The sequence below is a fragment of the Lithobates pipiens genome, unplaced genomic scaffold (assembly GCF_037356315.1).
Source record: "Lithobates pipiens isolate NorthernLeopardFrog02 unplaced genomic scaffold, aLitPip1_a1.2 Scaffold_19, whole genome shotgun sequence".
Classification (NCBI taxonomy): Eukaryota; Metazoa; Chordata; class Amphibia; order Anura; family Ranidae; genus Lithobates; species Lithobates pipiens.
Window position 1 is genome coordinate 356,985,912 of NW_027507764.1, and position 222,430 is coordinate 357,208,341.

The 222,430-nt window shown below is 43.2% G+C and overlaps 1 protein-coding gene across 1 annotated transcript; it reads right to left on the reverse strand.

The window, feature by feature from the left end:
* Positions 1-47,778: 47,778 nt before the first annotated feature.
* Positions 47,779-174,281, reverse strand: GFOD1 (Gfo/Idh/MocA-like oxidoreductase domain containing 1). Its single transcript, XM_077492215.1, has 2 exons — positions 173,553-174,281; positions 47,779-51,937 (listed from the first exon to the last, which is right to left on the reverse strand). The coding sequence occupies exons 1-2, from the start codon at positions 173,803-173,805 to the stop codon at positions 51,018-51,020; spliced, it is 1,173 nt and encodes a 390-aa protein (XP_077348341.1). The 5' UTR covers positions 173,806-174,281; the 3' UTR covers positions 47,779-51,017.
* Between the last annotated feature and the right edge of the window lie 48,149 nt (positions 174,282-222,430).

Below are 222,430 nucleotides of genomic sequence, written 5' to 3' on the forward strand. Positions count from 1 at the left end.
GTAATTGGCAAAGCCCAGGAAACGCTGCAGAGGACGTAAACCCACAGGTCGAGGCCACTGTAGGACTGCCGAAAGTTTCTCTGGGTCCATTGAAAAACCAGCAGTGGAAATGACATAGCCCAGGAATGTAACCTGTTCACAATGGAACTCGCACTTCTCCAGTTTACAATAGAGATTGTTCTCTCCTAGTTTCTGAACTACACGACAGACATCTGTGTGGTTGCTCTCTAGGGACTTGTAAAATATGAGTATATCATCGAGATAGACCACCACACACAACTGCAACAAATCTCGGAGGACATAGTTAATAAATTCCTGGAAAACTGCCGGGGCATTACAAAGGCCTTTGGTTGTCGGGGTCTTCGGACGGGGGGCTTATCGGAATCCAGGAGCCCCCTTTAATAAGGGGGCCCCCAGATACCGGCCCCCCACCCTATGTGAATGAGTATGGGGTACAATGTACCCCTACCCATTCACCTGGTGGAAAAAATGTAAATAAAACACAACACAAGGTTTCTTCTTCCGTCTTGGGGGGTCTTCTCGCCGGACTCCTCCGCTATCTTCTGCTCTTTTGCTAGCTCTTTTACTACCGGAGGAGCCCGGCTTTCTTCTTCGTCGCCGTCCGGGGTCTTCTTCTGACTTCGGGGGTCTTGTCCCCCTCTTCAGTTCTTCTTGCCGGGCCTCCGCTTTCTTCCTATAGCTCTTTTACTAGCGGTGGCCCGGTCTTCTGTCCCCGCGCCTCTTCTTCCGACTTCGGCGGTCTTGTCCCCCTCTTCGGTTCTTCTTTCCGGGCCTCTGCTCCTTCTTCCAGCTCTTTTACTTGCGGTGGCCCTGTCTTCTGTCGCCGCTGCCTTCTCTTCTTCTTCCTCTTCTTCCTTGACATGTTGACTTGACGCTGTCTCTGGCCGTAATGGCAGGGAAGCGTTGTGCGGCGACTTATATAGGGACAATGGGTGGGGTCACAGTCCCAGCATCCTCTAGTTCCCGGCTACCTGGAGCCGCCTTCAAAATGAATGGACTTTCCTCCGTGTGTGGGCAACTCCGTTCATTTCAAAAGTACGGCGGACTCCCTCCATAGTCCGGCGGACCTAATCCACCAGAAAAGTCTGGTTGTGTGTGGGCAGGTCCACTCGTTCGGAATGTCCGGCGGACTTTCCGCCAGTTTGTCCGCCAGACTAAGTCCGCTGCATAGTCTGATCGTGTGTACATGCAATTATTGACCTTGCGCTCCTCCACCTTCCGTTTGAGGATGCCCCACAGTTGCTCAATGGGATTTAGGTCTGAAAACATGTTTGGCCAGTTCATCACCTTCATCTCAGCTTCATTAGCAAGGCAGTGGTCATCTTGGAGGTGTGTTTGGGGTTGTTATTATGTTGGAATACTGCCCTCCGCTACAATCTCCGAAGGGAGGGGATCATGCTCTGCTTCAGTATGTCACCGTACATGTTGGCATTCATGGTTCCCTCAATGAACTGTAGCTCCCCAGTGCCGGCAGCACTCACGGAGCCCCAGACCATGACACTCCCACCACCATGCTCGACTGTAGGCAAGACTTGTCTTTGTACTTCTCACCTGGTTGCTGCCACACACACTTGACATCATCTAAACCAAATACGTTTATCTTGGTCTCATCAGACCACAGGATATGGTTCCAGTAATCCATGTCCTTAGTCTTCTTGTCTCCAGCTATTTGCGGGCTTTCTTGTGCATCATCTTAAGAAGTGGCTTCCTTCTGGAACGACAGCCATGCAGACCAATTTGATATAGTGTGTGGTGTATGATCTGAGCACTGACAGGCTGATCCCTCACCCCTTCAACCTCTGCAGCAATGCTGGCAGCACTCATACCTCTATTTCCCAAAGACAACCTCTGGATATGACACTGGGCACGTGCATCCAACTTCTTTGGTTGACCATAGCGAGTTCTGAGTGGATCATGTCCCCTTAAACTGCTGTATGGTCTTGGAAACAGTGCTGCAGTTTAGTTTCAGGGTCTTGTCAATATTCTTATAGCCTAGGCTATCTTTATGTAGAGCAACAATTCTTTTTTTCAGATCCTAAGAGAGTTCTTTGCCATGATGTGCCATGTTGAACTTCCAGTGACCAGTATGAGAGAGCGATCACACCAAATTTAACGCACCTGCTCCCCATTCACATCTGGGACCTTGTAACACGAATTAGTCACATGACACCGTGCAAGGAAAATTGCCAATCGGGCCCAATTTGGACATTTTCACTTAGTGGTGTACTCACTTTTGTTGCCAGCAGTTTAGACATTAATGGCTGTGCGTTGAGTTATTTTGAGGGGACAGCAAATTGACACTGTTATACAAGCTGTACACTCACTACTTTACATTGTAGCAAAGTGTCATTTCTTCAGTGTTGTCACTTGAAGAGATATAATAAAATATTTACAAAAAATGTGAGGGGTGTACTCACTTTTGTGAGATACACTATATATATATATATATATATATATATATATATATATATATATATATATATTGAGATTTTCCTTCATTTCCTGTCCCATAGCCAAAACAGGAAGTAAGAGGAAATCCCTCCAAAGTAAGGGAATTCCTGGTTGTCACCAGGGTCACCAGAAATAGTGTTTCCATTGGAATATATCCTAGTTATAATTATTCTTATGATAAACCTAATTTGGAATTTTTCTTTCACTTTCGCTTTTGGTAATAATGGACACCAGGGCAAATAGAGAGGGTGAATGGCCCTAACGGGGACACGGACAACAATGATGATCCAATAGGTGTTCGACTTTATCCAAAACTAAAAATAATGTTTTACCTTTAGTTACACTCTAATACTATGTTACCACATGGTATGCTACCTTGGTCTTTTGTGATATTTTGAGTTGGCATAGTTAACATAGTATTCTAATGGTAAAACCAAAAAGAACAGAATTAAATATGATAATATAAACATCTTTTAAATGGCATCATTAAATGGCACTGCGCTTTTTATGTGACTGAAAAAAACTGAAAATCTAGTCTGCTTACACTAGAGGGAGCTTATTTTCATACTTATATACTGTAAGAGCTAGATGAATACACATGTTAGAAATGCAGCAGAATCAAGGTCCTTTAATGCTCTGGGGACAAGCTCAAAGTGTGTAAACTTAATTCCCAAAATTTTACTAATTAATTAGTTGAGTAAAATTTAAAGTAATAAAGTAAAGTAAGCAATCACTAAAATCTTGTATATACTTGTATATGCCTTTTGCTAAAAAGGAAGTATGGCCTAAAGTGGTTGTAAACCCTTTTTAAAAAATCCTGAAAAAAAATAATCCTGCAAGACAAAGACATAATGAGCTAGTATGCATAGCATACTAGCTTATTATGAATAACTTACCTGAGAACGAAGCCCCCGAAGCGGTCCTCCGTCTTCCTCTTTGCCGCTGCCATGGATCCCGGAGCGACTTACAGATCTCGCGGCTCCAGCGAATCACTGTGATTCGCCATAGCCGCGATGACGTCACTGGGGCATATCGCCGCGATCTGCGGCCTGCCCCAGTGCGCCTGCGCGCCGCTGTCTTCGGGCAAATATCTCCTAAACCGTATAGGTTTAGGAGATATTTCTTGGACCTACAGGTAAGCCTTAATCTAGGCTTACCTGTAGGTCAAAGTTGGTTGTAAGGGTTTACAACCACTTTAACTACTGATTGAAAAGGGAGGAAGGACTCCTGACACATTCCGCAATAGCTTCTATTCAACGGTGGCATATGGGACTGTAGTAATTTCCATTGGCTGACCTTGGACTTAAAAGTAATTGTAAAGGCGTATTTTTTTTTTTTTTTGTTTTTTTTTAATAATGAACATGTTATACTTACCTGCTCTGTGCAATGGTTTTGCACAGAGCAACCCCCATCCTCCTTTTCCCCCCAAGTCCCCTGCCAGCACTCCTGACTCCTCCCCTCTACTGAGTGCCCTCATAGCAACCCGCTTGCTATGGGGGCCCTTGTGTGTGCTTGCTCCCAAGCTACCTCTGTGAGTCCATAAGACACACAAAGCACAGCTCGGCCCCACAGCCACTCCCTCCTCACTGGCCGTGATTGAAAGCAGCCAATGAAGAGGGAGAGAGCTGACAGAGCCTCTGCTCTAGTACACATCGGTGGATCGAGATTGGGCTCAAGTAAGTACAGGGGGGATGCACACGGAAGGTTTTTTACCTTAATGCAGAGAATGCATTTAATGATGTGGCTGTGCAGGTGGAGCTATGTATAATCATGCAAAATTCAAATAATTACAAAATGCTGCAGGCAGAGGGACCTGTGATTCAGGTAAGCAGCAAGGCGCTTTGGGTTTTGGGGATGTTGTATGTGATTAATTTTCTTGTTACACCCTAAATATGTGTATAAAATGAAACATGGTCTAAAAAGTGGATTTAGCCTTTAACACATAACTGTGCTTAAGGCTGGGTTCACACCTATGCAAATTGGATGCGGCTTTCCCTGAATCCAATTTGCATAGCAGGAGATTGTGACTGGCTCTCTATGGAGCCATGTATAAATGTGCTCCTCGGCAAAACATATATAAAAAATGGGAAAAAACCTCTACAGAAAAAACGAAAAATGAAAACATACAAATAATTTGGTGATTCTAGTAGAGGAGATATCTATACCGCAGAGCTGCTCCCCTGATTGCACAAAGTGAACAATATGTATATAGTTTAATAGAGGGCGCTAAATGTGGAATTGTAAATGGTGTAGTGGGCCCCTGTGGATCAAAGTAGCAATTACATATACAAGTAAATATATTCACATATTTAAAATGTAAATAACAATAGTGCTGATAAACACTGAAATAATAAACACTGAAGAAAAAATGAAAGTGAGTGATAGTATAGTCCCAATGAGTAATGAATCAAATAGTCATGTGAACACTGAGATCTTCTTGTGAATAAAATCGAACTTCTTTATATTCAGTGAAAAGATCCTTCACCAGAAGAGGAAATCATCACCCCACAGTGGCAGAACAATTGCTCTGCTTACCAGATGTAATGGACTTCTTTAGTTGAAAAGAAAGTCATGAAAGCTTGTGCAGGATTTTACCTGCTTGCATAAGGAAACTGTATCTTAGCAGAAAAACCTCTATCCCGCATGGTTAGGCAAGGGACATGGAAGATACAATATAAACTTCCATAGTGCAATACTGTTTATTAAAACAATTTAAAAACATAAGCAATGAGCCAAATGGCCTCTTATTTATTATTCCACATTTAGCGCCCTCTATTTAACTATATCTCTATGGAGCCGGTTTACACATCTCTGCAGCGGCTCCGGTGCACATTGCACAGGAGCCCTGTGCGTCTTTTGGTTTGTTTGCATAGGATAGTCCAGTTGGAATATGCTATGCGTCAATCACTTTGCTGCAAGTTTTAAAAAAATACTACTTGTAGGAACAGGAACAGAAGGCCTAACTTTCAGTTACAGTGTCCATTTTAGACAGATACTTAGATGCCTCTGTTCTGTATCACTTTTCACTTTCAAATTTCTCATCCATCAAAGTCACTTGCTTGCTATTCTGCTTCTCCACTTATCCTTCTAGTAATGTCTGGTCAGAAGTTATTTTTCTAGAGGAGATGAGGGAGTGAAAAAGAAAACTCATCTTAATATGTGATCTATACTGTATGTAGCAGTGCTGGTATGTGGAATGACCCTCAATGCGGTACAGCAGACTTACATCTCCAAATGCCCCAGTACTTAGTCCCCTGGGTGAATCCACTTTAAAGGCAACCCTTACGGTATGGTAAGGTGAGTAAGTTGGACACCAGTCACTTTAGTCTTGTTTATTGCTGGTACAGGATACTGAAATTCACAGGAGCGAGTCTGGCCTACACAGGTTGCAGAGTGAATTTCAATGCCCAAATCCCAATAGTGTAGCTTTCTCTGAGTTCTTGTAGTCTTGGTCCTTTAAGAGTAGCCTACAGCTGACTATACATTAGTTGATTCTGGAATGAAAATTCAGACAAAAATTCATATGAACATTTTTACAAAAGTTCTAAGTACATTCAACTGCTTGATGAATGTCATTCGAAAGTAGTTAAAAAAAAATTTTTTTTGTATTTACCATTCGCTTTTGGTGTAAATGAACTTTACCAAATGAAAATCACATTCTTTGTTAGATATTTGTTCAGCTGAGAATCATTTTCCCTCCTGCTCCTTCAGATCTATGCATCACTGTGAATGTTGTTTTGAGGGGGTGTTCGTGAGCAGTGATCCAAGATGCATATACCTAGAATAATAAGTGAAGCGCTCTGTAATTAAATCCTAAAATATACAATCTAAACAAAAGCAATCTGTATCTTAAAAATGTAATTTGTACAAAAAATGTGCAATATAACAAAAACATCAGAAAGCAAATAAACAATGTGAATCAGTATAATATAGCAGATATACTTCTTGAAATATATATCCCAAAGGAAAATTGTGCAAATTGTCCAAAAGGATAACAGTCCCATACACCAGTGAATCTTCATGTGACAACAATCTTTAGAAAGTGCAACAAATTTCTTCCATGCATAAGGAATTTACACTTTATCTCCCAATGAAAGTAGCACTGGTGTGCCCAACACCAAAGCTCCTCTCTGGGTGTCCTCTCACCTGGTTTGATAGACCCCTCTAACAACAGGAGGTCAAACTTGCTTATTAATATAAAAAAGTATCACAGCTTGAATTCAGGTTCATTGTTCATACTGGTCATCAGTTTCTCCAATATAGATGTCATAACAAAGAAAGGCAAGATAGGGCAGACTGCAAACCACTATTTTATTAAAAAAAAAAAACTTGTGGAAATACACCCATATGGCAGAAAGGGTAAAAGGGCTTTTCCACTATACAAAAAAGCCTCAGCAATATGGTGTCCTAGCTCCATCCTAGGTAATGACATCGCAGCCAACCTGATGCGCATTGCCCAATCAGCTTACTCAAAGGCTCTGAGTGGGGGTTGGTAACCTGTCCAATGCAGGTCTTTAATAATTTGTCTGACACTAAGTGCAAGAGCTAAGGAAGGCAAGGAATCGAGCGCTAAAACCAGGAAGAATATATCATGGCACAACAGAGCAGTAGGGGCTCCTGGTAATAGAACTAACTTCTCCATTAACCTAAACCAGGGACTGCACCCTGGTTGTCTAAATGACAGGCAGGATGAAAAAAGAAAAAAATTCAGAGGAGGAGCAAGCGAATAGTGCCTACAGAAGCCATAAAATTCCAAAACGTGATGAAGGAAGGTTTTAGCAATGTACCTTAATGTAGAGTAAGAGAGGGTAATGGGAAAAAAAACCCCCCCAGAAGGCAGATAGGCTCTACTGTAAAGGAGTATGGAGAAAATAAACTTTCAAGCAACAGATGCAAGAGACTGGTACAGAAGGCCGATGACCCAGGTCTCCAAGACTTTTTCTGGTTATTCAGGAGTTTAGAAAAAAACTGAAAATTCATCATTTTGATTGTCAAGGTGAAGGAAAAATTATAATCTGGTTACTAAAATAAGGTTCACGTGAATGTGTGAACAGGGAGAAGTTAACCCACTACACCTACCTCGTAACAAGGAGAGAAGCTTTTCCACAACAGAACGAATCATTGGCCTGGCAGGTAAGGCCTGACTATAGGGAGATCAAGGGTTAGGTCTGAGGAGACCTTCTGTGAGCCCACATATTGAAATAGTGTTGCAGCAAAACAACCTATGCTTGATGGTATGTGCAACATACATAGAAAACAAGGGTTTTCTATGTAGGAGGAAAAACCCTTGAACTCCTTTCTGGTACTAATATTTTTGTTCAAGTTTTGAGAAAATAACAATGAAGTATCCAATCCGCCCTCTCTTGAACTCCTTTTAATAAGGAAGAAGTCGAATACCCATTGTGCCTATAAGGTCAAATGGGGTTAGGGAAATGTTTTCTTACCTAGCAGTGAGTATAAATAATGCAGCGTACACATGTTGAAGGCACGCGGCCTGGTACGGCTCGAGGGGGGGGGGGCGCTCGCTCGTCCCCACCCCCTTTCCTGACCGGCCGGGCTGCGTGCCTGGATAAGGGTCTGATATGGACCTTAGGGGGAACCCCACGCCATTTTTTTTGGCGCAGGGCTTCCCCTTTAAGTCCATACCAGGTGACGGGGCTTGCGACGTGCCAATCTCGCCGACATTGACTTCCTTCGCTAGTCTTGTCTACTTGGAGCCGCGTTCAAAATGAACAGACTTTTCTCCGTGTGTGGGCAAGTCCGTTCATTTTAAAAGTCCAGCGATAGTCCGGCGGATTGTCCGCCAGAAAAGTCTGGTCGTGTGTGGGCAGGTCCGCTCGTTCGGAAAGTCCGGTGGACCTCCGCTGCAAAGTAGTCCACCAGATAGTCCGATCGTGTGTACATGGCATAAGAGAGATAAGAAAGAGAGAGAGCAAAGGGTACAACAATGGGATTTCATTGTGCATCTTCTCAAGAAAACAGAATTAAAACATTTGTTACCCCAACTCTTGATATGTGCCTGCTGTACCCTGTATTTCTATGAGAAAGTATCCGTTCTCTTTGTATTGGTTTCTTTTATGTGAAATCCCTGATGATCGTGCTAGTCCCCATACTTTATATTATAAAAACTGACCACACTACGCAGGAAAGCACACCATGGTCAGTTCTCTAGCTATGCTGGGAACTCACTGTGCTCTCCTCCAATGATCAGACTTGTCCTGACACATGTGCTGCACATTCACTGGCACGCTCAGTGTGCTGCTGCTTCTCCTCCCCCAGCTCTTATGCAGCTGAGAACAGAGAATATGTGATCACTTATAAATAAGGGAAAAGGGTATTTATAATTTTTTTTTAAATCTATACAAAAGTGTTTTATCTTTCATTTCTGTTTTAAACTGAATGGGTTGTTTTTATAAGGTGATCGTATACAATCAGGAAGAAAGGCATTTTGGTAGCTCTATGTGTTTAAGGGGGTAAGGTTTGCCATGACTAGGAGGACCCACAGTCGATGATGCCTAAGGAGGGGTGGCTAATGAATCTTTCTGTGCATCATTCTCATACCAGACCAATTTCCAAGGCTATGAGCTATAAAATTGTGTGCATATGCACAGAAAGTAAAGACATTCTGGAGATCTGACGGATACTACTCTCCACAGCGTCTATACAGAGTAGTAGAGCTGAGGGCAATAAATGCATGTTTGAAGAAAAATGAGGATTATCTATAAAATAGATGTTTAGTATGGATTTCTTCAGCCCATTTAGCCATAGCTAAATAGCTAAGATTGCTATAGTTGGCTTTAGGGTAGGGGCTGCCAGTGCAAAGGAGGTTTTCAGTAGTGTCTCCAAGCACCTTTCTACTGAATCTTTAAAGGAGGGGATACCTTGAAAAGAAATGGTAAATTGATGGTTCAGTGTAAGAATGGCCAAGTCCACAGCTCATACAGCCCATCTTTGAACTAAATTCTGTTCCCGGTGGATATCCAGGTTCCGTAGGATACAAAGCTTCAATGATATCAGGAGGGAAAAATAACCTCTCTGAGTTTGGCCAACTATAGTACAAGGCCCAACTTGCCTGATCCAGAATAAGAAGAGCTCCAGAATGAGGGAACCATTTGAGAGAAACTTTGAGTTTCCTCAGGACCTGTGGTGGGTCCCTATTGTCTTTGTCTTAAGTTGCCTCTCCCAAACTCCTGCAATCTTCCATTGCGAGATGAGGATTTTCACCTGAAGGGTACTCATTGAAGAGACATGGATTAGGAGGGCTCAGCATGTCCTGCATAAAGGAATCTTGGCAAACTAGGCAAACTATTGAGTTATATTGGCTATGTCTTTTTTTTTTAGGAATCCAGCAATAGGCAGTATTTCAAACAATAAGCTTGAAAATGGTGGCCAGAAGTGTTCGGCTAGGAGTCTTTCAAGTACTACATCAGAACCTGGAAAGTGAGGTAAAAAAAAAAGCGCCAATCTGAATAGGTAAACTCTATAGCATTTCCTAAAGTGAGACAATAAAATTAGATAGCTTATCAGATGTTGATAGTAGTGCCAGTCCAAAGAGGTAAAGATTTTTGTTGAAATAAGCAAGAAAATCTTCTCCAATAGAGAAGTCGTCCAAAAGAACACAAGAAAAAACTAGAGGCTCATGAAGTGGGCGATATTTTTTTGGATACATTAGGGGATCGACCCATTGATGCTTTTACCAATGCCTAATTAATTATCTGTTGGTAGCAAAATATAACCCATGAATTGATTTCTGTCTTGTACTAGTAGGATAACGATATAGTAATTTTTTGTTTTGAGGTTTAAATACGCTTTAAACTGGCCATACACAGAGCAAATTTTGTGTGGTACACAATGAACTGGCCAATATTTCATCTGTGGGTGTCCCTGTGAGCATTCCTTGATCTGAAAGTCAAAGGAACCAGGTGGAAAAATGTTGGCCAATTAATGGCTTTATTTGATCAGATGCAGGCACTGTTCAGACATTATGACAGCTGTGGGTCAGAGTACAACAGCCAGCAGCAAGAGATTCATGCATCCATGCTGTTTAGCATGGATGAGCGAATTGATCGTTTTCCCCTGTTCAGCTGGGGGGGTTGAACATGAGAAATCTGAGTGTAGCTTCAATCTTTTTGTTATTTCCAGCAGCAGTAGCCTCTACCCAGCTATCCCTGGACACTCTTCAGCACAGAAGATTTTGTTTAGCATGCTCCCTCCACGCAGACATCTTCATGCACATTCATCATCTGGACAAACCCTCCATGAAGGCAACTGTAATCCACAGAGCTTTTTTTTTAACAAGGAAATCCACAGAGCTTTAAATCTGGCTTCTGTGGCAGATCACAGAGGAGAAAAAAAAAACACTCTGGAAAGTTGCTTCAAACATTTATCACCTTCCCCCAGCTTACACTACTTAACAAACACACCACTGAATGGCAGCCAAAACAGCAGATGTGCATTATGTGCAGTTGGTCTCTTTAACCAATGCCACCAGATTGGAAGATTTAGAGGATCGGCTATGCTGGAAAATTAAGTGCGAGCAGTCGGCATAACTGAATAGACTGAGTGGAAGAATCCAATCTCCTTCATTGAATCCCGGCTATTTCCCACTTTTGGGAGAGACACCTTTTCACAGATGTTTGCTGTGAAACTAGTTCATCGGATTCCTTTGAGGTCACCTCCATTGCATGTTCCTCCATGGCCTTTCCTGATTTGTCTCCTCAATTGCAAAGCTAGAGATGCTATCCTGACTAAAGCTAAAATCATTGCGAATCTCTCTGTGGAAAATTATCATATTTTCCTGTCCCCAGACTTCTGAGCTATGAACTGGCTTGATCGGGAGGAGCACAACCTGGCAAATCATCCAGCAGCCTAGCTTACCAGACACTCCTACTCTAAGGTGCCTCTTAAGAATTCCCTCCACATGGCGGATGGCTACAAGTCGCTACACTTTTTCCACATAGAGTGTTTGTTTCTACTGCTATTATATTCCACCTGAATAGAGGTTAGTGTGCCTAAGGGGTTACACATCCCCCCCCCCCCCCCACCAGCATGGTCCTGCGTGTAACCATGTTTTGTGATGTTTTCCTACAGCTTCCTGCCACCTGAGCTCAGTTGGTACTGTTTACCTGGGTAGCTGTATTTAGGTATGTTGTTGTTTATGTTTTGGGGGGACATTTCTATATACACTGTTGTATGGTTACAAGTATGGACTCAAGAATGTTGCTTTATGATGGCCCTAGGCAATATTTGGCCCCAAACGGTTACATCTTTCTTTATCTTCTTGATCTATATGCCACCCTTACCTACTATGGTCCCCCTACTACCGGAATCTACTAAGTACTTTACCACTATAATGATTGTTATATGCTTACACTATATGGTGAATGTACTATTTAAGAGCATATTATTGCTCTCCAGGAACATTTAAGGCCTAGATAATATGATTAAATGAGGGGCAGTCTTTTCCCTTTTTAACAGGCTAAAGCTATCCCTAGATAGTTCGCAAGAAATGCATCTTAAACCTGATTCCGTCCATCACCTCCACTTCTCTATGGGCATAAGTGTCCTTATTTCTCGCACTATATCTTTTGTTTGCATACAGGAGCAGATTGACGAGGGGGGGCGATATGTGTATTTATTGTCTTAGTTTGATGATTTTCTTTGTAGATTTGCTGCTATGCACAGTATAACCTGCTACCCTTCTCCACTGAGGCTTTAAAAAGATTGACACAATTTATGGCCCCCTTATCCAGACATTCCCCTCCCGGTGTTGGGAGATTTCAATAATTGCTTAGACCCCTTACTAGACAAACTATCTATTACAAATAGAGGTGCGACTCCCTATCTTCTCACCAAACAGCTTTTGCTAATTTCTTAACTAAATTAGGCCTCAAAGATGTTTTGTGGGAGAAATGTGGACAAGAACTGTTTTTCTTGCCATTCAGCCCCACATAGGGGGTTGTCACTTATTGACCTGGTGCTGGGTAATTCGGCCATGCTGCCCTATGCTGCTGAGTCTGGCTATGAACCTAGACCACTGTCAAATCCTTCACCATTTTGGGTGCGTTTGTCTATCTCTGGCTTGTCTAGGCATCCCCTTTGGAGGGTCAACCCCTCTTTGGCTGACTCTGTTCTTGGAACAGGACCTGTTTCTGGTGGAACTGTTGCATCTTTCTCATGCAGAATGTGGGCACAGTCTTAGAAGCAGTAGTATGTTATTCCCTAAAAGCTTATTTACGAGGCTTCATTATTAGAGAAATCTCAGCAACCAATCGTAGATCTAGAGAGTGGGAGAATTCAGTTAGAACAGAAACAGAACAATGGGAGGCTAGTTTGGTTGCGGATCCTAATCCTACCACCCAAAAATGCTGGTTGGAAGCTCAAACAATGTATAACTCAGTAGTTATGAATTCATCTGAAAAGAAACAGTACTTTTTGCAACAGAGATACTATGAGGAGGGTGAGAATTCTGGGCACCTTTTAGCCTTGGTTGCCAGGGCTTAGCAGACATTATCCTGTATAAACACTATTTGCACTGCTACCGGTGATAAACAAACCTCCCATGCAGACATACTATGTTCTTTTTATCAGTTTTATACAGATTTATCTTCATCTAAAATAAAATTTTATGTTGCTGAGTTGGTGCACTTTCTGGAGGGGTGTCCTTTTCCTACGATCTCTGAGGCTGAGGTAACCAAGCTGAACCCTCCTATTACACTATAGGAGATTACAGAGGCCTTTTCTGGGGCTCCTAACAATAAATCTCCGGGGTCAGATGGTCTCCCTTCTGAGGTATAAGGTAGATATCGATAGGTATGCCTACCGTCCTTACTGCGTGCTTTTCATGAGGTGGGGGATACCGGGGAACTGCGTCCAACCATGAACCTTGATCTGGAAAAAGCACCAGGCTAGGATATGGCTCTCAACCTTGAAGTACAGCAAAGATAGGGGGGTCTGGTAGTCCCACATTCTAGAATATATTTTTTGTCAGCTCAATTTTAACAACTAGCCAGCTGGGGACTGCTGAAAAAATTAGACCCAGTAGTAAGAATAGTAACTTCAACCAACCCTGCACAGACGGAGCTCTCCCACCTAGAGTTGTCTCTCCCCATGCCCCCCCCCCCCATTTCCCTACTGTTGACTTGTTTTGGAGACTATGGAGTACTCTATAATCTTTCATACACATAACTGAATATATGGATACTACTCCTTTATGAGACAACCCTAACTACTCTGAACTAGCTAAATTGGAGGGGTTCCATGACTGGAGGAGAAAGGGAGTTCATATTATTGCTCAGTTAGATTTGGGCTCGACTTTTAAATCCTTTGACCAGCTGCAGTCTGAATTTCTCTTTTCTCATAGGCAGTTTTAGCAATGCAGCTCCAACACGCCATACAGATGCAAACGTAAAAGTAGAGTTCTGTGGGTAGACGATGTAGGGGAGGTGAGTGGTGAACTGTGGCACATGGCTTTGGAGTCAATACCCCTAATCTCTCACTAGGCCTCGCATAAGCTTTTGCAATTATTTTTACTAGGTTTACAAGATCCCTGATAGACTGTTTCAGTGGGGTAAGAGGGGCACAACCATTTGCTATACACAGAAGTGTCCAGGTGACTTTATCTACATGTCATGGCCTTGTCCAAAGCTTTCTAGATATTGGACGGAGGTTTTACAAACTATTTTGTTAGTTGCCTAATAAGATATTTCCCAGATCCACTGATATGCCTTTTGGGGGCATTAGGCCGCGTACACACGCGGGGACTGTTCGCTCAACTTTGTCCGTCAAACAGTTTCGGCAAACAGTCCGCTCAAAATTAGCATGGACGGACATGGCCACACACGACGAACGAACAGTTTGCTGAAACCGTGCGCGATGACGTGAACGGCACGTACGACGGGACGAAAAATACGACGTCCTATACACTGCATTATAACTTTCGGCGTGTAAATCCTTTCTGAGCATGCGCGGAACTTAGTTTGACGAACAAGCCTACACACGGGCGGACTGTTCGCTCAAACAAGGTTTCAGCGGACAGTTTTACGGAATTTCCGAAAAACCTTGTTCGTCAAACTGTCCGCTGAAACTGTCCGCTGAAAGCCCACACACGAGCGGACTGTCCGCCCAAACACTGTTCAGCGGACAAAGTTGGGCGAACAGTCCGCGCGTGTGTACGCGGCCTTAGATGTCAAGCTGTATCAATCAGGGGTTTACATTATGGCTTTGAGGCTCCTATATTTAGCTATAAAGCTGATAACTAGGTACTGGTTACTTACTCATTTGCCCATCGCAAATTTCCTGGGATTGACCTCACCACAGCTGGTCATCTGGTCATCTGGTCATGGATAGGTTGTTACAAATGTGATTTCAATTTGACACCTATTGGACACATGATCTCTTATGTTATCATTTTACGTATATATGGAACAACTGTACTATACACTTACAACGGTTGTTGTTGCTCTGCATTTGAAAGTCTGCCTACAGTTTGGTATTTGTAAAATTACATTTTCTGAATTTGTAATGAGATGTTTTATACACTCCTGTCATCCGCTTTATGGCCTGATTGTAAGCTATGAGGTCTGTGATTTGGAATTCATTTTGGGACAAAGTTGTGGAGAAATTTAAAGCAGGGTTAGGTTATAAAAAAATATTCCAAGCTTTGAACGTCTCATGGAGCACCGTTCAATCCATCATCCAAAAATGGAAAGAGTATGGCACAGCTGCAAACCTACAAAGACAGAGCCTTCCACCTAAACTGACAGGCCAGACAGGGAGAGCATTAATCAGAGAAGCAGCCAAGAGGCCTATGGTTACTCTGGAGGATCTGCAGAGATCCACAGCTCAGGTGGGAGAATCTTTCTACAGGACAATTTTTGGTGGTGCACTAGACATATCTGGCTTTATTGAAGAGTGGCAAGAAGAAAGTCGTTGTTGAAAAAACACCATAAGGAGTCCTGTTTGCAGTTTGGGAGAAGCAATGTGGGGGACACAGCAAACATGTGGAAGAAGGTGCTCTGGTCAGATAAGAACAAAATTTAACTTTTTGGTCTAAAAGAAAATTCACACAAAATGCACATCATCCTGAACACACCATCCTCACCGTGAAACATTATGGTGGCAGCATCATGTTGTGGTGATGCGTTTCTTTAGCATGGACAGGGAAGCTGGTGAGAGTTGATGGGAAGATGGATGGGGCCAAATACAGGACAATCTTAGAAGAAAACCTGTAATGCCGTGTACACACAATCGGATTTTCCGATGGGAAATGTGTGATGACAGGCTTTAGATTTCCCACGGACAAACGTCTGTTGTCGGATTTTCTGAGCGTGTGTACACAAGTCCGTCGGACAAAAGTCCTAAGTAAAACAATGCATGCTCAGAAGCAAGGATGAGCCAGAAGCAGTCGGTCTTGTAAACTAGCGGTCGTAATACAGAATTAACATTCGGGACGTGGCAAATTATGAAATCTCGAAATGCAGGGCACATTCTCTTCTTCTTTAATGGGATAATAATGAAGCTGCTTTGCTGGTGATACTGATGGAGTTATTGACAACTAATTTTCAAAGGCTTTATTTTTCTAGTGAAATCAAGAATAATATTATTATGCTTGTTTATTTTTTTTTATTTTTTTGGTGCAAGTTACCACAACGCCATTATCCAATAGTTTTTAACCACTTCAATACAGGGTACTTTCGCCCCCTTCCTTCCCAGCCCAATTTTCAGCTTTCATCGCTCTAGCGCTTTCAGTGACAATTGCGCAGTCATGCTACACTGTACCCAAATGAAATTTTTATCATTTTGTTCGCACAAATAGAGCTTTATTTTGGTGGTATTTATTCATGACTCCGTTTTTTATTTTTTGCGATATAAGCGCAAAAAAGCGGAAATTTGGAAAAAAAAACAATATTTTATTTTTTCTATTTTAAAAGAAATCCAATAAAATCTAATTTTGTCATAAATTTAAGCCAAAATGTATTCTGCTACATGTTTTTGGTAAAAAAAATTCCGTTAAGTGTATAATAATTGGTTTGTGTGATCACGGACATATGTACGCAAATGATCATGTACATATATGTGCAGGTGATCACATACATATGTGTGCAGATAATCATTGGGACATGTGATTTTAGAGGGACATATGTGGGGGACATGTTTTTATTATTAGGGACATGTGTTTTTATTAATTGGGGACATGTATGTTTTGGGGACATGTGTGGGGACATTGTGTTTATACTGTGTGGTGTGTTTACTGTGTGGTTATTTGTGTACACTAGACTGGTGATCAGTGAGTAAAAAGCTGTAAAAAACAGCTCATACTCACTGATCATCAGCCGGCTGCAGCGATCTGCTCTCCTCTCCTCAGCGATGACTTCTGTGTGAGGAGAGGAGGAGCCAATTGCCTAGCAACTGGCTGTTTGTTTACATCACATGACGGCCTTGATTGGACACGGCCGTCATGTGATCAGGAGGGCCAATCACAGAGCCCTCCTGCCGATCTGAGATGCGCCGTGTCCGGGTGACACGGGCGCATCGGGATCGCGCCGCTGTGCGGGCACGCGCGCGCGCGATCCCGCTCCTTCTGATGGACGTTCCTGAACGTCCTATCAGGAGTAGACGGCTCCCACCCGGCCGTATATGTGCATTGGCCGGGTGAGAAGTGGTTAAGATCAAAGATACAACTATGTTGGTGTCCCTTGTTAATTATACATTGTATTTTTTTAAATGTAACTGCCTACTCCCAAATAGTGATGGACGAACGTTTCGCCCGGCGGTCGTTTCGCGGCGAATTTCCGACATTCGCGGTCCGCACGTTCGAACGCCTTTTTCCGTCGTTCGCCGCGGCGGACTTACGTGTTTAATGTATACAAGAACTTTAACCTTTGGTGACACGTTTATCATGTGATACAGGACAGCCAATTGAGACATGACAGCACATGGACACTTGGACATTCCCCCTAACCTATAAATACACCCGATCCGGTGGCCATTTTACATTCTTTCTTCTGTTACGATAGGGACAGGTTCCTGTGTGGAGTAGGGAGAGATAAACCACTAGCTATTTGGTACACAAAAGTTCTTTTCAGGACTGGTATAGGTGTTAGGTGTTGATAGGTTTGCTGTGCTGCTGATTCTTGCAGCAGCCTGAGTGTCTTTTGTTAGTTTAGAGAAAGGGAAAGGACGGTGTATGCTACAGGGACAGCCAGATTAGTCTTTCATCATCATCATCATCATCATCATCATTAGCTGTTACTATCAAGGTCCACAAAAGAGCTGTTCCAGTAACCACTAATCGTTCTCTTTTTTTGCCAATTTGTATAGGGACAGGAAGGAAGCAGTGTTGTCAGGCAGTGAGGGTAATTTTAAAGACTTGCTGTTATTATTAGTTCCACAAAGGTTCTTTTCAGGACTGGTATCAGTGGTACAGTAATAGGCTTGTACATGTATAATATTCTTTCTTCCAAATATAGAAAGGATATTATACTTGACTGCTGCCCTTCTGCTGCAGTCTGCTAAACATTCACAACTCACTTGTTCCACAAAAGTTCTTATAAGGACTGGTAACTTGGTATAGGGTGCTACGGTACATAGGCTTGAGTGCGGTACAGTCTGCTGTTCTGTAAGGACCGCTATCGGTCCACAATAGATAGGGTTGACGTGCACCACTGCTGACCGCTGCCCTATACTGCAGCAGTCCTTCAGCGGTATAGGGACTGACGTACAGTCTGCTAATCACTAACACACAACCTGCTTGTTCCACAAAAGTTCTTATAAGGACTGGTAACTTGGTATAGGGTGCTACGGTACATAGGCTTGAGTGCGGTACAGTCTGCTGTTCTGTAAGGACCGCTATCGGTCCACAATAGATAGGGTTGACGTGCACCACTGCTGACCGCTGCCCTATACTGCAGCAGTCCTTCAGCGGTATAGGGACTGACGTACAGTCTGCTAATCACTAACACACAACCTGCTTGTTCCACAAAAGTTCTTATAAGGACTGGTAACTTGGTATAGGGTGCTACGGTACATAGGCTTGAGTGCGGTACAGTCTGCTGTTCTGTAAGGACCGCTATCGGTCCACAATAGATAGGGTTGACGTGCACCACTGCTGACCGCTGCCCTATACTGCAGCAGTCCTTCAGCGGTATAGGGACTGACGTACAGTCTGCTAAACACTAATGCCCCGTACACACGAGCGGACTTTTCGACATCCAAACTCCGACGGACTGAGTCCGGCGGACTATCCGATCGTGTGTGGGCTGCAACGGACTTTAGCAAAGCTAAAGTCTGACGGACTTTAGAAATGAAGCATGCTTTAAATTTTCCCGACGGAACTCCGCCGGACCCGGTCCCCTTTGAAAAATCCGCTCGTGTGTGTGCTACTCCGACGGACTAAAACCGACGCTAGGGCAGCTATTGGCTACTGTCTAGGAACTTCCTACGTCGAATCCAGTCGTACGTCATCACGTTCGACTCCGTCGGAGTTTGGTGTGATGGTGTGTGGTCAAGTCCGTTCGGTCGAAAAGTCCGCCAGAACTCCGTCGGAACTCCGGCGGAACTCCGGCGGAACTCCTTTGGAGGTCTGTCAGACTTAATCCCTCTCGTGTGTACGGGGCATAATACACAACCTGCTTGGTCCACAAAAGTTCTTATAAGGACTGGTAACTTGGTATAGGGTGCTACGGTACATAGGCTTGAGTGCGGTACAGTCTGCTGTTCTGTAAGGACCGCTATCGGTCCACAATAGATAGGGTTGACGTGCACCACTGCTGACCGCTGCCCTATACTGCAGCAGTCCTTCAGCGGTATAGGGACTGACGTACAGTCTGCTAAACACTAATACACAACCTGCTTGGTCCACAAAAGTTCTTATAAGGACTGGTAACTTGGTATAGGGTGCTACGGTACATAGGCTTGAGTGCGGTACAGTCTGCTGTTCTGTAAGGACCGCTATCGGTCCACAATAGATAGGGTTGACGTGCACCACTGCTGACCGCTGCCCTATACTGCAGCAGTCCTTCAGCGGTATAGGGACTGACGTACAGTCTGCTAAACACTAATACACAACCTGCTTGGTCCACAAAAGTTCTTATAAGGACTGGTAACTTGGTATAGGGTGCTACGGTACATAGGCTTGAGTGCGGTACAGTCTGCTGTTCTGTAAGGACCGCTATAGGTCCACAATAGATAGGGTTGACGTGCACCACTGCTGACCGCTGCCCTATACTGCAGCAGTCCTTCAGCGGTATAGGGACTGACGTACAGTCTGCTCACTTCCTTGACCCAAAAAAGCACACCGTACTATATGCCCCTACCCTCCTCTTTGAAGAGGTTGAGCGGTGTCATATTTCTACTGGGGCTGCTTATGATATCCCTGTGCTGTGCTGACTTCCTCCTGGGGGTTCTTATTATGAAGGGATCACACTATCCCTGTGCTGTGCTGACTTCCTCCTGGGGGTTCTTATTATGAGGGGATCACACCATCCCTGTGCTGTGCTGACTTCCTCCTGGGGCTGCTTACGGTGCTGCTGTCAGTGCTGTATGTCACGGTGCTGCTGTCAGCGCTGTATGTCACGGTGCTGCTGTCAGCGCTGTATGTCACGGTGCTGCTGTCAGCGCTGTATGTCACGGTGCTGCTGTCAGCGCTGTATGTCACGGTGCTGCTGTCAGCGCTGTATGTCACGGTGCTGCTGTCAGCGCTGTATGTCACGGTGCTGCTGTCAGCGCTGTATGTCACGGTGCTGCTGTCAGTGCTCTGTATTACGGTGCTGCTGTCAGATGCCTCTATCACGGTGCATGTGTCATTCCGGTATGTCACGCTGCTGGTGATCATCTCCTGCACCCTCTTCTTTGCCTACCCTGGTCCCTGACCTTCCCTCTCCTCCATTGCCTTCATTAGCTCCATAGTCCTGAATTGTTAGAACAATTTCCCAAATAAAATAAAAATGCTTGTAGTTATCGATCCCAAATTCACCTCATACATGTATTATGTCATTGTCCAGATGGTGGGACTACGTTTTACCCCCTAATAATTACCACGTGGCCGCAAATTCGACATGAAGGTTTGCAAAGTTCGCCTCCCATTGAAGTCAATGGGGCCCGCGGCGAACGTTCGGTTTCGCGAACGTTTGGGTCCGTTCGCATTTCGCTTTCGCGAAACGTCCCGTCGGAAGTTCGTCCATCACTACTCCCAAACTGTCATTTGAAGTAAAAGACATAGCCAGGTATTATTCTCCACTTTTTTTATTGTGCATTAAAAAAAAGAAAACAAATAAAATTAGGCATGCTATCTGCCAAAAGAACGTAACCAAAAAGTGCATTCTATGAATTCAAAAATATAGAAAATATACCAAATCAAATCATTATTCGACCAAAAAATAAAATAAAAGCCTCATGCATGTGTCCAGCTTCTTAAGATAGGGGGTCAACAATGCCAAGAGTGGGTGAAAGCAGGGGTCTGTCATCCAGAGATAATTCCAAAAATCATCTGGATTATTCTCCTGGAGCTCCTGCAGCAAAGGCATATGACATAATTGGTCACGATTAATAAATCAACCAATTTTTGGTCCAAGAAATCCTCCTCCTCCTGTTCCTCGACTGGACTTGGGCCAAATCAATAACTCCAAGGCCAATAATAAATAACACGTTAGTCTCCTCCTCCAAAGAAGAATGTGCAAATATTTTACTCTCTACTAGTGCAAAGCTGGTAGAGACATATCCAAAAGTCTTGCAGCTGTAATTGCAGTATCCCCAGTGAACACCTTGTGGTAGCCAGATTAACGTGAGGTCCATTGTTAGACAATTCTTATACAACCAGTAGCACCTGGTATTTTATAAAGATCCAACCGAGAAGACCCAGATGTTGCCAACATCCCCATTTGAACAATATTATATATGAAGTACCCCCCAATGAAATACTAAGGGACTTTAAAGGCAACTGATCAGCAGATTTTTTGAAAAAAATATATACATATTGTATTAATATAAAATATGTGGTGCATACAACTCCATCAATAATTGCATAAAAGACAAGAACAGAATCATATATCACATATAATTGCAGATCCTTCAATGTTAAGCCCGACACGTTTCTGGACCTATGTAGAGTCCTTTCTTCAGGGGCATTTTATGCGAAGTAGTGCTGCTATATTGATATTCTATAATGAGACAAAGTCACATATCAGAATCAACATCGGGGTCAGAGAAATGAGCATCGTTGAAGTCAAGAAAAAACAAACATACCAGTCAACTAGAAAATATGCAACAAGGACTGCCACCTAGTGTGTGGCCGATAATGGAAGCGAGCTTGACTGCTGCAGAGAGGTCTGAGTGAGTACAGGGCCTGAAAAGATAGTCGTACTCATTGGAAAAATAAGGGAACATCTGAAAAAACAATAGATGGAAATACCGCTCTTGAACCCAGTGCTACTGTGTGATGATGGTGTCGACCAGTGCCCGAAGGGTGAACAAAAGACCCTAACAGAAACAAATATGTTTCATATATACAATGCTTATAAATATACAGCCGTATAAGTAACATAGGCAGCATTAACATAAAGAGAACATTTGGAACTAGATATTTGAAATGGGAGTCAAAGTCGCCATGCATATTTAGTTAAAGGTCATAGTTAATTAATTTAGATGGTATGTATAATGATCAAAAGACATAAATACTAGATATTTGAAATGGAAGTCAGAGACACCATGCATATTTAGTTCAAAGTCATAGTGAATTTAGATAATACATATAATGATCAAAAGACATAAATCGGATATAAGTTCCCCTCAAAATATCCAGGCAAAGCCCTTTGTATAACGGGCAATTTGCTTAGGATGCAGCAATGCATCCAAGGCCTATAGAGAACATATGCAAAGTGTAGCCATACTGACCTTGAGTGGGCCTTACAAAACGGGCAATCCAGTCCAGAACAGAGCACTGTATGCGGTGCAACGAAGGTGGTAGCGAGTGAGAGGAAGACAGCTTCCTCCTTAAGTGGCCGCAGAGGTGACGCCCATGCATGGGCAGGCACTAAGCAGCTCTTGTCGTGTGCAGCATCAATAGCCAGAGGTATTGGATTAGCAAATGGAGAGTACAGTGAAGAAAAACATGGGCGGGAATTGTCACCACTGCAAAATACACTGAGATCCCAGTGGCTCAAAGATGTCACCGAGCAGAGGAGTGGCATCAGCCGCAAGGAAGGCTCCAATCATGTTCACAACATAGGTGGCCTCCTCCCATGTATATAATAATGCATATTACGCACTAGGAAAGGGAGTGGCTAGGGGGCGACGGAGGAAACCTCCAATACAGCCCCCACCACACAGGAAAAAGGGAGGCGAGCAGTGGCGGCGTCACACATAGGCAGTGCACGTCACATAAAGGTTAGCACCATGGCCCAACCCCCTCACATAGGCATACACACTAGTAATGCACAGGAGGGGGAGGGACAGGGAGTTGCTGGGGGGGCAGACAAGATTAGATCATAACAATGCAGAGACGCCAACAGACCTGACACTAAGGAGCAGCGGAGAAGAAAACAACAGACAGGAGCAAGAAGGGGCACATGAAAAAGGGTCTTAGATGTTACATGGAAACAAAAGAAAACTGAGAGGCATACAAGCATGACTCAGAAAAAAGGCATAACAATACAGGTATAAACATCAGTATACAAAATACACAAAGAAATACATTTTGCAAGCTGTTACAACACACAAAATATACATAGATAGTTTGCATTATATCCAGAGGGCACCCCCTTAGTTTAAAGATCCTTCTCGTATACCCCTGATTCAAACCTTTTCAAGAAGGGTCTATAACTTAGTTGGGTATTGAGGCCAGGGGGGGAGGTGGCATTGAGTTCCATAATCCATCAGGCTTCACGCTGTAGGAGCAGTTTGTTCCGATCTCCTCCTCTTGAATTTTGATGGATACGATCTAATATTAAAAAATGGAAACTAGGGAATATGCCAGCATGGTGGCGGCAAACATGTCTCCCCAGAGGGAGTTCTGGGTTTGCCATCAACATGCTGATAACATGCTGCCTAGCACGTTTGCGAAATTCCAGTTTAGTTTTGCCGATGTAAAAACCGCCACACTAGCAAGTGAGTAGATAAACCAACCCCCCCCCCCCCCCCCCGGAAGTTTTTTGCCAATTCTAAGACTGCTGGAGTGGTTTATCTACTAACTTGCCAGTCTGGGGGAGACATGTTTGCTGTCTCCATGCTGGCATATGCCCTAGTTTCCCTTTTATAATATTAGATTGTATCCATCAAAATTCAAGATAAGGAGATTGGAACAAACTCCTCCTACAGCGTGAAACCTGATGGATTATGGAACTTAATGCCACCTCCCCCCTGGCCTCAATACCCAACTACTGTAAGTTATAGACCCTTCTTGAAAGGGTTTGAATCAGGGGTATGCGAAAGGGATCTTTAACCACTTACTGGGCACTTAAACCCCCCTCCTGTCCAGACCCATTTTCAGCTTTCAGTGCTGTCGCACTTTGAATGAAAATTGCGCGGTCATAAAACACTGTACCCACATGAAATTTTTATCATTTTTTCCCCACAAATAGAGCTTTCTCTTGGTGCTATTTGATCACCTCTGCAATTTTTACTTTTTGTTAAAAAAAATTGAAAATGAACAAATAAAAAAAAAATATATATTTTTTTTATATTTTGTTATAAAATTGTGTAAACAGGTAATTTTTCTCCTTCATTGATGTACGCATAGTTGGCAGTGAGGGGCACTGATGGGTGGCAGTGATGGGCACTGATTGCTTTCACTGACAGGCAGCACTGCTAGGTGGCACTGATTGGCACCACTGGTGGGCATTGATAGGTGGCACTTGTGGGCATTGATAGGTGGCACTCACGAGCATTGATAGGTGGCACTGGTGGGCACTGGCAGGTGACAATAATAGGTGGCACTGGCAGGGGGTATTGTTGACACAGAGGATGCATCTTTAACTCCTTCCTCTTTGGGACTGATATCCCTTTAACATAAGCTGGTGATCGGCTTTTTTTTTCTCCTCACACTGACAGCAAAAAAAACGATTACCGAGCTTTTGTTTACATCATGCGATCAGCTGTAATTGGCTGACAACTAATCACATGATAAGGGGCCGGGATCGGCCCCTTAATAGGATCGGTGATCACAGTGCGCTCCTCGCGCGCCCTGCAGGGCGCGTGCGGGGCACGTGCACAGGAGAGGACATCCTATGACGGCCTCCCGGAAATTGAGGTCCGCGCTGTAGTTGTCATTCGGCTATGACTCGGACCTCAACTGGTTAAACTAAGGGGGTGCCCTGTGGGTATAATGGGAACTATCGATGTATATTTTGTGTGTTGTAACAGCTTGCAAAATGTATTTCTTTGTGTATTTTGTACACTGATGTTTATACCTGTATTGTCATGCTTGTATGCCTCTCAGTTTTCTTACTTTTGTTTCCATGTATACATCTGAGACCCTTTTTCAACTTTTTCATTTGCCCTATGGTAGTCCTATAATCCCTTGAAGTCAAGATTAACAATGTCCAGTCACATGCTTTCCCCCCTCCCCTTCTTGCTCCTGTCTGTTGTTTTTTTCTCCACTGCTGCTTAGTGTCAGATCTATTGGAGTTTCTGTGTTGTTATGATCTAATCTTGTCTGCCCCCCCCAGCAACTCCCTGTCACTCCCCCTCCTGTGAATTACTAGTGTGTATGCCTATGTGAGGGGGTTGGGCCATAGTGCTAAATTTATGTGACGTGCACTGCTTATGTGTGACGCCGCCACTGCCTGCCTCTCTTTTTCCTGTGTGGAGGGGGCTGTATTGGAGGTTTCCTCCGTCGCCCCCTGGGCCCTCCCTTTCCTAGTGCATAATATGCATTATTAAATACATGGGAGGAGGCTACCTATATTGCGAATGTGATTGGAGCCACCCTCACAGCTGATGTCGCCCCTCTGCTAAGTGATGTCTTTGAGCCACTGGGAATCTCAGTGTATTTTGCGGCGGTGACAATCCCCACCCATGTTTTTCTGCACCATACTCTCCATTTGCTAATCCGATAGCTCTGGCTATTGACGCGTCACACGACGCGCGCTGCTTAGTGCACATGCGCGGGCATCACCTCTGTGGCCATTTAAGGAGGAAGCTGTCTACCTCTCACTCGCTACTACCTTCACTGCACCGCATATGGTGCTCTGTTCCGGAATGCATTTCCCGTTTTGTAAGGCCCACCCAAGGTCAGTATGGCTACACTTTGCATATGTTCCCTATAGGCCTTGGATGCATTGCTGATTCCTAAGCAAATTGGCTGTTATACATAGGGCTTTGCCTGGATATTTTGAGGGGAACGTATATCCCATTTATGTCTTTTGATCATTATACGTATTATCTAAATTCACTATGACTTTGAACTAAATATGCATGGCGCCTCTGACTTCCATTTCAAATATCTAGTATTTATCTCTTTTGATCATTATACATACCATCTAAATTCATTAAAGTGGTTGTAAACCCTTACAAACCACTTTGACCTACAGGTAAGCCTAGATTAAGGCTTACCTGTAGGTCCAAGAAATATCTCCTAAACCTATATGGTTTAGGAGATATTTGCCCGAAAACGGGCACCGCAGGCGCACTGAGCGCGGCATTTCCAAGAATAGAGCTGCCGCGCGTGTCGACTCCCGTGCGCATGCGCGGGAGTGACGTCATCGCGGCTTCGCCGAATGACAGCGGCGGAGCTGCGAGACCCCACCAACAAGATGGATGCGGCGGACTACAGGGGACAGCCGCGACTTAGCTGGCTCCTGTGTCAGGTAAGTGACACATAATGGTATGCGATGCATAGTAGTCCATTATGCTTTACCTTTGCAGGGAATGAAAGAGGAAGTAAACTCATCAGGGTTTACTTCCTCTTTAACTATGACTTTGAACTAAATATGCATGGCTCCTTTGACTTCCATTTCAAATATCTAGTACCAAATGTTCTCTCTGTTAATGCTGCCTATGTTCCTTATACGGCTGTATATTTATAAGCATTGTATTTATGAAACATATTTGCTCTCTCTTAGGGGCTTTTGTTCACCCTTCGGGCACTGGTTGACATCATCATCACACAGTAGTACTGTTTGGGTCCTTGCTGTGGGTACAATAGCGGTATATCCGTCTATTGTTTTTTCAGATGTTCCCTTATTTTTCCAATGAGTACATATATCTTTTCAGGCCCTGTACTCACTCAAACCTCTCTGCAGTAGTCAAACTCGCTTCCATTATTGGCCACACACTAGGTGGCAGTCCTTGTTGCATATTTTCTACTTGACTGGTATGTTTGTTTTTACTTGACTTCAACGATGCTCATTTCTCTGACCCCGATGTTGATTCTGATGTGTGACTTTGTCTCATTATAGAATATCAACATAGCAGCACTACCTTGCATGAAATGCCCCCGAAGAAAGGACTCTACATAGGTCCAGAAACCCATCTGGCTTAATACTGAAGGATCTGCATTTATATGTGATATATGATTCTGTTCTTGTCTTTTATGCAATTATTGATGGTGTTGTATGCACCACATATTTTATATTCATAAATTTCTATATTTTTTTCTAAAAATCTGCTGATCAGTTGCCTTTAAAGTCCCTTAGTATTTCCTTGAGGGGTACTTCATATATTATAGTAGCACATGGTAGGCCCGGGAGAGGAGGCCCTCAGGCCTGAGCATAAGCCCAGCACCTCAAACCCAGGTAACAACTTCCAAGCAGTATTTATCTGAGATTATTGAAGGTCTGCACATTAGGGTACCTATCATGCATGAGTGCGCTCTTCGATGCCTGGGACCAGGCAGGGGGCCGCGTTCATGTGAGGATCATACATTTTGGTGCTTCCCGGCTTAGAGGTAAGCTTCACACAGTGTACAGTAATTCATTACACAGAGTTCCCTCTCTACATGTGCTGTCCCATGTTGATACACACTTTTCCCCCTGCCACCTCACTCTCAGTGACAGAATTGGGCACTGCCGTGCAACTCGTTCACTCCTGTACCATGTGGCCAGGCTATGGGTCTAAATAATGTGGGTTCAGCCCTGGATGCTTTGGGAAATGACTGCTGGGGAGGGAGCCAGATCACCACCTCCCTTTTTACTGGAGGACCTATCAACTACACCAGGTACCATGCTTCATCAGGTACTACGCAATCTACCTTGCACTAGTTCTTGGTTACCCATAGCAAATGCATTTCTCCTCCTCGTCAGACTTATGTCACGTACACACGACCAGACTTTTTTGACGGACTAGGTCCGACGATCTTTCCAACGGACTTTCAGCGGAGGTCCGACAAACTTTCTGAACTAACGGACTTGGCCACACACGAACGGACTAAGTCTGTTCAAAAGTCTGTTCGTTTTGAACGTGATGACGTAAGACGGGACTAAACAAGGACGTTTAATAGCCAGTAGCCAATAGCTGTCCTTGCGTTTTATTTGGTCCATCGGACTAGCATACAGACGAACTGGTTTTTCGACCAGACTCGAGTCCGTCAGAAAGATTTGAAACATGTTTTATTTCTAGGTCCGTCTGACTTTTGGGGAAAAAAAGTCCGCTGGAGCCCACACACGATCGAATTGTCCGACGGATTCCGGTCCGCCAGACCTAGTATGCCAGAAAGTCCGATCTTGTGTACATGGCATTAGTAGACCTTTTGTAGTGGCTTTGCTCCCATACATATGTTGTCAGGAAGATCCTGCCAGAAACAGGTGTCCTGAGCGTGCTGTTGCGCGATCGTGTGCGCGCACGGGAGTGCGAGTGCGCGGATGGCCATTAATACCAGGCTATTTAAACCAGACTTTCACACTGAGACTTTGCTGTCTGCTCTACAGCGTTACGTGTGTCTTGATTTCTAAAAACCTGTTCCAGTACTTTACCTGGCTTGCTTCCGACCATCCCTGTCATCCGCCTGCACCCTACCCCGGCTTGTCTGACTTCTCTTCTGCCTGCTCCTTCAGTACCTTACCGTCTGCCTGATTCCTGACCCGGCTTGTTTGACCCTCCAGTTCCAGTATCCTGATTCCAGCCTGCTGTCCAGCTCCAGTCTGAGGTCCAGTTCTAGTGTCCTGGTTCCAGCTTCCAGCCTGCTGTCCAGCTCCAGTCTGTGGTCCAGTACCAGTGTCCTGGTTCCTGCTTCCAGCCTGCTGTCCAGCTCCAGTTTGTGGTCCAGTTCCAGTGTCCTGGTTCCAGTTTCCAGCCTGCTGTCTAGTTCCTGTCGGAGATCCTTTCATACAGTGTTTACTGAACTCCAGACCAACCTCCTGCTGTTGATCCTGCCAGGCACTTGTGCCACTCTTGATTCTTGTCCCTCCTGTTCATCCTACCAGGGGCCTCAAGTCGGAGCCACAAGAGAGGCCACCCCCTGCAGTTTGGACTCGTCTAATAGGATGTTGATGCAACTTTACTTGAACATTTTGAGGCACAGTCCAATATGAACAATTCAATGCAATATTCCCTAACTAACCTATCTAGGCTGCCTAGGCATACCGTCCCCTGATGAACTGCTGGGTGCTGCAGTCCCCCCCTTTGGTGCTCCACAGCAATCACAGCATCTTCATGAGCAGGCCGAAGCTCCGGAACCTAGCCTTCCCCCTTTTTTATATCACAGGGCAGATAGGCTGGATCCCAATAAGCCCAGGAACACAGGTGCAGAGCATTAACCCCTTCCCTAGCCTGGGCCAGCCAACTGCCTAAGTAACATACTGTAGGCAGACTGCTTACAGGCGTAGATTTTTTTGGCACGCTTGGATTTTATATAGAATATTCAATAAAGAGACCCTGTTGTCAACTAGAAAAATTGCAGGTAAAAGCACAGGAAAATCTAGCATATTAAACGGTTAGTTGCAGCATTCCTTCTTTCCATAAATGTTTTTATTCACTCCTAATGTGCCTCTGAACATACTGAAATTTGACTACATCAGAAAAGTCCCTAGCACAGCCCTCTTCTCTTTGCATTTTATTTTATGTAGCATTCAAGGAAGAATAGTATACAATATCAGGTGGCAACGCTGAGGCTGTTGACTTCATATCCAAGATAGTGGTACCCTGCATTAGACTTTTTTGATGTCTATACAAGAATGTTTTTTACAGGTAAGCAATAGATATAAAATATGGTGAATTCACATATAATCCAGGTTTTGTTGCTGAAATTAATGATCCGGGGGCATAGTCTCCTTAATTTCATGGTGCACTTGTTTTGTGCATGCAATGTTTTAAGCAAACTGTCTTTGCATACTGATTCTCAGGACAAAGTGTTTTCAATTATTTATATTAATACTTTGTAAAAGCATTGCCCGGATAGATCTTGCCAAGTTAAACATATCCAAGTAACTCTGCCACCCAATATAATCTGTTCAGCTCTTTCTTTTAGTGTCTGGGGTTGGACTCTGTTTTCTCCTTACATGGAAAAGTAATTGTAAAATAATATAATTTATTGAAAAAACCCTGCTTGGAAGTCCTGCTTATAACCCACAATGTAGGATGCCTCTAATACCATGTTGAGTTGCATCTACATTAGGCAAATCAGCTCCTAGTGATACAATAACCTTACGGTGGGTGTTTAGATGGCAGCAAACAGCTACATGGTGGAGGTTACAAGTGGGTAACTTTGGGTGTATTCATTTTTTTATCCCCTACCCGGACTATGGGGTACAGAAGAGGTTGATAAGGTAAGCTATATATGCAACTGAGTGTGCCTTCAAATTTTAACTCCAGCCTGAAACATCATAACAGCATAACTTCATCTTTTCCATTAAAACCAAAAAAATTGGGCTAACTTTACTGATTCGTTTTTTTTATTCATTGAAGTGTATTTTTTCCCAAAAAAATGCTTTTGAAAGACCGCTGGGCAAATACAGTTTGACATAAAATATTGCAGCAATTGACATTTTATTCCCTAGGGTCTCTGCTAAAATATATATAATGTTTGGGGGTTCCAAGTAATTGTCTAGCAAAAAATATTGATATTAACTTAAGAAACAAGTGTCAGAAAAAGATTTAGACTTTAAGTGGTTAAACTCCCAGCATTTACACGTTGTTAAAATGTGGGAGACTGCCTGGATTTTTTCTTTACACACTGAAGTTTAGCCCTTTGATCTAAGAAGATAGAGTTAGTTACAATGTTTCATGTTAAAAACTTGGCAGACTGCCTGGATGCTTTCTTTTGACAGCTGAGTGAACATATAAGTCTCTCCACTTGTTATATGAAAGAATCGGCAAACTCTGCAATAGAGATCGTCAGGGGGTTTAATCGAGATCACAATTTTTTAACGATTAATTGTGCAACTCTAAGTATAATGTATACTGTACATATCCCTTTCACAGGGTAGTTAGAATAGAGGATAAAATTGAGGTGGGAGCCTCATCTCCTGAATTGCCTGGGCTCCAACAGCAATGGACCCGGGATGTTCTGGAGCTAGACTCCGAGGACTGGAAAGATATGTGGGACTTTCCCTTTAAAATACTTGTCTCCTTAAGAGACTGCTTCATTCAGTAAAAAATTCTTCATAGGGCCTACCTCACTTCCGCCCCGGTGCACAAGATGAGGTCCTCTCTTTCCCCAGAGTGCTGTGACCACACCCCCGGGGATCACATCCACGTTTTCTGGTCCTGGCCTTTTGGTCCCAGATCCTTATTGTGGTGAATGAACTCTTACATATCTCTGTTGCTCTGTCCCCCAAAATATGCCTGCTTGGGTTGGTGGAGGAACTGGTGCCCCGGGTGGCGGAGAGGACCTTGTTGGGTCTCTTACTATTCTATGCCAGTAAATACATCGTCCTATGCTGGAAGCGACAGCCCTCCCCCTCTATTGAGTTATGGAAAACACTTGTCAATAATGTGATCTCCTTATATAAAGATATCTATATACATAGAGGCTGTCCAAAAAAACATGACAGAGTGCGGACTAAGTGGTTGGCAGGATCTTCTACGGCTGCAGCTAATTAGGATACTTTTCTAGTAGGCAATGGCCCCACCCGAAGATCCGAAGGGGTAGCTCCTTATAGTGGTTAGTTATATGTGTGATGTTTCTTTGTCGGTTTATTCTTGGAGCAAGTGTCAGGTCAGCTCTCTGACAAAGATGTCTTATGATATTGGTAGAATGTTTAAAATTCCCCTGTATCAAACTTATTCTTGGTGACCTCTGCGTGGGTACCTTATAAGATATTGAGCCAAGTGTTGGCTGTGCTGCTGTACGATTGTATTGTATGTGTTTGTTTCATAATAAAAAAAAATTGGAGTGGGAGCAGGTTCACGGGCCTGCCTGATTGTGTACAAATTGAAAGTGTTCAGGTTTGACCTCACATTATATGGTTTTGGTAAATCTAAAGGAAAATTGTACAAGATAATTGTATAATGTATGGCCAACCTTGCAGACAGGATCACTAGCTGAAATAAAAAAAGCCTACAAACTAAAACGAATGCAGCCATCACATCTAAAGATTGGTATGTTACAATTTATTACATTTTTGTTTTTGGGTTTAATACCAGTTTAAATGAAGCCATTGCTTTACCCTACATGGAAAGGGAAGCAGAAAGCCTGACGAATTGATTCAATAATACAAAACTTTACAAAAGCGTTGCTGAGGCATAGCTGAGTATCTAGTATCAAATCATAGCTGGATAATGAAATTTGAATTACATTTGCAATGTTTATATGGAGACAACCAAGCTGTACAGGACAGGCTAGTTGTTACTTTTCCACAGAGGCCAAAGAGGGTGATTAGAAACTGCTATTCTTTAACCACTTGGGTACCGCGCTATTGCCGAATGACGGCATTAGCGCGGACCTAGATTGCCGGGACTACGTCTATTGACGTCGTCCCGGTTACGAGCGGCCTGCGTGCCCCCTGAGGGGCGCGCGCGACGCGCTCTGTGATCGGCGAGTCTGTGAGACTCGCCTGATCACCGATCCGTGTAAGGGGTCGATCCCGACCCCTTATCACGTGATCAGCTGTCAGCCAATGACAGCTGATCATGTGATAAAACGGAGCCGGTAATCGGCTAGTATAAAAAAAAAAGCCGATCGCCGGCGGCCGTGTTCGGGACATCAGTCCCGATCACGGCCAGCATATCCAGCGGACACCTGCCCCCTGCCAGTGCCCACCTGCCACCCGCAGTGCCATCCTTAAATAAAGTAAGTGCCCCCCTGTCAGTGCCACCCAGCAGTGCCCATAGTGCCCACAGTGCCACCCAGCAGTGCCCACAGTGCCACCCAGCAGTGCCCACAGTGCCACCCACAGTGCCACCCACAGTGCCACCCAAAATCTGCCTCAAAGGTGCTGCACCCCAGTGCCGCCCATCAGTGCCCAGCAGTGCCGCCCATCAGTGCCCAGCAGTGCCGCCCATCAGTGCCCAGCAGTGCCACCTATCAGAGCCACCTATCAGTGCCCATCAGTCCCATCTATCTGTGGTACCTATCAGTGCCCATCCGTGCCACCCATCCGTGCCACTTATCCGTGCCACCCATCCGTGCCATCTTATCTGTGCCCATCTTTGCCCATCAGTGCCGCCTTATCTGTGCCCATCGGTGCCGCCTTATCTGTGCCTATTAGTGCCGCCTTAACTATGCCTATCAGTGCCCACCAGTGCAGCCTATCAGTGCCCACCAATGCAGCCCATCAGTGCCCACCAATGCAGCCCATCAGTGCCCACCAATGCAGCCTATCAGTGCCGCCTAATCAGCGCACTTCAATGAAGGAGAAAAATGACCCGTTTGCAAAATTTTATAACAAACTATTAAAACATGATTTTTTTTTTTTTTTTTTTTTGCATCTTTTTTTGTTTGTTTAGCAAAAAATAAAACTCCGAGCTGTAACTAAATACCACCAAAAGAAAGCTCTATTTGTGGGAAAAAAATGATAAAAATTTCATTTGGGTACAGTGTTGTATGACCGCGCAATTGTCACTCAAAGTGCATCAGCGCTGAAAGCTGAAAATTGGTCTGGGACTGAGGGGGGTTTAAGTGCCCAGTAAGCAAGTGGTTAAGCTTGTTCATTGGATGATTATAATGTGGGGTACACACAATAAGAAAATCAGCCAAACGATTGTCCGATTCTCTTCGTTTTTTCACAGCAAATTGGAACCGAGGTAGGAAATAATGTACGAAAATTCTTGTATGACAAAGGCTTATTTTTTTCTTGTTTCTGACCATGCGCAGTCTTTTAGATTCAGATTTTTCTCACCTGAAAATCGCCGGAAAACGGTACACATTAAACTAAAATAATTTGTTTGGTTCCCATACGATATTTCTTTTGGACATTTGTCCCTTCAAAAATTTTCATTCGGAAGGTCGGAATCGGCTGTCAAAAGTTGTGTGCACACTATCATGAAATCATATGCTCATTCCTCGGACGAAAATGTTCGCCCAATTTTCTTATAGTGTGTACAAGTATTCAAACCCCTAATTTGGTCAGAGGAGAAAACTGTGGAAAATGCATCACATAATGCGCTTTAAGGCTGGGTTCACACTTAGTGTGGATGCGGCTCATAGCAGGGGTCCGATGCACCCCTGTTCTCCGTTTTAGGGACGATTAGGCCCGAATTTTTGCCTGAATTTAGACCTGAAAATGGAGCCAAAGGCGCACAGGACCCTTGTGCAATCCGCTCTGCGTCCGCCACATAGATGTGTGAACTGGCTCCATTGGGAGTTGGGCACATTCTCCTGTCATGCAAATTAAATGCGGTGAAACCCACATCCAATTTGCATGAGTATGAACCCGGCCTAAAATGGCCTTCAGGAGTCCAGTTGTCCTTGGCTAAGAGCTTCCAAAGTTAGAACTGCAACTTCCAAATGTCTAGTGCTGAGATAGACATACCTCTATCCAGCATCTCACAATTTACCGCTGCATTGTAAATCACCCCATCCATAGTCTGGCTATTATTTAATGACAAGCCTGTTCTGTAACTTTGAGAGAGCTTATGTAACTTCTTATAGTGCATCCACATAACTTGAAAACATGGTATAAATGAAAGCTTCTCCAATATACTTGCAAATGAAATCTGGCTCACAATGACATACTGCTAGCAGTGCCATAGGATCAGATGAACCTGCGGCATACATTTAGAAACCGTCACCTTGCATGGCAATAATATCTACTAGCCATTAATGACTACTAATTGACAAATACTATTTTTATACACACAATAGTTTCAGAGCCCCAGTGGTAAAATATCTTTATTGTATTAAGCATCTTTTATTATGTTTTTACCTTTATCGTGACTCCTAATTTTAGATGTCTTTGTAAAAACATTCACAGTGGACATCTAAAGAACCTCCCTTACAAAAAATAAACAAGCAGAAGCCTTGGACTTCAACACCAGATAAGCACAGAATTTATTGTGTCCATTCAATGAATTATCAACCACGCACGTGGCATTAAACAGACACTCAAAGAACAATCATTCAGAATATACCTCTGTAAGGTCACTGACACCTTACAGCATTTTTTTGCAAGCAGAACAAAATGACATTTGGTAGATAAGTGGTGCAAATATTCTTTTTTTTTTGTTCTGAAAAGGCTTGATTGCCATCACAAAATTATATTACATTCAGTTTAACCTGTCCAAGACAGCCATTTCTTTGATAAATTTGGAGAACTTAAGTAGAATTGTCTACACGTGGAACATTTATGCCGCGTACACATGACCAGACTTTTTGCACGAGTCAGTCGGACAATTCGATCGTGTGTGGGCTTGCCAAAAATCTGGCGGACTTTAGAAATAGAACATGTTTTACATTTTCCCACCGGAACTCTGCCGGACCGAGAAATCTGTTCGTGTGTATGCTAGTCCGACAGACAAAAAAACAACGCTAGGGCAGCTATTGGCTACTGGCTATGAACTTCCTTATTCTAGTACGGTCGTACGTCATCACATTCGAATCCGTCGGACTTTGGTGTGATTGTGTGTGTCCAAGTCCGTTCAATCAGAAAGTCTGCCGGAGCTCAGCCAAAATTCCATCGTCAAGACTGTCGGACCTAGTCCGTCGAAAAGTCCGGTCGATTTTTAACAACTGAATGTATTTAAGGTTCAGTTTTGTTGAAGTTACAAAGGATACAGCTATTTTATATGACATTTTTCAGCACATCTTCTTGCAAATATTTAAAGTGGTATTTAACCCAAAACCAAAAAGTGTAAACTATTGTAGCTTACCAATACGATGTGGTGGCTGCATTTGTTTTCTTTTGAAGCTCTTTATTTTGCTCTTTTCCCTGTGTTGCCCCCGCTGGACAAAGGAGCACAGGGGCACCTTCTAAGGGTGGGGGGGGGGGGTGGAGAAGAATATTAGATGGGCTAACAGATTTAGTTACACTAACAAATTGAAGTCCAACTCTAGCTAATACTTTATAATCAGTTACAGCTAGTTTTTTTCCTTTTGGTATAAAGATTTTACATAAATAAAAAAATAAATAAAATCTGATCCCTGTAAGCACCCTGGTCAGTGTTAACTAGTTTGTCCCAACCTTCTAACTTCAAAATCTGCAGGACAGCTTGCTCTGTTGGAAAGCAACAGACTTACTTGCCAGATCACTTTGCAAGAAAATGTCTAGTCGACAACTCTGTGTCATCCAGATAAGTACGCTTTACTGGCTACAAGGTAGGTACAGAATAAAACCGCTTACATATTTTATCCGTCGTGCCTTACTATTGGGATCACATTGAGTTGCCAACTTTATTCTGCAATTTATAGTGTGGAGACACTTAAGCCTGGTCACGAGTCTTCCGAGTTCCTTGGTGAGTCATGGTTGAAAAATGCAAATTTGCTATTGTTACTGGCCAGATAAAAGTAAGTGAAATAAAGCCTAAAATAGAAAACTAGCAACCACAACTAAGGCCTTGTACACACGGTCAGAAATTCAGACGGAAAAGGTCCAATCGGATTATGTTGTCGGAAAATCCGATCGTGTGTGGGCTCTATCGGACTTTGCCGTCGGAAATTTAGATGGAAAAAAGTTTGAAAGCTGGATCTAAAATTTTGCAACAACAAAATCCGATTGGACTTTTTCGATCGTTTGTAGAGAATTCCAATAGACAAAGTGCCATGCATGCTCAGAATAAATTACGAGACGAAAGCTATTGGCTACTGGCCTCTTTATAGTCCCGTCGTACGTGTTTTACATCACCTCGTTCCGAACGATCGGATTTTCTGACAATTTTGTCCGATCGTGTGTATGCAACACAAGTTTCCGAAAAAATCAGATGGATTTTGTGGTCGGAATGTCCGACCGTGTGTACAGGGCATAAGAATTGGTAAGTTGCAATGTAATAAAAGTTTGCTTTTTAGTTTAATATTGCTTTAAAGTGGAATCCAGGCTATTCCTAATTATCCTTAAACCTGCTCTCACCCCCATTCTCACTCCTATTCTAAATACACTGTCAAAGGAAGATATATATGCTTACCTATTCTAAAGGGCACTCCAGTCCAGTCACATGATCTCTCCAGCAGGCGGCTTCAGGGGAGGAGAGATCACTGACAACGGCTAAAATGCCTGTGCGGTGACGTCACTCATACGCTTGTTACGGGGTTTCCATTATCCGCTGTCCATCCTCTCCCCTGAAGCTGCCACTGGGAGCTGATCCCGTGACCAGACTGAAGTGCCCTCAGAATAAGTATATACATCCCCCTTTCACAGGGAACAGGTTTAAAGTGGTTGTAAAGCCTCAAGTTTTTTCACCTTAATGCATAAAAACCTTCTGTGCTTCAGATCCCCCTAAACCCCCCCTTTTCTTTTCTTACCTGAGCCTGGTCTGATCCAGTAATGTGCACAACTGCAGCAGCTCCAGCCTCTATTCTTCTCCTCATTGAACAGATCCCAATCAAATCCAGTGACACGGGAGAGGGGCCCAAGTTCCACTGTCTCTGTCAATTGATGCAGCAGGGAGCAAGCACGCACAGGCTCCCCCGGGGAAAGCAGCTTTCCGTGGGGGCACCCGATGAAGAGGAGGGGTCTGTAGTGCCAACGGGGCACCCCAGAAGAAGAGGATTAGCACAGAGCAGGTAAGTATAGGCATGTTTGTTATTTTAAAAAAAAAATTGGGTTTAGTAACAATTTAAAGGGGTTGTAAACCCAGGACCCTGTAGTCACTATATCTGGTCTCCCACAGGGCACAGAACATGGAAATGTGTTAGTTTTAGTAAATATAAATGGCTAGATACCTTTTCTCATCAGCAGTTAGAGCAATCTTGTGACTTGTATCAGTGTCTGGTTAAAGCTTGTAGGAGGAGTTTTCATTTCATTCTCTCCTGACCCTCTGTCTGGACAGTGTTGAATGGCCCCGTGCTGATCACACTCACTCTCCCAAGAAAAAAAAACTCTCTAGCAATATACACACCAAACTGAGCATGTGCAGCTTGTCCCCTGTGCTCTTTTCTATCAGGAATTGGTCCGTGGAAGAAGAGGAGGATCAGAGAGACAGAATCACACATTTTTTTATACACAATGCAGATGATTAACCCCTTTGGTTCCACAGTATAACAAGCATGGAAGACCATCGGACCTAGTCTGTCAGAAAGTCCAGTTGTATGTACACGGCATTACTGTTTAGGTCCCAGAATCACAGTCGATTTTTCTTACTTTTAAAGGTTGGGAACAATAACATGGCGCAGGTCAAAAAATAAGTAACGCTTTTTAACCATCATTATTCTAGTCCAGCTACATGGCCACTAATTGCTTAAAAGATCTCCTTAATCTCTCATTCGCAGACTATATCGGATTCTCTTCCATGTGGATTTAATTCCCTAGCATAGCTATGATTATATTTTTAGTGAGTTACATAATCTAGACATTAAAAGAATCCATTCCATGCTCATGCAATTATCCTATGAACAGTTGTACACTACACAAGTCTGATAATTGGTCAGTAATGCTTGGTCTGAATCTAGGTTCTCACAACTGCTGAAAAAAATCTTTCATGTTTGGCAGTCACTAAATATGGACATATACTGTATGTCAAGAGACCACCACGCCACACAAATGAGCAAAAAATCTCCCAATGACCTCACAGTGTTTCAAAAGAGGAAAGGCATTACGTTCCACCCTAGTGCCAAGTTTCTATATGAAATTTGACAACATTTGTGTGTTTGTCACTACTACACTTGACAAACCCAGCCCTTTTCTAGATCAGAAAATCTTGACAACTCTACAAAATATAAGACTGTGGGGCGTTACGTTCAAAACACGCAGGATTGCTGATTTAGAAGATTCAGTCGATTGGAAAATGTTGATCAGCATGGTTAGTAGTTGACTGCTAAATGAAGAGAACAAAATGGGTTCTCAGTCATTTTCCCATTTTGTTTAAAGGAAGACTGATCAAAATAAACTTTTTGGTAAACTCATAAGTTTACTTTATACAAAAAAAATGTAAATTAAAATATCTCTACATAAAATAAATGCTTTTCTTAATACACATATAACAGTAGCATCCTAAATGTAATTTTAGGCACCATATTTAATAAATGTCATTCTGAGGTCCACCTGTTGTTTGAATTCTTCTTCTACAGGCTCCCCTTGCAAAGATCACTAAAAAGAGCAAACAAGTTTAAAAAGATGAGCAAATAACTGACATGTCCCAAATTAGCTGGTGTATGCTTTTTGTAAAATGTATTTCCTTTACAGCATTGGGAATTTAAATGAAGAAAAGGAATTAAGAAGGGTAGGCCTGCATTTACCATTAGGCCCTGTGGGCACATACCTACAGGCAAAGTATCATTGGCCAGACATTTTTTTTCCCCATCCGCACAATAAAAAGTAATCTCATATGATGGTATTCACAATTTTTTTAAGCCAAGTTAAGATCAGAAAAGAGGGAAATGTCCTGTTTTGAAGAGGTGACCCTAGCATAGCAATGTTATTTAGTACACAAACGTTTGTGTACCTACAGGCTCAGATGACAAAAGTCCATTCCAAAAGAAAAATCTGTTTATCACCAAGACCTTTAGCCAAATTGTTTACCAAAGTAAAAACTATATTCAGATAATCTGATATGAACAAATAAAGCATACTGTTTTCTGCTATGTGCAGCAGTGTGGAAACATTACTTAGAATGCAGTTTGATGTATAGGCAGGATGGCCATTGACAGCATTCTCAACAAGCATCACACTTCCTTCCTTTTTCTTAGTGACCCTGTTGCATAATAGCCACTTTTCACCCCTTGTAAAATCCTTCACAACTCAACCCCTTGGTGCCGAGTGTACTCATATATGCGGCCCCACTGGACTGGGCTTTTTTCCATGGAGCCGCATATTTGCGTATCATTCTTTGTGCTGGAAGTGCAATGAATGGTGTGCTCCAGCACAGAGACCGGAGTCTCGCAAAGAGCCCTGGGCCCCATACTAACAATCGGGACACTGTGATAGTCTCTGATTGGCTATTATAGTGATCAATCTCTGTGAAGACCGCCCTGTGTTTTCTCTCTCTCTGAATGGAGAAGAGAGAAACACAGTATCTGAAGAAAAAAAAGTTGTTGTGATGATATGTACGGCTTTACTACCATGTCAAAGTTGGAAAATTGTGCTTAGGCATTAAGATTTGTTTTACCCTTAGGCGCAAAGAGGTTAAGCCTTGAATAAGGACCATAGGTTGGCATTAAGTCAGACAACCATAAGACAGATTCCATTATTTGTTGAATTTACCCTTGTTTAGCATTGCAAACCCTCTTCCCATAGACCTGGGCAAGTTGGTTGCTATAAAATCCCATGAATCAAGACACCCTTTAGGATCTTAGGATGGGTATGCCACAGGAACTCTCCTACCCATCAATATGTCCCAGTGCAGCTAGTGACCAAGGGATTACTATGCTCACAGAGTCCTTAATATGCCTTGGAATTCAGTGGAAACTACAGACTTTTCACTGTTTCTTTAGCTATGTATGTAATGAGTTTAGTGCAAAATAATCTTTTAAAGTGATTGTGTTACTAAGTCAACCAAACAGAAATAAAAGCAACCTAAAAAAGAAAATTGATAATACTTCCTTCTCCAGCCAGCGGTGATTCCAATCTTTACTCTTGTAGAGAGCTACAGCCATTGCTGCTATCAAACACTTCCTGGTATATTGGATAGCATGCCTTTCCCCTGTGCCCTAGTATTAGTAATCTTCCTAATTTGATTTCAGTTTGGTTACTCTAGAAACAGGGTCTCTTTAAAGAGTCAAATGCTCACCCCATGACGGAGTAACAACCAAAATCTTAATGACATGGGACTGCACAATGTACTAGCCAAACCTGAAAAAAAATCAAAAAATTCAGTAACCCAAGTAATATGACTGCACTGGAGACCAACACTTAAGTTGATTTCTTATATTTAGACATAATGTCATCATAACTTATCTATCACCCCATTCGCCTAATATCTGATGAAAGTCATCAGTTTCAAACAATACATGAGCCAGTTGTCTACAAATAAGGTTTGAAACTGCCTGATCGCCACAGAAGCTCCTAACTTGTCAAATGTCATTCATTATAATGCAGCGCAGATAGAATCTTTTCATCGGATATTCCGATCGTGTGTGGGCCTCATCTGACTTTTTTTTTTTTTTTTAATTCTGACAGACCTAGAGATAGAACATGTTTTAAATCTTTCTGATGGAATCAATTCCTATTTTGAAAACTGCTCGTCTGTATGCTGTTCCGACGGACCAAAAACGACACATGCTCTGAAGCAAGTACGAGACGACAGCTGTTGGCTACTGGCTATTGAACTTCCTTTTTCTAGTCCCATTGTACGCGTTGTACGTCACCGCGTTCTAGACGGTCGGACTTTGGTGTGATCGTGTGTAGGCAAGATAGTTTCAGCGAAACTCTTTTGGAACTCCATTGGAAAAACCATCAGAGTTCATTCCGACGGAAAATCTGGTTGTGTGTATGCGGCATAAGACTAAACACTCAGGCCCAATACGAATTGATGTTAGCATTTAAAAATTTCTCTACCACTATCTTCAAATAAAATGGCAAGTTTGGATAAACAACCCGAGAGCCACCATTTATTTAAAGAATAGCGATATATGATACATCAAGATATTGAATTTCTTATAGACTCTTCTTTTCATTCCTAAAAATTTTAATATTTGGTGACCAGCTCCCGCCTACAGTATGATCTCATTTGGGTTGGGCGGTAGCGGGATATCAAACTCCAGTTATTGTACCCTAGAGTTATTATTACTTCTTGTTATTCATTGCCCAATTTTTGTTATTATCTGTTCTATGCAATATGATAAGCAAAACCAATTAATTGTATTAATTTATATTGGAATGTATTTTGTCAAAAATAATAAAAATGTAAAAGTTAAAAAAAAGAAATTGCCTGATCTGCTTGGTTAATCTAATTGCATTGATGTCTGTATGCCTATAAGCATTCTTTCTTTTTTCAAATGTGCCATTTACAGAAATGTTTGACACACATTTTTTACAAGCTAAAGTGTAAGCATTCCCTAGATGCGTGGTCTTCATCCATTCAGTCTCATTTTAGTATCTCGTGCTCAAACCTAATTTTTGCATTTTTCCACTCAATTAGGCTAATTACTGCAGCTAATTCCTTCTCAGAACACTTTAATCTTCCCTGTTCCTACTTTAAGAAAAAAAAAACCTTCAATGGCCTTGTGGCCATCTTGGAACACTGAGAAAGATCCAATGCAATACTTATTTCAAACAATGAAACTAATTCTATACATGCATATATTTTGCTAATTTTCTTTAAGGTTTTGTCTTTAATGTTCTTAAGAATTTTTTTGTTAGTTCTGGCTAAACAAGCTAAAGAACTAATAACTGTGACCTTAACGCTGAGCTACAGGCATATATAAAAAACAAACTGATGCAGGTAAATACTCATTAATAAATCATGATTTTTTTTTTTTTTAATAAACCAGTGTAAGAATGGACTGACTAGGAATATGCTGATAGAAGGAGATAAAGTTTGTAGGGGTATGACATAATGGGGAGTGATTTACTAAAACTTCAGCATTTAGAAGTCTGGTGCAGCTGTGCATGGTAGCCAATCACTGTCTAACTTCAGCTTATTCAATTAGGCTTTGACAATAAATCCTGGAAGCTGGCTGGTTTCTGTGCAGAGCTGCACCAGATTGTTCACACTCCAGTTTTAGTGAATCTTCAACAATCAGTCTCCCGCTGCTTCTTCATTGTCCAATCAGCAGCCTGAGGTGTAAGGAGAAGATATTACCATATTCCAAGTCTGTAGCCGTAATGCAAAAAGTGGTGTTATTCACCTGCTGTGCTGTGTTGCATGGCTGTCTAAATCTTAGCAGGAGAAAACTACAACTTATAACAACTAATACTTTGGCAGGTAAAACAGTTCTCTTATACCAGTGATGGTGAACCTTGGCACCCCAGATGTTTTGGAACTACATTTCCCATGATGCCCAACTACACTGCAGAGTGCATGAGCATCATGGGAAATGTAGTTCCAAAACATCTGGGGTGCCAAGGTTCACCATCACTGCCTTATGCAGTATTCACCCCTCACATTTTTGTAAATATCTTTTCATGTGAGAACACTGAATAATGACACTTTGCTACAATATAAAGTAGTGAGTGTACAGCTTGTATAATGTGCAAATTTGCTGTCCCCTCAAAATAACTCAACACATAGCCAGTAATGTCTAAACTGCTGGCAATAATAGGGAGTACACCCTTAAGGCTGCTTTCACACTGGGGCGGTATTCAGGCGTTACAGTGCTAAAAATAGCGCCTGTGTAACGCCTGAAAAAAAACGGCCCCTTTAACTCCAGTGTGAAAGCCGGAGGGCTTTCACACTGGAGCGATGCGCTGGCAGGACGGTGAAAAAAGTCCTGCTAGCCGCATCTTTGCAGCGGTGAAGGAGCGGTGTATTCACCGCTCCTATACATTGAAATCAATGGGACACCGCGGCAATACCGCCGGCAAAGCACCGCTGCAGCAACGCTTTGCGGGCGGGTTTAACCCCTTTTCGGCCGCTAGCGGGGGTTAAAACCACCCCGCTAGCGCCCGCACATCGCCGCTAAAACGACGGTAAAGCGCCGCTAAAAATAGCGGCGCTTTACCGCCGACGCTGCTCCCGCCCCAGTGTGAAAGCAGCCTAAGTGAAAATATCCAAATTGGTCCCAATTGGCTTTTTTCTCTTCCTGGTGCCATGTGACTCATTAGTGTTACAAGGTCTCAGGTGTGAATGGGGAGCAGGTGTGTTAAATTTGGTGTTATTGCTCTCACTCTCTCATACTGGTCACTGGAAGTTCAACATGGCACCTCATGGCAAAGAACACTCTGAGGATCTGAAAAAAATAATTGTTACTCTACATAAAGATGGTCTAGGTTATAAGAAGGTTGCCAAGACCCAGAAACTGAGCTGCAGCACGGTGGCCAAGACCATACAGTGGCTTAACAGAATAGGTTCCACTCAGAACAGGCCTTGCCATGGTCGACCAAAGAAGTTGCTCAGCGTTATATCCAGAGATTTTCTTTGGGAAATAGACGTATGGGTGCTGGCAGCATTGCTGCAGAGGTTGAAGGGGTAGGGGTCAGCCTATCAGTGCTCAAACACCCGCAAACAGTTTGTTGAAGGCAAGCAGAGTAAGGATATGGATCATGTCCTGTGGTTTGACGAGACAAACTTATTTGGTTCAGATGGTGTCAAGCGTGTGTGTCAGGAGTACAAAGACAAGTGTGTCTTGCCTACAGTTAAGCATGGTAGTGGGAGTGTCATGGTCTGGGGCTGCATGAGTGCTGCCGGCACTGGGGAGCTACAGTTCATTGAGGGAACCATGAATGCAAACATGTACTGTGACATACTGAAGCTGAGCATGATCGCCTCCCTTCGGAGACTGGGCCACAGGGCAGTATTCCAACATGATAACCACCCCAAACACACCTCCAAGGCAAACAAGTGCCTTGCTAAAGAAGCTGAGGGTAAAGGTGATGGACTGGCCAAACGTATCTCCAGATCTAAACCCTATTAAGCATCTGTGGGGAATCCTCAAATGGGAGGTGGAGGAGTGTAAGGTCTTTAACATCCACCAGGTCCGTGATGTCGTCATAGAGGAGTGGAAGAGGACTCCAGTGGCAACCTGTGAAGCTCTGGTCAACTCCATGACCAAGAGTTAAGGCAGTGCTGTAAAATAATGGTGGCCACACAAAATATTGACACTTTGGGTCCACCAGTGTACCACCACCACATGTACACTGCTGCTGCTATATGGACTTTTAGGAGCAGTTGGACATTTTTTTCAACTGCTCTGGAACTCTCCTCTATGTTATCTTATCAGTACATGTACACAGGATCAATTACAGTAGTTTCTAGGCAGTTGAGTTAAGAGGCTTTTTTTGGAACACAAAAAAATGGGTTCAGAAGCTGAGTTTAGAGGCATTTCAAGCAGCAAATGCTTCTAAACGCAGCTTAGCACGGTAACTCGCGTTTATCCGCCCTTCGTTTATATATATATATATATATATATATATATATATATATATATATATATATATTGTTTAAATTGCTTCTCACGCTAAACGTGGCATGTAAACGTGGCAAAACTGATGTTTTAAATGTGGGTTACTATCTGTCAAGTTAAATCGTTCAAGAGAGGTTGTAAAAACGTCACGTGTATACTGGAGGAGCGAAGAAACACCTTAAGCAGTGGGCAATGGCAAATTGTTTACCTACCTATGACCATCAATTCAAAGTAGCATGTCTAATGCTACTTTTACCACTAATGTCAGGGGACACCACAATTGATACTGCCTTCATTTCTTTTCTATTGTTATTATTATTCATGCAATTTTAACAAATGCAAAAGTTGTTGTATAGCAGGGATATGCAATTAGCGGACTTCCAGCTGTTGCAGAACTACAAGTCCCATGAGGCATAGCAAGACTGACAGCCACAAGCATGAAACCCAGAGGCAGAGGCATGATGGGACTTATAGTTTTGCAACAGCTGGAGGTCCGCTAATTGCATATCCCTGTTGTAAACGGGCTTGTATCCTCCAATCCGATCCACTAAAAAAAGAAAAAACAGAAGGGGATCCGTCCCCTTCTGTCTGGGCGTATCGGAGAGTAGAGCGGGCTGTGTCCCTGTCTGCTCGGCATATGCCTGTCATCTGCCCGCTCTGCTCATTGGGGCCTGCGACCAGTTACCAGGTCGCTCTTCAAAAGGTTGGGCATCCCTGTTCTAACACTCCCTTATGCCCCGTACACACGAGCGGACTTTTCGACATCCAAACTCCGACGGACTGAGTCCGGCGGACTATCCGCTCGTGTGTGGGCTGCAACGGACTTTAGCTTCGCAAAAGTCTGACGGACTTTAGAAATGAAGCATGCTTCAAATTTTCCCGACGGAACTCCGCCGGACCCGGTCCCCTTCGAAAAATTCGCTCGTGTGTGTGCTACTCCGACGGACTAAAACCGACGCTAGGGCAGCTATTGGCTACTGTCTATGAACTTCCTACGTCGAATCCAGTCGTACGTCATCACGTTCGACTCCGTCGGAGTTTGGTGTGATGGTGTGTGGTCAAGTCCGTTCGGTCGAAAAGTCCGCCAGAACTCCGGCGGAACTCCGCTAGAACTCCGTCGGAAGTCTGTCAGACTTAATCCCTCTCGTGTGTACGGGGCATTAGTCTATCCAAAACTAAAACAAATGTTTAGCTTGGGTTGAGCTTGTAATAGATCTCCCTGTGGGCAGGTCCAATCCATCAGTCTTTGAGCATCTTCAGTTCTTAACACTGAATACCATTATCAGGCCAATTCTAATAAGCTAAAGGAGAATAATGAGCACCTTAGACAGTAGGAGGTACACTTTATTGCACACAGAAATGTTCTAACTTGCAAGCAGGTCCAATCATTCTTTCTCTCTCTCAGAAGACTGAAGGATCCAAAGTGCCTCGTGCATGTACCACAGTCAATATCAAGTACGTTTTTGGTGTTGAGCAAGGCCATATAAATACAGACAAAAGTCTCCTTGTCATTAGTTCTTGAAGACAATCTGGCATCAATTGCCAACCTATATGTGTTTCATAACTTTGTCAGAGATGAGGATAAAGTTCTAGCTTTAAGAAGAGATTTTTTTTTCTTCAGGGGTCTCATATACTTTTATCAAATGACCCCACAAACAGCTGTTTATTATCTCAATGTTTGAGTTTAAATACATACAGTATGTATTAGCAGAGCTCTTCCATAAGTATCCACTTTTTTTTTTAAGGTCCGTAGCAATCCTTACTCTTTAAATGCATCGTTAGCCAAAACATTTTTAGTTTTGGATAGCATGTGGAAGGGTTTGAACCTATATCAAGGTTTTATCTCTGTGTTCTTGCTTGAATATTCACCTTCTCAATTTGTACAGGCGTCCATCCATACCAGGACAATATATAAATGGGAAATGCAAAGTTTTATAGTAGACACCAAAATAGAAAAGAGAAGAAAAGAGATCTCCCACTTCCTATTAGGTCTTTGCATTCAGAAAGTGAAGGCAAAATATCTCCAATAACACAGACAGTAAAAAAAATCTGACAGTGGTGTTATGGTTGGCCTATAGATACACTTTAATTGATGTGTTTTTAACAATATTTTTTACCTCACTTTTTACAATATTGTTTTGCAGCCAAAATTCTTAAAGCGGCGCTCCACCCAAAAGGGGAAGTTCGACTTTAAGTACTCCTCCCCTTTCCCTTGACACATTTGTACCTGTTCCCACTAGGCGATCCGAGCGGAAGTTCTCCTCTCTCCCTTCCTCCCTGCAGGTTCCAGAAGGGTGCCGGACCTTACAGCGGGTGCAGCATGACTCGTGCATGCACAATGAAGCTGCAAGCTGTCACAGCCAGATGCTCACAGTTGAAATGCCGGTGTCGGGGAGAGAAGCGATGGTTTGGGTGACCACATCGCTGGATTCTGGAACAGGTGAGTGTGTGTTTATTAAAAGTCAGCAGCGACACAATTTGTCACTGCTGACTTTTAATAAACACAAAAAGTACTCGAGCTCCTCTTTAATATATCATATACATCTTGTGCCAGTTCTGGCTGCAGTCATGGCACCTCAGTCAAATTTTGGTGATTCTAAAACCACAGTTCAGAGTGAAGAACACTTCACTGATATCAGAACCTCGATTCCATCCCATAGATGACAGCATAACACCTTTCTTTCTCACGCCTGTTTTATTTTCAGGACAAATCTCCCAATGACATGTTACTACATCAGATTACCAACTTGAGCCTCTAGATCCCTTCTCCTAGGCTTCTATGAAATTGAAAAAAAAAAGAAGGATACTGCGATCTGATTTGGAAAAAAAAAAAACAGGATACTGCGATCTGAAGGATATTTTTTGTACTTTCACATTTTATTTTTATTTTTTAATGTTTTCAACGCATATATGGATTCTTTATTCTGGTGTGTAGACTTTCAATTTAATTATTATCTTAGTTTATTGGTACACCTTCTTACCCTTCTCAAGACACACTGCTGGGTCCAGACCCATACACATCCATTCTTACTAACTCTGATGCCTCCTGCCTCAATGTCCCCTCCCTGGCCAGTAAAAATAAGACAATCTGTCCGCATCCAGGCACAGATGTGCCATAGACTTCAATTGGACATATGCCTGAGCAATATTGGTTTGGCCCATTCAGATAAATGGGGTGTTAATGCGCAGGCAATAGATTTTTATAGGCTGTGCTGCAGACAGCACCAGATGAAACAAGTATGGATCTTTGGGGGTGGAAATCCAGTTGTGTGTGTTCAGAGGAGCTTGGGGCATTTTTGTTGCATAATGAACATGTATTTGAAATAAAATCAGAAACTTTTTTTTCCCAGTAAAGTTTGTAAAAGACAAATAAATCCATTTATCTGTTCTAAGGCATGCTCTTTGCGTTGGTGTATTGCTTTTCAAAGTCATGCTGCACTGTAATTATAAAAACAAACTTATATAAGATGGGACCAACTTTGAAGATGCTGATTATTACTTCAGATTTTTCCATTTTTGTTTTTACCAAATCCTAAAAGGTTAGGTCAATAAAGTATAAACCATATGTTCTTAAGAGGGAAGATAATTATTAAAAATCTCTTTACACGAGTGTGGCTACATGGCTGGTATTTTAATATACTGGCAAATAAAAAAAGTGAATTTATGTCAATGGTACTAATAGGATGTCAATGCAACAGTAGGTCTGTCATGGTTTCTAATAAAGTTGACAGTCATTTATGGCTAAATGGTAGAGACATTAAAGAGAACCCATGCTAAGCTTTTTAAAGACAAACACAATGAGAGTATATAGCAGGCATGCTAAGGTGCCTATACTTACCACAATCACTATAATCTCATATAAGCTTTAACATATTAGGCCCCATTCACACCTGAGCATAGCGTTTTCAGGCAGAAAATCGTGTGATTTTACAGCGTTTTTTACCGCGTTTTGCCGATTTTGTGCAGGGCAAAAAGTCACCAATGTAAAAAGAAGAAAAACGCCCAAATCTGCCCGATTCAAGCGACAAAAAAGGGTCCAGAACTTGTTTGAGCTTCAGGCGTTCGACTTCAGGCGACTTGGAGTGGAGATGTGAACCAACTCCATTGAGAATAATAGATTTTTTCCCCTTCAAGCTACAAAATGCTCAGATGTGAATGGGGCCTTAGTGCACTTACAAAATGTATTTCCATAATTTTTTTAACATCCCAATTTTTTTAAAAGCAATATAAATCTTCCTATCTGAACCTTGATTGAAGATGTTTATCCGGCAGCTTCATGGTGTCATTAGTTGGCCTGTAGTAGCGTAAATCTTCACATCCCGCTGTTACAATTTTAGTTTGTGTTCAATCATAAGGCATGCAGCATAGCACTGCACACATTAATGTATGACCTCTGTCTGTAGTCCAAGAACTGACACTTCCTGTTAAGAAACAACATATCTCACAATCCTTGTCTCTATCAGTCTAGTGCTCTAACGCTAATAATTAATCTCACAGAGCCAGAGCAATTTAACAGAGAGATCACTGCTTTATAACAACATTAGCAATCTCTCATTTGTGATGCAACAAATAGGAAATGGCAAGGCTTGCACTAGACGTTAGGTGACCCGGAACAAGAGGTTGCTTGTGCCTTTGATGAATAGGGACAGGCTAGTTGAAGAAAACCATGGACATAGGGGAATCAATAAGCCATTACACCACAAACTGCAGCTACAACATTTGGGCCCATTTTTACAAGGAAAGGCAAAGAAACACAGGGAATATAACTACACTAATAGATAAAACAACAAAAAACATTTAAAAGTATACATTGCCTTTAAACTAATATCTAGCTATCCGGCCATGAAGGTCCTGATTCATGCCTTTCTAATTCTGAGGTGATGAGTTCTTACTATCGTGTTCCTCTGTTGTCACGCTGTCACATGCAACCCTGATGGAGACAATGGGGGTCATTTACGAAAGGCAAATCCACTTTGCACTGCAAGTGCATTTGAAAGTGCACTTGGAAGTGCAGTTGCTCTAAACCTAAGGGGTAGATCTGAAATGAGTGGAAGCTCTGCTGATTTTATCATCCAATCATGTGCAAGCTAAAATGCTGTTTTTTATTTTCCTTAAATGTCCTCCTCGGATCTACAGTGACTACAGTGACTTTACTTCCAAGTGCACTTTCAGTGCAAAGTAGATTATCCTTTAGTAAATTACCCCACATTGGCATTGGCCATTGTTTCACTATCAGTATGTAGATCCAGAGCAATGATGTTCTAGAATGTCCATGTAGACAGGAGATACCAAAAGGATAAAAAAATATATAAAAACATAATTTTCTAAAAACTATTTAAAAATATAATTTATGAAAAAAGAAAAAAACATATGTATGCAATGCTTTTGCAAACTGTCTTCCAGTTATGATTTACATCTACTTTAGCAGTGCCTGAATGACAAAAATGTAGTAGCATCGAACCTTAGTATACCGCCTAAACACTATCACTGATTTTTTCATTAAAATACTTAGCATGGGTGTATTTTAAGCTTTTGGCTTGAATTTTACATACACAATAACAGTAATGCATATTATATACTGCAGGTGGACATTTTCTGATGGAAGTATACATCCTAAACAGCACACTACTTACAAGGAACTTCAAGTGAGATGTATGTGCATTGTGCTTTGTAGGTATAGCAGTCCATGTGTTTAGGACATACGCATCATTCATGCTGCAAACAAGAGTCAAGAAATTCTGAATACAGAAGACAAGGGATGATTGAGCAGTTTGGAATAGACTGACATTCGAATGTTCTAAGAGAAAAACGATCTTATTAAAAATGAACACATCTGCAGTGGTGAGCCATTTCTGAAACTCAAAGGCAAATAAAGTTATGCATTTGTGGCTAAATACCCCATGGTAAAATACATTCTCATAAATGTTCACAGCTTGTCTGTGATGGAAAGTTCAGTTCCTTTCCAACTACAGCAGTTATACAGAGATGCATAAGTTATAATACGAACTTGTACCATAGGCCTGGTACATGTACGCATGTCAATCAGCAGTTATTTACAAACGGTTCCAGATTTGGTCACCTATGGCTGCTAACAGTACAAAGACATACGACTCCGGCGCATAGCTTCACTTATTAGATAGGCAGGGCTTAACTCGGGCTCCTCTGTCATTATTACTATATTTTGCCATTCACCAGTCTGGTTTGATTTTTTTATAGTGTCTACTACACACAGAGCATACAGACAGTCATCAAAAGTAGCTGCCATTGTAAGCGGCCTGCCATCCCATGTTCTTCTGTCTTCCTGGTCTTCAAATGCTTGCCGCACAGCCTGTACCATTTTAATAGTCCCTCTCAGGTAAGGAGAAGGTATGTCGCTAAAGGCCTTTTCAGGCAAGAGGGAGTTGCTGACAGGTGTAGAATCTTTTAACAGTAATTCTCTCTCCAGTGAAGTGTTCCTTTGGCCGTAGAGGTCAGTCCCCAAGACCATTAGTCTACCAGCTGATCCACCAACTATAATGTCTTGTTTAAATTCCCCAGGGACATTAAAGTTTAGCGTAACTGTACAGCAAACACCACCTTCCAGAACCATCTGAAATGTACAAAAGTCATCACTCGTTATCTGGCGTATTCCTTTTATATGGTCTGTCTGCTTCACAAATGTTTTCAGAAGCCCATGGACCTTCACTGCTTTCTGACTGGTCAGGAACGTCAGCAGATCAATTATGTAGCTACCCACAGAATGCAGTCCACCTCCACCCATGAGGTCGTCACAGCTCCAATTATACTTCTTTCCTAAGAGGCTTCCGCTGTGAACCTGTACTTCACATACTTGAAGCTCCCCCACGTATCCCTCTTGAATTAGCTGTTTCATCTTTCCAAAGGCAGGCAGAAACCGTAACACATTTCCCATGATGCTCATCAACTTCGGATAATAATGGGCCGCCGACATCATCCGGAAAGCATCAAGAGGCGTTGCTGTTCTGTCACAAATGACGTTCTTTCCGATCCCTGCAGGACATAAACAAAAATAATTAGACTAATATATTGACATGTTGTTTCCAATGTACATAAACAGCGGATAGGTGTTTAATGAATGCAACTGGTATAAACAGCTACAAAATGTTTTGAAAGGAAAAAGCAACAGGTTCACCTTAATGCCTCCCACCCCAGTAGCACACTAACCTCCCATTGCTCCCTTGCTACTCTATTCAATAAGTAAAGCAAACCATCCATGTCAGACCTTAGATTGGGCTCACTGCCCCTGTGACTGGCACAGCCCAATCATCAAGCATTGGCATTGTCACAAGAGATGAATTTGTATATAACGTGAAGGAAAATTTCTACTTTCACATCATTTGTACAACAGACAAAACACAGAATTTGCTATTTATTTACGCTAAACCTGATTATTATTATTATTATTCAGGATTTATATAGCGCCAGCAATTTACGCAGCGCTTTACAATATAAAAGGGAGACAATACAGTTACAATACAATTAAATACAAGAGGATTAAGAGGACCCTGCTCAGAAGAGCTTACAATCTAAAAGGGTGGGGCAGGTGGTACAGAAGGTTATAATTGTTGGGAATGAGTTTATGGAAGTGGTAGGAGATTAGTTTGAGACGTGATAGGCTTCCCTGAATAGATGAGTTTTCAGGGATCGTCTGAAGGTAGCAAGAGTAGGGGATAGCCGGACCGGTGGAGGTAGCGAGTTCCAGAGGATTGGAGAGGCTCTGGAGAAATCCTGGAGACGAGTGTGGGAGGAGGAGACAAGAGAGCTTGAGAGTAGGAGGTCTTGAGAAGAACGGAGGGGACGGTTTGGGTGATATTTGGAGACAAGATTGGTGATGTAGCTCGGGGCAGAGTTGTGAATGGCTTTGTATGTGGTGGTTAGTATTTTGAATTTAATTCGCTGGGTGATTGGGAGCCAGTGTAGGGATTGGAGGAGAGGGTTGGCAGACACTGAGCGGTTGGTAAGGTGGATAAGTCTGGCAGCAGCATTCATGATAGACTGAAGAGGAGATAGCCTATGGAGAGGCAGGCCAATGAGAAGGGAGTTGCAATAGTCAAGGCGAGAGATAACAAGGGAGTGAATGAGGATCTTGGTAGTTTTAATTGTTAAAAAGGGGCGAATTTTAGAGATGTTACGGAGGTGAAATCTACAAACTTTTGACAACGATTGGACTTGGGGCTGAAATGACAAGTCAGAGTCTAGGGTTACACCTAGTACCCTGGCGTGAGGGGAGGGCCTGATGGTTGCATTGTTGATTTTGATGGAAAAGTCATGGAGGGGGGCATGTGCAGGGGGGATTATTAATAGCTCAGTTTTAGAGAGGTTTAGTTTAAGGAAATGGTGTGACATCCACGCTGATATGTCAGTTAGCAGGTTAGTAATGCGAGAGTAATGCTATATTTTAATTCTGTGCAAAAAATTCGCAGAATGTAGAATATTGTAGCCATACAAGTGCACTTGCACAGTGCAAATAAAAAGTATCACATACAGAACTCAACTGTGTTGTTCCAAAATGTAGAAAAATATATATTAAATTAAGGATGAGCCCAGAGTTGGGGTTTTCTGTCCCAGGTGAAAAATACAGTATCTGATGGTTTAATGCTGGACTCGGGAGCACACCTGCAAGGTAACCCCTGGGAGAGCGCTTCTCCTAGGGGGTTATCTGATGCGGGGAGGAGCCACTAGAGCTGCTGAGGGACCCCAGTATGAAGATGATCGGGGCCACTCTGTGCAAAACGAGCTGCACAGTGGAGGTAAGTGTGACATTTTAAAAAAAAAAAAAAAAAAAAACGAGCATGGGGCAGGGTCACCATGTGATGTAATCCAGAGGCCTCACCCTTATGACGTCACTGCCCGGGGCATGATGGGTGGTGATGTCATAAATGGTGGGGCTCCGGTGACCCCATGTCAATATAAGTAGTGGCACACCGTGCACCCAGCATTCGAGCGGGAGAGAGTGTCGAGTCAACATCGGAAGAAGAACAGAGGGAGAAGATAGGGCAAAAGAGAGTGAAGACAGCAGGAGACCCGGCAGAAGACAGCAGACAGAGGGAGAACTGGAGAGAGCAGAGAAGAGCCAGAGAGGGGGGAAGAACTGGAGAGGGCTAAAAGACATCAGCGGAGAAGACCGTGAGAAGGCAGAAGTCGGAAGAGACGCAGGAGCTGCCTTAATAAATTATTTTAACACCCTGTGTAATTTGTTTTATTTTTTACACTTTTTTCAGGTGAATGGGTAGGAGTACAATATGTACCCCATACTTATTCACATAGGGTGGGGGGCCGAGATCCAGGGGCCTCCTTGTTAAAGGTGGCTTCCAGATTTCGATAAGCTCCCTGCCGGCAGACCCCAACAACCAGCGGCCAGGGTTGTTGGAAAGAGGCCCTTGTCCCCATCAACATGTCGAGGGCATGCGGCTTGGTACCGTTCAGGAGGAGGAAGGGCACTCACTCGTCCCCACCCTTTCCTGACCTGCCGGGCTGTGTGCTCGGAGAAGGGTATGGATTTTGGCGGGACCCCAACGTTGTTTTTTTGGCATGGGGGTTCCCCTGAAAATCCATACCAGCCCGAAGGGCCTGGTATGCTCTTGGAGGGGGAACCCGTACTGTTTTTTTTTTTAAATTTGATGTGGAGTTCTCCTTCAAGATCCTTAGAGAAAAAGTCGCATTCCTAAGTCGGGTCAGTTAAGACGTCGATCAGACTTTAGTGATGATCAATGGGCTGAAGTAGGATCAAAGTTAGACCAAAGTAGTGCAGGGAGTATTTTCAAAGTCGGACCGACTTGTGTCAGACTAGCTAAGACAGCTTCTGTAGGGAAACATTGATTTTCACACGTCATGTGTCATGAGCTCCCAGTGTCGGAGCGTTTGTCGTACCAGTGTGAAACCGCCCTCAGGCAAGCTGACACCTGACTATGCCAGGCAGAGAGCCTGACCCAGAGTAAGCTGTAAACGCACAATAAACTACCCCATCAATTAAAATGCACAAACCAAAACAGGGTAGCAAAAATCTGTACATAGAAGGATAGAGGATAAGAAATAGGCAGGGGTGAAATTAGACTCAAAACACCGTGCTGTACCCCTGTACTACAAGATACAGACAGACATCAATTTTAATACGTTAACAATATATCCACCAGAGCTCCGATTTGGGAGAAGAATGTGTTTTCTACCTTAGAACAATTTTAAAAATACACAGGAAAGCAACGTAAAATTGTACATAGTTTAAATCTGCACGTCTGACAGAACATTAGTCAGTGGGGACACTATGTTATAAATATTCCGCTCTCGGAGGAACAACAATTCTACAAGAAGTAATAGAGTCATTAGAGACGCTTCAAGTCTTCTGACTCCTCTGCACGGCTTGTTGATGCACACTGCTGGAAACAGCGTAATAAATATTTTGCCACTTAAAGTAGATTTAGAAGAAGATAGAGATCTCGCATCTGATTAGATACCGTACACATACAGGAGATTTGCATCTACTTCCATTATAACACTGGCTGTCTGCAATAAATACATTCATTGTACCTTGTCTCTTGTTGGAAATCTAATAGTGATTTCCATTTACCAGGAACAGAAGCTATCATTTGGATTTTCGCCTGGATTACCAACTCCTGGTGAGATCTAATACTGTGGTAGAAAGTCCACAAAATTCATTATTGGTCACCAATGGTAATAATTTTGTATTCTAAACAATAACAACAGTAGACTCTGCCAATGTTTACAAGGCGTCAGATCTCCTGAATATTTTTTTTTTTATATATATATATTTTTTTAATTATTTTGTGGTTGTTTTTTTAATCAAGATCTCCTATTTTATTTTAATTTTTTTTTGTTTTTGGTGATCTCCATAATTCTTTTTTGTGGGTTTTGTGTGTCAAGTTACCACAACAAAATGTCACTTTGTTCACTGCCTCCTTCCTTCCGCTGTCCACCCTGAGTACGGCTGGCCATAGACCGATCAAAATCTGTCCAGTTCAGCAGGGGCCGGTTTGGTCAACTTCTGCCAAAATGACAACTTTTGTCAATCAACAACTGGAGCCCATCAGCTGCCGCCACAGCCAGTGTATTCTAAGCCCTTGTACACACGGTCGGACATTCCGACAACAAAATTTTGTTCAAAACTGGTGTTGCATACACACAGTCGGACAAAGTTGTCGGAAAATCCGATCGTTCGTGATGACGTTATTTCGTTACAACGGGACTACGTTCAGGCTAGTAGCCAAAAGCTTTGGTCTAGGAATTTGATCTGAGCATGCGTGCCACTTTGTCCGATCGGAATTTTCTATAAACGATCGGACAAGGTCCGATCGGATCATGTTGTCGGAAAATGTTATAGCCCAGCTCTAAAACTTTGTCCGTTGGATATTCAGACGGAAACAGTCCGATGTAGCCCACACACGGTCGGATTATCCGACAACGCGGTCCGATCGGACATTTTCCGTCGGAATGTCCAACCGGGTGTACAAGGGCTAACAGTGGTGGATCCCACTATTAGAAAACAATGTACCCGCAAGGGGATTCCTCCATCCACTGCTGGCTGAAATAATACCCGTCTATGGCCAGCTTATGATCGAGTACTCAGAGCAAGAGAAAGCTTATCAAGATGTAGGATGTCAACACCGCCAGTGTTCGGGCCTGGCAACTGTCCTCATAACTTCCCTGGAGGTATGATTATGTCGTATTTTTTAATCTCAAAGCGGTACAATTGTTTTGCAAAGCAATTTGGTGTTTTATATTGTAGGCCTGTAATTCTTAGTAAAAACACACTTAAATTTGTCCAAACAAGAGTTAAGTAGACATCCCGGGTATGATAAAGTTTGAAGCACGAAATCATAAGTTATAATAAAGAACTATAATTATAAAAAATAATATAATAAAAATAAAATGAATTTCCTCACAATTCACTATCGCGCAATTCTGCAAGTGTTCTAATTTACTATCGCTGTTTTCTAGCTGGTCTAAAATCACTTTTGACGTAAATGGACACTTTTTGGTTGCTATGGACAATCTCAAGTTTCCAGGCAGAAAGAACAGTATATATAATATAAAACTGCATGCAGGGCACTGGACAAAAGGGATGTGAAATGATTTGATACAGTAATGTAATCTGTAAGATTATAGTGTACTGTATGTGTTATGTTTTTTGAACTTTTTGAATTTTCCCCCCAAGCATCGCAACACTTGCAGGGAACGGAGCTCGGAACACAGAGCATCAGGCAGATGATCCGGTGGAGGACACAGCCGGGGAACATTGCAGGATCCTGGTGACAAGGTATGCATGCTGTACCAGGATTCTGCAATGCAATCCAATGTGTGGCTCGGGGAGTCGGGGTTACCGCTAATGGTACTGAAATTTAACCGCGAACCACACTCTGGGATACCGGCAGAAGGGTTAAAGTGGTTGTAAAGGTTTTTTTTTATAACATGTTATACTTGTTATACTTACCACCTCTGTGCAAGGGTTTTTAACAAGGGGTTTTAACAGAGTGGCCCATATCCTCCTTTTCTGGGGTCCCCCAGCAGCGCTCCTGGCTCCTCCTTCTAATGGTGTGCCCCCACGGAGAGCTGCTTTCCATGGAGGCACTCATGGGGGGGGGGGGGCGCTGCTGTGTCCATCGACACAAACAGCAGGACTCAGCCCGGCCCCCCGGCTCCTATGTCACTGAATTTGATTGACAATCTATCCAATGAGGACCCGAGACAGCGGCTGGAGCTGCTAGGCTCATTCTCGTCACTGGAATGATCGGGTTCAGGCAAGGAAAAGGGGGGCTCTGGGGGGCTGCTGCACCACAAAAGGTTTTTCACCTTTTGACACCATGCATAGAATGGTTGGTGTCATAGATGATCACATGTGCATCACCATGGCGGCATATTTAGGAGATAGGAAATACATATGCACTTTTATTTCAAATTACCAATATACTTTATTGAATGCTGCCTGATGAGATTAAAAAATACATTTAATTGATAGATTAACTTTTGTATTTACTAAAACTTGCAACCTGTACTTTTCACTTTCCATGTATGAAATTCAGTAATAATTTGCTGAATTATTCTGAAATTCCAACTTCACATCTTCAATGAACAGGCCTAAACGTAATGGGGTTGATTTACTAAAAGCAAAATAGGCTGTTCACATTGCAAGGTAATTTACCCCACAGTTTACTGAACGTGGTGACATTTCACTTGGCAAAGAATATCCAATCATGTGCACGGAAAATAAAAAATGCACATGATTGGATGATGCAAGACAGCAGAGACTCCCTTCATTTACCTAAGCTCTGGGGGAAATTCCCTAGCAAAGTGAAAAACCTATTTGCCTTTACAAATCAACTCTAATGTTATAGAACCCTATTCTTTAGGTTTGGACATTTCGATTTCTATTTATGTCTCATTTTAGAATGTGACTCCATATCAAACAGTTCTATTTTTACACAGATTAATGTAGATAATCTTAGCAACCAACTTCCCCCAGACCTCCGCAGCCGGCAAGTGTAAAAGCGGCTTCATTATCCATTACCCAGCTCTTAGCAGCAATGTATAAACACTTCAATTACACCCAGTCAGGCTTGTGAAAAACAGAAACAGGAAACATGCTGTGCCACCCCGCTGATGTTTTTTAATGTGTAGATTCCTTTATTGTAATTTATTGTTTTATCACAACAAAATAGCTTTTTAGTTATTATATAATATCGGAAACAGAGTAGGCGAAGCCAATCTGTCAAATGTTTAACATTTAAATCAAGCACTGGTTATTTACCACATGTTCCTTGGTTTAGCTTGCAGAACACTGCTTGAAAACATATGCCCCCTCCTTTACCCTCACCAATCCCTAAACGCAATACTCTTTTGTAACCAAAAGAAATACTCGCATTGTGGAGGGGTGGAGCCAGAGCTCTGACTTGGGGCAGAAAGTCACTATTTGCATAGTGTGAAGGGGAAGTCACTTTTTCATTTCATGGACTGCAGATTTCATTAGTAGAATGTGGCATTATTTTTATTTTTTTAAGTCCCATATACATATTACTAGAACTGACCAATAGATATGACCGTATATATCGGGGATATGCAATTAGCGGACATCCAGCTGTTGCAGAACTACAAGTCCCATGAGACATAGCAAGACTCTGACACCCACAAGCAAGACACCCAGAGGCAGAGGCATGATGGGACTTGTAGTTTTGCAACAGCTGGAGGTCCGCTAATTGCATATCCCTGATATATACCATTTCTTTTAATTGCAGTAGTAAGCGTAGCCACCTCCATTGTTTATAAACTGATACTGCAGTTACTCACAGTGGAAGTTCAGAGGAGAGGAAGCAACAGGAAACGTCTTATCAACTGTAATGCAAATTACAAGCAGCTATACTGGTCTTTTATTATCAGTACCCAAAGAATTTACATGCCCATTGTCTGACTTTAACAATACTGGATGACAAGCAGGTTTTCTAAAGTAGACAATTTGGCATCACTTCTGTTCGGGAAAAACTTACCGGCAGAGGCAGAAATTTCAGCCTAATTCGGGCTGATTTACCAAAAGGTGAGAATGTTTTTTAAATTGCGTGAATATTCACTTCAAATCATTCAGTCATATGCAGATGAAATAAGTAAACAGGACTTTCATTTTCACATGATTGAATAAGGCCCCTTTCACACTCCTGCGTCTTGAAATGCACGCAATCTTACCGCGATTTCAGGGAATGCCTGTGTAAACTTGAAGTCAATGGAGCTCAACTCGCATCAAAGCCGGACCAAAGTAGTACTACTTTGAAGTCCGTGCAACTTGAAGTCACACAAATATGAATGGTTGTCATTGGAAATCATGGGGTACAACTTGTCATGCAACTTTGCAGTCCCAAGTCGCAGGATAAGTCACACAAGTGTGAAAGGGGCCTAACTGAAATTACAATTTATTATGAGAAGATCTTCAACTCGTTTGGCCCGCTTGATCATGGCCTCAAAAGGGCTATAAATTGTACATTCTGTATTTGTCAGCCAACAGCCAATCTGTACAACGCAATGGCAGGTTGGTGAAGCCGCGGCTGTACAGATATACAGAACGGCCTAGTACATTACTAAACAAACAATTATTGATAATAAACCCAATTAGTGCATACTCGCAATAGCCAAAGGCTATACATGGTGCAAATGTATTTCCTGCAACCCGTGGCTGCAGGAAAGAAGTTTGCATGATTCCCCCATCAACACAGACAGTGCTGACAGGGAAATCCCTCTTGGTGAGAAATTGTCTTCTCCCGGGGGCAGAAGCCAGTTTTTTTATCGCTAGCGTCTACAGCAGCAATAATTGCAAGAGATCTGGCAGGCTGGTTGTACCCAAGTTAAACGATCGTTCTACTTGGTACATTCAGCATGCCCATTAACGGTCCAAATCTCGGACGGTTTCTGCTGAACAGGCCAAGATTCAAATCATGTATGGCTGGTCTAAGGCAGAAAGAGCAGTAAAAGGACAATCCAAATGGCAGGGCAGTTCTGTTAAAGATGACAATCACTCGACCCTAACATCACTCAGACTTGCTAGCTGATGCGTTTCAAGGGATGTGCCCACTTCTTCAGAGCAAATCTTTAGTTTGGTAATGCACTAGGCCTTTGCATCTTTTTGTTTTTTGCTTTTGATGATAGACTCCCGGGTCTGAAGGAGGAGATATTGGCATAGCTTACCAATTGCAGATGGCACTCGACATCTGAATGGTCAAAGGAAAGGGGAAAGAGGGGGTGCCAAGCCAATATTGTAGTACGTTTATTGTTTATTGCAAACTAATATACAGTTAAAAATACACTCCAAAACGTTAGTAGAAAACTGGTACGTCATTACTGTCAAGAAAGATTGCTAGTGGGAAGTCAAATCCAGGCTGGAGCTGCTAGGGTGACAGGTCTGTTGCAAGACTCCGTGCAGAGGTATCGGCAAATCGCTGGGAAGCCGCAACAAGGGTTTCAAGCTGTCAGAGGAGTTGTTAGATACCAACGATGCAGGAGACAAAGAAGGAACGCGTTTCGAGGGCCAGGTCCCGCCTCTTTCGTCAGCCAGGCTTCAAACTAGCGGCTCAAGCCTGGATTTGACTTCCCACTGGCGATCTCCCTTGGAGCTAATGACATGCCCATTTTTTTACTGATATTTGTGAGTGTATTTTTTCTGTTTATTAGCTTTCCATACAATAAATCTGCTACACTATTGGCGGCTTGGTGTCTCTCTGTCCCCTTTCCTTCTTTTATTGCAGTGTCTGGGTTCCCAGCCTGCTCCAGGAGGCACCTTTGCTTTTACAAGAAATGTCAGCTACATACCGTTATTTATTCTAAACCTATACCTCCGAGACTATTGTTTAAGGGTATTAATTGCACACAAATTTATCTCTTAATAGTAACTGGTTTATAAGAGTTTTTTACTTGTACAGGCTGACAGTTCATTGATCAGCTATGCTTTATTTTATACACAATCCTTTCCTCATATACTCTTCAATTTGCATACGCTTACCCACGGTTGGCAGCTAGTGAAGCGCTAAAGTATTTAGTTGTGTTTTGGTTTATTGACATCTGAATGGTCACCTATTATATTATCTTGGAATCTCAGAAAATCTCTAAAATCTATACATGTAAATCCCAATGTTTACATGCATACAGAACTTACGCACTACCGCGAAAGCAGAGGCCTATGTTCGGGCCAGTGCGCAAGTCCCCACACGCATGTAAACAATGTGATTTGTGTATATACTTCTCTTCTGCCTATGCTGTATGGCCCTCTTGATGTGAACAAGAGGCCAATGTAAATCAGCTTCAATTTTCTTCTGTGCTGGTCAGACTGACATGAAGAGAAAAAAAAATCCTGCACTAAAAAAGGTAATTATACAACCACTTACACTATAGAGATCCCTACAAATTTCCAGAACATAACCAAATGTTAAAGATATAGCCTTGACCAAAATTGAATAATGCTTTTGCTACAGGTGTAGGCCACTTAAGGCTCCTTTCACATGGGCTGTCTGATCAGGTCCGTCTGTCAGTTTTTTAGACGGACCTGATCGGACCCTCCAGTCTCCCATATGGAGCAGCGGATGTCAGCTAAGACATGTGCACTGACATCCGCTGCTATCTGATCTGATCATGTCCGCAAAATCCAGATGGATGGTGGTCCTATTTTTTATCCATCTGGCAAATCGGATATAATCGGATTAAAACTGACATGCGGTCTGTTTTCACCTGATTTCTCCATAGAGGAGAGCGGGTCTATGCTCTGCCCAGTGAGCGGAAATAGACCTGTCATCCGCCTGCTCAGCGTGGATCAGTGGAGCGATCGCCCCTCTGAGCAAGCAGAGTCCATCAGGCGGAGGCTCCCGTGTGAAAGGGGTCTTAGTAGCTCATGAAGCCTGACCTGAAATCTCCCAGGAGATTGCTAGGATGTTGCTAAGAGTACCAGTTATTTATTGTTACTGTTTACTTTCACCATCACAGGAATAAGCTCTCAAATGCTGGGCTACGCATCAGAGGAGAGAAAGCACATGTGGGGAAGTTTGAATCCTCGGCAGACTTTTCAGGTCGGGTTATGTAAATGGGCTAAACCTATAGCAAAGGCATCATTAAGCTTTAGGCTAGGTTCAAACTGAAAATCGCGCAACGTTGGAGTCTGGATTTGATATGACTTTGAAGTGACTTTGATAAGACTTAGACATGCTCTGGCATTGAAGTAGTATCAAAGTCAGATCAAAATAGTGCAGGAACCTTTTCTGAAGTGACTTCAGTAGTGTCAATTGGAACAGCTCTCATAGAGATACATGGCATTTTACATATCCTGCAGCTTTGGGTCTCAAATTCGGATCCTAAATCGCAGAAGTGCGAAATGAGACGTAGTCAGAGCTGTACAGCTTGTTTTTATCTATAGATGCCCCTTATAGGCACAGGTAGTTTTTTGGTAAAGGTGAACTAACCCTTTAAAACTTTGTATCTACCTACTAATGACCAACTTCACAGTGAAACCGTTACTGATTATGAAATCCTTTTTGATTCATTTGAATGGTTATGTTTTTATTATGGTATGTTATTATTAGGGTTTCACAGATACTAGTATCGGTATAGGTGCCGATACCGAGTATTTTCACAAGTATTGGTACTTGTGCAAATGCACCGATACTTGAAACCGATACTTTCAGGCTCGGTTCTTTGAGCCATCAGTGGGTCTCCCCTGTTGACAGCTGAAGTATTAAAGAACTCTGGTAACTGGAACTGTCAAAAAAAAAAAGAGCAGCCGGCAATGTTTATTAAAGCGGAGGTCCACCCTAAAGTGGAGCTTCCGCTCATTGGAAACCCTCCCCCCCTCCGGCGCCACAATTGCCACCTTTCAGGGGGGAGGGGGGTGCAGGTACCTGTACAGTACAGGTATCTGCACCCACTTCCGGTGTAGATTCTACAGAAGGTACGCCCCTTTCCGCAGAATCTACGCCCCTTTCCGAAGGTCCCCCGCTGTCTGCTGGGAAACACACGGATCCCAGAGACAGCGGGGACCATCCTTATTGCGCAGCGCGACTCGTGCATGTGCAGTAGGGAACCGAGAAATGAAGCCGCAAGGCTCCACTTCCTGATTCCCATACCCAAGATGGCGGCGGCAGCACCCGAGAGACTTCGGGTGCCGACATAGCGGGCGTGCTGGGCGGGTAAGTGTCATTATTTTAAAAGTCAGCAGCTGCAGTATTTGTAGCTGCTGGCTTTAAAAAAAAAAAAACGGCGGACTCCTGCTTTAACAACATTGCTTAGGCCGTTAAAACACTAAAATAAAAAGAAACATTGTTTCTTTTTGAATCTTTCTGTTTCTTCATCTGCAGATCAAAGGGATAAACAAATGTTCCTCTGTTTAACCCCTATAATCCCTTAATTTACTCTAATCAGCCTTAATAAACTCCCTATTCTCCTCTATTTAATTATTTTCCTGTTTTTTTTTTTCACGTCTAATTTATAAACGATAAACAATTAAAACTTTTTTTTTGTTTGCTTTGTTAGTGAATATTTTTACACGTATATATTAACATATATTTAACATTTCACATTTAAAAAGCGCAAATTAAAAAAAAAAAACGATTTATTTCATTTGTAAATAACTTATCAATGCTTTGTACCATTGCTGACAGCTGAAGTAAAAACAAAACAGTTGCAGTAGGTATCGGTAATTGGTATCGGCGAGTACTAAAAAAAAAAAAGTATTGGTACTCGTAAAAAAAAAAAAAAATGGCATAGGTGCATCCCTAGTAATTATTGTTATGCATTGCTATTGATTTTGAATTCAATCGTTTTAAAATTTGTATTTAAATTTTAGACTTAAATAAACTTTCAAAAATTAAGCAAGTACAGCGCAGCGTGGGAATACAAATGTTTAGAACAAATCTCAAAGCTGTTGGCAGCAAAGCAGATCATGTGAATATAGTTTAATCCTTCAACGAAAGGACGCAAAGTACTTCTCTATCATAGTTAATAACTAAAATGCCTTCTAAAGACCTTCTTTCAGATCACCATTTGTTTATTCTAATATTAATACCATCCTGGGAATTTCATATATTAGCTATAAAAGCTACCCTTTCTCAATACTAAAAAGAGAGACCGGAAACATCACTGACTATGGGAACAAATCTAAGTTCAAAATGATTCTAAAAGGATAACTAGCATCAGAGGGAACATAGTGTTATTTTTGCCAAATCCCAGAGCACAATCTTGGATTTGGCGTATAAGGGGATTGTAGAAGATAGTACATCCTGGATAACTGAGATGAACTCTACCTAGTATATCTGGAGAATGCCGCAACCCCACATCATATGCAAAAGTGAACTAATCTCAATATAAAATCTCTTCTATATAAGGGCAATGTATGCCTCCCAAGATATTGTTGATATTATAGAGAGAATAATAGGTATGCATATCATTAATCAATGCAGCAAAGACGACATGGCATTTCCTACAAACATTTGCCTTTATGTTCTTTTAGACTACTAGTTAGCAAGTGTTGAGTAATGTAGATATTACGTAATTTAAAAGCATGCTCCAGTCAAAATGAAAATTAAGCACTGAGATACATGTAGGAAATACAGCCTACCGCCTCATTAATTGGACATCCTTGCAAATCGCTTTACAATATAAAGGGAGACAATACAGCAACAATGCAATTCAATACAAGAGGGTTAGGAGGGCCCTGTTCCTGGGAGCTTACAATCTAATAGGGCCTGGGAGAACAAAAGGTGGCAACTGTGAGAAATAAACTGATGGGAAAAATAGAAGATTTGGTTATTAACTGAAGGCGGGATAGGCTTCCCTGCAGAAATTAGTTTTCATGGATAGCCTAAAAGTAGAAAGAGTAGGAGATACCTGGACAGATTGGAGTATGGAGTTTCAGAGGATTGGAGAGGCTCTGGAAAAGCCCTGGAGATGAGCATGGGAGGAGGAGACAAGTATTTTGACAGCAGGGAGACATTCCTGCTGTCCAAATTCCCAGATCGAGTGGCAAAAATCCAACAGACTTCTGTACAGCCACCCTGACCTTACATGAATCAAAATTTGTCTGGTTCCTGCTGAACCAGTAGGGCAAGGTTGTACAGAAGTGTACACATGTCTCAGCTGCATATCACATTGCTGCAAAAATGATCCCCCAGTCGCAATTTGTTCTCCAAACGTGACCCATTCAAGTAACCACAGTTGTGGGGCATCTGTGCAGCCTATTCGAGGTTAAAACAGGTTTTGAGAAGGCGACACAATGGGGTTTATTTACGAAAGGCAAATCCACTTTGCACTACAAGTGAAAACTACAATGCAAAGTCAAGTGCACTTGAAATTGCACTGAAAGTACACTTGGAAGTGCAGTCGCTGTAGATCCGAGGGGGACATGCAAGGAAAATAAAAAACAGCATTTTAGCTTGCACATGGTTGGGTGATAAAATCAGCAGAGCTTCCCCTCATTTCAGATCTACCCCACAGATTTACAGCAACTGCACTTCCAAGTGCACTTTCAGTGCAATTTTAAGTGCACTTTGCACTTGCAGTTTGCACTTGTAGTGCAAAGTGGATTTGCCTTTCGTAAATAACCCCCATTGTCTCCTCACTGTAGACCACTCTTTAGAGGGCTAACGCAAATGTAAATAAACCCTAAAGCAGGATCTGGGAAATATAAATGTCAGATAAATGTCCCTGTGTTTAGAAAAGCTAAACGCAGGGGTGCCAGTGTGAATACGCCCTAAGGCTCCAGCATAAGGAATTTTCAGTTTTTTTGTTAAACCCCTTTGAGCTATCTGTAAGCCGAAAAAAAAAAAAATTCTTTACACCCCTCTGGATTTCAAGAAAGAAGTTCCACTTTTCTGGACTATGATTGTACTTTGTGACCCTCAGAAATATGCTATAAGGGTTAGAACACCCTGTCAGGTTTTTACTACTATCCACCTCACCTATCCTGTACAAATATATCAATATTAGTTAGAAACCAAATTATTTTACTTTACCATTTCAGGTTTGCTTAATGTTGTAAGCAATTCTGTGGGAGAGTTTGATGTCCAAAATAGTCTTCACTTCTTAGTGTGACATATAAACTCTGACTGCGCTGTCATAATACACTTCACACAACACTTTGTGAGTGTTATAATAAACATTCCTAGCATTTCTACTCCGCTCAGAGACATGATAAAATAGTCGCTAGCGTAGCTAAACAAATGCCGGGTCCGACAAATATACTTTACAGAAGAAGTTCTGTAGAACTTTGAACAGTCACTGTCTCTACTTCTTCCGACTATCGGTCCCATAGAGTTAATGTGATGCCATTACTAGGGGTTGGTGGAAAAAAAAAAATTATAGTCACCGAAGGAAACCACAATACCGCTGTTTCTCCTGGGCTACAGATTACAATTTTGTGTTGGCCAGTGCAGATAAAATGATGGCATTTAAAGCTAAACTCCAGCTGAATATAAAAGACCCAAACAAATGCATCTGCCATTGGCTCTTGCTGCTGTCAATTAAAGTGGAGATCCACCCACTTTTTAAAGTTTGCCTCCCCCCGCGTTCATGAGTGCATTTAAAACAACTCATCTGACCCTTTTTTTTTTATAATTTCCACCGACCAATTGGCTCCTGGGATATGAGCATCATCAATACCAGGAGTCATGGGCATCCCCTGCTGCTAGCATCGTGTTATTTTACAACTGGAAATGATGCAATGTTAGGCGGAGATAGGCACCATTTTTGATTAAGGAATTCAGTCTTTTGTTTGTATCGGTACTTGGCAGCAGCGAAGATATCGGTAGCGACTGGCGGCGGCAGCAACAGGAGCAACATCGCAAAGCAGAGATGATTTTATTGCACTGCATGAAAAAACTGAGATGGGGCATTGTGCATGCTGGGTAGCCAGCTGTACCTAATCCCCGAAGAGAGTCCCAGCGGCCTTCAGATGCCCAAGAACAGGATGGCTGCTAGCTTTATCAGGAGTTCCAAGTAAGTCCTAAGATGAGCACAAAGGCAGAAAATCTATAATATACAGCACATGCCGATTTTTAATCTACAAGTGGCAACAGTCACAGGGGGTTGTTTAACCTCCCTGGCGGTATGATTCAGTCTGGATTTAGGTGCTGAAAGCGGTACAATTATTTTGCATGGAAATTTGTCGGTTTATATTGTAGTGCTGTAATTCTTGGGAATAACTCTCTTAAATCTGTTCAAACCAGAGTCTAGCAGACATCCCGGGTATGATAAAGTTTATAATATAATAAAGAATAATAAAAATTATTCAATAATGTAATCAAATCCTAAAACACTGAAAAAGGGACACTTTTTGGTTGCTATGGACAATCTCCAAATTTCAGGCAGAAAAAACAGTATTTATAATATAAAAGTGCATGCAGGGCACTGCACAGACCACTAGGGACAAAGGGGGTGTGTATTTTTTAATACAGTACTGTAATCTGTAAGATTACAGTACTGTGTGTGTTTTTACTTTTTTGAATTTGCCGGCGTTCTCCGCTCCCGTGCGCCGTAACGTCGCAGGGAACGGAGCTTGGCGGCATTCGCCACTGTGAATCGAGCGGAGGACAACTCGATCACACAGCGCGGAGGACATCGCTGGATCCAGGGGACAAGGTAAGTAACTCTCCCTGTGTCCTCCCCTGCATCCAGCGATGCGATCCCGAGTCTGGTTTGGGGGTTACTGCTCCTGTCAGTAATATCCCAACCCGAGCCAGACTCGGGATTACCGCTAGGGGGGTTAAAAAAAAAAAACAATGGCTGGAACTTGGCTTCAAATCCTGTGAAGAGAGAGTATGGTGCAACGTGCAGTGCTGTGTTCGTGAGTAGATGCATGTAGCTTTGCTCAGGAGTGAGCCCCCATATCAAGCAGCTTGCTTTGGGGGCACACGCATAGGAGGACAAGCCGAGAGCACCTGCAAGGGACCCCAGAAGAGAATATTTGGGGCTGCTCAGCACATTACCATTGCACAGAGCCAGCAAGCATAACATTTTTATTATTTTAGTAAAAAAAAGTATGCATTTTAAAGTATAACAAAGTAAAAAACTTTGTTATTTTTTGGATATAGTGAAAAGGGATTAGGACCCCTGTTGGCATTTTATTGCAGTCTGTGTCCCCGTTAAGGGTATTCACCCCCTCTAATTGTCCTATTGATTGTTATAACTGAAAGTGTCAAAAAATCCCAAATTTGGAGTGGTCATCATAATCGTAATAGCAGGAAAACTTCCAACCAGGACACTAGTTCTGGTGACCACCAGATATTTTCCTTACTTTAGAGGGACTCCCGCTCACTTACTGTTGTGTCTATGGGACATGAAGTAAAGCAAAATCTCCCCAATGGGACACAGGTGGCAAATAAAGTGTTCTCCGCTTCCTGTCCTGGTGACAGAATTCGTAAAGATTGAGGGGAAATCTTGGGAGAAGTCTCCAGCAGGGATACCGACACCATGACACAGGTTTGATTTACTTAAACGGAAGCGTGCAAAATCTGCTGCTGCTCTCGAGAGACACCAGTGCGTTTTGAGGTTTTATTGTCAATTTTGAATTGAACAAGCTGAAGTTAGAAGCTGATTGGCTACCATGCCACAGCTGCACCAGATTTTACACTCTCCGGTTTTAGTAAGTCAACCCCAGTATCTCTATTTTAAAATGTAGAACTTCTATTCTGTTATGTTCCAATATGATCTGTCAAAATTCCAAACCTGAAAACCCAAGAAAGTATTAACTCTGTATAACGTAAAACCAATAACTTACGAATGTGGGGTTTTTCCTTTCTTAGTTTCTATGGACTAATGGTTATGAATCCATTTCCTCCTCTGCATGAATCTAAGCCAAAGTACTGTGCAAGATGGTCCACCAAAAATGTTAAGCAGATACAAATGTGACAAAAATATGTAAACATCCCCATAATGTACTGTTTTATACAAACTTGAGAACAGCTACGTACAGTAGGTTTGATTAATGTACAAGGTCTAATGTATTAGCCTAAAATAGCTTGCTGGTTTGCAGACAGAAAGCCTTGCTTGTATCACACGTTTAAGTGCGGCCTGCTTTTCAGATGATTTAGGACTCTTGTCTCTCCAGGCAGACACATATCATTAAAGAATCAAATTATCTGTAAAAGATTTTAATGGGAATGAATATATTAAAAGCAGTGTGACAACACGTAGCTGAAAGTATAATAGGCTATATTCTATCCAGCATGGCTAACAATTGTTGTTAGGGGAGAACCCCATTTTTTTATACATTTTTTGATACATCAACTGATGCAGCTTTATGGATTGATGATAAAGAAAACAATCTATGAGAACAATGATGGTTATGGAATGTGCTGGATATTTTCTTTTTTACTCATTTCTTTTTCTTGTGGGACCTGATAGTTCAGAACGTAGACAGAATGTTTTTTATGCCCCGTACACACGATAGGACTTTCCGCCAACAAAACCGTGGATTTTTGCTCGAAGGTTGCTGGCTCAAAGTTTTCTTGCATACACACAAATGTTGGCCAACAATTACGGACGTGGGAACGTGGTGACGTACGTTGAGTCGAGAAAAGGGAAGATCAATAGCCAGTGTGGCTCCTTCTGCTTGATTCCAAGCATGCGTGAACTTTTGTGCAACAGACTTGTATACACGCGTTTGGAAATTCCGACAACAAAGTTTTGTTGGCAGAAAATTTGAGAACCTGCTAATTTGTTGGCTTAAAGTCTGATACCAAATGTTCGATGGAGCATACACATGGTTGGACTTTCCACCAACAAGCTCACATCCAACATTTGTTGTCAGAAAACGGTTAACCCCCCTGACGGTTTTCCCGAGTCTGACTCGGGGTGGATTTTTCATACCAAAAGCGGTATCCCCGAGTCAGACTCGGGACTGCATCGCTGGATCCAGGAGGAGGATTACTTACCTTCTCCCTCGGATCCAGCGTCGTCTCCCCGCTGTACGAGCGAGCCGTGTCTCGCTCGATCTATCACATCGGCGATCTCCGTGCCCTGCGAGCGTTGCGACGCACGGGCACGGAGATCGGCGCCAAATTCAAAAAGTGAAATAAACAGTAAACATACAGTATAATGTAATCTTACAGATTACATTGCTGTATGTAAACATTTCACATCCCCGTTGTCCCTAGTGGTCTGCCCAGTGTCCTGCATGCAGTTTTATATAATAAAAACTGTTCTTTATGCCTGGAAACTGGAGATTGTCCATAGCAACCAAAACTGTCACTGTACATCAAAAATGATTTTAGAGCAGCTAGAAAACAGCGATAATAAATTAGAATCACTCGCAGAATTGAGGGATAGCGATTTGTGGGGAGATTCGTCATCAAATACTGAAAAGTAATGACAGTGACAATTCTGCAACTGAGCAAATTTCAGTGTTTTTGATGTGATTACATTATTGAATAATTTTTATTATTGTTATATTATTATTTGGTACAATTATTTATAATTATTTCTTATATTATAATTTATGATTTCATTTTTCAAACTTTATCATACCCGGGATGTCTGCTAGACTCTGGTTTGGACAGATTTAAGAGAGTTATTCCTAAGAATTGCAGGACTACAATATAAAACGCCAAATTTTCATGCAAAATAATGGTACCGCTTTTAGCACCTAAAATCCGAAATAATCATACCGCCAGGGAGGTTAAAGGACCGTACACACAATTGGACTTTTTGACAACAAATATGCAAATTAGCTGTTTTGGAGCAACATCCGACCGTGTGTACGCTCCATCGGACAAACTTTTTCCGGTTTTGATCTGACTTTTGTTGGCTGTGTGAATGGACAAACTTTTTGACAACAGGAGTCTGATCGTGTCTACACAAAACCATCAGACTTTTGTACAAAGTACAAACATGCATGCTCAGAACCAATGCAAAAGATCAGACAACAATACAGAAGTTGACCAAAGGTGGCGCTGGAGTAATTGAACGTCCTCTTTTGAAGTGTCGTCAGTACGTTGAAACGTCACTACTTTCGTGTTTGTTACCTAAAAAGTCAGAATACAAACTTACGGCCAACGCCCTTTGTACAAAAGTCCACGGGAAAGTTTGTACAAAGTCTGATCGTGTGTATGAGGCTTTAGGCTGATCAAGTTGCTAAGGTCTGATTCACACCTATGCAGGTTGCAGTAAGCATATTGCAGGTGCATTTTTCTTTTTTTCAAAACATGCTTTTTATCCACTGAAGTCTATAAAACAAAAGATCTGAGAAAAAGTCCCTGGCCCTTTCCATAACATGCACAGATGTGAACTACATCCATAGGAAACCATGTTAAATGGACTGTAGGGTGTTTCTGTAGAACTGAAAATGCACTGAAAAATGCACAGGTATGACCCAGGTCTAATTCAGAGTCCATTTCTATGTTCCTGAGGCAAGATTTGAATATTGTTTTTCTATCTCCTTCTGGTCCTTTTAATACCTAGCTAGAGCATCTAGCTAGGTTATCAGGGACCAGTCAAGTTTTAATCTGTGTGTGGTCATCCCTCCTTGAAAGAAATGAACTGTTTGATTGACTGCTTAATTTCATCATTGGAAATATTTACATTTTGCACTATATTCTGGTGAAATTACTTTCTAAATTTATTTCAGATAAGTAATAATTGTTTGGGATCGATTGTTTACATTCAGCCTGCCCATACATGGTTTGAATCTAGGGTGGTTCCTGCTAAACCGGCCGAGATTCAAATTGTCTATGGCCGGCTTTACTACGGGAGCTGGGATTAATAAGATATATGGTGTACAATACACTCTAAAAAAATAATCCTTTTTTTTCTAAAATGCATACAACTTTGTCCAGAATATAGTATTTATTTCTCCTAACATTACCATTAATTCAAAAGATTAAATATATAGCTGTAAGAAAAGTGGCAATAAACATACTTCTCTTTCTTGGATATTACATCACTATTGTTCAGAACTGTTCCCAGAGTCCTCCTCTATTCACAAATGATTTTTTTTGGGGGTGGAATAATTCTATGGCTTCTCCATTGGTAGTCTTGGATGCATTAAAATTACATTGCAGAGGGCCACTTCAAATTTCATTTGTCAGAGCAACCCATGAATGAATGAAAGAATGAATGGGTGAGGAATTTGATGGTAAAAGTTAATTGAGCATAACAGCTATATATTAATTAAACCTCTACTCTTTATTTGAAAAATTGGGTATTGGATCTAGGGATCTAGCAAATGGTTGAACACAGATGTACAAGTAGTGCATCTAGAAGCAACAATAGCACAGGCTCAGCAACATAAAATGAAATGGGCATACTAGTCTCTTATACCCCAGATATAGCAGATACAGTCTACTGTCTCTAGAATGGCATATTGAGGTGAAACAACTAGGTAATTATTTAGAACAGATAACATTACCAGTTTTGAAGTTGGGGGATATAGATGACTTAGAGCATGTGTCAAACACAAGGCCCGGGGGCCGAACCCAGCCCACCAGGCCATTTCATGTGGCCTTTGCACCTCCCCTGCAGCTATGGCACCTCCCTCATCTCCACCTCCACCGTATCTGAGCAGTTGGCAACAGAGAGGACGACAGAACTCCTCCTACAGATCATGCACCCCTGTGATTCCCTTGGTCTCAGCATTCAGCAGACTTTGGCAGCTTACTCCAGCCCTCCTTTCATCCTTCTCCAGACCCTGCACTTTCTGCTTCCCGGCTCCACTCTCAGATTCTTTCTAGAAAAGTGGGGTGCACTGTAATAAAAGGGAGGGTGGGGGACTCTTGACTTCTGATGGTAGGTTGCTTAGAACCAATAGCAGCCTGTCCATTAGGGGCACAGGCACTGCCTCCCCCCCATTAATGCGTCCAGCCCCCTAATTTACATTCAGGGCGCATGGATTCCAATGTTTTTTTTTAAGCATGTGATTAGAGCCAAAGGCTCTAATAGGTTTAAAAGAAAGGGTGGGCTCAGGGAGCAGAGCTGGCTGGGATAGGTAGCAGAGAGCAGCAGTGACCCCGCAGTGCCTAATGCACACCATTCTCCATGCTAGAAGCTAGATTCCCTGGGCATGGAGCTAGCAGCACACAGTAAGAGAGCCGGCAATGGGGGGAGGGGTGTGTGGGGGCAGTGGCAGACTGGAGCAGCGAGGGTAGGGGGTCCATGGTCAGGTCCGTCTGCCGCCCCCCTTGTCCGATGGAGCACCAGCCGCCACTGCTCTGGACATCTAGTCTTACAGATACAACTGGCCCTTTGAGGGCAACCAAAATGCCCATGCGGCCCACAATGAAATTGAGTTTGACACCCCGAATTAGAGTCTCCTTTTATTGTCAAAGCACTTGAATGAGCAGTGGACATGCTTCCAAATAATAATGCCCCTGGCGGGATAGTCTCCCAGGGGAGGTATATAATACTTATAAATAAATTATCTCGCCATAACTATTGGATATAAATGCATTTTTTGAGCGCAATTTATTACTAGCTCGTTTGTAAAAGGGTGGTGGTTTTGATGGTACTGAATGGTATAAATTGTGGACAGTGATGGAAAACATTAATTTTGTCCCCAAATGTATTAAATTAATTCAAACATTGTATCAGGATCCCCATGTAAGAACTAGATTACATAATTGTTAATTCAAACTACAGGAGAGTCCTGGTCAAGACATTATCTGTATTTTTGCACGTTTTCCCTGTGCTTGCGTGGGTTTCCTCCAGGAACTCGGATTTCCTCCCACACATCAAAGACATGCTGAAAATATTAAATACAGTTTATGTATGTATATGATAACATACATAAACTGTGGGCATACCTCACCCTTCCTGCTTTTGTGTTCCATGCCATACCAGCTCATCAGAGCGGCACCTGAAAGAGTAAGAGAAAGTTCTCCAAGCATTCCTCCCTGCTTTGGTCAGCCTAATGCCATGTACAAACGACCGGACTTTTCGATGTACTAGGCACGACAGTCTTCCTGATGGACTTTGGGCGGAGTTCCGGTGGACTTTCTGAATGAACGGACTTGGACACACACAATCACACCAAAGTCCGAAGGATTCGAACGTGATGACGTACGACTGAACTAGAATATAGCCAGTAGCCAATAGCTGCCCTAGTGTCGGTTTTTGTCCATCGGACTAGCATACACACGAACGGATATCTTGGTCTGGCGGAGTTCTGGAGGGAAAATTTAAAACATGTTCTATTTTTGGCAAGCAAAGGTTCGATGGAGCCCACACGCGATTTAATTGTCCGACGGACTCGTTCCGTCGGACCTTTGCTGTCAAAAAGTCTGGCTCTGTGTACACGGCATAAGAGGACAAGACATCTCTTCACTATGCACTGGTCACCAGTCTGATTAGGAAGTCTGATTTGTGATAGGTCTTCCTTCAGCAGGTTTTGCCAATAACAGACAGTCCTGCAGAGCTGCAGGAAACGTGGCTCATGGCTCTAAATAAATACAAGAATAGTGATAATGCCTGCCCACTGAACTAAAAGTTGAGTCTAGGGTAGTCTAGCTGGTGAAGTGAAATTGACACAATGGGACATAGATTAAGAAAAACAGGAGGTACCAACCATTCCTTACTCTATCCCAAGTTGTTAAATTAACTGTCCATGTAAAATTGTAACACACATTTTGGATGTGCAGGTTGGTCCAGGTTGGTGGTGGTTGGAGGTTAGTCCTTGAAAATTATTAGAAGGGTGTTCTGATTTTGGGGAATTAGCTATATTACCTAAGAGATTTGGTGTATAGAAATTCAACTACATAACACGGGGGTTATTGGTTCAATCATTTCACTGATGCACTACCTCAAGATACACCTCAAAAATGAATTAAAAAGACAAAATGTCTGGATAAACACTTGTATATAAGCATGTTACAAGTTTTGTGTTCTTTTTTATAAAAATACCATCAGTGCTGCTACACAAAACTATAAATAGTTACTTGGAAGTTAACTGCTGCTTAGGGACCTGCTAAAAAGAATCCAGTAACTGCAGTAAATTCTTCTGCATTCAATTAGTATGATCGTTTAGCAGAATCTGATGAATGAGGTTCCGTTTGTGTTCCAAGAGAGAACTTCAGCATCATAATCTCTCCAAAATGCCTGCAGGCACTCACTGCATATTTAATATGACGTCTTCTATTTACATCCTGCTTCTACCGATACGACTATTTATGAAGATGAGATTTAAGGACAATGGCTGTCTATATTTTTGTTTGAATGCACTCCTATTATTTATGAAAACATCTTATACGAATACAAAGTATTCATTGTACCCTAAGAACACAAAGCCATTTCCACAATACTCGTTCAACACCTTACTGGATCTATTGCTGTTTCACTATACAATTTTACAGCGGCTCTATCAATTTTGCTTTTGTTTATATATGCTGTGCAGTAAGAGCCATTACTCGAAAAACTGGGGTCTCCAAATTTTTGAAACAAAGGGCCAGTTTACTGCCCCTCAAAATTTGGGGGAAGGGAGTGGACTATTCAGTGGAAGCAGAAAATGGTGTCAGTGGAAGGAATATCGTGCCATCTTTGGTGTCAGTGGGAATAATAGTGCCTGATTGTTGGTATCAGTGGGAGGAATTGCCCGTTATTATTGGTGTCAGTGGGAGGAATAGTGCCCCATCATTGGTGTCAGTGGGAGGAATAGTGCCCCATCATTGGTGTCATTGGGAGGAATAGTGCCCCGATGGCCAAATAAAGGCAAGCAAAGGGCTACATCCTGTTTACGGGCTGCAGTTTGAGAAAAAGAACATGATATTTAGATATGTGTAAAGGCACGTACACTTGATAAGAAGATTGGAAGAAAAATGTAGTATTACGATCAGCCAATATTCTGATCGATAGTATAATGCTTTTGACAGCCGATTCCAACTATTTGGACCACAAAAACTGAAGGTGCAGGCTAGAAAACTTTTAGCATACATGAACACAACATCCAATTTACATTTATTTGGTACAGTTTTTGACAGAAAAATAAATTCTGTCGTGCGAGAATTTTCGTAAGTGGGGTAACCTCTTCATTTTCGATGATACTAGCATGGAACAAAAACGGGCTATCATTCATCCGATATTCTTATGGTGTATAGAAGGCTTTAGGTGAATACATTTTATAATGGTTAGCTTTTAAAACTGCCTTCATTCAAAATGATGATATAATTCAGCTACTGATGGACTCCTGTCACACTGAGGCGGTTTATAGGCATTTTAGCGGTAGAAATAGGCTCTTAATAGCACCTGAAAACCACCTCCCATTCATTTCGGTGTGTCTTTTTACACTGGAGTGGTAAGCTTACGGGACGTTAAGAAATGTCCTGCAAGCAGCATCTTTGGGACGGTTTGGGAACGCTGTATACATTGCCCCCAAAACACCCTGCCCATTGAAATGAATGGTCAGCGCTGCCAAAGCTATTCGGAAGTGCCGCAACATGGGCGTTTTTAACCCTTTCTTTGGGGTTAAAAGAGCCCCGTTAGTGGCCAAAAAGCACCGCTTAAACAGCACTAAAGTGGCACTAAAACAAACAGAGTTTTAGCGCTAATGCTCTTTTTTATTTTTAGTTTTTTTTGTTATTACATTTTGGATAGAGCAAGGAATAGTTAGAACCTCTGTCATGTTTATATTGTTGACTATTTACAGCTATCCTCTCTATATATTCCGGTAATCATTGTCACCAGGGCTGAGTGCTAGTTCACACCAGATGCAGTTCTGTTCAGTTCCGTATGCTTTTTTTCTGCACTAAAAATGCATGCACAGTGTTTTCCATGTATTTCAATGGCTCTAGTTCACACCATGCAGTCAGTTTCTGGTCAGTTTCCTGTCAGTTTCTCGTGCAGAAACTGACCGGAACTAACTGTCCTGGTGCAGAAAAAACGGAACTGCACGGAACTGCATCTGGTGTGAACTGGCCCTGAAAGTGAGGGAAAATTTTACGTTTTAATTTGACACTTAAACAGCAATAGAAGGGGAACCTTCCAATAGGAACACTTGGATTTTCATTATGCTGAAGAAATAGGCTATCATTTAAATGTCTGAGTATAAATTTTAAATATACCTTATCACTTTCTCGTTTGCCTTAAGAAAGGAAGTAAATTAACATCTTTCCAATAGGACACAGAAAAAAATAAAAATTATATACACACACATATATACATACATATTTTATATATATATATATATATATATATATATATATATATATATATATATATATATATACACACACACACACACACACACAAGTGATTAAACAGTACTGACTGGCATATTCCTGGCTTTGGATTTCTTTTTATATCCTTCTCCAGCTTTGTAAAATTTCATTATCTTGTTACACAGGTCTTTTGACTGTTCTTTTCTACCTCCTCATAGCTCAGTGTCTAGTCTGCTTAGTACATCCATTTTAGAGCTAACAAACTCATTGACTATTTATACACAGACACTAATTGTGATTTAAAAAGCCACAAATGTGGGAAATTAACCTTTAATTGCCATTTTAACCTGTGTATGCCACCTTCTGTGTCTGTACCAAAGCCAAACATTCCCGGGTATGTAAACTTTTTATCAGGGCCATTTGGGTGATTTTTGTTATCATTATGATTTAAAAAGGATTCAAAATACTATGGGCGTTATTTATGAAAGGCAAATCTACTTTGCACTGCAAGTGCACTTGAAGGTGCAGTCGCTCTAAATCTAATGCCGCGTACACACGATCGGACTTTCCGGCAGACTGGAATCCGTCAGACAATTCGATCGTGTGTGGGCTCCAGCGTCCCAAACGTCCGACGGACCTAGAAATAAAATATGTTTCAAATCTATCTGATGGACTCAGATTTTTTCCCGACTAAATATCGGGAAAATCATTAGTCTGTGTGCTAGTCCGACAGATCAAATACGACGCAAGGGCAGCTATTGGCTACTGGCTATTGAACTTCCTTGTTTAGTCCCATTTACGTCATCACATTCAAAACTAACGGACTTTCAAACAGACTTAGTCCGGTCATGTGTGGCGAAGTCAATTTGTTCAGAAAGTCCATCGGACCTCCACTGAAAGTTTGTCAGGAAGACCGTCAGACCTAGTCCATCAAAAAGTCCAGTTATGTGTATGCGCCATAAGGGGTAGATCTGAAATGAGTGGAAGTTCTGCTGATTTTAACATCCAATCATGTGCAAGCTAAAATGCTGTTTTTTTTATTTTCCTTGCATGTCCCCCTCGCATCTATAGCGACTTTACTTCCAAGTGCACGTGCAGTGCAAAGTGGATCTTCCTTTAGTAAATAACCCCCTACGTGATAATAAATGGCTTCATCTGATTGCTATCCTTAAATAAAAAACAGTTTTTTGGCATGATCAGTCATATTTTCAATATTAATGCCCCAATTTCACAACTTCTGCCAGGGTATGCAAACTTTTGAGCACGCCTGTATATATATCAGGGGTTTTACACATTCTAGATCCATCCAAAAGTAAAAAAAAAAAAGTTTTGGCTTTAGATCTACTGTAAGCTTTCAGTTATTTTCTCAGTTATGATGTATAATGCTGGTTTATACACTTGTCAATTTGGAGAATATCAGCTTAGAACCATAGCAATCTGGCACCCACTATTTCATATAGTTCCCAGTTTCTAACAAACAATATCAAAATGAATGTGAAAATCAATTAAACTCCCTGCAGTGCCAGCTGCAAGGCAATTATGAGTACATTGATATGCCCCATTTGGATTATTTAGTCACTCTGAATCTAAAGAGTAGATGGCAGCTTGCTGCGACTGAAAGGCCCAAAATCCTGCAGCAAAATTACCAGGCATGGCCAACATAATGCCCTGTACACACGGTCGGAACTTCCAACGGAAAAAGTCAGATCGGAATAGGTTGTCGGAAAATCGTGTGTGGGCTCTATCGGACTTTTTCCGTCAGAATTTCTGGCGGAAAAAGTTTGAGAGCTGAATCTAAAATTTTCCGACAACAAAATCCCATCGGACTTTTTCCAATCGTGTGTAGAGAATTCCTACGCACAAAGTGCCACACATGCTCAGAAAAAATTTGGAGATGAATGCTATTGGCTACTGGCCTCTACGTAGTTCCGCCATACATGCATGAAGTCACCTTGTTCCGAACGACAACTTTGTGCGCCGGTGTGTATGCAAGACAAGTTTCAACAAAATCCGTCTGAAAAAATCCAATGGATTTTGTGGTCGGAATGCCCGACCGTGTGTATGGGGCATAAGACTTCAATCTATGGCAAGGGAAAGTATCTCTATCTTGTTTTAAACAGATATAATTTAAACCCAGTGATCTCCCTTACAATACTCTTACAATACATCACAAAGAAACAGGCGGCCACATGTGATTTTCCTTTAGCTATTGTTAGCAATGCCAGCAAGTTATATTGTTTCATATAGGGTGCCAACATTGCTTACTAATCTCTTAAGATATTATAAAGTTTATTATCATGTTAAAATAAACATATTGAAAATATAAATGACAGACATCAAAGCTTTGAGGTATAATTAAAAAAAATATATATATAGTGTTGGCGACATGAGAACAATAACACGGAATGTTGCTCGGGTTGGTTATCAGTGGTTAGAAAACCTGTTCTGAGCTTCCTTGTACGATCTGGCCTGGTCTGGTAACAAGTCTGTGTAGAATATGAACCACATGCCGGATAATTCCAATCCACACTAAACATTCAGACTCCTGACATGTTATTAAAATAATGGCGCTGGACCACAACTTCAAGATTTAAAATCACCCAGCAGTTTTATATGCTGGACTCCTGATTTCCCTAGACTTCTCATCTGCCATTAGTTTATGCCATTAGAAAAGATACGCAAAACCTAAAACCACTCATACTGCACTCACTAAGATCCTGAGTGCACAGGCTCAAATAACAATGAAAGCCTGATCTAAATGGAGAAAGGATGAACCGCTCACAAGAAGAGTGTCTCCTGCAGCTAGCCCAAGAGAAGAATTCCTCCAGTGTACAGTCCAAGGATTGGCTTTCATCCCAGGAGACAAGCACAACCGATACAGAGTATTTGCTTAGCGTTCCCCCTATATAAATGTACACTGCCATAAATGCCATTATTAAGGTTATTCCTTCTCTTTTCCATGAACATTCCTCTCTTTTCAGTGGACTTTTTGTTTAATTTATTACTATTTTCTACAATGGGTAGTAGGCACAACTGTGATGAAGGACAACAGCAAGGAACGGAACTATGAAAGGGAGATGCAAGGAGCCAGAGGATGACTTGGACCACCATACTCCACTTATTATGGAAACAAATGTTTTGGATCAGAATCACCCCCTAAATATTGACACATGTAGACAGGACACATGCACCGTTACCAATGGAAGGATTCAAACATATGCACTAGAGCTGCACAATAAATCGTTAAAAAATCGTGATCTCGATTCGACCCCTCAACGATCTTTATTGCAGAGTTTGCCGATTCTTTCATATAACAAGTGGAGAGACTTATCTGCTCACTCAGCTGTCAAAAGAAAACATCCGGGCAGTCTGCCAAGTTTTTAACATGAAACATTGTAACTAAGCTTCCTTCTGTGAGTAAAGAAAAAATCCGGGCAGTCTGGCAAGTTTTTAACATGAAACATTGTAACTAAGCTTCCTTCTGTGAGTAAAGAAAAAATCCGGGCAGTCTGCCAAGTTTTTAACAATGTAGAATGCAGGCAGTTTAACCACTTAAAGTCTAAATCTTTTTCTGACACTTCTTTCTTAAGTTAAAATCAATATTTTTGCTAGAAAATTACTTGGAACCCCCCAAACATTATATATATTTTAGCAGAGACCCTAGGGAATAAAATGGCAATTGCTGCAATATTTTATTTTACACTGTATTTGCCCAGCGGTCTTTCAAACGCAACTTTTTGGGGAAAAAATACACTTCAATGAATGAAAAAAAAAAGAAGAAAAAAACAGTAAAGTTAGCCAAATTATTTTTGTTTTAATGTGAAAGATGATGTTACGCCGCAAGAATCGTGATCTATCTTCTATGAAAAAAAATTGTGATTCTCATTTTAGCTAGAATCGTGCAGCTCTAATATGCACAAATGAAAAGTGGACCTTGCTATAGTGCAGGGGTCTCCAAACTATGGCCCTCCAGTTGTTCAGGAACTACAATTCTCATCATGCCTAGTCATGTCTGTGAATGTCAGTTTTACAATGCCTCATTGGATGTGTAGTTCGGCAACAGCTGGAGTGTCGTAGTTTGGAGATCCCTACTATAGTGAAAAATGAAAGTCCCAGTTAGCATCCCAGGTCATACAATAGCAAGCTGATGCTATACTTTATACAGAAAGATTTAATTTTTACCCCAGCACATGCTTTCAGGCGTGGTGATTGGCATTTCGCACAAAAAAAAGGAGCAGAGGTGTTGAAGGCAGTGAGCTGGCAACTAAATGCTGATGAATACGATGATAAGGTCTGGGGATATGGGTGAGTTGCACCTAGGACTTTAACCATAATGCAGACTGCTAGGAAAACCAGTTCGCCGATCAAAATGCCATACATTGTTTCCGTGATTTGCTTTTTTTTTGTTTTTGAAAACCATAGATGGCTACATATTGATAATAATTACAGTACGTTAGAATTGGTAGCATAGGGATGAGCCACAGCACGCGCTTGTAGGGGTATTGACCCGATTGCAAGTCATGAAAAAAAGTATGTCGAAATGCAAGACTTGAGAAAGGCAGCCTGCGCCCCACCAAAATGTTGACATTAAATAAACTACGTTGCAAAATTCCTCCTGACGTAAGTCCTGTTGAGTGGACCTTCTGCCTGTTGCATACACTAATTGTAATTAGCATTTACGGAGAAATTATTGTATTTTCGCCAAAGGCAGTCAACTAGACCTCAAAAAAATGTTTGTCATTGCGAATATATACTATACCTTAGTGAATTGTGTTTAATGTGGCTTGTGTACCATTTACTTATAAATATACCAATGGTTTTACCAAAAGCAGAGTTTTGCTTTAACTTATTACATTCCTTTCAATCAGAACAGGGTCATGTAGGAAATTGGAAGAGCTGTAGACCCATTATTCTTGGGAAACAAAGGATAAAGGCACATTCTTCCTGCCTTGATTACTTTCAGGATGTTGCTTTGTTCAGTCCCAAACAAACTGTTTCCACTTTCTTCTGGTTACTTTCCATCAATTTGTTCTTATTATGCAGGGGAAATAAAATATCAGTAAAAAGCTCTCTAAAGCCGTCTAGATTATAGAACGCTAGGAACAAGTGACAGTTAAACAAATAAAAATGCCCCAGTCTCCATTAATGAATATAATCTTCAAGTCTTTCCTACCATTATGCTTGTTCTCCAGTGTAGGTCAGATGCCAAAGTCAAAAGAAGATTGCTATAAATTCACACGGCTCTAATAAACAGCATAAATTAAACAGTAAAACAGGACAGAGACTAATTAAAAAAACTACACATGAGTGCACTCTAAGAAACAACTGGCACAACATATTTACAGCAAACAGAAATAAGCGCAGCACACTAATGTGGCAAATCCTTTAGAAATATTGCTGAAATGTTCTTGATCCACCATAGTAAGGTAAGAGCAATTCAACCTTTGATATGGTTAGTACGCTACACCAGTCTTTTTTAACCTGGGTGCCTCTTGGGTTCTTCATGGGTGCCTTGGACAAAATGCCCAAAAATTGCTCCAAATTGCCCAAAAATTGTGGACAAGCTAGCGGGTGCGCCAAGTCTTCTTTTATGTTACACCAAGCCACAGGTTTAAATTGTGCAACATTACAACCTTGGCCAATAGGCAGTTCAGCCGTCAATTTCCCAACAACCATGACGTGATTGGTTGATAAGGAGGACATCGGACACCTGCACAGCATTCTTGTTTGACTCTCCTGCACCTCTCTGTCAGCACTGTTAGCTGCGTAGGGGAAGAAAACACGAGGAAGAAGAAATGCTGGAATAATAGTCAGTACCAGTGTGAAAACATTTATTTTATTAAGAATGAGGCTCTGTTCACACCTGGGTGTTTGCAATTGCGGGCAGAATCGCTGCGACTCTGCCCGCAATCCCAAAAAGCTCTGCAAAACCGACAAATCACGGGTGTGATTCCTTCGTGACTGTTGTGCGATAAACAGCGCTGTAATCATGGCAAACTGCATTGTATAAAGCTTATCGCTCAAAAGGAGCAGGAGCTTCTTTTGTTCGACAAGCTTCATGTGACACAGTTTGCCACAACTGAAGCGCGACGATCAAGGCAGAATCGCACCCACATTTAGGTACCATTGAAAATGAATGGCACCTGAACAAGTGTGGTGTAATTCGACAGTTTTACAGAGCGGGGCATAAATCATCTAAATCATGAGATCGTCCACTTAAAGGGTGCCTTGACTGGAAAAAAGGTTGAGAAACACTGCCCAACACAATATCCAACCCGTCAACTGAACCTCTTGCAAATTAGCAAACAAACCACTTATTATTTTTACTACCCAACTCTGGCGTAGGCCAAAATGACATAAGATCCTCTGCGCATGCACAGACACACTGGATCTCTGATAGTTTTTTGGCAGAGACCCCCGCGCATGTGATCGAATATCTAATATTTCCCAAATTGCCTCCCAGGATGTGTAATGTAGCCATCCCAGGAGTTGTTTGAGATGTCCTGCATGCATATACAGGGGATCTGGAGCATGCACGCACGCACGCACGCACGCACACACACACACACACACACACACACACACACACACACACACACACACACACACACACACACACCATAGGCGCCTCTGCCAGGTCTGGTAGACCTGGTAGAGATTTGTCATGTGTCTGCACATACACAGAGTCTCAATTAAAGGAGAAGTACAGCCAAAGCTCCTTAGGCTGTACTTCTCCTGTGGACTACAGGAGTGCACTTTGTTCTACACTCCGGTGACTCGTTTTCGGCAGACAGTGGGCCGAAGCCCACTGTCTGCTGAAGTCACAGAGCCGGTCCAGGCTTGGGAAAGATCGTGACCATATGGCCGGAATCTGCCCACATGCCTGGACTGGTACCTGGCTCAGCCACTGAGAACCTGAGCCGGCCGCTCCCACCCCCTCCACAGCCCAGCGCTCCAGTGATCATGGTGAGGCAGAGCAGTGAGCTGGTGACTGACAGTCACCAGCACTCAGCTCAGGGAGCTCTGAGAACCGAAGATCAGCGTTGTTTGATCACTTGGTTCTCAACCTTAGAGTCGGCGGCGAACAGATGCAGCATCGGACCAAGGCTGATTGATTCCAAAAAAATATATATCTTCCCATGCAAATCTTTTAAAGTTGACAGATAATGAAGAGGAGGAGCAAAGGGAGAGCTTCTGCTTTCAAAAATACAACATTGGGTCTCGTAAGTATTTTTTATGTTATTTTAAGATAGGGACGAGTGTTGGGGATCCTTTTTTTGGGGGGAGGGGGGTTGTTTAGGCACAGTGTAGTTCCCCTGTAACAAATATATGATATACCGGTATGTGTCCAATTCTCTTCCAACTTCTTAAAATGAATGACCTGCCTGTAAAACTCTGCCACTTTGCAGGACAGCTCAGATTCATATAAACCTTTTGTCGCACTACCCAAAGACAAATATGCAAAGGGTATCTACCACACTTTCTATGAATTCCAGCAATGGTCTTTACTCATTCAAACTCGTAGAAACGTCACTCTTTTAGTACACATTGAAAAACCAAGCTAATGTCATTGCTTGCTATGGGCAGCATCGCAATATTTGTTGCGCAAATATCTGTTTCTATAAATATGCTGCACTGTAAATAGTAGGCATATTATAGCTCAGGGAGTCTGTATTAGCATTGTGCCTTTATTTGGTCGTAAAGCTGCATAGTAAACAAATGCTCTTATTACCATTTACAATGGTAGTGTGTATTATTCCATGTATACTACAAAGCTCTCATGTTATACATCTAGGAAATGTGGGAACAAGCCTGATCTTTCACTATGCCTTTTGCACTATATTAAACAAGATTAATATAATTTGATAAATAAATGCAGGATTTAAATAAGAAATTACACAGCTGTAACTATACTACTTGTATTTGAAGTATACAATATTTTTTTTAAATGCAAACTGCACTGACAGAAAGCTTAGTCCTTATAGGACTTGCTATTCAAGAAATTCTTGTTCTACAATACTAAGGGGTACACACCCTTTTGTGTGGGGAATTGCAAAATGCAAGTTGTGATTAAAAAAAAACTGATTCTTGTCCTGTCCCTTTAATATGCTGATGGAACCATCACCGACATAGGAGTTTTTTTTTCCCCCAATTTCCCCTTATAATCCAGTATTAATAGAGAATACACCATTATTATTCATTACAGGCATACCTCACTTTTAAGTACACAATGGGGTTTATTTACTAAAGCTGGAAAGTGCAAAATGATGCTTCCTTCTTCATAGAAACCAATGAGCTTCTAACCTTGGCTTGTTCAATTAAGCTTTGGTAATAAAACCTGGAAGCGGATTGGTTTTTATGAAGAAGTGATACTGATTTTGCACTTTCCAGCTTTAGTAAATAAGCCCCATAGTGTACTTAAAAGTGGGGTATGCCTGTATAATAATCCTTTGCTGGAGCTAATATGACTACAGGATTACCTAAAACATGTGTTCACACTATTACGAAACGGGAACCAGTGCAATTCCTTTGCCGGTTTCTGCATCGCAAGCAGTTCACACAGCCCTCTGCAAACCGCTGTGGGTGTCAATACAAAGGTAATGACACCTCCATATCGATTTGCAGATTGCAGTGTGAACTGTGAATTCGGACAGGAATCAGATCGTATGGGTGTGAACACTTATGCGATCTGATTCCAGTGTGGAGGGAAAAAAAAAGGTTCCTGCACCTTTTTCGTGCAAATCCAATGCGAGTTCAGCCATACAACTGTATAGCTGAATTTGCATTTCACAGACATTGCATGTAATCTGCACAGCAATGCGGTGCAAATCACATGTGATGTCTGTGTTCACAATAGTGTGAGCCCAGGCTTAAAGTAGTACTGAACTCTCAGCTTTTGTAGCATAACATATTGAGCACAATAAAAATAAAAAAACATTCCCCAGTAAACTATTTGTTAGAATTCTTATCCCTGCTCTTGCAGGTTACAACTTTTAATGCTGCTCCGGCTTTTTCAATGCTGCTTCACTGAACTTATGGTCTTCAAAGGAAAGGAGTTAACAGTGGACAGTAGAGCATCCGGTCAGTCTGTTAGGTTGGAAAAGGGAGGAGTGAGGAGGAGGAGAGAAGAGCAGGGGGTGCCCTGACATCCAGGCTACAGGGATCCAAGTTTCTATTGATGCACACAGTATAGGAAGACACAACTCTAGTCCCTGAATGTAAAGGTGACTTTAAAGGACTCTGCAAAAGGAGCCCCCCCCCCTCCCCGAAATAGGAAAACTGCAGCAGCGGTCATGACACCAGCTTAAACTGGAACATAGGCAAGGATTAAAGGATAAGGAAGATGCATACATGTGATAAAATCATTTCCTAAAAGTGCTTAAAGTGGTTGTAAACCCTTTACAACCATTTTATACTACAGACAAGCCTATAATTAGGCTTACCTGTAGCTACACTAGATATCTCCTAAACTTGTACGGTTTAGGGGATATCCCTGTATTTGCATGTGCCGACGTCATGCACACTTAAGCAAACTGAAGCAATGGCATGTACGTGCCATTGCTTCAGTTGTACTGTGCCGTTACCGGCGGCTCCCGAGCGCATGCGTGGGAGTGACGTAATCGTGGCTCCAGCCAATCACAGTGTCAGAGCCGCGATATCCAGAAGTAACCCCCCAGGGAGATGTCGGCCGCTGGATCGGTGAACGAGAACCACTGCGGGGGCTTCGATCTCAGGTAAGTGAATCATAGTGAGCTAGTATGCTATGCCTTATGCCTTTGTCTTGCAGGATTTATTTATCTTTTTGGAATTTTTAAAAAGGATTTACAACCACTTTAAAAAGAGACTCCACATTATACAGTATTTCACGTTTGATTTATCTGACCTTTAAAACAGCTTACTTGGTCCGAGTGCTTTATTGGCTAAAGTTGATATCTAATCTTACTATGTTCTCTTGGACTTATTGATGATTATTATTTTTGATCATGTTTGCCAATAGGCTGTTTGCTAGTGCATTCTATTTTGAGTCTTTTTCTACCTTTTTAGAGTTTTAGTTTATATAATAGGCCTTGATTTTGTAGTTCATCACTTAAAGAGGGATTCCACCAAAAAAAAAAATATTAAAAGTCAGCAGCTATAAATACTACAGCTGCTGACTTTTAATAAATGGACACTCACCTGTCCCGGGTTCCAGCGATGCCGGCAGCCGAGGCTGATCGATCGCTCGGCCCTCGGCTGCTGCCGCCACCATTCTAGGTGAGGGAATCAGGAAGTGAAGCGAATCGGCTTCACTTCCCGGTTCCCTACTGCGCAAGCGCGAGCCGCGCCGCGCAATAGGAAACCTCTGCGCTGTCACTGGGACCCGTGTGTGTCCCAGCAGACAGCGCGGCAGGGCAGGAAATGGCGTAGACTCCCGTGGGAGTCTATGCCCGGAAGTGGGTGAAAATACCTGTCTTTGACAGGTATCTCCACCCCCCTCCCCCCTGAAAGGTGTCAATTGTGACACCGGAGGGGGGGAGGGATCCGATCAGCGGAGGTTCCACTTTAGGGTGGAATCCCGCTTTAAATCACTCAGATAAAAAAATTTTTAGGCCTTACGAATTTTTGGTGAATTTATTTTGGAATCCCACTGGCATGATCCTATAGGCAAAAGCTAAAAAAATAAAAATAAAAAAATAAATAAATAACAATGTCTGATTTTTTTTTAAAGTAAAATGTTCTCTTAAAAAACAAAAATATTGGGGCTTTGTTTAGAAAAGATGTAGTACATATTTTGGATATATATATATATGTCTAGATATATTTCATTTTGGTTTGCCAATTTTTTTTCGAATAGCGTTGGGTGATGCCAGTCTTGTTTGTTACCAAGCCTAGCTGGTGGGGCCAATGTTATGTTATATACTTATGGCTGATATTGTGCTAAGTCCTATGGTTAAGCATGTGTATGATAAGATACTATTTATTGTGATTTTAATGATCAGCATTGGTTTCACTAATTTTAATATTAGCATGGCCATTTCTTGCAAATAAACAAAAAAAAAAAAAAAAAAAAAAAAAGATTATTTGTGTTTGTTAAATATTTGGGTTGGTTGGGTGCCATTTACAATCCTGTGTATTATTATGGTTATAAAAACAATATCATAATTACAATGCAAGCTAAATTGCTACCTAACAATTGGTAAAGGAGGTTTTTAGCAACCCATTTAATCCACTCTCTGTATTTACTTCTGTGACTGCCTTACTGCTTAATGTGCAATAAATCTGACATAGGATCCTTTTAAAAGGTTTGGGTAAACCTGCAGATATAAATAGAGCTAGTCAAGTAACAAACTGCAGTAGGAAACTTGATTCTATTAAATTTAATCCTTAAAGCAGATCTTCACTACACTTGAGCAACACAAACCAAAAACGATATTTCATTCATTTTTAATATCCAAAGCAAACTCCCCCACCCATGCACTTTTTCATACCTTATTTTGTTGAGAAATCACATTGAAAAAAAAACAAAAACCCTAGGAATTCTGGCTAGGGTCATTTTGAGTAAAGGCAAACGATAAATGTAGCTTGTACTTCCTGGAATCCATCTGCCCTTAGCTCAAGCATGCAGGTAGGAGAGTTTGCTTAGCTGAGAAAACCCCTCCTGGACTCCTGGGATGTATGACATCCTTTGCCTAGGCAAGAAACCAGGAAGTAACTAAAATGTAAAAAAAAAAAAAAGTTTAAAGCAAGTAAATTTAATATACAGTAAAACCTTGGATTGCGAGCACAATTTGTTCCAGAAACATGCTTGTAATCCAAAGCACTTGTCTATCAAAGCGAATTTCCCCATAAGAAATGATGGAAACTCAAATTATTCGTTCTACAACTATTTATTCATAAGTCCTTCAGTTCATAGTCCATATAAAAAGATGATAGCAATGTGACCAGGTTGTGTAACTATAAAATGTCCATCTACAAATGGAAGCAAAATCCAGCAGGAGCTCCAGAGTATAAAAGAGAAGAGAGGTACGTCAAGCAATATGTTGCTAAATGTTGTCCCTTCATTATTGCATATTGCTACACTTAGAGGCGTCTCTCTTCTCTTTTACACTACAGTTGTGACATGACGCTACTTGTATATCAAGACATTGCTTGTATATCAAGTCAAAATTTATTAAAAAATGTTGCTTGTCTTGCAAAACGCTCTCAAACCAAGTTTTTACTGTACTTTTCTATCATTTTACTAATGCTAACAGCATAAGGATTAAAATAATCAATGTTGATTGGGAGAGTGGAGTTCCACTTTAATAACCACTTCAGCCCCGGAAGGTTTTACCCCCTTAATGACTGGGCCATTTTTTGCGATATGGCACTGAGTCGCTTTAACTGACAAGTGCGCTGTGACGCTGTAGCCCAACAAAACTGATGTCCTTTTTTTCACACAAATAGAGCTTTCTTTTGGTGGCATTTGATTACCTCTGCGGTTTTTATTTTTTGCACTATAAACAAAAAAAGACTGACTATTTTGGGGAAATTAAAAAAAAAGCAATATTTTTTACTTTCTGCTATAATACAAATCACCCCAAAAAATATACAAAAACAAAATGTATTCATCAGTTTAGGTTGATATATATTCTCCTACATATTTTTGGTAAAAATTAATAAATAAATCGCAGTAGGCATATATTGATTGGTTTGTGCAAAAATTATCGTGTCTACAAACTATGGGAAAGATTTATGGACTTTTTTTTTGTTTGTTTATGTTTTTACTGGTAATGGCAGTGATCTGCGATTTTTTTGCAGGACTGCGACATTGCAGCGGACAAATCTGACCCTAAAGCCTCGTATCGAATTTTCTGGGAATTGTGTGATGACAGACTGCCTAAAATCCGTTAGTCCATTAGACATTTGTTGGCCAACTTTCCACCAACAAATGTTAGATGTCAGGCTAGTAAATTTTCAGCGGACAGCGGTCTTTTGTCAGATTTCCGTATCGTATGTACACAAATCCATCACACAAAAGTCCAAAGTACAAACACGCATTCTCGGAATCAATGCTCACCAAACCAGACATTAGCAGAAGGTGCCCAAAGGGTGGCGCTCAAGTGCTGAAATTCACTACGTTCGTGTTCGTTGGCGGACAATTACGTACCGTTTGTATCCAAGACAAGTTCACAGCACACGCCCTTCAGACAAAAATCTGGCGCTTTGTCTGCGAAAATCGGATTGTGTGTACGAGGCTTAAAGTGGTTGTAAACCCTTACAACACACTTTGACCTACAGGTAAGCCTTGATTAAGGCTTACCTGTATGTCCAAGAAATATCTCCTAAACCTACACGGTTTAGGCAATATTTGCCAAAAGACGGGCACTGCTGTCTACGGCGCATGCGCCGTAGACAGCAGGCGCACTGAGCGCGGCACCGTCAACCACGAATATGACAGCGGCGGAGCAGCGAGATCCACCGAGAAGATGGCTGCGCCGGACTACAGGGGACAGCGGTGACTTCGCTGGCTCCTGTGTCAGGTAAGTGACACATAATGGACTACTATGCGATGCATAGTAGTCCATTATGCTTTACCTTTGCAGGGAATGAAAGAGGAAGTAAACTCATCAGGGTTTACTTCCTCTTTAAGTGACACTTTTTGGGGACCAGTGACATTTTTACATAGATCAGTGCTAAAATAATGCACTGATCAATGTATAAATGACACTGGTAAGGAAGGCGTTAATATTAGGGGGCGATCAAGGGGTTAACAGTGTTCCCTGGGTGTGTTCTAACTGTGTGGGGGCTAAAAATCATTTGGTAGACATTACAAATACTTTAGTGCATGAAGCAGGCTTTTTCTATGGAAAGCCAGAATGCCTACTGTACAGGATAAAATGACTTTCAAACACTTCATTTGGCAGACTATTTTATGATTTTTTTGTTTTTACGCAGGTGAACATGTGTGCAAAGGTTAGCCATTATGTTGGAAGCTCACATTGGTGAAATCTGCTTTGTCTGTTTTTTAAAGATTACTACGAGTTACAGGGCCGATTGATGACATTGCAGTGCATGCAAATACAAATATCCATATTTTATTTTGCCTTGCTTACTGTGATTTCTATCATCCAATCACGTGCAAGCAAAATGCTGTATTTTTATTTTCCTTGAGCTTTTTTCCTCTAGAGCAACTTGTAATGCACAGACTATTTGCCTAGTAAATCAACCCCTATATATTGTTGAAACAATTCAACAAAAAAAACATTTCCCTCTCAATAATACCTATACTAATCTCTGCTGCTTTGACTTTCAGCCAGTGACTGATATACTTACTCTTAGATAACGGACGCAGGTTTTAAAATAATCTTTGTTATGGAGTCGATCAACAAAACCCCCCCAAAAAAAACAGTTTTAGCTTTGCATACAATGTTGTCTTACAAAGGCTCTAATACTACAAAATATTTTCCAGTAACAGTCATACTTTTTAATAAACACCATCACTTGTAATTGATGACCTTGAAACACAATCAGGGTGCATTACCCTGATTAAAAACAATCTAAAGTGCATTGCTGGGTCTGCATTGGCAATTACACAAGTCATTTCAGGTATTTGCTCTGGATAAACTATGGGATAAAAACGCATGGCCTTCTTGCTATTTAAAATAGAAACAAGACAAAAAAAGGAAAATGTGCGATCGGATCTTGTTGTCGGAAATTCCGATCGTGTGTGGGCTCCATCAGACTTTTTCCGTCTGAATTTCTGACACACAAAGTTTGAGAGCAGGATCTAAAATTTTTCCGACAACAAAATACAATTCCGATGGACAAAGTGCCACGAATGCTCAGAATAAATTAGGAGAAGGAAGCTATTGGCTACTGGCCCATTTATACTCCCGTCGTACGTGTTCTACGTCACCGCGTTCAGAACGATCGGTTTTTCCAACAACTTTGTGTGACCGTATGCTAGACAAGTTTGGGCCAAAATCCGTCGTAAAAAATCCGACAGATTTTGTCGTTCGTGTGTACAGGGCATTATGTCACGTACACATGATCAGAATTTTGGTTGGAAAAAGCTCTGATGGTTTTCTTGTACGGAATTCCGATGGGATTTCGCTCAAGCTGTCTTGCATACACACGGTCACACCCAATTCCGACTGTCAAGAACGCGGTAACGTACAACGCATAAGACGGGACTAGAAAAAGGAAATTCAATAGCCAGCAGCCAAAAGCTTCCGTCTTGCAGTTGAATCTGAGCATGCGTGAGTTTTTGCAACCGAAAAATTGAGATCATGCTCTCAATCTTTTGCTGGTCGAAAATTCGGCCAGCAAAAGTCCGATGGTGCATACACACGATCGCATTTTCCGACCAAAAGCTCTCATCGGTCTTTTGCTGGCCAAATTTCCGATTGTGTGCACGTGGCATTAGTGTGTGTCTTCCAGTAGACAGTCTTGTACCCATCTGATAATATTAAAGCAGGGCTCCACCCAAAAGGGGAAGCTCCACCTGTTTGCCTCCCCCCTCTCTCCGCTGCCACATTTGGCACCTTTCAGGGAGGGAGCGAGTACCTGGTTCTGACAGGTACCCGCTCCCACTTCCAGCAACCTTCGCCACGGCAAACTCTACCGGAAGTTCAGCCCCCCTCCTCCTTTCCCCACTGCTGGGCCATTCACAAAGCGCAGCGCATGTGCAGTGTGGAACCATCTGTAAAGACGCAAGGCAGGCACCATCTGACAGGTACCCGGTCCCACTTCCAGCAGCCTTTGCCACACAAACTCTAAAGGAAGTTCAGCCCCCCTCCTCCTTCCCCCACCGCTAAGCCATTCACTATGTGCAGCGTATGTGCAGTGGGGAACCGTCTGTAAAGCCGCAAGGCTTGACTGCCATTTTCCCTTACCCAAGATGGCAGCGGCAGCCCCCGAGAGGCAGCTGAAGACACCGCTGGATTTGTGGACATTAAGTTTCCTAATATTAAAAGTCAGCAGCTACAGTATCTGTAGCTGCTGACTTTACATTTTTTTCTGAAGGAGCTCCTCTTTAAAGCCTTCAATCATTTTTTCACATTTCCATCAATTAAAGCCCTTGTTGTTTTAACTTTGGATAATAAAACTTTTTTTTCTGCCAGTAAATACCTTATACAGCCCACTTCCTGTTTCTTGTCTGGTAAAAAGCCTAAGCTTATGACATCATGCACAGCTCTCTCTCACTCTCATGAGAGTTTTCCAGGAAGGGAGGGGTGAGGAGTCATAAGAGGGCCAACGAGAGCTGCAGAGATGGAGGTGTGCCTCTGTGTGTCTGCGTAAATGCAGGAAGTGAACAGGCAGAAGCTTCAGCTGCCCACAGTTAAAATGGTTGCAGCCAGACTTAGTGGGAGGGAAGCTTCACAACGGCAACAATGTTTTTATTACACATTTCTTTAAGCAACAATGCTGATTTTTTTTTTTTTGTTCTCATTAACATATACAGTAAATTAAAACAGGGTCACTATTTTGATTTTCTTTCAATATTTTTAGAATGTAGCAATGCAATCAAGATTACAATCCAGTATGTCTGATACATCAAGCCAATGTACTAGATCAGAGAAATGGGTACTCCATCAGTGAAATAACGTAAAATCATTTATGACTAATGGCAATAACTGCATGCTGTCTATTACTACGTTCTTACACCTATCGCTAACACAGCAGGATCACTTATTTAGTTTCAAACTTCAAAAATTGAATTGATAAAATAACTATGTGGGTTCTGGTGGGGTCTTCAGCTTTGTTCACCTCCATTATAGCGGTGGTACACATCTCTTCCCAGCAATAGAATAAAAAGAAAATGTGTGCTTAGTGTAAAAATCCTGTCCAGAGATGCACTCACCACTATGAATACATGACGATGAACAAATTATATACACAAATAATAAGCGCGCATCCAAATAAATCACTAATAATATATAAATGTGTAAAAAAAATGTCCAGAAAATCAAATATAGAAAAAAACAGAAATTAAACGTTTTGAAACAGTGAGTCCATCAAACAAATAATTGCATGAAATATTCCAGCCTTCCATTGATGAAGTGATCACTTCTTGAAAAAAATAGATGTGAACACCTTGTGCCCTCCACCACAAATATGAGCCTCTGACTGGATTAGGTTAATCCCTGTATAACAGAGATCACTAACGGATGACGTTAACAAATGATTTCAGGTATTCAGTGATGATCCACATTAAACCGCTATCAGATCGCCAACTATTGTAACTCAAATAGCTCCCAAAGTAGTTATACCAGGCCAGATATCACCATGAACCATATTTAGAAAAAGGAACAAAGGCCGCACATAGTGTAAAATTGCTATCACTGTATTTATTTAAAATAGAGACAGGTACTTACAAATTAAAATCAAATTAGCATGCAATATAAATATCACACCAGCGAGGGCTCGGCAGGGGCGTGATGATGTCACAAATCAGGCTCCTCCCAATGTGTTTCATGTCAATTTGCGTCATCAGGGGAATGGGAGCATCGCAGGAGCATGTAGAAAATTCAGTCAGGGCTGAAGTCCCATGAAGCCTTGTGCTTCTTCTTGTATAGTGCAGTCATGCATTGGGGACCTACTCTAAGTACTCAAATACAGTGGTCATCAACCCTGTCCTCAGGGCCTACTAACAGGCCAGGTTTTATGTATTACCTTGGGGAGATGCAGACTAGATAGAATACTGCAATCACTGAGCAGCAATTGATATCAACTGTGATGTATTTCAGTTATCTTGCAAACCTGGCCTGTTAGTGGGCCCGGAGGACAGGGTTGATGACCACTGCTCTAATATGGTCTGCCTGTCAGTTTTTAGGTGGACTTGATTGGAAGTTGCATCCAGCCATCCATAGATCCAACATTGGTCTGAAAAGCTCCAGTTTGTAAATGCAGAAAAAAAGATCATCTGATCATTCGCAGATATCACAAATATGACATCTATCCTATTCTGCTTCATACAATTCAATTCAGCAAGAGATCTGTTCAGGGGTCCTCTGATGACCAGACCAGATGATACCAATGTGAAAGCGGCATAAGCCAATCAGTCTGCAAAGGAGAGTGGGCAAACCAGCAACCAAAAAGTATCTCAGGAGGCTTGTATGTTAGCAAGCAAGCAAAACATCCTGTAACACTTGGTTGCGTTCAAATGTGACCCGTGTTTACATGAACCCTCTAACTGCACAAAGCCATTTACAGTGGGCGCATAGAAATGCCTGCACATGTGGTCAGCAGGGCCGTCTTTAAGGCAGGGCAAAAGGGGCAACTGCCCTGGGCCCTGTCATTGTTTTGGGGCCCAAAGCAGCTGCCTCATACTTGCCAACTATGCCAGTTTAAATTCCCTTGTCCCTTGAAGTTTTAGTCCTGTGCTATGTCCTGATATCTGTGAAGTGCTGCTACTAATGCTGCCCAGCTCTGCCCTATTGTTGTGTACCGATGACTCCCCCGCAGACCCTGTGTTTGCATGTTAATACCCAGCATTCCTATGTAAATAGCAGCATTCATATGTAAATAGCTTCACCCGAAGGCATAGATATGTAAATAAAGGTGGCATTCATATGGATATCATGCCCCCTGCAGTGAGCAGTATTACTGTACAGTAATCTCTAGCAACCAACCAACAAGCAGAAATCATGTAGTGTAACATCTAGCAACTAATCAGCGAGCCGTAATGTGTGCTGTAACCTCTAGCAACCAGCCAGTAAGGGGTAATGATACACCGTAACCTCTGGCAACCAATTGCAATCGCTGCCTGATCTGATACAGTAAACCGATTTTAAGTCTAGCTGCTATTTATTGTATGTCTCAGAGCAGGTGGAGAGCAAAATTGTATTGGGGGAGGGCCCCCAAGAAAACGTTTGCCCAGGGTCCAATTATTATTAAAGACGGCCCTGGTGGTCAGATACCTTGTATAAAACCTTAGCAACACTAAAGATCAGAGACCTCTACAATTCAAATATGTTTACACTAGGCTACCTCCCATGCCCCTAGTGATGTGCAGCCTCATTGACCAGTAGTGAGATATGGAAAGTGGTCAGTCATGTTCATTTTAAAGGCCTGAGTTGCTTAGGTTCACAATGCAGAAGAGAAGTGAAGTGAAGCAAACGTATGTTTACTTCAAACATCCAATCCTGCAGAGAAAAGGAAAAAATTATAGCTTGTACACATGATTATATGGTTCAGGTGAGCACAGGTTCATTTCACCGCACAGGCTTCACACTAGTAATTGAGGCATAATATACAGTCCCCCCCCCCCCCCCCCAAGCTTTATTGCATTTTACAAAGCTTGAGACTAAAAAGACTTTAGATTGATCATTTTCATGTTTATCTACCAATTTCAGTCTGTCTATTGCACAAATATTTAATTGCATATATGCATTTTTCTAGTATCCCTTCATTATGCTAAAATAGGCTACTCAGCTTGAGCCGATCTGTCTCAATCACCATTATGTCCAATTGAATGTAAGACGTATATATCAGCTCAAGATCCCAAAATTACATTTTGGGATCCAAAGCAAAGGTTATCCCCCCGCCTTGTGTAAGTTAAAATTCCATCCTAAAGTGACACTGCTATGATAAAATATGGGGCTGCCATTGCTTGCGCTCCAGTTCACTGTTTCTCAACCAGTTTTTCCTGGCTCAGCATCATGACTTTCCATCCATGATGCGAAGGGAGGGGAGGGGGGTTGCCCTCAGCACTGTAACAACCAATGGCTTTGTGATGGGGGAATTAGGTGGTTGGGGGGCTCTGTGGTGGAGATTACTCAAATTGATAGGGGGCTCTCATGTGAAGGAGGCCTCTGATGTGATGAGGGAACCTCTGATGTGAAGGAGGCCTTGGATGTGAAGGGGGCCTCGGATGTGATGGAGGCCTCTGATGTGATGGGGGAACCTCTGATGTGAAAGAGGTCTCTGATGTGATGGGAGAACTTCTGATGTGAAGGAGGCCTCTGATGTGATGGGGGAACCTCTGATGTGAAGGAGGACTCTGATGTGATAGGGGAACCTCTGATGTGAAGGAGGCCTCTGATGTGAACGGGGAACCTCTGATGTGAAGGAGGCCTCTGATGTGATGGGGGAACCTCTGATGTGAAGGAGGACTCTGATGTGATAGGGGAACCTCTGATGTGAAGGAGGCCTCTGATGTGATGGGGGAACCTCTGATGTGAAGGAGGACTCTGATGTGATGGTGGAACCTCTGATGTGAAGGAGGCCTCTGATGAGATGGGGGAACCTCTGATGTGAAGGAGGCCTCTGATGTTATGGGGGAACCTCTGATGTGAAGGGGACGTCTGATGTGAATATCATTTCATCAAGGCAGTTATGTGCATTATCCCAGGCTCATGTTTCTTATTGATAAGTATTATTTTTCTTTTTTAGCATTTTAAACTGGGGTGCTCAAGATTTTGCATGCTTTTAAAAAGGTGCCACAACTGAAAAAAATTTGGGGAAATGCTCCTTCAGTTGGCCGTGTCTGGCTTAAAGTGTCACTACACCCAGGAACCTGCATTCACTATATCTGGTCTCCCACAGTACACAGAACATGGAATTATTTTTTTAGTAAATATAAACTGCTAAATACCTTTTTCTCTTCAGCAGTATATAGAAGCCTTGTAACTTCTAACTATCGGTGCCTGGCTGAGCACTGGTTAAAGCTTGTAGGAGCCCCCAACGCTCTGTTCCATCATGAGATGTATTGGAGCCCGTGGAAGAAGGGTAGGATCAGAGAAGAAAGAATCAAACGGCCTTTTTACACAATGCGCAGGATTAACCCCTTAGTTTCAATGGGGAGTCTAACAAGCATGCTTTACTGCATATACAGACTGATTGTACTGTTGTGGGCTTAGTAACACTTTAAGCTCAACGCAGTCATCAAAATTTTGCACAAATTATTTTATACAAGAATATAGGCAAAAATATACTTCGGGCCAGAATGCCTAGGCACCAGCAAACGTTCTGTAAAAAAAAAAAAAAAAAATGATTTTCTCTCTGCAATAATTTTTTTATGTCTTTGCCAGTATTAAAATAATTTTTTAATATTTCAACATAACCTTATGCAGATGATTTGTTTTCCCAAGGATCGCGCCATGTGTCACTAGGAATGTCACTGTTATGTACTATGCTGTTTACGTGTTACTTTAAAAATGGATTGCTGTATTAAAAAAAAAGGCCACCTATGAATTGTTGCTCCCTTCCCACAGTTTACAAACGAAGATCCTTTGCCAGAAAACATATTCATAGTCAAAGACTCAGACAGCATTGAAGTCAAAGCATCAGCATGACAGCGAGGGTAATGACCTTCTCATAAGAGAGGTCAGCTATGGCAACCTCCTTACCTTTCTCAAAGCAGAGTCACTTTAAAAAGGAGCTTTTCTGACATAAATAAAAATCAGCTCAGTAATCTAAAGAATTGTGACTCATTCCCACTATACATGTATGCACATGCAGTCACTGCAGCTATTAAAAAGAACAATCTTTTGGTATCTGCAATAGAAAGTAGGAGGCCAGAACAGACAGTTTGCAATGAATATTAATGTGTGACTGTGTTTTTACTCGAGTGTGAGAGCTAATGACGCAAATCCGAATATATCCGATGTCTGTCTTACCCAGAAATCACAGTAACCAAGGGACAATAAAATATGGACATGTGCGTTTAGTATAATATAAATATAAAATATATGTTATATAATACATTCCCAAGAGGTTTTATGAAATAGTCTAACATTTAAAAGAACTAAGGCTGTTAGCAGTCTTTATAGTTTACAATATGATAGAATGTCATATAGTGTATGCGCATAGAATATTTTGTTATACAGTATAGGTGTTGTAAGCATAGCATTGTAGCTTCAATGGGCTTACAAGTGTATATTACAAATAGTATTTTTCTGTACTGCAAGCTTCTAAATAACAGTACAATACACAATGTTCACACTCACCTGGGTGAAATTTTTTTTTTTTCATTTTTTGTACAGGATTGCGATGTACAATGTAAACACAAGTACACTTGACCAAGTGAAGGAACACTATAATCGCCAAAAGTAGGGATGCACCCATACCGGTATCGGTGCCCATACTTGCCATTTTCGGGGGTATCGGTACTCGAGAAAATGCACAGATACCGGAAGTGACGTCAGCTTAGGTGGAGCTCGGCAACCGGATAAGGTTGCGGCCTCTCCACATGGTGTTGAGTGCTAGTTCCCTCATGACATGTGTTTTGCTGCTGCTGCTGCTGCGTCTGCTACATGACTGCCCCACATAGCGAGCGTCCTCCTTACACCATGTCCCCTCATAAAATGTGTAATATTTTTTTTTTTTAATGGTCACATGACCAAAATCAGGTATCGTAATTGGTTTCGGCGAGTACATGATGTCAAGTATCAGTACTCGTACTCGGTGTCAAAAAAGTGGTATCAGTGCATCCCTAGACAAAAGTCATGGGACACGCACATGGACTTTAATGCACCCCAGTCTTAGTCCGTAGGGTTCAGTACTGACTTGGCCCACCCTTTGCAGCTATAACAGCTTCAACTCTTCTAGGAAGGCTGTCCACAAGGTTTAGCAGTGTGTCTATGGGAATTTTTGACCATTCTTCAGGCACTGATGTGGACAAGAAGACCTGGCTTGCAATCTCTGCTCTAATTCATCCCAAAGGTGTTCTATCAGGTTGAGGTCAGGACTCAAGGCCAGTGTTCTGTCAAAATAGCCAACTCGTCGAAATCTCAAATCACGTCACTTATGGTTACTTTAAAGCAGGGGTAGGCAACCTCAGCCCTCCAGCTTTTATGAAACTACAAGTCCCATTAGACATTACAAGACCCTGACAATCAGAGGCATGATGGGATTTGTAGTTTCACCACAGTTGGAGGGCCGAGATTGCCTACCCCTGCTCTAAAGCATCAGTAATTGGAGATTTGGATGAGTTGCTGTTTTGACACAACACCGGCAAGTGTATACACTCCACTACACAATAGTATGAGCGGACATTGTTAAGCCCCATACACACTAAACACTGCTGAGTTTTTCCTTAGGTTTTCCAAACCCATGTAGTAGAAGGGCCTGCCTGATTGCATACCAATTGAAATTCCTAAGGTTTGACCTCATATTATATGGTTTTGGTAAATCTGAAGGAGAAACTCAGCAGAAAAACTGATAGTGTGTATGGGGCTTTAGTCTACCTGATACTAACCAACAACATGGCCGCCTCAAAGGCAGCGACAACTTTTTCCTCCTTAGCCGCTCTTCTGTCAGAACAGCAAACTCCTCATGTCCCGGAGTGTATACACTTGCCGGTGTTGTGTCAAAACAGCAACTTGTTGAAATCTCCAATTACTGATGCTTTACAGCAGGGGTAGGCGACCTGGGACCCTCCAGCTATGCAAGAAATACATGTCCCATTGTGCCTCTGGGAGTAATTGTAACTGTCAACCTTGCAATTCCTCATGGGAAATATAGTTCCACAACAGCTGGAGGACCCCAGGTTGCCTACCCCTGCTTTACAACCGCAAGTGACGTGATTAGAGATCTCGACAAATTTGCTATTTTGACAAAACACTGGCCAATCAAGTTCCTCCATGCCAAACTCGCTCGTTCATGTCTTTATGGATGCCTATGATGCTACAATATAATCGTGCAGCCAAAACTATAATAACTGATCTGTTCTGCTCTATAGACTTCATGAGGAGTAGGAGATTAATATCACTCATTTATTCTTGGGCTGTTTTTTCCATTCAATTATCCCCCATAAAATTTAGCTTATAGGGCAAATTTTTTAACAGCCCCAACAGTTTCCTACAGTAGTACTTGAGACTGATTTTTGAACTGGGAGACCTTTTTCACTCTTGGAGATTAAGAAAATTGCATGTGTAGTCACAGCCTGACTCTCCTTGTAGTCTTTGAGCCCCTAACAATTGTGACACATCAACAAAAAAAAAAAAAGTGATTGCTAAATGAATGCATCCAAGATTTGGGATTTATAGGATGGGCTGTATTTTAGGTTGTTCTTCCCCTAGGCATTTTAGTTGAAAACACCCAAATAAATGGACTCCCGACAAGCAATTACCAATGTGTATCACACACCCTTTTCAATGACTTTTAAAGGGATTGTAAAGAAAGTAATTTGTTTAAGATATTTATTCCGTTTTTCTCTTCCTTTTTTCTTATTTTTTTTCACTGGGGTTGATTTACTAAGCTTAGGGATTGATTCACTTAGCTTAGTGAATGAGGTGAAGTTCTACTCACTTCCATCATCCAATCAGTTGCAAGCAAAATTACTTTTTTTTCTGTTGCTTATGATTTTGTATTTTTTGCAAAAGTGAGTTTTCATTTTCACCACGTTCACTGAGTTAAATAACAATTTCCTTGATAAGTCAAAATTCACTCTTCTAACTGAACAGTCTATTTGCCTTTAGTAAATTAACCCCAGTGATACAGATTTACGGGCTGGATCACCAGATGAAAATAGAAAAAAGAATGCCTAAAAGGGAAACTAAAGCAGTCATCACATCTAAGAATTGGTAAGCTGCAATAGTTTATTGGGTGTAATACTGCTTTAAATTGCATGTAATATTACTGCAATCGTTTTTATGCACATCTGGTGAGATCGAGCCCTAAATGAACATGCTCTCCAAAGGAATTATGACAAAAATATGGGAGCAACATTTGCTGACTTGTGGAAAGTAGGTGCTGCCTTCTTTATCTCTGCTAAGACTACTTTGTAAGTCACTGTTAGAGCATGCCCCTTCCAAATGAAGTAAGCAAAGGCCACCAACATATTTCCATCATGGTAGATTCCTATTAATATTATATAGTATAATAATCTCGGAATCATTCATCCGAGATATGATTGAAAATATATGCGGTGTCAAATGCGATTTACCAGGTACAACTCATATGCATTAAAGAGGTAGTAAACCCTGGTGGGTTTTACTTCCTCTTTATTTCCCTGCAAAGGTAAAGCATAATGGGTTACTATGTATGACATAGTGGCCCATTATGTGCCACTTACCTGAAACCGAAGCCTGCGGTGTCTCCGTTGTCCCCACTAGCAGGGAGCATCCATCTTCAGCCCTCTTCCTTCTGGGGCCACGAATTCTGGCTCTGTGACTGGCCAGAGTCGTGTGAAGTCACTCCCTCACATGAACGTGGGAGCCGCCAGTCATGGCATGACCCCTATTAGAAATAGCACGATGTGTCCTTTCTAAAGTGTGCATGCCCATAGTCATCGGCACGTGGCTTTTCCGTAAATATCTCCTAAATCGCAGAGGTTTTAGTAGATATTTCCAGCACCTACAGGTACGCCTTAATATAGACTTACCTGTAGGTAAACGTGGTTGTACAGGGTGTATAACCACTTTAAGACCATTTTGAAAGCTTTAATTCAACTGACTCAAGATTTATTTGGACGACCTGGTATAATTCTTATTTAAAGCCCAACTCCAGTAAAAACATAAAAAGTAGCCATTCTTCCTCTCACTCTATCCTATCTGATAGCTGATTTGAAGTGGGATTTCAGGATAACCCTAACTACTCATAAAACTATTCCCACCCCCTCCTCCTAACACATATGCTTACTAACCTGTGTAAAGCATGCTTACTAAGCTGTGTAAAGCCTAGTAAACGCATGCCGAGTGTCAGGCGGCATTTTTTCTACTGAACCAGCAGACATGCGGCCTGTGTGCACTGCAGCCTGTTGAACAGAAGCCAACCTTTGGCCAGCTTCTGTCAATGGGGCATGACCGAAAAATGTCTGCCAATCGGCTCCCTATCAGCGTTTTCAGCCAATGGCTGAGAGCTCTGACCGAAGTGTTCTGGCGCCGAGGCCACCCCCCTGTCAGAATATAATACCTCAGCAGGGGAGATTGCTGTATTAACTTAGGATTGTTAGTACAGCGGCTTCTCCAGAGCTGTCAGTTTTTTTTTCCTTCAGGCCTGCTGGGTTGAACGAAAAAACGAATAGTGTGTACTAGGCTTAATAAAGATTTCTATACTTGCCTATATTCAGGCTACTCCAGTCCAGTCACGTGATCTCCCCTGTATAAGCCAGAGTTGGCTGAATAGGAGAAAGAGAGCGATTTGACAGCGACTGGTAATGTCTGGGAGCTTGATATCACCCATTGGCTTCAATGGCCAATCTTTTGTCAATGTTCCCTCCTATCCTGGATTACATGACCAAACTGGAGAGGCCTGAAAAAAGGTAAGTATATACATTTTTCTTTCACAGGTTAGTAAGCAAAGGTGTTGGGGGGAATCAGTTTTAAGAATTGTTAGGGTTATAAAAAAAAAAAAAAAATTCTAATTCGCCAGCCAGCAGAGGATCCCTCTGCTGGCTGGCGAATTAGAATTTTTTTTTTTTTCCCAGATCTTAGGATCCTGAAGAGAGATCATGTGGACCAATGGGAGTGAAGGGGAATGGATGGTGAGGGTTAACAAGCAGTGCTGGATTAACAGTGGCCGTAGGAGGAAACGTTCACAAGCGGCCTGGATGGGGGGGACTCAGGGGAGTATAATGGCCTTCACCAAGTAAGGAAAACCTTACACCAGACAGAGGGTGTTGTCTATGAAGGTAATTCTTATAAAACACACTCATAACATTTGGAGATCACAGCCTAACAAGTTGTTGTAAAAAAAAAAAAAAAAATCTCCATTTGTTTCAGCTTCAAGAACATCATAAAAGTTAACCCACACAGTGCAGAACTAGACACAATTTTTATGTCTATCATGCTACGAAAAAAAAGGCTTAATTTCCTTTACTGAGGCCCAAGAGAAATTTAATTTCCTGAGAAAAGTCTGGCTTTATTACAAATAACTGGAGTTTTTACAACCCTGCAGCAAAACGAATTTTATCTAAAAAAAAAAAAAAATGTTTATATATATATATATATATATATATATATATATATATATATATATATATAGATATATATATAGATTTATATTTATATATATATATTAAAAAAAAAATCACCTTTGTAAAAATGTAAATGACCAAAGATAGCAAAACGTCCCTCTCCTGAAGTCACATAGCTGCTCTGGCTAGGCAATGTTCTGCAAATCCGGTGTCTTGTCCAATAACGTCCTCCATCGGATAGTGTCCGCTGTGTACTGCGCATGCGCAGTACACAGCAACACAGATTCCGAGAATTGCCGAGGATGAACGGCGCCTGCGCCGTGAGTCCAGGTTCTATCCCCACTATCCAAGTGGACATAGAGTAGGAATAAAAAAGAGCCGAGCGCAGCGAGGCCGAGCCCGAAGTGTGGGGAGCGAAACTCGCCCGCGAGGGGGCCTTTAATACTCACAACCCTATGTCCGCTTGGATGGTGGGGCTACCACCTCCACTCACGGCGCAGGCGCCGTTCAGCTTCGGAAATTTTCCGAAGCTTCGTCTGCTCCGTACTGCGCATGCGCAGTACGGGGCGGACACTATTTCATGGCCGGACACTATACGGCAGAACACTGGCACTAAACACAATCCAAGAATAGCCATAGAAAATTGGTTTTCTCAGAAAGTTTGTGAGAAAAACAAATAACATTTATGTCATGCCTATAATTTAGTTAAGATTAAAGATTAAAGATTACCGTAGTTGAGATTAAGGAACTAAACAACAATCTTTTACACAGCTTTATGGGGTGCCCCAGTTGTCTTTCCACTTTGACAGTCAGATTTGATAAACCCCTATAATGTGTTTGTTGTGTGTTCCCTTTCACAAAACATACCTAAATTAATTAAAGAATACACTTCTTACTTGTTCTATTTGTATCTTTGGTGCAGATTTATACATAACACTCTATAAGCAGCTTATATTTCTTTGAAAAGCCGGTAAAGTAAAAAAGGGACAGCCGTAGGGCCAATTAATTTTTTTTGTGCAGGGGAGAGCTTGGTAGGATTTATAAGCAAGGAAAAAGCACTTAAGGGTAAGCACTAATTATTATTATTATTATAATTTTTTTGTAAAATGTGAATGTTAGAAAAATAAAGTAGGTTATATCCAAATTTGGCTGAAAAGAGGAAATACTGTTTAAAGTGGCGTTTCCCCCCAAAAAATAAAAAAAATAATAATAATTCATAAACAAAAAAACAAAAATTCGAAAAAAAAAATGTTTTTTACTCACCTCTAAATGCCTGTTGCTAGGGGGTCCCTCGTAGTCTGCCTCCTTCAGTGCGTGGGCACTGACATCACTTCCGCTCAGCGCCGCACAGTCACCTGGGACCTGTCACGTGTCCCAGATGACTGTGCGGCGTATCACGACGCTCAGTGCCGCTCGCGCATGCACAGTCGGTGCCCGGCTGTGAAGCCACAGCCGGGTGCCCACAGTAAGAATGCCGGTGCCGCAAGCGGAGAACGAAGGGGGCCAATTATTAAAAGTCAGCAGCTGCAGTATTTGTAGATGCTGACTTTTACATTTTTTTTTTTTTTTTTTTAGGGGGCACCCCACTTTAATCACTTGCCCTCCAGAAGATTTACCATCCCTTCATAACCAGGCCATTTTTTGCGATACTGCACTACTTTATTTTAACTGACAACTGCACGGTCATGCAACGCTGTACCCAAATAAAATGTATGTCCTTTTTCCCCACAAATAGAGCTTTCTTTTGGTGGTATTTGATCACAACTGCGTTTTTTATTTTTTTTATGCTATAAACAAAAACAAAAAAAATTAACAAGTTTGAAAAAAAAAAAAAAATATATGTTTTATTTTCTGCTATAAAACACATAAAAAAAAAAAAAATTGTAAAAATCTAATTTCTTCATCAATTTAGGCAAATATGAATTCTGTTACATATTTATTGTGTCTACAAATGATTGGATATTTTTAATAATTTTTATTTTTTTTTACTAGCAATGGCAGCGATCAGCGACTTATAGCAGGCCTGCAGACATACTGACACTTTTTGGGAACCAGTAAGGCCGCGTACACACGCGGGGACTGTTCGCCCAACTTTGTCCGTCAAACAGTTTCGGCAAACAGTCCGCTCAAAATTTGCATGGACGGACATGGCCACACACGACGAACGAACAGTTTGCTGAAACCGTGCGCGATGACGTGAACGGCACGTACGACGGGACGAAAAATACGACGTCCTATACACTGCATTATAACTTTCGGCGTGTAAATCCTTTCTGAGCATGCGCGGAACTTAGTTTGACGAACAAGCCTACACACGAGGGGACTGTTCGCTGAAACAAAGTTTCAGCGGACAGTTTTTCGGAATTTCCGAAAAACCTTGTTCAGCGGACTGTTCGCTGAAACTGTCCGCTGAAAGCCCACACACGAGCGGACTGTTTGCCGAAACACTGTTCAGCGGACAAAGTTGGGCGAACAGTCCCCGCGTGTGTACGCGGCCTAACACTAATACAGCGATCAGTGCCAAAAAAACAGTGTTTATGTGAACTGCTTGAAGTGCTTTTATTAGAAGAACAGATAGAATTTATTCCCTGTTTTGCAGGGACACAAATTCCCTCCTTTTCCACCTGTCAGAACGACGATCTGCCTTGTTTACATAGACAGATCGCAGTTCTGCGTCTCTGCCCATGGATTGGTGGGTGCAGGCAGACATTGAATACCCGGTAGCCACGCGTCGGCTTCTACTCGTGGTTTCTACTAGGTGTAATCACAGCAGTAGAGAACCGGTGGTGGCTTGCATTCGCGCCCCCTACCCGGAAGTTAAGTGAAACTCCAGGCAAACGCCACATACAATATGCAGTAGAAATACATAAATATATACTGTTTTGCTTACCAGTGGATTTCTAATCAAGTGAATTTTGTGAACACACTGCACAGTAAAACAACTGACACAAAGTATAACTAAAGGTAAAACTTTTTCGTTTTGTTTTGGATGGATTGGAAAGGGATTAGAACACCTGTCAGTTTTTATTGCAGTCTGTGCCCCCCATTAGGGAGATTCACCCTATTTGTCCTGTTTACCATTGTCATTGAAAGTAAAAGAAAATCTTTGCCCCCAGAAAAGTGGGTAAATCTTCCAATGGGGACACTATTTCTGGTGACACAGAGGTCTCCAAGAGTTGCACAGGGATGTCCTCTCAAGGAAAAGTAGAGAAATCTTCGAAATGGGACAAAAAAATAAAGTTTTGCCTATAGTTCTACTTTAACTGGCCATACCCTATTAGAATTTTGCGATGCAATGCATACTAGCACATTATGCCTTTACCTTGCAGGTAAGAAAACAAATAAATAAATAAAACTTGCCTAGCGGTTTACAACCACTTTAAGCAAAGTTGGCTGCCTTGCTGAGAGAAAATAAGTACATTGTTGCTTCAGCAATAGCAAGGTTGTACTGGATGTGATGCCAACAGTCTCCCTGGTACCGCTTTTATTAATGCCCCACTGTGGCTGTGAACTGCAGAAAAATGGGGTTGGCCACATGCTAGCTCATACAGAATGAAACCCAGCTTGTCACTTGGGTGCAGTTTATGTACACAGCGTTGCACAGAGGCACAGGTGGAGGTCAACACTGAATGGAAAGTGTGCACTGCCATGGTGCTGCTACTGCGGGGACAAGCCACGTATTTTCTGTTTGCAAGGAAGAACGTATCTGCCTGATGTTTTGGACTAATGTGTATACCGCGATAGCAAATAAATGTAGCATGCATCAGCGTGGCCTCCTTTGTTCAGTATTCTGGGCATAATGGCTATGAAGTGATGAAAACCATTATCAAACAGACATCAATTTCCATTAGTTGCCTATATATTAGCTGCAAGCTGAAAACGTATACTATATACAAAGCCGCTAAGTAGAAAACTCACCAGGCCCCACCCCCAAAAGATAGGATCCTATGTCACGTACACACAAGAGGTCTTGAGAGTAGTGGAGAGGATGATTTGGGCGATCTCTGCAGACGAGGTTGGTGATGTACCTGGGGGGCAGTATTGTGGATGGCTTTGTATGTTGTGGTTAGTATTTAGAATTTTATACTTTGGGCTAGAGGAAGCCAGTGAAGTGATTGGCAGAGAGGGGCCACAGTCACAGATTGATTAGTTAGGTGAATGAGTCTATCAGCAGCCTTCATAATAGACTAAAGGGGGAAATCCTGAGTATAGGTAGGCCAGTGAGGAGTTGCAAAAAATACTCCATGATTGGATTAGAGGCTGGTCACATGACAATCACTGTGCTTTGTTGTAAAACCTATTCAACAGGCAACTGATGTTTACATCAAGCGCTTGTAATGCATTTTGTACAACACACTTTTACACCATTGTTTTACTACAGACTTTTATATGATGCTGCTTAACGAACTACTCGTATTTTACAGTAATATATATTTCTATTTGAACGATGGAGGAAGTACTTAAACCTCATTAAAAAAAAAGTTTAAGCTACAATGTGATGAGGGGGATTTCTCAACGTGTAGATGTATCCTGCCTGTTGTAACTAAACCAATGTTGTACACACCCTTCTGTGTCTGTGGTTTTGTGCTATTGCAAAAAGAGGAAAAAAGCAACCAAGAGGTCACTGAAAGTATATATTATTAGTGCTAATGTAGAAGAATAAAGTCATGTGTAACCACGGGTCCAACACCCATCTTGTAGCACAAACAAGAATTAAAGTGGAACTGAATCCAGATTTTTCTTTTTTAGCTTTGGATAGACTATGGAAAGGCTTAGAACCTCTGGGACTGAAGATTTTTATGGAAAAAGCAACAATCTGATGCAAAATCTAACTTTAAAGTTTTAGTGCTACAGCCTATTCATGTCACTTTGATTGGGCTGTGTTGCTTTAATGCTGGCACAACACAAGTTGGAATCCATTATTTCCCATGGGCCCAGTTCAATCCAACATACTGGACTGATGTGCACAGGGTGGAAAATGGAACATGCTGTATGTGCTGCGGAAAGAAAAATGCTCATCAACGCAAAAGGTTTAAGAAAGAGCATGTCAACTCTAGTGTGTTTAACCACTTGCCGACTGGGCACTTTTACCTCCTTTTTGCCCAGGCCAATTTTCAGCTTTCAGCGCTGTCGCACTTAATTGAATAATTGAACAGTCATGCAGCGCTGTACCCAAATTAAACAGTTATTTTTTTTTCCACACAAATAGAGCTTTCTTTTGGTAGTATTTTTTTTTGTTGTTAAATAAACAATAGAAAGACTGAAAATTTTAATATATATATACATATATATATATATATATTTTTTTTTTTTTTTTTTTTTTCATAGATTGTTAGAAAAATTTGTAAACAGGTAAATTTTATCCTGCACTGATAAGGTGGCAGCACTGATGAGGTGACTAAATCTCCAGTACATTTTAGTCGACTAAAACGTAGGACATTTTAGTCGACTAAAATTTACTGGAGATTTAGTCGACTAAATACGACTAAAACTAAAACAATTGCAGAAGACTAAAATGAGACTAAAATTTAAATGCCATTTTAGTCCTAAGACTAAAATTAACAAAACGCCAAGATTTGCCTTTTTGAATACTTTCTATTTTTTAAAACTGCCATCTGTAGGATGAGAGTAATTCGGAAGTGATGTCATGACATTGCTTCTGGGTTACTAGATCTGAAACCCGAACAAAGACAGCCGGCGGGTCGCTCAGTGGAACGGGAGACCCGGGCTAATCGGCGTAAGGCAGCTGGGGGGGGGCGTCCCCTCCCGCTACTTGTGATAGTAGTGGCTGCTTAGGCGCATCTGTTGTTATTACAAGAAAGCCGACCGTTCACTGTAAAGAATGGTACTGGAGCTGCAGGCATCACCCCGGTACAACCGCTTGAAGCAATAACGGTATGTTTGTTACCGATACCGATTCTTGAAAAAAAACGATTATAGCCCGCCGATAATAATTTGACGCCTAGTTATAACCCTCCCTTGCTCTATCCAAAGTGAAAAAAAAAGTTTTGCCTTTAGTTCTACTTTAATCTGCACGGATTTCCTCCCACTTCCAGTTTGGCTATGGGACAGGAAGTGAAATCTCCGCAATGGGACACAGAGCGAGGAAAGAAATCTGACAGGGTATAACCCGTCAGATTTTTTTTTTTTTTTCGCCATCTGTGTCCGATTGCCTTTCCCTCCTCTATCCAAAAAATAAATAAATGTGCCTATAGTTCTATTTTAATCATAGCCAACCAACCACTTATAAAATTGGTTGTGCCATCCTAGTTTCGTCCTCCTGCCACAGCTTTAGGTAGATTTTATTATTCTCCATGCTGAATTTATTTTATTTGAAAGTGTTTAAAACTTTGGAGAATGAACACAAATGAGTGTGGGACATTTCCCCTGTAGCAGTACATATGTAGAATTCCTTGCATTCTGTGAGCGTCACGATTCAGGCAGGACACTTGCATATCACGCCGTGGCAATGACATGTACACTCTCTTTGGCTGCTCACTCAGCACAGAGAACCAGAAACTCTCCTTTTTCGCACTGACTCTTTTAGGGAGGAACGCTCAAATGCCCCTCAGGGGAAAACATGAATTTAAAGTAGAAGTTCAGTCAAATTCTAACTACCGGTATATTTGAAACTGCTCCCACCCCCATTATAAGCCTATTCTCTCTACCCTGTGAAAGAAAAGATCTCTATACTTACCTATACGAAGGGTGCTCCGGTCACACTAATCTCCCCTGCAGCATCATTGAAGAGGAGCGATCGCCGACAACGGCCACAGAGTCTATGCAGTGACGTCACCCATAGGCTTACTATGGGGCATCTGTTGTCAGCTGTCCCTCCTCTACACTGAAGCCAGCGCTGGGAGTGGAACATGTGACCGGATCAAAGCGCCCTTGGTATAGAATGCTAGAAAGTAAATGGCCTTCAGGACCACTTCAATTTAAGTCAGTGAGCCAATGAGGAAAGAGAGGGGGCAGGGCCGAGCAGCTGCTCCGTCACTAAATGGACACAGAGCAGCGGCTTGGGAGTGAGCAAGCTCGGGTGCCCCCAAAGCAAGCTGCTTGCTGTGGGGGCACTCTGCAAGAGGGAGCGTTCAGGAGCGCCAGCGAGGGACACAAGAAAAGGGCTGCTCTGTGCAAAATCACTGCAAAGATCAGGTAAGTATAGCATGTTTAATTTTTAAACAAACAAAAAAAACATAACCTTTAATATCAAGCATAGGTAGGATTTTACTGGTCTTGAAAGTCCCTTGACAGGTATGCCAAGTGTGTGTTGGTTAGACGCATCAGGCATCCCATTCTGACACATGTAACGTACATGAACTAAAGGCAATGAGCAAACAGCTTTACTGTGGACATGGGTATTTATTTGCCTCTAAGCTGTTTTCTCTTCTCTATAGAAGCTCATGCAACTTTGAAGCAGCACAAAGCTACTAAGAAGCAGCTTAAAGCTATATTTTGCGTAACTCAGTAGCAAATCAAAGAAACCCAGAAGCAAGTCTTAAGCTGGCCATACACAGGGTGGATTACAGCTGATTTCTGTCAACTGTTGGCATCCTCCCACCCAACATCCTACTATATGAAGACCGAAGGAGCCAGATGGTAAATGGACAGCTGAACAGCGGCTGCATCCAATCAGCCCATTGCCATTGGCTGCCAGAATATGATAGTGGAGATTCCTGCTGTTTAGCTTGGATGGGGGAATGGACAGATTTCTCTCATTTAGCCTACAGGGTTGAATCAGAGAGATCTTACAGCAGCCATTCTCAACCAGGATTCAGTGGAACACTAGGGTTCCTCCAGAGGTGGCTAGGGGTTCCTTGTGCTGTGGCCGATTTACCTCCTGTTTGATGGTGCCTACATACTTCTGAGCCAATCCCACTGGATGAGCCAGTGGTATGACACCAATGATCTTTATAGCTCTCTGTAAGGCTATTCTTACCACCACTGTAAAAAAGGGCATTCTTCTCACTGACCACCAAAGTAATGGGGCATTGTTCCCACTGACCCCCAATGAATGGGTTTTATCAGGGGTTCTCCGACACTTGAAAATTATTTTAATGGTTCCCCTGGGGTAAAAAGGTTGAGAAAGGCTGTCTTACAGTGTATGGCAAGCTTAAGAAGCTTAAGAGTACCTGAAAGTATAATGCATTTGATTTCTGTACAAGAGCCCTAATATATTTAGATATAGAGACCTGGGCTTGTTGTGCTTTTTATACCCGGACCGTTTATTTACTCCCAGTACATCTCCGTACTGAATACTTCTAGAAAACAAAAAGGTTCAGGACCTGAAGGGTCAGCCTGAATTCCTGAAAGAAAGATAAGGCTCCATGGCAGATCACTTATATATGAAATCAAACCCAGCCAGACCACAGTTCCATACTCCTGTTTTTGTCTCTGCTTCAACATACGGAAATCATTAGAGGAGGCTTGTTTCCGTTAAACTAATTATTACACAGAATGTAAAGAAATAAATGTCACCAGTGATTGTAAAGAGATTTTCCTAAAGTAGCCATTCCTGACAGAAACATGAGTGCAGTGCCATCTTAATAGCATCATGAGCCCCTGGGAAAAGTAATGCGCTGGGGTCTCAACAATGAAGATGGTGACCTGTGGCGAGCTATGCTGTGGCAAACAGTGGGTATGGCTAAATTATGGTACACATCGGGCGTGACTTTTTAGTCTGATTAGAACTTTTAGTTTGATTTTGACCTATTTTTTTTTTTAAACCATTTTTTTTAAATAATTGTTGTGCATTTTTTTATAATACTGTTGTCTTTGGTAAGATATCAGGGGTGTAAATAGACCCCAGAAGTCTCACTTTTGATACAATGAAAGGGACTGAGGAAACATATTTCCCAGTTGGGAATGAGTTGGTGCATGGAACTAAAATGGATCTAGTGGGGCTCTGAGGGAGGAAGAGGGGTTGAAAAAGCTCTAAGGTGGGGTAGGCAACAGTGGCAGCACTAACACACTCCCCCACCACCACCCACTGCCCATACCTTGGATGCAGGCGGTGGGAGCGTGGCGTGGCTCGGGGAAAGCTGCTCCGGTGTCCTCTCCTGAAGCTGCTTCCGCAGTGTCTCCTATATCCTCCTTCTGGTGCAAGGCATCCAATAGGATACATTTATATTTTTCAACTTTTATTTTGTTGTGCCTAAAAAGTCAAAGCTTTCTTTATCTAACTATTTCCAATCCAATAGGATCACCAGATGCTTTGGCCAATCGGGAAACAGGTTCAATACCTGCTTCCTGATTGGCCGGGAGGACAATCAGTGTTGCAACAGCAAATTTTCATTCGCTGTTGCAACACACCTGGGGGGGCTCCAGACGCAATGCTCTGCATCCAGAGTCCACCCTATTTTGAAGCCTATTAGAGCCTGTGGCTCTAATCAGTGCTTCAAACAAAAAAAAAACCCTGGTGCTGCAATCCATATGCCCGGTGACCCGAAAGGGGCCAGACACATGAAAAGGTGGTGGCCGCGGCAGCAGTGGATAGATTCATGCTATACATGTATTTATCCATTATGCATTTAGGGGGTGGCGAGGATAGGGGGCGGCACCCTGGCACCCCTAATGGACGGGCCGCCCCTGGTAGGCAACCTTAGACAGATGGAGATCTACTTGAACAACACTGATGAAGTCAAAGATCACCAGGCACAGTGTCTTGTTGTTAGGGCCGGTTCACACCAGAATGCGGTGCCAGTGCATGCACTACTTTTTGTGCATCTAATGCCATTTGTAGGCAGGGCTGGATTTACATCTCAGGAGTCTATAGGCAGGGAATTCTGAAGAATCCCCCCCCAAAAAAAAGACAGTAAGCAGGGTTAAGCAGTGCATTATGCTCAGAATGCAGGTTTAAGGCGTGTTCTGCGCTCTGAATGCAGGGATAAGCAGTGTGCTATGCTCTAAATGCAGTGTTAAGGCTTGCATTGTGCTCAGAATGCAGGGTTAAGGCTTGCGTTGTGCTTAGAATCCAGGGTTCAGTGATTGAGAATGCAGGCTTAAGAAGGGCGTTGTTCTCAGAATGCAGGGATCAGGAGTGAATTGCTTTCAGAATGCAGGGATCAGGAGTGAATTGCTTTCGGAATGCAGGAATCAGGAGTGAATTGCTTTCAGAATGTAGGGATCATTAGTGTGTTATGCTCAGAATGCAGGGATCATTGCATGGCTGTAGGGTGGTTATGGTGCAGCCCCATTCATGATAACATGCTATTTATTTTTTGACACATGTACTTTGCAATTACTTTAAAGGATAAGTTGACTTTTGGTGCATGTTACACATTACATCCATATTTAGGGTATAACATGTAAAATGCTCTAGGTCTGTAACCTTTAATGAAAAGCCTGGTTTACAGGCACCAAGTTACATTCTTGGGAAAATACCATTCTAATACCATTCACTTGTTATGGAGTGAGTTAAGAGTACTCACTCCATCAATCCATCAATCCTTGCAACTGATATCCATACCTTGAAGCAGTCCCCATGACAAGTGCTTAAGAACTCTGTTGGGTGTCCTGGCAATGGGGTCCCCCTGCTACCCTTCTCTGACCCTCAAAAGACCCCTTTACTCCTCACCCTTTCCCAGCCCATGCCTCTCTTTTCCCCTCAACCCACCTTCTTTCTTTCCACCCCAACCCATCCATTACTCCTACATCTTCTCCTTACCCCTCACCCCAATCCTCCTAACCCATGCATCTAACCAAAAGCTCTTCAAATTATACTCTATGAAACATGCCTTGCGGTACCAAAGTTAGGAACCTATCACCAGGCAGGTGCATACGTATGACAGGTTTTTCCCTAGGGTTCTATTTCTATGACGCTGGCGATACTTCCATCTCCCCCACCTATGGAGCAACTATATTCCATTACATATGTTTGTATTTACTTGTATTATTACCGCTTTGTCTGTATTGTCAGAATTGCTAAATAAAGAATTAAAAAGAAAAATAAAGCCAGGGGATACGTACTGTGACAGTGTGAGGCCCTGCCACTGTGGAAATGTAATAGAAAATGACACAGAATTTGCATTAAGGCTTAATGCGATGTTCCAGACTATCGTTTCTGAGCAGAGAAAGCTGTGTTCTTGGCTTTCTCTGGATTCTGTAAACCTGGATTGGGGCCTGGAGTCTGAAGCTTTCAAAGTATCTTGGCTGGGACGGAACCTTCAATCCCGGGATCGGAGTTTTCTGAGTGCCTGCAGACTGTGTGAGTGCACAGGTGTGCGGAGTCATTAAAGTGGAAGTAAACCCACCAATTTAGCAGTTTCAAAAAACAGTTATATTCCCGGCATGCCGGTAACAGAATGAACGATTTTCCTTGTGTACCGTACAAGAACAATCGGAAAAGAAAGACTGCGCGTGATCAGAAACAATAAAAAAAAGCCTTTGTTATACAAGAATATTCATAAGCATTTTCGTACAAATTTTCTTTCATTGGTTCTGATTTTCTGTGAAACGTCGAGTAAAATCAGATGACCTTTTGCCCTATTTACTTATAATGTGTACCCCATTTAAACCCTGGTTCACACTGACAGTGGGAATGAAACAGAGCGAGTTCAGCTGTCAGTCCCGACTTCAAGGGGGATTTCAGAGACCTCGTGTGGGTTTCTGCAACAATGTCTATGGAAATCACACCCCAAAGTTGCCAAAAGTAGTACAGAAACTACTTTTGGGAATCGGTGCGGCATCGCACAGATTTGGATGGTGCCCTTGCCAGCAATTCCCGCCGATTTGTCATGTCAAATCGCATGCCAAATCGCTCCAATGTGAACCAGAGCTCAAGGCTAAGACCCCTTTCACACACATTTTAGCTCTAGAAATAGCCTCTAAATAACGCCTGAAAACCGCCTCCCATTTATTTCAGTGTGTCTTTTCACACTGAGGCGAGTTCTGTAAACAACATCTTTGGGGTGGTTTGGCAGTGCTGTATACAGCGCTCCAAAAACGCTCTACCAATTGAAATGAATGGGCAGCGCTTCTAAAGCGCCTGAAAAGTGTTCCAGAAGCGCTGCAACACGGGCATTTTTAACCCCTTCTTTGGCCATCAGTGGGGGTTAAAAGCATCCCGCTAGCAGCCGAAAAGCACCGCTTAAACAGCGCTAAAGCACCACTAAAAACGAGCGGTGCTTTAGCGCTAATGCGGCCACAGCTCAGTGTGGGGTCTAAGAGAGTCAAGTGACCCAGGCTAGCTGGGCAACATAGTCAGAGGGAATCAAGGATAGCTGGGCAAAACAGTCAGAAGGAATCCAGGATAGCTGGGCAAAACAGTCAGAGGGAATCCAGGACAGCTGGGAAAAACAGTCAGAGGGAATGCAGGATAGCTGGGCAAAACAGTCAGAGGGAATCCAGGATAGCTGGGCAAAACAGTCAGAGGGAATCCAGGATAACTGGGCAAAACAGTCAGAGGGAATCCAGGATAGCTGGGCAAAACAGTCAGAGGGAATCCAGGATAGCTGGGCAAAACAGTCAGAGGGAATCCAGGATAGCTGGGCAAAACAGTCAGAGGGAATGGTAAGAAAAGCAGCAGTGCTGCTAACGAGGGAGCCAAGTGAATTGGCATTTTCAATTGACTATATATGTTGATGTGGAAGAACCCTTGCCTGGGCAACTGGCGTTTATGTGAACTTTCTGTTTTGTTCAATAAAAGTGGGCTGTCATGCTCTAAAATACAGTTTCGACTTGTGCAAGTCATCGGAATAATCACACCAAAACCACAGTACTGAAATTGATGTGCTGAAATTGTGTAGGACGATTTTGGACTTGATGTCATGACTACAATGGTGCTCACAATTCAAGTTAAATGGTGATATAAACTTACAATTCTGCTAAAAAAAAAAAAAAAAATAGTACCGTGCTGCGTATAGATTATATTACACTATGCAAGACAATGCACAAATATATGCTATAATCATGTTGTGGCACAATGTTTCGTTATTGTAATAAGAACTGTTCTGTATAGAGAAAAGTGTGTTTTCTGGGTTATAGAGGAGTTATTAGGCCCAAGGATAAAACACTAGGCCAGGATTCAAAATGATTAATAAGAAAAGATCTGTTGTCCCATTAAAATACACTACTACACTACGAAGGAACCCCAAAGGACTTCTGGCTTCTACAATCCATTTTCTGTAACCACCCTGGAGGCAGTCTACAGTGCAGCTGAGGTAAACTCTAGTCAGCAGCCTCAATTTATAGGAACAATTATCGATGGACTTTCCAGTAGCTATAGGCCTGTATACAAGCACGGTTTTTTATGTTTATTGACTTTTTTTTTTTCATTTGCTGAAAATTTTTCATCTGATAGACAAAAAACATCTAAAATATCCTATACAACTATAACAGGCATTAGTGATTGTGCTCAGCAGGTCTTGTGATGCAAGCACCTCTGCCAAACCTTTCTCTACTGCGTGGAAGTGGAACTAAAGTTTAAATGCATTCTTTGCCTCTAGGTTAAAAAATGCCCCACATCTGTCCTACGCACCCCCGATTCCTAAACACCTAGCTGGCTCCATGTCACTGGGTAACCCTGTCCCACTTTGTGATGTCACCAACCAGGGCATGCTGATGTCATCCGGTGACTCCACCTCTTAGCTATTTAAGAAATGTCAGATGGCTGAGCAGGCAGTCGGTAGGAGCGTTCGCCGATGACGGAGGTTTTTTTTTTCTTTTTTTCAGGTCCGGTGGCGTGACGGGCATTGTGATCGACGATGGATCTACACTGGGGGACATTTACTTTCTAATAAAGGAATTGTCAAAAACTCATGTACTGTCTTTATTCACTTTTTTGGTAAATGAGTAGGCAGAGCCCCCCTGCCCAAAAGCATCCCCCCATGTTAAGGACATGTGGCCTGGTATGGTTCAGTAGGGGGGATGCTCGCAGGTTCCCACCCCCCCCCCCCTTGCCTGCCTGGCTGCATGCTCAGATGGGGGTTTCCCTTAAAATCTATACCAGACCCTAAGGCCCTGGTATGGAATGGAAGGAGGACCCCACACTGATTTCTTCTGAATTTTCTTTTGCGATGCTCTGTCCAGAAGTAACCACCATCGAATAGTGCCCGCGCATTAGCAGGACGGAGCTGCACTTCAGCTGATTTGCCGATCAGCTGGAGTGATGTGACCAGGGCGCAAGAGCACATCGTAAGAGGCATCTCTCAATGGGAGATACCATTTTACGGCCACAATTGAAACGTATACAAACAGCAGGGGGGAGACCGTAGTGCTCACATTGTGTCTCGCTGTTGCGAGGTGGCTTTACAGTGTGCTGATGGTCCAGTTTTGTCTGTGTTGCAGGGCCGTCTTGCTGTGTTGAACGGCCGGTTTTACCTGTGTGAAAGGGCGGGTTGCAACCCAGATAAAACCAGATTTTCAACACAGCCAGTAGCCGCCCTCCAGTAGCAACGATGCACAATCTGAGAATTACAGTCTCCCCCCACTGTTTGTATAGGTTTAAATTGTGCCTGTGAAATTGTATCTCCCATCGAGAGATGCCTCCTACGATGTGCGCATGCGCCCTGGTTACGTCAGCCCAGCTGATCGGCAAATCAGCAGTTGTGCTGCTCCGTACAGCGCATGTGCTGTACATACTGGGCACTTCTCGACAGAACACCGGCATTCTTTTGTTGATATTTCAGCTCTCAACAGGGAAGCCCGCCAACAGCTGATGAGTTAATCGGTTGTTAAGGACGCGGCAGCCGGCTTCCCAGCCCGCTCCTTAACAACCAGCTATTCTTCACACAGAATTCCAATATGCTTTCGACCAATCCAAGTTGTTCCGAAAATTTGGAATTTGTTAGAAAATTAACAAACAAAACTAAACGAACGAACCAAAATTCGTAACCTAACGAATCTATCCAAAACTAAACAAAACTAAATTTTTCCGTTCTGCATATGTCTGATCATAGCTGGCAGCACTGATCGATAAGAAAAAGCCCAACCGGCTGGTTGTACACAAGTCGATCGATATATCCCTGACTCATGTACGACCAGCCAGTTTTACATTCTAGGCAAAGAGGGATTTATGCGGCAGTAAGCACAAATGTAAAAGTGCATCTTTACAAAAGCATCCTCTCTCCTGAGCACACCAACCGAGGCAACACGCAGTTACACAACAGCTCTGCAATAAAGTAAACAGGCCTTTACAATTAAGCAATGTAGGATGACACTGATAAGTTAATGTACAAGCCCAGCAGGCAGCACAGGCAAAATACGTCGCTAAAGAGGAAAGAGCCCCCAACGCAGATGGAGCAGGGAACAAAATACATATTATGGTGCACTAGAATTTGAATCACTGGCAGTTACATAACTCCTAAGGTACCTATAGATATGTGACGCTAGTCCATCAGTCTTTTTAATAATGAATGCATTTATTATATTTTTTAAAAATTATTATTATATTTATCAATTAATTTGACCACTGTGGCAAAAATACACAGCCAAATCGCTGCCGTGCATTTTTTTTTTGCAGTGAACAGGCACTCCTGGCACCTGTCTTATTACAGGGGAACGGCAGTGATTAACTGCCGGGCTGCATCGCTGATGATGATGATTACTATTATTATTATTATATTTATCAATTATTTAATTTGACCACTGTAGCAAAAATACACATACTTTACTCACAGCAGCTGGCGTGCATTTTTTTTTTGCAGTGAACAGGCACTCCTGGCATCGGCCTTATCACAGGGGAATGCCAGTGATCAACTGCCGGGCTGCATCGCTGATGATCAACTCTCACCCCTAGGTTAGCCAGCTAGTATCTGTAAAGGGTCAAAGCCTGTTCACAGCCATACACTTGTTTCCTGCTCTGATTGTAAGGGCTATCTCACACCAGCAGGCGTGTGTAATGGTGCACATAAAGCAAGTGTGCTGGTGTGCTTTGTAAAACATGCTTAGATGTGCGATTGTTTTTTTTAACTTGATTTAATAAAATCTTAAAACTGTGCAGGAAAACGCACTGTGCTGTGCTGACATGCGTTGCAATGTGTTTTTGCCAATTGCACTGCATAAAAAGGCAGCATGCCTACACTTTTTATCAATGCACACCAACATGCTAATTTGGTGTGAACAAGGCACACAGACAGCAATTGTTTTTGCTGCGTCCCTGCATTGAGGTTGAGTTGATCAATTCAGTGGTCCCCAACCTTTCGGACCTGACGGAACAACTCACTAAACTCAAACTCACAACCCACTAAACAACTAAACAACTCACAACTTTGAATGCCGTGGAACCCTAACATAAATTTTACATACCTTATACAAACAATGCTACGACCCCCATTGCCCCCCCCCCCCCTACAATCTGCATCGCACTGCTGCCTTACACAGACTCATTATTGGATCTCACCTCCTTATCAGACTTCGTGCTCAAGCTTCGTGCTCCCTCCCACAGTCTGTAATCAGCACTGCCATTGGAAGGTCCGGTCCCTCCTTCTTTACCTCCCACTCTCTGCACTACTCCAGGTGCATCCCTCTGAGTTCACAGGAGCCAAAACTAAAGAGGAGGCCTGGGGTGCCAATGCACTGTCAGCGTGCATTGAGAACAACACTTGTAAACAACATTGGGTGGTATACATCTCTGGGGACCACGAACATTTTCTTATGGACCATCAATGGTCCATAGACCACTGGTTGGTGACCGCTGATTCAGATGAACGTAGCTCAATGCACCTGGATGAAAGAGCCCTGACATTCATCTTGATCCTGTCTATTTTTGTTTATAGATATTCTCATTTTCCAGCATATTTTTATTTGAAGTGTCTATGTGACAAATAGTCGATTTTGCACTAAGATAAAAAGCCTTCTGTGTGCTGCAGCCCCCCTCACACTTGCCTGAGGCCCCTCTGTCCATCAATATCTACGAGTGTCTCAGCCGTCTGAGATTCTCCCTCCTGCCATTGGCTGCCAATCAAATTCAGCTAGCCAACCAGGAGAGAGGGGGGTGAGGCCGGGTCGGGGCTCTGTGTCTGAACACAGGGAGCTATGACTCGGCTCGGGTGCCCCCATAGCAAGCTGCTTGCTGTGGAGACACTGAACATGAGGGAGGGGCCAGAGCACAGAAGAGGGACCCAAGAAGAGGAGGATCTGGGCTGCTCTGTGTAAATCCACTGCAGCAGAGCAGGTAAGTATAACATGTTTGTTATTTTTATAGGGGAAAAAAACAAAAACAAGACTTTACAATCACTGTAAGCCCAGTACACGCTAAAAGTTTTAATGTCATTCAAAACAAAAAAAAAAAAAAAAACGAGAGATCGCTGTACCAACACAATGTTAGCGTGGCGATCTTCCCCGCTGTGTGTTTGTGTTCTGACAGGGGGACTGGCTGCCAGCGCTGATCAAATGCTGGTTTTCCAGCATGCTCATTTGACAGGAGGTGGTCAGCTTCTATAGAATAGCGAGCTGTACATATGGGGGAGGGGGGCCAAGTCATCTGGTTCCTGCTGGTGATTTTCAACCCATGTGTGCAAAAATGTAGAGCTTCTATAGATTTTTTTTTGCTATCTGCACTGAGGAAATATTCCTTTGCTTTTAATCCCTGTGACACCAGGGAGTAAAATAGGGAATGGGGTCACTGCAACAGCAAAACACAGACAGTAATAGAAAAAAAAAAAAGAAATAAAAACACACACAGATTTGTCTAACCTTGACCCATTCTACTAAGAAATAATTTGTGTTTTTGATTGCTCCTCACTTCCTGTCCCTGCAACGCTCTGTCACCAAAACAGGAAGTGCTGGGCAACTAGTTATACAGACAGCAATAAAAACCTAGCTGAGGCTCTAACCCTTCCACATTCTATCCAGTTCATAAACAAACTGTTTTATGTGGAGTTGAGCTTTAATGTGATTGCAGTCAGCTCCTTAAAAATAACCTTGAAGTGACTTATCTCAGCAGTGGCTCACTAAGGACCCGATTACCTTTTATACACAGCAGCAGGAGGGAATTTTTTAAACCTGTACATAAAATACATTCATTAAAATAAGGTAAGAAATGAATAATGCTGGCAATACATCAACATAAAATTTGTATATTCTCTGCAATGGTCCTGTAATAGCCCTATAAATCCTCAACAAGTCAGCAGACTGAGATCCAGTCACTTTTATGAGAGATCTGCAGGACATCCACATAGTGCTGTTATAGGAAAGAGTCACTTCTTTTTACAATATTTATCTTCTAACCCATAGTAAAACACAATTATTGACCATCCATCAAAGCAAGCCCTGATTGATCGGCCTGTACTGAAGGTCGCACAGCGGAATCAATGGCCACTTACTGAAAACCTGCACTTTATGCATTTATACCACTCCTGGTATTTATAGGGATGCAAGCCCAAGGATTTAGTACTAGCAACAAGCGCTGATGAAAGCTGCTTAATATACCACAAGGATTTTGCCATTAGTGCACATGTATTAGTACTGCATTCAGATTTCCAAAAAGCAAAATATAAAAAGGCCACCTGAAATCTAGACTGATTAAGGCTGGATTCACACCTATGCATTTTTAGTGCTTTTTGCATTTTTCAGATTTGCACTACAGAATAGGAAACCATGTGCAATGGACTGTAGTGCAAATCTGCAAAAAGCACTAAAACTGCATATATGTGAATCTAGCCTAAGCCCCCGTACAGGCGGTCGGACATTCCGACAACAAAGTCCGTCAGATTTTTTCCGACGGATTTTGTCCGAAACTGGTATTGCATACGCACGGTTACACAAAGTTGTCGGAAAATCCGATCGTTCCGAACGTGATTACGTTATTTCATTATGACGGGACTACGTTCAGGCTAGTAGCCAATAGCTTAGGTCTAGGAATTTGATCTGAGCATGCGTGGCACTTTGTCCGATCGGAATTCTCTACAAACGATCAAAGTCCGATCAGATCATGTTGTCGGAAAATTTTATATCCAGCTCTCAAACTTTGTTGGTCAGACATTCCGACGGAAAAAGTCAGATGAAGCCCACACATGGTCGGATTATCTGACAACACGGTCCAATCGGACACTTGTGTGTACAAGGGCTAAGAGATTACCTAAAGCTGGCTACACACTATACAACAACTTTTATACAATTTTCTGCTACAACTTTTCTCTAGATTGAACAACTAAAAATGGTATCATGTGTATCCAGCTTTAGATTACAAAGCCATGAATTAAGACAATAACACAATGGGGGTCATTTACGAAAGGCAAATCCACTTTGCACTACAAGTACAAACTACAAGTGCAAAGTGCATTTGAAATTGCAGTGAAAGTGCACTTGGAAGTAAAGTCACTGTAGATCCGAGGGGGACATGCAAGGAAAATAAAAAACAGCACTTTAGCTTGCATGTGATTGGATGATAAAATCAGCAGAGCTTCCACTCATTTCAGATCTACCCCTAAGGCCGCGTACACACGCGGGGACTGTTCGCTCAACTTTGTCCGCTGAACAGTGTTTCGCGGACAGTCCGCTCGTGTGTGGGCTTCAGCGGACAGTTTCAGCGGACAGTCTGACGAACAAAGTTTTTCGGAAATTCCGAAAAACTGTCCGCTGAAACTTGGTTTGAGCGGACAGTCCGCCCGTGTGTAGGCTTGTTCGTCAAACTAAGTCTCGCGCATGCTCAGAAAGAATTTACACGCCGAAGGTTGCATTGCAGTGTATAGGACGTCGTTTTCTAGTCCCGTCGTACGTGCCGTTCACGTCATCGCGCACGGTTTCAGCGGACTGTTCGTTCGTCGTGTGTGGGCAAGTCCGTCCATGCTAATTTTGAGCGGACTGTCCGCTGAAACTGTTTGACGAACAAAGTTGAGCGAACAGTCCCCGCGTGTGTACGCGGCCTTAGATTCAGAGTGACTGCACTTCCAAGTGCACTTGTAGTGCAAAGTGGGATTTGCCTTTCGTAAATAACCCCCACTGTGTCTCTATCTATCTATCTATCTATCTATCTATCTATCTATCTATCTATCTATATACACACATATACTTTACCTAAAAGTGATATTAAAATAAAAACAAATAAAAAACAAACAAACATGCTATACTTACCTGCTCTGTGTAAAGGTTTTGCACAGGACAACCCCGATCATCCTCTTCTTGAGTCCCCTACCAGCGCTCCTCCCACTTAACCAGTGTAAATAACCCCTACTGTGTGTGTGTGCGTGTGTGTGTATATATGTACATATATACACACACACACACACACACATTTTTTTTCTTTTTTTTGCAGTCTACCTAAAAGTGATTTTAAAGGTTCTGCTAAAAAAAAAAAAAAAAAGAAAAGAAACCAACAAAAACAAACATGCTATACTTACATGCCGGCTCTCCTCCCACTTAACCGGTGCCCCCCAATAGCAAGCTGCTTTCTATGGGGGCACTGGTGTGTGCTCGCTCCCTAGCCCCTCCATAAGACACATAGAGCCACGGCTCAGCCCCGCCCCCTGCTCTCCCCTCATTCGCTTACTGGCTGTGAACAGTGGGAGCAAAGGGGCACATGTAAAATCCATCCATACCAGACCCTTATCTGAGCATGCAGCCAGGAAGGGGGGGGGGGCTGGAACGATACCCAAGCCACATGCACTCAACATACTATTGGGTAAATCACATAAAAAACAAAAGAGCATTTTTTTTATGTAAAATATAAAAATAAAATAAAAATCACAAAATTTTTTTATTTTTTTTAAATAACACCCCATATGCTCAATACAAAATGTTCCCTGCAGCGTTAATCATAGCAGATTTGTTTCTAGAAATATAAGAAGCCGTTCCATTCTCCTAGAAAGGCTCAAAAGTCCTGAGAAAGGATGTCAATAAATCCATCCCTAGTATTGTCCTACTTCCCATCCAGCGTTTTGTTGATCGGCATTGAGAATGAGCAGGAAGCTCTTGACAAATGAAGCTCTAGCCTAGAAAATGCACAGTAAGACTTGCCATGCAGCTGCAGAACTAGGGCAGTCACACAGCGTCCTGTACAGTCTGGCACAAATTTATATGGATTTCTGCCCATTTCAACTGACACAGCAACGTTTTCACTGTACAGCTAAGCAAATTGGAATTCCGTGACTGTTCTCTTCTTCTACAGTAAAAAGATACACATGGCTCAATTTATCAATGTCTCAAATACAAACTGTGCCTGCCCAACAGCAGGCAGTCAAATTCAAACCTCTACTGAAAAGTGACAGTTGAAATCCAAGAGTTTATAGTGAAAAGAAATCCTTTGATTTAACCGTTTCCCAAAATAAAGCTTACCAGGAATGCCAACTGTCACATTTGCTTGTGATTTCAATGGAACTGCCAAACCATCAAATGGCTAATGTAATATCTGATTACATGTGCAGCACCATGGCAACGACAGATCAATCAGACGCTAAGATGGCAGCTTCCTTGGCTGTAAATGTTTTTTTTTTTTACAAAGTCAGTAGCTACAAACACTGTAGCTGCTGACCTGTCCAGCGAGCCCGCGATGTCGTTCCCCCCCCCCCCCCCCCAGGCCGATCCGTCCATCGGATCGGGTGCCGGCGCCGCCATCTTAACGAAGGGAGGGCTTGCGGCTTCACTGCCCCTTTTCTACTGCGCATGCACGAGTCGCGCATCACTTTGTAAATGGCCCTGTTGTTTTCTGGGACAGACACATGTCCCAGAAGGCAACGGGGCAGCTCACCAAAGAGGAAGAAGCGCCGCGGAATAGGAAGAGGCAGATTAGGAAGACTGCCTAGCAACAGGGGTTTCTGGAAAGTAAAAAAAAAATATTTTTTTTTATATTTTCTTGAGAATGTTAATGTTTTTTTTTATTTTAGGGTGGCCCTACTCTTTAAGGCAATTTTTCTTTTTAGACTCTATGATAAAGGGGAGCAATGTGCTTTTTGATCCTGCAATGACTTTGGATAAGCTGGCCATAAACAGATCAAAATTTGGCCGGTTCTGCACGAACCGGACACATTTCGATCCATCTATGGGCAGGCTGGCTGTACTGAAGTCGATCTATTGATTGATATACAGTCATGGCCGAAATTGTTGGCACCCCAGAAGTTTTTCCAGAAAATCAAATATTTCTCACAGAAAAGTATTGCAGTAACACATGTTTTGCTATACACATGTTTATTCCCTTTGTGTGTATTGGAACAAAACAAAAAAAGGGAGGAAAAAAGAAAATTGGACATAATGTCACAATAAACTCCAAAAATTAATTTCTTACACCTCTCACCCAGAATTTTGGACCACTCTTCCTTTGTAAACTGCTCTTTTTGGAAGGGTGCCTTTTCCCAACAGCAATTTTAAGATCTCTCCACAGATGTTCAATGGGATTTAGATCTGGACTCATTGCTGGCCACTTTAGAACTCTCCTGTGCTTTGTTATCGTCCATTTCTGGGGGCTTTTTGATGTATGTTTGGGGTCATTGTCCTGCTGGAAGACCCAAGATCTCGGACACAAACCCAGCTTTCTAACACTGGGCTCTACAGTGTGACCCAAAATACTTTGGTAATCCTCAGATTTCATGATGCCTTGCCCACATTCAAGGCACCCAGTGCCAGAGGCAGCAAAACAACCCCAAAACATAATTGAACCTCCATCATATTTCACTGTAGGAACTTTGTTATTTTCTTTGTAGGCCTCATTCTGTTTTCAGTAAACAGTAGAATGATGTGCTTTACCAAAGCGCTCTATCTTGGTCTCATCTGTCCACAAGACTTTTCCCAGAAGGATTTTGGCTTACTCAAGTACAATTTAGCAAACTGCAGTCTTGATTTTTTAATGTCTGTGTGTCAGCAGTGAGGTCCTTCTGGGTCTCCTGCCATAGCGTTTCATTTCATTTAAATGTCGATGGATAGTTTACGCCGACACTGATGCTCCCTGAGCCTGCAGGACAGCTTGAATTTTTTTTTTTTGGAACTTGTTTGGGGCTGCTTATCCAGCATCCAGACTATCCTGCGTTGCAACCTTTCATCAATTTTTCTCTTCCGTCCACGCCCAGAGATTGGCTACAGTGCCATGGGTTGCAAACGTCTTGATAATGTTGCACACTGTGGACAAAGGCAAATCTAGATCTCTGGAGATAGACTTGTAACCTTGAGATTGTTGATATTTTTCCACAATGTTGGTTCTCAAGATCTCAGCCAGTTCTCTTCTCTTTCTGTTGTCCATGCTTAGGCTCCATGCACACTGGAGCTCATAAACTGCAGTTTATTGGAGTTTGGGCATTTTTTTTAAAAGCCCATAAACTCCACTCTATGTTAGCCTATGTGTCCATGCACACGTGGACCTTTTTTTAGCTTTAATGAGCAGTGGAGTTTATGGGCTTTTTTCTAAACGTCAGAAATTCGTGTTCAAAGTGCCGTTTTTTTACCGCCAAAAAACGACAAACGCCGATAAACGCTCATAAACGCTTATTAACGCTCATAAACACGCGTTAATAAATGTTCGGCATTCTATTTTTTCAATGCATTGTGGGAGTTTGGAATGCACTCTGGGATTTTTGGAGTGTCCTCTGTGTATTTTTATTGAAAACGTCCATAGACGCTAACGCTCATAAACGCTAGTACAAAACGCTGTTAAAAGCACGTTTTTCAACCAGCGTTTTCTGCCAGCAATCTGGCGTCCAGAAAAAGCTTATTTGAGCTTCAGTGTGCATGGAGCCTTATTGTGGCACACACAAACACACAATGCAAAGATTAAGTGAACTTCTCTCCTTTTTATCTGCTTTCAGGTGTGCTTTTTATATTGCCCACACCTGTTACTTGCCCCAGGGGAGTTTAAAGGAGCATCACATGCTTGAAACAATCTTATTTATCCATAATTTTGAAAGGGTGCCAAGAATTTTGACCAGGCCATTTTTGGAATTTCGTGTGACATTATGTCCAATTTGCTTTTTTTCCTCCCTTTTTTTGTTTTGTTCCAATACACACAAAGGAAATAAACATGTGTATAGCAAAACGCGTTACTGGAATACATTTCTGTGAGAAAGATGATTTTCTGGAAAAATGTCTGGGGTGCCAACAATTTTGGCCATGACTGTATAGTACAACCAGCTTGTTTTTTTTTTTTTTGTTTTTTTTTATCAATGCTGGCGGTTATAGCCATTGGCAGTGATCATCGTATTCTGACAGCTAGGAAATCTCCGACTGTCAGAATATAACAGTGCAGCGGAAAAAATTTCCCATCAACATTGACAAATCAAGCAATTTTCATTCCTTTAACCCCTGGTAGAAGGAAACAAAACTGAAGTGCAATATGCAAATGAAACAGTAAAAATTGCTGAATGTTTTTTTTTCCTCATAGCGAGCTAGTATTAAAGTGATTGCAAATACCTTTTTTCTTTGCTATTTAAAAAAAGAAAAAAAAAGGCAGCTCCACTGTGCAGCTCGTTTTGCACAGAGTGGTCCCGAACATCCTCTTCTGGGGTCCCCCGGTGGCTCCTCCCTGCATCAGATAACCCCCTAGGAAAAGCGCTCTCCCAAGAGATTACCTTACGGGCCTGCTCCCGAGTCCAGCATTTGGCGTACATAGTCGCCGAATGCAGGACTCGCCCCCCCCCCCCCCCCCCCTGGTGCTCGTGTCATTTGATTTGATTGACTTTGTAAAATCCATCTGGAACGTGGGAAAATGCATCAAAAATGCTTCTAAATGCATTAAAACGTGCATGCAGAAAAGCATCTGGAACGCAAAAAGTTTGGTGTGAACCCGTAAAAGCAACCAGGCAGAAGAATTGGCCAGCAGCTTTACAAAAAGCAAGGACCTGGCTGGCAGAATATTCTTGTTCATCAGGAAGGGGGATGGAGGAGCTGAACAGTGGCATTAACACCTCCAAATCACATCTGGAGCAATGGCGATCAATGTTTCCTGCAACATTGGCTATAGTCAGAGGCCCCCTTTGGGTGTCATCAATTAAAAAGATAATACCCATATTTGTTGACTATCATCTCATGGGTACCCTAATGCTGGTCATACACTGCTGGAATTTAGTTCAATTCCTGCTAATGCCGCGTACACACGAGCGGACTGTATGGCATACTTAGTTCGTCATACAATCCGACGGACAGTCCGTCATACTTTCGACTGAACGGACTTGACCACACACGGATGCACAAACAGTCCGTCGAAAGCTTGCGCGATGACGTGTACAGCACGTACGACGGGACTAGAAATAGGAAGTCCAATACACAGCAAAGCACCCTTCCGCCGTGTAAATCCTTTCTGGGCATGCGCCATTCTTAGTCCGTCGAACTAGCCTACTGACGAGCGGATTGTCCGCTGAAACCAAAGTACGACGGACAGAATTTCGAAAAATCCGAAATACTTAGTACGCCAGACTGCACGCTGAAAAAGTCCGCTGAAGCCCACACACGAGCGGATTGTCCGCTGAAATGTGTTTCGACGGACTAAGTACGCCATACAGTCCGCTCGTGTGTACGCGGCATAAGGCCCCTTTCACACTTGTAAGACTTGTCCTGCGAATTGGGACTCCCAAGTCGCATGACAAGTCGTTCCCCATGATTTCCAATGACAACCATTCATATTAGTGTGACTTGAAGTCGTGCCAACTTCAAAGTAGTCCCTGCACTACTTTGGTCTGACTTTGCGAGTTACACAGGCATTCACTGAAATCGCGGGGAAATTGCAGCAAAATCGCGGTAGTGTGAAAGGGGCCTAAATCAGACAAAATTTGAGCCAAAGTTGGCCCCCACCTGGCTCAACAAACATTGATCTGAAAATCAAAGGAATCAGGCAGAAAATTCTCAGATTCGGTCATTGTCCAAGTATACTTACAGCTGTAGAAGTAGCAGCTGTCACCATAAAATGGGTAGTAGGGGATATACCTCCTTTCATGCTGTTAATCCTAGTATACACTATCAGTTTTGTTTTTTTGTTAAACCCAGCAGATTGAAAAAAATAAATAAATAAAAAATTGACAGCTCAGAGCCACTGTACTAACAATCTGATGTTAGTACAGTGATCTCGCCTGCTGTGCTATTGTGTAAAGACAGAGGGAGCCCCCCCCCCCCCTGTGCTATTGTGTAAAGACAGATGGAGCCCCCCCCCCCCCCCGCCAGAACACTACAGTCAGCGTTCCCAGCCCTTGGGTGGGAGCGCTAATTAGGAACTGGTCGGCTGCTCGTTTTCCAACATGTTTCTGTGATAGAAGCCAGATTCTGTTGGACTGGCTGCCATACCCACGGGCCAAATGTCAGACATTTTTTATTGAACCAGCTGATGTCGCCTGGCATTCAGCCCGTGTGTACTAGGCTTTAGGAATAGATGGGGGATTCAAGTGATTTCTCTTGTTCAGTCTATGGGGCTTAACAAGAAGAATTTTAACACATATAGCTAACCTAAGACTATAAAAGACTAAAGTCAGCTGCAGAGGAAATATCACACCCAGGAAGAAAATGTTATCCCAAAATAATTTCAGGATATGAAAAACCCATCAAATCCAGATTTTTTCTCTAAAGACGCAACAACTTATCCAGTGAAGTGACTGACCTCAGGTGATACACAGAGATAAAAGAAATCATCCTACATAAGTTGCACCTGTCTCTCTGCAGCTATCTCTTCTCTACATCCATTCAAAGTGTTGAATAATAAAGCTTGTCTGAAAGTTAAAAATAAAAAGGGGGCGGAGAGCTGAAGTAACACTCTGCAGAGCTCAGTGAGAGCTTATTGGAGGGAAGGGACACACACACCCACTTCACACAGCACACAGGTACAGACCAAAGGCTGTCAATGAGCTGGAGCTCCCTCCCCTGTCACCATTTTTCTGTTGGTGTCAGGAAAACTTGTCAGAAGTGATTCATGCTGATAGCAGAGGAACTAAGCAGCAGACAGAAATGGCACTTAGTGCTCTTAATTGAGACAAGTACACACTATAGAGGGATATGCGTTGTTCATATTTCATATCTGAGGTTTGCAACCACTTTAAGCAACAGTTACAGCCCTTCTAAGTAATATGTGCATGCACAGAACAATTGTTAGTCTGCAAACATTCTTTTGCTCCTATCAATTTTATTAATAGGTGGAAGAACTCAAGGGCCCACTCATAAAATCAACATCATTTGAACGCAAAGAATCAATAAGCAAACTGAACTTTGGCCAAAATAGATTTTTCCATTTTTTGAACATGTCAGACAGTGTATCTATTTAGAAAATGAATATGACGTGTTTAACAGTATTGGTTAATTTTTAATGCATATTTGAGTGACAGGTTAAGGAAAGTAAAGGGATCAGCCTCGAATGTTATTCTATAAAATAATTAATGGGACACCAGAAACATACTGGACTACTGAGCTAAAATATAGAGGAAGTCAATGAGGGGCATTTATTACAATTACAAAGGGTCCACATCAGGAGGTCCCATCAAGAGATGCAGACTTTGGCTACATATTTGGCTTTGACTGCCACTAAGGACTTCACTACAAATGCTAACCTTTTGCAGGAATTCACACGCAAAGTCTAGGTGTGTATATATTTAAAGTGTTACTAAACCCGCAACAGTAAAATCAGTGTGTATATGCAGTAAAGCATGCTGGTTATACTCACTGTGGAACCTAAGAGGTTAATCCTATGCATTATGTAAAAAAGCTGTCCCTTGCAGCTTCACAGCCGGCTGCCCACTGCGCATGTGTTAGCCACACTGTGCTTTATGAATGGTTCGGCAGCCTTTCGGGGGCCTGTGACATGTCCTAGAAGGCTTTGGGCGGGAGGGGGAGAACTTCCGCTTGGATCATGAGCAGAAGTGAGAGCGGGTACCTGTCAAAACTAGGAAAAAATTGTTACAAATATGGCAGAGAAGGAGGAAGAGTGGAATTTCCTCTTTTGGGTGAAGTTCCATTTTAAACACTTGCCGACTGAAATACCTATATATACGTTGAGGTTTGCAAGTGGTTTACCGGTATAATGGCTGAAGATAGCCACCATAACCCCGGTATGGCTTTTTTTCAGCCAGTGCCTGTTTTTCTCTTGAGTGCGTTCCGAGCAGCTCATGAGCCAATAGAACGTTTTCAGAAGCAGCAGGAGGGTGAAGACGTCGCTCGCCAGTGTTTCTCGGGCTTACTGTTTCCGCCAGTTCACCCGAGAAACAATCGGTGCAGCTGGCTGGTCACAGAGGAGATAAAATATTAGATTGTCTTTGATCTCCTCTATGGCCTTGGAGGACAGGAGCAATGCCATGACGTCACTTACGGTCCAGGTTTAAAAACAAAGGGTCAAAAAACTTTATTTTTTTATTTTTAAACTTTTGCTTTTAAAAAAAGTAAAAGGAGAGATTTGGAGTGTTTTTGACCTCAGATCTCTCCAATAAAGAGGACCGGTCATCCTTATCTCTATTACAAGGGATGTTTACAGTGTTTGTAGCTGCTGACTTTAAAAAAAAATGTATTGGCCGGAACGGCCCTTTTAATAAATAAGAATTAAAATGTAAAGTGCCCCCATCACTCTTTGCTCGCACACAGAAGCGATTGCATACAGTGGTGTGAAAAAGTGTTTGCCCCCTTCCTCATTTCCTGTTCCTTTGCATGTTTGTCACACTTAAGTGTTTCGGAACATCAAACCAATTTAAACAATAGTCAAGGACAACACAAGTAAACACAAAATGCAATTTGTAAATGAAGGTGTTTATTATTAAAGGTGAAAAAAAATCCAAACCATCATGGCCCTGTGTGAAAAAGTGATTGCCCCCTAAACCTAATAACTGGTTGGGCCACCCTTAGCAGCAACAACTGCAACCAAGCGTTTGCGATAACGTGCAATGAGGCTTTTACAGCGTCCTGGAGGAATTTTGGCCCACTCATCTTTGCAGAATTGTCCTAATTCAGTTACATTAGAGGGTTTTCGAGCATGAACGGCCTTTTTAAGGTCATACCACAACATCTCAATAGGATTCAGGTCAGGACTTTGGCTAGGCCACTCCAAAGTCTTCATTTTGTTTTTCTTCAGCCATTCGGTGGTGGACTTGCTGGTGTGTTTAGGATCATTGTCCTGCTGCAGAACCCAAGTTCGTTTCAGCTTGAGTACACGAACAGATGGTCGGACATTCTCCTTCAGGATCTCTTGGTAGACAGCAGAATTCATAGTTCCTTTTATCACGGCAAGTCTTCCAGGTCCTGAAGCAGCAAAACAGCCCCAGACCATCACACTACCACCACCATATTTTACTGTTGGTATAATGTTCTTTTTATGAAATGCAGTGTTCCTTCTACGCCAGATATACTTGGACACACACCTTCCAAAGAGTTCCACTTTTGTCTCATCGGTCCACAGAATGTTGTCCCAAAAGTCTTGGGGATCATCAAGATGTGTTGTGGAGAAATTGAGACGAGCTTTGATGTTCTTTTTGCTCAGCAGTGGTTTTCTCCTTGGAACTCTGCCATGCAGGCCATTTTTGCCCAGTCTTTTCCTGATGGTGGAGGCATGAACGCTGACCTTAACTGAGGCAAGTGAGGCCTGCAGTTCCTTGGACGTTGTTGTGGGGTCTTTTGTGACCTCTTGGATGAGTCGTCGCTGCGCTCTTGGGGTAATTTTGGGCGGCCGGCCACTCCTGGGAAGGTTCACCACTGTTCCATGTCTTCGCCATTTGTGGATAATGGCTCTCACTGTGGTTCGCTGGATTCCCAAAGCTTTGGAAATGGCTTTATAACCCTTTCCAGACTGATAGATCTCAATTACTTTCTTTCTCAATTGTTCCTGAATTTCTTTGGGTCTCGGCATGATGTGTTGCTTTTAAGGATCTTCTGGTGGACCTTACTGTGTCAAGCAGCTCCTATTTAAGTGATGCCTTGATTGTGAACAGGTGTGGCAATAATCAGGCCTGGGTGTGGCTAGAGAAATTGAACTCAGGTGTGGACAACCACAGTTATAGTATGTTTTAACAAGGGGGGCAATCACTTTTTCACACAGGGCCACGATGGTTTGGATTTTTTTTCACCTTTAATAATAAACACCTTCATTTACAAATTGCATTTTGTGTTTACTTGTGTTGTCCTTGACTATTGTTTAAATTGGTTTGATGTTCCGAAACACTTAAGTGTGACAAACATGCAAAGGAACAGGAAATGAGGAAGGGGGCAAACACTTTTTCACACCACTGTACATAAGTTGCACATGCATATGTAAACAGAATTCACACCACACATGTGAGGTTACGTTAGAATGAGAGCAAAAATTCTAGAGCTAGACCTCCTCTAACTCTAAACAGGTAATGTGTAAAGGAGTTTAAAGCGTCGCCTATGGAGATTTTTAAGTACCATAGTTTGTTGCCATCCCACGAGCGTGCACAATTTTAAAGCGTCATATGTTGGGTATCTATTTACTCGGTGTAACATCATCTTTCATGTTATAGAAAAAAGTTGGGGTAAATATTGTGTGTGTGTGGGGGGGGGGTTGATTTATTAAAATGTATTTGTCCAAACAAATTGCGTTTAAAAAAATGCTACGCAAGTACAGTGTGACGTAAAAAATTGCAATGATAACCATTTTATTACCTAGGGTCTCTGCTAATATATATATATATATATATATATATATATATATATATATATATATATATATATATATATTTTTTTTTTTTATTATTATATATATATATATATATATATATATATATATATATATATCTTTGGGGATTGCAAGTCATTTTCTAGCAAAAAGTAAGTACTGATTTACACTTGGAAACAATAAAAGTGCCAGAAAAAGCTTGGTCTGCAAGTGGTTAACAAACTAAAAGCTAGCAAACAAGAACATTTCACACATACTTTAAAGAGGTATAAATAAAACCGGCTAAAAGCGACCCTTGGTTTGAAGAAGATTTACTTACGTTGGAGCTCAACAAAATGCTCCATAAATACTGAAAAGCACATATCTTCTCTTTTACGTGTTCTGTTCTCCTTTTAAGGAAATGTAGTTAATGACTAAAAAAAAAAAGTGTTGCAGCAATTTATGAAAGTATTTGACAACAACTCTTCTACTTGAAAATGTATACTGTACAGCAGTGTACATAGTTGTGTAAGATACAATGATATATTTTACACAGTAAAATCTACAGAAAGGTATGTATTACTCCTATCACAACAACGAACATATAACCATAGTACACCTTAAAGTGGGGCTCCAGCCAACACTTTTTTTTTAGTTTTGATTAGGCTCGGTTCACACTGCCACGACTTTGGATCCGACTTCTGAAACTCCAAGTCGCATGACATGTGAAATCCCATGATAGTCAATGAGAGCAGTCTTAATTAGGACTACTGAAATCGCTCAGAAAAGGTTCCTGCACAACTGCAAGGTGACTTCTATTCTCTTCTATTCTATGATTCTATCAAAGTAGTACTCAAGTTGCCAGGAAGTCACCTGGCAAAGTCACACCACAGACGGCAGAAGTGTGAACCGAGCCTTACAGTATGGAAGGGTTAGAACCTTTTTAAAGTGGAGTTCCAATCGGTTTTGTGTTTATTAAAAGTCAGCAGCTACAAAAAAGTGTAGCTTGCTGACTTTCAATAAATACACACTCACCTGTCCCACGATCCAGCGATGTGGCTGCCCCGAAACCTTGGTTCTCTCCCTCTCTCCGGTGCCGGAATCACAAGTGTGGGCACCCGGCTGTGACAGCTTGCAGCTTCACAGCCGGGTGAGCATGCACAAGTCACACTGTGCCTTCTCAATGGCCAGCAATCTTCTGGGACCTGTGATGTGTCCCAGAAGATTGCAGGGAGGGAGAGAAGAACTTTCGCTCGAGTTGCCTAGGCAGCCCGAGCAAAAGTGGGAGCTGGGTACCTGTCAAAACTAGGTACTCACTTCTGCTCAAGTTGCCTAGGCAGCCTGAGCGGAAGTGGGAGCTGGGTACCTGTCAAAACTAGGTACTCACTTCTGCTCGAGTTGCCTAGGCAGCCTGAGCGGAAGTGGGAGCTGGGTACCTGTCAAAACTAGGTACTCACTCCCCCCCCCCCAAAAAATGGCATTCCAGTAGTGGCATGTCAGGGAGTCCTTAAAGAGGAAATTCCACTTTTGGGTGGAACTCTGCTTTAAGGTTTGTTTTTTTACACCTGTCTGTACTCTGTACCCCTGAGAAGATATACCTACCCTGTCTTCCTGCCCTGACCAAAAGTAACCTACCATCCATCCACACAGCACCATGCTTAACTATATATCTGTGCTGTGTCCACAAGGAAGGTTTAACCAGCATGATGTAAACATTGAGGAAGGCTAAGTATGCATCTAGTGGAGCAAGCTACTTTGGGTTGATGGATTAAAAAAAAATGTGTGCACTTTTTCTTTTAAGAAAGATAAGAAGGGTGGAAGTCAAACCACTGACAGTTGTTACGGGGAGGTTTTTTTTAAATTTTTTTTATTTTTTACAAATTTCACTTTTGTACGAGTGATAAATGACAAGAGTAGATATCTCCCTATTGGTGGTTATTCATCTGATTTCCAAAAACGAAGGTAAAGAATTTTGGAGATGTTGCTTAAATCCGCCAGTTAGTTTCACCTGTGATATGCAATCTAATTTCTATGAAGAGCCTAGAACAGATTCGAAAATAATCAGACTTGTTGTGGGCAGAAACTTTCACGTCTCCAAACTTTTTACCAATAGGAATCCATTATAGCTCTTCATTTTAAGAAGTCTACAATAAAAACTTGAATTATAATGTTCAGAAACTGTGCATTGAGGTAAACCAAAGGTAATGTTTACATAGTATATGGCCAGCAAACATATAGGATAAGGCGTACTGAGAGATAACACCGCTTTAGGTCATTAGTCCAAGCTTTTATGGGCGGACATTGGAAATCTGCTTTGTGTGTATCTTGGAAACGCATCCCGCATTCTACTATCTTTACATATGGTAAGAACACCTATCTAGATGGCCATAAAGAGTTAAGCATTTACAGCAGAGACAGCAGCAAGTAAATCGGGAGAAATTAATGTGTACTGATGGCATATGAAGATAGCAAAACATAGCAAATCTAGGACAACCTGTCATTGCAATGCTACAGTACATAATCTGTTGACATTAGTAACACACACGCACACAGTAGCAAACTGAAAAATTAACAAGTAGGAAACTATAGAATACTGAATAGATACATTTTAAAAAGGTGTAAGTACATTCAGTAATTGCTTTCTTTTTCTAACCTTCATTTGTAAACGAAACAACATCAGTTGCCTTCAGAAGTTTTGAAGTACTTAAAGCTCCAACATTTTAGTGAAAATTGAAGCTTACATTGATTCTACAATTGTTTCTTTAGTGAAAAGAAGTGAAATTTTGTTTGAGATTATGTTCTTATGATAAAGGGAGATGCTGCTTCCAGGCATAAATTGGCCATAAACTGGACTCACCTGTCCAACTGTGATTTCTGGCTGGCAACAAAATCCAACGAAGCCCTCCTTTACCTGACACATGCATAGAGTAGGTAGCATGGTAGAGTAGTTGGGATGAGATGTTTGGTAGAATGGTAGAGTAGCAGGAATGACAGAATAGGTAGAATTGTAGAGTAGCAGAGATGAGAGAGTAGTTAGAATGGTAGACTAGTTGGGATGAGATAGTTGGTAGAACAGTAGAGTTGTAGTAAAGACAGAATAGGTAGAATGGTAGAGTAGTAGGAACGAGAAAGTAGGTAGAATAGTTGGGATGAGATAGCTGCTAAAACGTTAGTAGCAGAGATGACCAAATAGGGAGAATGGTAGAATAGTAGGGACGAGAGAGTAGGCGAAATGGTAGAGTGGTTAAGATGAGATAGTAGCTAGAATAGTTGGGATGAGATAGTTGGTAGAACGGTAGGGTAGTAGGGATGACAGGATAGGTAGAATGATAGAGTAGTAGGAACGTGAGAGTAGGTAGAACAGTAGAGTAGTTGGGATGAGATAGTTGGTAAAACGATAGGGTAGCAGGGAGATGACAGAATAGGTAAAATGGTAGAATAGTAGGGATGAGAGAGAGTAGGCAAAAATGGTAGTTGGGATCAGATAGTAAAAATGGTAGAGTAGTAGGTACGAGTGAGAGTAGATTGAATGGTAGCGGTAGTATCAAAGTAACTCTTGATACTATTAAAATCCTGATTGGGTAAATCAATTTGTGAAATTGTTTCCACAGACTGCTCTGGGAACAGGAGCCAACTTCAAGTTCATGCATTAACGTTACTGAGGTTAGACGGGAGACAACACCAGATACATTTTCTTTGTTGCTTGCATCCAATAAAAGGCCAACACGTTTCAGGGGTTACAAAGGACTGCCTTCATCAGGTTTTAAAAATGCAGGAAAAAGGTTCAATCTAGATTGTGATAGATCTAAGAGTCAAAACAAAACTTTCTGTTTGAATTTAAAGGTCTGCTTAAAGTTGCTGATTTTTCTAAAGGGTCATTGAACAAGTCAATAATTAAGGTTCAAAAGCAGGATCACAAAAGCCGTTTCCTACTCAATAAGGACCTCAAATTATATTCATCTCTATTACGCCATAAAATAACATGTATTTTTATTATATATTTTAAAGGTATTCATAATGGCAAGAAAGTGGAAACAGTATCTAAAGTCGTATAGGTATTGAGATATGAGAGAATAAGCCAACACAATATGAAATATTATTCTCTCAAACTGGAATTCAGAAGAGCTTATTTAGCATAACTATGTTCATATTATGTCACTTTACGCCATCAAACTGAATGCTTAGATCTGGGTGCAGCTACATTTAAAATACTTTACCTATGAGTGACTGGCTAAATCAACCTTTAGTAGATATTATAAGCCCATGAGAGGTCATATGAAAAGGTAAACAGTTCTTTTACCTAGAGAATGTCTGAGCTAGGTCACAAGTCACAGTTACCTTGTATCAATGTGGAAAAGCTGGAATTACTGGTGGTAACCACACACTACACTGAAGAAAACATACACTGTAGAATCATTCATGGAACCTACCACAACCTTCTACCACAAGGTTCAATCCCATAGTCTCTTCAGCTAAATAAATCACCTCTTGTCAATGCCGTTTAAGTAAATAATGCAAATCTGTGCCATTTATTACCATTTGAATTGGTGTACAGGAAATATCCTGACAACAAAAATATAGTCAACCAGGGACATTCATTAGATCTATCTTTTGATAACTCATATCTGATAACACCCAACTCCAGGAAATCTGAAAGTTAACATCGAAACAGAATATAAGGACAGATGATGGAGTCTTAGCCCTGTACACACGGTCGGACATTCTGCCAACCAAATCCGTTGGATTTTGCCCGTCGGATCTTGTCCGAAACGCATACACACGGTCGGACTAAGTTGTCGAAAAATCCGATCATTCAGAAAGTGATGACGTAATTTCGTTACGATGGGACTAGTAGCCAATAGCTTTGATGTAGGAATTTGATCTGAGCATGCGTGGCACTTGGTCCGATCAAAATTCTCTACACATGATCGGAGTATGTCCGATCAAACTAGTTGGTCGGAAAATATTTCCAACATGTTGGAAAATTGGGTCCGACGGAGATTCGGACAGAATCAGTCCGATGCATACCACACACAGTCGGATTATCCGACGACACGGTCCGATAAGACACATTCCGACGGATTCTCCGACTGTGTGTACAAGGCTTTAGGAGTGCTGTGAAAGTTCATCGCTACCCAGATAGGTTTTGCTAAAAAGCCCACAAAGTCAAACAAAACACGGGACCATCAAACAGAGGAGAAGTAGAACACATGGAATAATATAGTCATCCCATATGTGGCTAGAACATCAGAAAAAACTCCAAAGGATTATTAACAAACATCTAGCCCTTGCGTTTTTCAAGTGGAGCAATACACTGAGACAGAAGCTTGTACACCCAAAAGATCCAACGTTGCCATCCTGATACTCCTGATTGGGGAGACGGCTGTTTCTTCCCGATTTTCATGTTCGTGTCCACTGCGGGATCCTGTCCCTCAGGATCCGACTCATATGTATACAAGCTGCAGGTCTCTGACAGATATTTGGAATCTTACAGAGACCCGTGGCATGTCTGTGTATGCTCTGGAGCCCATAAGGAATGTTGGGGCAGAAAAAGAAGAAGAATCATACATCTCCCACATCTATCCTAGCCCTCCAGTCTACCTGGGGACATATGCATGCTGATACATGATACTACAGTGCCTTGAAAATGTATTCATACCCCCTCCACATTTTGTCGTGTTACAACCAAAAACGTGAATGTATTTTATGCGATAGACTAACACAAAGTGGCACATAATTGTGAAGTGGAAAGAAAATTATAAATGGTTTTCCAAATTTTTTACAAATAAATATGTGAAAAGTGTGCTGTGCATTTGTATTCAGCCCCCTTTACTCTGATACCTCTAGCTAAAATCTAGTGGAACCAATTGCCTTCAGAAGTCACTTAGTTAGTAAATAGTCCACCTCTGTGTAATTTAATCTCAGTAGAAATACAGCTGTTCTGTGAAGCCCTCAGAGGTTTGTTAGATAACCTTAGTAAACAAACAGAATCATGAAGGTCAAGGAACATACCAGACAGGTCAGGTATAAAGTTGTGGAGAGGTTTTAAGCAGGGTTAGGTTTTAAAAAAAATATCCCAAGCTTTGAACATCTCACGGAGCACTGTTCAATCCATCATCTGAAAATGCAAAGAGTATGGCACAACTGCAAACCTACCAAGACAGGGCCGTCCATGTAAACTGACAGGCCAGACAAGGAGAGCATTATAGGCATACCCCACTTTTAAGTACACAATGGGGTTTATTTACTAAAGCTGGAAAGCGCAAAATCAGGCTCACTTCTGCATAGAAACCAATGAGCTTCTAACCCCAGCGTGTTCAATTTAGCTTTGGTAATAAAACCTGGAGGCTCATTGGTTTCTATGCAGAAGTGAGCCTGATTTTGCACTTTCCATCTCTAGTAAATAAACTCCATTGTGTACTTAAACATGGGGTATGCCTGTATTTAGAGAAGCAGCCAAGAGGCCCATGGTAACTCTGGAGGAGCTCAAGAGATCCACACCTCAGATAGGAGAATCTGTTCACAGGACAACTATTAGTCGTGCAATCCACAAATCTGGCCTTTATGGAAAAGTGGCAGAAAGAAAGCCATTGTTGAAAAGAAAGCCATAAGAAGTCCCATTTGAAGTTTGTGAGAAGCCATGTGGGGGACACAGCAAACATGTTGGAAGAAGGCGAGACCAAAATTGAACTTTTTGTCCTAAAAGCAAAACGCTATGTATTGTGGAAAACTAAAACTGCACATCACCCTAAACACATCATCCCCACCGTGAAACATGATGGTGGCAACATCATGTTGTGGGGATGCTTTTCTTCAGCAGGTACAGGGAAACTTGTCAGAGTTGATGGGAAGATGGATGGAGCCAAATACAGGGCAATCTTCTAAGAAAACCTGTTGGAGTCTGCAAAAGACTTGAGACTGGGGCGGAGGTTCACCTTCCAGTAGGACAACGACCCTAAACATACAGCTGGAGCTACACTGGAATGGTTTAGAACAAAGCATATTCATGTGTTAGAATGGCCCAGTCAAAATCCAGACCTCAATCCAATTGAGAATCTGTGGCAAGACTTTAAAATTGCTGTTCATAGAAGCTCTCTATGCAATCAGACAGAGCTTGAGCTATTTTGCAAAGAATGGGCAAAAATGTCACTCTCTAGATGTGCAAAGCTGGTAGAGACATCCCCAAAAAGACTTTCAGCTGTAATTGCAGCGAAAGGTGGTTCTACAAAGTATTGACTCAGGGGGGCTGACTACAAATGCATGTTATACTTTTCACTTATTTATTTGTAAAATATTTAATAATTTATCATAATTTTCCATTCCACTTCACAATTATGTGTCACTTTGTGTTGGTCTATCACATAAAATTCCAATAAAACACATTTACGTTTTTGGTTGCAACATGAGAAAATGTGGAAAATTTCAAGGGGTGTGAATACTTTTTCAAGGCACTGTATATACACTTTCCATCGTTTTTCTCATAAAGCAGACTAGTCTGAGAAATGCATCAAAACAGTTACCGGCATTCCACATGACCATCTCTATATATTGGAAGCCGCATATTTAAACAATCTTCAGTGGAAAGTTTATAGGGTAGATATTATGGACATTTAATATGCAATATTTCATGCACCATGTCTCTATAGTTCTCTAGGTATATGTATTCTAGATGTGTCTTTACATTTTGTAAAAATAAGTGATATATATTATATATATATATATATATATATATATATATATATATATATATATATATATATATATATATATATATATTGGAGTTTTTGTAATTATGATCTTGCAACACCATAAAAGTCCTGTTTGTTCATCCAACTGCTATTTACCCTCTTATATAATTGTAATTATTATACATTATCTCATCATTACAGTAGATTGGCCTTAGGAACAGTGAAGCAGAAGATTCATTTTGGGAATTCCATCTTACTTTCTGTCTGTATGCGAATCCGATGCTGCATCTTTCCCCTGCAAGCTCTATGATTGTGGACTGAGCGATCACTGTTGATCTCTCAGCTCTTGGTCTCTAGGTTGCAGATGGCTCTCCACTCTGCCCCTCCAGCACTCACGGAACCTCTGGGCTGTGCAGGGGACAGGAGTGGCTGGCTCAGGCTCTCAATGAATCACTTAGAAGCTGAGCCAGCTGCTTGTCCATGCATCTGGATGGATCCCAACCTTTTCACAGCCCGGACTGGCTCTATGAAAGCCTGCTGTCTCCTAAAAACGGATCACAGGAGGACAAACTGGAGAACAGCCAAAAAACTTTGGCTATACTTCTTTAAAGGGGTTATAAAGGTTCTTTTTTTAAAATAACAAACATGTTTTAGGGGATTTCAAAGGAATTCTTCAACGAGAAACAGCTGGCATTAGTCAAAATTGATTAAATGTTTAATTAGAAAATTTGACATAGATACTAGAAACAATAAAAGTTACCGTATATCTAAATAACCTCCACCACATTCAATTTTAAAATTTGACAATGTTGACAGAGGACACCGGTAGACACCACAGTCACTCATACCACACATATATTATTATTATGGGCCACTAATTCCATATGTTCAGGAGCTATATCTTTGGAAAAAAAGATCATAGAACCAAGATAGATGGAACCTAGAGTTCTTTATGGTACTGCACACGAGAGAATAATAGCTTCACAGGTAGCTCCAATGAGGAATTATATAAGAGTCCCCATGAAATATATTCCTCAGGGATGGAGGGGGAAGGGAAGAAGCCCAGATGATTCCGGAATATGAATAGGGATTTACACAACAGTTGGGAAGCAGGTAAAGCAGCCGATTATTAGCAATGAACAACACTAAGTCCACAACAGATATTCTACTGGAGCTAAGAGAACGGTTACCAGATGCATATAGGCAGTGTGAGAGTATATGAATATATAAACTTCAATACCCAGCCGGGTGTATAAATGTCGATACAGCTCCCCACTCTTCTGGTAGTTCATTATTAGTTGTCCCACAATCCGGCCGACCGATCATTCAGTTACTGTATAGGGGGATTAGATCCCACAGAGTGGAGAGAGATGTTCTGGCCGCTGCTCAACGTGTGCAGCTAGCGTCCTGCGCCATAACTGCGGACGTCTGGGGATCACTTCTGCATTCCAAAGGTACTTCTGGGGGAATTTTGTGGAGAGTGTCTGTTATAGGCAGTCCATGCCCTCAAAGCATAGAGCATGATGGCAAACTTGTCTTGCATAAACACAGTCAGACAAATGTTGGCCAACAATTCCCAACGTGGGAACGCGGTGACGTACAAGGCGTAGGACGAGCCGAGAAAAAGGAAGTTCAATAGCCAGTGTGGCTCCTTCTGCTCGATTCCGAGCATGCGTGAACTTTTGTGTGACTGACTTGTGTACACATGATCGGACTTTCTGACAACAATGTTTTTTTGGACGGAAAATTTGAGAACCTGCTAGCAAACATTTGTTGGTGGAAAGTCTGACAGCAAATGTTGGATGGAGCATACACACGGCCGGAATTTCCGACAACAAGCTCACATCCAACATTTCCCGTCGGAAGATCCAACCTTGTGTACACAGCATTATGCCCCGTACACACGAGCGGACTTTTCGACATCCAAACTCCGACGGACTGAGTCCGTCAGACTATCCGATCGTGTGTGGGCTGCAACGGACTTTAGCTTCGCTAAAGTCTGACGGACTTTAGAAATGAAGCATGCTTCAAATTTTCCCGACGGAACTCCGCCGGACCCGGTCCCCTTCGAAAAATTTGCTCGTGTGTGTGCTACTCCGACGGACTAAAACCGACGCTAGGGCAGCTATTGGCTACTGGCTATGAACTTCCTTAATCGAGTCGGGTCGTACGTCATCACGTTCGAATCCGTCGGAGTTTAGTGTGATCGTGTGTGGCCAAGTCCGTTCGGCCGAAAAGTCTGTCAGAACTCCGTCGGAACTCCGGCAGAACTCCTTTGGAAGTCTGTCGGACATAAGTCCTCTCGTGTGTACGGGGCATTAGTGTTATCTAATTGAGGGGACGGCTATCATTGTTGAGCTGTCTATGAGTTAATCTTTTTGATTACCCTCCCGCCACTACTAACAGATGGTTAGACAGGTTAAAGTGGTTGTAAACCCTTACAACACACTTTTACCTACAGGTAAGCCTAGATTAAGGCTTACCTGTAGGTCCAAGAAATATCTCCTAAACCTACACGGTTTAGGAGATATTTGCCGAAAGACAGGCACCTCTGTCTACGGCGCATGCGGCGCACTGAGCGTGGCACCGTCAAAGACAAAGATGCCGCGCGTGGCGGCTCCCGTGCGCATGCGCGGAAGTGACATCATCGCGGCTTTGCCGAATGACAGCGGTGGAGCAGCGAGACCCACCAAGAAGATGGATGCGCCGGACTACAGGGGACAGCGGTGACATCGCTGGCTCCTGTGTCAAGTAAGTGATACATAATGGATTACTATGCGATGCATAGTAATCCATTATGCTTTGCCTTTGCAGAGAATAAAAGAGGAAGTAAACTCATCAGGGTTTACTTCCTCTTTAATTTGGTTGGGCAGCAGACTGGTTGGTGAGTTGAGCGATGGACTTGTTTTTGTCTTACTTACTGACAGGTGGAGCCTTAGTGACTATTTTATCAAGTTATTCCTTTTGCACAGAGTGGCCCCAATCCTCCTCTTTGAGGGTCCCCTAGCGGCGCTCCTGGCTCCTCCTCTTTGAGGGTGCCCCCACGGAGACCCCATTCCCTGTGGGGCACTTGTGCTGGCGCACTCCCGCCCCCCGACTCCCATGTCACTGGCTTTGCAGTCAATGCTCTTGCTGCTATTAATGCAGCCAATGAGGACCCGAGACAGCAGCTGGAGTTGCTCTGCTTGTCCCCGTCGCTGGAACGATCGGGTTCAAGTAAGTAAAAAGGGGAGCTGCCATTTCACCTTTGTTTTAAGGCGAAAAACAAAAGTTTTTTCACCTGAAAGCAAACATGTTATACTTTCCTCTTCTGCACTAAGGTGAAAAACCTTGAGGGTTTACAACCCCTTTAAAGAGGGATTCCACCTACAAAAAAAATATTAAAAGTCAGCAGCTATAAATACTACAACTGCTGACTTTTAATAAATGGACACTCACCTGTCCCGGGTTCCAGCGATGCCGGCAGCCGAGGCCGATCGATCGCTCGGCTCTCGGCTGCTGCCGCCACCATTCTAGGTGAGGGAACCAGGAAGTGAAGCGAACCGGCTTCACTTCCCGGTTCCCTACTGCGCATGCGCGAGCCGCGCCGCGCAATAGGAATTCTCTGCGCTGTCTCTGAGACCCGTGTGTGTCCCGGCAGGACAGGAAATGGCGTAGACTCCCACGGGAGTCTATGCCCGGAAGTGGGTGTAAATACCTGTCTTTGACAGGTATCTCCACCCCCCTCCCCCCTGAAAGGTGCCAATTGTGACACCGGAGGGGGGGAGGAATCCGATCAGCGGAGGTTTCACTTTAGGGTGGAACCCCGCTTTAAATTGCGATCTTTGGAATCTTTCTTTTTCTGTGGCTCAATGCCTAAAAAGTGTACCAGAGCAACATTAGCTACCCAACCTAGTGTCACCAAGGCTATCCAGTTGGTATTTTCAGTCCTGCATACACAAATTAGGGCCAATTTAGACAACGTCCTCCATGAACCTACCAGCATTACTTTGGAGTCTGGGGGGGAAGCAAGAGTACCTGGAGGAGTAGACTCATACAAGCGCCATGCAAAGAGTGCCCTGCCTGGGTTTCAAACCAATGACTCCACCACTGCAAGGCATATGTGCTATATTCAAAACTAAAAAAGGGGTTTGACCTACTACAGTGGTTTGACCTAATACCTTCAACTAAATATGACCAATACATGGTGTACAACAGGAAATAGTTTGGTTTTTCGATTCTCTGAAGCATAGGGAGCATTCTCTTTACCACTGAAGTTTACATCTGACAAGATGATTACAACTTCATGCAGTAAAGTAAAAAAAGAAATGAATGCCAGGAAATGGAAATACTGTAACATGTAAAGTGTAAAAACCGAACTATGTCATGTGTCACACATAGGATTACTTGTTACTGCATACCTCTTCCTTAATAGTTGAAAGCACAAATGTTGTATAGACGGTTACTGAATGCATCTTTGCATGAAGTTTCCTTCCTGCCTTTGCTCAACCATCCGAGCCATTTTACCACTTCACTTTCATCACAGCTCATCCAGCAAAGGTAACACTAGTAAAATGCGAAAAAAGAGGCTTGCAACAATGTAAACGCTCCCATTTGATCTGCAGTTCTTATACGTTGTATTTGAGATATGAAGGCAGTACTAAAAAACGTTAATATTTACTTGATTGTTCAGCTAACTTCTGTTACTCTGATTTATTTTATTGTGCTTGATTCCATTTTAAGTATAAATAGTACAATTAAAAAGAACTAAAGGAATAATGTATTCATATAAAAGTTAGCAAAAAAATAAAAAAATAAAATAAAAAGGGAACATGCACCATTTATAATTCAGAATTCTGATATGATTCGGAAAGGAAATAAACTCCGGTAGCTGTCCACGAAAAAAAGTCAGGCAGAGTGTAAAGTACCAGCATTATCTGTGGTCTCCTTATAGCTAATCTTCCCCCATTACTGGCATACCAAGGTTGATTTACTAATAGACTTTGCACTTTGCATTTACAGTTGCACTCATTTCCCCCAGAGCTTAGTAAATTCTCTGCTGATTTCTATCAGCCAATCACATGCAAGCAAGATTTATTTTCTTAAATTTTCCTTGCACCTGATTGGGTATTATTTAAAAAGTCAAGCTTCACCACATTACATTTACTATGAAAAAAAAGAGTGCAACTTTCAAAAGCACAGTCTATTTGCCTTTAGTAAAGCAACGCCACCATGTTTTGTTCTGCACTGTCTCTGTGTGGAGACGGCCATCTTGGTAGAGGCAGGGCATTGCTTCCCCAAGTCAGACTCCAGCAATGAGAACAGTGAGCAGAACAGTAGTGACATCACCAAATGCCACTCCACAACTCCTAAGAGTGGCAGGCAGAGGCAGCAGTGTTACTAAACCCAGGACCCTGCACTATATCTGGTCTCCCACAGTACACAGAACATGGAAATGCAATTATTTTAGTAAATATAAACTGCCAAATACCTTTTTTAATCAGCAGTTACACCGTGTGACTTCTATGAGTGTTTGGATAAAGTTTTACTTTTACTTTCAATGATAATGGTAAACAGGACAAATATTGCGGGCACATCTCTCTAACGGGGTCACAGACAGCAATAAAAACTGACAGATATTCTAAATCCTCTCCATGATCTCCAAAACGAAAAAAAAAAACATTTTTGTTAGTTATACTTTAAAGGTAATTCCTTGGGGACCCCCAGCTCACTGGAACTAGGTTAGAAGATTTACTTTTCTGGGGACAACCCGCAATTTGGGGTTTTCTTTTACTTTTAATGATAATAGTAAATATGACAAATAGGGTGAATCTCCTTAAAGAGTTACTAAGCCCCGGACCCCGCATTTACTATATCTGGTCTCCCACAGTACACAGAACATGGAAATGCAAGAGTTTTAAGGAAATATAAACTGCTTAAAGAGGGATTTCACCTAAAAAAAAAAATATTAAAAGCCAGCAGCTATAAATACTACAGCTGCTGACTTTTAATAAATGGACACTCACCTGTCCCGGGTTCCAGCGATGCCGGCAGCCGAGGCCGATCGATCGCTCGGCTCTCGGCTGCTGCCGTCACCATTCTAGGTGAGGGAATCAGAAAGTGAAGCGAATCGGGTTCACTTCCCGGTTCCCTACTGCGCATGTGCGAGTCGCGCAGCGCAATAGGAATTCTCCGCGCTGTCACTGGGACCCGAGTGTGTCCCAGCAGACAGCGCGGCAGGACAGGAAATGACATAGACTCCCACGGGAGTCTATGCCCAGAAGTGGGTGTAAATACCTGTCTTTGACAGGTATCTCCACCCCCCTCCCCCCTGTAAGGTGCCAATTGTGACACCGGAGGGGGGGAGGGTTCCGATCAGCAGAAGTTCCACTTTAGGGTGGAACCCCGCTTTAATACCTTTCTCATTAGCAGTTAGAGCAGTCTTGTGACTTCTATCAGTGTCTAGTTAAAGCTTGTAGGAGGAGTTTTCATTCTCTCCTGATTGTCCTATGAGGCCGCAGGGTCCCTGACCTTCTGTCTGGGCAGTGCTGTTTGGCCCTGTGCTAATTACATGCACTCTCCTAAGCAAAAAAGCAAAAACCTCTCCAGCAATACACACCAAAGCATGTGTAGCCTGTCCCCTGACTCTGTAAATATCAGGAGATACATTGATATATTGGAGGAAATGGAAGAAGGAGATGATCAGAGAAGACCGGATCAAACAGCCTTTTTGCACAGGGTTAACCCCTTAGGTTCCACAGTTAGAACAATAAGCATTCTTTACTGCATATATAGACTAATTTTACTTTTGTAACACTATAAGCTGGCCATACACATTCAGTTTATTTTTTTCATTCATCCAGCAGGTACAACAAAACAAAAAAAAACTGACAGTACCCCACATCAACAAAACTATGTGTGATGCAGGGATCTCTCCTGCTGTGCTATTGTATTCTGAGAGGGAACATCCCTACCCCCGCTAGAATACACTGATTAGCACTTGCAGCAAATGCAAAGGCTTATCGAATGCAAGACCATTCAATAGAAGCTGGTCTTTAGAATGGCTTGTGTTGAGCAGACAGTGCTACACATGCACACTCACATACCAGCAGCAAGTGCACTGCTAGATCTTAGAAGGAATTCCACATAAAAGGTGTACCTTTCAGGGTAATGCTTAGGCACAACATCATGAGGTTGATTTACTAAAACTGGAGAGTGTAAAATCTGGTGCAGCTCTGCAGAGAAACCAATCAGCTTCCAGGTTTTATTGTCAAAGCTTAAAAGAGAAGTATGGATTTCTGTATTATTATTTTTTTTAAATCAAACTTACCTAGGTGGATGCAGCATCGGTGCCTCTACACTGAGAACCAAGTGATCGAACACGGCCGATCACTTGGTTCTCAGGGTACCATGAGCAGAGAGCTGCTGACTGTCAGTCACAGCTCTCCTTGCTCACTGGAGCACTGGGCTTTTGAGGGGGCGAGAGCATCTGGCTCAGGCTCTCAGTGGCTCGCTGAGAGGCTGAGCGTCGGTCCAGGGATCTGGCAGATCCCGACTCTGTGGTCACGATGACACTGAGCCTGGAACAACTTCTGTGACATCAGCAGAGAGTGGACTTCAGCTTAAAACGGGTCACAGGAGTGCAAAACAAACTGCACTCCTGTGATCAATAAGCAAAGTACAGCCAAATGAGCTCAGGCTGGTCTTCTCCTTTTAACTGAACAAGCTAAAGTTAGAAGCCGATTGGCTACCATGCACAGCTGCACCCGATTTTTCCCTCTCCAGTTTTAGTAAATCAACCTTAAAGAGGAAGTAAACCCTGATGGGTTTACTTCCTCTTTTTTTCCCTGCAAAGGTAAAGCATAATGGACTACTATGCATCGCATAGTAGCTCATTATGTGTCACTTACCTGACACAGGAGCCAGCAAAGTCGCCGCTGATCCCTGTAGTCCGCCGCGTCCATCTTGCTGGTGGCGTCTCGCAGCTCCGACCAATGACAGCGGCGAAGCCGCGATGACGTCACTCCCGCGCATGCGCACGGGAGTCGCGTCTCGCAGCTCCGACGCTGCCATTCGGCGAAGCCGCGATGACGTCACTCCCGCGCATGCGCACGGGAGTCGACAAATTAGGCAAATCCATTCTTGGACTTGCCGCATTAAGTGCGCCTGCGCGCCGCTGTCTACGGCGCATGCGCCGTAGACAGCGGTGCCCATTTTCGGGCAAATATCTCCTAAACCATATAGGTTTAGGAGATATTGCTTGGATCTACAGGTAAGACTTAATCTAGGCTTACCTGTAGGTCAAAGTGGTTTAAAGGGGTTTACCTTCTCTTTAATGTATTATATGTTCTGGCATATGTCCCTAAATGCATAGGGCCCTAAACACAAGTACAGAATTCAGACCTGACCGGCTGCTGCATAGCCTGTCATAGCAGGGGGGCTGGACGCTGCACTAAAATGCCAGGATTGGACACACAGGGACTGGACGCCCCATTTGCAAGTCGTTTTCATGTGTATGACCAGCTGAAATGTTTTTGGGGGTAGAGCAAGGAAGAGTTAAAACCCCTGTTTTGCCATTTAGGGCTCCGTTACAAAGATGCCCCCCTCACCTCCTGTCCTGAGGACATTTTACTAAGCAGGAAGTGAGGGAAACTCTCCAACAGCAACACCAACAGAAATAGAAAGGCTCCTCTGTAGTAGAGTAGAGGAAGGCCAAATCCCTCCGCTTTTTATTTCTGTCCATGTTCCTGTTGTAGATTTTCCCCTTACGCCTTGTCTAGTAAAACCATTGTAAGTAGGAATTCTACTTCTTCTCAACTCTATCCAAAAACAGAAAAGGGGTTTTGAACTGACATACTTTAACCACTTGGGATCCGCGCTATTGCCAAATGACGGCATTAGCGCGGATCTACTTTTCCGGGACTACGTCTATTGACGTCGTCCCGGGTACGAGCGGCCTGCGCGCGCCCTAAGGGGCGCGCGCGGCGCGCTCTGTGATCGGCGAGTCCATGAGACTCGCCTGATCACCGATCCGTGCAAGGGGTCGATCCCGACCCCTTATCACGTGATCAGCTGTCAGCCAATGACAGCTGATCATGTGATAGAACGGAGCCGGTAATCGGCTATTATTCCTCCTCGCGCTGACAGCGCGAGGAGAGAAAAAAAAAGCCGATCACCGGCGGCCGTGATCGGGACATCAGTCCCGATCACGGCCAGCAATACAGCTGACCACCTGCCCCCTGCCAGTGCCCACCTGCCCACCGCAGTGCCATCCTGAATAAAAGTAAGTGCCCCCCATCAGTGCCACCCAGCAGTGCCCATAGTGCCCACAGTGCCACCCACAGTGCCATCCAGCAGTGCCACCAACAGTGCCACCCACAGTGCCCACAATGTGCCTCAAAGGTGCTGCACCCCAGTGCCGCCCATCAGTGCCCAGCAGTGCCACCCATCAGTGCCCAGCAGTGCCGCCCATCAGTGCCCAGCAGTGCCACCTATCAGAGCCACCTATCAGTGCCACCTATCAGTGCCCATCAGTCCCATCTATCAGTGGTACCTATCAGTGCCCATCCGTGCCACCCATCCGTGCCACTTATCCGTGCCACCCATCCATGCCATCTTATCTGTGCCCATCTTTGCCCATCAGTGCCGCCTTATCTGTGCCCATCGGTGCCGCCTTATATGTGCCTATTAGTGCCGCCTTAACTATGCCTATCAGTGCCCACCAGTGCAGCCTATAAGTGCCCACCAATGCAGCCCATCAGTGCCCACCAATGCAGCCCATCAGTGCCCACCAATGCAGCCCATCAGTGCCCACCAATGCAGCCATCAGTGCCGCCTAATCAGCGCACTTCAATGAAGGAGAAAAATGACCCGTTTGCAAAATTTTATAACAAACTATTAAAACATGATTTTTTTTTTTTTTTTTTTGCATCTTTTTTTGTTTGTTTAGCAAAAAATAAAACTCCCAGCTGTAATTAAATACCACCAAAAGAAACGCTATTTGTGGGAAAAAAATGATAAAAATTTCATTTGGGTACAGTGTTGTATGCCCGCGCAATTGTCATTCAAAGTGCATCAGCGCTGAAAGCTGAAAATTGGTCTGGGACTGAGGGGGGTTTAAGTGCCCAGTAAGCAAGTGGTTAAAGTCTGATTCAACTTAGTTCCCATTCCGCATCTCAGTCACTACCCCAAAGATATTAGTATTACATATTCTTTTATAATAGCGGAAAATTTCTCTGATTCATTGATTGGCACTTGGCTCCAAGCCTTTTGAGTAGATGCGTCTAAATCTCTCTTGCCTCAGAAGCCTGATCCCCTTTCAGATCACGCTCCACTCCAAAGACTACTGACAGGCGGTGAGGAAGCGATGTGACGCCTCCTCACCACCTGTTTTAACCCAATTTTTGTCGACAAATGAGCCATAATAATGGCACTTTCCTATTGACTTGCCACCCACCGATGTTGGGTCAAATTTGCCATGTACATGAAGCGAAAAATCTCAGCCATGGCATGTAAAAATCCATCTGCTGCCCATTGTAGCTTGAGGGAGGTGGTTGGCGGACTAAACAAGGCCTCACAGATGCAGGACAGACAGTATAAACTTTTTCTATTTTTTTTTTTTATATTCTTATTAAACACAGAATTATGTTATTATTATTATGTCTTCCTTTTGGTAAGAATGCTTTTGCTGTCACAGCGATGTTCAAGGACTAATTTAGGCGGCAAAACTGGCCATGGTGGTAAGTATACTGCAAATATCTGCGGCCAGAAGCCCAGGTGATTGTTGACTGCTGCAGCCGGGAAGCCTGTACAAGTCAGGCTGATAGGAGCCATGGCTGTCCACCATTGTAAGCATGCAAACGCACATCAAGCAGTTTCATGGGATTAAGGACAGATGATCAGCCCTGGATGGAAACAGATGATTGGCTATGTGAATGAGGCCCAAGGCTATAAACCAGGCCATAGGGCAGGGATATGGAATTAGCGGACCTACAGCTGTTGCAAAACTACAAGTCCCATCATGCCTCTGCCTCTGGGTGTCATGCTTGTGGCTGTCACAGTCTTGCTATGCCTCATGGGATTTGTAGTTCTGCAACAGCTGGAGGTCCGCTAATTGCATATCCCTGCCATAGGGGATGCACGTTTCACCGACTGCTGTCACAGAACTGAATAGCTTTGCTAATTACCGCCAAAGTCTTTACTATTACCAATTGTGTTCTCTTCATATGTTAGTGCTCCAGTTCATTGATTTACCGTTTAGCTCTAACCTTTACACCCTGCAGAACTTACAGAGACAGATAAGACAGCCTAAATGTTTAATATATTATTTTTCATATATTATGCATACATTTAATTTGTTACCAGTTTCTCTTTGTATTACCCTAGATTTGACCTGACCATTTTATTTTCAGTTCTTCATACAGTGAGATTTCCTGTGTCAGGATTATAAATAGCATTGATTACTCTCATTATTACATTATGTATGTACAGGCTCTTGAATTATTCACTGTGCCCAGTGGAAAATGTTCAAGGTTTGCTTGTTGTCATTGAGATTGGTCTAAAACCTCCCTGGAATGCCTGTGTAAAACTCAGCATTTCATTGGTCTGCAAACACTGCTACAAATAAAATGTAATTAATTGTTCCACTGTATAAAGTGGATATTGTATGAGGAGCCTGTACAGGCATACAAAAGGAGAAATATACGTTAAACGTACTCACATATACTAACAAAAAAAACATAGAAGAACTGCATCTTGTTTTAAAATCAAAAAAGTAGAAAGCCTCCTTAGATCTCATTCACACCATCCTACAGTTCTCTACGTTGGATCTTGCCAGAAGGTGCCAGAAAGATCCTGCATGTAGGCATATCACGCTTGAGGAATGTTTACATGAATACAGCAAATGGCCTCTACTGGCTACCAACAATGCTCTGCTAGATGCTAAAACAGACTGTTGCTGAGCACTGTGCAGCAGCATCGGCGCTTTTCCAACTTTCTGATATTGTCTACCCATGGCATCATATCTCTTGACTCCTCTTTTGTGTCTGGCCCTGGGTCCATCTACCATTATCAGCACCCGGTTGGAAGCCTTTTCTGTGGTATTTCTGTCCACAGTATTGAGATTCTGGTGCATTATTATGTTCATCTTAACGCCAACAAAATTTTTGTATACATGCAAAATTTAACTCTGGCTGTCTCCTGAAGAAGGCAGTGCTGTCCCCATGAAACGCGTAGAGATTAAAGCCCCCATGGATAATCATATGGATTAGCAACTATATGTAGTATTTTGTATATATAGGTCTGAAAATGCAATATTTTTTACTTTTTGCTATAATAAATATATATATTTTTACTAGTAATGACAGCGATCAGCAATTTTTATTGTGACTGCGACATTATGGCGGACACAGACAATTTTGACACATTTTTGGGACCATTGGCATTAATACAGCGATCAGTGTGATTAAAAATGCACTTATTACTGTAAAAATGTCACTGGCAATGAAGGGATTAACCACTAGTTACACTTACCTCTTCCCCGTTCTTCAGCTCTGTGGCCCGACCACGGGATACCAGCAGTGATCGGGTCCGCCGGTTCCGTGGCCACGGAGCTCATGACCGGGGCTCTTAAAGGGCAACGTACCTGTAAGTGCCTGTGCCCAGCCGTGCCATTCTGCCAACGTATAGCGGCGTGAGGCAGTCCTTAAGTGGTTAAACAAGATTTTCACCCTAGATAGATACAAATACTATAGCTGCTGACTTTTAATAAAAAGTTACTTGTCCAATGATCCAGCACCATCCTCACCCATGCTGGTTCTTTGCCAGTCTTCAGGTCCCAGGCACCAGTATGCTTAGTATGGGAAGCCAGTGTACTGTCAAATACTGTCCCCCATCGGATAGTGTCCGCCCTGTACTGCGCTTGCGCAGTATGGAGGACAAGGAGATGCCGATGGTCTCCGAAGATGCGCCTGCGCACTGAGTCCAGGTTCAAGCCCCACCATCCAAGTGGACATAGAATTAGAATAAAAAAATTGCTGAGCGAAGCGTGGCGAGCTCGCCAGGGGCCCTGTTACCAAGTGCTACCGTATGTCCACTTGCATGGTGGGGATTGAACCTCGACTCAGGGCAGAAGTTACTAGCAAGTGCGCAGGTGCCGTTCATCTTCCGAGACTTTCTGAGTCTCCTTGTCCTCCGTACTGTGCAAGAGCTGCGCCTGGGCAGTACGGGCGGACACTATCCGATCGGGGGACAGTTTTTGGCAGAAGGCCGGGTGTGAACCCCAATCGCTTCCCACTGCAAAGGCATAAGCTGAGCTTTGTGAATGGTCCTGTAGCCTCCTGGGACTTGCAACATGTTCAAACGTCTGCTCAGATTGTCTAGTTGATCTGAGTGGGAGTAGGTACCTATCAAAACTAAGTACCCATTACCCACCAAAAAATATAATATGCCACATGTGGTAGAGGAGGAGGACATAAAGCAGAATTTCCCCTTTAGGGTGAAGTTATGCTTTAAGTAGCGGATGTGTATAGATTATTTTTGGCTTTATTTACCACTATATATTTGTTACTATTTGCAAAGAAAAATGTTTTAACAGAAGGTACAAGAACTTCCAACTGGCTATTCATTTAGAACTGCAGAGGTCCTGGTGCTCCAATGACTCGTTCAAAACCAGAGATCTCCCATCCAACCTATAGGCAGCCCTAGTTATATGGGTAAAAAGCAATAGACCTTTAATGAAGGACCTTTAACATTGACAATATGTCGTTGTTTATACACCTTATTGTCTTTTTGTTCCTGTTTTTACAGATGACTAAAACTCTATTGTATAACATTCTGCAAGTTCTTCAGAGGATGACCTAATTTCAACAGCCAGGACATTGCCAATTGTCTATTTTGGTCACGACGGCAAGTGATCCTGCAGACCAAAGATGCTGTGTCAAAGTATTGCTTCTCAATAGTCATCACGAGTGATGCAGATCACAGCTGACCTTCACCATTCAGGTTTGACATTTGTAGGTTTATTATCAAGTCCAAGTAGTAACTGTATATATGTCTATAAATAGCAACAAAACTGACATGTCCCCAAACGTCATTCCTGTGGGTGCGTTATCATGGATTTGGTTCCATATCTGTACAACCTTTTGGAATACATTAAATCTATCTCATTACAATACAGAATAGAAAAAAAAAAGTATTATGTCCCCATTCATGCAGCATTTATATGTCAGCAGGAAAGCAAAAATCACAGGTAGTTGCAGCAACCCTGTCTATGCAAGCAATAACATAGGTGTGGGATGTAATCGCACACGGAGCGACTGCCTGCGATAAGAGACAGATGAATTCCCCTCAGGGTGGATTTAATTTAAATCAAGCCGATTTAAACCACAATTTAAAGTGGACCTTCAGCCATTTTTCATCTTTCCCTCTATTAAATCTTCTGCTCTTGTTGTTTTAACTTTGGATAAAACAAGCCCTAACCACAGGTAATCTCTCCATGTGTGATTACATCTGTACACCCACAGACAGCTGTAGCTGCTGTCACCACCACAACTAGCATGGCAAATGAGGGTCAATGTAGAAAAATGTAAAATAATGCATTTGGATGGCAAAAATATGAATGCAATCTATAAACTGGGGGGGGACCCTCTGGGGGAATCTAGGATGGAAAAAGGATCTGGGGGTCCTAGTAGATGATAGGCTCAGCAATGGCATGCAATGCCAAGCTGCTGCTAACAAAGCATACAGAATATTGGCATGCGTTAAAAAGGGGATTAATTCCAGGGATAAAACAATAATTCTCCCGCTCTACAAGACTCTGGTCCGGCTGAACCTAGAGCAGGGATATGCAATTAGTGGACCTCCAGCTGTTGCAAAACTACAAGTCCCATCATGCCTCAGGGTGTCATGCTTGTGGCTGTCAGAGTCTTGCTACGCCTCATGGAACTTGTAGTTCTGAAACAGCTGGAGGTCCGATAATTGCATATCCCTGACCTAGAGTATGCTGTCCAGTTCAGGGGAAGGATGTACTGGAAATGAAGCCAGTACAAAGAAGGGCAACAAAGCTAATAAAGGATCTGGACGATAGGTTGCGAGCACTGAACTTATTTTCTCTGGAGAAGAGACTCGAGAGGGAATATGATTTCATACTGGTGACCCCACAATAGGGATAAAACTTTTTCGCGGAAGGGAGTTTAACAAGACATGTGGCCACTCATTAAAATTAGAAGAAAAGAGGTTTAACCTTAAACTACGTAGAGCAGGGGTCTCAAACTGGCGGCCCTCCAACTGCTGCGAAACTACAAATCCCATCATGCCTCTGCCTGTGAGAGTCATGCTGGTAACTGTCAGTCTTGCAATGCCTCATGGAACTTGTAGTTTTGCAACAGCTGGAGGGCTGCCAGTTTGAGACCCCTGACGTAGAGGGTTCTTTACTGTAAGAGCGGCAAGGATGTGGAATTCCCTTCCACAGGCGGTGGTCTCAGCGGGGGGCATCAATAGTTTCAAGAAACTATTAGATAAGCACCTGAACAACCACAACATACAGAGATTTACAATGTAATACTGACATATAATGTAACTATGTAACTACCTCCATCCACCTGAGAATCCAGCTGCAGGAATACACTAGGTGCTTGTCACTACGGACACATAATAGCTGTGTGAATGAGGCCTAATATTATTATCTGTCCCTCACCACTGTAGTTACAGATCCCCTGGAAGCTTTATTTTTCTCTAGCTCAGGTGACGGAATATTTCCAGGTTCCATTGTGTCTCAAAAATCTCAATGAGCTAGTCTGATGTACTGGTACTCGTTATCAGCAAAGGCAAGCCTACACAAATTATCAAAGGGATGTCCTTGTAAACCTGTATGAACGTCCTTGCTATACACGAGCAGGTTTGGTATCATGTTTAAATCGCTCTCCTGGGGAAATGTAGCAGCCATTGTGCAAATGGATGGAGAACACAAAACCCTGTGATTTCTATGGGCTGAGCAATGGTTTGCTTTAAGTAAACTCCTCGCCAGCATAAACAGTTCAAACTGCTAGAATGATGAAAGAATACATAAAGCACACTTTTCCATTAAAGGCCTCGTGTACACGGGTGTATTAGGTCATACAATGGAAATATCATTCGCATTTCTGTGCTTTACACAGACACAATAGCAGAATAAAGTTGCCCATAGTAATGAATGGCTTTACTTACGTAAACTCACACATGGTCATAAATCCCTGGACGCATACAAGCGTCATTTAGGGATTTACACCCGTATGCAAGTACCGCATATACCTACATGCAGCTAGCATACATTCATTACCATAAGCAGCTGTGTCTCCCGGTCATCAAAATACTGTAGATCTGCAATTTCCACCTACAGCCTCATACTTCCACGTGCATAAGACATTTAACCACTTCAGCCCCGGAAGATTTTACCCCCTTCCTGACCAGAGCATTTTTTGCGATTCAGCACTGTGTCGCTTTAGCTGACAATTGTGCAGTTGCACGACGTTGTCCCCAGACAAAATTGACGTCCTTTTTTTCCCACAAATAGAGCTTTCTTTTGGTGGTATTTGATCACCTCTGCGGTTTTATTTTTTGAGCTATAAACGAAAAAAAAAGCGACAATTTTGAAAAAAAAAAAGCAATATTTTTTACTTTTTGCTATAATAAATATCCCCCAAAAATATATATATAGAAAAAACGATTATTTTCCTTAGTTTAGGCCGATATGTATTCTTCTATATATTTTTGGTAACAAAAAATAAATAAAAATCGCAATAAGCGTAAATTTGTTCATGCAAAACTTACAGCATCTACAAAATAGGGGATAGTTTTATGGCATTTTTATTAATATTATTTTTTTTTTATTAGTAATGGCAGCGATCTGCAATTTTTATCGTGATTGCGACATTATGGCGGCCACATCCGACACTTCTGACACTATTTTGGGACCATTGTCATCTATACAGAGATCAGTGCTATAAAAATGCACTGATTACTGTGTAAATTACACTGGCAGAGAAGGGGTTAAACACTAGAGGGCGATCAAGCAGTTAAGTGTGTCCTAGGGAGGTGTTCTAACTGTGGGGAGGATGGGCTTCCACTGACATGACAGCAATCACTGCTCCCGTTAACAGGGAGAAGTAGATCTCTGTCATGTCACAAGGCAGAACGGGGAAATGCCTTGTTTACATAGGCATCTCCCTCTTCTACCTCTCCACAGCGCAATTGCGGGACACCAGCGAATATCGAGTTCCGGGACCCGCAAGCACGCTCCCGCGGCATGCAGCAGGCGCACGGTAGGTGGCAAATTTAAAGGGATGTACAGGTACACCTATTTGCCTGCCTGTGCATGCGTGGCGGTCGGCAAGCGAACCCTATGGGAAACTCTGCCTCGGTTCGCAACCAATTCGGTTTGTGACTAGAGTCATTCCACAAATTGAGTTAGTGAACTGAGGTATCACTGTACTTGAATGTGTAGCGTTTGGCAGGCTTGCCACTTGACGATCGTTACAAGTCGTGTGAACTTTGCCACAGGCGTGAAGCATCATGGCCGCAGCATGTAAACACCCCTGTCTGCTGCCTATTGTGTAACCACGCATTTTTGAAGCCCCCCAAACTGCAAGTCTAAACTAAGCCAAAGGGGCAGTGAAAATAGATGTTCAGATATTAGCAGGTATATTAGTCAAAACCCCATTGTCACTGGGCCTTCCTATCTAATAGCAAAACATAGCAGAGCCGTTAGTTATTGTGTTCTTATGTCAGTCGATTCCTCTTTTATCAAAGCAGGGCACATGCCTTTTGTTTGGGCAGATATTAGGGCACGTTTCAATTGCCTTTTGTTTGGGGCAGCTATTAGGGCACATGTCAATTGTCTTTTGTTTGTGGCAGATATTAGGACATGTTTGGGGAAGCTATTAGGGCACGTGTTGATTGCCTTTTGTTTGGGGCAGATATTAGGGCACGTGTTGATTGCCTTTTGTTTGGGGCAGATATTAGGGCACGTGTCGATTGCCTTTTGTTTTGGGCAGCTATTAGGGCACGTGTTGATTGCCTTTTGTTTGGGGCAGATATTATGGCATGTGTCGATTGCCTTTTGTTTGGGGCAGATATTAGGACACGTGTTGATTGCCTTTTGTTTGGGGCAGATATTAGGGCAGGTGTCAATTGCCTTTTGTTTGGGGCAGATATTAGGACACGTGTCCATTGCCTTTTGTTTGGGGCAGATATTTAATTTTCATACAAGTCTGTGGGAATACAAAAGAAGCGTAAAAGCAGGTCAAATGCACAGAAGGAGGTCAAATGCAGGAGTTTGCGCCTGTTGTCAATTAATTCTGAATGACTGATGTCAAAATCAAACTAAATCTGCTTATGGACACAGGCCTAGAGCTTGTTAACACAGGTCCTTATGATATATTTAAAGAATAAGTTCAACACTCTGGGAACATGTAAGGGCCGGTTCACACTGCGGGCGATGCGAGGCGACACGACTCGCCTCGCCGCAGTGTGACAAGTCGCCCCCGTTCTGTACAATGGAACCGTTCTGAGAGGAGCGACTCGAGTCGCTCCGACTCAGAAAAAAGGTTCCTGTACTACTTCTGGGCGACCTCGGGGGCGACTTGCATTGACTTCTATACAGAAGTCATCTGCAAGTTGCCGCTGAGGTCGCGGCAGGTCGCGGCGAGGCAAGTCGGTGTCGCCTCGCCTCGCCTGCAGTGTGAATCGGCCCTTATATGTTAGCAAAGAGCACCTGTCTGACCCCCCCCCCCTTATTGTGGCAGCAGACAGGGGATCTTCTCCCCACACACACTATCACTGTTTAAAAACAGCGCAGCTGTGCAAAGCTCTGCCCACACACCCACCACATTCATTCAAAGTTTCCTGTGAATGAATGAACTACAAGACCCGTCAGACATTGGGGCAGGAGGCTTTAGTTCTCAATGAACTGTGAGGGTGCTGGTGAATGCTCTCGTAATTCAGTGATTCTACCTGCAGTGCAGTAACCATCCTCCTGTAAGAGAAGTATGGGCAGACCACTGGCTGCGAGTCTACAAGATTCTGGCATTGCTAATCGTAGGTGCAATGCTTTACAGGCAGCAAGGTAAAAAAAAATAATAAATGCACATTTTTGTACCTGCAAAAAGATGTGTGTTTTTTTGTTTTTTTACAAAAAATATAATAATGATGAACTTAACCTTTAAGAGATGAAAAATGTACAAACACCTACTAAAAATAATCCTGCCTCTGGGGGTAGGAAAAAATAAAAAATAAGACTAAGCAAGCCTGTACTAGAAGAAGCTTTAGGGCACATTCATACCATATGCATTGGGCTGCAATGGGAAGCCTTACAAATAAAATCCCAACACATAGAAGTGCAATTAGTTCAATTAACACCACTGCACTGTGCTGCACTACGTCGTGCACTGAAAAAAGTAGGGCATGCTGTCGTTTTTTTCAGCGCAACATGTTGCAGCACAGTACACCGCATCATATCACAGCATTAAAGATAATAGTAATGTCACTTTATGACATTTCAATCAAGTTAAAAAAAAATAAAATACGTAAATAGTGTAATGAATAATCTACAATGCATTAACACCATTACCTTCACAGCGCACAACAGCAGCCGTGACAAAACAAAGCTGTTGGTGTGAATAAGTCTTAGGCCGCGTACACACGGACGGACTGTTCGCCCAACCTTGTCCGCTGAACAGTGTTTGGGCGGACAGTCCGCTCGTGTGTGGGCTTTCAGCGGACAGTTTCAGCTGACAGTTTGACGGACAAAGTCTTTCGGAAATTCCGAAAAACTGTCCGCTGAAACTGTGTTTGAGCGAACAGTCCGCCCGTGTGTAGGCTACTTTCGAAATGAGCAAACTGTTCCCGCTCGGAGGAAAGTCTGCTCATTTCGAGCGCATGTGAAGGTAGGCGGGGCCCGCGACGGAGACGTCGCGGGCTCCGCCGCCTGGAATGGGCTTAAAGGGGAACCCCAACGCCGAAAAAAAATCGGCGTGGGGGTTCCCCCAAAGTCCACAACAGACCCTTGTCCGAGCACGCTACCCGGCCGGCCAGGAAAGGGGGGCGAGCGAGCGCGCCCCCCCTCCTGAGCCGTACCAGGCCGCGTGCCCTCAACATGGGGGGTGCCTTGGGGAAGGGGGGGCCGCGCGGCCCCCCCCACCCCAAAGCACCTTGTCCCCATGTTGATGAGGACAAGGGCCTCTTCCCGACAACCCTGGCCGTTGGTTGTCGGGGTCTGCGGGCGGGGGGCTTATCGGAATCCAGGAGCCCCCTTTAAGAAGGGGGCCCCCGGATACCGGCCCCCCACCCTATGTGAATGAGTATGGGGTACAATGTACCCCTACCCATTCACATGTGAAATAAAGTACCAAAAAAAACACAACACAGAGAAAAAATATTTTATTGCACAGCTCCGGGGGTCTTCCGTCTTCGGGGGTCTTCTCGCCGGACTCCTCCGCTATCTTCGTGTAGCTCTTTTACTAGCGGAGGAGCCCGGCTTTCTTCCTCCCCGCCGCCGGCCTCTTCTCCCGACTTCGGGGGTCTTGTCCCCCTCTTCGGTTCTTCTGCCGGGCCACCGCGCCTTCTTGTAGCTCTTTTACAGGCGGTGGCCCGGTCTTCTGTCGCCGCTGCCTTCCGTTCTTCTGTCGCCGCCTTCGGTTCTTCTGCCGGGCCACCGCGCCTTCTTGTAGCTCTTTTACAGGCGGTGGCCCGGTCTTCTGTCGCCGCTGTCGCTGTCGCCGTCGCCGCCTTCCGTTCTTCTTCTTCTTCTTGTTCTTCTTCTTCTTCCCCAGGAGATGTTGACACGTCGCTCTCTCCGGCCGGAATGCCAGAGCCGCGCTGTGCGGTCACTTATATAGTGACAATGGGGCGGTGTCACATGGTATATGTCACATGGGTTGGTCACATGGTGACCCCGCCCCCTTACGATGTCATAGTCCCCATGTGACATCAACCCATGTGACCAACCCATGTGACATATACCATGTGACACCGCCCCATTGTTACTATATAAGTGACCGCACAGCGCGGCTCTGGAATTCCGGCCGGAGAGAGCGACGTGTCAACATCTCCTGGGGAAGAAGAAGAAGAACAAGAAGAAGAAGAACGGAAGGCGGCGACGGCGACAGCGGCGACAGAAGACCGGGCCACCGCCTGTAAAAGAGCTACAAGAAGGCGCGGTGGCCCGGCAGAAGAACCGAAGGCGGCGACAGAAGAACGGAAGGCAGCGGCGACAGAAGACCGGGCCACCGCCTGTAAAAGAGCTACAAGAAGGCGCGGTGGCCCGGCAGAAGAACCGAAGAGGGGGACAAGACCCCCGAAGTCGGGAGAAGAGGCCGGCGGCGGGGAGGAAGAAAGCCGGGCTCCTCCGCTAGTAAAAGAGCTACACGAAGATAGCAGAGGAGTCCGGCGAGAAGACCCCCGAAGACGGAAGACCCCCGGAGCTGTGCAATAAAATATTTTTTCTCTGTGTTGTGTTTTTTTTGGTACTTTATTTCACAGGTGAATGGGTAGGGGTACATTGTACCCCATACTCATTCACATAGGGTGGGGGGCCGGTATCCGGGGGCCCCCTTCTTAAAGGGGGCTCCCGGATTCCGATAAGCCCCCCGCCCGCAGACCCCGACAACCAACGGCCAGGGTTGTCGGGAAGAGGCCCTTGTCCTCATCAACATGGGGACAAGGTGCTTTGGGGTGGGGGGGCCGCGCGGCCCCCCCTTCCCCAAGGCACCCCCCCCATGTTGAGGGCACGTGGCCTGGTACGGCTCAGGAGGGGGGGGCGCGCTCGCTCGCCCCCCTTTCCTGGCCGGCCGGGTAGCGTGCTCGGACAAGGGTCTGTTGTGGACTTTGGGGGGACCCCACGCCGATTTTTTTCGGCGTTGGGGTTCCCCTTTAAGTCCATTCCAGGCGGCGGAGCCCGCGACGTCTCCTTCGCGGGCCCCGCCTACCTGTACACGCGCTCGAAATGGGCGGATTTGCCTCCGCCTTACGTGGGCGAGTCCGTTCATTTCAAAAGTTGAGCGAACTGTTTGGCAAACAGTTCGCTGAAACAGTCCGCTCAAAAAGTGCCGTGTGTGGCCATGTCCGTCCATGCTAATTTTGAGCGGACTGTTTGCCGAAACTGTTTGACAAACAAAGTTGGGCGAACAGTCCGCCCGTGTGTACGCGGCCTTATACTTAACCTTTTGCCAAGTTTCAGATGCAGGAAACATCCAAGTGTGCTGGATGGCATCCCACCGTTTTCTCCCACCAAGTTCCCTGGATTTACTGCAGGTTGTATTTTATAATTGAACAGATATAACAAAAACAAAAGGGAGCGCAGGCCGGCTTGAGTGTATTATATATTTGCACACACATATATATATACATACACATATATATATATATATATATATATACACACATACACACACATACATACATACACACACACACATTATATATATATATATTATACACATACACACACACGCAGTGCCTTGAAAAAGTATTCACACCTCTTGAATTTTTCCACATTTTGTCATGTTACAACCAGAAAAGTATCTGTATTTTATTGGGATTTTATGTGATAGACCAACACAAAGTGGCACATAATTGTGAAGTGGAAGGAAAATTATAAATGGTTTTCAACCTTTTTTTACAAATAAACATGTGAAAAGTGTGGCATGCATTTGTATTCAGCCCCCCTGAGTCAATACTTTGTAGAACCACCTTTCTCTGCAATTACAGCTGCAAGACTTTTTGGAGATGTCTCTACCAGATTTGCACATTCAGAGAGTGAAATTTTGCCCATTCTTCTTTGCAAAATAGCTCAAGCTCTGTCAGGTTGGATGGAGAGCATCTGAACAGCAATTTTCAAGTCTCGCCAGATTCTCAATTGGATTTAGGTCTGGACTTTGACTGGGCCATTCTAACAAAAGATCTAAACCATTCCATTGTAGCTCTGGCTGTATGTTTTGGGGTCGTTGTCCTGCTGGAAGGTGAACCTCTGGCCCAGTCTCAGGTCTTTTGCAGACTCTAATGCTGCGTATACATGGTCGGAATTCCGGGCAGCAAAAGACCGATGAGAGCTTTTCGTCGAAAAATGTGACCGTGTGTATGCTCCATTGGAATTTTGCTGTTTAGCAAAAGATTGAGAGCAGGTTCTCAATTTTTCCGGACGGAAAAAGTTTCTATCAGAAATTCCGATCATGTGTATGCAATTCTGACACACAAAAACTCTTGCATGCTCAAATTCAACTATGAGACGGAAGCTATTGGCTACTGGCTATTGAACTTCCTTTTTCTAGTCCCATCATACGTGTTGTACGTCACCACACTCTTGAAATTTGGTGTGACAGTGTGTATACAAGATAGCTTGAGCGAAATCCCGTCAGAATTTCGTCATGAAAACCATCAGAGCTTTTTCCGACCAAAAGTCAGATCGTGTGTACGGGGCATAACAGGTTTTCTTCTAAGATTGCCCTGTATTTGGCTCCATCCATCTTCCCATCAACTCTGACCAGCTTCCCTGTCCCTGCTGAAGAAAAGCATCCCCACAACATGATGCTGCCTCCAACATGTTGGTGTGTGTGTTCAGGGTGATGTGCAGTGTTAGTTTTTCGCTACACATAACGTTTTGCTTTTAGGTCTAAAAGTTTAATTTTGGTCTCCTCTGACCAGAGCACCTTCTACATGTGGACAGATTCTCCCACCTAAGCCGTGGATCTCTGTAGCTCCTCCAGAGTTACCATGAGTCTCTAGGCTGCTTCTCTGATTAACGCTCTCCTTGCCCGGCCTGTCGGTTTAGGTGGACGGCCATGTCTTGGTGGATTTGCAGTTGTGTCATACTCTTTCCATTATCGGATGATGGATTGAACAGTGCTACAATGGATAATTAAAACTTGAGATATTTTTTTTATAACCTAACCCTGCTCTAAACTTCTCCACAACTTTATACCTGACCCGTCTGGTGTGTTCCTCAGCCTTCATGATGCTATTTGTTCACTAACGTTCTCTAACAAACCTCTGAGGGCTTCGCAAAACAGCTGGATTTATATTAAGAATAAATTACACACAGGTGGACTCTATTTACTAATTAGGTGACTTCTGAAGGCAATTGGTTTCACTAGATTTTAGTTTTAGGGGTATCAGAGTAAAGGGGGCTAAATACAAATGCACGCCACACTTTCCACAAATTTATTTGTAAAAAAAAAATTGAAAATCATTTATCATTTTCCTTCCGCTTCAAAATTATGTGTCACTTTGTGTCAGTCTATCACATAAAATCCCAATAAAAAAACATTTAAATTTTTGCTTGTAACATGAGAAAACGTGGAAAATTTCAAAGGGTATGAATACTTTTTCAAGGCACTGTGTGTGTGTGTGTGTGTGTGTGTGTGTATATATATATATATATATATATATATATATATATATATAAACACATACACACACAATATGTACATAGTATATACCATATATATCTACAAGTACAGCATTTTATCAGAATGGTATCACCAGTGCAGGAAGTATAGGGATGTTCTCAAATGGAACCCAGGACAGCTGTAAAAACTGACAGATGTTCTCACCCTTCTTCATTCTATCTAAAAATATTTTTTTTAAAAACTTTTGGCTGACACTTTAAATAAACAGCATTTATTTCCTGTGAGTGTCAAACCTCAACATCCAATGACTATACCATTACTCACTGCTTGTCTGGGATATACCGGATTGCGCACTCCATTCATAGAATAAATTAGCAACATGTCTGTCTATTATTAATCACCAAATTTCCTTTTTAAGGCCCCTTTCACACAGGCCCCTCCACTAAGTGGAATCTGCTTGCTCATCAGGGGGATCCCTCCGCTGATCCCTGCTGAGCAGGCGGAGGACGGGTCCATGTTTGTTCCGCTATGCAGAGCGGACACGGACACAGTGCCACTCTCCTCTATGGGGTGGTCCGTTTCCATCTGAAGCCATCTGATCTAATCCACTGGACGACTAAGGAATAGGACCACCTATTCCTCACTGGGTGTAAACGGACAGCATAGTCCGTTTACACCCACCGGCCCATAGATCAGAGCAGGCTCGGATTCGCTTGGTTGGGCCCGCTCTGCTCAAAACAGTGGACAGATCTGCGTGAATGGGGCCATAAAGGAGCAGCCTTTCATCTTTTGGTGCGATATGATGCGCAGGAAAAACACATAAAATTGCATGAAAAATGCATAAAAAAGACGTAGACCCACAAGTATGAACCCAACTGATGTACAACTCTGAAGATTAATAGAATGTAGTAAAATGAAACAACTTGTTGGAACTAAATATTGAGTTTCATCCCATAGACCATTTCACAGGTTTTTGTTTAACCACTTCAATACCGGGCCTATTCTGGCACTTCTCTCCTACATGTAAAAATCATAATTTTTTTGCTAGAAAATTACTTAGAACCCCCAAACATTATATATGTTTTTTTTTAGCAGACACCATAGGGAATAAAATGGCGGTCATTGCAACTTTTTAACTTGCACAGTATTTGCACAATAATTTTTCAAATGCCTTTTTTTGGGGGGGAAAAGGGTTTCATGAATTTAAAAAAAAATAACAAAACAGTAAAGTTAGCCCAATTTTTTGTATAATGTGATAGGTATCTATTTACTCAGTGTAACATCATCTAACATGTAATGCTTTAAAATTGCGCATACTCATGGAATGGCACCAAACTTCTCCATAAGCGACGCTTTGACATTTTTTACAGGTTACCAGTTTAGAGTTACAGAGGAGGTCTAGTGCTAGAATTGTTGCACATGCTCTAACGCACGCAGCGATACCTCACATGTGTGGTTTGCACAGCGTTTACATATATATATTTTTTTTTTTACACTTTTTTATTTTATTTTATTTTTTTAATCACTTTTATTCCTATTACAAGGAATGTAAACACCCCTTGTAATAGGAATCTATCATGACAGGTCCTCTTTATGGAGAGATGCAGGGTCAATAAGACCCCACATCTCTCCTACAGGCTGGAAAGCATGAGATTGTGAAAAAAAATTCACCGATCTCATGCTGATAGCCGTGATCGTGGCTTTGTTTACATCTGGGGACCCGGGCATGACGTCATAACGTTGCACCCGGGCCTCCCACGGTCATAGAGATGACTTGTGACCATCTGGTCATCGGAAATCTCTATCGTTGTCATCCGGTGCCTTTGAGTCTGTCTCCAGGCCCCCGGTGGCACGGAAGAGCCCAGAGAAGCACCGGATGGCGGCGGGAGGGGGACGTCCCATCCCGTCGCCTATAAGAACGATCAAGAGGCGGAACTGCCGCTATGATCGTTCTTATCATGCACAGAATCGCCGGCTGGAAAGAATTATATTAGTTGCAGGCGTCATTCAGATATCCCCACACAAAGTCAAGGACGTCATATGGCGTCCTAAGGTATTGAAGCGGTTAAGTTAGTTGACATGGCTCTAAAGGCAACAGCTGAAAAGGAACACATTGTACAGAGTCTATGGGGGTTATTTACTAAAGGAAAACCACTTTGCACTGCACGCGCACTTGAAAGTAAAGTTGCTGTAGATCCAAGGAGGACATGCAAGGAAAATAAAAAAACAGCATTTTAGCTTGCACATGATTGGATGATAAAATCAGCAGAGCTTCCACTCATTTCAGATCTACCCCTTAGATTTAGGGCGACTGCACTTTCAAGTGCACTCTCAGTGCAAAGTGGATTTGCCTTTCGTAAATAACCCCCTACGTATTCATAACTAGTTTTTTGCTAGTGGCTATTGTAGCCGCTAGCGATCTAGTGATAATTGCAGGTAAAACCTGGCATGCTGGTTGTACCCAAGCTGATCGATCGATCAACTTGGTACAAGCCTGCCCAAACACTGTTTGAATCTCGACTGGTTCCTGAAGAAATGATCGAGATTTGAGCTGTGTATGGCCTGCCTTACTGGTGTAATCCGTGACGTACAGGGCCGGATTTACCATTGGGCTTGACTGGGCTCAAGTCCATGGGCCCCACCCAATAGATGCGGTAATGTATAGAAGGTAGGGCCCAAAAGTGACTCAAGCCCAGGGTCCCCCACCACCCTAAATCCTGCCCTGGTGACGTAATCACATTACCAGATATGGGTGTAATGCTTTATATACTAGTACCATTTGTTTCCAGCTCTGTTCTGACTTATTTATTAGCAGATAAATAAAAAAAAATAATAAAGGCAAAGAGAATGAGATAAATGTGTGTATGGGATCCATTATTCTTGCATTTCACTCTGCAGACCCGACGCAATGCTGAAGAAAGATATTCAGAGACCCAATTAAATTCCAACACTAGATTGAGAGCAGGACCACGTGAGTAATAACGGTCAGGACTGGCTATACGAAAGAGAGCTGAATAAGTATAATGGCATATATTGGGCATGTACAGTGCATTTCCTGCCCACCCTGAGAATCTAAAACCACATTACACTGTACTGGCCGTATGCAGAATGGAAATCATCCATAAGCCTGGAATTACTATGGATATAAAAACTGCACTTGGCCAGTATAATCCCAGTTATTAATGATTGGCACCTCTCATTATCTAATGGCTGTTCTTCTGTTTTGCAAATGGAAGAAGAGTAAATTATGCAGCAGCTGGATAGGAGCTATTAATTAATGCCAAGAAATTATGCTGCTGTAGACTGCAACCCCCTCTCAACCGCAAAAACAGTAAGTAAATGGCATAAACATATGCTGACACAGACTACTAAGTGCAAACTTGTACTGCTTTGAGCCCATTGATTAAAGCAGATCTAAATGGGAACCCAATGACTCCTACTAAAACACATAGAGGGGAATTTACTAAAACCAAAGCAGACAGAATCTGGAGCAGCTATGCATGGCAACCAATCAGCGTCTATCTTTCATTTTCAAAGCTTAAAAGGAGTTGTAAACCCTTACATACACCCAGTGAAGTGACTGACCTCAGGTGATACACAAAACCTCCTACATAAGTTGTCACTTGTCTATATATAGTCCAGAATGTATAAACTTGTCTGAGCTATCATAAAAAAGAGAGAGCTGAAGTGTTACACTCTGCAGAGCTCAGTGAGGAGAGCTCTGAGAGCTGATTGGAGGGATAGGAACACCCCCCTTCTCCACCCAGCACACAGGAACAGAGCTGAGTCTGTCAATCAGCTGGAGATCCCTCCCCTGTCACAATTTTTTGCCTCCCACAGGCAGAGGCACAATGGGACGTGTAGTTTCAGAACTGCTGGAGGGCCTCCAGTTTGAGACTCCTGCTATAGAGGGATATTCTTTGTTCATATTTCATCTCTGAGATTTACAACCACTTTAAGCCTAGGTTTACATTGATGCGATTTGACATGTCCGAATTGGTGCAGCGCCGACTTTGAGGCGCCGCACCGTTCCCAAAAGTATTTTCTGTACTACTTTTGGCGACTTCAGGTGCGATTTCAATAGACATCTGTGCATAAACCAGCACAGATGTCTCTGAAATTGCCCCACATGGTATGAAATCGTGCGAGTGTAGTTGAACTCGCACAATTTCAATCCCGCCGCTGTATGGACCTAGAACCATAGAAGCTGATTGATTACAATGCATGCACAGCTGCTCCAAATTCTGTTTGCTCCAGTCCTTGCATTTTTTTTCTTCATAAAATACAGTTTTTATCTCTGCTATTAATTTGTTTGTTATTATTTGTATCTTAGACTGCTGATGTCCTCCAGGCTTTTTCAGCCGCTTCCTGTCTACATGCACTGGATCTGGCATTAGTGGCACATCATTGATCCGGACTGGTTTCCGAAGTGCTTGTTCACACAGCCCGCAGTGTACAGGATGTATGGGATGGTGTCCGTTATGTACCAGCAGTGAGATGTGCTGTTCCAGTAAGGGAGGATTTTTACTTCTCCAACGTCAAACCTTTTTTGGGCAATATTAGGCAATTTCTGCCTCTCAGGTAAGTAACCATTGACACCAATGATCTTTGTAGCTATAAGAGGGCACTCATCCCAATGACCATCAAACTTTCATTTTATAGACTTCCCCAGGTGCATGTTACAACACAATAGTGCAATTACAAGACACTTACCACCCCCTAACAGGAAGTGCCTAAACAAGGTTATTCAAGGCAAGATCATCAGGAATTGTATTAATAAATACTGCATAAAAAACAAATAAATACAAATTTAAACTACATTAACATGACTGGGTATAAATCTACTTTTATATGCATAACTGCAGATTGATTAGCACCTCCTTTCTCAACTAGGGTTCTTCTAGAGGTTGCCTGGGGGTTCCTGGAGCAATGACCAATTTCTAAACGGTGACCATAGACTGACTGAGATTCCGCCGGTTCAGCAGGAACTGGACAAATTCAGATCCGTCTATAGGCAGGCTGGTTGTACTGAAATAAAACCACCGATCGACTTCAGTATGACCAGCCTGTCTGTTTTTTTCAACTGATCACTGCCAGAGGCTTTGGCTGTGGACTCTGATCTTTGTATTCTGCCGAGGGGTGGGGGGGGGAGGCTCCCTGCCAGAAGAACTCAAAAGTGCCGACAGGGGATTCCCCCATCAACGCTAACTGTGTTGATGGTGGAATTGAGCCATTTTCTCTTCAACCTGTAGAAATGGCTTTCCTAACTTTCAGATAAGTGACCACTGACACCAATGATCTTTGTAGCTATCTGTAACAAGAGCATTCAGCCCACTGGCCACCAATGTTAGAAACATTCTTCCCACTGACCATCACACTAATATTCCCCCGAGTTGTAGATATAGTAAATATTCTTAGGGGTTCCTTGAGGCCTGAAAGTTATTTAAATGCTTATTTTGGGTTGAAAAGGTCAGGAAAGGCTGGGTTAGCATATAAACTGGGCACAAAATATGTATAAGTAGCCAGCAGGGTATCCAACATCCCTTATATGATCCCAGATTCCATATCCTTGATCAAATTCCACATCCCTCATCACATCCATGATCAGATACTGGATCTCTAATCAGATACCATGTCCCGATCATATACCACATCCATGATCAGATCCAGGATCTCTGATCAGATACCACTTCCATGATCAGATCCAGGATCTCTGATCAGATACCATATTCCCAATCATATACCACATCCAGGATCTCTGATCAGATACCCCATTCCTGATCATATACCACATCCAGGATCTCTGATCAGATACCACATTCCTGATCATATATCACATCCAGGATCTCTGATTAGGTAACACAGTGATTCTCAACCAGGGTTCCGTGGAACCCTAGGGTTCCTCCAGAGGTTGCTAGGGGTTCCTTCAGCATTGGGCAATTTCTGCCTCTCAGGTAAGTTCCCACAGACACCATTGATCTTTTTAGCTATCTGTAAGGAGGTAATGCTTCCCAATGACCACAAATGTAAGGACCATTCCTCTCACTGACCATCACACTAATGTATCATGAGTTGTAGATTTCAAATTTTTAGCAGGGGTTCCTCGAGACCCGGAGAACAATTTCAAGGGTTCCTCTGAGTTGAAAAGGTTGAGAAAGGCTGAGATAACACATCCCTGATTAAAAACCACATCCATGATCAGATCCCAGATCTCTGATCAGTTACCATATTCCTGATCATATACAACATCCATGATCACATTCAGGATCTCTGATCAGATACTACATTCCCGATCACATACAACATCCATGATCACATTCAGGATCTCTGATCAGATACTACATTCCCGATCACATACAACATCCATGATCACATTCAGGATCTCTGATATACTACATCCATTATAAGATCCATGATCTCTGGTCATAGACCACATTCCTAAAATGCCACATCCCTGGTCTAATACCAGATAAATCCTGTATAATAATAATAATAATAATAATTCCACATCCATTATCAGATCCCCAGGTCCCTGATCTGATACCATATCCCTGATCAGATCCCAGATGAGATTCCTGAGCACACTGAGCCTCCTGGGAGGAAACACGTCTAGGAAGCCCCCTTCCTGTACATAATTCACTAGTGACAGCAGAGCAGGACAAGCTGTCTCGTTGAGGGTGGGTAGGTGGACCTGGCAATGGACTTACCTAGGGTTTTGACTGCAATCTGTTTGGTGAGAGGTGGCGGTAGGTTGATGCAGACCAGATCCACATCTTGATGCAACAAGACGTCGTCGATGCGGTTGGTATAGAAGGGGACACTCATTTCCTTGGCCAGCTCTTCAGCCTCTTCCTGGGTCCGACCCCACAGAGCCTTCACCGAGAAGCCTTCATCCTTCAGCAGAGGGATGATCACCCTGGAGGTCAGGCTGGTGCCGAACACTCCGACTCCGGGCAGCATGGTGGTGCTATGTATCAGATGAGGCGGACCTCCTCCTCCTCCTCCTCCTCCTCCAGCAGGCACAATGACAAGGTGCAGCAGGAAGCGTGCATGCAGAATGACACACTGGAATGCATGGGGTGTCCACCCTTCGATGGCTCTAGCCTCGGATGCCCCTCTCACCTCTCAGGCTGGAGGGGCCAAGCTCTTCCCTCCATGTCCTGCTCATGTCAGGATCTCCCTAGGCAGCCTGCTTCTCCCCCCCCCGATCCTTCCAATCAAAAGGACAATACGATCCCAGGAGAGGACATCAAGAAGCTGCTGGCTGTAGGCAGGTCCTCTCGCTCATATTTCCAATAACAGAGAGCAGATCCGGTGGCCTGGCTGCAATCAGGAGATCCCTGGGCTGGAGGCAGTCTTTAGTCTTGTTCTGCCATGATCGCAGGCTTTCCCCTCTTCATTGCTGTGATACAGAGAAGTGGGTGGAGACAGCTGCTGTCACCTAGTGTGTGTGTCTTTTCCTGGAACGCCCTCTTTCCAAATCTCCTCTCCTATTGGTTACTGCTAAGGGGAGATTTAACCATTGCTTGCCCCTGGAGGACCACACTTGGCATGTGTTAGATGCAGGATCTACAACTGGTCCAAGATGATGCTCATTGCAGGTGCTATGCAGATACTGAGTACAGTACACACATACACAGGATCACATTATACTTGTGGGTGCTGCAATGAGCGATCAGCTTCAATGCTCACACATTTACATCACTCAGCATTTCCACTTTGCAGGAACAAAAAAAAAAAAAAATAATCTGAAGACAAAGGGTCAATTCAGTAAACAGACCTAGGCGTGTCTGTAAACAAATGGTGAAGACAGAGTAAACAGATACTCCCCCACCCAACTGCTATTTACTGGGAGTAAAGGAAAAATGCAAAGAACCAGTTACACCTGAAAACAGGAGGGGGGTTGTTATGATGATACTAATCACATGGAAGCTCCAGTAAAACTGTCTGCGCCTTTTTATTGTAGTGTTCTCATTCGATTTGTTTTATAATGGATAGATCAGCCTCTCTCTACCCTTTTTTACCCCCCCAGAGGAACCCTTACATTTATCTGGAAAATAGAGAACACTACACTAACACAAATCAACCCCTGACCATCAGCTACAGATAAAAAGTGACATACACACCAACAAAGAATAAAAAAAGAATAATGCCCCGTACACACATTCATTTTCTCAGACGGAAAAGGTTCGATGGGAGCTTTTTGTCAGAAATTCCGACTGCGTGTAGGGAGCCTACACGCAGTCGGAATTTCTGACAAAAAGCTCCCATCGAACATTTTCCGTCGGAGAAAATGAATGTGTGTACGGGACACTCTCCATCACAATTTCCACAAATTATTATTATTTTTTTAAATCTTTATTTAAGGAATGCGGTTAATAAAATTTGACATTATAACACATGCGTCAACCCACGAAATTCGGTGATAGACAAAAGAAACAGCTTGTCAAAGAAGTCAGTATATAATATAATGTAGAAAAAACAATCACGGTGAAATTGCTTACTGATAGTAAATCAGGAGTCTATAGTCTAAAATCTCCATAACGATTGTATCTTGTAGCTAGGCCTGATCAGCAGCAGGAACCTCAAACCCCAAAAAAGGGAAAGTTGTATTGAGTCTATATAGGTTGCAATTTCCACAAAATTTGAGATCTGGTTCTCAAATTTTCCAACAACAAAAATCCTTTGTAGGAAATTCAGCTCATGTGTACACAATTCCAACGCACAAAGTTCCAAGCATGCTCGGAATCAAGCAGAAGAGCCGCACTAGCTATTGAACTTCAGTTTTCTCAGCTCGTCGTACATGTTGTACGTCACCACGTTCTTGACGTTCGCAATTTCCGACCAACTTTGTGTGACTGTGTGTATGCAAGTTTGAGCCAACATCCGAAGGAAAAAAACTCCATGGATTTTGTTTGTCGGAATGTCCGGTCAATGTCCAATCGTGTGTACGGGGCATTAAGCTATGCTTAGAAAGACATAAAAACCATATACAATGATAATATGAAAAATAAATCCTGATATGAAGCTCCACCATATATGGCTCATTAAAGCATTAACAAAAAAATGACATAAACCGTGATTAAATGCTGAGAAAAGTCTATGAATAAAATAATCAGATGATTGTGATTAAATATATATATTGTGAAAAAGCGTGATTAAAGATGATCAGATGACTGACATCCTAGGAATAACTTCAGTCCACAAAATCATCAAGAAGCACCAACGGACTAGTGCACCTCCACCGTATAAAATGCAAACTTACTGGACAGCAAGCTTAGGAAGCCTGTGGCTATAACCCAGCCAGGGTCCTCGATCCAAGGCAGCAACGACAGCACTTCCAGGTATAGCAGATGGACTAACTACAGCAAGCTTCCAGGTAAGTATTTGCAAGTATTCGGGGCACAGCGGTAGGGATGAGCGGGAGGACAGGAACTAACTATAATTAAGTGTACCAATCTGGTGGCAAGCAAACTAATTGGGCAGTGGTAAGCCGCTCCATAGAACAAACTGGAAACCAAATCCCAGCCAATAGGTATAAAATACCAGCACTACAAGGGACTGGATACATAATAAGTTTATCGATACGGTACTGCGTTACTTTAACTGACAATTGCGCAGTCATGTGACGCTGTACCCAAATAAAATGTATGTCCTTTTTTTACCCCACAAATAGAGGTTTTTTTTGGTGGCATTTGATCAACTCTGCATTTTTACATTTTTTGCGCTATAAACAAAAAAAAAAGACAATTTTAAAACAAATCATGTGCTATAAAACACATCCAATATTTTTTTTTTTAAATCTAATTTCTTCATCAATTTAGGCCAATGTGTATTCTGCTACATATTTTTGTTAAAAAAAAATCCAAAAAGTGTATATTGATTGGTTTGCACAAAAGTTATAGCGTCTACAAAATATGGGATATATTGATGGAATTTTTAATTATTTTTTTTTTTAATAGTAATGGTGGCCATCAGTGACATAGCGGGACTGCGATATTGTGGCGGACAAATCGTACACTTAGGCCCCTTTCACATGGGGTGGATCCGCTGGACAGACTCCGCTAGCTCAGCGGGTGATTGCTCTGTTGATCCCCGCTGAGCAGGCAGATGACAGGTCTGTCTCTGCTCACTGTGTAGTGGACTCCTCCAAAAGGGTGCTAACCTCGGCTCGCCGGCCTTGCATTAGGGTAGAAAGAAATAGATGCCTGTACTCCGAGGTAAATGATAAGTCTCTTAAAATCTGTAACATAAATGACACCACAGGACAAAAGGCAGGTACAGGTTGATGTGTTTCACACAGTGACACTGCACTTATTCATTAACATTTTTTGTCCTGTGGTGTCATTGATGATACAGATTTTACATTAAAGAGACATATCATTTACCTCAGAGTGCACCCATCTATTTCTTTCTATCCGATACAGGTGGCTCCCTGGGGTCAAACATACGAGACAGCACATCCTGTTTCACTTTTTTTGAGCCCAGCCGATAGGTGATGTGAAACACAAACTGGGAGAAGGAGAGGGCCCAGCGCACTTCGCGTGGCTTCAAACGCTTAGCAGTCCTGAGATACTCTAAGTTCTTGTGGTCTGCATAGACCAATATGGAATGCGCTGCCCCTTCGAGAGGGTATCACCATTCCTCCAGTGCTGCTTTTATGGCTAGCAGTTCCCAGTCTCCAACGTCTTCGTTCCTTTCCGCTGGGGAAAGCTTGAGGGAAAAGAAGGCCAAGGGATGTAATAGATCCTTGGGTCCTTGGCTATGTGAGATGACTGCTCCAATGGCCACCTTGGATGCGTCTACCTCTAACACATACGACAGGGATGGATCAGGGTGACTTGAGGATAGGTGCTGAAGTAAACAGTTTTTTTAAGGCGTTAAAGGCAGCCTTGTGTCTCAGTTGTCCACAGGAAGTGGAGGTTCTATTTAGTCAGACGTGTGATGGGGGTAATAATAGCAGAAAAGCCTTGGATGAACCTTGGATGAATTCCACAAAACATTGTACCCCCTTTTGGTCAGTCGGTGCGGTCCAGTCCAGAATGGCCGAAAATTTCTGGGAAATATTTTAATGCCTTCGGGCGAGATCACCAGTCCCAAAAACTGGATACTACGCTGTTCAAATTCGCACTTCTCACCCTTGGCATATAGCCCATGTGTGCAAAGCTGACCCAGTCCCTTCCTAACGTTATCCCGATGGGCATCTAAGGATACAGAAAATAATCAAAATATCGTCCAGATATACAATCATAAAGATATCCAGAAAATGTCATTAACTTGGTGCTGGAAGGTCACTGGGGCGTTGTAAAGGCCGAAGGGAATCAATAGGTACTCGAAATGGCCGATCTGAGTGCGGAAGGCTGTCTTCCACTCATCCCCCAGACGGATGCGGAACAGGTTATAGATCCCCCCAAAAGGGATTTCCACTCCAGGAAGTTGTTCAGTGGGACAGTCATATGCCCGATGCGGGGAAAGAGCATCAGCCCCTCGCACGCTAAACACATCCAAGAAATCAAAGTAGTGTTTGGGTACAGCTTGTCGTACCTCGGGTCCAGAGTCCATGCAGAATAATGTGGAGGGCGGAGCTAGAGGCTCCAGTAGACAGTGAAGTAAAACTGGATTCTCCCTGTGGCCCAGTCAATTTGTGGGTTATGTACCCGTAGCCAGGGTAGGCCCAAAATAACCGGGTACAAAGGGGACGCTGTGGCATAGAGGCTAAGGAGCTCCTTGTGTTGGGAGGAGGTCAGTGCAGGAAGAGGAAATGTCTCTTGAGTTACAGGGCTGGATTTGATGCATGGTCCATCAGCCAAGTAGACAGAGAACCCCCGTGCCTTAGTCCTTAAAGAGATGCGTTGCTGGGAAGCAAAAGTCAGGTCAATAAAACAACTGCAAACCCCAGAGTCAGTAATGGCGGTGACTGGCACTTCCCTTTATGGCAACTGAAATTAAATAGGGAGAATGAGATGGGTGACACTGACAGAAGAAGGAATGTGGTTGACAGACAATATTGTTTGCCACTTGCGTGCCTTGCATGAATCTAACTGTACTTCTTGAATTTATGCTCAGCATTAATTACTTTCAGTTTCTGTGTGTTAATTATTATCAAAGAGGCACCTGTATGGGAGCACCCTGGGCCCCAGCATAAGCATGTCTCCATTTGGGAGGAAGAGGTGGTGTATAAATCCTCGATGTACCTCAATCACTGTCTTTTGTGGCTGAGGTACATCGATGATGTCCTCATGGTGTGGAGTGGGACAGTAGAACAACTGACCGAATTCTTGGTACAACTCAATACTAATGACAGAAAATATAGGACATGCCTATTCCCATCATGAGATGTCACTACCCTTCCTTGACTTATTACTTACTATGAAAGGAAATAAAATCATTACTTAAACATTTCGTAAGGAAATTGCTGTGAATACGCTGTTACTGGCCCAAAGTCATCATCCCAAATCCCTGATCCATGGAATACCAATGAGACAATTCCTAAGGATCAGGAGAAACTGCTCTGAAGATTTTCATTTTAGAGAAGAAGCAAAAGAAATCTATAAAAGATATACGGAAAGAAGGTATCCTCATAAACCATTAAAAAAGGCAAAATGTAAACACAAAAACCTGATTAGTAAATTCCAAAAAGGGAATTACAAAAACAAAAGAATACCCCAGAATATTTAGCAAATATGGCTCTCAATGGAATCAAATATATCTTGGAAAAACACTGGCATGTGTTAAGGTCTACTCGCTTCATTTCATATATAGTTGGTCCTAGACCACTGATGACAGTTAAAAGAGCACGGAATTTGAATGATACGCCAGTTCACTCTAAATATCAGAGAGCATGGAAAAACTGGCTAACTAGCCTTTCACCTATATGTGGTATGCATGCTTGCCCACATTGCAATATTTGTAAGTACATTCTCAAAACTGATGTGTTCACCAATACTGATGGAACAAAAAAATGGAAAATAAAGCAATTTATTAATTGCTCTACAACAAGTGTAATATATATGCTCTGTTGTACATGTATTAAAATGTACATTGAAAAAAACTAAAAGACAACTCCGTATAAGAACTGCTGAGCCCATTGCAAGTATAAAGAAAAAAAGATGACGGACGTTCTCTAGCATTGCATTTTACTCAATTCCACCAAGTTAACCCACATGGGCTAATGGTGAAAGGTGTGTATGCTCTAAATCTTACGTTGAGAAGGGGGGACTTATAATTTGGGCTCCTTAGTCCCACAAGGCCTGAACAATGAATGTAACTTGCAGCCATTTCTGGAAGTATAGTAGATTTGACATCTATCAATCTATATATTTCTTTAGTGCCAGTAATATCAGATATTCTGTCTTATTGTTTGCCATGTGTATAACTGTCATTTATTATCATTCCAAAGGTAAGAATAGGAACACTTATTATTATTATTAATTTCTAATCTATTTTATGTTATCTAATTTTTTCATAAACTCCTTTGAAAAAAAACGAAGAAAAAAAAATGAGGGATGGTAAAAGTATGGATAAACCCTCTAAAATTACTTCCCCCCATCCTATCTTTCTTTGAGTGCACTTGGCTGCCACTTAGACAAATTAAAAATACCATAATGTGAGCTATCTTCAGTGTGCTGAATGATCAAGGGAGGAGAATGATTCTGAGACCCCTGATGGTTAGAAAAGGGTATTGCATCTTTACTACAGATATTTATGCATCTCCTATTGATACCTCCTTGCTTTAAAGAAGGTAGCGGTGATTCTCTAACGAAATGCATCAGCATGATGCCAGCACACATGGGATGTTGAAGGGATCGCATCTGGAGGCCCGTCATGCGGAGCTGGGAGTGTGGGATTGAGGTTGAGTGGAGATGGCGGAGGTGGTGAAACTATTTACAATGCTCTGGTCTACAGGACACTAGTAGAAGTTGTTAGTGCTGCATAGTGTAGCGGCTTTACTTCTACCCCCTGCTATCAATTCTCCCTACCCAAAAACACATTAACTGTTTTCCAGCAATTCAGCCTAATGTGGGTAACTTTTCTGAGACTGATTTCAGACACATTCTATCTGTATCAGTCAGCAACCCAATATGCCTTAGTAAGCATAGCTCCAGCCTGTTATAGTTGCTAATCAACTGTTATGTAACCACTGTATACCTTACAAGGCTTACCTTTATGTGGGTGGACAGTGGATGGTACACTGTTATTTGATTGGTGTAAGATGTTGCTGCTTGGAGTCTTGTTGACTAAGCATGTTGGTCTGCTATTGGCTGACAACAGTTTTGTTTGGTATTGAAGGTCCATCTTTATGGGGTAATGTCACCCACTTTGTCGGAGAACAGTGGTTGGTAAACTGTTATTTGGTTAGTATAAGATATTGCTGCTTGAGTCTTTAATAGTTAAAGTGTTACTAAACCCAGGAACCTGCATTCACTATATCTGGTTTGCCACAGTACACACAACATGGAAATGTAACTTATTTTAGTAAATACAGTGCCTTGAAAAAGTATTCATACCCCTTGAATTTTCCACATTTTGTCATGTTACAACCAAAAACGTAAATGTATTCTATGTGATAGACCAACATAAAGTGGCACATAATTGTTAAAGCGGAGGTCCACCCTAAAGTGGAGCTTCCGCTCATTGGAACCCTCCCCCCCCCGGCGCCACAATTGGCACCTTTCAGGGGGGAGGGGGGTGCAGATACCTGTACAGTACAGGTATCTGCACCCACTTCCGGCATAGATATCTGCAGAAGGTACGCCCCTTTCCGCAGAATCTACGCCCCTTTCCGAAGGTCCCCCGCTGTCTGCTGGGAAACACACGGATCCCAGAGACAACGGGGACCATCCTTATTGCGCAGCGTGACTCGTGCATGCGCAGTAGGGAACCGGGAAATGAAGCCGCAAGGCTCCACTTCCTGATTCCCATACCAAAGATGGTGGCGGCGGCAGCACCCGAGAGACGATCGAGAGATCGGCTTCAGGTGCCGACATCGCGGGCACGCTGGGCGGGTAAGTGTCATTATTTTAAACGTCAGCAGCTGCAGTATTTGTAGCTGCTGGCTTTAAAAAAAAAAAAACACGGACTCCCGCTTTAAGTGGAAGGAAAATGCTAAATGGTTTTCTAAACTTTTTACAAATATATGTGAAAAGTGTGGCATGCATTTATATTCAGACCCTTTACTCAGATATCCCTAACTAAAATCTAGTGGAGCCAATTGCATTTAGCAGTCACCTAGTTAGTAAATAGAGTCCACCCTTTCTCATCAGCAGTATATAGCAGTCTTAGGACTTCTATCAGTGTCTGGTTAAAGCTTGTAGGAGGAGTTTTCATTCTCCCCCGATTGTCCTATAAGGCTGCACGACAGAGGGTCAGGGGTCATGCAGCCTTATAGGACAAGCAGGGGAGAATGAAAACTCCTCCTACAAGCTTTAACCAGACACTGATAGAAGTCATAAGACTGCTATATACTGCTGATAATAAAGGGTATTGAGCAGTTTATACAGTGCCTGGACAGTGTCAATTGGCCCTGTGCAGATTACATGCACCCTCCCAAGAAAAAAACAAAAACAAAAAAAAAACTCTAGGAATACACACCAAACTGAGCATATGCAGAGTGACTCCAAGGCTCTGTATTATCAGAAGATGGATTGGGGACTCTGGAAGAAGGGGAGGATAAGAGAAGACAGGATCAAATAGCCTTTTTACACAATGCAGATGATTAACCCCTTAAGTTCCACAGTGAGTATAACAAGCACGCTTTACTGCATCTACACACTGATATTACTGTTGTGGGTTTGGTAACACTAACAGCAGTTCTGTTTGGTATTAAGGGTAAAGTTAATTTCAGAATTAAAATGGATTTAAACCCAAAAAAGGGGCAGCGGCTTAAACCTTTCCACAATCCTTGTTGTGTGTTCAGTTTATCACTTAGGTATGTTCTTCTGGAATGATGGGAGTTAATAGGGTATACAATCCCATTTCCCCCTTGCAGCGCTGATAAGAATTCCCACTCTTATGGGCTACTAAAAAGATCATGTTTTTTTATAACTGATATAAAGAAACACCTACTCTGCTTTTATTTTTTCATTGTGAGAGCAGTCGTTCCGAGACATTGGGAGTCAACAACCACCCCCTGCCCCTTCAAGGAATAGATAGACTTAATTCCCTGATGCAAATGGAGGAACTCATGATCCAGATATATCATAGATCTCTGCTACCTAGCTCTCCCCTATTGTCTTCCAAGATAGTATGCATTTCCAAACTCTATTGACGTCCTGTGGATCTCTCCCTTTATTTCTGTTTTCCTAATACGTACCCCCTAGCACACCGCTGGTACTTCTCCCTATTTTGCCCTCTCTCTTCTCTCACTCTTTTTCCCCTTTTCTTTTGTTTCTTTTCGTAGGTTTCAGACATTTTCTCATGTGCATGCTCTAGTGGAATAACATGGAACTAAGTAGTGTGTACATGGTCCACTAGATGGAGATGACCATCACTACTGTAGATTACACATATGTAGGTTGCACCAAAGCTTTTTACAAACTGACAGCTGAAAGAAAATGACCATTTAAGAGACAAACTATGTGCTTTAGGTTGTTATTGGGTACATTACAATAATTTAATTGTAGTTAAATTTACAGTATCCCTTCTCTTTCTGCATATGGATGATAGCGCAGTAATTATTTTAATTAAATAAAAATAAATCAAAGTACCTTTTTCCTAATCAATATACAGCTGTCACGTGATCCATCTCTTTCCCAGCCTGTCTGCAGGGAATCATAAGCAGGAGGAGCTTCCAATCCTTTGCTGCTGGTCACATATTCAAAATAAAAAACAACCTCTGGGATGCAGAACAACAATAAATAATATCAATAAACTGTTTTAAATCGTCATAAAAATATATATTAGAAATCAAATCTTTAATATTTTTTGGCAATAACATGGCATGGGCGGATTTCTGCCAGTCACAGACTGTCACGCCCCTCCAGCCTGTGTCTTAGAATAACAAGGACGTAAAGCCTCCATCAATCAAGATGTAATGTCCCACCCCCATTGTGTTTAGTTGGTTTATGGGCATGGAGAAGGAGGGAGGCAGTGGGCTGTTATTTACCACTGTGTATACACCCACATATGTGACTCTATAATCACATGGGCTGCTCAGATGTGATTGAGGAAAAGCTCAGTATAGAAACACACTGAAAACTGAGCATGTGCACTAACTACCAACACTGCTCTGCAAAATCCTCAACTGCAGTGGGGACATGGAGAGGAGGAGGAGACGAAGAACAGCAAAATCAACCATGTTTCTTTGCAGAATACAAAAAATGAATCTCATAGTGACGGAATGAATATGAACAGCATGTAATACACCATTTATTGATAGTTTTTAATTATGTGGGTTTAATGACACTTTAATCAATACAATATTTTCTCTACAGAGTCTTCATTGTAAAGTTTTCATCTCTATAAGTCAATTCCTTTTTTTCTATCTTTTGCAAGCAATTTATGAAAGATTCTTTGTAATTTTCCTTCACGATCAAGTCAATATTACTTTGATCTGTTGTCGCGAGGCCCTTAAATGGCATGGAGGCCTTATGCCAGTGGCTACTCTGCCTATTTGGTAATCCGGCACTGGTTATTTCTAATGGTCTCATTCCCCAGTTGTTTCTTTGCTTGACCCTCATCAATACTACTTGTAATCTTTGATCCCACACTCAAGAAGTTACATTGTGGAAGGCCTCAATTGTCCTTCAGAGTTTTTTGGGTTCATACTTTGACCTAGCCTAATTGCCCCAGCTTTTGTATTATGTTAACTCCATAGCCGCTCTGTAAGTTATCCCCCAGACTGAATCTGGGGAATTCTTTCTTTTTTGACATGTTTAGCCAATGTATTCTGATCTTAACTTATAACACTCAATAAAAATATATAAAAAAATGAATTAAAAAATTGTGTCATTTAATTGCCTCTGCCAAGTGGCATTGGCCCCAGAATTATGTGGACACTGTTAAATGGGACGACAATCAACCACAGTTTAAGGAACCCCTAGCAACCTCTGGAGGAATACTGGTTGAGAACGGTCATTTTAGATTTTTATGTAAAGCACAGCCCTGCATTGCTAATACAAGAGGAAATACAGTTCCTATACATTGCACATTTGTATGATTTGAGGCTCATGCCCATAAGCAGTTTCAGCAGCTCTCGTGGTAGCTTGAGAACAATGTAATTCCATCATGTATAATTTTGGAGAATGCAAGTACCTGTGGCATTATAGGTAGTACAGATATTATTATAGTACATAGACATCATCATATTATTGAGTATAGACAGCTGGACTCCCCAGAGAGATCTTCGGTCTCCAGGCAGGTGTGTTTGTAAGCTGTAATAGGCAGCAATAATCCTACAGTTTCTCAGGTGGCCTTGGTAACTACTGAAAACACTCATGAGTAGTATTTCATCTGCAGAAAAACATATTTAAGAGGCATTGAGGTTTCAATGCTTATTCCAATGGTACAAATGCAAGAAAATCACAAAAGTTCACTGGCTCTGGTGGGGCAACCCTTAAAACACAGATGCCTTCCTCGATGGGTATCTATTAAAAAAGCAAAGTATACCAATTGTCAGCAAACCACAAAGTGAAATAGTGCTACCAACCACTAAAGTACCTTTAATGGTTGGTAGTACCTTTAATGGTTGGTAGTACTGTCACACTAAAAAGCCAATGTGTTTTAGGGGCAACAAAACTCCCCATTCATCAGGGCTACAAGGAGATACAAATCAAAAGAAGCTCTTATTATGTGACAGTATTATAAACAATTTAAGACACTTTCACTTTGTGGCTTGGTGCCCATTTGGACCAGAGAGCCTTCAAGCACCCACTATATTGCACATATGTTCATCAGCATTGGGTCAGGAAGTGTTAGGGGTTCAAATACATGAAGACACATGAAATGGACTTTTGCGCCTCTAGTGTGCTGAAAACTGTTGAATTCAGCCAATAGGTGTACATATCAGAGCACAGGGGCATTTAAAGTCCTGGAGCCCGCCCTTTACAGATAGAAGTTGCCCCTTGCCTGTAATGTGCCCAAGAACCTCAGTGGGTAGATAATCAGGCTATGTTTATTGAATACTTCTCACTAAATAGGTGCGCTGTCACTTCAAAGTGCTATTCGTACTAATATACATACTTTGTGCAAAAATATGAATAAAATTAAAAATAAAGATTAAAAACAAAGATTAAAAAGTCCATATATGTGAAATAGAGTACAAAAAGTCCAAAAGTTAACAATATCGAACTGTGAATGAATGCGAATGATAAGGGGCTCTCCAAGTGAAGGACACCAGTGCTCATACTCCTTATCAGATGGAGAGATCTCAATAAACAGAGATCAATTGTGCTTTCCTGTGATATGGCCACAATATCCCCAATGGCGATTCAGGTTTGATATGGCGCCAAATAGAAAGAAGAAGAATGGGTGGGACTTTAAATGAGGCCATGACTTGGTAAAATCATGTGCCGCCATCCCTAGGGCAAACATATAATAAAAAGGGAGGGTTTGGGACTTTAAGTGAGGCATACAGCTACAATAGTAAAGTAAAAATGTAATAAAGTACTTTAATAACATATAAATACATGAGGAAATACAATGGACTGAAAGTATTAACAGTACAAAAAAAACAAAAAACACAGTAAATTCATGTCTTTACATATATTCCAAAAAGATAAATCCATATATAGTAGTATGTAGATGGGTAACTGCATTCTCCCTGGTTAAACATGGACAATAAAAAATACTAAGGTAAATCATGATTCTAAAAACCCCAAGTGGGTAAACTGGTAGTAGACGTAGATTTTTGCATCATAGAAAGTCTCTACTACGTTTCATGGACAACTTCCACTCAGCAGGAGCAAATGCGAAGTACATCTAGGTGTAGCTGAAAAAACATATAGTCAGTGTGATCTAATGCTCTGCCATGGATAAAAGAGTGGAAGAAAGGAGGAGAGGAAGAGAGAATAACCCCCACTGTACCATGCAGATCACCCTAACAATCTCATAGGGTACTGGGAGCCATAGGCATAGTGGGAATATCATCACCGAGAGCTGTAGCAGTATGGTCCCACAGCAAACAGATTGGCACAAAGAACAGTGAGCCAGCGATGTGAGAAGGTCATGTCCCAACTGGTCTGGGATAACAGACGATGAGATAGTGATTTCAAGACCATGCTGTGGAAAATGATAAAACAGGGATCAGTATGTCATATTGGCATATAATGTGAGAGCTAAAGTAATATCAAAGATAGTGAACTAGGTGCAAAGTAGGAGTAGAGTTGTGAGTAAAGATGGTGACAGGTAAGTGTTGATCACCATGTGGGGTAGATAAATAGAAAAAAATATACTGAGCACCGAGAAACAATAAGTCAAGTGGTACCTTGATCCTAAGAACATAGTCCAGAGATGTGCATGTGCATCCAGATGGATCTAGGACCCTTCTACCTCAGTTATTTTCCACAGCGTGGTCTTGGAATCACTCATCGTCTAACAATGTAATGTCCTGCGATGCACCTCTATACTAAAAGCCCAAATCGGGTCTCTCAAATGACACTCTTATTTTGTATCAGCAGCTAGCGTTGCACATGTCTCATAAACCATACAAAGATCATCCAATATTCTAAAGTACGCTGCGCTTTCAAACAAAATGCAAATAGTGAAATGACAAAAATGTAAAGATGTGCTATATGTCAATAGCAATAAAGTGATAAAGTGCTAAGTTACAAACAATATTCCAAATAAAGTGCTTTCGTGCGGGATATGATAAAACGTCCATATGGTTAGAAAAAAAGCAATAAATAAAATCCTAAAAACAATATAATGGTGAACTAAACTAAAAAATCCTTATTACAATAATATGTATAATAATAATAATAATATGCATCCACTAAGGATGATCAGCATTCACCAAGCCTAATGAACTTTTTTTACTTGCACAGCAGATTGAAATTATATATATATATATATATATATATATATATATATATATATATATATATATAAAAATTAGACATATACATATTATTGCACAAAAGGGGACTCCATTACCATATTGAAGCACAGAGTGAGGCTACCACAGGAATCCGGATTTACCACTGAACCATTTACAGTTTCCAATGCGTGCATTGACCAAGCCTAATCAGCAAGGTCACACACTCTAAGGTAAGCAGCCATTACCTGGGGGGAACACCTGAGTGCACACGCAGCACCTTAATATTGTATTGATATCACAGCAACCACTGAATCGCATGGATTACATTGAAGCACTTTTGAACTTTTTTTGATTGCACAGCACACATACACACACACATATAAATGAGGTATAACTATGGCCTATGGGTCACCCACTCAGCGCCACCTCAATCCTATATATATATATATATATATATATATATATATATATATATATATATATATATATATATATATATATAATAGAAATGAAATCAAAACATAAAATAAGACTAAGCAGATGTTTGGATAAATATAAATATAGCATTACAGTAGTATCACCAGAGCTAAAGTCCTCCTTGCATGAGATAAATACTAAAACAGCGCTAAAAATAAAATAAAAATAGAAATAAAAAATTGATGGTAATGAAACCATAAGGCAATGGCAAACACCACGGCCAACAGTCTTTATGTAGCAGATGGCTATGTGGACAGTTCAGATAATTCACAGTCATTTTTCTCTTAGAGTGCACCTTCCACCAGAGTAAGAATGTAATTATCCACCTTGTAAAGCACACACCCCTCTGGGGTACAAACTCACCAGACGCCGCTAGAAAGAGAGCCCTGTATCAGTGTACAAACACCGCTCTGTGCTGACACCCCACTTATCCAGAAGGTCCACTGGTATAGGTACTCCGATTGTATCATAAAACACAAGGATAGATGTACATAGCGTAATCCTGTTTATTAAATTGCAATATACCCTTAATCCTAGCTGCTTACATTTAAAATGCAATCAACAAGCATAAAGAAATACAATAGAGGGCGCTATCACCATCTCCAGCCGTCTGCTGGAAGTGTTTTGTTCCTTGCAGACACTGTATTACGCTTCCGGGTAGAAGGCAGAGTGCTGTGGAGCGCACAACGTCACTTCCGGTTTCCTTGCTGGTCAGGCCCTGACCGGTTTAGTCGTTCGACTTCAACAGAGGGCATCTTCAACAGAATCAACACATCTGCCAAGGAGTGGCCAGGACCTGCAATCTGATACCAAATATTATAGGAGCATCAGCTGTGTCAGGAAGTTCACCGCAGAAGAAATCCTATCGATGTTCAAGCTGGTGCACGTTTACGAGCGCCAGTGCACATACACACGCAATTCTCGGCACCAAACCGACTATTTAAACCAGGCTTGTAAACAGGATCAGAGCTGTCTGATCTGCAGCTCCTTGTGACCCCTTCTACCTGTATCCTGCATCTGTGACCTGCTCCTGTGTATGACCCGGCTTGCCTCTGACTCTTCCTGCCTTCTGCCTGCACCTGCTTCTCAGATTACCACGCTGTCCACCTGTTACCGACCCGGCCTGTGCTCTGACCCTGCCTCTGAATCTGCTCGAGCATCTCCTGCCTGTGTCTAACCCGGCCTGCCTTTACCTGCCTGTGCACCATATCCCTCAGAGCCTATCTACTGTTAACCAACCTCTGCATCCCTGTATGTGGTGTCCAGATATCAGCTGACCCAGTTCCAGCCTGCCTGCTGTCTGGATCTCCCATCTTGCTGGTGCTCATCACCATGTCAGCAGGAACTCCAGAGCGACTCTTCTGACAGCAATCCCACCAGGCACTCATACCACTCTGCACTCCTGAGCCTCAGGTCTGCTCTACCAGGCGCCACAAGTCAGATACGCAAGACATGCCTTCCTCTGCATTATCGTGCTCATCTACGAGGTATGTGCAATGTGACAGTATCAGACAGCCATGTCTGAGCCTGAGCGAGGAACCTCTCCCATTGACGTACTTTGCCAACATCTGGCGGGCCTGACGCAAGCCATCAAAAATTTACAAGAGGGACTGGAACGGGTCCAAGCTCTGTCATCCCCTGCCAGTACCCAAGGTACTTCTCACCCTTCTGCTACTTCGGCTAGTGCATCACCCACACCTGCAGTTGTAAGGCTACCACCAGAACTGAGGGTACCTATACCCGAAACATTCTCTGGGGAACGCAGCAAATTCAGAGCATTTTGCAATGCATGTGAACTTTACTTTGCCTTACAGCCACGCACCTTCTCCCTGGAGGCAACCAAGGTGGACTTTGTCATCTCGCTGCTATTGGGTGAGCCTCAAGCCTGAGAACACTGTCTCCTAGAACAAAAAGCAGCATCCCCAACAAACCTCACCACCTTCTTTGATGCCATGTCTCAATTATATGGGGATCCCTAGCAAACTGCCACTGCTGAGGCAGCATTACATTCACTCCAGCAAGGTCGCAAATTGGCCGAGGACTATGTGGCCGAATTCAGGCACTGGCATTCTGATACCAATTGGAACGATGCATCCCTCTGTTACCAATTCCGTATGGGCCTATTGGATCCCCTAAAGGACAAGCTAGCACAAATAGGGGTGCCTCAATCTCTGGGCACGCTTATTGATCGGTCTATACAGATTGACCTATGTCTGAGAGAACGAAGATCGAAAAAATCTTCAGGGCAATATCGTCCAACTTAGATGTTACCCAAAGTTCCCAGTTTCTCCAGCCAGGCTCCACACGCTCAAGCAGGCCCAGATTGGGCATAGGGCAAACCGGGTACTTGCCCGGTGGGCTGCGGCCGCCAGGCTGCAAGACCTTGCGGGGCTCATCCAGCCTCTTCCCGGCCGCCCGGCTGCCAGTTAAGCTAAGCCATCGGCGCCGGGGGGAGGGGCTAGATGAGAAGCCTTCGGCCTCTGCGCAGCTGCGCGGCCGCCGTATAGGTCAGCCGTCTGTGCCGGGAGGAGGAGCCAGAGCAGACACCTTGGAGCCGGTCTTCTTTCGAGAAGTGTCAGAAAAGAAAACGTAAACTGCATAGGAGGAGCGGGGGGGGGGGGGGGGCTGCATATAGAAGAATAATTCTCTCCATCTGCAGGAGAAGGATGGAGAGCAATATTCTTCTATATGCAGCCACCAACCCCTCCTGTCCTGCTTCTCTCTGCTGCTCCCCCTGGGCTCTCCACCGCACCCATACTCTCTGCCACTTCTCCCTCATACTCTCTGCCACCCCCCCATACTCTCCACCTCTCCCCCATACTTTCTGCCACCCCCATGCTCTCCACCTCACCCCCATGCTCTCCACCTCCCCCCCATGCTCTCTGTCACCCCCATACTCTCCACCTCCCCCCATGCTCTCTGCCATCCCCCCATGCTCTCTGCCACCCCCCATGCTCTCCACCTCCCCCCATGGTCTCTGCTTCCCCCCCATGCTCTCTGCCTCCCCCCCATGCTCTCCGCCACCCCCCATACTCTCCACCTCCCTATACTCTCCACCTCCCTCCATGCTCTCCGCCTCCGCCCCATGCTCTCCGCCTCCGCCCCATGCTCTCCGCCTCCGCCCCATGCTCTCCGCCTCCCCCATGCTCTCTGCCATCCCCCCATGCTCTTCACCTCCCCCGTGCTCTCTGCCACCCTCCCTGTGCTCTCTGCCACCCCCGCTCTCCGCCATCCTCCCTGTGCGCTCCACCTCCCCCGTGCTCTCTGCCACCCTCCCTGTGCTCTCCGCCACCCCCATGCTCTCCGCCGTCCTCCCTGTGCGCTCCACCTCCCCACGTGCTCTCCACTGCCCCCCTATGCTCTCCGCCAGCCCCCTGTGCTCTCCGCCAGCCTCCCTGTGCTCTCCGCCAGCCTCCCTGTGCTCTCTGCCGTCCTCCCTGTGCGCTCTACCTCCCCCGTGCTCTCTGCCACCCTCCCTGTGCTCTCCGCCACCCCCGTGCTCTCCGCCGTCCTCCCTGTGCGCTCCACCTCCCCACGTGCTCTCCACTGCCCCCTGTGCTCTCCGCCAGCCTCCCTGTGCTCTCCGCCAGCCTCCCTGTGCGCTCCACCTCCCGACATGCTCTCCACTGGCCCCCTGTGCTCTACGCTGCCCCCCGTGCTCTCCGCCTCTCCCCTGTGCTCTCGCCCCACCCCATGTTCTCAAGGTTCTTCCCTGTGCTCTCCAACCCCCCATGCTCTTTTCTGGACCCACCTCACCCCCCCACACCTCTGGTGGGTTCCCCCTCCCCCCTCTCCGCCACCCTCCCCGTGCACTCCGCCACCCCCCCTGCTCTCCGCCAGCCCCCCGTGCTCTCCGCCAGCCCCCAGTGCTCTCCGCCAGCCCCCAGTGCTCTCCACCTCCCCACATGCTCTCCACTGCCCCCCTGTGCTCTCCACCTCCCCTTATGCTCTACGCTGCCCCCCTGTGCTCTCCTCTTCCTCCCTGTGTTCTCTGCCTCTGGACTTCAAGGGATGGTTTTCAGTCCCCAGAAACCCAAGGAGTTGTACGTGGCTGGGAGAAGGTAGTTACGGATAATGTGATCCTTAGTGATCCAGAGGACTCAGAATAAAATGCCTCTGCAAACTAACGCTGCATGGCCTCCCGGATTCTGCAAAGCCTGCGAAAGGACCCTAGGATTTGTGGTATCAAGGAGAGGAATCATTTTGGCTGGCAACCCTTCTTGATCCAAGGGTAAGGTTGCAGAACTCATCCTGCCTTCTCAGAGGGAGCAGAGGATGAAACATCTTCAAGAGGCCTTGTATAAAGGTTTGTGCAACACATTTCCAGACCCTGGGAGGTTACCATTTCCTGGTGCTGGACAACGCGTTGCTGAGGCTTCATTCAGTCAGAGGAAGAGCGGTGGAGAAGGTGGCCGGCTGACCGATGCCTTTAAACAATTTTTCAGTCCTCAGCGCCAAGGTCTGATCAGTTCAAGCAACCATCACCAGCGTCTGCATTATATGGTGCAGGAATACCTAGGGACAAGAGCAGACTTGTAGACCTTTCCAACAGAGCACCCACTGGGTTAGTGGGTCTTGAGGATGGACCACTGGCCAGAACTTGCTCAATATGCAATTGAGCTACTGGCCTGTCCTGCATCCAGCTTGCTTTCTGAATGCACATTCAGTGCTGCTGGAGGGTTTGTAATGGATCAAAGAGTGCACCTGTGTACAGACTCAAATGATAGGCTCACATTCATAAAAATGAATCAGAGTTGGATCAGCAGCTATCAAGCGCCTGATGCTGATGTAACTGATTGAATTCTGATCTGGGATCCCTTGAAGGCCGCCTATGCCGTTTATCCTATTCCTCCTCAATCTTGAAGACGCTAGCTTCCAACAATATTTTTGGTTTAGGGCACCACCACCCAAGACCCAATTTTTATGCCCCTGTTTAACATTTTTGATATATTTTAACGCAGGGCCAGTTCCTGCACCAACAAGAGTAACTGAGGGCTTACAGTGTTCTGATGCCACCAAAACCAAAGGCCCAATTTTTCTGCCCCTGTTTAATAGGGCTATGTAATTACAATTTTTGATATAATATTTCACAGCAGGGCGTGTTTCTGCCCCCAACAGGAGTAACTGAGGGCTTACAGTATTTTGGTACCACCAACACCTAAGGCCCAGTTTTTCTGCAGAGCATATAGGGCAAGCCCTATAGTATATATACTGCTGTTGAGAATATATAGTACCTGGGGGCCTGGCAGACCCCCACGCCATTTAAAAAAAAAATGGTGCGGGGTTCCCCTTAATATCCATACCAAACCTGAAGGGCTGGTATGGATTTTGGGGGGGACATCCAAGCCATTTTTTAATCTATATTGCCGGTATCCGACAATACATTACAGCCTCGAGCAATTTTAAAAGACATTTTTTCCTTTAGATATGTCATTTTGCTGTGGCACTGTTATAAATATAGGAAAGATGCGCTACTTTACAGGCATACTAATGACATCCCCCACGCATGATATTTAAAGGAATATTTCTTTTTTTTCAAAGTTTGTCTTTATTCGAAGGGTAGAGAGACATGGAGCAAAACAATCAACTGGTACAATGAACATATCAACATAAAAATAGACCCGAGCGACAACGGGTGAGATATACATCATGCTCAAGTGATACATTAACCTATGGAGCTACGGAAGCGGAATATCCAATATCATAGCGTTGTCCAAGCTATTCTTTCCCCTGCTCCCTAGGAAGAAGCCTCACCCGCTTCGGCTTCGCCCCTTCTGTACCCTGAAGGCCAAAGGCCTTCCCCAAGATTATACCTGAGACATCATTCCGCACCATAAATCCCACCCCGGTTTTCAATATTTTATGTAGAGAAGATAGTAGGGGCGTGGAGGACACTACAACGTTCTCTCCATGCCCAGACCTTAAAAGAGAAAGGAAGGAAAAAGTAAGAGAAAAAGTCAAGAATTAGCAAGAAAATAGGACACAGAAAGATGGGGAAGGAGGGGTGTGGGGATAAGAGAGGGAAAAGGGGGGAGGGGATAAGGAGGTTGGGGGGGTTAGGGGGGGATGGGGTCCACAGAGGCCGAGCAACCCCCCTGCATCAAGCATCAATCATCAGGCACCCATCCCACCAGCAGAAGCATGTCTGCTCTTTCCAAGATTCACGCCAAGGAAATATTCTCAACTACTCAAGGCATTCCCTTCCAAAAGGGCCCTGCCTTCCCTAGAAAATATAAATATGTTCCAACCCGACCATGTCTTAGTAAATTTCTCACTCTGGCCCCTGTTTGTTAAAATTAAATCCTCCATTTTCTTGATGTCCTCGACTTTTCTAAGCCACATACCAATTGTCGGTGGTTGCGTGTTCTTCCATCTCAACGGAATGCACGCCTTGGCGGCATCCAGTAGGTGCCGGATCAAAGAAGTTTTATATGTCTTCCGGGGAATATTCGTGGCATGGAGCAAAAAAAAGGCAGGGTCATCCGGAAAACAGGAAAGTCAGTAAACTTAGAGATCGTTCCCCTAACCGTCTTCCAGAACCGCTCCAGAAGAGGGCAGGACCAAAAGACGTGGAGAAGCGTCCCCTCTTCCCCCTGACATCTCCAACATCTGTCCGACGATGTCGGAAAGATCCGGTGCAACTTCGCCAGGGTATTGTACCATCTGGTTACAATCTTAAAGTTAGTCTCCTGTGTTCTTGTACAGATGGAAGATTTGTGTGTAAAATGTAGGATATTTTGTTTTTGACGTGTCGAAAATCTGCACCGCGCGTCTCTCTCCCAAGCTCCAAGACAGCCCAGACTACTATCATCCGGTGACGTAATCAATAACTGATATGTGGCGGACAGTGCATGGGGCATGGCGCCTCCCTCCGAGCAGTAGGCTTCATAGGAGGTCAAGCTTTGGTTGAATTTATCGGGGGGGTCAGGAACTGCAGAAAGTGGCTCAGTTGAGATGCTTTCCAAAAGTCTAATTTGTACCAACCCTCTGGATGCATAAGGTCAGCCATAGTTGCCCATTTGCCCCCCTTTAAAAAATGGGACGCCTGGAAGATCCCAGACCTCCTAAGGGAACAGAACGCTGGGTCTGTGACTCCAGGAGAAAACTCTGGGGTCCCCAGAATCGGGCGAAGCAGGGAGAACTGTGATACCAGCCCGGCGCTCAGGAAGAGAGACGTGCAAATGCGGGAGGTTACCCCTACGATAGGATGGCTTTTCACACTGCTTGGTAATTGATTGTGGCACCATGGGGCTCTGATCAGTGCTATCCCAGTTTGGGCCTGTTCCAACTGGGTCCACAGTTTGGTAGATTGATGTCTGTTCCAATCTATCAGTCTGGTCAGATGTACGGCCTGATAGTATCTACGAAGGTCAGGTATCGCTAATCCCCCTTGAAGTTTCGGTCGGGTCAGCTGGCGGTAGTTCAGTCGCGGTCGTTTGTGTGCCCATATAAAGTCAGATAACAATGCTCTGGCCTGTAAAAAGTAGGGAGAGGGGATGTGAATCGGCAAAGCCTGCATGAGGTAGAGAAATTTAGGGAGGATGCACATCTTAACGATGTTGCACCTGCCCAGCCACGAGTGCAAACCCTTGTTCCACTTGGCAAGCAGGGTACGTATTGTCGACAGTAAGGGGGGGGAATTTAAAACAAAGACTTGGGATACAGATGGAGGGATAAGCGTTCCCAGATATTTCAGGGCTGTATGAGTCCACCTGAATTTAAACTCCAGATGGAGCGTTGCTTGAAGACGCGGGGGGAGACCTATGCCCATCGCTTCGGATTTATGAAAATTAATTTTCATATTTGAGAGGTTGCCATAGTCTCAAAATTTTTGCATCAAATTGGGAAGCGAAAGCGTTGGGTTGGTCAAGGAAAATAACATGTCATCTGCATATGCAGCTATTTTATATTGTGTGTCTTCTACTGGGATTCCCATAATATTCGGGTTGGCCCGCACCTTTCTCAGGAAAGGCTACAGCGACAGGGCGAAAAGGAGGGGGGACAGTGGGCATCCCTGGCAAGTGCCATTGCGTATCTCAAAGGGTTCAGACAGAACCCCATTGACCCGAACCGGGGCCGACGGGTGGGAATAAATGGAAATAGAAAAAAGAAAGAACTGCGCTAACCACGAATACCCAAATGTGAGTAGGGTATGTATATGTGCCAGACCCACGATATGGGTCTTAGTATCTTAATGTCTCCAAGACCACCTCCAAAGTATGATGCAAACCATATACAAATAAGTGCAATTTAAATGCAAAAACAAACCATAAATACGTGTCAAAAGTGTGAGTTCCCCAAACACAATATGAGTAAATCAAACTCAGTGCATATACCTCTAAAAATAAAGAGTTAAAAAATAGAATAGAATATGAAAAAAATATTTGCAATTTTTTTACATAAATAAAATATCAAGAAATATAATATCATAAATATATATATATATATATATATATATATATATATATATATATATATATATATAATAATAATAATAATATATATATATAAATAATAATATCAAGAAAAAAGATTATATTTAGAGACACCCTATATAATGTCCATGTAGTCATATGTCAAAAAATAATAAATGTCCATATAGTAAACAAACACCAGTGAAGTAAAGTTTCAAGTGGAGTGCAGCAGTGAAGGACAAACTTCAAACAGCTGAGTTATAAGTACACAAAATAAAATCTTCTCCAAAGGTGTACTGTGCTTTTCCCAACACCGAATGAGTGAATTGGCTTCTTACCAGATCCAAGCGACCCCCCGTTACAGAGGGTCACCACAGGCGACAATAGTCAAAGGGTATCCGGATAGCGATTCCTCCTCAAGCGATCCTGAATCTTTCACGCGGTAGGGTTATGGCTGTTATTCCACATATCACTCCCAACTCAACGTGGTATCACATAGGGAAAAACATAGGCTCCAGATAGTGTAAAACCAAAAGACTTTAATTTGCAAAAACGAACGTATACACTTACATAAAAGACTTTAAAAGCAGGTTCAAAACAGAAGCGTGCACCGGCCGGATGCACGCCAACGCAGAGACCGACCCGTCCTTCCTGGTCCAAAAAGCACGAACACGACTGGGGTGACGTCGACACGTTCGCACCGCCCTACGCGTTTCGTAATAATTTACGTCGTCCAGGAGCCAATCCAGTTCATTAGCCTCTTGCCAAAACCCACATGCCTCAAAACAGAAGTCATAAAACTCCAGTTCACCCTGTTGAAGGCCTTCTCCGCATCTGTACCCAGGAAAACACAGGGGTCTTGGATTTATTGGCTATGTGCAGAAGGTTAAGAACCCTAACCGTATTATCTCTTGCTTCCCTGGTGGGTACAAAGCCCACCTGGTCTAGGTGCATCAGGGATGGGAGAAGGCCCTGTATCCTGGATGCCAGTAATTTCGTGAATATCTTAAGATCCGCGTTGAGTAGCGAGATTGGTCTATAACTACCACATTGCGAGGGATCCTTCCCATCTTTAGGGAGCACTGTGATGTGGGCTAGCAAGGAATGTCTTGTAAATGTCTGTGTGGTTCCCAGTGAGTTGAAGAATTTAAGCATAAAATTCCCCAGTGACGGCAGCAACATTTTATAATATTGGGCCGTGAACCCATCTGGTCCCGCGGCCTTCCCATTCTTCGCCGCCCCCACCGCCGCCTGTAATTCCTGCTGGGTGATAGGTTCTTCTAAACCCCTCATCACTTCCTCTGATAACTTGGGCATGTCAGATTCGTATAAATAGTCCTCAATATGGATGTGTGAGAGGGAGGGGGTCTGTAAGTTATATAGAGACCCATAAAATTCCTTAAATCCCCCTGCTATCTCCCGGGGAAGGGTAACTTTCCGGTTGTGTGAAGTCACAATATGAGGAACGTAGTTCGCGAGCGCCTGGTCTTTCAAGGTTTGGGCTAGGATTCTACCGCACTTATTGCCGGATTCGTATGAAATTCGTCTACACTTTTGTAGGGACGCCTTGGCTCGGAATTGCATTAAGTCAGCGATTTTAATCCGCAGAAGCCTGAGTTCCGTTTCGCCCGCTGGGGTCTGGATATGTTTATGTCTGGCCTCGGCTAGATGCAGGTCATGAAGTAATGGAGTCACCTGTGCAGTACGTCGCTTTTTGATGCGCGCCCCATGCTTGATCAGCACCCCGCGTATGACCGCCTTATGTGCCTCCCACACTACTCCCGGGCTACTGTCAGGGGTGTCATTAATAACAAAATAATGCTCCAATTCCCTGACCACATCCTGGAGCACCTCCTTGTCCTGTAACAGGCTTTCATTCAGCTTCCACGTCCTTGCCTTGGCTGTGTGGTTGTCAGTCAGAGAGTAGGAGATTAGGATGGGGGCATGGTCAGACCACGTGATTGGTTCAATAGAGGAGTCCCTAAGGGCATGTAATTGATCGTGAGGGATGAAAAAGTAATCAATCCTGGAATAATGTCTATGGGGTGCAGATTAAAACGAATAGTCCCTCTCCGATGGGTGGAGTAGCCTCCACGCATCGATCAACTGTGCTCTGTGTATGGACCGTGCAATACGATGCCTGACGCTAGGGGCGACAGATGAGTGCCCTGAGGATGTGTCCTCCGTGGGTATCAGCGGGATGTTAAAATCCCCTCCAACTATCAATTGCCCTGAAACAAACGTCTGTAGAGTAGTCAGTGTCTTGGAAATAAAGCGATCTTGGCTGGAGTTAGGGGCGTATATGTTTGCAAATGTAACCTCTACTCCCCCAATGGTGCCCCTAAGGAACAGGAATCTGCCCTCCTGATCCACCTTTACTTCTAAACATTTCCAGGGAACATGTCGAGCTATGAGAATGGAGACACCCCTGGACTTAGTAGTCCCATTGGTGGAGTGATACACAGTTGGGTAAAAATTGTTCCGCAAGAAGGGCAGATTTCCACTCTTAAAATGGGTCTCCTGAATCAGTGCTAGATCCACTTTAAGCCGGCGCAGATCCTGTAAGAGCATGCGCCTCTTTTCTGGGACATTTAACCCCCTCGCATTCAGGGAAAGGATTTTAACTGCCTCCATGGACCCCGGGAATAGGCCCAGGGGAAGGGGCTGGGAGAGGGGTAGGAAGGGGGTTACAGGGAAAGCAGAGAAGTGGAAAGGAGGTGAGAAAAGAGAAGCAGAGAAAAAGACTGAGAAAGGATAGAAAAACAAAACAAAAAAAAATAAAAAGGAAAAAACGGAAATCCAGCTGATTCTCAGAAGGAGAACAGCACGGTTCTAAATTTACAGCACAATAGTGCTTATGCGCTCACCAGTAAAGGACTGGTAATCGAGCGCAGTCCTATGTGGGGTTGTGGAGAGGAATGACCAGCGGGGAGGCTACCCACCCACCCCCCACCCAGACTGTGACAGGTTATGATAAATGGACTGTGTGACAGCTACAATATAGTAAATATACCATATATAACAAATACCAGTTCTTAACATATAAAAACATATACAAACAGCAGTATGTGTATCAACCGGGTTTACAAACACATATTTCCAGACCAACAAAAGTAACCTAGATACCCCAAGAGTATTCCATAACATGGAAGGGGATCTGGCAACCATCCCCCCAACCCCCCCCCCCCCCCCAGGGGAGAGAGAAACAAAAAAGGAGAAATAGCGGAAGGCATGAACAACCACCCCCCCCGATCCCCCAACACCCCGCCCTTAGAAGGCCTCCCCCAAAGGAGATACCGCTCTTGTCCCAGGCGGCGGCAGGCCCTGTTCTCCCATCTAGTACCAAGTATGAGGACAACTTCAGATAGGAAACGTCTGCCTGGAAAAGAAAAAAAAAAGAAAAAAACACAAAACAAGTTCTTTCCCAATTACCCATACAGTGGCATTCAGTCCCATCTGAGATAAGTAAGCAGCGGAAGTTCCTCAGGGGTCAAGAACACCTGTGGGGAGTGGACAGGACAGTCGGCAGGCAAAGGCAAGTTCCATGAGAGCAAGAACGAGAGAGGGAGTAACCCCCCTACGTTAGGAACACCATGGGGCGATGTGGACGGGGGGCAATATGGGCAGGAGGAGAGAAAACAACCATGGGGGAGAGAAGGGAGTGGGACTCAGGGGGACATTAGTATCAATCCATCCGGCTCAATGACCAAAGTAGACATGGTTGAAGGCAATTACAACTCACGTGACCCCTCCGCCGACCTTGTCCGCGAACGTCTCCGAGCCCTGTACGGGCATTGAGGAAGATGGGCACGGTGGGGTGCGGCACCCTGGCGGTACACTTGGTGTGGAATGGCCTCCAGCCAATTAGGGACGGCCACCGGATCGACCTCCAAAAAGATAAAAAACGCTGGCAAATCCTCTGGGGAGCGCAGGGTGAAAGAACCATTGTCCCTCCTAAACGTAACCGCCAGGGGATAACCCCAGCGGTATGTGCATCCTCGTCGTCTGGCTATTTCCAAGGCAGGTTTTAACAGTGCCCTCCTCTGGAGCGTAGCTCTGGAAAGGTCCGGTGGTACCTTTACCGCCGCTCCATCAAAGCTCACTTCGCCATGTTCCCAAGCCTTCCTAAGGATCAATTCCTTCTGGGAGTACCGGAGGAGCCTGCATAGCACATCCCGGGGTCTCTCCGGATCCGTTGACTTGGGTCCCAGGGTACGATGGACGCGATCTAATTCCACCGGCGGTGCAGGGGTAATATCCATGATTTTGTGGAAAATTGCCACTACGGTCGCCTCCAGATCTTCCGCTCCAGTGGCTTCTGGTAACCCCCGCAGGGCCGCAGCCGCAAATTGTTGCGACGGCTGCGGTCTTCCAAATCTTCCGTGTGGAGCTGTAAATCTATTGTTGCGGCCTGTTGCCTAGACCGCCCCTGCTCCAGCTCTACCACCCGCTGCGTTAGAGATTGCAGTATCGCCGCTCCGGAATCCACCTTAGCCGACAAAGCCTGGATATCTCCCCTTACCTCCTGGATGTCGCGGGCATGGGCTTCTTCTACCCTCGTGATAAGAGATTCGATGTCTGCCTTAGATGGGAGGGCCTCGAAGTCCGCTCTAGTGGGCAAGGCCTGTAAAATCCTCCGTAGGTCCTCAGGCAGGACGGATAGTGTTTGCGGCAGGCCGTCCATCCCAGCCTGTGGGGGACTCAATAGTTCCAGAGCTGGATCCACAGCCGTGGGTAGGGTAGGGGATACTGGCTCGACAGGTAAGGTCCTCTCTGCAATGCCGGACGCACGTGGCGTCTCCGCAATGGCGCCGGGTGGTGTGCTGTTTGGGTCCTGTAGGTAGCGGTGGATAGGCCCCTGCGATGCTCTCGAACGGGCGCCACCGGCAGAGGATGGAATTCTGTGGCGTTTAGTGGGGCACATACCGCTCGGTACGGCCGCAGTAGCTGTCCGCTATAGCTGGGTAAGGTGTGGGGGACCGGAGCTCTTACAAGACGCGTCCTCCTTCGGCCATTGCTAAGCCACGCCCCCTTAAAGGAATATTTGATTTTTATTGTTTCACTTTAAGCATTATTAAAATCACTGCCCCCGCAAAAAACTGCAGTTTTAAAAAAAAATATTTGCATTGATACATGTCCCCTGGGCCAGGACCCGGGTCTCCAAACACTTTTTATAACTTGCATATAAGCTTTTAAAATGAGCACTTTTGATTTTTCACATTCGCGTCCCATAGACTTTAACGGCGTTCGCACAAATTTTTTGCATGTTCTGCTGAAAACCGAACAGGGGGTGTTTGGCTCATCCCTATCTAACAGAAGATATGTAAAGGATCATAAAACTCAGCATGTTAAATGATATTAACTGCAGCTATAGGTTGAGTATAGGGGATAGAGCGCATAGTACATACTGTATTAACTGCCTGGACTTTTGAATTGAAAGAACCTTAACCACTTAAGGACCGCCGTATTGCCATTATACGTCATCGCAATGGCACAGGCAGGCACAAGCACGTACATGTACGTGCCTGCCTTCCAGCGGGTGGGGGGTCCGATCGGACCCCCTCCCACTGGATACGGCGGTCCGGTTCGCTGCAGGAGCGATCCGTGATGAGGGGATGGCCGTTGGTATCTGGCCACCCCCTCTCGATCGCTCCTGGCCAATGAGAAGCTTCCTCCCACTGTGTATTGTATACACAGGAAGAAGGAAGTGATGTCATTCTCCTCGGGGCGGTCTTTTTGACCGGACTACGAGGAGAAGACAGAAAGTAAGTGTGCACCAACACTACACTGACATGTAGGTACACACAGGCACACAAACCCCCCCCCCCAGTCACAGTGTCACTGATTGCAGTGATCATTTATTTACTGATCACTGCATTCAGTGTCAGTTGTAAAAGTAAAAACTGTCAGGGCAGTTAGTGTTAGGTCCAGGGTAGCCCCCTATCACCCCCCAATAAAGGTTTAACCCCCTGATTGCCCCTAGAGTTAACCCTTTCACCCCCTTTTGCCAGTGTCACTAAGCGATCATTTTTCTGATTGCTGCATTAGTGTCACTGATGTCGCTAGGTAGCTAGTTATTTTTTTAGGTTCTCCGCCAGATTTTTATAGCGCTAGGTACCCCGATATACTACCCAACAATGGTTTTAACCCCCTGATTGCCCCTAGTTAACCCTTTCACCCCCTTTTGCCAGTGTCACTAAGCGATCATTTTTCTGATCGCTGCATTAGTGTCGCTAGGTAGCTAGTTATTTTTTTAGGTTCACCGCCAGGTTTTTATAGCGCTAGGTACCCCGATATACTACCCAATAATGGTTTTAACCCCCTGATTGCCCCTAGTTAACCCTCTCACCCCCTTTTGCCAGTGTCACTAAGCGATCATTTTTCTGATCGCTGCATTAGTGTCGCTAGTGTCGCTAGGTAGCTAGTTTTTTTTTAGGTTCACCGCCAGGTTTTTATAGCGCTAGGTATCCCGATATACTACCCAATAATGGTTTTAACCCCCTGATTGCCCCTAGTTAACCCTTTCACCCCCTTTTGCCAGTGTCACTAAGCGATCGTTTTTCTAATCGCTGCATTAGTGTCACTAGTGCCGCTAGGTAGCTAGTTATTTTTTTAGGTTCACCGCCAGGTTTATATACTACCCAATAATGGTTTTAACCCCCTGATTGCCCCTAGTTAACCCTTTCACCAGCGATCACAGTATAAGTGTCACTGGTGACGCTGGTTAGCCAGTTAGTTATTTAGGTTCCCCGTCAGGTTTTTATATAGTGCCAGGGATCCCCATATACTACCTAATAAAAATTTGAACCCCCTGATTGCCCCTAGTTAACCCTTTCACCAGTGATCACCGTAAAGTGTTACGGGTGACTCTGGTTAGTTTGCTTTTTATAGCATCAGGGCACCCACCATTTATTACCCAATAAAGGTTTAACCCCCTGATCACCCGGCGGGTGATATCAATTAGGTTTTAGGGTCAGGGTCTGCGTCGCCCCAGGCAGCGCTAGGTTAGTGCCAGTACCGCTAACACCCAAACGCAAAGCATAAACCTCCCGTAGTGGTATAGAATCTGAACAGATCAATATCTGATCTGATCAGATCTATACTAGTGTCCCCAGCAGTTTAGGGTTCCAAAAAAACGCATTGTTAGCGGGATCAGCCCAGATACCTGCTAGCACCTGCGTTTTGCCCCTCTGCCCAGCCCACCCAAGTGCAGTATTGATCGATCACTGTCACTTACAAAACACTAAACACATAACTGCAGCGATCGCAGAGTCAGGCCTGATCCCTGCGATCGCTAACAGTTTTTTTGGTAGCATTTTATATTTAAATCCGGAAGGCAGTGCTTGGTTTTCGGGGTCCCGTACGTGGCTAGGCTCCCAAAAAGTCCCCCACATGTGGTATCCCCGTACTCGGGAGAAGCAGCAGAATTTATTTTGGGGTGTAATTTGACTTATTCCCATAGCATGTGTGAGCAATATATCATTTAGTGACAACTTTGTGCAAAAAAAAATAAAAATTTTCAAATTCCTGCAACTTGTGTCAAAATATAAAATATTTCATGGACTCAACATGCCTCTCAGTAAATAGCTTGGGGTGTCTACTTTCCAAAATGGGGTCATTTTGGGGGGTTTTGTGTTATTTTGGCATTTTATGGCCTTCGAAACTGTGATAGGTAGTGAGGAGTGAAATCAAAAATGTGCACCCTTAGAAACCCTGAAGGCAGTGATTGGTTTTCGGGGTGCCGTACGCAGCTAGACTCCCAAAAAGTCCCACATATGTGGTATCCTCGTACTCAGGAGAAGCAGCAGAATATATTTTGGGGTGCAATTCCACATATAACTATGGCATGTGTGAGCAATATATTATTTAGTGACAACTTTTTGTAAACTTTCTTTTTTTTTTTTTGTGTCATTATTCAATCACTTGGGACAAAAAAAAAATATTCAATGGGCTCAACATGCCTCTCCACAACTTCCTTGGGGTGTCTACTTTCCAAAATGGGGTCATTTGGGGGGGTTTTGTGTTATTTTGGCATTTTATGGCCTTCGAAACTGTGATAGGTAGGGAGGAGTGAAATCAAAAATTTGCACCCTTAGGGTCATTTGGGGGGGGGGGGTTTGTACTTCCCTGCCATTTTAGCACCTCAAGAAATGAGATAGGCAGTCGTAAATTAAAAGCTGTGTAAATTCCAGAAAATGTACTCTAGTTTGTAGACGCTATAACTTTTGCGCAAACCAATAAATATACGCTTATTGACATTTTTTTTACTAAAGACATGTGGCTGAATACATTTTGCCCTAAATGTTTGACTAAAATTGAGTTTATTCGATTTCTCTTATAACAAAAAGTAGAAAATATCATTTTTTCTCGAAATTTTCGGTCTTTTTCCATTTATATCGCAAAAAATAAAAATCGCAGAGGCAATCAAATACCATCAAAAGAAAGCTCTATTTGTGGGAAGAAAAGGACGCAAATTTCGTTTGGGTACAACATTGCATGACCGCGCAATTACCAGTTAAAGCAGTGCAGTGCGAAATTGTAAAAAGACCTCTGGTCCTTAGGGTGTTTATTGGTCCGGGGCTGAAGTGGTTAAATAAAAGTTTATCCACAAATACATTTTCCAACCAGCAAATACATTTTAGGTTAAAAAGAACTGTAGTAAAGCAACTGTCAAGAAAAAGAAAAAAAGGGGTGAAGTTTTTGTGCACCAAAAGCAGAAGGAAAGCAAATGGATTTGTATAGCTGGGTAAGGTTGGCCTCTAGTGGCAGAATAAAGTAACTTTCTCTGGAAAGGTAATTATAATTGGTTTATTCATTTTTGGAACTGGCAACTCCAGTTGCTCTTGGAGCACTACCTTTTGTATTGAAAATATGACCTAACCCTAAATTACTCCCAACTGTAAAGCACACTCTAATGCTCATCCCCCTACCTAAATTGCATAAGTATATCTAAAGCCAAAACCTGTTATTTAATGCTGTATAGATAAGGGGAGACCTAAAACCACGGTCAGATTTTTTTGCCATTTATGTCTCATTAGGGAGATTTCCCTTCACTTCCTGTCATGTACACTCAACAGGATGTAAGCGGATATATTTCCAACGTAAGGGAGGTCCCCGTTGGAATATATCTGCTCTATTCCTGTTCTGGCAAAGCAAAATTTAGGATTTAACTTCACCAATCCTGGTGGCATTGCTAATCAGGATAGTTGGAGAGAGTGAATCTCCTGAACAGGGACACATGCAACAATAAAAACCCGATAAAGGGTTCTCACTAATCTATTCAAATCTAAAAAAAAAAAAAAAAAAACAACAAAAAAAACGTTGCCTATAGTTATACTTTAAAATCTTGCATGAAAATGCGGTCTGCTTATGTTGCAGCCAAGACCCAGGGCTCCCCCCTACTTACCTGAGCCCAATCTTTATCCAGCGCTGTGCCTGAGAGCAAAGTCTCTCTCCCCTCACTGGATATGGAGGCAGCAGTGGGAGCCATTGGCTTCCACTGCTGTCAATCAAATCCAGGGACAAGGGAGTGGGGCCGAGCCTTGCTGTATGTGTCTGTGGCTCGCTGCTCGGGATCCAATCCACAAAAGTGCCCCCATAGCAAGGCACTTGCTATGGGGGCACTCAGCAGGGGAGAAGAGTCAGGAGTGCCAGTGGGGGATCCCAGAGGAGGTAGAGGATTGGGGTTACTGTGTGCAAAACCATTGCACAGAGCGGGCAAGTATGACATGTTTGTTATAAAAAAAAAAAAATCTAATTTACAGTCACCTTAATAAAACCTGTATACAGTGAGGCATGATAACAAACGTACTAAAAATACATTTTGGGTTCAAATACACTTTAAAGAGACCCTGTTGCCAAAACTTTTATTTCTACGACAACTTACCCATATGATTATTTGTGCAGTTAACATTTTTTTATCTTTTTTTGACCTACCTGTAGATGCCTCCCTTGTATAGACATCAGAAAGGACCAAGACTGCTACTGGGTGCCGCTATCTTTGATGTGATATCAGCCATCCTCAGAGTTGTCATTCGATCGATGCTCAATACAGTATTCCCCATCATATCTCCTTCCTTTACCTTTTCTTTTGCCATGACTAAATAGCTGTAAAAGTAGATGCCGCCAGTATACAATGTGTAGAGTGGAGTATGGTCATATAACCTTTTTGCGATAGGAATGCAAATGGAGAAGAGCCAAATCAAAGCAGGGCATAGCAAATGTCTATTTTGCTGTGTTGCCATGCCTCCTTGGGGGATTCTGAAAGTTGTGTTCAACCATCACCCTGCCCAGCCCAACGTCCATCTTACAGTCACTCAATAACACAGACCAGTCTATAGCTTGTTTTGTTTTATGGAGGGGATGCAACTTGGATGGGTATTAGGGAATTATGGGATGCCCAGGTTTTCAGAACAAACACTTGTGAATTGTAGATCAGTTGTGAATTGTATATCCATCAATTGGGACTACTATGTACACTCCCTGTACATACCCCACAATCTTCTCTCAAGCACTTCTCTTGCTGCACACTGTTCCTTCACCAGCACCTCCCTTGCTGCAGACTATCACTCCTCCGGACCACCTAGCACCACATGGGTAGGCCTGACACAAACTTTTGCCAGGCCTCACTGAACTGCCTTTTGTGAGCAGGGACCTAAGGCCCCTGTGGTGTAGAATAGTCCAGGTGCTAGCTATCCTCTGCTCAGCTACCAATCCCAGATAGCTCTCTTCAGGCCCTGCCAGCCAGCCTGGCTGCAAAGACCCCTTTCCATTGCCCTTCTCCACAGTTCTCTCTCCGCTGGTTCTGCACCCATCTCTCAAACTGCAATCTTCCAGTTCTCTCAGGCATGCCTCCCCAGTCCTCCTGACTGGGCTCACTCACAGGCCCTCCTGGAGTTCTCTCCCACGGTCCTCTGTTCTTCTCTCTTATGTGCCTTTGATTCCAGGATCTCTTCACTCCTCCCTGATGCACCCGAGCCCCATGGGCCCGACAGCCTCCAAACCCTCTCGCTCCAGCTCATCCACCTGACAACTCCCCCCCCAGCTGGGCTGACCACAGGTATTTAACCACTTGCCGCCCGCCCTATAGCAAATAGACGGCGGCAAAGTGGTTTCATAATCCTGACCGGACGTCATATGACGTGATCAGGATTATGAGCCGCTGCGCGCCCCCGGGGGCGCGCATCGCGGCGATCGTTGTTGCGGGGTGTCAGTCTGACACCCGGCAACTACGATCTCGGTAAAGAGTCTCCGACGGAGACTCTTTACCACGTGATCAGCCGTGTCCAATCACGGCTGATCACAGTGTAAATAGGAAAAGCCGGTGATCGGCTTTTCCTCACTCGCGTCTGTCAGACGCGAGTAGAGGAGAGCCGATCGGCTGCTCCTCTGACAGGGGGGGTCTGTGCTGATCGATTATCAGCACAGCCCCCCCGAGGATGCCCACACTGGACCACCAGAGACGCCACTAGACCACCAGGGATGCCAAGGACAAGGTATGCCACCCTAGACCACCAGGGATTGCAATCAGTGCCACAATGGATGCCAATCAGTGCCCATAATGGATGCCAATCAGTGCCCACAATGGGCATCACTGATTGGCATGCATTATTGATTGGCACTGATTGGCATCCATTAGTACAATATATTATAATACAATGCCGCCTATCAGTTCCCATCTGTGCCGCCTATCAGTGCCTACCCATGCCCACCTGTGCCGCCTACCCATGCCCACCTGTGCCGCCTACCCATGCCCACCTGTGCCGCATACCCATGTCCACCTGTGCCGCCTACCCATGCCCACCTGTGCCGCCTACCCATGCCGCCTAACCCATGCCCACCTGTGCCACCTATCCATGCCCATCCATGCCAATTTGTGCCACCTATCAGTGCCCATCCGTGTCGCCCATCAGTGCCGCCTATCAGTGCCACATATCGGTGTCCATCAATGCCACCTCATCAGTGCCACTTCATTGGTGCCACCTCATCAGTGCCCATCAGTGCCGCCTTATCATTGCCCATCAGTGTAACCCCATCAGTGCCCATCAGTGAAGGAGAAAACTTACTTATTTGCAAAGTTTTGAAACTGAAACAAAAAAAACATTTTTTTTTTCAAAATTTTCGGTATTTTTTTATTTGTTTAGCAAAAAATAAAAACCGCAGAGGTGATCAAATACCACCAAAAGAAAGCTCTATTTGTGGGGAAAAAATGGTACAAATTTCATTTTGGTACCGTGTAGCATGACCGCACAATTGTCATTCAAAGTGCGACAGCGCTGAAAGCCCAAAATTGGTCTGGGCAGGAAGGTGTTTAAGTGCCCGGTATTGAAGTGGTTAAAGAGGCCTGCTCTCTGCCAATCCAAGTTGGGATCCCCAGATAACCCAGGCAGCTCCACCTCTCCTCCCCTTCCAGTACCTTCTAAAGGGAAGGGGGAGGTGATGGTGATGCCACCTGTTTTAGTCACCTAACTCTCACCCTAACCCGCTCTCAGCCCAAAATGAAAATAAACAGGCCTAGCCACCAGCTAGGCCTGTCCAAATTTTCCTACCCTATCAAGAATCCTCACTTTTAGTACTCACTAGCTAGAGGGTGCTACAGCTGTAAATAATTGCTCTCTCTTCCGTTATTGGCTCTACCGTGTATGACCTTCAGAAGTCAATCTCTGATTTTCTTATGACAGCACAAAAGGAGGACCCCTAAGAAGGTGGACTTTAAGTCATATTGCGAAAAGCAGGTGGTTTGGACTTTAAACATGATACTATCACAATTATTTGCTGCCTTATTTTCTGGTGACGCTCCTATTGCCTCCTTTACAATAGGGGTGTTCGAACCACTTTTGGGTTTCAGTCTGAATCTGGCTAGTTCTTTCACTTTCTGACAACCATGCCAACAGTACACTGTGTACGGAACATCCTAAATTGTCTTCCCCTGCTCATATCATTAGCTCACAGTTTTTGCCAGGAGTCTGCTCAGATATTGCTATAGAATGTAAGGAATTCTCTGCCTTGCCCTTAAATTAATTGCTGTGACACCTTTACCTTTGGTCATATTCCAGGAATTCAACTATGGAGAATCTGGAGATGATGCGTCTGACATTATATCTCTTTAACATAAAAAAATTGCACTAAAGGGTGAAATCTAAAAATTAGCAGCTAGATACACAAATGGTAAAAAAACATAAACCAAATTGAAGTGCAGCACTTATAAACAAAATCAAAACTAATAACAGTCCAGTTATTTCATGTAATTACATAATGTATTGTAAAATGTAAATGCAAACAAAAGAACTCCACTGAGAATTCTAGGCGAGAAAATGTTCTTTAAAATCCCCACAGGATAATGTGGAAAACAAAAATATAAAATAAATAAATAAAATAAAAACAGTGCTCCCACACCAATGCACAACTTAGAGGCTTTCCCAGAACAATATGATCCTCCAAATGATAGATCATATAGCGCTTTGAACGTTATAAGCTCAAATCCTGGATTTATGGTGTCACCACTTTACCCCACATAGTGTAAAATCAGTGGTATCAAATATTTTTTTCCCATTTGGGCTTTTATTGAAACAAACCACAAAGCTGTACAATACAGAATAGTAACATCAGTACACAACATTCCTGTACCCCCGTACCACCAGATGACATAGCTACGGATTGAAAAACCAATGCATAGTCGACAATAAACAAAACATCACAATGTGTTAAAAGCAGATATACAGCAACCCAGGGTTGGAAGATTGTAATTTCGTACAGAGCTCAAAAATTGCCTCCAATCTGATTTTGTGGGAGGATCCAGAATTTTCTAAGAGACACACATAGAAAACTACCTATTACAACTGCTGGAAAGAAGAATAGAAAGATAAACTTTCTATTAGAACTAGGAGGGGGAGGGAGAGTAAAGAAATAGGGAAGGGGGGAGGGATTGAGAATAGAACCAACCAATAAGCAAAAAATGTGTACATAATCCAAGAGAAAGCCACGTGGACTCTCCTTGTCTATCAGCAGCGAGATATTTGCAGTAGTCTTGGTAGGTATCAAATATTTAATTAGAAACCATACTACTTACAGATAAAAAAAATATATACAGACAACGCTGTACAAATCAAAATCCCCAGGGGAATATGCAAAACGCTTCTGGTTGTCATAATACGTGAGGATGTCAGAAAGCTCCACCCTCCATGTTTCGTCAAAAATTACATCTTCTGAAATCTTTATTAAATATTTGATACCATTGATTTTACAGTATGTGCAGCGTTCTTATTTTTTCATGTGTATTCCTGTTTGTATTGTGGAGTGAAGTGGCAACACCATATATCTGGGATTTGAGCTAATCACTTTCAAGTGCTATATGACTTCTTATTTGTAGGGTCATACTGTTCTGGTAAGCCTCTAATTTGTGCATTGGTATCCAGTGTGTTTTCACCTGGAGGAGTTTTCCACATTATAATGCAGAGATTTACGTGAACATTATCTCACAGTGGAGTTCTTTTGTTTGCATGGCCATTTTATAATAGATAAGCACAATGGACTAATTAATTTTTTTATTATTTCGTTTTAAGAGTTCTACACTTAAATTGTTTTTCTTCTGGTATTATATCACTAGGAGTAAATTATGTGATTATAGCTGGCAGAAATTCCTAATTGCACTCCAAGGAATTACATTTTCTGCCTCGGTATCTACAAAGCAAAAGTAGGAAAGAATCTGAAAAAAAAGTTTGTTAGAACCCTTGCAATGATTATGACTGGCTTGGCAAGAATTTTTCTTCATTAACTACTTAACCTCCGGAAGAATTACACACTCTTAACGACCAGGCAATTTTTTTCTACTGCGTTACTTTGACAATTGTGCAGTCATACAACACTGTAACCAAAGGAAATTAGTAAAATATTTTTCAAACAAACAATTAGAGCTTTCTTTTGAGACCGAAGACAATATTTTTTTACTTTCTGCTATAAAACATCTAATAAAAAATATATATATATATATTTTTATATAGATTTAGGCTAATATGTATTCTGCTACATATTTTTGGTAAAAAAAAAAAAACCCTAATTAGACTTACCGTTAACGGTATTTCTACGAGTCTTTCAGGACAGCACCTGGAGAGAACCCAGCTCCACCCACTTTCCCAGGAAACACTGCAGTTTCTCTTTAAAGACCGGTCACTTCCACCATGGCCTCAGTTGTTCATAGAGTACCTCCAGCCATGCTAAAATTAGATAAGCAGAACATAGCAATAACACTACATTTTCAAACATAAACTCGTAGAAATACCGTTACCGGCAAGTCTAACTAGGGTTTTCTCCCTTCGCCTTTCAGGACAGCACCTGGAGATAAGCGAGTACTTACTCTAGGGTGGGACCACCGCCTGCAGAACCTTTATGCCAAATGATTGCTCTGATGTTGAAAGCAGGTCCAACCTGTAGTGGCGAGTGAAGGTGGAGAAATTTGCCCACGTGGCCGCCTTACATATTCGACTCGAGGAGGCCCCTGCCCTTTCCGCCCAGGATGTTGCTACTGCCCGTGTGGAGTGGGTGACTACGCCTGAGAGAGGCTTTACCCCAGATTCTCTATAGGCCTCGCAAATGGCCAATCGCAGCTGCCTAGCTAAAGTGTTTTTGGAAGCACTGTAGCCTTTACGTGGTCCTGTGAATAAAATGGAGAGAGTTTGTTTTTCTGAATTCTCTTGTGATCTCCAAATAGTGCAGTAGACATCTTCTCACATCCAGGTTATGGAAAGATCTTTCATTGGGGCTGGATGGTGTAGGACAGAAGGTAGGGAGAATTATTTCTTCTGCACTATGAAAATCTGTTGATACTTTTGGCAAAAAACCGGGTTAGTTTTTAGCACTACCCGGTCCGGAAATATATAACAGAAAGATTCAGCTATAGAAAGGGCTTGCAACTCGCTTACCCATCTAGCTGATGTGACTGCAACTAAAAGAATCAGTTTAAGTGACCATAACTTGATCGTTGCTTCCTCTGGGGGTTCAAAAGGTTGTTTGGTCAAACCTTGTAAAGCCAAAGATAAGTCCCATTTTGGAAAAAACTTAAAAGGTATTGGGCTAGCTCTGGTCAATGCCTTAAAAAAATCTAATGATAAGCGGCTCCTGCGATAACGGTCTCTCAAGAAAAAACGATAAAGCAGCCACCGGAGCCTTCAGGGTACTGGCTGCCATCCCTAGCTCCATTCCATCATGGAGAAATTCTAAAACTGAAGGTATTTCCTGGGGGGAAAATTCTTTTGATAAGCACAAGGAATTAAAATGTTTCCATGTTTTAAAATAAATTGTTCTAGTAGTCTTTTTCCGACTACCTAAGAGGGTTGAGACCAGCTTGTCAGATAATCCCAATCTTTTTAGGATCTGCTCCTCAGTAACCACCCTGTTAGACTGAGGTGCTCGATATTTGGATGCTGAAGAGGTCCCTGGGTTAGGAGATCTTTCCTCAGGGGAAGAACCCAATGGGGCTCAACCCCCATTTTCTGTATGGTAACAAACCATGCTCTTTTGGGCCAAAAGGGAGCCACTACAATCATACTTTTGGATTCTCTTTGTAACTTCTTCAGGACCAAGGGAATCATCTGGAAGGGAGGAAAGGCGTAGCACAAGCGGAAGTTCCATGGTTGTGCTAGCACGTCCAGGCCCCTTGACTGGTCCTGCCTGTTTAGAGAAAAGAAAGTCTTCACCTTTGTGTTGTTCTGGGATGCGAACAGATCTATTTGCAGACATCCCCATCTTCCTATTAATTTTTGGAAAACTTTGGGGTTCAGAATCCACTCTGATTCTAGTACCCTTTCCCTGCTCAGGAAGTCTGCTACAGAATTCAAGTTGCCCTTTAGATGTACCGCAGTCAGGGACCTCAGGTTCTTTTCTGCCCAGGACAGGATCTGACCTGCCAAAGATAGCAACATCCTGCTTCTTGTGCCACCGTCTTGTTATACAAGACACTGCTGTGGCGTTGTCTGACAGGACCTGGATATGGAGACCCTAAACCAGTTTCTTGAAGGCCAAAAGTCCCAACAGGATAGCCCTTCCAGTTGGAAGATCTCCTGGCCTCCTTGTTTGTCCAGTCCCCCTGAGTCCTCTGACCCCCCAGGTGGGCACCCCATCCCCAGGAGCTTGCATCCGTTGTCAACCTCCTGTCGCCCGGGAAAACACCAAACCAGACCCGTCTAGGTTTGATTGACTCCTCCACCACCAGAGCTTCCTCCGACCTCGAGTAGGCATTCTGAATAGCTTCTCCAGGGACTCTCCATAGGACCAATTTCTCAATATTGCCTGCTGGAGATCCCTTGCGTGGAAGCGCGCCATTGAACTGCTGGAATAGATGCGGTGAGAAGACCTAACACTGACATCGCTGCCCTGATGGAAATTGGCAGGTTTGTCTGCGTCTTTTTTACTGCGCTTTGGACTTTTATTATCTTCTCCTCCGGGAGAAAAATTCTCTCCTGTATGGAGTTGATGGTATATCCCAGGAATCTTATCGACTGAGATGGAATCATGTTTGATTTCTCCCTGTTTATTATCCAACTGAGGCCTTCCAAGTGCCCCTTTGTCCTTGCCAGGTCCTTCTCTAGTAGAGATGGACGAACTACCGACAGGACGTTTCGCAACGCGAGCCGCGAATGCGGCCGAAAGTTCACGAACCGCAAAGTTTGCGGCGGGCCCCATTGACTTCAATGGCAGGCGAATTTTCAAAACCTACAGGTCATATTTCCAGCCACAAAATAATTACTATCTGTGCACACATAGTCCCACCACATGGCCACTGACATAACACATGTATGAAGTGAATCTGGGATCGACAGCTACAAGCATTCTTTTTTTATATGTGAAATTCTGACAATTCAGGATTCAGGAGATGCATGAAGGCAATGGAGGAGAGGAAAGGTCAGGGTAGGCTATGAAGAGGGTGCAGGAGATGATCACCAGCACCGAGATATAGAGCACTGACACCAGCACCGTGATATAGAGCACTGACACCAGCACCGTGATATAGAGCACTGACACCAGCACCATGATATAGAGCACTAACACCAGCACCGTGATAGAGTGCACTGACACCAGCACCGTGATAGAGTGCATTGACACCAGCACCGTGATAGAGTGCATTGACACCAGCACCGTGATAGAGTGCACTGACACCAGCACCGTGATAGAGTGCACTGATACCAGCACCGTGATATAGAGCACTGACAGCAGCACTGATACCAGCAACTTGCTGCTGGGCCCCAAAAATATGACACCGCTTCAAACAGGAGGGTCTGGGCATATAGTACGGTGTGAGGAAGTGAGCCAAGTGTAGAAACAAGGTCTGTGTGCTCAATGAAATAAATCGTTTATAGAGATATACACGGTCTACTGGTCACATGTGTTGAATTCCTCCGAGATCCATGCCTCATTCATTTTTAGAAATGTGAGGTAGTCAACACTGTCGTGAGCTAGGCGAGTGCGCTTATCGGTCACGATCCCCCCTGCTGCTCTGAACATCCTTTCGGACAGGATACTGGACGAGGGGCAAGCCAACAGTTCCATTGCAAATTGGGCAAGCTCTGGCCAGAGGTCAAGCATGCCCACCCAGTAGTCCAGGGGTTCATCACTCCTCAGAGCGTCCACATCGGCCGTTAACCCGATGTAGTCGGACACCTGACGGTCTAGGCGTTCCCTGATGCTGGATCCGGATGACACCTGTCAATGGGTCAGCTGAAAAAATGACCTCATATCAGAAGTCACCAACCCATCTTCAAACCGGCCTCTTCTTGCAGGCGCTGTTGGATTGGTACCCGTAACTCCTTCTCTAAGAGTGGGAATTGCTCCTCTGCCAGCGCACGCAAAAGCAGAATGCAGCATTTCTCGAAGCAAGGCCTGGAAGTGCTCCATTCTGACAGCCCTCTGTGACGGCGGTAACATTTCCGCCATTTTGTGTTTGTACCGGGGGTCGAAGTACGTTGCCACCCAGTACTGGTCCTCGACCCCTATGCTTTTTATACGGGGGTCCCTGTTAAAACACTGGAGCATGAAGGCCCCCATTTGCACTAAACTGGAAGCGGTGTGGTGGCCTGGCTCCTGCTCATCATCCATAATGTCGTCCTCCTCATTCTCCTCTCCCCATCCACGCACAACAACAGGGATCCCAGAAAGGTTTAAAGCATGCTCTTCTTGCTCCTCCTCATCCGCCCCGACACCATCCTCCTCTGACTCCTCTTCAGACTCCTGTTGTTGACTTGTCTCAGATAGAGTAGGCCCCCCTGGGAATTCATCCAGCATTGCAACTTCCTCATCTTCCCGCTCCTGCTCCTCCACAGCTTGATCAATGACACAATGCACACTCCATAAAGGCATAAGGTACCATGTCACTGATGGCGCCATGGCTGCGACTGACCAGTTTGGTGATCTCATCAAATGGCCGCAAAAGTCTGCATGCGTCGCCCATGAGCAGCCACTGGCGTGGTGAAAAAAACCCAGCTCCCCAGAACTTGTTCTGCCGCAGAGTTCATACAGGTAGACGTTAACTGCACGTTTCTGCTGGAGCAGCTTATCAAGCATATAGAAGGTTGAGTTCCATCGCGTCGGGCAATCGCAAATAAGACGTCTGACCGGCAGATTGTGTCGCCGCTGAATGTCAGCAAGGCGAGCCATGGCCGTGTAAGATCTTCTGAAATGGGCCGAGATTTTCCTTGCCTGCCGCAAGATGTCCTGCACCCCAGGGTATTTGACAACGAATCGCTGCACGACCAAGTTTAAGACGTGTTCCATGCATGGCACGTGCGTAATTTTGCCCTGTTTCAATGCACTAAGCAGATTGGCACCGTTGTCACACACCACTTTGCCAACTGTCAAATTGAGCGGTGTTAGCCACTGATCTGCATATGAACGCAAAGCTGAAAGGAGTGCTGGGCCAGTGTGGCTCTTGGCTTCCAGGCACAACAGACGCAGCACGGCATGGCAACGTCTCACCTGGCATGTCGAATAGGTTCTGGGGAGCTTGGGCAGCGCAGCGGAAGAGACGCTAGCAGCGGAAAAGGAGGAGTGAGCCGAGGAGGAGAGGGAGGAGGATGGAGTAGGAGGAGGAGGAGAAGAGGCAGGCCTGCATGCAATCCGTGGCGGTAAAACCAAATCTACACGGGTGCCATGGGTTACATGCTTGGCGGCCATCAGAAGGTTCAACCAGTGGGCAGTAAAAGTGATATACCTTCCCTGCCCGTGTTTGCTAGACCACGTGTCTGTGGTCAGATGTATCTTGGCACCGACACTGTGTGCCAGACATACATTCACTTGCCGCTGAACATGGCCATATAGCTCTGGGATGCCCTTCTGTGAGAAATACTTCCTTCCTGGGACCTTCCATTGTGGTGTTCCAGTGGCCACAAATGTTCGAAAGGCCTCCGATTCCACCAGTTTATATGGCAGTAGTTGGCGGGCTATCAGTTCTGACAAGCCAGCCGTCAACCGTTGGGCAAGAGGGTTATCCGGCATCATCATTTTTTTACACTCGAACATTTGGCCCACGGAAGCCTGCCTTTTTCCAGAAAAACATGAGCTTGGCATGATGGAAGGTGGAGTGGAGGATAATTGTGAGGAGAGAGAGGAGAAGGAGAAGTAGAAGATGAGGCTGGACGGTGAGAGCCTGCAGTGTGGCTTTGTGTGTTCCGTTTCTCCCACTGGGCTCGGTGATGGCAGCTCATGTGCCTTCTTAAGGCGGTCGTCTCTAGGTGAGTGTTGGGCTTACCGTGACTTATGCGTCGACTGTAAAGATTGCAGATGGCAACACTATTGTCAGCAGCGGACACGTTAAAAAAAGCCCACACTGCGGAGCCATGTGCCGGTGTCCTGAGAGCGCCAGATGTGCCCGTACATGGATGATGCCTCACTCCTGATACAGTCGCAGTCTGCTTTGTCCCTCCTGTGCAATCGAAGTTCTTCCTGCTTCTCCTCCCTATCTGCTGGTCCATATCTCCCTCTAAACTCCCCTCCTCTTCCTCTCTTGTGGGCACCCATGTGACATCAATAGACACGTCATCATCGAAGTCACCTTCCCCACCGCTATAATTAGAGATCTCGGAGTAGGCAGCAACAGTGGGGACCAACCTCCTCCTTGGGCTGATCTGGGTACTGTCGTCAGACTGCTGAGTGGCGGTTGTTGCTACCTCCTCTTCCTGATCCAATGCCAAGAGTGGCTGCGCATCGGAAATGTCTTGATAGAGATCGGAAAATAATTCCTGTGACTCAAGTGGAAGGTATATGGTGGTGTTGGTGGTAGTGTCTTTGGGCGTGCACATAGCAGAGAGTGAAGAAGAGGGTGCAGATCGAGAGGATGAGGAGGGTGCAGAAGAGTAAGGCTGAGTGAGCCACTCAACGTAGTCTGGTGCGTCCTTTGTCCTACCACCCCTACGGAAGGGCCTGCCTCTTCCTCTGCCTGTCATTTTTTAAATGACCCTGTGACAAAAGTCTCTAGAGAAGTGCAGTATGTATGTGGAAGAAGGTATATAACACCCAGCTTCAATCTGTTGTTTTTGGGGGCCACTGGTCTATCACACCAGTTATAATACTTTTTTTTATTGCGTTTGTCACTCTTTGTAGTATCGCTGCAGAACCGCTCAGCAGTCACAATGTTGCACAGTGGAAATGCACTATACTATGCTTTCTATATGTGCAAGTATTTTATACGTGTATTACACAACTATATACTGCACATCAAATAGTACACCTATACCAGTCCTTATAAGGACCTTTGTGGAACTAGTAGCTAGTGATTAGCAGACTGTACCTCAGTCCCTACACTGATAAAGGACTGCTGCAGAATAGGACAGCAGTCTGCAGCAGTGCACCACAACCCTATATATTGTGGACCTATACCAGTCCTTATAAGGACCTTTGTGGAACTAGTAGCTAGCGATTAGCAGACTGTACCTCAGTCACTACACTGATAAAAGGACTGCTGCAGAATAGGGCAGCAGTCAAGTATAATATTATTTCTATATTTGGAAGAAAGATTATACGTGTACAACCCTATATACTGTACTATACCTATACCATACCAGTCCTTAAAAGGACCTTTGTGGACCTAATAGTAATAGCTACTGATTAAACTGACTGTCCCTGCTACACACAGCGTCCTGTCCCTCCCTGCACTCACTAAAGACAGGCTGCTGCAAGCACAGCAGTGCACTGAACCCTATATACTGTACTACACCTATACCTTACCAGTCCTTAAAAGGACTTTTGTGGACCTAATAGCTAGCGATTTGTCACTGCAGTCTCTCCCTGCTCCACACAGCAAACTCTCCCTATAGTGACAGACGAAAGAATGTAAAATGGCAGCCGGATCGGGTCTATTTATAAGTTAGGGGGACTGTCCAATTGTCCATGTGCTGAAATGTCTCAATTGGCTGTCCTGTACCCCATGATGGATGTGTCAAAGTTCTTTCACACTGTAAACACATAAGTCCGCTGGGCGAACAGCGGCAATAGTCAGCCGATCGGGCGAAGCGCGAACAGGCAAAATTCGCCGCGGCGAACCGTTCGGCCATCCCTATTCTCTGGTAGGTCCCTTGTTCCGGCAAATAAAAGAAGGTAGTCTAGATATGGGACGATCGATACTCCCTCTACCCCGAGGGGACCTAGGGCCTCTGCCACGATTTTTGTAAATATCCTCGGGGACGAAGACAGCCCAAATGGAAGAGCTCTGAACTGAAGATGTAGGACTGAGCTTCCTGTTCTGACCGCAAAGCTTAGGTGTTTCTGAGATGTTATGGCTATAGGCACATGGAGGTAGGCATACCTCAGGTCTATGGATGCCATGAAACAGCCTGGTGTCAGGAGACTCTTTACTGAGGAAATAGTATCCATTCTGAATCTCTTGTACCTGATCGATCTGTTTAATATTTCAAATTCAGAATTAATCTGAATTCGCCTGACGGCTTCCTTACAAGAAATATGTGCGAATAACACCCCCGTCCTACTTCTTCGGGGGGGGGGGACGTATATGATCACCCTTTGCTGGAGCAATTCCTGTAGGATTGCAGTCATGGCCACTGATTTCTCTAGGTCTCGAGGAGCCTGAGTTACGTAAAACCGAACAGGTGGGGGTTGAGAAAATTCCAGTCTGTAACCCTCTCTTATTGTTTTTAGGATAAACAGACTGGTTGTTATCAACTTCCACTGTGGAAGGAAAGCCTGTAGCCTCGCTCCCACAGCTGAAAGACCATCACTGGCTCTTTGTGTTGGGGGCCGGGGAGCAGAATAACACCCCTGCCTCTCTGAGGTCTCCAGGGTTTTTATATACCGCCTCCTTAGTTTCCGGGGTTTTCCGAAAAGCACAAAAATTTTTGCTATCCTGGGGATTGACCTTTCTTTACTGAAAAGGCCTTTTTCTTAGCAGCCGTTCTGTCAAGTATGGCTTCTAGGTCCGGGCCAAAAACCAGGTCTCCTTCAAATGGCAGATCACAGTTTGGTTTTCGAGGCCGTATCCCCGGTCCATGTTTTAACCCATCACCACACTCATGTTGCTGTTGTTCTTTCACTTGCATTTTCACTTAATCTTAATTTTTTCACTTGGTGTGGTGGTCCCTTCCCCCCCTCACCCCCCTTTCTCCTTTTTTTTTTTTTTTGTGTGACATCAACCTCAAACACTTGGGACCACAAGCTTTCTTCCTTTTTTTCTTCATATATATATATATATATATTTAAAACATCTGGGTGTGGGTATCATTCACACATACAGATTAGTGGTATGAGAATAGATTCATGCCCTGTAGATATCCACGTACTATATTTTAAGTGCATATCTTTAACCCTATACCTATATGGAATTCTGCTGCAGGTGCGATCCGCCACACTGTCCGGCCGCCAACGTCCACACCCACTCCCTATGTCTATGGGGGGTGAGGTAGCAGTGTGACCTCTCGCAAGCCACGACGTCGGACCTCAACTTCCTCTCTTGGCACTTGGCGACATTGTGGACCTGGGGACACTATATGTGTGGAGGGAAATAGAGGCAGTCGTTTTAAGGGGGAACTCCACTGAAATTACTCTCTTTGGACGTGCATCATCGGGTAAACCGTATTAGAATATTAGGTACCCCTAGTATAAACAAGTAATACTTGATGTACATATTCATTACATTTTTGTTTTATAACAGACCATTTCTCTGAAGAAGACCCTTTGAGTGGGTTAAAATGCGTTAGGACTATACCTTCACTGTTGTACTTGTACAGTGTTAGCAATAGTAGTGTCTGTTTCTACACATCCATTGTTGCTACTGTATTTTCCATACAGCCTTTATGTTATTGTTTTGAGTTTTTCAACTGTTCAGTGGAGCTCATGTTTTTACCCATGTGCTATATTGTTGTTTTTTTTATGGTATGGTATGGTATGCTATACTGTCATACATTTATTGTTTTGCTGCCTAAAAACCCCTCTGTGGGGAGTTTGTTCCATTTTTTATGCTTGTTCGGGGTGAGCAGCACTCTCCAAGCCCTTTTGGGCAGTGTGTTCTTTTTTAGTGTCATGTTTTAACCCATAGGGCACTACGTGCTGAGTTTATCAGTGCTGAAGATCTGGCTGACATCTTTATAGATACGGCCGAAGCGTCTGCCATATATCCTACAGCTTTTAGAAGAACCGACAGGGTATCCAACAGATCTTTACGGTAGGTTCCTGCCTCAATGTGGGTTTTTAACTGTTCCAACCAGTGTTCCAGGTTTCTGGATACCACTGTTGATGCCATCGCTGGTTTTAGATTTGCCAAGGTTGAATCCCAAGCTTTCTTTAATAGGGAGTCAGCCCACTTGTCCGTGGCATCCTTTAAGATGCCCATGTCTTCAAATGCTAGGCCTGTATTCCTAGAAACTTGAGAGAACGCTGCGTCAAGCTTAGGGTTTTTGTTCCAGACCTGAGAGCTACCCTCTTCAAAAGGAAACCTGCGTTTGAGGGATCTGGAAAAGAAAGGAGCCCTCTCTGGGTCCTTCCATTCTCTTTTGATAGTTTCCCGAAAGAAACGTATGCACCGGAAACACCCTGTGTTTCACCTCGCCCATGCCCTTAAACATCCTATCGTGCAATGATAATTGGGCTTTATCCTCTGTGAGGTTTAGAGTTGTGTGGATAGTTTTCAGATCCACCTCTTCTAAGGATAGTTTGTACCAAGAAGAAGAAGATTCTTTTATTTCCTCTGCTTCTTCCTCTGAACCTGAAGACACACTACGCCCCTCATCCTCTGAGTCACTGCCCCCTCTGGATACTGAAGCAGAGGAATGAGAACAGCGTACATTACTACCCGCTGCTGGGCGTTTATCCAAATAGGACCTAAAAGGTCTCAAAAGTGTCCACCAACTCCATTCTGCAGGAGTGGTAGGAGTGGTTTCTTCCTTAACCAAATCACTTATGCAAGATTTGCACAGGACTTTGGTCCAGGAATCTGAGTACATTTTTACATGACGGACATTTTCTTTTGCAGGGGGGGGGGGGGCGGCGTGTTTAGTTTTTATCTTTTACTTTCTGAAATACACCAAAAATCAATTTTCTCAGTTTAATACGCAGACCATTTACAGAGATATAACATACTGACAAAAAAAGCAGAAAAGACTAATGTCGCGTACACACGGGCGGACTGTATGGCCTACTTAGTCCGCCAAAACACATTTCAGCGGACAGTCCGCTTGTGTGTGGGCTTCAGCAGGCTTTTTCAGCGTGCAGTCCGGCGTACTAAGTATTT

Excerpts from the sequence above, each read along its gene's own strand:
- GFOD1 (XM_077492215.1), bottom strand. The coding sequence starts at position 173,805 with ATGCTGCCCGGAGTCGGAGTGTTCGGCACCAGCCTGACCTCCAGGGTG. Across the intron at positions 51,938-173,552 it reads GATTGCAGTCAAAACCCTAG|GGATCGGAAAGAACGTCATT; the intron begins GTAAGTCCATTG and ends TATGTCCTGCAG.